The sequence below is a fragment of the Lutjanus erythropterus genome, chromosome 3, assembly GCF_056507025.1.
Source record: "Lutjanus erythropterus isolate fLutEry1 chromosome 3, fLutEry1.hap2, whole genome shotgun sequence".
Classification (NCBI taxonomy): Eukaryota; Metazoa; Chordata; class Actinopteri; order Lutjaniformes; family Lutjanidae; genus Lutjanus; species Lutjanus erythropterus.
The window spans coordinates 13,339,876-13,628,233 of NC_139319.1; the positions used below are offsets into that span (position 1 = coordinate 13,339,876).

Consider the following 288,358-nt stretch of genomic DNA (forward strand, 5'->3'; position numbering starts at 1 on the left):
TCATGATAATCGACAGACCTTGTTGTGAGCAGTTTCATGTAAGACCAAAATTATCACCAGCCACCAGCCAAATGCTTAAATTGACAGCCAAAAAAAGGATCGCTCATCTATTGAGTGGTTGGTAAAATGTGAACATTCACTAGCAAAGTTAATTTTAGATCCTGCTGCCAGTCATATATGATATGGATTATTTTGAGTGAGTTATTTTGGGTTTGACTTCTGGAAAGAGATATTGCTGTTGAGTTTTAAAAAAGTATTTTTTTGGTGCATTGAGCACCACAAGCCAAGTGCTGTCTAGTTCCATCATATTTGAAAGAAGGCAGATACCTCTGTCTCCAAAACTCAGCATCTCACAACAAAACAATCTAGATGAATAAAAAGCACTATAGGTAAGAGGAAAAATGTAAAAAATAAATATTTTTGATTTTGGGGTGAACTGTCCCTTTAAGACATCAAGTAAATGTGCAGATTTAGCCTCACAGGCTAATTTTCACTTGCAGTCCCTGGCAGGTTGTTGGGATGTAAAAGCATCAAAAGCAAATGTTAAAAAAAAACATAATCATATGAGCAAAGACAAATAGTAAAACAATGGTATGATCATATAGCATTTAAAAAGAATTAAAGAAAACACTTTAAAAAAACATAAATGCAAACAAAAGTTTGTGTGGGAGAAGGTTGTGTTGATTTACAGCCTGATAAGTAGATTAAAGCGACCTGTTCTTTTCACTTCGTCATAGTTAAATTGCAAGTTATTGCTTGTTTAAATGCAAATGTATTTTATTTGTCAGGACAAAAGGCATTGTTTTGCACCACATACATTAAATACATGTATTTTCATGACAAGAATGTCGACACACAGCTTGAGGTGCAGTAGCCGGTCTGTGCCACCAGGGAGTGACATAATCCTGCTATTTGTAACCTTTAGTTCTGTCAGTTATTTGTTTATAATGACTCATGCTCCTCGATCACCCTACAGTAATCTTTGTAGTGCTGGTCTGTGTATGTTTTTTGTATTGAAAAACGAAATTAAGTTTCTGTTGACAGACAGATTTAAAGCAGATCTCGTTGCAGAATCTTCTATTTATGACACTTTCAAGCAAACATGTATAAACTATACAGCTGACATGACCTTAGCAGTATCAGATGCGGTTTTTCACATGCTGTCACAAAGTAAAGAAATGCACTATGCACATAGCATGACTGGCAGGGCTCACATGCATAAAACAGTCAGTGTGGAAATCAAAGAAAAAGAGCAGAGACACAGAAGTTTTTGGACAACTTTCAGAAACTTTCAAGCAAACTCAGAATTTTACTTCAGTGAATACATTTTTCATTGCATTCATGTTTAATGATCAAACCCTTTTTTCTAAAAGTTCAACCAAAATGGCTTAGCTGTCTACCTTTAACCAAATATTTCTGACTATTAACCACAGAGTAATCACTGTTTCTATGAATAGATGTATGATAATGTGCTGAACGTCAGTAAAAGAAGGTCAAGAGTTACAGTAAATAAATATCTGTTTGAATGAATGCATTAACAGGTATCATTTAATGTTGCACCGTGCAGTTTTATATTATCACTGAGAGGCTGAAGGAAACATAATGGCCAAACACAGATGGCCTGTGATTCACACATTTTTCTTGTTGCTGCAGATCTGCTCATTCACACAAGCTCCACCCTTTGATCCCCGACAAGAAATGATTCAGATGTCTCATTCCTGCAGAATAATTTGCAAGCTCACTCTAATCCTGCCAGCACACCTTTTGTTTCTGACCTAGATTTTTTAAAAAGCCTCTCTGGTGCTGTAGATTTCCACAAGAGATTACCTTTGTTTGATAAATATTTTATATTTCTTGTTTGAGCAAATCAAATGGCAGGGTACAACAAGAAAAGTAGGAAGAAAAATAGAAGAAGGTTTTGAGACTCACCAGTGGAAGAATCACAGCTGCTGTTTTCAGATCTGAAGATCACAACGAAAGTACTTTTGTGTGTCTTAACATACACACACTCTCAAAGAGGAAAGAAAGCTGGCATGAGGTATCGTGTTGGTGCACTTGGTAGAAGTGAAAGTTCCACTTTGTTTATTGACTTTTTTTTTTTTACAGCCTCCTCCTCCTTTATGCCTCATCCTGGAAGTGAATAACACTGGATCCTTTAACCAAGTGCAAAAGCACACAGACACACGTGTTCTGAGGTCACCATTTAGACTTTGTTCTGATAACTGATAACACACACTCACACACTAATACAAGGCTTTGGCTGACACGTCCTCATTAGGCAGCAAACGGGAAGGACAGGGAGCGCTGTTTCCCTCTGAAGTTTTTTATTCCTAGACATGAAGCTCATCAGGAGTCAGACGATCAGCTCCTCACTCTGTGGTCGTGTCTTTGATTCTGATGAATAGAAAATAACAAAGATGATCGCTTCCTTTGGTTTTTCCACCTCAGCGTACAACTATTTGTCACAGTGAAAGAAGAGGATATTTGTTAGATAAGTTAGATTATTTTTAGCAGGTAATACAACATACATCATGTTTTTCTGTGCTTTATAGGGATGCATGATATGAGTTTTTATCAGTCAATACAATAACTGATAATTATATGCTTCTCATGACTAACACCAATAAAGTAACCAATAATTTTACATTTTTGTCTTTTAAAAATAAAATTTTCATATAACCTGTAGTTTATGCACACCTGAGGTGAAGAAAGGCTAAGATGTGATGAGCAAAGATAATTTAATATTCCACCACTCTGACCAAATGTTCATTTATTTTCTCTAGTAAGAACATCAACAAACTGGCTTTTATAGACCAATAACTCAAATTAAATGATTTGAATTAATCTTTCAAATCAGACATTATCTATATTATAATTTCATCAGCCAAATATTAAATAATAATATAAATTCCCCATTATCGGCCAACAGTTTATTGGCACCAATATTTATGCTGCGTCCCTAATACCTGACTTACTTTATACATCGACTGTTGTGCAAAAATCTATAGGAATAACATATGTCATATGTACAGTTTATATGCAGCAAGCAGCATAGAAAGAAATAAAACACAATTATTAGACACTCTATACTCGCACAGATACTCGCACTTCAATTATGTATTTGACTCACAATGCTGTAGACCAATGCTCATGTGTTTCAGCACAGAGCCTTTATCAGAGCGTTTGCAGTATTTCAATATTTTGCAGTATTTTTTTTTTTTTTTAAGGGTGTTTATTGCATTACTGGATATTTCTGTTATTTTGCACAAAAAAGAGAAATCACATTTTCTGCATATACTATATATACTACATCTAGCTAAATTAAATGCGGTCTAACACAAAAGTGCTGTAATAAATCTGACCTTGGTGAAGATTAATAATGTTCAATAATATGACACATTTTTAAATGAGACATCTGAGGCAGTGACTTTCTTTATGTATTGAGGCCTACAATATATTTATAATTCTTTTCAAATGTTGACTTAAAACACACTTTTAGAAAACCTGAAAGTGCTCTTTCATCTTTCCTCGGAATTTAATGATACTTCCCATCCTAAATTACATCCAGATATTTTGAATTGATTACACAATGTTTGAGGCCGTAGTTTCGTTGTGCTGTAACTACGGAACTTATCTGGTCCTACCTGTTTTCTATACTAATCAACGTACAACTTAATTAATAGATCCATAATCAACGTTTATATCTATCTATATTAATACTTTTTCTATATACATAATCAACATTAAAATTAACAACATTATCATCAATGAGTTTCACATTCTTTAGACAAAAAAAGCCCCTTAAATAATTTAATAGATATTGTAGGTTGTGTTTATTGTTTATATTTCAGTACTATGCACCACGATGCCAGTTTGCTAAAACTAATGCAGTGTAATACAACTGCCACGCAGGCTGTCGAGTTAAATTCTGTTGTGGAAAATGTACTGAAAAACTGCACTCAAGTATATAAGTACTGCTACTACTACAAGTGAAAATGCTGATATTGAAGGAATACCTTCAGTCAAAAGGGGTGTCCATTTCTCCAAATCTTCAGTATGAATTGCTCCCAACAGTTTGCGATCACAAAGGCATATTGACTACAAAAACGCTTACTTAAATACATGTAAAAGTATAGACTTGAAAAAACACTCATGAAAGTACCCAAAAAAGTGACCAAAAAATGACTTAGTAACGGTAATTTGAGTAGTTGTAATTTGTTGCTTCTACGCCCAGTTATATCCTGTTACCGTGAAGTGACAGGTGTCAAGATGTCCCTAAAATCTAATCTACCACATTTATATTAATGAGAGTGGACACACAAACCACAGCCTGCAAAATGATAATAAATATGAATCAGCAGTTCTCTAAAACATTCTCAACAAAACCAGAAGTACAGCTGTACATTAACATGGGATTTATTGCAGCACTGTTGTGTTGGGCCTCTAGATTTACCAAATAAACTGTCATGGGCTTCTTTCCACCCATATTTTAAGCCTGTATGGAAACGGCAGTAATCATTTTTATAAATGCAAAGTGCACTGTTGAAAAATCGAAGAACATTTGCTTCTAATAGTATTAGAAGGGTCAAAGACAGTAATTGGAAAATGTGTGTTTGTGTGTGTCTGCAGTCGTACCATTCGAATGTGCACATTCCTCATTAAGCATCCCCGTGAGTGTGAAGAGGGTGAAAACCAGGAGAGAGAACATGATCGTCAACACCTCCAGCTCGGTCCATGGAGATGCCATCTACACCTGTGAACAGGACACTTGAACGCCTCATCTGTTAAATCACCCCTGAAAGGTGACGTCCCTTCCCAGCACACACTGAGTCAAAATTAGGATTAAAAACTTACCCAGGATGTGTTACTGGAGCATTAAGATGTTGACACAGCAGCTTCATTGCACATACTCACACACCCTCTCTCTCTTTCTCTGTGTGTGTGTGTGTGTGTGTGTGTGTGTGTTGTGTATCTCTGTGTATCTCATGTATCTCACTCAAAAACTGTGAAGAGCAGACTAACACCTCCCCTCTCAAGTTCAAGTGAGATCATATTAACCCTAATTATTAATGGGCCCTGTGTGTGTGCAGTGTGTGTGTGTGTTTACCAGTAGAAGCTCCCTGTGTAAAATGTATGAATGTCTTAATTTTAAGATTTAACATTGCTCTAAGTAGGAGTGTTTGACCTAGATGATTTTTATGTTGGTAACCACAGATGTGCGTCTGAAACTGAAACTGGGGGTGGAGGATAAAGATTTCTGTTTTTCTTCATGTGATGTGGTTGCCGGCCAGTTGCCAGTTGCAGTGGAACTAATCCTTTTGTCTCCTGACCCCCCCCCCCCGCACGCATACACAAACATATCTTCTAAGAAGTCATGTGGTAATGGTGACAGAGCAGCACTTAGTTTTTGTAAAGACCACAAAACCAGTGTTTTTTGACTTCCCCATTTCCACTGCAATTAAATGGTATCGCAGCAATGTGTGTGAAAAGGATGTGGGTGGGCAAACGTATGTGGGACACATGTCTGAGAACTTCTTCTCTCACTAAGCTTGTTGAAAACTGAGCTGCTGCAACACCTAGCAAGCTGTTGAATGTTCTCCATGCAGACGTTCTAATAATAGGACAGCAGATCATTAAACTCACAGTTGAGACCTTATTACAGTTTTGAGTCATGGATCCGACCATTTTTCTGATCAGCAAAACAGAAACAAGGGGGTTAGGGTTAATCATCACTGTAGTAATGGTAAATAAATACATAAATAAAATTTAAAAAAATCATAACAACAAAAAGAATAATAATACACTATATAATAGAAAAAACAGTCTACTACAAGTACTGTACTATATTCTAGTATACGATGTAACATATAATAAATAATTACATACATTATAAAGAAAAGCAATACTGGCCTTATCACTGTTACTCTATCAACTTTTGATTTGTAAATATCTGCAGATCATTGGTTTCATGCCCTGAGGGCGCTCTGACATTTTAAACTTACTGCTTAAAAAGATTAACTGTGACATGAGGGAAGATAAGCTACGCTGTGTCATCTCTTAAGTGTTGATTTTTTTTATTCAGACGCAAGTAGGCACGGGTGGAGAGAAAAAAAAGTACTGTGAGAATTGCCAGTTCTGCCTTTTCAGTTCTATCATTCAAAGTGAAAGCTCATTTCAGTTGATTTTGGATTTAAAATAAATTCTGACACCCCTAAAAATACTACACCCTGTAGTCTTGCTTAATGTCCCACCCACAGAAATATCTGATTGGTTACATGTCACAAGTAATAGTCTGTCAACACTGAAGGCTGTACAACAGACAGAGCTGCTCCAGTGAACAAGCTGAATTGTGTTTTGAAGGGAAGGCACCAGATATTGTTGAAGATGCAATAAGCATCATAATCTTATGATCTATTTCTGTGATGACAAGCAGGCCCATTTTCCCAGTTAAACCACTGAAAATGCCCCAAATCATTTACTCCCTTTTCTCCATTACAGTGGTGAACGTCTGTCGATCTCACGCTCCATCTTACTCGTGAACAAACTCCTTCGCTGTGGGCAGCAACAAATTCCCCACCTGGAGGGAAAAATCCATCGTTTTCTGGCAGAGGACCGTGGCCTCAGACATGGAGGTGCTGACGCTCATCCCTGCTGCTTCACACTCGACTGCAGACTATTCCAATACCTGCTGAAGGTCACGGTCTGATGAAGGACCACATCATCTGCAAACAGCAAAAACACAACTCTGAGGTTCCCACTCTCCTCACCCCAGCTGCACCTTGAGATCCTGACAGTTAATATCACAAACAAGATTAACTTTGATGGTTAAATTTAGTCTGCAGCTCATCTGCACGCCAACCGTGGGGGATGATCCATACAGATCACAGATCAATGACATCCAATTACACCACTAATAATAATAACAACAACTTTGTTTACATAGTTATAAAGTGTTCTATATACAGGGCACACAATTATGTAATTTGAATATCAATATAATAACTTGTAAAAGAAAAAGCTAGTGGAATACTGCAATAGCAAAGACAAAAATAGAAATAAAACAGTAGACAGTAAATCAAATGTTCACTATAAAAAGACTTTTCTATTAAAAGGTTTTCAGAAGAGATTTGAAAGATCACACCAAGGCTACTAGCCAGATATCTCAAGTTAGAAATATAGTTTGCCTCTTGCAGACATTTAAATGTCAGTGATAAAATCCTCAAATCGATTCTAAAACCCACAGGCAGCCAGTGAAGGGAAGCAAGGATGAGATTAATGTGGTGTCGTCTTCTGGAGTTGACTTAAAAGGCTAACAGCTGCATTTTGAACAGGTTGGAGGCTAGAGATGGCTTTCTGACTGAGATCACACCATTCCCAGCTCATCATCTTCATCCTGCCAAAGAATGAGAAAATAAAAACATAAAGAAGTTATATCTTCGAGAGCGTTCATGGCTCGTTGATCATGCAACTCATTCAACACATGAATGAGCAAGCAGAGTTATGTCAGATTGTCTGTGGTGGTATTTACAGTGAATCTAGGAGTCTGGGGAAGTGGAACATATTCGGGCAGAGTGGAGACAGGAGGTCAGTTTATGCTCAGTTCAAACAAAGCACAGGTGGGTGTCCATCAAGGCAGTGAAGAGATTAACTGAGCCGAGAAAGAAAACAAAAGAACAAGCTCAACTTGTAAAGGGCTTTAAATAGCGTAGACTTTCTAATTTGGGCTTTCCATTGTCAACAGACAAGGTGGAACTCTTGAAACCTAAAAAAATAGAAGCACAACCAAATATGCTTGCAGGTTTTCTATTTACAGTTTTCTGACTTTGGCACAGGAAGATCCCCTCCCCCAAAACCTGTTATTGGCGCAAAGATTTCTCAACTAGGAAAACTGCTGTCATTGAGAAAAACAACCAACCTCTTTGAATCATTGAGAAAGTCTGTGGGCGGTGATTCATAGGTTATTTGTAGATTTTTCCCGTTGACTAGAAGTTGTCAGTTAAAGCCATTAGTCAACTAGTCGTCACACATTTCTGATAATAATTTAAGACTTATAAATTAAGTCGCTAAGTTACAAACTCGCTCCTCTACCGCTTCACGCCTCCTATCCCTGCCTGATCGTGCCGTGTATTCAATCATTCCTGGAGTCAGAGTCCAGTCGGAGATGCTGTAACCTTAAATCCCTTCAGATGCTGTATTCCCCATTAACTGACCTTCACTGATTGCAGAGGCTGCATCCCGAAGCACCGCTAAATAAGCTAGCCTGCTTAATTAACTGATGGCAGCGACAGCACAAATAGCAGCAGTGCACTGGAAAAAAAGGTCCTTGTTGAAACAATCCCCTGAGCCTAAAGGCAAGATGCAGCTCCCGAATGAAATTTTAGGCGTTTTTTTCCCCTGTGGCTAACAAATAAATGAAAACTTGCTCAACTACTCAACAGACTCCTGGCATCAACTAACAGTTTAGTGGACTATCGGGCGCAGCCCTACAGTACTCATCATATTGCAAAATCATTTGTCTCATGATAATATCGTATTGTGGGGCCTTATGTTCTTGCCTGACAATATTTCGCCACTGCAATGCCATTTTTAGGTGTTTTATAAGTCCATGTGGGCCGGGCCCTTGTGTATGACACATAATAGCATACAGTCGCTAACTAAGTGTAGCATTGTTATTCATGCCAGACTTGTCAGTTTACAATCCAACTTAACTTTAAAACTTTGTTGTTGTATAATTCTATCTGTTTCAGTAGACTTAATTTTCCACTTTCATTCATTTAGCCTTTATTTTAACTCAGAAATATGTTTAGGTAGAGACCTTATTTACAATACAGGAGCAAAAAACAAAGACTTTCATTGTTTGCCTCTTTACCTCAGTCATTCGCTGCTCTTCAGTGATCAGTGGAAGGCACCCATTTTCCAGCTATATCAATCATAATCCTCGTGGCCCGAGACAATTTGAAATAGGATTACACCTCACTCACCCAAACACACACACCTACACACACAGATTCTGCGAGGACACTGATAAGGTGTTTGTTCACTTCATGGTCAGTCAGACGACCTATGTGCCTTTATTCCTTTAACATGACAGAAGAAATGAAGTGGCTAAACGTCTATCAGCACATTGTTTCTCCCCAGGGTGTCCCTGAACAATCAGGCCGTGTCTGTGTTTGTGTGTCTGTATGTATGTGTGTGTGTGTGTGTGTGTTATTGCTGTCCATGTGCACAAGTTGCATAAGCTTATTAGCAGCACCACTGGTCAGAGGAGGAGATTGAGGTTAGTCTAAGCCCTAATCCTCATGGACCGTATGCTTATTACCCAGGAGGCACGACAAAATCCTGGCTCCGCCCCTCTGAGAAAGACACGCACGCATACACACACACACACACACACACACACACACACACACACCCATCACTGCAACACACATTTTCCCTACCGCCTTGTTTACTGCTCAGCTCCACCTCAACTCTTCCTCTCTACGTCTCTCTCTCTCTCTCTCTCTCTCTCTCTCTCTCTCTCAGCAGGAGGGCAGTGGAGGAGGAAGGGGAGGGGGAGGAGGTGGTGCGCACTGTTGAGTAGTTTCCCAGTCGTCATGACGACCTCACACCCCGCCATCTCCAGAGCTGTCTTCCTGTTGCCACGGTGACCTGATCCCGTTCCATCTCCGTTCCTCTCGATGATCCGGATTGGATTGATAAAGGAGAGCGATCCCGGAGCAGCGTCTCCGTTCCCTGAAAACAGCTTGTGGATGGGACAGAGGATCACACGCAGGGACGCGGATCGGAGGACGGGAAGGTGCAGCGTGCTGGGAATGCTGTGGGAGTAACACCGGAGCGTTGCCTGGAAACAGCAGCATGCCAATACAACAGATAACTGTGGTTCCGGCCAGGGAGACAGCCAGCAACGGCAAGAGCACCTCTCGCTCCAAAGACAAGACCGAGGTGAGCTTCTGACCTTTTAACGATGTTCTCAAGCCTCTGAGGTTCCACAAAAAGCTCTGATGGTCCATACATTTCTGGTCTTTTTGTGCTTAAAACTAGTGTAAAGTTGGTCCAATTACAGAGATTGAAGATTCCAGAAATGTTCTTTGTGCTGTCAGAAGGTAGAAGTCATTTGATTGGTCTTTGAGCATTGATCTTGAAGAGGAGGTTGCATATGTGTATGTTGTGTGTGTGTGTGCGTGTTTGTGTGCGTGTGTGTCAGCTGACAGTCTTTTTTTTTTTTTTTTAACTCACTCACTCAGTCATTCACTCACAGTATGGATGCACTCAGCGATCTTTTATCACTGATCCCTCACTTGGGGATTGATGGTTTCAACTGCATCTAGTATACAGTCTGACATCATGCCATTATTATTATTATTATTGTTATTATTATTAACAATAATAATAATGATGACGATAATAATATATATTTTTTTATTGAAATCAAACTTAATTTCATACAGGTTATTGCAAAGTGCTTAACTGAAGTCTGTAATAGAGCAAAATAAAAAACTATAGATGAGATAGAGAGTAAAAACAAAGGATGAAAATAGTTGACAATGACATACAATAAAACTGATTTAAATATTAATACAATAGAGTACTAGAGACTAAGAACTAGATAAAGTAGATTACAAATACAACAACATGAAAACAGATCAAATTGAAAGAAAGAGATACAAACAAAATAATACTGATAATAATAAATAACAGATAATGTTGAAAAAATAAAGTAAAATAAATAATAAGAAGAAATAATAAAATATAAATAATAAAATAATGAATAAAATAAATATAATATATATTACATACAGGTATTTGTAATATATAACCCCTTTCTTACATGAAATGTAGCCCAAAATGCTTTACAGTGTGGCATTAAGAACAATAGCATGGCATTGAAAACAAGACATAAAAAGAAATACAAAAAAATATTTCCTAAAAATAGGAAGAAAAATTCAAAACGGAAGTAGGACATTAAAACAAGACAAAATAGAAAAAAGATATACAAAAAATAAATTAATTGAAAATAGTAAAAGAAGTGAAAGTAGCAAAAATGATGGATGGAGCTACATATATACCACGTTTACACTTGTCACTTGTCTGAATAAGTAGGTCTTCAGTTCTTTTTTAAACATGTCAGCAGAGCTTGCATGTCTGATGTAATTGGGCAGGGTTTTCCACAGTCTGAGGGCGTGGTAGCTAAAAGCAGTTTACCCACTCGTTTTGTGTGCCGCTTTAGGAACAATTAAAATACCAGCATCAGAAGACCTATAAATATATATAAGGTACTATATATAAAACATAACATCAATCTGGCCTCAATCTGACTTTCTCTGCTGTCTCAGAATTGTCCCAGGCACTGTATCTGTGTCCCAGGTGATATTTTTATCGTCCCCAGGGACAACAGGACATTTATTTTGAGCGCTCCCTTTGATCATTTATTAATATAAAAAAGTACATAATTGTTATTTAATTTAAATGACCTGCTAATATGGATGTTGGTTTTATGTTGGTTATTTCTGTTGTTTAGCACAGACACTTATTTTAAAAATCTATAACCCAGGCTGTGTAAGCAGAGGGAATTTAGAGTCAAACTGAATGAAAACAGATGTTAAACACAACATTGTGTTTGGTGGTAGAACAACAAACTACTGCTAATGGAGGATTAGTTTTGTTTTTCCATGTGCTTTTTGTTTCTTTTCCAATTCTGTGAACTAATTAGGTGGAGAAGAAATGAAACTTTACAGGTAAGATATAGGTAATGTAAACATCCGAGTCCTTGGCACTGTACGTCTTTGTAATCTGGACCTCCTAAAAAAGTAATTCAGTAGGCCTTTCATGGAGCGGCACCTCACGTCACACCACATCGCCTCAGACCGCCTGATGTTACGTCACATTGTTAAGACGTGTTTTTGTCTGACAGCCAGGAAGGTTCAATGTGGACAGGGATAGAGACTTAAACCACGAAGAGAACCGAGGTCAACATGGATATACATGAACTCTGGAGTTAGTTTCTTAATGAAAACTATGTCATTTACAGACTCGTGCATGTGGTTGAATGGTTTTTGCCAAGTTAGTCTTTATATATTTGGTCTCTCTGTTCCAGACACAAAGTAAAACTTAGTTGTGCTGTGCATACGATATATATCTGTTCCATGCAATAGCTTCACCGCGAACTTCTTGTTAAAACGGAAACAGAACTGAAATTGTTTTTGACGTCTTTTAAGTTTCACTTCCTCATATTTGGTACAAATTCTGTTTTCATTTATCCGTTGCCCTAAGGCAATATTGGAATTTTGGAAGTTGGAACAACATGGGAGGAAATAGTCTTGGCCCCTTTAGATTGTTTGTAGTTTCTATTAATCCTAGTTTGATCATTGATTATGAAGAATTTATTATATTAAAACCTAAAAATAAATATATTTACTAAGGGATTCCTTAAGACAAAATCCTCTCAAATTAGGGGTTTGTGGTCTCATGTGGTGTTACTGTGGGGGTCCTTGACAGAGACAGTTTGAGAGCCCTGCCCTGAGGTATTCACAAGACCTGCATCTAAATGTTTTGACTGTTTAAAAGTCAAATCTTCAGACAAATCTTCATTTAATACATTGCTTATAACTTCTCATCTGTCAAGTTAAAAACCCCTCCCTGACCCCACAAAAATTATGTATATCAATTAGCCTTTTTTTTTTCATTTTAAAAACTATCCAATTAAAATTAAAGCAATAAACCACTAGCAAAACTACTGACCAAGAGTTCTGTTTCCACATCCTGTAACTCAAAGTCACCAAGATGTTAACTACAATCTTTGAGATGAGACAAGTTCCCCTATTTTGGGGGAAATAACATCATGAGAACATGAGCCTTGTTAGTTTTGATTTTAAAATCATAATGTGCATTGGCGAGGAGGAACCAGCCCAAGGTTTAGAGATGTACGTGTATATATATATATGTATATATATATATATATATATATATATATATATATATATATATATATATATATATATATATACATATATATATATATACATATATGTATATATATATAATTATAGCAGTATAGAAAATGTAGGGCTGCTCCCTGATAGTCGACAATTTGAATCATTAGTCAAGGCCTCCTTCGTCGTGTCAAGCATTTGCATTTTTCGCTTTGTCAGTCACTGTGCATTACAGTTACAGGACAAAACAGACATTCTAATTAGGAAATCATAAATATATTCTTATAGTAGCTTGTGCACTTATTAAAAAATATCCTCGGGACCACATGCACTTGTCAGTTGACTGATGAGAGAGAGTGAAAGGAGAAGTTGGTAAAGAAGTTTCAGCTCTTGTTTTTTTTTATCTGTGTCATTGTACACAGAACAATGCAAGAGTGTGACAGGCGGTAAACTTTACAGACTGAGTCTCTAAATCACCACAAACCACGAAACTAACTGCAATGTTGGAGTGGCAGAGTGATAGAAACACACATCCAGATGCACCTGCGGAGTGCACAGAGAGCAGGTGACGCTCGCTTGTTGTTTGTGCTTATTTTCGGCACTGATGGGCTCAAACTGTTATTGTAATTGTCTGGCAACATCATGGTAAGGATCACAACAGTTACAGACCTTAAATTAAAGAGTAACGTATGTTTCATTTAACGTTTATGACTGTATGAAAGTCTAATATTTTCACATCACAGATGCGGAAGAAAGACATTAAAATGCAAGTCTAACTGTAAAACACATTCATGTTGGCTCATATCAGAATTTAGTGTGGCGCACTGCACGTTGCATGTTTATTTTGTAGGTTTATTGGGCGATGACACAATAATGTGCAGCTGTTACACTGAGATAACACACACAGGCCTGCTGATGGTACTGTCATAATGTAACAAAGCTGAAGTATTAAGTTGAAGAGTGTTACTTCATTTTTTAAAGAGCATCTTCTTATTTTTAGGTATAAAAGTAACATGGGAACAATAGAATCAGCATCACACATTGAAAACAGAGCAATTTTCATCTCTGTGGACATCCAAAATGTGATTTTGCATGTTTAAGCCCTTTGTTAGCTTCATATCCATAAGATTAAAAAATCACAGTTAACGTCAGGTTTTTACTTAAAGTTGTTACTAGGGGTGGGGGATAAAATCAACTCTTAGATGCATCACAATTCTCTCGCTGCAGAAAAGTCAGTAATCTGAAATTTAAAACCCAGTTCTCAGTTTTGTAAGACTGGGCTGTACGTTCCCTACAGCTGAACCAATGGGATGGTCGGATGTCTTGTTTACATTCTAAACTAGGCTATATCTTCAATTTTGGTGAAGATGATTACAGTGGGACTGACATCCTCTGGCTGAAAAGTGAATTGAAGCATTTGACTTGTATGAAGTTGAAAAGAAAAGAGACCTGGACAAGAGCCACACAGTATTGAAGTTGTACTTAACTAAACAAATTATGGATCATTGCAAATATGTTCTGCTTTAAAAGTAGCAGTTAGTCATGCAGTGAGAAAAAATAAATAATGTATAGAAATTGAAAATTGTGATGCATCAAGATGCATCAATAACTGATTTATGGTTGCATCATAGTCCCATATTCCCACCACTAATTGTTAACATTATTAAGTAGTTTATTGTCATACTGTACAGAGAATAATGGAAATCAGTGGCTGTATGGACCTGGAAAAATTACACTGCAGCATTTAAAGCTAAAAAAAAAAAAAGTTATAGATGGAGAGCCAAGCCAAGTTCACACTACAGAATTTTTGTGCCGATATTCCATTTGCAGAGAGCTTTTGGAGATCACAGACAAAATAAATAAGAGAGACTAATGGCATATGCTCCCGTGAGCAACAATCGCTATGTGTAAACTGTTCAAAGATGCAATCCAAGAGCTTGGCAATACCTCACAGATGCTTGAAAGTTAAACAGCAACAGGCTGCACACTGATGCTTCAGTATTTGCAATTTGATGTTGCTTCTCACGTGTGTTTTTGTAACAAAAACAAAAACACTAGCTATGAGAGCTTTTACCATTTACAGACTCTGCTGTTCACAAATCTACTGTGAGTGGACTTAATCAGCGTCTGACTAAGGGGTGCTCCAATACCAATATCGGAAAATAGAGAGAGTGCATTCATTGCCTGTTTATATTTATTCATATTTTACAACAGCTTTAATCTAAGACAGGCCATTCAACGGTATTATCGGTATTGGTATTGGTATTGGCACATTATAGGTAAAAGTATTGGAACTGGAATAGGGAAGGAAAAAAGGTATCAGAACACCTGACTATACGTGATATCTGCCACAGTTTCAATGACACTGGCTGTTTCACTGTATTTTTCTTATTTTTTTTAATTAAATGAAGGGTTTCTCTAGTTGTGTTTTTAAGTGGTCTTCTGACTTGTTTGAGGTGGGTGAAGCTGTTTTGGAAAAGGGTGATATCACATATTACTCTTTACAAATTAGAATCAGAATCTGATGGCAGTTGTTGGGTTGTTTGTTTACGTTGCCACGGAGACACCACAACAACACAAACTGTAAAACATGCTGTGAACAAATATAAATGGTGCAACTACAGCTTCATGGTCAGTTGGTCTAAAAGTAGCTGTAGGTGTTTTTTTGATCTTGAGCCAGAGTACAGAAACAAAATATAGCCCTCGGTTCACGCTACATCACTTAATCCCCTCTGCAGAAACATGCACATGTCGTCACATAGACGCACCAAAGTCTGCAGTGCATCAGAGTGAGAGTGTCAGCAGAAGAGCAGGCACTCAGGTAGGTGACAGCAGGATGTTTTTGCTGATGCAGCACTTTATTACTATGGAACTGTGGGTTGAACGGTAACTGTCGTATGAGTTGTGTTTTACTGTGATCTTGTGACTTTCATTTTCTGTGAAAGGAAACTCTTCTTGCAGTATTTTTCAGTGGCTGTTGAAAGTTGGCAGAGATTTGTTGTGACGCAGATTGTCAGGCTTTCAATTCAGGATATTATGGATGCTACATTTCAGGGTCTTTGACTGGATTTAGGAGTGAAGTAAAACATTTAAGGCTAGATACACGAAAACCTCACTGGGGCTAATATGGGGCCAGTGTTGTAGGTGCTGTATGTCCCCTTAGAAATTCAAGACTGAAAAGCCTGATACTGAAAATGGCCCATACATTTATGGGAGTAGATAATTTTGTCTTTTTAAACAATGACCATAACCGATCTGTGTTTATTAGGCATGAGCCAAAGAGTTGAGGAATCTGAGTATGATAATGATGAAGATCCAACTACCGGACAAATGCTACTGACCAATACACATAGTACGACAAACAGATTGCATGTTTTCACTGAAGCATCATCAGAAGCCAATATAGTACTTGCATCTGCTGGTGCAAGTACAATTTTGTGTCTCAGTCTGCTGTGTATTAACCTCCAAATTATACTTGGCTACAAAACATTACATTCACATTTTCCTCTTGTTCTTCTCGCAATTCACCTATTTTGTTGCCATCTATTGCAGTGAGGGATATTTACGATGCAATATTGTCTTGTCTGCAGCAGTTTTGCTCAGACTGTTTTATACTTTCAGACTGAGGGTGGGCAATATGGTGAAAATCTTCTATCATGGTATATTTAATTTTATATCAGTTATATACTGTTATATATCACGTTACAGTAGCTGTTCAATTCAGAAATGGTTTAAAATAGCCATACCGTACCATTTGTCATTACATTTGATTATTTTCTTCTTTCATTGCGAACTTCCATACACAAACGTTCCTCCTCCTCCTTGTCACTCTCTTCCTCTGTGGTGGCTGGCAAACCAGCTTAGATGACGACCACCAACCGTTGGTCTTGAATCATGTGAGAATGATTCAGTCCTGCTGCCCAAATCATTTTACGTGAGAATCCAGCCCTGACTCACTGCATAGCTTGCCCTGAACATATAGCAGAGACACTTGGGGGAAAGTTCTCACGGTGAAAGTTTTGCCAAATCTGTACCAGTGGACACATTTCTACTACATCATCCAACGCTATTTTATCCAATGTGCAAAATACATTATCAGGCAAAAGGCCCATACAGACTATGACTTTATTATTTATTACTGCAGCCACTGTTGGTTCATCTCAAAATGAAATGTAATTTAGCTGAACAGCAATTAGGAGCATTTATTATTAGCGATATTATACTTTCAAAAGGAATGTGATAGGCTTTAAATCTCTTATCTCTCTGTCTTTATTTAGCTTGTTGGCTCTTTTGTGTGACTTGTATGACTTCTGAACAAACACAGTTTGCTCCTCCCTCGCTTCATTTAGTGCCTGTTTGAACTGTCTTTATTGGCTTTGTCAAGCAAGAAGTTAGCAAGACTGAAAAGGAACGCATGGATAGCAAGTACAACTATTGTTTCACTCTGTTCAAATGTGTCCGTCTTAAATAAATACTCAGGTGTGTTTAACTTGGCCCGGCACAAGGACTGGAGACAGGCCAGCCATACTCTGTCAAAGGTGCCATAAACAACAGCCTCAAAATTTGTATTTTAACACAGTGTGAAATTTGGCGACTTGTATTAGCTTACAAGCTAACAACGTGAGCTCTTTCCATCCAGTCTTTGTACTAAGCAATACTAAATACCTGTTAGACCAGTCCCTCTACTGAACACAAGGAGGAAATCGATAGCAGTCTTCTCATCTAACTCTGTAAAAAAAAGTGTCCTGCAGGGGTGCTGTGGTGGCTTGGTTGGTGTGCCGGGGCTGTGAGTCCTCTGCAGTGGCCACAAGTTTAATTCCAGCATGTTGTCCTTTACTGTCCCCTCCTCTCGCTCTCCATTTCCTGTCATATCTTCAGCTATTCCATGAATAAAGCTATAAAAAAAAAGCCCCCCCAAAATATATACATATATTTTAAGATTTTTCTGCAGGTCACTGTGTGGTTGTGTTGTGTTGTGTTGTGTTGTGTTGTGTTGTTTTCATGTGTTGTGGAGACCCCACCTGTCAAAACAGATAGGGGATAAACATTTTATATTTTAACTATGATCTCAGTTTGACCATCTACATTCGTGTTTTTGACACCCAGAGCTTTACACGAGTACATGAATGCATCACATGAGAGTGAGAGTGGTAGTGACGTGTGTGAAGTGAAGTGGCACAAACATCTGTATCTTCTTAGAAATGCTAATTCAGACTGATGAAAAATCCCCTCAAGAACACACATGCACAGCTGTTGGCCTCATAATTGAAGGGCTTTTATTTTATCCATTTTAATCAATTTTTTAACCAAATTTTTGGAAGTTTGGAGAAGTGATATGTGATTCATTGGCAAGACAGTCTGTTTCATGGCTCATAATAAACATCTGATCTGTCCTGTTAGAGGAGCAATATGTAAGAACTGGCCATCTGTCAAATTCATACTCCAAACAAACAAATTGGGAGCAGCATATCGCCTGAAAGTCAGGGTCTCCGCTACAGTCCCTCCCATAAGCCTTTCTTTCAACAAACACCTAAATTGTCAGTAATCTTGTATAGTTGGCGACCTTATTGCTAAATAGCTAGCATTAGCATTATCAGCTGTTTACTTGCCAGTCTAGAAGAAACATTGCAAGAGTTCAACATCAAATTGCATCCCTACAGAGCTTATTTTATGCAACAACACAAAAACCAATTAAAAAAATGCTATTGACTTTACATCGAGGGACCCAGAGTGATACGTACTTCCCGGCTTGCTCACCAAAAATACGTCATCCCTGCAGAACTTTATTTCTATCACTTTGTTCCTTCTTAACGAATGTGGTTTCTTAGCCTCGGGGCAGTGCTGCTTCTGTATTGTCTCATCTTGAGTAGACATTGACACTACAGTGACTCACTATTGCCTCTGGAGGTACAAAGTGGCATCACAAGATAGGACAGGCCGAGGCTAGCTGTTAACTTTCATAGATATCTCAGTTACACAATGCATTTATTTATTTTTATTTTTTTTTTTTCCTTCAGTTTTTTTTGCTTTTTCAAGTTTTATATCATTCTGTAGCTTCCCAGTAGTGCTTTCATGTATGCAAACATTTAAATTGTGGTTATAGTAAATATATTTCAGCATTGTTTTCCCCCATGACCTCATGCAGGTTTCTGTATGATGACGTTGCTCCCCTAGGTTGAGAGAGGGGAGCGTCAGGGCTCTAACCTCTGTCACCGCTTTTTGCTAACTGCTGAGTGGGAGTTTGCATTTGAAATACATGAACAAGAACTCATACGGAGTTGTGCTTAAAACAACCAAACATTGCAAACATGCCTTGGGCTCAGCTGCAGTGTCCATCTCCTCTAACACCCCGGGGAGGTTGCAGAGTGTTTGCCTTGACTCCACGCAGCACTACTGATTTAAACCTGGCTATCAGCAAATCCCTTGATCAGCTTAGATGATGCAGTCTCCTACTTGTCAGTGTCTCTCTTATTTATTTCACCGATTTGCACAGAGTGTACCCACAACTGTCTCTATGTGTGGGTTGGAACACGCAAGCTCTGGTTTGCTTTTTATATGTCAAGTATAAAAAAAATATGAAGTAGCTGCCCACATGAGACATTACAAACATGAACTTTGAACTAAATATCCTGTAAGATACATAAAGTTTATAACTCTCATACTCCTAAATCTGTACTTATTATACTGTCTGTACTATACATACAAAATTTAACAAGCAGACCTCTAATATAAATTAGATGTAAGGAGCTGTGTGTTAAAGATTTGTGGAGTAATTTATTTAATAAATATAGTATTAATATTATAGTCAACATATTCCATCAAATCATCTATTTCCTGTATAAGAAAATCCTTATATAAGGTGTACTCTTGTGTGTCATAGACCTCCATTGTATCCAAAGAACCACAACACTGGTCTGGACGACACGTTGCTTCTCTACAATGAACATGAGCCTGGTAGTTTATTCTGAGTCAATCCCACAAATGCTGTCCCTCTGCTGCCGTAAATACACATTAATTCAGGGCTGGAAATAGTCCCTATTCTTGTTCGAACTGAGAGCTACTGTCCAACCCTGGACTTTCAATTGCAGTTTTCTCTTTTCTTGTAAAGTGAACACACAAACAACTTTCTACACAAGTAAAAAAAAAAAGGAGTGAATGATAAATAGAACACAAGTATAATATAGTAATAACAATAACATAATAATAATAGGAAAAAGGAAAAAAGAAGAAACAAAACTGGGAAAATAACAAGACCGTACGCACCCACCATAAACTGTAGTCAGGTAGTAAATATTGTCAGGCATTTGATGCAGATCAGTATGTTGTTAATTAAGACATACAGGACAAACACCTTTATTCTTTTGTTGTTGATTTTTTAATATCAAAGGTGGTGATTTTATAAAGTAGGAAGCTATTGAAAATCTATAATGACTAAAACAAAACTATTCAATCCAGGCAGATATGGATGATAATGATTAATTGTTAATGTTAATGATGGTGCAACCAACAGCAGGCAGTAATTGTTTGAAACACAGTGAGAAGTCGCAGGTCGATCTGGTACAGATTTGTGACCTGTTTTTAAAAATATTTTTTGCCACAGAAAGGAAGGGAAGTCAGAAATTATTGAAGGACGAGCAACTGCGTTTTTGGTTTCTGTCTTTTCATGGGATTTACTGGAAATCAGAACATTTAAAGAAAAACAAGCCTCGTCTTTTGAGACTTGTTTTCGTCCCTGGAAGGAATCAAAACATAAATCTTTAAGTTTCACTCTATTTTATGCTTCAGTTCATTTTCCACTGCCCACTCACTCCCAACAGCCGGCAGTTGGCAGGTTATCCTGTTTGTCCCCATGACATGATCAACGCTGGGCCATGGTGCATGTGTGTGTGTGTGTGTGTGTGTGTGTGTGTGTGTGTGTGTGTGTGTGTGTGTGTGTGTGTGTGTGTGTGTGTGTGTGTGTGTGTGTGTTGGAGACTATTTCTCACACATAGCTCATTCAGCACATATTCACAGTAGAGAACGCTGGGGCTGGAATTGTGTTTCCGCTCTCTGGGATGGGGACAAGACGTTTTTAATCCCATAATGCACCTGGCTGCCAGTAACATCTCCAGTGTGGCTGCGGATGAAAGCCTACTGAAGGAGGCGATGTGCTGATATGGGAAAGGTTGATTTTGAAAAACAGTACAGGGAAAATTGTTGTGATTTCTCCAGTCGAGTCTGTATTTTTGCTTGATGAATCTGGTCATTTCTAACTATATCTTTCTCTCCCAACCCACAACAAAGTGAGTGTGAAGTCTCTATCCTCTGTTTAGACACCTGCCAAGAGATTCTGATGTTTTAGGGCCAAAAAACTGGTAGAAATGTTGCTACTGCTAATTTGTGAAATAAATGGTTGATATTTCTGCAGTCAGACAGATATAAAACTGTCTACTTTAAGAGATTTTGTAATGTTGTTTATACTATCTCTTTAAAATCTCAAGGTCTATTAGGTAATGTGGCCAATGTTAGATTTAAATGCCTTTCTTCATCACTTTGATGAATTACTTTGATTTGTCAGGCATTTCCACTGCTGAATTACCCAAAAGGAGACCTTTCTGTTGGGTTATTTTTTCCGTTAATAATTATTTTTCAATTTGCATTCCAAAATAATGTGCTACATCATCTTTAAATGGATGGATTATGATATTAAATGCATATATCGCCCACTTGTAGTGTAAGCTGACCTAGTTTTGGGGTCTTGGTGGTGTCTGGAAAATAAGTTGGAAAACACGTGATTCAAACACCAGGGATGAAGATATTTTTTGTCCATGGTGCTTTACCGCCGTTAATACTTTGCAACTCCTACGCAGCGGCAACTACTGGTTCCTGAAACTTGTGTAAGCTGCTGCAGGCAGTGAATGAGGCCACAGATGTCTGAGGGTTGAGTTCAAGGTCTAACAGTTGAGTTCAGGCAATCAGCGCTCTAGGAAGTTCTAGAAAAAGTGCTATTAGTTTGCTTTAAATAGAGACACATTGCAGCGTGGCATCTTGTAGGATGACCAGGTAATTGGATTGTCTGGCTTTACCTCTGGTCACAATGAAATAACAAGGACACGTGTCCACGCGTGACTCCTGACATGCGATTTTAACCAATCTACACAGAACTGGCCAACATTGAATAGTATAGAACACTTAGGAAATGCTAAAAGCTGCTTCATTTGATTATAATGCTCTTATTTGTGTTTAACTTCTTTAATTACAAAATGTTGGGTTTAATTGGAGTATTTATGGAAGCACTGAGAGGCAGATGAGAAACTAATTCTGGTGCAGAAGAAATGTAGAAATTAACTAAGAAATTAAATAATTAATAAACTTACCTGGAACTAAACATGAATGTTTTAGTCACATTTAAAACATAGGGTTGTGGTGCACTTTAGCGTCTTGTGGCCCAAATGAGAGAAAAGCCTTTAGACACAGGAAAGAAAACAGTTTAGATCAGACATAGAAAATGGGTCACCAGTATTTTTTTCTCACTCTCAGTTCTTCTGTAGTTCCTTGTAGGAGAATTTACAATCGCAAATCGCTTTGAATAGTTTCTGATGAGGAAGTCTTTAGACAAAATGAAACTGACAGCAGATTAGAGCTGAAACCATCAGTCCATTTAGTAATTAGCTAATTGACAGAAAAGTATGCTGTAAGAGCCAACAATGCTGAAAATCGCTGAACTCTTTTTTAAAAAGGCAAAAACATTCTCTTGTTCCAGCTTCTCAAACAGAAAGATCTGCTGCTTTTTATGTTTTTTAATAATCCAAGGTATACATATTACAAAACAGGACATTTTAAGACAGTATGAGGTTGCACAACTTACCAAAGGCAATTTTAACTTTGTTTCTGACATTTTATTGCAGTATTGGAATTTCTATTGAGGACATAACATTATAGATTTTTTATTAAAATAAATATAACAATAAGAAACCTAACCCTTTTAGAATCACTGGTTTTCCTTTAAGGTCAGGCCTTTAAAAATAACCAACTCATCCAATTAGCCAATCTTAGAAATTACGTAAAGTTAATAATAAGAAGAACTAAAACCATCTTAGTTGATTTACTTATGATTGTTGTTGAAGGAGCTGGGTCTATCTAGGTACTGGAGTGGTGTGTCCGTGTGTGTGTGTGTGTGTGTGTGTGTGTGTGTGTGTGTGTGTGTGTGTGTGTGTGTGTGTGTATGTGTGTGTGAGTAAGTGAGTGAACACGCTGAAGAAAAAATCCATTTCTATATTTGTATTCATGAAACAAAATTTTGGCAGTACTATTTTATGGATAAAACTGTTTGCAGTTTACCAAAAAAAAAGTATCTGCAGATTATTTTAAGGTGAAAGTAACTGCAGCTTAGTTGCAGCTGAATGAGCTCCTGTTTTGACACGATTATAGTGAAATGTTTTTACATCTAATGTTGTGTGCCACAGAACTCGCTGGTTTCGACACCTCTGGATGCTCTGGTGCCATTAAAGCATCACATACCTCTCTGTGTTCTCTAATGATTTTCTGTCTCTCCTTCTTCCTGCAGGGGAGGAAGGCCCCTGGGCGCTCAGGGAGTCGATCCAGCAACATCTCCAAGGTAACCACCGTCGAATATCAGAGAGCTTAAAGGGCCAATATCGAGGTCACAGTTCAGAGAGTGTGGTAGCATCCTTTATCCAAGCAGAATGTGATGTGCAGGAACGTGCTAATGCTAGAAGTGTTACGAACAAATCAATACAAGGTTGCTCTAAGTACAGTACACACTGTAGTATGACTAAATGATGCTTTACTCTCCTCTAATTAATATCTATACATATTAATCATGAATCAGACTATTTTAGTCATGTTTTGATTTATTTTTACAATAAGCAGAATTTTTCAGTCGCTGTTTGTGAACGCACCATCCAGAGTTGGCCCCTCCTCCCCCGCTCAACAAACGAGAGCGAAAGAGCAGTTCTGGCCAAAAGAGCTTAAGAATGAATAAAGTGAGCAGCATTAGCTAAAACAAAGCAGTAAATCTGTGAAATAAAATAATATTTTCTGATTGTTTTACATGTTCTAAAGCACAAATAAACATGACCACAACTCCACACAATGCTTGATTTTACAATCTTACAATATCATTTAGCAGACGCTTTTATTCAAAGCAACGTACAACTGAGGGCTGATACAACACAAGCAAGGATTTTGTGTGACTCCAGCCAAAGCAAACCTTAACTCTGTCCGCTCTGTCTGACCTGCAGGGTATTGTTGGCTGAGGGCTACACACCACTGCCAACCAGGCTGAAGCCCAGAAACATCACAGCTTAGCAAAATAACAAGAAAATACAAACAGAGAGCTGTGCAGACGGGGTCTGTGCAGATACAGTCACCACCACACACGTCTAGTGATCAGACTGTGGAATCATCTACTCAATATGTCAGAAAACATGGTCAATAAACAGGCTTTTCTTTGGAGTAAATCACACAATTCTCCATGGCTTAAAGAGATTCATTACATCTTTGAAGAAGCTGAGTTACAATATGTGTATAGTACTAATTCATCATGCAACATAAACATAGTTAGAAGAAAGTTACTTGTCAGATTTGAGGCAAAATGGTTAAATGATATTTTGTTAAAACAAAAATTACAAACATATGTTCAAACGAAGCACAATTGTGTCCCTGAATCTTTTGTCACAGCAAACTTTTCGAGGAGTTAGAGGTCTTTAGTCGCACAGCTGAGAACAGGAATCCTTCCTCTGGACCTTGAAGTTTTAAAAACATCCAGGAGGACAACAGGTTGCGTGAATTATGTGAATTAGGAGAAGTGGAGAATGAATCACATTTTCTTCCGTATTGTCCTTTTTATGATCAGTTAAGAATACTGATATTTAATGAAATGTGGGATCAAAATTCAGAAATGTTCTTGTGGTCTGATGATGACAGAATGGAACGGTTGTTTAACATTTACAAGTTGTCAAACTTTGTTTCTAAAACATCAGGATAGGTTATTTGTTTAACATTGCTTATAATTTATGTTGCGACTCTAGTTTCTGGTCTGTTTGGCAAAATAATGGTATCTTGTGTGCCTGTTTGAGCTGGACAGATTGTTGACACAATAGTAAAAATTAAATCAAATCAAGTAAAAATTGTAGCAGGTCTTAAGTGATGATTGACAGGGATTATTTGTATATGAGTCTGTACATCCTTTATAGAAAAGCCCTGCATATTATGCCTTTAATATTATTTCTTTAATATTTTTATTTTGATTTTGTGGTTATTAGAAAGTGTGTATAACAACATGGAATCTAATTTGAACCTGTTTGTTGTTTCAGGCCAGCAACTCTACAACAGGATTAACTACAGCTTCAAGAACGTCAATCAGCCCGTCTTCTCAGGACATATGCAGGTAAGAAAGCTGTCTCTCTACGTATGGCCCAGAATTACAGTTACCAAGGCAGAAAGTTCAAGACTGACGTCCCTTAAATATCTGCAAATATGTCTCTTAAAGCCGATGTCCAGAGTGGACACAGTTCTCTCTGTGATATTAACACGCGCAGTTTAAAGCTTCTCCTCCACTGAGTGGGAGATTCGATTAATATGGTCTGCCGCACCTCGGGGGCTTTAATAAAATTAAGATGGATGGTGAAGTCCAGTGGTGCTCCCATAATGCGATCAATGAGAGGGAGATGGCTGACTGCAGAAATGGGATCGTTCAGTTTGTTATGTCCACTGGTGGTGTGGTCATCACGCCGTCAGCGTCAGGCTCGTTCCTGAGGCTTCGAGGCTGAAAGGACTCTGTGTTTGACACACGAGATGTATGAGAGTGCTTGGACCCCCACATGTCACGCTCAAATCATTCCATATTCACCACCACAGACTGAACTTACATTTTGTTTTCACTTCATTATTCAGTTAATCATTAGCTGTCATTTTCGGTCTCTGAGGAGTTGTTATTTTTTGTCAAAATCACTCAGTAGTGAATGACAAATCTGTCCGACCACATAATTTGCTGTCCTCACGAAATCTGGTGGGAGTTTCTAGGAGACAGTTAACTTCATATTTTTCACACTGATTGGAAAAATGCTGCTGAATTTAGACTTGTTTTTAACACAAACTGTAGAGCTGCATCTCATCCACATTTGGCTATTTTTGTGACTCTGACGCAGGAATATGACTCTGCCATTCTTGCCCACAAAACTCTGAGTACCTCTTCTGTTTTTTTTCAAATGGGAAGCAAACGTTAAACAGACCTGTTTGATTGACTGAAAAAAAAATCCAAGATGTGAACAGAAGTCTGGAATCAGGATTGATATTATCTTAGTATCTGTAAGCTCTGGAGGATGCAGCCTATAGCAGTTTAAAGTGTTGACCACCAGAATTACCAGAATTACAAAAAACTACACATATTGCCTCACCTTAAAGGGATACTTCACCCAAAAATAAGAAAATTCAGTCATTATCTATTCAGCCTCGTGGACTGAAAGTCAGGTTTAGTTTCTTACACTGCTGGAGTTGACAGGAAAATTAGTAATCAGTGTTGCAGAATCTCTCAAACAGTTGAAATGAATGGTGACCCGTTTCCAAACAGAAAAAACAGCCCAAAAAAACAATGCCTCCATGCTGCTCATCTGGTGTAATCCAGGTTTCCTAAAGTCCCAACATGCTGTTCACTTGAATGCGCACACACTGTCACGCCACACACACACGGTTCAGACGGTGTACACGCACATGTGAACATGGCTCCAAGCTAAGGATCTACAGCGAAGATTTAGGCTAAATACATGGTTTAAATGATGTCGTTCAAGTCAACTTGGCATAATGGAGCTCAAGGAGGACCAGGAAGTACAGAATTTCTCAGTGGAACCTTGTAAAGTGAATCACAGTTTTTCCAGTTTAAGTTGTTCCATAACAACAACACAACAACAATGCAGTGAAAGTTGGAGGCTGCATTTGACTGTTTTTGCAAACTGTGAGCACCACAAATGAAATCCAGTTCACCTTCATTGTATTGAGGTGATGGCAAATATCTTCGAAAGAGATATCTTAAATTCCTGGGCGTGTGAAGACAAAAGTTTCTTGAAAGTTAGATAATAGGTAACTTACGAATTTTTTTTGTAATTTGCGTGAACTGACCCTTTAAATCCATACAATTAGGTTTCAGCCCTTTCATGTCGTCTCCATCTTGTTTCACCTTATTTTTACACATCTTCATCTCTGTGTTTTTGTTTGTGTGTTTGTGTCTACCTGTGTGTGTGTGTGTGTTCAGTTCTGCCCAGTTGACACGTTTAGAGGAGGATGTTTCTGAGTCACACACACACACCTCTGTGATGACAGTCACCAGCACCGCTCTGGGCTCGTCAGCTCAGGCCCAGAAGAAGCAGGTGAAGCGCCGCCACCGTCGCAAGAGGAGCAGCTGCACCGCCCTCGACTGCGTGGAAACCAACGGCAAACAGGAGTACAGCGACCGCAGCCTCAGCTCAGACCGCAGCGAGCAGGGTGAGAAGAGGGAGCGCCCCTCCAAGAATCGGAGAGAGCTCCCACCTCGCCTGCGCTGTGCAGGCGCCCCCCAGTCTGACTCCACCTCTGAGGACGAGGCATGGCGTGAGACCCGCAGCTGGAGCAAAGAGAAAGCCCGAAGAGTCCGTCGCCGCAGTGGAAGCAGCCGAGAGAGGGATGAGCGTAACGGGGGTAAAGGTAGGGAGGACAAAGTAGAGGTGATGGAGCTGCAGTCGGTGGGCTCGGATGAAGGGAAGGAGAACCAGCCTCTGGTGGAGGACAGTGGAGGCCTTAAGAAGCGGCACGGCAGCAGAGGCTCCACGAAGAGAGACGGCCACAACTCACCGAGGGAGCGCTCACTGAGCAGAGAGAAGGAGAAGAGCCACAAGCCACGCAGCCCGGGAGGCAGCTCCTCACTGGCAGAGGACTGCGAGGAGCTCATCACCAAGAAATACCAGGAGAAGGGGTCGGGGGGTGGAGACATGTCAGTGCCCACACCACAGAAACACTGCAGTGTGAACGGCTGCACGCCACGGCCCTGCTCTGATGACTCTGAGATGGAGGTCTGCAGGTCAGTGTTTGTATCTTTGTGAGCCCATATTAGTGTGTGTGTGTGTGTGTACTAATCATCCATCAACATCAGGTTCAAGTTCATCTCTAAAAGGTTGTATGAAGTATAGAGAGGCAGCAAAGCAATTTACTGCTGTCAACAGGCTCAGAAACAAAAGGTATTTTAGCCACCTAAAAATGTCCACCTAAAAAAATTAGTATCAGTTCAATTGTACACTATATTTATAATATATTATTTATAATATATTTCTCACTTTACCTTGCCACCAGACAGACTTTTCTGATGGGAAACCGCTGTAATATGAGCCCAATAATGCTATCGGCAAAGTAACCAAACTCCATAGGTGAAACATGTAATTTTATTTTGTAGAGTCGCTGGTCTGCAATCCTTTAGCTTGTTTGTGTTATTTTGTGATTTTGGTGTTTTAAAAAGATAGTTTGGAGTCATCGAAGTCACAGGATAAGGCAAACTAACTAACATATCAGGACAGTAGTACACCAGCAGCTCTCATGTCCTGCAAGGTAAAATTTCCGATTTTGCCCATGGAGTTTGGTTGGTTTGGTGAGAGTGATATTTGGCTCATATGACAAAGGTTTTCTGTCAGAAAAGTCTGTCTAATGGAAAGGTAAAGAGGTGAAAATATTCTAAAAATAGCGTACATTTAAACTGATAGTGGACCTTTTTTTTTAGGTGGATAAAATACCTGGCTGCAGCAGTTAATTACTTAGCATCCGTACCCCTGCTGTTTCTCCAAACTTGGGCCCTACTACTACGTACAACCTTACTTCAGATCATCTATACTATTCCTTTAACTTTAACGTCCAAAAGGGATATTCTCATGGTCAGGGATGCCAAAGATACCCAAAAACAGTGCTGGTTCTGATGTGTGCATAATGTGTGTGTATGTTCTGTGTGTAGGATTTGCCACTGTGAGGGGGATGACGAGTGCCCGTTGATAATGCCTTGTCGTTGCACGGGGAGCCTGAGCTTCGTCCACCAGGCCTGTCTCAACCAGTGGATCAAATCCTCAGACACTCGCTGCTGTGAACTCTGCAAGTTTGACTTCGTCATGGAGACGAAGCTCAAACCTTTACGCAAGGTAGACGCACACTCTTAAATCTCAGTCTGCCGCTCAAAACAGGAGTGTCAGACTGTAATAATTATAATAATGCCTCTCATCCCCTCTCTCCGTGTCCATTCCTCTGTCCTCCAGTGGGAGAGGCTACACATGTCAAAGAGCGAGAGGAGGAAGATCTTCTGTTCAGTGTTGTTTCACCTGATAGCAATAGCGTGTATGTTGTGGTCAGTCTACGTCCTGGTCAAGAGAACCATGGAAGAGATCAGAATTGGGAAGAACGGTCAGTACTCTCCCCTGACACCCTTGTTCACATACCAGAGACATGCAGAGTAACATTTTTTTTAAACTTCTGATCATTTTTGGTTTTGATTTAACAGTTTTATGATCCAAATTAAAGGTACTGTCAGGAGTATTAATTTATAAAACACAGTTTTCTTAATATTCATCATTTGTCACCTCAAGGTATTGTGAGTACACTTAAGTCCTAACATGTTGATACATTTCCTGCCCTGTTAAATATTTACAAAACTTACACTTTTTAAGTGCATTGTTTGCATTGGCTTGATTTGAAATGCAAATTGCATATTAGAAAAATGAATCTTAATGGAATTCTGGTTAAATACTCAGTACAAACAATACAGGGTCATTAAAACATTGGACTGTAGCACCTCTAGTGGTCAAAAACTCTTACACCTGTCTGACTCTGGTGATGTGATTTTGAAGACAAGTTTTGTGTAAATGTAGTAAAACTAGTGTAAAATATTTGTGTGTATTGTACAGTGATGGTCATTCCCTCGTGTCTCTCTGCACATTAGAGGTTGAACTTCAGAGTTAAGACTTGAGGAATTGAGGAATATCCATTAATTAATTAATTTACTGATACTTAATCAGTAATTTTACTTAAATATTACTTGATTACATTTTTAATGACTAATTACAAAAATTACTACAGAATTTGTATGCAGTAATTGACTGTATTTCAAAGTAATCTGGTCCATCTGTGATGATACTTTTCAATAATTTATCTTATCATAACATGACAACACAGCTGAGGATAATGTGTTTTTGAGACACGAGTGAATTCACTGAAATCTAAGATTTGAGAAAATCACTTCCTTCAAGAGCATCAGAGTATATCATTATACATATTGTTCAAAAATTAAACATAGAACACATCCTGCATGTAAGTACAAATATCATGAAAAGGTCATGTCAAGATAAAACCAGTCATTCTGAGGTTTTTGAAAGTTCACTGCCACTCAGAACATAAGTTTCAGACCTATAAATACTGATTTTCACGCTGTAATTACGTCAACTGAAACAAAAGTTTCTGCAAAATAGGTTCAGTAATGTGTCATAAACATACATATTTATTATTCATACATAAACATGCCAAAACATCAACCATAAGTTTGTTTTTTTAACTTAAGAAAATAAGATGAAGAGGTTGATTTCCTCTAGGTGGGCTGTGTTTTAACACTGTCACTATGCCTTATTTCCACATTAGCTTCACTTTTATTTGAGTTTGTCCCAGTTTATATCATTATTAAAGTGAAAATAGACCCCTCAGTGCTTTTGTATGTTCTTTGTTGTGCTCGTCGATGGTGTGGTGTGTTGTGCTGTGATCATAGTGATCTGTATTATCATTCTCATACTGTAGGACTGTAGGGTTAGAGGCAGAAGACATAGGTACAGTATGGAAAAAAACACTTAATATATATTAATAAACATTAATATATAATAATTGTATATCATAAATGATAGCATAGACACGTTAGCATAGAACACATTTATCCAGAGATCCAGAGAAATTACACTCACTCTTGATTGCAGAGGAATTATGGAGAATTTCTCTTCTGAAGTACTATTCGGCATCGGGTAAGCACAGCACAGCACTGCACAGACCACCATCATGATCCATCACACACCCTGCAGGCTGGCTTACAGCCGTGCTGTGCGTTTGTGTGTGTTCTCAGGTGTGCTGGAGTGGCCCTTCTGGACCAAGCTGATTGTGGTGGCCATAGGCTTCACAGGCGGCCTCATCTTCATGTATATCCAGTGTAAAGTCTACCTGCAGCTGTGGCGTCGACTCAAGGCCTTCAACCGCATCATTACCGTGCAGAACTGCCCCGAGAAAGGCGTGCACAGCTCTCAGGCCCGGCCCAGCGCCCTGACCAATGGCAGGCACGAGACTGTGGAGGTTCCAGTCAGTCCAGCCCCCGCCCCGCCTCCAGAGGCACAGATGGACTCAGACACGTCAGTGGAGGCCGCGGTGGCGCCGGCACAAAACCCCGTCTGAATCTCCTCCTGCTCAGAATGAGTCTTGAATCACATCCTGCTCATCCAACGACACAAGCTGGTGAAGGCACGGTGCTGTTTCGACTCTACAGTGTGTTAGTGTTGTTCATCTCAGCTCCTGTGATTACTGATGTTGAGACATAATGGACGGACTTTAAGTCCTTCAGTAATCAAGGAAAACTGAAAGGCTGAAGGGCTTCGGTGAAGAAGAATGTGGCAGGCCAGAAAACGGTGAAAAGAGGAGGTGAGGAGGTGGAGGGAAAAGGAAAATAAAGCCATCAGCAAGAAAAGTTTGTAAAGACTTTAGTTCTGTGGTATGTTGAGTTTTATTCCCGTATGCACTTTCTCAAACTGCACTGATATGATTTAAAGGTGTGAACACCCTGTGGATGCTATTAAAGGTCTCAGTATGCTTCAAACGAACCTTAGACAACATGTCTTACAATCATGTCTTCATGAATTAACTATTCTTAAACTTATCTTAAAATAACATCTTAATTTTGATGCTACACCGACTTGTAACAGGGTGACTGGTGCGTGTGTCATTCTGACTCTGCACCCCGTAGACCTGTTTTCGCACTGTGTAACTTTGGTGGCCAGGTCACAACAGCTGTGCAACACTTTATGGACACAGCCAACTATAACGCTGATTTTTCTGAAACTGGATCATATTTTTTGGAGGAAATGGTGACTGGTTTTTCCCTCTGATGTCCTCCAGTTGCTCTGCCTCAACTCTCTGTGATTCCCTCACAGACAGTGAAGTACACTGCTGCTAAATGTAGCTGCTGTTAGCTAGGTGGCAGTTAGCCATACTGCCCGGACCTGGAGCTCAGAGCAACAAGGAAGTGTTGGTGTTGTTCACGCCGCCAAGCACATGAACTTTCAACCACTGGAAAGAAGAGGTTTTCAGAACCAGGGCAGGGTCCTGGCTGCATCCATGATAATCACTGAAATGTAAAAATAGCGCACATGTTGGGACTGGTCCTCTTTTTAAGCATTTATAGCGATGCATTCAGTTGTACACGTGACATGATGGAGGTTGTAGTGTGAAAAATATTCTACACCCGCCCTATTTTCACATCACTGCACACCTGACCAACCGTTACCTGAAGTGGACATGGGCATACATGAAAGCGGGCTTCGACTGCTGTTAGACAATCCAATAAGTGTTTTGTTTGAAGCATACTGAGGCCTTAACTCTCCTTCTGGACAATCAGGTCTTCAGACACCAAAGAGTCAGATATGATAAGTAGAAACACAATTATTTAAACAGTATCTTTAGCTCAGTCTGAAACTGAAAAATGTGTTGTTTTGAAAAAAGGTGAATTTATTTACTGTCATAGTGAAGTTTTGAATATTTCTTAAAATAGCAAAAGTCCAGTATCCCAACTGTTTATGACTTTTTGACAGTCTGCAGCTTCATGTGGTCCTGCTCTGCAAGGATTATTTATACACTGATGTAACTAGCTTTCATTGTTGCCATCCGTAAAAGGTTTTTACATTAGACTTGACACACTGTGTGAGTGACGAACCAGTCAGTCTACTAAAGGTGACTGTTGTTTACACTTGTCCACTTTTCTACAGGTTTAATTTGGTTTTCTACCTGCGTCAGGGTCACGTCACAGAATATTTTAATTTTCTCTGTCTTACATCCACCTCAACATGAGAGCACTCACCATCTTTGTCAGCACCTTTTTTCTATCTCTGATTGGATGAAATGGAATATTCAGGTTACATTTGATGCATATTTGTTTGTGCAATAAACAATGAATGTAGAACCCCTCACAGGCTGGTGTGAAGTTACTGAGCAACAAGGAGACTAAAAGGACAGGGTTTTGTTTTTTTGTTTTTTTTATCTCAGAGAGTTTGGCGCCATCTTCTGGACAGTCATGAAGTAGCAGCATTTTCCCCCACAAGCACACGAAACACAGCTTTTCTATAAAAAGTCTTTTCTTAGGTCTGGTTTTCACTTCCAGTCAGGTGTCCTGACTTGTAGCCAGTCTCAGTTTCAGTCCGACATCAGCACCGCGTCATCCAGCTGCTCATCATCCAGGTCATCTTCACCATCATCGTCGTCAATGTCATCTATTTCATGTGTCTCCTCTTCTTTATCCTCTGCGTCACATTCCTCCTCTTCTTCTTTCTTTGTGTCCAAACCTTTGTTAGAAACCTTCCGCAGTTTGATATTTGGGAGTTTCTTCAGATCACCAGTCCACTCCCTGCAGAAACAATGGATCAACAAAAAAGAATGTTTAAGAATCCTCCAAGGCTTTACCAATTAGTTTTAAGTTTTAAGCTTTCAAACATCATTGGTAACACTGATGTTCAAAATCTAAATCAGCATTTGACTGTCTGGCCATTCTGTTTAAGCACAATATTTTATTTTATTATCTGCAAAGTTGCAGATATAGATTAGGTTATACTAATATTATTAGCATTATAATATTCTGTTCTCTCTGACTTGTGTGATCCAAACATGTATAATAACTCCAAAAGTCAAATTTTCTTTAAAAAAAATAGATGTCTATAATCATTTCCAAAGTTCACAACATGTTTTATTTAATGAAACGGCAGCAGTTTTAAAACATTTTCACAGCAGTCGCTAGGTTACATGTTGGTGCTGGTTTATGGTACACTGGCGATAAAAAGATGAAAAAAAAATTCAAAGTCAAATATTACCATGTTGTTATGCACTATTTATCCAAGAAAAAATGCAATAATTTAAAACTATACAGTACAGAGTCAAAGGCCAACAAGACTTTCTACTTTCTACTTTGTTTCAACTCACCTGAATGTTTTCAGATGTTTTCCATTGATGATGTCAGGGATTTCTGTGAAGAAGACAAAACACAGGATCATGGTGTATTTTCCAACACTGGCTGCATGTATGTAGAATTTTTGTGTATACATTTACACAATGAGGACTCACCAAATCCAACGCTCTCATATTGCGCTCGCTCTCGCTCGATGGTCTGTTTGATGAAAGCCTCTCTGGCACCATGGAGACGACCCTGCCGACCTTTGATCCCATTCATTAGCTCAATCTGCTCCAGTTCAGAATCAAACCTTTGGAGGTACCTGCACACACACACACACACACAAGAAAACAAACAAACTCACTAAACATTAAGATGCTACACCTTTTTCTTGTTTTACATGCAAATATTCTGATGCATTTCAGACTTAAAATGACAAGAGACAAAAACAAACCTTTCAATGATGTCAGAGGCATCTTTTTTGGTGTAAAGACTCTTTTCTGGATCCAACTGTCCCTGAAACCACAACAGCTTCTCACCTGTTTGACAAAGAACAGAAACAGATGTTTAATGGAGAGATTTTATCCTAACAGCCAGTCAGTGTGTGTAAAATTAATGACAGACGAGCTCACCGATGTTGCTCAGTTTTGTTGCTTTGTCAGTCTTCTGCCTGCAGCATCAGAGAAACAAATTTAAGTAATCCAAACCAAGAAGTGCAGGTTCAGCATTCTTTGATTAAGTATGTTCATTTATATTTATGAGGCATTTTTCAGCCTTGTTATATATGTGGTCAACTTAAATGTTTTCATTAAAAACAAAGTAAGCGGACAAATCTGCAATTTAATCTCTCATTTAATTTCCTCCAATAGGCCTCTATTCATGTATCACTGTGTGTAATTTACTGACTTCATATGAGCAAAGCCTTTTTAAATTTGTGTTCAACACTGCGCACCAAATCACAAAGGCAAATTCCTAATATATGTAAACAAACAGTAACTCTGATTCCAATTATATTTCTGTCAAAATGCATTGCAAGAAACATCACAATATTTCCTATAAAGTAAAATAACATGTAAATATCCATGTCAAGTACAATTACATCAAGATATCTGTACTGTGATTTACTTTAGTTGGATTATCTGTTGTTTGCAAAGCACCCACTACTTTACTGCTACATATTTCAGTTTTTCAAGTCATCACCGGAGGTCAGTCGTGCTCAAACGTAACTAACGTGTTGTATTGTATATTGTTGTGTTTTATTTTTTATCCACACACCTGTCTTTCTTCTTCAGTCTGATTTCTTCTCGGGCGAGGTAAGCAGCTTTCCTGCTGTACGGGTGAACAACTTTCTCCGCAGGTTTTCCTTTCTGAGCCTTCGGCTGAAAAAAACGAGATAAAACAATCAGGAACAATTTTCAGCTTTAAAGTAATTTATCTAGTGATTAAAATAACTGTAATCATAAATACTGTACTGAAAGCAGACCAGCTTTACCATTTTGACTGAAAACACGCGTGGTCCTCCTCTGTTGACAACTGAAGCGGAAGCGGACCGGTCCGTCACTAAATTCTGTCCGGATGTACCGCGGAGAAAATAAACTCCGTTCCTACTTTGAAGGCGTCAAAAATTCACGAGCAGTTAAATTGGTTATACTGGAACTATTTGGATGGTTCAGCGAAAATGTCATTAATTAAACAAAATCCAACACTGTTTAGAATTTACAAACAGCTCGACTTGTACATTTTCATTGTATGTAGTTGTTAAAGGTGTTGTTTTCGTTTTTAGCCATATGCCTACTTATACCAATTTCTCAGATTTCTCAGAAATTCCTGGCGTGAGGAAAATGTACACACACTACAAATTCTAATAAAAATAAAATTTACTGCCAAGTAGGTTTACATATATGAGGAATTTGAGTGCATAACAATAACAGTTAGTGTTACAAAGAAAGATAAAGAGCAAGTAAAAGATAGTAAAGATATGGAAAAATTTTATTTCCTAAAAAAAAAGAAACAAAAAAAGAAAACAATATCTGAAATGTGAAACGTAGCAATCCATAAAAGATGTAGCCCAAAAAGACATGAATGGTTTGGAGCTGGAGCTAAAACAAACATAAATCAGTTTTAAAAAGATGTACAAAAGAATCTTTCTAAAGTGGCACAGGGATGAGGATGTGGGTTAACTGTTTAAGTTATATTTCACACCAGGTACAGTAGATATTTGGGTTTTCCATTGAATGGGATATTTGCTTATGCTTCTGATGAATTGTATTAGGTTATACATAAATTTGGGATAGTTGTTAATGTTTATAAATTGTAGTATATTGTATATATAATGTATATTGAAATGGGTGTTTATAAATTGTATATATGAGATGTGATAATAGTGGAAAAAGGGATAGGAATATTCAAGTGTGCAGTTCTTCCTACTCCTTTTTAAACATACAGTAGTTCTTTTATGTTGCTTGAGTATTTGTTTGTTGAGTTTTTTGTAAAGGTTTATTGTTTGCTGCACTTTATTGATATTCTTTTTTGTTTTAATCTTTTATTTTAATTTCTTTTTTTTACATGTATGGGTTACACAGTTCAAAAGTGATATTACACAACAGCTGGTACGTGTCACATTCTTCTTCTTTGTCCTCCCTCTTCAGCCACGTTCCCACTTCCTCAAAACTATTAATTGCCATTTTCTATCTGCACTAGAGGACCTCAGACTTTTTCCACCTAATTTCCCCTTTCACCAGCTCACCTGTTCTCACTTCTCTCATCAGTCACTCACTACATATACCTGCACTTTGCCAGTTCATCCTAGTTACCCTGCGCCTCGTACTTGACTCTGACTCTGCTCCTTTACCAGGACCAGGACCTGAATCTCTCTGCCTGTCACCCTGTCAGACAGACAGCGCCTGTACCTTCCTGCCCACCAACACCTGCCTATAAACTCATCAACTGTATGTACAATGAATCAGTGACCTGCACCAGTCTGCCTGTGTTTTCTGCCAGTTGCATCCTTCCCATGCTTTCTGCACTCCTACACTGTCTCAGTGCACGAATGTAAAGATGATGATTTGTGGTCTGTTTTATTTGTTTACTTTACTTTTATTTGTCAGTCAACTGTCTTTTTGACGTGTTTATGAACAGCTCAAACAAATCCTACTGATTCTACCTGTCTGTGATGCATTTATAAAGTATGTGTATTTGTTGTGTATCATAAATAAGACCACATACGGTTAATCCATCAAATTTCTGTTCGTCTCTGACTGAAGGAGGTCATGACGGTATCCTGCTGTTGCTGTCCAAACAATGGGTTTGTGTCACTTTTTTTTTTAGCTCATTTAGTCTAATAAAATTATTCTATTCAGTCGTTTACGTGTTACTGAATAAAGGGAACTTTGTTTGTTTTATTATGACAAAGACAAAATTAAGTTCACCATCAGTTCAAAAGGAAACTTATACAATCAAAATTCACGTTGTCACTGCGTTTTATTCAGTCAGCACACACAGTACAATAAGCAAAGGCAGTACACAACATATGCATTAATATACAATAAGTATAAACTGTATTAACAGTATAAGCATAGTCAACAGTATGTACTAAAGGGACAGTTCACCCCAAAATCCAAAATACATTTTTATTTATTTTATTTTTTGGTGTGATTGGCTGAGTTTTCGGAGATATTGGCTATAGAGATGTCTGCTTTCTGTCCGGTGTAATGGGACTAAATGACACTTGGCACATGGTGCTCAAAGCACAGAAAAAAAAATCCAGAGGGATAATTAGCACCACAGACCACAGGAAAATGTGAATTTTTGACTTGGGGGTGAACTGTTCCTTTTAAGAAGTGACAAAAAAAGATGCAGGCCTTATACTCAGTGTAGGATCCGTCTAAATTAAGCTGCTTCAGTGGGACCAGTTGAGACCAGTCAGACTCATCCATCATCTCAGGGTTCACTTGGTTCTTATGCTGAAAAGATCAGATATGAAGCCACAGAACCAGCCCTGGTTTGCTTTTGACACAATCACTTTAAAATCCAACTAAATCCCTATAAGAAATAACTTTACCCTTCACATGCTTTTGTGTGCTTTTGACCCAGGGCTGTTTTTCATGGTGAGAGAGTGCTTCCAACTTAATGGCGACAGTTTGACATCACAATAACCTGAGGGGCAAAATGAGGCTCATCAAGAAATTTCCTAGTTTGGTGTGAAAGAACTCGATAGGCCTGCAGAAAACCCTGATCTCAGCTTCATCTAATGCATTTGGGATGAACCGAAATTACTGTCATCTGATCTGATTATCACTGCACACCCCACCTCACTGATGCCCCTGATATGATGTTCAGGTGACGGTGGCGATCACTTCTGGTAATGAAGCGTTTATGTGTGTCTTCGCTCTTATTTTACATAACTGGAAATTTCATGCACGTCTGCAGTGATGTCAGATTTCTTCAGAACTCCTAAAAGGTGCCAGCAGAAGCAGAAAAAAACATGTCCAAGGAGGGAGAATCCGACATGTAATACTTTTCACCTCATCAAAGACGCGCAGTTTGTCAGAAAATCCTCACGCCTTTCTGTGGAACAGTGGAAGAAGTGAATCCCACACACTGGGCCTTTTCCACCACTGGAGACAAAAATACCACTATCACAATAATAATTAAAACAAATTTAATAACAAAAGAATGAAACTGATTTTGTAAATGTCTTCTAAAGCAGGGGCGTCAAAGTCATTTTGTTCATGGTCTCAAGTGGGTCAGACCAGTAAAACCATTTAAAAATAACCTATAAATAACAATATACCCATTTTTTATTTTAAGCACAAAGAAATTCACATGCATTCCAAAAAAACATTAATTAATGAACCATCCATTTACAAAACAGAAATAGACTGTCATTGCCGGTGCATTAGATTACAGTCAAATGCACAAAACATTTATGCGTTTTAGAACTTAAGAACAACAATGTAGTGGTTTGCTTCTTTATGATTCAAAGGACTTCTGTTAATTCCTCTTTTAATTTTGCAGACATTTTCCGCTGCATCACTACTCAGCACAAACTGAGGTGGAGATAATGAGGAAATTTAAGTTATTTTCTGTCTTACAAACCACTAGTAAATCAAAAATTGTGGTAGTACTTTAGTGACAAGGCTCCACTAATATTGTCTTGTGGCAGATGTCTGATACTGATTATTTTGCACTGACGCCACTGACTGACAATATTTTGCACAGCATTAAAAATCTTTCAATATGACCACAATAAGTTCTTTGTATTCTAATCTGGAATTGATGACGGCTCTGCAACTGTTTACACTCTGCAAAGTCGTCATACATTTGTCACACCTGTTCCAAAACGTCGCATGCAGTCAATCATATTCTCATTAATAAAGAAAGTGCGCGTCAACTGACTGCAGTTACACCTTCGACAGTCTGACTCAGACCATATTACTCATGAGGTCTTTTGAGGGAGCAGCAGCTGATACTAACCTCACACAGTGTGAGCTGTCTGCTCTGTCGCACATGAGCGTCAAACAGAGATTCTTTAGAAAAATATTTTCAGCGTTTGGTTTAATCTGTTTCATGTTTTAAGGCTATATTCACCCAGAGACCTGAAACCTTTACTACTCTGTTTTCTTCTCTTACCAGAGAGTTTATGCTGCGTAAAGGTTTTTACCGTTTAATTCCTTGTCATGATTATTCCAAATAACTGTGTATTATATATACACACATGGCATTCCCATCAGCCTCAGCTCTAGTTTTGAGTTCTAATTTAGTGTTAATTACCAAATGTTAGTGTATAAAACATTAAATTGACACAGCCAACATTGTAAACATACAGTGTTGGAAAGTAGTGAACTACAAACTACTAGTTAAACTTTTCCGTAGCTTGCTGTTTATATTTGCATAGAAACTCAGGTAGTTAAATTAGTTTTTTTTTGCTATTTTTTGTGTAGTTAACAACTGAAACTATGAACAATCATGTGCCATAAAATGAAAGGAAAGATTTTGTTTTTATTTTACCATTGTAAAATAACTGACTGATGGATATTTTGTACAAAAGCAAAGCTAACATTCCTCGCACTTTCCCATTAATAGTGAGGTATTTTGGTGTTTTTTGTTTATGTATGAGCTGTGAACAAGTGGGCACTTCTTCGAATAAACTCAAACACATCATCTAATAATAATGATGATAATTATACTTACCATATAAATATGATTGATACAGTGATACATGAATGCGCATTATGATAGGTAATGCCAATGCTTACCCTGTGAATATTTTATTATTATTATTATTATTATTATTATTATTATTATTATTATTATAATTTTATGTTTTTTCTGTTGTTGTATTTGTTTGATTGCCTCCCAGAGCAGCTTTGCTTCTTCAACTGTGAAGCAGCTTGCAAAACTATGCTTTCAAAGTAGCTTCCCCATCACTGTAAACGTTATACTTGCTTAATATGAGCATGTTAGCATTGTCATGGTAAACATGTCGACATGCTGTTGTTAAAGGGACAGTTCACCCCAGAATCAAAAATACACATTTTTACACTTACCTGTAGCGCTCTTTATCCATCTAGATAGTTTTGGTGTGAGCTGCAGAGGTTTTGAGATGTCGGCCACAGTAGAGATGTTCGCCTTCTCTTGAATATGATGGGACTAAGTGGCGCTCAGCTTTTGGTGCTCAAAGCACTGACAAAAATACATGCAAAACTAAACACCAGTGTCACTTTCCAGAAATCATGACACAGTTGCTTAGGATCATTTTTCATGTTGGAACTATTTTCTTTCTACCATAGAAAACACACCACAGGCCATTTTGTCTCATTAGATGCAGAAATCTCTACAGCTGGTATTTCCAGAACTGTGAAAATCACACCAAAACTATCTAGTTGGATCAATATCACTACAGGCAAGAGGAAAAAATGATTTTTGGGCTCACAGAGTCACAGTGTCCTGGGTGACTTTACCCTTTAGCCTGATTCGGCTCTTGCAAGAATTACTAAATATTGCCTAACCTTCTTGAGGCTTCTGAGAACTCTAACTTGTTCACAGAGGAAGTGGCAATGAACGTCCAATTTCATGCCAGTTGTGATGAATTGATAACAGTCACAGTTGACAGAAATCGCAAACCCCGGTCGTCACGTTGGAACCTGTTTCTGTTGGTAGATGAAGAAGAGATTGTGGAGCTCTGTTTATAGCAGCCCTTCAGCCTTCTTCCCCATAGATAATCATAACTGCATGACCCTCCCTCATATTCAGGATCCCTATTCTGCAACAAAGAGGGACTTATGATCAGAAAAATAGGGCAACAAACAAATATACTGTGAACTTAACAACCTTGGAGTTGTTTTATTTTAAGCAGCAGTGTTTTTTTTCTCAGTGTTTTCAGGAGATAACCGAGCAGCTGGCATTCTCTGAGTTCTTACAGATAGTTTTTTTTTCCCTTCCTTTAAAGTTTGTTCAGCTTCCCCCGGCACTCACTCTGTAGGCCTGCATACCTACCCACCAGGAATGTGACTGTGCTGCTGCTGAGGAGCCGTCAGACTTGTGGCGACAAGCACACTGATGATTGCATCACATCCGAGTGAGTTATCTGACTGAGTCTCAGGGTGTGTGTGTGTGTGTGTGTGTGTGTGTGTGTGTGTGTGTGTGTGTGTGTGTGTGTGTGTGAGTGAGTGAGAGTCTTTTTTTTTTCTTTTCCTTCCATTTAACATGTTAAGTCTGATCAGGAAGTGTGATGCCGTGACAGTACAGGAGGAAGCAGGCACACAATGGCACTATGTCTGTCTCCTGGCCTGGTAGCATGAGAAGCCCCCAGCTGAAGACCCCTCGTCTTCTTCTTCTTCTTCTTCTACTACTACTGAGTTCTCTGACCGCGACAGGTAGGAGTGGATGATTTTTTACTCTCCGAATTAAGACACAGCAGCACTTTCCATGCTGCCGTCTCCTCCCTGATTTCTCTTTTGTGCTTTAGTTTACTTTTCTGAGTTTGTGATTGCGGGTGTAACTAAATGACAGAATTAAAGGTTAAGTATTATTCTAACTGAAAAAATTTAAGAACTTTTGGACAGACTAAAAACACAACTTAAGTACCCAAAGCACTAAAATTTTGTGTTCTATTTTGGTCTCGTCTTACATCAATCCACTTTTTGGTAAAACGGTGCCATGTTTAGAAACTTAATCTTTCCTGAATTTCAAATTGAATTGTTCTCTGAGATTTATAGTTAAAGTTACTTTTGAAAACAGTAGTAATAATAACTTAATTTTAAAAAAACAGGGTTTATAAAGTAGGATACCCAGTGGCCGTATAACAACAGAAAACCAAACAGTACATGCTAAACAAAAGCAAGACAAAGCTAAAATTAAGATAAATAGTACATTGTGCACCAGAGTCTATTAGCTTTTCACAATCTGACATTCCTCTTTTGCTTAAAAACTTTTCTTGAGCAAGAGAAATATTTTCTCACTAAGTGAAATTATGTACAACATGACAAAGCTCTGTCGGGAACATGTTGCTCAATATGTCTCCACCTATTCCTCATTGTCCAATAGGTGGATTTTGCAACAGGTCATATTTTTGTAACAAGTTGAAATCATGCACACGGAAGTTATTAGTTCCTGCGTGATTCATCTCTTTCTGACAGTTACTCTGTTTGGCTGCTGATGCTGTTTTTGAAACCAGGCTCCCTGCAGAAACAACTGTCTTCATCCTCTTGTGTGTTTCACTTTGACTTTACTGCAAATGCTGCACACGTGTTACCTTTGAGGTCCCACGTGTAAGATTATGGCAGAAATGGAATGCAATATTCATTCAGTTTGTGTTAATTGGTTTATAATCACCTGAAAATATGAATCGGTGTGTTTTTCTTACCATAGAATGAGCCATTTATGCATACAGAGAGTGTGGGTCTTCTTCCACTGCAGCCCTCACTGCTACATGCCACTACATCCTACACACTGGTCCTTTAAAGGATAAATATGTAGTGTATTAACAGTACTAAATTAAAAAATGATCGTGATATCTAATCAGTGAATAATGAAACATGTTAAGTTGAAATACTGGCTTCTCTGACAACAGCACTGCAGTCAGCATGCTCTATTTTGAAATTTCCATTTCAATACAAATTGTGTGTTTTTGTTTGCCAGTTTCACATTTACAATTAACGCCTAATGTTCACAGAGTGATTAAGTGTCAGTTTATGAGCTGTAAGAAATCACTGACAATCTTTTAAAAAGAGGAGATTATGTTGAAAAGTTATATTTTACTTTAACAGATGCTTAAAAGCATTTCAACATTGTTTTGTACTGTTATTCTTATTATTTTACATTTTGATACCAAGATTTTTAATTTTACTTCAAATGTATATCAGTTCCAGATATCGGTTTCCCTGGTTACAAACCCTCTCTAGCCTTTCCACTCTATCCTTCTTAATACTGTGACAGTGCAGTGATGTAAAGTAATGAGTGGTGTTGAATTGCAGTGTTATGCCAAGATGAAGATTCGACGGGTGGAGCAGTGGAAGAGAACCCAGTAACAGAACCACAAACTCTACCAGAAACAGAAACTGAACCAGGGCCAGTACCAGGTCTAGATCCATATCCAGATGAATATCCAGGTCCAGGTCCTTTAGGAGATGATCTTACAGAGACCTCAGGTGAGACATTAATAATAACAGAAATTCCAGAATTAATAATTCACTATGTGGTCAAAAGTATGTGGACAGGTGTTTCGTGTGGGGCTGTTTTTCATTGCTGAACTACATCTGTTGGTTCCAAATCATTTTAATTTCCTTTATTTGACCCGGTAAAAGTCTCATTGAGACATCCGGTCAAGAGGGTTACATGGTATAAAAGTACACACACATTATCCAGTTATGATGCATAAACAGATATGAGATTCTACAACCATCTAAAGATAACAGTAGATTGAGAAGCAAACACACTGACCAACACTGCTTTTGTCCAGATCCTTTGAAAACCGACTTGAATCCACCATGGTAAAAGGTTTTGACAGTTTCTTTCTTTTCTCTTATCTTGTTAGATATGTGACACAGTAGTTGGTCAAGATTGAAAGACGGAGAAAGAGCGCGGTATGACACGTAACAATCGTCCCAAACTGGGGATGCTGTAGTTATAGACAGTGTTGAGCGACTTACTAAGGAAGTGTAATAAGTTACTTTTTACTTACTGCTCCTTTAGAACATAATAATATTGCCTTACTTATTACTTGATATAAAAAGTAATTAGTTATATTATCATTATATTGCTATATTTATTTTGTAACTTTTTGCACTCAAAAGTTGGACTGCTGATTCACTGATGTCGACTTCTCTGAGTCTGACCTTCAGATTAGCCTTCACCACATATTCTGTCTGAAGGAGCCAAACAAACTCAAAATCATGATAATGTGGAACATTTTTGCAAATTTTCTTTCCTCATTCTCCATCCTTTATTAAGCTTTTTGGCCGGCAGCTGACATGACCTGCCCTGATCCGCCGCATACATACATCATCATAAGACAGCCTACCCAAGTAACTCAGTACCTCAGAGTTACCTGAAATTGTAACTGTAATGCAATTGCTGTTTTGGAAATTGTAATCCCTTACACTACCTGTTTCTGGAAAAAAGTAACAAGTAAGGGATAATGTACAGTGAACAGGTCATTATTGTGAAATAAATCCTGACAGGATGATGCAGGTCTTGAATAATCCTAAAGGGGTTTATTTTACAATACCGGCCTGCTTATTACATGGCTGCTTAGCCCCCCGAAAAATATTTGGCACGCATTTATGTGACACAAAATATCAATTTTAAAATGATGAATGGCTGTATCTTGCAAAAGTGACCTGCTCACTGTACATTGTCCCACATGTTACATGGTTATGTACCAAAAGAGTCAATAATCTGGCTCACGATTTTAATGTTAGAAATGATGTCACGGATTTAAAAATCTTATTGCTCCTCTAAAATCTATGGTCAGAACTGTGTGCATGACAACAGTCTGTTCGCCATAGCAACGGCCTGTTATACATAGCAACCGTTTGCTATAAAGAAATAACAGACTTTAATCGAGTATTTAAGAGTTTGCCTTTTAACCATAAGACCGAGTCCAGGAAAGAGCGGCGTATCAGCACTCTGTCTCTGTCTTTGCACTGTGAAAACACAGGCCATAATGGTTTTGAACACGTAGACTGAACTGTCTGCACATTGTTGTAGGCAATACTGATCTTCCATCCTCGTGGCAGAAATTAGGGGAAGGCCCTTTCTTGTTTCAACATGTTTTCAAAGCGGGGTCCATAACGAAATGGTTTTCTAACACTGCTGCAGAAAGACTTGACTTGCCTGCACAGACTAGCCTCTGAGCTGTAGCTTTCATGTTTTATTTTTCCTGTTATTCATATTTTCTCTAAATTCTATTTTCCATGTAAAAAAAATTTAGTTAATAAAAAAAAGAGATTCAAGATTTCTTCTTTCCTCTCCCATTAAACATCTCACAACACCACAGATTTATCTGGTGACCTAACTACTCATTTGTTTCTAAAATAGTCAAAAATAGCTCCACCTCAGTTACAACGGTAAAGTGCTTCTTCCACAGACACACCAGTATTAACACTTAAATAGTGTCAAATGTAATAATATATCAGTCACATTTTTCTGCAAATAGACCACTTTTGATGTTAAAATGCTTCTTCTATGGGACGTCTTGCACTGAAGTAGAAGCTGTTGATCATCTTTCTGTAGTTTAGTGTCTCTGTGGTCATTTTGTCTCTCTTTCAGTGGTGGACATTAACAATTTGAGTACTGTACTTGAGTACATTTTTTTGAGTATCTGTACTTTACTTTTTTTTGGAAACTTATGACTTTCACTCCTCTATATTTCTATATACTATATATATATACTATATACACTCCACTATACGACAAATATTATACTTTTGACTCCACTACATTTCTAGGAAATCGTTACTTTTAGGCTAAGCCTAGCTTTGTTGCCGTTTTTTTTCTTTTCTAAAATGCAATTGGTCACACGCTGCGTTTCTGTGTTAGCCAAGCGGTTCAACAGAACGGCGAGTTCGTGAAAGCAGACTGTACTGCACAGTAAACCTTGCAACTCCCTGTTGTTAATGTGTGGGGAGAAAAAAAAACCCTGCTGCTCTCAGGGGGAGGGAGGTTTCGAGGTGTTTCTATAGGCTTTGTGTATACTTTGTAATTTGTACTTTTGAATACTTAAGTATTTTTAAAAGCACTCTAGTACTTTAACTCGAGTAAAATGTTGCCTGCGCAACTTTCACTTGTAGTTGAGTAATATTTGACCAGGAGTATCTATACTTTGACTCAAGTACTGAGGTTGAGTACTTTGTTTTGGTCTCTTTGTAGTTATTTTGTCTCTCTTTGTGGTCCTTTTGCCTGTCCCCGTGGTTATTATGTGCTTCTATGTAGTCATGTGGTGTCTCCTTGTGGTCATTTTGTTTCTCTTTGTCGTTGTTTTGGTATCTTTGTGGGCATTTTGACCCTCCTTGTCATTGTTATGTGTTTTTTTGTTGTTGATTTGTGTTTCTCTTTTTTTTTTTTAAAGATTTTTTGGGGCCTTTATTGACAGGACAGGTGAAGATAGACAGGACAGGTGGGAGACAGAGGGTACAGCATGCAGCACAGGGTCACAGGATGGAATTGACCTCAGTTTACTGCAATAAGGACTCGTCCCTCAGTACAAGAGGAACACACTCTACCAAGTGAATTTCTTTGAGCGACGGGAGGGCCCCTGATCTTTTGAGCCCCTCAGACCTCAGTATTGCTTCTCTACTTAGAACTATGAAAAAGTAGTACTGTAGTGTTTCTTCTTAACTTTGGTTCCTTTTGTGCAACTAAACTTACTTAACTTTTGATTTTGGAATTTTGTTGTATATTTCTCTACACTATTTGATCCTCATTCTGGTTAGAAAGTGTTCTATAAGTTTATTTCTTTTAACTTAACTGAACCAAGCCCTTGGGGAAACACTTCCCAAAAGTGTGGAAACATAACAGTTTTATTAGTTTTAGAATGAGATGTTCAACAAACACATAATCACGTGCAACACTCCGGTGTCCACATACTTTTGGCCATGTATAATGAAGTGCCACAAACAAGCTCATGACTGTTACTCACTGTAGGCGTTGGCTTGGTAACGTCGGACTCTCTGTTTGTAGATCCATCCACAGCTGATCCTGAAACCACTGGCCCAAAAGAGGATCCAGGTCAGTTGACAACAGCTTTTATTTGTCTGTGTCCACCCTGAGGATAAGTGATTCACAAACGATTTACTGTTCAGTTGTTCAGCATTTGATATTATCAATTTCATGTCACTTCTTGGCACCATCTAGTGCAAAGAAGAAAATAACAGTTAGTCAGTCCTCAATGAAACATTTTAATAAAATCCTCTAATTATTTCCTCCGCTGTTGTTTCCAGTTGTCGTGACCACAAATAATGGAGGCTCAGGAAACGGCCTTGAGGGTATGACCTAACACCCCAGCACAGTGCTGATATGTGTTTAAATTTCTGTAAATGTAAAAGTCGTTTTGACTAAATGACAGGAGGACAAGAACAACAGCACAATCTAAAGACTGATGATTGTTAATTGTTGCCTTCCGTCTGCAGTGATTGCAGAAGCGACAGCAAACCCGAACCCTGTGATTCCAAGCGTCCCTCCACCGGGAGACGGCGAGGGTTTGAGTCCCGTCATCATCCTGATCCCCGTGGTGCTGGTGGTGTTGATCATCGCCATGATAGTGTGCGGTATTTTCATCAACCGCAGGTGGAACCAAAAAGCAAGCGATCAAGGTTTGTAAAGGAACACTTTAAAGGGTCAGTTCACCCAAATCACAGAAAGCCAATAAACAGAAAACAAAACATCTTTTCCCACTTACGCCTGATGACCAATGCAGATGGTTTTGGTTTGCAGTAGGGGCAGATGTAATTTTGTTTTCATTTTTAAAGTATTGACAGCGATTGGAGCTATTTTCTACCAAAAGTAAAATATAGTGGCATCTGTTCATAGTGAGATCTGAGTATTATCCTGAAGATGTAACCAACCTATTAAAAAGCTCAGCTGCTATTTGATCTAAATAGGTTTGGATCTTTTAAAGTAAAATGGACTGTGTTCAGTTACTGTCATGCTATTTGCATTTATCACAATAAGGATGACTGAGGCATGTTCTCTTCTCATAGAGCTCAGAAAAGAGGATCCATATTTAGATGGGACCAGCACAGAAAAGGTGCCGATGTAAGTATTGAGAATTTAATTGTTTTTGCCTACAGCTGTTAATTTGAAGGCCTGTTGGGGACAACGTAACATGTTTCATTTGAAAGAAATTTGCAGTATCTTCATGTCCAGTGATTAGTATGAGTTTCTCAATGTGTAGTTTCCTGTTTGAAATCTTTATGCAAATGCGGTTTGGGTTTCATATGCATATGAAAGTGAGAGTTATGTTAAAGGCACATCTTGTAGATAGATCTCTATTACAGCGGCACTGTCTTGCTATGCAGAGAGCAAAAGCACTTTTAAGTTCTAACTAGAATGGGACCCAGAGAGCACAGACAGCATAATGATAATATTCACTGTGTCTGGATATATTTCAATAGGCTTATTTTCGTTATAGCGACTTGGAAAAAAACAGGGTAATATAGACATTACTTATTTCTTACATACCTGCTGCATTTGTTTCCACTGTGATGTTTGAGTTTGTTGTTAGTCACAGCACACCATTTACTTTAAAGGGACATTCACCCCCAAGGTTAAAAAAATACATAGTTTTTCCCTCGTTTGCCTTCTTTCAAATATAATGGGACTAAATGGCCCACTATACCAGTGGTTCCCAACCTTTTTTCCTTTTAGTTAACATGCGCAAATCTGATTCTGACGACCTCAGAGCAGACAAAGTCTTGGGGACAGCCTGTGATTTCTGGCATTTCAAGGGGGGCCCGGACCCAAGGTTGAGAACCAATGCACTATACAGCAGTGTTAATCAATGTTGAAAGTGAAGTTCAACCATATTGCACAGAGTTGAACTGGTTGAGGCTCCCTAGCTGGATGAATGGTAACAGTGTACAGGTCACAGTAATAATTCTCCAAGAATCACCAACTCGCCGTTAGTGACCTCACATCCCCATTCCCTATTAAATGAAACACAACAAACCTGATGAGATTATAGATCAGTGAAGTTGAATTTGTACAGTAATGATACATGGTCTCGTCAATAAAAGATTAACACTAGGTCATCATAAAATAATAAACATGAACACATAGTCCACAAAAGTAAAAGTAAAAAGAGTAAACTGCATGAACAGTGTTGTATTAGCAACACATTAGCCTCAAACAGCTAACAGCTAGCTTAGCAGCAAACTGTTGGCAGAAACATCAACAAATAAGAAATTAACACAACACTGTGACTGAAAAAATTACCTGAAAATAATACTCACACAAAGGTATTTGGAAAGTAGATAAAAGATGCCTGTTGTTATTTGTTTGGTCATAGATCTGATCAACATGGTGGATGTAACTGCTCTGGAACTCTGCCAGTAGTTGCTAATAGCAACATTCAACTGGAACTAACTGCCGGTGTCATGCTGCCTTGTTAGCTTGTAGATACAATGAGAACTTGTGTACCCAAAATGCTTTACATTCAAGTGGTTAAGTCCAATTTTCTTCATACATATTACAGAATTATTAAGACAAACTGTATAACTAATTTTACAATATATTTGATGCACAGTATGACTCACCATCCACCGAAAAACGCATTTCCCTGGCCTCCGCCATTTCTGACAGATGTCAGCAAACACACAACTCTTGATCATGGAGTGTTAGAAAATTTCCCCACTTCAGAGCTTATGAATGCCACAAGAGGTGGGTGTTCATGTGGACACTTCTCATGAACACGGAAAACACGGCCGCATTTTCAGTCAGCATCAGACAATTTAAAGTTAGTTTGTTGACCTTGCTTTATGTCTTTGATTTTCAAAACAGTTTTCTTTTTTTGCACTCTTCAGGCCCATGTTTGAAGAAGATGTGCCCTCTGTCCTGGAGCTAGAAATGCACGAGTTGGACCAATGGATGAAAAAAGATGGTGGGTGTCTTTCAGTAAAAATATAGCATATCTGAAACCATGAGTCAGTGATGTTATAAAAATAGGCGCCTCAAACATCAAAGTCAAAAACAAAAAAAAAGTTTTTTTTTTTTTTTTTTGCAGAGAAGACGTCAATCTGAGGGGATTTCCTGAGAAATGCTATAAAGAAATGATATCACGCGTAGCAGTCATTCATTACTTATATCAAGAGCTGTAATTTGCTGAAACATAGCAGTCAGAATGCCAAGTGTAGTTAGCAAGATCACAGCTAACACTGACAAGTAATGCTAACTAGCTATGAACACGTTTGTCACCAAGAAACAGACAAACAATTCAAATGCTACACAAACAAACACGACTGACAAACACTGTCAGTTGAAGTCTTTTCTTTGCACAGCATATGTTTGTCGACATACCCTGATGTTACAAATGCTTTGTTTGGAGAAATCTGTCCAATTTGTTCATTTTAAGCTGTTGATTGTGAGTAACTCCACACATGCCTCTCCTTTGCATTTCAAAATGTTTTGGTAAAGCCAACATTTATTATTTTCCTTGTCTTTTTGTTTCCAACTTCATGTAGAGTGAGGAAATCATAACATAACATATAGCATTGTTATGCATTTGTCAGCTGACCCTTCATAGATCCCTAAGACCCTTTTGGAACCTCAACTTTACCCTTTCTTGTTTCCTGTACTTCGATATGCTTCGATAAGAAAACCAGAAGAAAAGAACATTTTGAAGATGGTTCACAGGTGTTGCTGAGGGACCTGCAAAAGTGACATATAGTCACATCTTAAGTTAGCATTAGTAAAACACAAGCTAACTAACTAGCTAGTCAGGCGATAGCAAGGTAGTTAATTGGTGTTTCCCTTTATAGTAAAACAGTAGCTTACTAGCTGGTTAATCTACTTGAATTGTTTGCTAGCTAGTTACGTCTGATACCTAATGTTAGAAAAAGCTAGCTAACTAGCTAGGTAATTTACATCAACCATTAGCTACCTTGTTAGCCAGCATTTTGCTAACATCAGCTAACTTTAAATGTGACTATATAGCCTATGTGTCTCTCTTAGACGAGCCAAGGACATAACATATCTTCATAGGAAACAGGAATGGAGAGTTGGCAGAGGCTCCTCCACTCCTCAACTGTTACTGGAGCACAGAGCGAAATCGGGAAATGGTGAAATGGTCGGTCAGGCAAATAAATATGCCATTTGTTTGCCAATCGACAGTCAGTGTTGTTATGTGGAAAAAGTGAATGAAACTTGGGTTCTTTCAGTCTGCCTCTATCAGAGTGGACAAACCTGATGTACAACTGGATTATTAAATCTTCAGGAAATGTAGACATTTTTCACTTTTTATAAAGTTAAGACACTTTATTTTTGCTGTATTGATAGTGTTCAACTTTAGTTAGACCATTACTAAAACTCTTTTCTGATTCACTTTGACCTACAGGCGCAGTAGGTACACCTGTCATTTATTTAATATCCTCATTAACTAACCTATGATGAAGAGTTTGCCACTGACAAACATACTGACTGGCTGCTTTTACAGTGCTTGTTTTCACTCAAAGAGGGGCGTGGTTGTGGGGCGTGACATATGGCTAAATTATAATTATCATTGCCAAAATGTTCCCCATTGTACATTTGTTCTTATTGAATTTCTAAATTACACCTTTTGTGATTGTCTGCACTGAGATGGAAATCAGAGGGGGAAAAAAATAAAAAATGGGAATACAGGGAAACATTTCTAATAAGAGTAGGTGAGAGTTTTTCCAGCAGAGGTCACTGCTGCTCATGTTAATTCTGAGCCCAACGTCACTGTCTTTTCCTGATGTCAGTTTATAATCATTTTTGCAAATACCATATATCTCTTAGTTCTTTATTACTTTTGGAAATTAAGTTGCAACATTTCCATGCATAAAAGATAAGATCACTAAGGGTTTAGTAATTATTTCACATGTTTGCTCATTGGTTTGTTTGTTCTAGGTGAAACTACAGAGGACTCTAAACTCCCATGAATCTATTTATGGTGAGTGTAATTTACACTTATTCAATATTTGTTTTATTTAGTTTCTTGATATGATCAGAGAGCTATTCTCCTGGCACATTTTAGTAATAATGTTCCTGAAAATGCCTGTTTTTTTTAATGTATTCAACTCTAAAAAGTTGATTATAGATATCAAAACAAATATAAATGCATAAAGGTGGAGAAGGTATTTATTAGCTGAACTTGCTATAAATATTTCCTCTCCTGCTCTTCTGTGAACTTTGAGACTTTTGGCAACGATGACTAAATCATACAGTCACTGTGCCACAGCCAGCAGCAGTGTGTCACTGCACGAGCAATTAATTATTACACAACACTCCTGCAGGTGTGAATACAACCTAATGACCTATCTCATCGTGAATAATAATGTAATTATCTAATTGCCTGCGGTATAAACATTGAGACATTACGACTAACCTATTACACACAGCCTTTACACAATAACGCTAACACAACACAGAACAAGAGTCGACTTTCCAAACAGTTTCCTTCTCTCTGCCAGCCTCTGTTTGTTTTGATGCACCAGCTGGTTTCAGTATAGCTGTGACTGATGAACTGTGACCCTTTCATCATTACACATGGTACTGTTTGAAAGCACAAACACTCCTAACATCTGTTAGTGATTACAACAGGCATGCATGGAAGTGTGGCGCAACTTAACCCCGGGATAGTCTCCTTACTGGAAGGGCTGGGAAGGCGAGGTCAAGGTCCACTCAGCGAATTGTTGACCAATGTCATTCACACAGTGCTTTTTCTCAGGATTTTATTTCCAAAGCTGTGCAAGGGTTAGAGGGTATTTTCATTCAGCACAGAGGCACTCTGTACACATGATGTTACTCAAGAGGCCTCAAAACAGAAGTAAATGTAATGTTACGGCTGCTGTGGTTGCACAATGTGATGCCACCTTCTGCAGCAGCTGTGTCCTGTCTGTCAGACCTGAGAAATTCCATAGAAACTTAAACGCAACAGACGATCAAATTAAAGTAAGAAAACATACACAATGTTTTTGAGACTGCTTACAAGGCAAGTTTTGAAACCTACCAGTAACTTAGTTTGAACCGAGCAAAAGTAGCATTAATTTTAGTGTGTTTCTGTCAACATGATGAATGTACGGCCAGTATAAACTCTCCTTTTAGCTCTGTTTAGCTCCTGGGGGAAATGTTTTAGCTGCTAAGTATGCCACTATCCTCAGTAGCTAGTTACTAACTTTGTCTGTCTGCTGTTTAGTGCAGGGCAGGTGATATGTGGCGGATTTATCTGAGCTTTTTTTTGCTAAATACAGCTGTCTGCTGCAGCTGGAAATGAGGTTGACAAGACAGTGAGAGTGAACCAAAACAGGAAAAATTAGCTGAAAGATGCTAAAACCTGCAGAGTTGGGTGATAACTGATGGTTTGTTATCATGAGTGAACCGTCATACTCGCCACACAATCATGTAACCCTTAGATTCTCAAACTGTGGTATGCGCACTATTGGTGGTATGTGAGCTCCCTCTAGTGGTACATGAAGGAATGTCAGAAATATTTTTCTAAATGAAATAAATTCATTTAAAAACATATTATAGGTCAAAATACAAGACAAATTCCAATTAAGCGACATAAAATATGAGAATACTATTAAAATAAGTTTTCTCTTTCCTGTATTTATGTATCAATATCAGTCTACTTCATAATTACGATCGTGCAGGTAGTGTGCACATACTGTATGGCATCCATGATTAGCATCGGTTACGAGCTAAACTGTGATGATAAGATAATAAGTGGAGGTAAAATGTAGATACTGAAAAATAATGGTTCAAAAACACTGCAGCCATGGCTCAAATCTGTAACTATTTGGAAAAGAAGTACAGATCAGGAGGAGAATATTTCAAGCAGCTGTGTTGAAAACAAAGTGGATGACAGTGAACTGAGCACAAGTGCTAGTGGCAACTTAAGAAGCATCAATCAGGGTTGCCCCATGTACTGAGGCTGTTGGTCCTCAGCAGCAGTTGCTGGTTCAATTCCCGCCTGTGGCCCATTTGCTGCATGTAATTCCCCCTCTCTCTGCCCCCTTTCCTGTCATATCTTCAGCAGCCCCTGTCCAAAATAAAGGCAAAAAGTCCAAAAAATAATCTAAAAAAAAAAGAAGAAGCACCAGCTGCATACATTAGACCAATGCTACTGTTGATTATTATAGTGATAAATAACAGTTATCAAGACTTATAACTAATTCACATAGCAAATAATAAATGTCAGTGTATAAGTCTGCTAGTAAATGTTTAAAAACCTCATGAGTTGGCCAACACTTTGTGACATAACACTGTTTGATTTGTATTTGGGACATCGCTGTGCTCTGCTCAGCTTACATTGATCTCAAGTAAAAGTGTAGGTTGTGTCCTTGTTAGTTTTGTTGCTGGACCTATTTATTCTTGAGTTTGTCCAATGTCCTTTGTGATTGAGAACAGTCAGTAAATGTGAAAGAAATTTACTGGACATACCTTCTGTGAAAAAGCCTCCCCCTAGTGGTGACTCCAGGATGTTCACGTCTAATTTCTGTCTCCTCATCTGGAATCTATCTCACTTCACGCACATTTTGGACAAAGCAAAACCCGCAGCAGTCTGAAGTCCATCACACATCAGGCTCTGTTTGGATATTAAGGACTTAAATACTTCAAACTATTCCACCTGTCCTGTGGTGTGAAGTGCATGTAGTGCAAGCGAGTTTTATTGTTTGTTTGATAGTTTGCTTATGGTTTGCTGTTGACGAGTTAACAGGCTGTTTCAGCTCCACACACTGTTATATGTTTCTCTGCTGTAGGCCAGCTTTGTGTCAAACTGTACAGTGTAATATGCATAGTTTTGCTATTTTTGAGTTAAATGTATAATCTGCAACATAAAAACACAATATAAACACTCACTGCATTTTTTTTTTACCATTATTCTGCTGTACTGGGACATTTCACTGACCCAAAATGTTGGTATTAGATGTTGTGATGTGTTTAGAAACATCTTGGATAAATCCCACTGACTTTACCTTGAAAGGGTAAATCATTTTTTAACCTGGGCCATATTTTTATTTTGGTGTCAGAATGATTTATATGTACAAAAACTTTTGGGACTGGTTGAGTAGATCGCCTTGGCCGTCTGTGGCTGAAATTTAATCCTTGGGGACAATTGTGACTGACTAGAATTGCTTGTTTTTGCCACTGACAAGCTCGGATTGTTACTCTAAGTGTCTGACAACATAATGGAAAGAATCGCTACAGAGACACACCTTCTCAGACAGACTTTTATTGTGTGACTTGTTGTTGTTTTAACACATTAACACTGACTGAGGACACAGCAGTGACAGCCTCTGAACTCAGAGTTCAGAGATTATAGAGGAAAGATCTCTCTTTTCCTCGGTGTCTCTGACATTGACACCTCTCTCTCCCATGATTTTCTTCTGCAGGTTAACAAAGGACGCTATCCCGGTATGCAAGGACGCGCAGTTGCCAACTTGAATATTCTGACCTTTCTACCCAGCGACATTTGTGACACCGGACAAAGGAACCCATATGACTGCCGGGAAACAATCTCACAACCCTACAAACATTTTTGTGACTTTTTAAATTAAATGATCAGTTTTGTTGCGATGTGCAACAGTTGGACTTTTTGTTATGAAAGTGATCAGTGTTTATGTCATGCTTTTCCTGTTTTGATCGTATCGTTGAACTACCATGTAAATGCACAGTGTTTTCTGTCTCAATTAAATCAACCAGAGTGAAAAGTATTATGTTTAAATATAAAACACAGTGCTGTAGCTACCAAACATTCTCATATTTGTTCTGTTAAAGAGTAAACTGTGGTCACCTTAAAGCACATTTGGCCTCACAAATATGACTGTTCATAGTTTCTGCTGACGGTTTGTCTTCAGCTCAAAGCCTCTTTGTTGTTTTACACTATGTGACTCCCTCCAGCTGCAGGTTTTAATGGGGAAATATCCTGTTGGAGATTGTAGGCATGCATGACAGAGAGGGCCACTCCTTTTCATGCCTGTGCAAAGCTGGTTAGGGTGTTGCAGAGAAAGTGTTTTTATTCAGAAGCTGAAATCCCAAAGTATGAAATCAGTTGGATTCTATTTCTGAGTCTGACTTTGATAAATTATTGCTTGTTTCTGAAACAGCTTTCTAAAAGCTGCTGCTACTGATAAGTTTTTCATCTCACCGTAGATAATGACTGTCTGACTGAATACTTTGTGTGCTATTCAGATGTTTTATTTTTCAGTTTTGGCTTCTATTAAGTGTTTAATCTAAGCAGTCCATCACACTGATCTAAATGTGAGTGCAACTTTCTAAACGTGTCAGTCAGTATTTTGCAGTATCTTGCACTGTAAATATGAGAATACAATATACCAAAAGATGTTATTTTCAAAGAATGCCTTTTGTAAATATTTCATATAAGGTTGTAGTATTGTTATTTTGCTAATGAAGCTTTGAGAAGAAGTTTGGTAAATAAAATATCTTGATAAAATTGTGACGTCTGAACATTTTTATCCATACCGGCAGTGTGGCTCTAGGGATGATAATGGCGGTTGGTTGATTCAAATTGAAACATCTCAACAATTATTGGATGCATTGCCAAGAAATTTTGCACATACATGGTTCCTAGAGTATGAATCCTAATGGCTTTGATGATCCCCAAACTTGTCTTTTAGCATCAATATGAGGTCGGCATTTGTGTTTTTGAATGAATGTCTTGACAAATATTGGATGGATTGTCATGAAATCTGGTCCACCCAAGCTGTGTTTCCACCACAGGAACTTTTCTCAGGGACTAGGAATCTTTGGAGGAACTCAGTGTGTTCCTACATGGGGACCGGGGTCTGCATCAAGGTCCAATATGGCGGCAGCATTTGTGTAATGCAGCAACAGGCCGAAGTGGTCAATACACTGTCTACATACAGCATTGCTATGTATATGATTTTACCTCCCAAAAAGTCCCATTTGCCCATTTGTCCAATTTTCTGCGGGTCTGTAGACCTCGGTCAAACATAGACAACAGGATCGAAGACCCTTTCCCTGGACTAAAAGTTCCAGGGTACAAAGCTATGCCTCAGCTGTACTTAAGGCTAATGAGCCTTTTCTGCGTGTTAACACACTAAAGTAAGACGAGGAGGATGGTAAACATTTCACCTGCTAAACATCAGCGTCTTCGTATTGTGAGCATGTTAGCATCTTGATGTTGAACTGATTATAAAGCAAATCTTTATGAAGTTCATGAAAAGTCCATACTTCTGAAATGATTAACAGTCTCAACTAAAACACAGTGACATAAGGTCATACCTGAACATGTTTCTGCAGATTACTTGACATGCTACATTCTAAAGGCAGTGTATTTTATAGAATATGGGAGCCTTTTCTGTCCTGTGTCGGATTAGATATTTCTACTTTTCTTGCTAGAGGGTTTATGCCGTATAGATGTTTTGTTAAGTTTTGTTTGTCCTACATTATGTAATACCCGAGTCTCTCTCCTGCACTGATATCCGTGTCTGTGAGCCGAGGTGTTTTGTTTTTGTTTTGTTTTTTCTTTGTTTTTCTTGAGGGGAGAAATGCGAAATAAGATCAATGGCTTATTCCATCCATGCACTTCTCTGCTTCTGTGGAACTGATGTTGTTTCCCGGCAATCAAATAATGTAAAGTCACATTTAAATTCATCACGTTGTTTTAAAAATGACATTAAATTCAAAAGAGCAGGTTTAAGTGTGTTACATCGGTCCGATATGTGTGTCTTTCCCAGCACACTCTCTGTCTCAGACTTCATGTCTGCTGCTGTAAATCTACTGATGAGTTTGCTTCACGTTCCTCTTTGAGCTCTGTGTCTGATGGAATTCATACCAGAGGAAGGTCTGAGGGACCAAGGACGGACAATCTACACAAACCAATGAATACAAATGAGAAATAAGTCTTTCACTCCATTTTCTCTTTTCTCCTTTTCGCTCTCTTTCTCATTAGATTTCCAGACAGCAGTTCTGGCTGTCACAGCACAATGTCTGCATCGTCACTGCTGTCTGGCTGCTCAGACGCTGCTGACTAAACATTGAGAATTTCATGATCAACAGCTAAACCCTATAAGGAAGTACCGAATTACCGTTTACACAGGTACAACAAGCCTGCCTTTTGTCCGTTAGTAATTTAAGATCGAAGCATCACACCTAAAGGCTTGCCCTGTCATGTTTGCATCACCTCAAAAATAAGATCCAATTTGGAAAAACAGAGACCATCTCACATTCTTTTATCTTTTCAGGTATTGAACACTGCAGCCTCTTTGCTTGTCTGAACCAAAACAACTAATGAAAGGCTGAACTGTAAGTATGCTTTACCACACCTGTCTTGGCTCCAAGCGAGGTTTAAAATTGATTTGATAATCTTATTAATTACATTTAAGGGGTACTCCACTGACTTTATATGTCAAGTTGAGTTTTCTAGTTAAGTTTATTACCCAGCCTGTGAAAACAGTTAAATCAATCAAGTTTGTTTGTACCATGTAAAGGTAAAGGTCAATTTTATTGTCACATATACTGTTATACAAAGCACAACATACAGTGAGATTCAGTTTGCATTTAACCCATCCTAGTATTAGGTGCTATATGGCGCCCAGGTACCGGGTGTCAGCATGCTTTTTTTTTTTTTTTTTTAAATCATGCGTACAGTTATAATGAAATGTACCCAGGTCATATGACAGCTGTATTAATGTCTTCTGTGGCTTTGGAGGACCTCAGAATTCAGCTTTGAAAGAATGAACTCCTTTTTTGTTCCTTAACTTTAGCTTGGAGACAGAGACCCTGGAGACATGGAGTTCGAAAGCTGTGGGCGTTTACCTGCATCAGGGAGGATCTGGCAAAAGATGCTGCATTACTGAATGCAGCATTCTTCTTTCCCTCAAATGCAATACTTAATCACTGGAGTACTCTTTAAAGGCAACTCAATGTGTTCCTCCTTTGTTTATGTCTTGTGACAGCATGCTGAATATCTACCTCTCTTCCATTTTATTAATCAAACAATCAGTCAATTAATCATGAAATCAATCTGCAGATTAATTGATAAATAAGAAAATATAATGTTGCATTCACTTGCTCCTCAGATGGTCTCATTACCATCAGGAGGTCGTCCTTTTGACTTTGTGCTAATGAGCTTTAAAGTTGCAATGAGGAAACAACACGGATGTTACAAAGTGTAGGGTTATTGTTTTTGTACTTGTTTTTGTGTCTTGATGATGAGTTTGCTGAGACTAGCATCATGTTGCTATTGAAGTTTACTGAAACAGTTTGGAACTTTATATTACAAAGCAATTTTGTCCCCAACTTGTTGCTGTACTGGAACATTCCCTAAAACCACTAAAATATATTGCCTTGCCTCACTTGTTATTAAGAGTTAATGCTAATAAATAACTTTTCTAACTAATCCCGGTCACTCTACGTGGAGAGCAGCTAAAGTTTACAACCTAACAGGCCTACTAGAACAAATTAAATGAGGACAAAAATTGATATGCAATACACGAAAAGTTTAATCAATCCAACATTTACTTTTTCACTTTACTTTTGTCCATCATGTCAACAGACAGCAGCTCAACAAGTCGTATAACAAAATTTTCACTGACTTTCCGAGTTGTTATGTCAACTTGAGGAGGCATTCACACAAATTTTCCCAACCAATTTTTGCCAATTATTCGACCACCACATGAATGCATAGTTATTTACAGGCCCTAATTTTTTATTTGTTGCCTGGTGTAAAGTTCCTTGCGCTCTGTAAAGAAAGATGGTCAAATTATTTCGATTACTTTGTTTACAAATTAATACAAACACAATATTACCTTATTGAGAAATTAGAAAAACTGTAAATCTGTACTACCTTGGATGCTAACAGCAGCAGGAGTGGGGTTTCTCTCACAGAGTGCACAGGCAGCATTGTTCACACTGTGCCAAATTCTGGATAAACTGGTTTATATGTAAATACAACAGCTTCTTACCAAACACGACAAAGAAATCTGAGCATATGGTATGAGACTTTTACAGCCGATTACAAGTTTACCAAGTTGTCTCATACCAGGTATATTTACCGGTGTATGTGAGGACAGGTGTGTTTATACTTTTTATTAAAGGCACGTCTGTCACAGTGAGCAGAAATGTGATGTAATCCCCTAGAGGACACATTCATAACATCATATTTCCAGTGACCCGTCTCTTTGAATTTACCCGGCTCTGTAGACAGAATCACTGTCTACCCAGCAGGCACTGTTGCTGCCTGTCACACTCTATCAGCTCCATTTCACAGCCGTGTTTGTTTGCCTTCAAGAGCTGTGATGTTACAGAGCATCGTCCGTCTGTCGCAATCATCGCATTCACTCGTTCTTGGGCAATCTCTGAGTGGAAAACTCAGCTCACACCAGGGAATCTTTGTGTGCATGTGTGAGAGTGTGTGTCATTATGGGAGTCTTACTTCACAATAGTTTGGAGTTTGGTCCTTTGTAGAGTCGTGATGAGCAATTTCGACCGTGTGAAACTTTCCACTGCCTCTTTTGAAAGACTTGCACCACTTGGACAACATTTGATAAAACTGTAACAGAGATCAGCCTGAGCTGTAGCTGTTATTGATGATACAGAGGCCATGTCCTCTGTATCTGAAGCACACAGTTTACATTTTATAATCAAAAGTTACACATGATGGGCTTTTTAAAGGGTTAGATCAGCTTATTTAAGCTCATAACACGTACATTTAATTCAACTATTTTCCTTGTGAGAAGCCTATTTCTCTGGGAAAGGAGAAAGCTTTCAGAAAACAACTTAAAGACCAGTAGCTCCCAGCCTGGAAAATGTGAGGGACACCAAACACTTCTGTTACACAACATAATGTGTATGAAAATATATGAGGAGCAGTGTTGTGCATGAACGCACCCAAAGATCATATGTGCTCATATTTTTTTTTAAATAAATAGTGAACTGAACGGATCTGTTTGCAGCATATGAATGAGAACATGGGTGTTGTTTACTCCTGAGAGACAACAGCGCTCGTGCTTTTTATTGATTAAAAAAAGTGTGATGCAGACTCAGAGCAGAGAGAGCGAAGGTGTGTGAAATTAATATGGACAGAAACGCTGACTGATATAAAAGCTTTCTTCGAGCAGCATGAGGAGTATGATGTGGGCTATGTTACAGTGAGAAACAGACAGAAAGATCCACTCGTCTCCTCTGTCTCGTCTCCCTCTTCATCTCCTTGCAGCTCTCATGCATTATGGTGTTTGAATTGGAAAATTGGAATTTCCAAGTTCACAGCTGGATGTAGTGTAAAACATTTTCAAATTATTGTAAACTGTTGTTATTAACTATAGAGATAGTTATCCGGGCCATTCAGATTATACTGAGATACATGTATATCTCACACCATTTGTGATGATGTCATTTTATAAATTCTACATAAAATCAAATTTAAAAAACAGAGGAAATGTTGTTATGACAATTTAAACAATATTTTTGTGATAACCATAGACTTTTCATGTTATATTCATATTGATCTCTTTTTCTTTTTCTGGCATGGCAGCAAAATGCAGCCATGCAAAACAACCCAACATGTGCTTTATTGATGTTTGATTGATATATTGAGCGCACAAACAACATGATTTAGGGAAATAATCATTTTTGGGTGGCATTTTTTTATGCCTTTAATGACAGGACAGCTGAAGATGTGACAGGAAATGGGGCGAGGGAGTTGGGGAATGACACGCAGCAAAGGGCCATGGGCGGGGGTTGAACCCACGGCCGCTGCAGAGGATGCACAGCCTCCATACATGGGGCGCACGCTCTACCAACTGAGGCATCCAAGTGCCCCTACTCTTCATATATATTTGATTTTATGTCCTAGAAGGAAAACAAGTCTGGACATTACTTTATTTTAACTGGGGGCCACTGTTGGTGTCATATGTAAACACTTGGGCATACAGATGTTTTACAAGAATAAAAACAAACAAAAAACTCTGGACTATCCAGAATATTTTAGTGTTTAGTTTCACTGACAAAATGACCAAACAGCACGTAGAAAGATGACACCAGTGAAAAACTGCAGCCTTGAGCTCAGATTTTCTGTGAGGAGTCGCCTCCAGGAGCAATTTCCATAAAAGCACACAGCTACAGAGAGTATTTAGTAACAAAGTGAGGATATTTACAGTCGTTCTTTGTTTCCAGGGTCTGCTTTTCAGTCTTCATTGACCAGATGCCAGTCTCAATTCCACACTTCCCAGGATCACATGTTTGGTGCTTAGTGATATCTCAGGGTTTCAGACTGTCCCTGGAGGATCCAGATACAGGGCATGAAAATGACCATGAGCCAAAACTAACCATGACTGGCACTGCAGGGCCAACTTGAGCAGCAGCAGCAGCAGCAGCAGCAGCAGCAGCAACCTAATCCTCAATAACTTGCTCTTTTGCCTATGAATAATGAGGCTCAATATGCTGGAAAGAATTAGGTCTAGGTTTTCATCCAGTATGATTTCTGACACACCGTGCAAATTTGGATTTGGAATCCCTCCCTTCCCAAGTGTTTTTCCCAAAACTTTATTTGTCAAAATATATGTACAATTTATTGTAAAAACAAAAATCTAAACGGAAAGTAAGTACAATCAGAGCTCATTTAATAAAAATCCATACTGTATTAGGTGTAAAGACTAATCATTGTGATTATGTATTATCTGTCTTCTTTTCAGACAAACTACTTGCGAAACCATCAAATCTCACCTGCAAGCACCACTGACATGTTTTTGTACATATTTAGTCCTCATAAAAGAAATCAAAAATCTTTAGAAATCGACACCTTCATGTTATCAATCTTGTATTTGATTTTTTAATGATAATAGACACGTGTGCTAATAATTGTTTGATGACCTGTAATTTTTCTACCAATAGAGAATTTGCATGTGTTTGTTATAAGCAATTACAGTATACAGTATATAAGTGAGGCCTCCTTTACATGAACCAGAACCTAAATGTGGGCAGATCAGATTATCAATACTACTGATAAGAAGTCATGATTTGAGTATCGATACTAGAGTCAGTAGGATCAATACCAAACAAATCTGATTACATCCTAGGTAGCTGAACATTCTTCTTAGTGCTGCAACATTTGCATCTCTGTTGCTGTTGTGTGCATGAGTGCAGTGATCATTTACAGAATGAACTTTTCTTTGTTTACCATTAAAATCAATTGTGTTTAAACATGCATGCAATTAAGTAGGGAGAATGGTAAAAAGACAAAATAATAATAATAATAATAATAATGTTTTTGGTGTTAATATATTGAGAAAATATAGTAAATTATGGCATATTTCACTCCTTTACATGATAACAAATTAGCTGCCTTTAACAATAAAAAGTATTAATATCAGTATTGATAGATCCTGGCCCAGGAAGACCCTAATACTCAGGAGCGAATTTTGTGTTATTGCCCAAGTTTATTATAAAACTAAACAAAAACTAAAACTAGGTGTGAAAAAATGTATGTAACAGAAATAAAAATAAAACGAACTGTCTTCAGTTTTAGTCTTTGTCACTTCAATCAAATCTGTCAACAAAAGCATAAGGAAGCACTGGTGCACGTATTATGACATATATGACTGTGAGTCAGTTGACAACCTGTGGTGTTTGTATTGTAAAACTTGTTCTGAACTCGTTAAATCTCGCCCCTGACAAATACCCCCATATTATATACATAAAAAACATCAAACTGAAACTAATAAACACTAAACTAAAACTAAACGTTTTCAAACAATAAAAACTAGAGTGAAACGATCAAACTCACTCTAGAAGCTAACTGAAACAACCTGAATTAAAAAAAACAAAAATTAAAAATAAAAACTACTGAAAAATACAAAAAAAAGTTTTATATTAACTTTACATAAATAATTTGCTGAAATTACGTGTGTAATTTTCTTTTTTTTCCCCCTACAATTTAAAGATGCCGATGACATAACCTCCATATAATACGACTGAAAAGACACAAAGATTACTATAATTTTTTTTTTCACATGGATGTCATCCAGGGAGTATATTGTTACATCACATTCGGGCGCCCACTAGCAAACAAAAACCTGCCGTCATCATGTTGCGACAGCCATTCTCTCCAGTCGGTGGAGAGTCAGGAGACGAACAAACCTGGCGGTTGTTGAAGAGGCTGTGAACGGGCAAATCAGCCACAACTGACTCGCTGTTTGGCCTCAGTGGATGTATTTTCCCTCTTGTATTGGTCGGAGGCCATCATATGTCGCCCAGTAAAGTAACAGAGTGCAGGGGTCGACCAACACACAGCAGCTAACGTTAGCGGTGGTTTACTAGCCAGCTAACAGTACACGAACTTGGCTTGTGAATTGCCCTGTAGAGGCTAGTTAGCAGGTGTTGCTAACGTGCTAGCTTCTGTTTAGTTGGGTGCAGACGCCGACTGCTGCTGCTGCTGCTGGTGGTGGGAAACCAAGAAACGAAGAAGGAGCCTTTAACCTCATCGGACCCTGTAGCGTGAGCCTCATCAAGCTCCAAAGGATATCTCGGTTTGGATACACGACCTAAAGGAACCGCTGAGGAGGCCTGCTGTCTTTGTTCATCTCAACATTTCCGAGGTAAATACACTATACAATTACAAAGTGCAAGATCACAACAGGAGAATCTTGTAGTAATAGACTAGTGGAAGTGGGCCTAGCATTAGCCGGCTAACGAATAGCTCGTGAGCTAGCTGAGCTAGCATTGCTAACGCTAGCCAACTTAACGCACTTCTGTTGATGTGGAGCTTTTTGGCGACCTGAAAGAAGTTAACGGTGACAGATTCAGCTCACTGTGGTCGACCACTATGTGTTGTAACCTTTCCAGCTTTAATCAAAAACAATATTGACAGAGTTTGGTACCTGTAACAGTTATTGGCTCACTTCTTCGATAACAATGTGGCTTTTAAACAAGCTGCAAAACTGAGTGAAAAGCTACAAAGTGCAAGGAGTTCAAACCGCATGCAATACGTTTAAGGGACAGTTCACACCAAGATCAAAAAATATGTGTTTTTTCACTACTTTGTAGTGCTTTATATACATCTAGATTGTATGATTGGGAGTTGCAGAGTTTAAACAGTAGAGATGTCTGCCTTCTCTCCAAAATAACATGGCACTTGACTTGTGGTGCTCAAAGCGCCAAAGTAAATACACTTGAAAACTTAACAGCAAAATTCCTTTCTAGAAATCATGGATTGGTTACTCAAATTAATACAAATACTTTGTTGTGAGCTGAGTTTCATATAGGAGCTATTTTCTTTCTGCCGATCTACACCTGTCAACTGTATCTCCAAGCCGAAAGAAGTGTGCATCTACTCATGGATGAGAGGTTCATGCTCCTGACAGCACTGGATGTAAACAGTAATGGTGTCTTCCTTGGCGCTGCTGTAATTTCTTGTCCATGAATAGATGAGAGCCTCCTTCTACGCTGCTTCAGAAGCTAAATATTCTGTTTTTCTCTGGTAGTGAAGGTTTTATGTCCCAAATGGTAGCAAACCCTATGTGAAGCCTCACTATAACTTAAGCTAAATCCAGATGTTCTTGTGGGCACACGGGTGACATGAATTCTCAGGACAGTCACAACTGTTTGCTGGTTGTTTATAGATTTGGGAACTGAAGTTTTGAAAAACACAGTGAACTGCTCTGACTCTGCACAGGAGCAGTTGTACTCTTCAAAAAGGCAGTTCTTGCAATAACAATGCATTGGTTGATTGTTAGAAATGCTTCACAATCTGTCCCTTATCCATACTCAGTTGTCACTTTATTAGGTACACCTACCAAAACAAATTCCTGTGTGCAACAGCAGCTCTCAGATGAATCCTGTCTTCATGAAGGTTGTAATATGTAGACTTAGTTGAAACAGTTTCAGAGTGGACTTGAATGAGGCGATTCAGCTTCATTTTGGAAGCTGTAGTTTGTGGCACTGTGGAATTGTGTAACATTACACTGAGAAGTGTTTCTAATGTTTAGGTTATGCTTACTTATAGGGTGTAAAAATTTTAAACAGTAGTCTTTTAGTTTTGGGCCTCAACCTGGGTTTCACATCATGTTGGATATGAATATGGAGCATAGAGAAACCTGGTTACTTATGTCACTGTTGATGTGATTCTAATATTCATGTTTATGATCATATGTGACAATATAGCCACGTCCTTTTCCTTTTGACATCCAGCAAATATGTAGTTTCTGTACTGAGTATGCTACCTCAACAAGTGAGGATGAACTTTTTCCAACTTGGACTGACCGGCAAGGACATAAAAAATGTTTGGATAGGATCACTTCCTGGACTCGAACTCAAAGAGTTCATTTGAGGTGCTCCCTGGATAGTGCGCACAAAAATCACATAAAACTCCAAGGTACTCTTTTCAAACAATTAAACACTTTTTCGACACCCTGAATTTTTCTGACAAAGACTTGATGTTGAAACGCACCAGTTGTTTTGTTTTGAGATCTGTCATGACCTTGCCATGACAAGTAAGTCATTTTAATTGTTTTAAAACAGTACCTTGGAGTTCTTTGTGATTTTTGTGTAATTACAACATAACTGGAGTTGAAGATGCACCTTCACACAATGATGAAAAACTGGTGTCTACCTGCTACAGTATCCAAGTGGAGAACTCCAGGTAGCATGTTCAGCTTTTTCAAAACTAGGAGAAGGTTTACTCAAGGATTCTGATACCACGATATGATGTTTACATGTGCTACAATAACCAGGATGGTAACATGAGTTTGACCCCATCTCAGGTTAGCCAAATCTGTGGGTGTGTATTTACACAGACTCAGCTCTGGAACACGTTTACACATTACACCATTATGGTCTTATTTGACAGTGTGTGTCTTTCTTCAGTGCTGTTTTTTGTACTCTGGACTGGAGTTAGATTTAATTTGAACATCATTAAACTTGAAATAAATCACAATGCAAAATAGAAAAGACAGTTAACAAAATTGATGATGTCCAACTCATGTTAAACCAAGGACAGGAGGAGTGTTGTGAAGTCAGATCAGATGACACGTGGTTACTGATTGAGACGCACAGCGAACACAGGTTTACCCTACATCCCTGTTTGAAAGGGGTTGAAGACAAGTGGCTCTTATTTCCTTTACAGGAGAATACTGAACACAACTTCTCCAGCGTACCTACTAGTTAAGTGCATTCTTGACCTCCCAGGTCTGAGTCTGTCCTGGTAAACATCTGTCTCTTGGGCCTGAAGACAAGACTGAAAACCAGACGAAAAGACAAATAAATGAACCCATGCTGTATGTGTTGTCACAGTCAGAGAATCTATGATACCAAACAAAAAACATAAAGGAAACTCCACAATAACCCCAATAGAGTCCTCAGTAGATGAGAAGTTAGTCTATCTTTAAGAATCATATTTGAATCATCTCCTGAAAACCTTAATATCTGTAGTGAATGTGTTTTATTACAGTGAGTAGGAGGTGAAAACACTGTTGCATTAGAAGTTAAACGTCTGAATTAAAGAATGACACATTGTGGTAAAAAAAAATGCCCCACTCAGTGCCACATTTCTATGTCTAAAGTTGTGATACCTGTCCTGTGCAGTACTGCTAGAAATTGTACAAGTAGTACAGGACAGGAACAGCACTGTAAAATGTGTGGGTTATCTTGATGCTCTGTGCTGAAGGAAAAAGTCCTTTCTGTCAGTTGTTTTTTATATTTAGCACAGTGTCTTTTGAGGACAGTGTCAGATAAAAGTCTTGTCTTGATACAACATCCCCAGGGCAAGAAATTGTACAAACGTTTTATATCACATGGATTACAAAAGTGCAACTGCAAATGTGCTTTTCTTTTTTGCACAGAGCCTAACCACAGAATCCAACTGTTTACACACAGTCAACAGACAGATACTTTAGTATTTGCTTGTCGAATTACATCTACACCAACTCCAACGCGGCTTTTCTCTTCAATAGATAATTTAAAGCAATGTTTTGTATGAAGAATTAAATACAAAACTGTAGAGATAACTCAACATCTGTCTGACACAGTTTCAACAAAAGCTAAACACACATAGCTTAAAGTAAACATTTATTGCAGTGCTTTTTTGGGTGTTAATACGTTTTCTATTATTTCAGTGTACATTTTTAGCCACATACTGCCAAGAGGTGTATTTTGAGGCGTTTGTTTAACAGATGAAGCAGTGTGGACAGACAACAATATTTACAGGTTCCCAACTAATACTAGAAATCTGGCTTAATTTGTTTGGTATTGTGGAATTTATGAGCTCTGACAAGCTACCATACTTCTTTCACAAACACAACTGTATTTACTATTCATCAAAAGGAAGAAAAAGTGTTTATTTCACTTAGAGCCAATGGAAAAAAACCTGTTTTATTGAGTTCAGCCTGTTCAGTTTCTACTCCGGCTTGATAAAGCAGCCATGTATTGGGGGAAAAAAGGGGAAAGAAAACACATAATAAGACTACATATCATTAGGGTTCTTAAGTGACCACAATTTCTGTTAATTTCGAGGTAAACCTGGGAATCTATAGTAAGCACGGGGACATTCTGCTTTTGATTTGATGCTGAATAATATTTACATCATTTGTTGTCCTTGAGGCATCATGTACTCTCTGATTACGCCGTACTGCTGGTCTGGTCACAGTTCAGTAAGCCTAACTGACGATTTTGCATCCTATTGTGATGAATGTTTTGCAACAGAGATTTTCCAAGATTTTAGGACTGATCACAGATTGTATGACTTCTGCTCTGATGCACAATGCCACAGTCATTAAAAAGCCAGGCTGCAGAACAGCTAAACTAGACAAATAATAGGCAGATGGACATCTTCAAAAGGGCACTGATGATTTGGTTGTTTCTTGTAGTTAACAGGCTGCTGTTTGGCAGCTTCTTTGACTTACTGTTGGAAGGGACAGTTTATTATCTACAAGCCATGAACAACTATTATTTAGAGAGAACCCTTCAGTTCAATGCATGTCAATATCTCTGTGGTTGAGGCAGTATAAACAGGCGAGAATCAGAGAAAGCAACTACAATTTTAAGTCGACAATATTGAGGCAGTAATGTCATATTTTCAGTTCACATGGATCTGTGTGATGAAATACTGTTTTCTGGCTGTGATTATTGCTGCAATGCCTTGGAGAGTGAAGGATGAGGGGTATCCTAGACTTTGTTTGCAGAAAGCTTCACATTCCCACACTCCTGACTGTTGCTGCGTAACTGACCTCAGGGCCTTCCTCAAACCATTCTCATATGGACAGTGAGATTTCCTGGCTTTGAAGCTTGTATTGACAAAACATGAAGGAGTGAGATTGCTTATTAAAAATGACGGTAGAGGAGAGTGTTTCAAGTGACATCCATTCTTGGACACAAGACTGTTGTTAGTGACTCTACACTGAAGTTTTTAAAATTAAAAACAATTAAAAGTGCCTTTGAACCTAAATGTGCAAGTGATTATTTATAATTACTGTTAACCATACTGTTAATCACAGTTACTTTGTGGAGCATGTCTGATATTTTCTTTAGACAACCACAAAAGCATCTGAATGTTAACCCTGTCATGAATCATATTATGTATCTTTCTCCTCTCTGGCTTAGGTCAGGCTGTTTTAACCACTTTTCCACTTCTGTCTGAATGAAACTGAAAGTGAAAAGATGCAGTCCAGAGCATGGTTCTGCTTAAGGTTTCTGCCTTTTAAAAGGAAGTTTTTGTCCTCGCCACTGTCACATTAGTGCAAACTCTTGATGGTAACTATAATTATAACTGCAAAAAATATTACAGAATACAGTCTAGACCTGCTCCATATGAATAGTTGCCTGAGTTATGAGTTGGTTCTGTATAAATACAATTGAATAGAAATGTTGAAAGGATGGCAAAACCCAGCTGCAGAGCTTCTAGCGTCCTCGCCATTGTCACCAGATTCAGGATGCATTTAAAAAACACAGATATTTTGCCTGAATTTCAGATGTTTGAGGAGACGTCTGTCCATCTTTGCTTTTGGATGGGTTACACTTGCTCTTGTTTGGACCCTTTTTACTGCACTTACTGGGCTCAAAAATAAGGGTTGGCCACTTGCCCAGGTCAGGCTAGTAAATATGGCAGCTCACTTGCCTAAGGAGTGAGGCATAAAGAAACTGAACTATTTTAATTATCGATTGAGCATAATTTTTCATGCAAAGTGGCAGAAAATGGTCCTTTCACCCTCTCAAATATGTTTTGACTTTTATTTTTTTGATTATCATATTAAACAGAATATCTTTGGGTTTTGAATGAAGTTGAAATGGGATAAGTGAGTGCACGTAAATTAGATAAAAAACATGAATAAATAACCTGTTTATTTCGGGGGGACAGGAGTGCTGTGCTGTTGTGGCCCTCTCCCTCCCCCTCCCCCCAAGGCAATGGTCGTGTAAACACTGCATTGACAACACCTCAAGTCAACAAGGATGGCATGGAGCAGTTGGCTGATGGACTTGGAGGCAGTGGAAAGGACTAGGAGGACTGAAGAGAAGCTGCTGTGTTGAAGTGGAGTGCTTTAGTAACGCAGTGAGAGCAGTCTGATTTGAATGGGCAGCCTTCCAGGCCTTTTGGGACCCAAAACACTGTTTAGTGAAAGATACTGGGACATTTGGATAATGAGTGATTCATGACATGATTCATGATTTGATGAGCATCCTCAGTCTACAGAGGAGAGAAGAAAGGGGAGGGACTGAGGGCACAAGTTAGGTCTGCTGGTCAAGATGAGTCTTCCAGACAGGGTACAAGAGGCCCGTGTTACTGTATGGGGTTAAAACGTTAGATTTCCAAGTGTTAAAGGAATGTTTTAGCAGCAGAATTTGAATTTAGAGGAGAGACTGTCAGCGGGAAGTGTTATTTGAGTCAGTCTTGTTAACATGTGCCACTTTTTCTCAGCTTCATGAGCTGTTTTTTTTTTTTCATCCAGTTTAATGATTTCAGACATTCACTGTAGAGGACAGATGGGGAGGTCTATAGGAGAGAGGACATCTAAAAATGTAAAAATGGAGGAATTGTTGGGGAGGAACTGGAAAAAGATGGGAGGAAGGAGCAAGTAGAGGAGGTATACTGTAAGTAGGGACTTCGAAGTGTTGGTAAACGGGGGAATGCAGAAGGAAATAAGATGGTTCTCATGAGCATGAAGAAGAGAAGCAAAAGGATTAGAAGAGCAGACTCTACAAAAGTCCAGCCTGCCGTGTGTGGGCAGAGGCACTTGAGAGAAAGTGAGATCAATGAGAGAGGAAATTAAAGGGCTTTTCTGTGGGGAGGTCCAAGTCACCTTGGAGAGAGAGGGATCTTCCATTTCCAGGAAATCTCATCAACTGTGTTGTTGCCCCCAAGTCCTGTTTGATGACTTTCTTAAAAAACAGACAACATACAACATCAAGGAGGGCTGTAAGTAGGTCAGATGTTTGGACATTATAACGCACATGTTGGGCCTTTGATCTTTAAACTCTCAAGCTGCCTCAAACTTTTGATTGCTGTGTCCAAAATCACCCCTTTGTTCTCACATTCACTACTCCTCGTACAATGAACACCCAGTAATTCACTCTGTAGTGCGTGGCAAATTGAGATTCTGGATGCTTATTAAGAGTTGTTGCAAAGTAGTTTTACCATTAATCTTTGAAATTTTAAGGATTGCATTGTGGGCTTCGCTATAAAATAAATGGTGAGAGATTTTTGGACACAGAATACTAGCTACTTGCTAGTATCAGGAACATAGCACACTAAGACTGAACCAGATGCTTCAGAACTTTTATAATTGACCCTGCTAAAGTCTCACTTTTTTCCCTTCTGTGCCCGAATTAAGCTTGAGTAAGCTCAGTACGTTGAACTTTCTTCTTATTTTGAAGATAGGTAAAAGATGTTGCTGTGGAACCTGTAAAAGTTAGAAATGTTCACATTTTAAGTTAGCTAATGTTTGCAAAATGCTAGTTAACTTGCTAGCATATCTACATCAATCATCAGTTAGCATTTTGCTAACTGATGATTAGTTAGCTGGTTAGCAAGCATTTTGCTAACATTTGCTAACTTAAGATGTGCCCCTCTATGCTGCTTTTACAGGGAAATGAGAAAGTTGACTGAAGAACCAAGTTGCTCAACTGTTATTGTAATAAGGGGTGGAGCTTATGGAGGGTTGCTATGGTAATCAACATCTAAATCAGTTTTAAAATGCTGCAATTTTTCCTTTTTATTTAGAGAGGGAGGAGATGTGTCAGCTGCACCAAAGGTTCCTCTGTGATGGAAGCACACAACAGTATTCACAAGTGGAAAAGCATCTGCATGAGGGAGCGTTTCTGCTTAGCTTACACAAATGTGGTCCTGTAAACACGGGTGTGACAAGTGCAAGCTCGGCCCTCCCTACGCGCTTGCAACTGCTTGTCAAATTGACTTTTGAGACCTTGGAGGCAGGAATGGAATAGACGGATTCAAAGCCGCAAAATGGTCTTTGGCACATGTGCGCACGGATGGAATAGCTAAACGGGTCATGATGGACTAATTACCTCGCGTACTGTTGGCATAATTTAATTCAAAGTCAGTATGTGGTTGTTGGGGATTTTACAGGGAGTAATGAGGACAGATACAACACAGAAAGCTAAGTTAAGGGTAATTGCTGCAAAAAAGTCTATAGTACCTATATAGTTATATACCTAATATTCTGCCTTCTTTGTTCAATCATGTTGTTTCCTCATGGCCTGGTATCAAGTGCACTGACCTGTGGCCGTGGGTTAACTGGCCTTTTTTTAGCTATGGCTAGCCACATGAACGTGAAGCATGCTAACCTTCAGCTTTTGCACTTAGTACAAACATGGCTTCATCTCACCCGAGTCAGTTTGAAACTGTGGGAGATATGGATACTTTCTAGTATAACATTTAATAACACTGGGTAAATGGAGTAAACATTGTTATGATACGCACCAATATTATATTGAAAATTATATTGAGGGTGACTTTTTGGATGTATTGTTGTGTGAAACCTGTGTAAACATAAAGACTAATTAAAGTAATGTTTTATTAGCAGCCTAAATCAGATTTTATGTAAAGTTCCTTGTGTCAGCAAAAAGATGACACCGCTTTAATATAGCCCAAATTTAATTTGAGGCCTTTTTTCTGTAACTTTTTAATTCAGATACTGATTTTCCTGTCATAATTTACCTGAAACCTGCTGCTCTCCTACAGCACTCTAATATTGCATCCTTTTCTTATGCTCACCAAAAAATTAAACTCCATATCTGAAATGTCTCCATATCTATAATGCTGTCATCGATCATGGGATTGTACTTTCTGGTCTGTGCTTCTTTAAAATGCTTTCTTAATGAGTTATCCTCTCAGGGTTTACTGGAGATTTACAGACGACTACAGCAGCAGCAGAGTGTGGGTGTGTTCTGCAGTTGTGAATGGCTCTCTGCTCTGTATCTGTGAGGCACAAGGAGCATGTTAATAATTCAGTGCTGTGCCATGTAGCTCTGAGTTGGTTAATGAACACGAGGAGGAATCTCCCAGGCATATTGCTTTGATGTGGGCTATAGTGTGAATGTCGTGTGACATAGTGCGGGGGACAAGAGGAAGTAGCAGTTTGGGACAAAACAAGTCAGCAGTGGATGAAATAATGCTGTGGCAGGCGTTCTTGTAGGCTCTACAGATAAGTTAAAATCCAGACAGGAGAATGGAGAGACTCTCTTTATCCTGTCTGAGGAGAGTCTTTTTTTTTGTTTCTTGGTGCTGAACAAGCACATTTTAACAGTTCCAGACAGTATCCTTTTACTCATCATATCTACATGAACACAAAGAGCAGACCTCGCCTAATCAGCTGGGCCCTTTATAACTTTTCTTTTAATTCAGTTCAGTTTTGTGGTTTGGAATTGATAAAGTCATAGTTTGACACAGTGATTAATATGAACACCCTCATATTTTAAATACTGAATTAGTACCCATTTTCTAAAATAATCAATAGTTGGGATGGGCAGTATGAAAAATTTGCATTAACCCTATACATTCCTATATGCAATGATGCATAATGAAGTTGATATGAAGTTTATGTGTGTGCTAAGTAATGTAGTAAATTTTTTGTAAATTCAATTGAGAATCATTTTGTAGATGAAACAACTAAACATTTTTAGCTGTCTGATCTTGACAAATTGACAAAATTAAATATCTGACAAATCATAATACTTCATCACTTTAAACCCTTAATAACATTTTTTGTAGTTGCTTGAGGCCAGTGAGTCGTAAACACAATATTAGCATATTGCAGCCAGCCAGCAGTGACAGAGCAACATCGTCTTTCAAAGTCACTCTAGTTCCGTTTTTGGTCACCCCCAACCCCTAAAGCTAACATGTGGCTCTTTGGCTGCCGAACCCTCCACTGTGTTCACCAGCTAGTCGCTAACCTTGTCTGTCTGCCATTTTGTGCTAAAAAAAGTAGCGTACAATGTGTTCTACAGCGAGAGCTTTTTTCCCTGAAATTTTCCCCCTGTAGCCAAAAATGTTGCTTTGTAAGCTAGATAAAAGCTAAATATTTTGTTAATCGATTAATCTGTTTGAGTAATTTTTTGAGAAAAAAGTTTCTCATTCCAGCTTCTTGAATGTTAATATTTTCTTGTGTCTTCAGTCCTTTATGTCAGGAAACTGAAAATCTTTGGGTTGTGGGCAAAACAAGACATTTGAGGACATCATGTTGGGCTTCGGGAAACACTGATAACTGTTTTTCACTGTTCACAAGACCAAACAGCTAATTAACTAGTTGAGAAATAATTGACAGATTAACTGACAATGAAAATTAGTTGCAGCTCTAATGTGAATGGTGAGCATGACCCAGTACAGTAAAGTTGTGCAGTGGACAGTCCCTCTCTCTAAAGCTCCATAAAGCTGAGGAAAGCTGTATAGTCAGGCGATGATTGCTTGAAGGTTCACCACTTTGAACGACAGTAAATTTATTATTTTATCTAAAAAATATTGATACTGCACATCGATTTGCAACAGTTCAATGGTCTAATACAGCCAGAGATATTAAAGTGATGGTTGCTTGGTTGTCATATCGCTCAATACTAGCCAATCATGTAATTAATAATGAAAATAACCATTAGTTGTAGCTCTAATGCATACAGACTGACAGCAAAAATGTTTTTACCCTGTCACATTTTGTGTCGTAGTAATATTGATGTGAAAGGGGTTTATGTAGCTCTCCAGCACACAGAGCCATCTCCAGCCTCAGTATGACTTCCTGTCAGAGACTACGTAGGATCTTGGACTTTCAGCTCAGACCTTTTCCATCTTAACATAACACAATTGCATCTCTTCACTGCCACCCACAACTCATTCCCTCCCAAATGCCCACCAGTCCTTTTCTGAGACTGCAGCAGAGGTGCAGGATGAAAACCATTTGAAAAGAGGCCTCTCCCAGCAGAGGTCCTGTTGGCATGGAAACGGCTGTCTTTGTGAATGGAGGCTTCTCTTACGCGCCTGGTCAGAGGTTTCCCACTGTCTCATGGTCCAAGAGGACCCTGTCAGACTTATTTACAAGCAGATCTTTACAAGCTCACCAAAGCTGGGTTTAATTTGGTTTTATCTTACTGTTTGGTAATGCTCTTTGTTGTTTTCTGTTTTGTAACTGTTGCTTGTCATAAGAGCACTCGATTGTATTATTTTTACTTCCCACATCCATGGTTCCTCATTCATCCTCAGTTTATACTGAATTATAGGGCCAATGTGGACCTAAAGTTTAGAGAAATGGACACTGAATCAAGCAGGGAGTTTTCTTGTTTCTTCTGGATTTGTTCAACACAGTCAGCACAAACTCTTGCAGGATTTCTCTGAACTGGTTCCATAGCATTTGCATGGTGATGTTGATTCAAACATTGGACTGCATTTTTCAGAGTAAGAGCTGTGCCTTCTTAGTTGTTCTGTCCACTAATCTGTGGTTTTCCAACTAAATTATTTTTGCCAGTTACTAAAAAAATAATGTGTCAAAGCTGGGGTAGGCATAGGGATGGGTATGCTTAGGATTTTATTGATACCTATACTGTTTCCAGAGTTAGTGCATTTAACTGATTTTTTTCATTAAAGTTTAGTAAAGTGAGCCCACACAATGAATGTTTTATCCTGTAAGCTGTTGATTGCTGAGTCTCATTTCCAAAACGTTGAGTGCTTGACAACTTGGAAATGAGACTCAACAATCCACCATCTTCGTGCCACCATTGTAAAGCGTGGTAATTTGACCACTTGGGAATGAGACTTGACAGCGAACCATCTTTCTTCAGAATCTGTTACTGCACCTTTAACTACCACAGGAATATAAGAGATTTTTCTCTCTTAGTGCATGATTTGTGTATGACACACAAAACATACAGTGCGGCACAAGTGTCTGAAGGCAACAACCTACTGGATGAAGAAATATTGAAGACATGTTTAGAAGACATGTCAGATTAGGATCACATCTGCTTTATATTACAGTTTAAAATAAAACAAGAAAGAAACCAGGAAGTTGCTGTAATCTGTGGAACAGGACAGTGAACCACTGACCCAATTATTCATTTCCCAATTCGGTTTATTTGTCAAAAAGCCAGTGTCACTGCAGCATCCTGTCCTTGTCTTTTCCCTGCCACACAGGTGTCTACAGTTGGCACACTCTTCACTGTCTGTCCTTCATATGGTTTCCAAATTCCGAGGCCAAAAATTTTGATTAAAGTGTGATTGCATAGTTTGGGGAAAATAATAAGTTCTTCCGTAAATGTGCACCTTTTAAGATGGACTTTTGTCCTGATAATAATCAGTTTCAGTGTGGCCAAAAGCAACCTAAACATTTGTGGCAACTAAATATAAAACATTGTTATTAGTCTGTTTGAGGATTCAGTACATTTTACTAACTGAAAATCTTTCTGTGGTACAGTTTGCCAACATAGAAGCTGCCTGGAAATCATCACAGTTTGATGTTATGTAGATCACAGTCCTCTGGCCCACATGCTCTTTCTTTTGGATGAATTATTTACAGTTTATCCGAATTAAAGTAGGTTGGGTCATATTTACTGTAGTTTGAAATGCATCTTGTGTGAATTGGTCACAAGTAAATAGTTTTTAGTAAAGATGAATGCACCCAAAATGCATCGATATATCAGGGTTTAGTTTCTCTGTTTCAAAGCTTAAGGCAGTTTACCTACATTTATATTCTTTATTCCATAAATAAATTTTACACTTTACAGAGCAATATGCAGCAACTGTGTATCCAAAAAGGAGCACTGCAGTCTAAATAGTGAGTTGGAGCCATATACAGTACATTGAACAGGTTGAAATCCTATTTAATACAACGTACGGTTGAACCGGGTTGTTTTCCTCCACTCCCTTGTCTCCAGACTCGAGGAAATCTCAGACATGCTGCAGGAACACTGCAAGAGCACAAGATGTGCACAGTGTTGTAAATTGACAATAACAAGCTGTTTGTAACTGTCAGTTGTCTGTTGATGTAAAGTTAAGCCTGTTATATGAAAACAAAAGCCCACTGCTGGAGTTCAGTGACTGCCTGCCTTCCTGCCTGCCAGACTATTAACATATTGCTTAATTTAACCGTTATAAACATCCACTCTTTCTAAAAGATTGTTTATGATTTCTTATGACTCATAAATAGACACTTAGACATTCAGTAAAACATTCAGCATTCATTTAAACTCTAATTAACATGAAGCAGGCAAACTAAAGCAGTTATTCTGGTCTGGAATAAAAATTTCAAAGGAGGACACTTAGGCTGCAGCGTTGTTGTGAGAGAAGCGGGTATTTCAATTTTGCATGTTTCCTTAATCTCTGATGGTGTATTATTGCCATTATATGATAAAGTACAGTTGATATATTACAGATTTCTCCTTTAAATAATGGATTGTTTTGGTGTGATAAAGAATTTGAAGCACTATAGGAATGTGTTGCATTGTCATGGTAGGATATCCTCCCTCAGACTTGACCTGGGTGGCTTTCCGCTGGGGACGCAGGCAGCTGGCAGCTCAGTTGAAATGCCTTTAAGTCTATTAGTGAGGATAATCCTTGAGGGAGAGTTCAGTGAACAGAAGGAGCAGGCAAACCAGTCTGTCAATTCACTTTCCTCACTTTTTCCATGTGATAGCATCTCCTGTACAATTCCTCCCGACGGATGCAGCCAGTCGTTCTCCAACACATGGCCACCATATGCTTTCCTCATCGCTCCCTGAAAGACGGCCTCCCTAAACAAGACATTAAAATTAAAGCAAAAACAATGACGTGCGTGTAGCGTGACCTCAAAGTCTTAGCTCTGCTCCAAACAAAACTCGCTATAAACCACCTCCGAGGGGCATTTTTTTGACATTACAAGATGAAAGTTAACAGGCGCGTTTTGTTTATTTCTCTGCTCTTGCCTTTATCGCTTGTAACCCACAGTTGTTTTCTCACCTTTGTTGCTTTCTCTACATTTTCTCTAGCCTCCCACCTTCCACCTTCGCTGCCCCTGGCCCAGTTGGTTGCTCAGCATCACTTCAAAGGGGAAGGTCTGCGGAGCTGCAGATAACACGCTGTACCCCCAAGCACCGGCAGGCTTTTCCAGAGCCCCTACGCAGTCCCTCGACTGACAGGTTTGGCCCCTTCTGTGTCTTGCAGGAAACAGTTTGTGCTGCCGCTTTGCTGATGCTTCTAGTGTTTCTTTCCACTAGTACATCTCTTGCTGCAATTTCTATTGTTCTTTTGCGCCTCAGGCTTAAATGTACAATTGAATTTCATTGTTGCCTCACAGCATTTGTAGTTACTGGTGGAAAAGATGAAAGGAATGACAGGAGTCTTTTTTATTTTTGTTTTAAGATTTTAAGATGTAGTGTTGTACACTTCTAGACATTTTTGTTAACATATTGATCAGGGAATTTGACACTATCAAACTAAAATCATCTTTGAATGAATTTTAGTGGTGTGGCTACACTTTTTGTCTACATTTGATCACAGATTGTGCCTCATGTCATAGTGTTGACTTATGTGGATCAGAAATTGGTTCCTTTTCTTAAAATGACTAATGCATGCAAATGTAAGCCACAGATTTTTAGAATTGCTTTTTCTGAAATACATGAAATGGAAACAGACCACTTTTCAGCCCTGTATTGTTTCCAAGTGGTATTATTGTTGTGCTGCATTGGCAAAGACAACAGTTGTTGTGTCAACATCTGTTTCCCAATCGATACGTGTTCCTCCTTATCTTACTGTGCTACACCTAACCATAAACTAACCCTCAGCCATGCAGGGCACCATAACTGTAAACACGATCTGACAGGGGAACACACTTTGACACAACATTGGCTTGCTTTCTGTTTCTTCAGAGTCTAGCTTTGTGAAGAAATGATCAACACCGCTTTGGAAAGAAGCATGTTCAAGGTCAATTGAAATTGTCAGTTTTATATTGAATTTGGGAACAGGCAAAAGCTTTTGTAATCATGTGTGTTGCATTATAATATAACAGTTTGAGTAACATTATTGTTTGGTACAAACAGAGGTTGGGTTAGGGTGGAGGTGGAGTAACAGTAGAAGAAAGCATTAGGACAAAAAGTGTGAATTTGTTCACTAATTTATCCTATAATGGAGACATAATTTTCTCAGGAAAAATTGGACCTGGTCTAAGACTGATTGTCATAGTGCAGGGAGAGTTTTGAAGTTAGGAAAAAGTTGAATGTCAATTTCTGGATGTCTATAAACTCATGATTATGTTATTTGATCCCATAGACACACAACAATTGGTATAATATTGCTGTTTTTACATAAGTTTAGACTACAACAAATTCATAAAAAAGATCTGTCCAAAGAGATTTATTAGTTTCTGATTGAGGGAATGTGGTGAAAAAACGGATACTGTATTTCTGAAATATCTTTTTAACCAAATCACACACATTTATGTGATCTCTTTTTTATAACTAATATAAAAATACACTTATTATTTTTTCATTTCCTTTCACCGAGCCTCACTGAAACTGTTTGGACCCCCCTGGAGAGGTGCCCCTCCCACTTTGAAAACATCTGGCACAGTGAAACTGAGATTATAGGGAACATTTAGCAGTCTAAACGTGGATGGTGTCATTATTCTGTAGCCATTACGCTTCATAGTGAAAAGTTAAAGCAAAAAAAAGTTGTTTACATCCACTTTAAATATCCAGCAGTTTTAAAACCTATGGAGTATTTTACTAGGATTCGTGATTGATTATCTTTTATCTCACATTTTGCATGCCTCTCTGAATAAATAGCAATTATAAAGCTACAGTAGTAATGTGAGTTTTTGGCTTCAGATTTATTCAGCTCAATTTGGGATCCTATGCTTGACAGCTATACAATATTAACACTAAATAAATGTAATAATTAGTGTGACATTACTTAAAATACATCTGCTCTGATTGCCGAATTTGAGCATGCTTAAAAAAATCAACTTATAGGTAACCCCCACAAATGTTTTGGGCAATGGATGACAGCTTTATATTAGAGTACTTAAAGTCTTTTGCTCACAGTCATGGCATCTGTTGGCTTATCAGTGTTTCCATGGTAGCAGCACCTTGCTGCTCAGGTTCCTCATGATTTCCTCTGGGATGAAACACCTCTTACTCTGCTCTCTAAGAACATCTTTGTCCGCCTGTGGATTTGTGTGGCACATAATATCTCGAGTAAAAAAAGACTCTTATACAAGCATTTGCTGTAATCAGGAGCCTGATATATCTTGCCAAATGTACCATCACTATTTAATAAAAAAAGTACCACCTAATGTCATATAAAGAAAATAAGAATTGTAAAAGAATGTAGTTGAGTCACTAATAATAAGCTTCACTCAAATGCTGGACTAGTTGTTAGTGTAACAGGAAAATGAATATATGAAATAAATCAGAAATCCACACATTCATCAAATGATTAGTCACCTTTTAAAAACATTGTCTTTAATTTCTATTCTCTGACAGCAGACACATTTTCATGTGTGCCCCTTTCAGTTCCATGCAGATCAATCATTCATCCTTTGAATTATAACATTTGATAAATCAGAATAATATGTCCCTTAGGCTTGCAGTTTATCCTGCTAAATGTGATTTTTGCATGCTGATTACTTTTGGATGTCATTATAGATGATTATTTATAGTAGTTTTCTTTCAGTTAGATGTGCTGTGAAATTTACCAAAGGTAAAAAATTCAAATGGAGAAAACAGACTTTTCAAACTTCCAGTAGGATCATTCTGTGTCTCTCCAGGATGTTGTAACTTAGGCCACACCATATCTGCAGCCTGAAAGTTGATGCGATGCAAATTAGGTACAAGACAAAGTATCAAAACAAATTTTGAGAATAAAACAAACAAAACACGGGCAACTGTATTTTATGAATTGTAATATGAGATAAACAAATGTAGGAGCCATATTGACCTCATCTGGCCTGATGAGAGTCTGTGTGTGTGTTTGTTTGTATCTGTAGCTATGGCTCATGCTTTATTGGAGTCCACAGTAAGCACTCTCCACTGTGTAACACTAATCAAACAAAGTGGCCTTAAATGTCAGTTTATTTATAGTACGACAACGACGCAAAGATGGCAACACAATTATATGACGCCCTTGCCATGCACCTACCATGATCACCATCTCCACTGTCACTGCTAGTGTCACCGTTGGTGATTATGAAACAGAAAATTTCACCAACTGTGAACTGACAACAATCAAGCACATGCTGCTATTAATCAGTATGAATGGTTGTGAATGTCTGCAGAGCCAGTAAGAACGGGTCCACACCTGAAGTTCCAGTTTCTGAAAGGGACTGAGGTTTGGATGACGCATTGTTTAAATTTTTCTGGTCTGGTCTGGTTTGCTTTCACAAAGGCAAAACCCAAGGGTCAAATGGCGTTCAATTATTGGTCATATAGTCGGCAGGTAAAAAGACAACAAATGGCCCAATTTCTACCTGGATATAGTTCATCATTGAGTGCAGCCCCTGGGGGGGTTAACGCTCCAGAGTTCGGTTCAACCAGCCTAAACAAGGTTGGTGTGAACCCACTTCGAAACAGTACAGAGATGAGATTTAAAAATCTCAATCCCTCTCTCTCACACTTGAAATGGAAAGGATGAGAGTCATGTCTGCAAAAGCTTGAAATTGTTTTTTTTCCCCTTGTAATAATAACATTAATCAGCTCTGAATCAATGGCCTGCATGATCTTACTCTTTCATTAATTTCTTTCGTTCTGCCTCCTCTCATTAGTTTCTGTTTTGTTTTCTAACGCCTGCTCTGCATGACTGAAATCTGAGCTAGTTTGCTGTGGGGAAATTGTTTTCTTTTTTCTTTTTTGTTGTTGCTGAGCCACACAGCTGCAAACTGTGTCATGATTGTGATGGTCAGGTCTCCATTGCGTGGTGCAGAAAGCTCCTGGACTTGGAGGAAGAAGCTGTTGAGAAGGTGGGGTCAGAGAGGAAATGAGGCTGCATTCCAACAGTGATTTATGAAGTGTCTTTCATTCTCTCTGTTCTGCTGGCTAGTTTGCAGCTGCTCCAGACAGTTCAGTAGAGTAGAGCTGGACCAACCTCAGCATAGATATTGAAAGGAAGTCATGAGTTAGCACATGAGCCAACTTAATACTGTTCATGAAGCTAAGTGATTATTCTTAATTTGAAAATTCACATGTGGCTCTTGAATTTTCCATCTTAAAAATCTCTTTCCTATTTGCTTTTCACAAATGCATCATCCCTGCATAACTTTATGCAGAATCTTGCATATTTTCCCCTCCTTGGCATCCCCATTTTGAGGCTGCGGTTTTTTATTCACCAAAGAAATATCCTGAATCAAGCTCTAATGTGGACCACAGAAGCTGGAATGAAAACTAAATGCTCACAAACTACAGAATGAGTCACGTCTAAAGCACGGGTCCAGCGTAACTAGACAAGGCCTGTTTTCTCATTAATCTGGAAGAGACACCAGCTCTGCTGCTGTGTGAGAACATGTCAACCAGACTGGGCTCGAAAGTTCACACCTGCAACAGGAATTAAAGGCATTCTTTTAACACTTGTTGTCTGACTGTGTTGGAAGAACCATTTAATACTCTACAGTATAACATTGCAGTAGCAACTATTGTATCTTTGTGTGACCTAATATTGGATTGGCCACTTGAAAATGCTTATTTCAGCTATTAGTTATTCATTTAAGAAATGATGTCAGCAGGCTCTTCATCTTTTTGTTTTTCTTGATATGCCCTTTAAAATATTTAATGATGAAGTCAAACCATATAATGCTATTATAACTACAGGCCCATATTTCTCTGAAGTTGAAAAGTCTCAATCTGTACCCTTTCTTGTTTTCTACACTAGTTAATTCATTATTTCAATCAAATTAGGCAGAATTTATAAAAGAAAGGGACAACTATTCTGAAGACAACCCTAATGCATTAATGTTTTCAACAGTGTTATGCATGTGTAACTTTAGTATTTTGTGGTATTTTGTTGCAACCCCAGGCCATTTCTATTACATAACTTTTGCAATTTATCTCATAATATGTTACATAAAAATAACAATGTTACGTATTTTGGTTATGTAAAAGATTGGAGAGGAAAGGACATCCAATAGGGTTAGATTTAATTAATGAATGACTGAAACCTTTATTGCCCCGTGGGGGATTTGCTTTGCACAAATAGTCCACAACAATCGCAAAAAAATGTACATGACTAAATAGAACATAAAATATAAGCATCATAGAGATTTCATAAAAAGCATAATTTTGGGGAATTGATAATGAGGACTTCAAGTGCAAGTGCCAAATTCAGACCATTGTGATCATCCTGGGCATGTTAGACCTCCACCTTAAAGTGAAACATGAGGCTGTTGAGGGATGGACTTTTTGCTACTGCGGTGAAAATACAACATATTCCTGTGGGACAGCAGTTTACTCGACTACCCAGATAATTATGTTTTTCTAGGTTTTATTGAATTATAATGTAATAATTGAGCATAGCTCCTTTAAGGATAGGGCAGTGTGTAATATGTGTGTGAGAGAGAGTAAGCGGCAGACTGAGAGTGACTGTGCTGCCCATAGCAGAGCAGAAATCTAAACTTAGCGGCAAATTTTCAATCTGGCAGTAAATGTACAGTACAGGTTACAGTGTGTCACTTATTAAAAGCTGCAGCTTCTCAAGATCAAGAAAATTCTCATCTGCTGTTCCCTACTGCTGCAGAAGTGGAGGCGATTAGCCCCATAGTAAGCTGAGCAGGAAAGGCTAATGTTAACCTAATGCTAATGGTGGCATTGTGCCTGTACAATGTTGGCTCTGATGCAGTCATACTCTTTTCAGAAGCTTTGAAATCCAGTCTTGAACAGTAGTGTCTTTCTTAGACATATGGCAAAATGAATCTATAATGAGAAATTAAACACTGAATGTCTTCTGTGATGGTTTATCTATTTCTGTGTTAAAAAGTTGTTTTTGTTAGCTTGTTATTAGCAGTCCACTGACAATCCCATGATACCTTGGGTTGAGTGTCAACCAATCGATGGGTGTGTTCCTGACGTCGTGTGTAGCTCTGATCTCAAAAGCATGGCATAAACCCTTCAAAGTCAAATTTGCAGTCATGATGGTAACGAGCTTGACCTCACGATAGGCTTTGCATGACCGCGGTGGTGTGTAATGTGGTTATCATCACAGCACTGGTGATTCTGCTGTGGTCTTGTGAGCTGAATTCATGGTGTACTGGTCTGTCATGAGAGTGACAATACTGATTGAATCATGACATCAGACCGCTGAAACAGAGGATAATCGCTGCTCTGTCTTCTTAACTGATCCTCACTTAAGTGCACTGACAAGTCAAAACACTTACAACTTTCCCATGCAAAGTGCACAAGTTCTGGATGAGAGCAATGGTTTTCTTCACTGAAGACTTGTTGCATAACTCTGTGTTTCTCTCATATTTTGACCAGAGTTACTCAAAGTGAACCAAGGCCAGGAAACACAGCAGTTAAAGTCCTCCATGTGGACTCATTTTATTTGGCACATCCAGACACAGCTGACCCAGACTGAAGTTGCATGCATCTGTAACCTCTGTACTTGCCTCACTCAGAGGCCTCTGGGAAGCATTCAGAACTTTTCCTAGAAAGCTCTGGGTTATACCCCTGATGTAGGAGTTTAAAGGATTATTTTGTTTCTGACAGAGTTGGCGAACGTGTAGTTTGCAGAGTGGGCAAAACAGAACCAGAAGACCTTTGTGTCCATATTAAGAGGAGGTTTTCAGAGCTCACTAATGTAGCCCTTTACATCACAAAAGAACTGAATATTAGTACCCCACTCTAGCAAAAGTGACTCTGGCTGAGTACTAATTCTATTGTTCATCTTGGATGCATTATGTTTTGGCATTTTGCCATTTTCAGATAGTGAAAGAATTAGATACAGACGGGAAACATGAGGAGAGAGAGGGGTATGACATGCATTAAAAGTCTCCGCCCAAAACTGAACTGTGGATGCTAGGGCCACGTGGCACACCCCCAAACAGTAGGCCTCAAAGACATCCCAGAAGTAGATTTCAGACTTTTTTTTTGTTCAACAGTTACAGCTACAGTTTTATGAGTTTTTGTTACTATCCAGCAGCGTTCAGCCGTGTTTCCTATGTTTGCTGCCTTGTTTTTTCCATTTTTTTTTCTGTCTCTATATACCCAAGAGCCATGAACTCCTGGTATGTGCCGTTTGTGTAGAAATTATTCATTCATAAGTTTTCCTGCTCTGACCAAACCAGGCTACACACTTGGTATGGTTTTAATCAGGCTCTGGTGCAGTTTGTTTGTCTGTGAAATCAAAGAAACCAAACCCAGGATTTTATCACAGCAGATAATGTGATTTTATCATCATTTCAAAAGTTAAACTACTAATAAATCCAATCCTGTATAGATTTATGCAAATCACATATGTATGTATGTCAGTATGGTGTGGGCATTTTCCTTAATTAACAAGTCAAAAGCTGTAAAACTACTATGCTAGTTGACTGTCAGTTTATTAAGTCCATTAAAAAGTGACCGACAGTTATCCCACAGGAGTAAGCCCCAAATCATTACTATACAAGGCTACTCCCTTTTGTCCTGTCTCTACCTGTTAGTCATTATTCATAACAGGGGCCGTTTGCCAAATAATGCTCAGTTTCAATTTCTTTGTGAGCTCTTTGTGAAGTCAGAGAACATAAATATACACATCAGTAGCATTAAGCATCTGTGGGTCACTGGAATTTGATTTCCCCATGTGGGTTATGATGATGCAGGATGGCAGTTGCCAAAACTATCCAATTAACAGGTTCCCTGGCAGCCTGTGTAACTTCATGTGTACTTATCTTGGTGAACACAAACGGGACCAGAACCAAAATGCAACAATGTCCAATTTATTCCCCCGATCCAGAGCAAATCAACCAAGCTACAAGTGTGAAAAAGTCCTGAGTGTTTCTCATTTAATCTGCCTTTCTGGAGTTTTGTCTAATATGATTTTGATATTGGCAGTCTGTAACTGGAAAGTGGAAACAGTTGCTTCATGCAGCATAATTACACAATGAAAGAAATGCTTCTTTGCTACTTAAATTCTGCACTTCATTGCAAATAAAAGCAATATAAAAATCCTGAACTGGTAGACTTTCAGTCTGTCGAACATTTTCTGTCTCACGGTTATCAAATGTCAAACAGCTGGATAGCCTGTCTGGGCATCTGCTCATTTCCCAGAACTCGATGTCCATATCCAGTTTTGTTTACGTCAACTTAGAAATCCTATTCTCTCTTCACAAGGCAGCTCCGAGGCGCTGCAGGGGAGTGAAGTGGGCTTAATTATATTTGTAGGCAGCTGCTCAAAACCAACAGCTCAGTTTCTCATTTTAAAACACCTTTATTTGTGTTTTGACCTGTTGTTGAGAAGATTATACCCCAGTACAGAAATAAGCTACCCACTATTAGAAAATTGGTGCAGTGTTGATATAAGGTTGAGATCAACATATGGATTGAGTTAGAAAGATCACAGGGACTCTTGAGACGAGTTTCTAGTAGCTACCAGAATAGACTTTTTCATGATGATATCCAGAGGTGACTGGTGTTTCTAGTTTAAAATTGAACTACTGAAATTACATTTAACTTTTGCTATATTTGTTTATAATCACCAAAAAGAAAAAAAAAGGTTTCATGTATTTTTCTGCCGTTATATTACCTCCTACATTGGTGTTATCGGGGCTATGAATTTTTGGTATCCCTTACAGTGCCAGTATTGAAATTTGATTGGTGCTTTCTCTTTGCAGTGCAGTTAACTGTCCCAGAGGCTATTGTTGTTAGCCGTTGCTAGACTTTTCTGTGATTCAAGCACCCTCGAAGTTACTCAAGTGACTTCTTACATTGCTCTGTCATGATCCCAATTAGACCAACTGCTGAGGTTACAGAACTACTTGTTGCTGTGAGTTTTGACACATGGGTCGTTTTTCATCACCGCTACCGGACCCATGAAAGGCAGAAATCTAACACTGTCAACTCTACAACTTCGAGTGTACTGAGTGTTTATGTAGTTTCCTCCAACAGGGTGATTCCTCTTCTCTCCAATGGATCACGTCACGACAGTCTCTCGAGTTACATTATTCCAGTCAAACTTGCATTCATGTCATGTCGAAAACTGCTTAAAACAGCTTAAAAACTTGACAATACATTTGAATCGGGACTTTCAGGATTAGGGCTGCGGTGGTGAGGAGATTTTCCCACCTGTTACTAAACTGGTGATACCACCGGTGTTACCTATTACAGTGCACATTTTACAAGAAAAGGTATGAGTGATGACATGAGGGGTGTCATGAGTCCATGGTTTGATGTGAGTTTCGAATTTAAGGTCATGATGACATTTGATTTAGTTTTTCAACTTAAGCATTTTTTATATCGCTCTGTCGGTTATGCCATTATTAGACTGTCGAGTTTTGATTTGTGAAGACAGAAAGATTATTGGTTTCATGTTTTAACTGTCATTTACATTTTCAAATTTTTCTTTAAAAAGAGTCTATATGGTATCATGTGTGATATAATGGCCGGCAAGCTACGCTGTGTTGTCTTTGAAGTGCTGTTTTTTTTCCTTTGGACATACTGCAGACGCCACATGTAGGTAGGGGTGGAGAGAGGGAAACAAATACTGAAAGAATCGCCAATTTTGCCTTTCGATTCAGTTATTGAAATTGAAAGCTTATTTTAAACAATTTCCGATTTAATATTGAAATTGTGACAGCCCTGTGCTCAGTATCTGTAATGTGAGAGCACTCACTTTTCAGATTTTTAGATTCATAGATGTTTCCCTTGGAGCAAAACGAAAGCTTTAAAGTTGGATGATTATTAAATTTCCATTTGTAAGGTCTTTTAAACAAACAACTGTAGCTGACGTCCACAGACAAGCTGTAAAGTAACGCTAATGTTAAGTACATGCTCGTAGTAATGTGAGGTCCTCGTCAAGGCTAGCTTGATTTAGCCTTTTTAGCCTTAGTTTTGACAAATTAGCACCAGCTAGTGTCTTCATGGTGATGTATTCAACAACATAATACTCACCTTTATGTCTGCATGCACTTTCAGCGATGCTGTAGCTCTGTATAATTGTCCTTCCAGTGGATTTCAGTCTGTACAGCCATATTCAGTTGTCAAGCAACCTCACATCAGGCTGTGATTAGCCTACAGCATTACGTTTGAAATTTGACTCCTGCTACTCTGTGCTGCTACTTGGCTGCTGTACTGAGCAGACACTTTCAGTATTGGAAACACACACTCAGATGGGTTGGCAGAGTGGGGAAATTAACTTTTTAAAATGTGAACATCTACCACCCACTGAGTGATAAAGCCATGCAATAGTAATCAATCATTATTTTGTGTCTGAAATCTATTAGCCACTTTAATATTTTACCAACATTAGGTTGGTGCCTATTCCCCAACCTGTATGGTGGGCAAGTAATGTAATCAGTTTATGCCCAAACACCATATAACACTGGTAACACTTAGATCTGCTACCGTGGCAAGTCTACACAGGATCATCTCAGTGTGCCAGATACTTATCTTATAAACATTTAGGTAAATATGAGCCATTGACTGTACTTGAAATTGGCAGATGCCCACAGTGTTAAGGGATTCGGATTAGGGCCTATCCCTATTTGGGGCCATCCCCGTACCACAAAAAGCTACACAAAATCAGACTTCAGTTTGATTTTAAATTTCCTATGATGCAGCTCATGTTCATGCTGTTAGCTGTGCACTGGTTTGCCAACAGCTGCCCCCCCCCCATTCACTTCCCATCAGGCGAGACAGAGGAAGAACTGACGCATCAGTGTTGGTGACTCATTGCTACACGCTGATGCAGGTGTTGTATGTTGTGCCAGGTTGTTCAATTGTTCTTGTAGTTTTCTTAGATAAACCTGTTGAAGAAGTGGCGTGTTCTGTCTGAATTCTGGAGAAGAAACACTGAAATCCCAGCATCCTTATCTCACAACTCTGCCCCCCCCGACCCCCCGGCTTTCTCCTCTCGTATTCCAGACGGCCCCATTGCCTGTTAACTCCTTGATGACCTCTGAGATTGCTGTACTGACAGTTCTTTTTCTCTCTTTGTACACAGAAAGAATCAGCCCTTAGAGCGGGACCTGGAGTGGAGAAGACCAATTGTGGCCTGAACAAAGCCAGACAGAGAGAACTGTAAGTAAACACTGCAACTGTGTGAACTTCTCAGAGCTCCGGATGTTTTTCTGTGCATGTAACTTGTGCCCAATGCATTGCTTATCACACAGGTTTTACACACAGATATAGTGACATTTGTGGTTGAATGGGTGAGAGTACGGATGTGGTTTTTGCAGATGACTTTAGAGGCTGTCTAAATTGCTCCGTGGTCTGTCATAGCATATCAGAATCTGTGAAGGCTGAGATCAAAATATACAGCAGACATTTTATCTAGCCATTTGTTAGGCTCCTTGCCATTGTATTAGTATTCAGTATATCTCTCTCTGTCTGTGAACAGCATTTTGTTCACAAGCTTTGTTTTCATAAAATAAAACCTGGAAGACAAATGGTGAACAAAGCAAACAAGGATATTACACGTCTATTGAAAAGGTGATAAAAGTAGCCTGGCAAATATCCAAGTAGGTTAGACAGCCTTTTTTTTGCTAATGTAGAGACTATTTAGCACTGTTGTGAACACTGCCAAACATTATAAACCGACTCAAGTTTATTTTATGTCACTGTTTGTTGTTAGGTGTTGTCAACAGCTGATAGGATGTAAGCTTTTGGACCTGGTTGTTTCCTAGCAACACATTTCCCATGTAAGGGTCTGTTATCAAGTTAATTCATTCCCCCACGACTAAAGCATCAACCACCATGAATAAGTTCTCAACCTATTGAAAGCACAGATTTTGCTGATAACAAAGGATTGCTCACACACCAAACTGCAGAATTCTAGAGTGCTTTACAGAAAGTCACCCAAACATAGCAAATTATATGATAACACTGAAATGGAAGGAATAGTCAAGAGCAGTCCAGGTGTCTCAGGAGAGCTGTTGTACAGTCTTGTTTTTCATGTCTCAAGAACAGAACTGCACCGGTGGTGATGACTATTTTTTCTTCTCGACTCTGATGTAAGGCTGTGTGATAAGACCAAAATCTTACATATTCTGTTAGGTCATTTCATAACCAGATAATTACAGTTTATCACATTGTAGCACATTTTCTGTAAATTCAGTGAATAAATAGGTTATATAAATGACCACATGCAAAGGCCTATCCTAATTCGTACATTTTGGATTACATACTTGACCATATAAAAGGCATTTAACCCATGTATGATTATTTTCTCTGTTTATTTAGAAAATTTGTGCAAATTTTGAATTAAGCATGTAACAAAATGGAAAATGTTATTGTGTAAGATATAAAAAGCTAAATTAAAACCACTTTTCAACTATAGTTGTGCACAATATTAATATAGGCCTGCTAATATGATCAAAGTTATCCATGTAATTGTAGATAATCTTATCCTTTGACCGCAAAGAGTTTGTCGTTTTCTGTGAGTTGGGGGGGTAAAGAGGTTAGTCATGCTTGAGTGAAAGAAATACAAAAGACCAGTCCCCACCACACAAAGTTTTCTAGTCTGCATCAGACTTTTCATACACAAACCACATCTGTGTGACAGAAGTAGCCCTTCTTTTAGATACAAACTCCTCATTTTATCTTGGCTAGTCGGAGTCCTTTTCATTTTCTGAACTACCCACTTCTGTGTCACGTTCACCGTCCTCCATGTGTGTTTGTGTTGCCTCCATGCAAATTTCCTGCCCACATCATGTGGAGCGCCGTCCAAATGCCGTAAAAAATTGGCATAAACAGTGTGATTTGTGACACAATGAACTGACTGAGCATAACATAAAATGATAGATGCTTTTCTGTTGTCATACCATATAGATCATCATATCGCTCACCCCTACTCTGATGTACTAAATGATTATACAGTTTATATTTGTAAGTTATCCAAAATGTAGAACCACATTTCATTGTAGATGAAAGACAGTTTTTTCAGCTTTATCATCACGGGGCACAGCAGAGAGCATGCTTTAGCTGTGGAGCTACGTACAACATGTTTTTATATAGTAGTATGGAAGTAATGTTGCAAAGGCTTACTGTGACTAAGGCTGGTACTTCCTATTTTTCATAATCGTATAGTTTACGAAAAATCAAAAACCTAGTCATCACAAGTACTCAGACCCTAAGATGAGGTCTTCAAAATGCTTGTTTTCTCCAACCAACAGTCCAAAGTCAAATATATTCAATTTGCAGTGATTATAATGCAGAGAAAAGTAGAAAATTGATCAGTGAATCATCCACTTAGTCGCAGAGTAATCATCTGTCATATGACTAACTGTCTAGCTCTACACACATGAAAACTCAATCTCAGTGTTATTAGTCCTGACCTATCTTTCTTTTAGTGTGTGGTCCTTAAACCTTTTACACTTGTTTTAAATAGTGGTGTTTCATGACAGAAAGCGAAACCATCCTGCCACAAAATGCTGGTGTGTCTGATAATGTGAATGTTTGATGGTTTCGCATCTGAGTGCATTGTCTACTTCATCTCCCTTGGTGAGGATGTGTAAGCCATGTGTCATCTAATGGAGTGGGAAAAAAGTGCCACAGAGATCAAGAAGGACAAGAAAACGATCGCACCAGTGGATGTACGGAAGGCCCCACCCTGTGTTTCATTGTCAGCATCTCAGGCAGGATGCAGACCTTTCACACTTGCACACGAGACACAGTGGAAGTTGTTGGAGCTGTTATGAACAAACAGGAGGTGAATTCACTCCGAGACATCCTATGTGTGTGATAGCCGTTTGTGGAAGCAGGCGGCTGAAAAGGCATGTGAATAGCTGGAAAACAAAAATAATAAATTACTTTTGGTTTGTAGCTTTATACTGTTCGTCTACTCATTGGTAAACATAATTTATATTTTTGGAAATCTTGTTTTCAGGCAGGAAAAAAACATTTTCATAAGACCAGGTCGCAAACATTCATTATTGCGTGCCCTGAGGTTGATGCATGTGTAGCTGTAAACACTGACTGAGAGGCCAAAGACGTACAGTTAATGTGTTTATGATGTATTCTGTGATTGTTGCTGTAAAGGGGATTCTTCCTTAAAGCCAGGAGTGTGGCGTAAGTCTTGAATTATTCATCCCAGGCACGCGTCGGTGAATTAAAGGTAAAGTGATAGCACGTAGCAGTGCCTTGCTTGGCTCTCTGCTGCATTTTTAAAGTGTGGACTGGCACTCAAATGTCAAAATGTTAACATTGTCTTCCCCCTAAAGCTGTTACCCTGGTCTCAGGGACCGGATAAAGGAAATTTGATATGGAGTTTGAATAATTCAGGGTGATGGTCTGGGATTGCATTTTCATCCAAGTGCTACTTTCCTACTTGTATCCCAGTACTATCTGCTTGTGCTCCAGACTTGAGTGATGAATTTGTTGCAAACAAGAGACAGAAATGACTAATGTTTCATCTTGAAACCAAATCACTTTGACATTTGTTCAGTCATTGAACTGTGCATGCTTCTGCTTGTTTCATTTTCTCGGAACATCTTTGGCTTAAACATTAAGGAATAGAAGAATAATGAATTTCAGTAAAAGGGTGACCACATACTGCAGAATCCCTTTAGGAAGAAGTGCACTGCTGTCATTTCCTGAAAAGGTCCTTTGAAAATTTGAATTTAAAACTGCTTCCTAAGCAGACTGTTGAAAGGGACTGAGATTTAACCATCCTCTGTCGCTCCCTAATCAGTCCCACCACACCTCTCACCCACTCATTCTCTGTAAATAATTCAGAACAGCTTTTTTCCTGCTCCACAGTAGAACATACAGACAATTGATAGTGGAGGATAGCAGGGGACAGTAGCAATTGCTGCTGATGCACATTTTAAAAGTCCAGAAAGTTTAAACAACTTTGACTCTACTATCATTTTTAAATTTGGACATATTTTGCAAATGAAAATAAGGCAGGATCTACTGACAGTAGGTCAGTAATGACAGTAGTCAGCCCTATTTGCTTCAGGCTCTGTACATGCAGGTAACCAGTGTCAGGTTAGGGTCAGGATACATTGCTCCATGGTCTGGGGCCAGTAAAAGGTTACGTCGGGCCAGTGTATTCAATCAGTCAGGTGCCAAACTGGGACAATGGTTGAAAAAGTGTTTTTAAAAAGTAAATAATCTTCAAGACATGGTTTTGCACATGCATCACTTAGCGAGTGATGTTTTGTATTTGCTCTCCTCTCCAACACGTCACTCAGGTCTGCCTCTGTCTGTCTGTCTTCGTGCAAATGTGAGTAGAGGACGCCACGTGAAGGAGGCGGGCGGTCTAAAACAACATATAAGTTGAAACGCAGAACATATCTTCTTCCTTGGTGAGAAACACAGAGCTAGTCTAATAAACCAAGACAATTTTTAAAGTGTTAGATATTTATCAAAAACAGGTGCTTGAAAGCCATGGGAAACGCCAGCAACATTTGCTGTGTGTGACAAGAAGGGTATGAAAAATTGTAAATAATTAGTAACTGAAGCCATCAGACACAGATGTTGTGAAGCAGAAAATAAATTGTTTGCCTCTGAGGTGTAGGTGAGTAGAATTATAAATTGGATAAAATGGAAACACTGAAATTTATTACAGGTACCTGATATTTGTGCTTAAGTACAGTACTTGAGTAAATGTAATTAGTTACATGCCAACACTATACTTTATGTTTGTGAATTTTTTAGAGACAGTAGCAATTTTGGTCCAGTGTTGTTATGGTTTTGTAGACTTTTCCTGCACTTTTCAGAGACTCCTCTTAAGAATGCCAATTTTATGATCAGATGATGTTTTTAGTGTTGAAAATTATAGCTCACTATTGTATTAGAGATATTGCAGATGGGGTCTTCTATGAAATCAAATGTTTTGTGTTTTTCATCACTGCTTTGAGGCTGCACTGGGCTGCATTGTAGAAGGGGGGGGGGGGGGGTTGATGTGAGGATCTGTGTCGTCCTTTGAGGGGTGTGGTGAACACTTTCTCAGTCATTCATGCTTCGGAGATCCTGTTGAAAACAGGAAATATAACTTTGTCGCTGTGTCTGAGAGTCAGGAAGTTGTGACTTTACTGGACCTCTTTTTGCTTTGGCCTGCTGCCCAAATATGAGTTCTGGTGAGGGTCAAATCTGCTCCTCTGTGTAATTTTGTGATGTTATATAATTGTTGCCATATATTATTTGTGCTGGGGCTAATGTTGGTCCCTGGTGAGGAGGGATAAATATCATCTCATCACAGCTCAGATTTAGTCTTTGAGAATCAACCTTATCAGCAAAATAAATATGCCAGTATGTTTGTGAATATTCTCTAATACTGAGAAATAATCCACAATCTGCCTTTTCTTCAGTGACTGTTAGTTGCAGTGCTGCTTGAGTTTTCAGTCTTTGTCCACTAGAGTGCAGCCTACTCAGAGGAAATTATGTGTTTATAAGCTCAGTCACATCTTTCTGCTCATGATGTTGAGGATTTTTTTGTTCAAATGACACAGAAATTTGTGTCATTGTTTTAATGTTTGGTTCATGATATTCTGAACAGATACTGGCTTTTATTATGACAGGATCCATGCTTTAAGACAAACAATGAGGGATGCACACAATATGTTAAAAAAAAGTCATATTATTTTGACAAATGTTGTGATTATATTGTGATATTATTCATGATTAGTGGGAATGATCATGTTTTTCATCGACAATTTTTAATTTCACTGTAAAAACTATTAAAATCACAATGATGTAATATTTGTTGTGCCTTGTCTTACATCTGCATCACCATGGTACTTTATGATGCTGTTTTGTTCCTCATTTGGCCACATGGCAATTTCAACAAGATTTCGATTAATTGTGCTGCCCCAATGTATACTGCTATCTGCTTTCATCAGTGTTTTTCATTTCACTTGTCAGAATTTGCGAGCTTCAGGATAATTGAGGACATAATTTGTAAGGCCACCTAAATATATCAACCAGTAATTGTTTTGAAGAGATTAATGCCACCATGGTAATTATCACACATTTGCCACTTGATTAAGTCCGAATCTTATTGCTTCTTTCAAAGTGTGTTGCTCTTCACTCGGAGATTCAAACAGTACAGATTAGCTAAATAATTTACCTTGGTGACGTTCTGATAACGTTAATGGTTGTGTTGTTTTGTTTAGGGAGTATTTAGACTTTAAGCTTTGTTTATGAGACACTGGTTACACAACAGTCTACCTTAATTTCTCATTAATGGCTTCAGCAGTCCTCTCAATGAAGAGAAAGCTATAGATTTACTTGACAGACCTCAGGCGCAGTACAATTGGCTTTATATGTCGTTTATAAGGGGATTACGACTAAAATGTTAAATAAAGGGTGTAGAGGCTAGTAAACAAAAGGAGGGAACTAATTGGCTTTTAAACATGCTTTACATTTACACCATGACATTATATAAGAATAAAATTAAGACACAGCATGATTTTGTGGCAAAAATGTACAAATTTCATTTAAGTTTTAGGGATGCACAATATGAACGGTACGTCATCAATGTTTAAGATATTGTCATGATATATATTTTGTGGTTTCTTTATGTTTTTGTATCATTCTTTTTTCTTTGCCCTCTTTTCTTTTTAACACAAGCTTTAAACATGCAAATAAGTGTATTTACATGCTGCCAAAAAAAAAAAAGAAATGTTATCAAACATAAGCACACAAGAGATAATCTGCAATAATCAAAGTGTGTTTTTTGCAACCTGTTGAAAGTAGTTAACATCCCTGTAAGTCCCATATAACCATATAACTCTGTATGTACCAGCTTGATAAAGAAGAACGTATGTATTGGATCAGTACTCTGTATTGGCCCATATCAGAGATTTAGGTGTCAAGAGTTGGTATCAGGAGAGAAAAAAAGTGGAGCTGGTGTGTCCCAATATAGTTGTGCAGTCTGGGAAGTGGCTCAGAAGTAATCTTTCATGGTTGAAAAGCCATGTAATGACATGTTATCTCGCAGTAATGAAGAATAATAGCAAGGGGCCTCACAAGAGAATGGTTCAGGACAAAATGTGTGTGTCTGAGTCAAAGTTTTAGGGGCATAGAATTATTGATATATTTGTGGCGGTGCTACAGTACTTTTTATATGAACCACAATATTTCAGCCTCTGTGTTGAGAGTATTAACATGCAACCAACATACATGTTTGTATGATTTTTAAGAAACTATATCTTTCTTGAGAGTAAAAACATTTTCTTGCACACTGGAGTTTTCATTTTGCAAACACAAAGACAAAAGTTCTGCTTAAGTTTGATTTAAATTCAGTTTTCAGAAAACGATATTTGACAGGTGTTTTTTTTAGTGTGTGATAAACAACAACAAAAAATTGTTTATTAGAGGAGGATATTAAAAAAATGTCGGGTTACAATAGTTTTAGCATTTTTCAGTCTTTGCAGTCTGAGCTTCTGGTTGAAAACTTATTGCTGTCAGGCCTGCTTAGCTCCACAGTAAATAATGTTAAATGTTTTAGGCTGTTTGAGACTCCATATTAACTTCTTTTTCTCTCTCTCTGCACCAGATCGCCCCTTATCAAATTTTCTCCAATCGTGGACTGTCTGCAGTGTTAGCATAGACCTCTGACACACTGGGATGCATTTTTATGCTCCCCAAGTCCCTATTTGTTTCAGCAATTATGCAGCTTCTTTTTGATATTCTTTGTTACACTTCATATTGAGAGAGAGAAATGTCAACAGAGAAGGCTAATTGAAAGTTATGCATGTGTGATCTCGGTAACGCAGGTTAGTCTACAGCATTAAGGGATCAGCATGTGGTGTAATGATGCCACATTTCAGTCGACAATGGAAGATGAGCCAGCAGTGACACAGCTTTTTTGAACCGCACTGTGATTATTTTGTGGTGAGATGAGTGCTGATATCTTCAACCAAAAAACAAGTCAACATATCCCCTGGATGAAGTTCAAGTACAAAAGCTGCATTGGCCCACAGGCGGCTGTTTTGTTGTGCATCAACCACTGTGATGCACGTCTGAACCTATTTTAGAGTAGAATACCACTTATTTGCTCAGATGAAGCCAGAAAATCTCCTTTGGTCTCACCAGATACAGGCTAATAACAGCATCACTTTATATCAGTGCAACAGATCTCATCCCATCAAAACAATTAACACAACATATACACAGTGTACAACAGATGTTCAATGCAGAAGACTGCTGATAAATGCAGCTTGTTCATGAAATTTATTGTACTAAGAACAAAAGATCCCTTTTCGATCTGTTTATTTGCCAGGGGCGCTTTGTAGTTTCAGCCTGAGGAGTCACCGATGATGGACAGAGCTTTCCCATATCCTATGGCCTTGAATTTTCAAAAGTGAGCTTCGAGGTACAGTGAGGTGCAGAGGATTATTATCGAGGGCAATATCTTAATATTTTCCAACTGGCCACTGTCAGCCCAACAATCGGTGATTGTAGATAAAAACACGTTTAAACTTAACAGGAACAAAATTAAACTCACCAAAACCATTTTGGTTAGTCTTTCAACTTTTCCAACAATCACCGACTCTGATTTTCTGGTTTGGTTGAATTAAACCCTTAATTCACTGAGTAGGATTTGAAAATATTGTGACTCTACACTCTGTTTTTCCCTGCTGTCTCTCTTTGCTGTTACTGGCCTCTTTGTGCTGCTGGGTGAACTCACTGAACGAGTGTCTGTTGCTGAGCAGCAGCTCTCACTCTTTCCCCAGAGGCAAACCATTAAATTAACAAAAAGACAAAAATTGCCCCTCCACCCACCCACCCACAAAAAAAAAGATAAAGAAAAAAACACCAAAAACACCAAACTGGCAATGGACTCAGCCAGATGCTGCAGGCTAGTGCTGAGTATCAGTAGTATCAAAAAATGTTCCAAAGTATGGCTAAACTACTTGCCGGTGGCATCTGATATAAATAAATTCATAAGTTGCAGGAGGATTATTTCAGGAATTCTTCCATTCATGTGATGGGTATGGAATAAAGTCGGAAGAAAAACACATCCCATGAAGTACTTGGTATTGGTATCATAATTTGATATTACTGATTACTGATTGCTGATATATTTGTCTGGTTACCCAACCTGATTATCATCTATCCTTAAACATATAGTGAATTTTTTGTTGATCTTTAATCCAGTTAATAAAAGAAATCTATCTATGAAATCATGACGTGGAGATGTGGTGGAGAGTGGTGACAGCTCTAAACAGACATATTGTTTATCCGATTTCTTGTAAACTCATCAGCTGCTTTGTCCAATGCCCGATTCTTCTCCTTGACGAGAGGAAAAACCTCAGATCATTAGAGTATTGATCAGTAGAGCTTTTGTTCAGTTAATGCAGTGCTGCATATAAGTTGTGTGGCACACTGCAGAAAGTAGAATTTATATAGTTTTTTTTTTTTTCGTGGGACAAATAATACAGTGAAATTATGCCATGTTATATACACCAGACACGTCTGACTGGCCCACTGGGGTTTGATACACCCTATAGCTGCTGCATGTAAGCCTTGTGTCATTATGTCTTCCTCTGCTATGGTGCAGCGAGTCTCCGCTTTATGGATCAATACTGAAGCAGTGAGCTGACACAGTGAAAAGCAATATTCATAAATAATGAATAGGGCACCCTTTCACCCTGCCCTTTCTTTCAGTCCTGGCCAAGAAAAGAATAAAACCGTAAACATGTTTTTTTTTTTTTTGCTTATGGAGCATGATGATTCAGGATAACACTTTTTGTCACAGTGCTGCTTTAATGATAGCTGCTACATGTACACTGTGCCGGGACTTTTTAATGCAGCCCTTTTGTCCTTGTTCCGGTTTGACAGTGTTACTTTTCTTTATAGATTGTTTCTGAAGATTGTAGATTGGTCTCTGTGTTTGCTGTGTACCATTTTTCTCCTGATGAGCTGTTTGTTCCAGAGAGACGGCAACCTGGTGTTTCAGGAAATCTCTGTTGCAATGAATCACAGCGAGGTGTCACCTTTAGTAGCACTTCTATCAACAGCACAAAGATGTGCCAGTGAGTGAGCACGGAGAACAGCTTTAAGTGCTTCATTATTACCCTTTCCCACCACCTTTTATGTTGGGCACAATTGGCAGTCGGTCACAGTCGCACACCAAAGCATGATGCACTTCACCCAAATAAACGGATGGAGCAATAACACCTCTTGTCATTTTTGCAATATCCACCTAAGAAGAGACTAATGGCAGTCGATTGTAGAGTCGGATCTCTTTGCGTCATTTAACCCAGCCAGTATGTAGAATACTGAACAGGGTGGACTCCCCAGAGGCAGAGATACTTCAGCGCTCTCTCTGTGGATACACACTGTAATTCACCTCTCAAAGGTGTATTCACACATGAAGACAATCTCAGAGGTGGCGTGTTTGCATATAAACTCAGCTATAAAGACATTAGTGGATGTTACTAGATCCAGTTTTGCTCTGAGAGGGGCAAACTAAGAGTGTATGCGCTAGTTTGAAATACTTTGATGTGGGTGACAGTGTTATGACATTATTTTTATGATTCCACTTCATAACTGTACAGAAACCAGAAGATGAAAGACAGGTGGAAAATAACAAATAGGTGGAGGAGATCAGTTAGATTTGAGCTGTCAAACAAACACACAAAACCACACTCCACAGACACCCAAGGTCACTGAATCACTAAATAGGTTTCTAGTTAGTCACAGATAATGTTTATACAGCCGGTTCATTGGTTGTTTGGTGCAAATAAACCTGGACTAAAAAAAACAAACAAAAAAAACATGCAAGCTGTTAAATTTAGATGAATAACAGGAAAGAATAACATCTTGAGAGTCATGGGACTGAAGGAAAAATGTCTCACTTAGTAATGGCAGTGGATTTTCTTTGACATTTCTCTTTTTTTATTTGCTGTGAGCTTGGTTGATTCACTCACCTGAATGTATATGGTAAGGTAGAGGATAGTGACGCTGCACATGCATGGGATGGATACCAGTAGAGAGATGTCAAACAGCACCTGCCACTGCTCTGCATTTCATAGTATCAAGGACCCCCTGAAACTTGATTAATAGAGCTCATTGCAAAGCCAGCCAGCCCCAGTGGTGCATGTAAACCCATCTTGCCAAATTAAGAGATAAATGATAAGAAAGAAAAAAACAACCTGTTGCTTTACCTGCCTTCCAACCTCCTGCCACCTGCTTGTAAAATCAGTAGAGATGATTCAGAAACACATAATGGAACACTTTCAATTGATTCTGCATAGTTACTAGAAATCACAAAAAATGGTATTAAATTGCAGTAGGGTTGCAATTAACCAGTATTGATTAGAAGATAATCCTTTATTAATCCCTCAACAGGGACATTTGTATGTTACAACACAAGTTGATAAATGCATAACAAGCAATACATAAGAGAAAATAAAACAAAAACAACTTAAACAGATGTAAACAGAGCTAACAGTAAAATTTATAGGATTGCACATAGGAAATACAGATATTCCACAGTTTGGTATGCATTAAATTTGCAGTGAATTAGTCAGTTTTGGTGTTTGTGCTCCAGCAGCAGCGGCGTTGATTGTTAAATCTGCCAGCAGCAGGAAGAAAGGACTGCGGCATCTCTCCTTCACACACTGCGGGTGAAGCAGACTGTCACTGAAGGAGCTGTCCAGTGCTGTAAGAGTATCCTGCATGGGGCAGGACATGTTCTCCATCAGGGATGATAATTTAGCCATCATTCTCGTTTTTCCCTACCACCTCCACTGGGTCGAGGGGGCATCTCAGGACAGAGCTAGGCTCCCTAACCGGTCTGTCAAGGCTGTTTTCATTCTTATTAATCTGCCAATTACTTTCTCAACTACTGTAGGAATGGTTTTGTCTCTAAAATGCCAGAAAGTTGTGAAATATGTCCATAATTTTCCAGAACCAAAGGTCATGTCTTCAAAAGATTGTGTTACTAACAGTAAAAATTACAAGACATATCAGGAGCAGTATAAGCTGTAAACACCATGTCTGAGCATTTCTTGCTTTGAAACTGCAGTGAGCAAGGGCAGTCTCAAAAAATGGATTCAGTCATGCTGGATATATGACATCACATCATAAACCTGAGGAGCCAGTTCCGTTAATCGCGAGGGTGGTGCTAAACATTTTATTAACAGTGATGCCCAGCCCACGGGAGAAACCGGACGTAGCTAGTTACTGTGATTAGCTAACAACACAACAAGTCAAGTGCAGCTACTTTGTGGCAGGGGTCAGAGTTTGGGTGTGTGGTGTGTTTTTGTGGGCTCCATTTACATATTCATGACTCCTTAGATACTAAATGAAGCAAGGTGTAGAGCTATACGTAAGCCAATTTAGCCAGGTATTTGAACTTATTTTGCAAAATACATCACATAATTTATTACTTCTTGCAGAGCATTTTATATTGTTTAAAACATGACTGAAGATGGACTTTTCTTCAATATCAAATTAATCCAGTGATCGCTGTCTTTACGTGACTGAGTACATTCCAAACAGGCACTGCTAGTAGCTAATTTGGTACTTTTAATGGTGCCAATTTTCCAAAACGTAAACCAGTGGGCCTATATGCTGAGAAAATTCTTTCTCAGGGGACGCCCATGGTGTCAAACTTGATATAAGACAAAGAAAAGCATCACGTCTTCACATTTGAGAAGCCTGGAGCGTAAAATGTTTGGAATTTTTATTTCTACTTAAAACTCAAATAATTGATTCAGTGTTTCCACTGTTTTAATTTTGCAGCACAGCAGGGACATTAGCACCACTGCAATTAAAAATGTGAAATTAAAATAAAATAAACATTGTAAATGCATCATACTATCATCTAAAACTAAAATATACAGTCTAGTGTTATACAAATAATGATTATATTATGATTTAAAATCATTTTAGCACAAGAATCGCAGTTTGTATAATATCTTATGCCCAACCTTACACTGATTAAAGACAAATGTAGAATTGTTGCTCAAAAACACCACAGCTGCACAAAGACGAGAGGAAACAGTGTAATTATCAAAATAGCTGCCTATTAATTTCTGTTGATCAAGTAATCATTTAATCAGCTATTTATTTCAGGTTTGAATCACAGTATTACAGAATCACTGGAATAAGAAATTCTCAATATGTACAGAACCAGCAACTATGAATGTTGTGCCTTCTTTCGACTTGATTCTTGTGAATACTAATCAATGCACTGTTTATTTTCTGACATTTAAAAGGTATTTTCTTCTTGTGGCCATGTGCAGGAAGCTGTTGTTCTAATTGGTTAGTGTTTGTATTTTGCAGTTTTGGGATAGCCTTCACCATTTTTCAGGGTCTTCATTGGTGATGAAGCGGACATTGATTTTGAATAGTCACTTAAATTTATTATGTGTGTGGGCTATTAATAGCAAGCTGCTGCCGTTCCTTTAACAGAAAGCCCATTCTTAGTTTTTTTGTTATCCTATCTTTGCCTTGCCATCATTACCGCCCCTCCCACTCACTATCTCTCCCTCCCAAGGCCTCTCGGCTTCATTAACTCTGGTAACTATTAGCCTCTGCGCTGAATAATGTTCACGTTGTCCCTGCGCGTCTCTAGACTCATCAGGTCAAACATCTGTAATGACAAGGTGAGCACTGCATATGCAGTCTCACTGAAGCTGGGGCAGATGTTTAAGGGAATTAGATATTATGCACTTCTGTTGCAGATGTTTGTACTTGCACTAATCACAGACTTGCAGGCTGTATTTATCAGATAATATGATGCTTTAATAAAAGCTTAAGAACTGTAAATCAGTATGATAGAGCTTAATAACTTCAGAGTGTTTTTTTCCACTTGCCGTTTTTCTTGATCAGTTAGAGAAACTGTCTTTTATTTCACTGGCTATTACACCAGTCATCAGCGGCATCCTGACCGCAGTGACAGATTATTACCATAATAATCCTGTCTGCTCAGTTATTGTCTCCTAAATGCTTACACTGGACCCCTCCCCCACCGCATCCACACTGTATCCTGCTTATCAGTCCTTCTGGTGCATGCAGAGTGGCTTGGATTTCTTCTAATATTCTATCCACTGCTTCCTCAATTAATGGAACAAGCAGGAGCTCCAGTGTCATATGAGGGAAGCACTTTTATCGGCAAGTTGGAGGAGCTCAGTCTGAGTGGTTGCTGCTGGAGGAGCTGCTGCTGGTGGTGGTGATGGTGGGGGGGAGTGTACAGTGGTGGCAGCAGCGTTGACGGGGATAGCATCCTCATTGCACAGCAGCCGAAGGCAGTGGAGGGAGTGGAGAGAAGCGGATGGAAATTGTGGGAGACAGAAGAGAGTAGTGGCAGGCGTTGCATCCTGAGTGCTATTTGCAAATATCAGAAGAAGGTGTTCTGTGGATGGGAGTGAATTTTTTTGCAAACAGGGGGGAGCTACGGCAGGAGGTGTGTGCTGTTCAGAGGCAAGAGTACAGCATAGGGGAGAGGAGTAAGTGGGAAGCAATCACGAGGGAAATGGACCGACAAACTGTACTTCCCAACTCAAGTGCCCTCACTGTGGATTAAGGTGAGTGTCTGCAGCTGTATTATGGTGACGGGAGATAAAACCTACCTGATCTCAGTGACTGAGTACCTGTGGAGCAGCACCATGTGGAATACATTTCAGAAAAGGCATCAGCTGTGAACTCAGGGAATTCAGCGAGGACCAGGAAGTGGCTGCAGCTTGGGGCTTGTCTCTTTTTTTTTCCCCACACGTTTTCTAACCCCACAACAGTCGGGCTCCTAATGAGCAAGTCGATGTGTGGCTGTGGCTGCAGCATTATCTCCTCTCTGATGAAGAGACTGGGCCGCACAGCTTGCTGCTCAGATCTCTTCTCCAGCCATACTTCAGAACAGCTGCAGCGCCTGGCCAGTGGCTGCCCACCTCAACCAAAGGTAACGATGCGTCAGCGTCCACTGACGCTGTTGCTACATGCCTGTTTTTAGGCGTTATTGTCACCCATGTGTGCAATGCAGGAAACACATAGGGCCTGACAGCATATTGCAGAAAGCACCGAGTGTGAAGTACAGTGTCCTTGTTGATCTGTTTTGCTTGTCCGAAACGATTTCTCAGGTATAAGAACGGCGCTACCAGGGAGAGCAGCGCAGTAATTGATTCTTTAATGGAACCAGGTAATTTAATGGCTGTCTTGCTGCCTTGACAACAGTGGACTTGCTCTCAGCTGGCAGAGTCATTTAAATGGATGCCTTCAGACTGCCTGTGGTTTACAGTGATTGCTGCCCCTCATCAATTGGAGAAAAAGCCTTTCCTAATGGAACAAATAAAAAAGCCAAACAAGATTGTGTGTGTCTGAGTGCTTGTGTGCACGTGCCAGTGTAAGTGTGACTTTGCTCTATCACAGGCTTCTGTCTCATGGCCGTAGCTTCTAGGGTTCCCTCTTCTTTGATTGTTCGCTATGTACATGGCTGTTTTAATAGTTGGCCAGCACTAACTGGGATTTTAAGTCCCTTCCTGAGAGTCCTTCTGGCAGCAGTCCATTCTCACAGTGGAGGAGATTGATTCTCTTAGTTTCTAAGAAGATTTATGCTCTCACGAGTAATGATAGAAATCCACAAAGGAAAATGTTGTGGTATTATTGGGCTGTTGCATGGCAACAATTCAAATGGAAAAATAGATAATGAGTGACAGTTTTAGAGGAGGCGTAGAGCTTATAGACAAAGCCTTAATGTCACTTTTATATTGAACAGAATTCATTGTTTTTCTGAGAAAGCATTGTCACAGAACAAAAGTACTTAACTATGAAGTGAATGTGGAAAAATGTTGTGCCTCTGTCAAGCAGCTCTGGGATTGAGGTTTCACTTTCTTCCTCTGAGACATCACAGGGCACCAGCTCTAAATAGAGCCATCGATTGATAGCGTCTGAGTTGAATTGGAGACACAAAGGTTTCAAGAAATGCAGCGTATTTATAGGATTTATAGGATAGGATTTAAAGACATTGGAGGAATCCTGGAAAAAGGCTCCTAATATTGCATTTATTGTCTCAATGAATCTATAATTGCAAAAGTCAAAACTCTCATGAGCTTTTGTTATTTTATGCGTCACATGTTGCCTTGATTCAGGAGGCAGGTATGTTTAGTAATCCGTTAGGTGTTTGGTTCATAAAATGTAAGAAAATGGTGACAAATGTCAGGCAGTGTCTGACGTCCTCAGATGTCCACAACCGTTGATTGTCCTAAAGGAGTAAAGAAAACCAGAAAATATTCCCATTTAATAAACTGAAATTAGAGAATTTGTTTTTTCTTAAATAAACCCAACTCAAAGGAATTGATTATCAAAACAGTTGGTGATTAATTCATTATAGATTAATTGTTGCAGCTCTATAAGTATGAGACAGCACTGTATGTCTGTCAGCTGTACAACACTAATATTGGTTTGTTCAGTCTTCTCAAATGTCCCACTGTTAATATGTGACAATCTAAGTGGAGCCACCATATACATCCGCTGCTTGATCTATATCTGTTACTATGTGCTTTGTGAGCAGCCAATATTTTCTTCACTCTCTCCCACTGTTCTATTAAGGTCACTTTGGTGTGATTTATTGCTGCCATTTGGGGTTGTTCAGCTCAGTCCTCTAATTTTCTTTCCTTATTCTCAACAGGGTTTATGTGCTACCTGCGTCCAGTAGCCTTGAAATGATTGAGCCTCTTTTAAAGTTAGGTTTCATCCTTTTCAAAGCAGGAAATCATTGTCACATTTCAACCCTCCAAGGATCCCAGTTTTTGCAATCAATCATCAAACACAGAAGAATCTCCTCAGAAGCCACATCAATTGTTAAATTGAATGATTTAAAATATGTATTTTTATAGATCCCCCTGTTTTCACATATCCAACTACCAACCTGGACATCAGTGATTCACAAATAAGCATATGTCAGTGGAAAACAGTTTGGTTATTTTGACCAGAATGAATTAAATGTACAGTATTGCCTCAGTCACTGGAATAAGAGGAGAATCTTATGCGCCCCATTAAACCACACTTTAATTATGCAAACCACTTTACTGGAAATAGTGGTGGTGACAGATGTTACATAAAGTTTGTTCTCTTACTTGTGCTTGCACTGCCTTAAAGTTTTTTTTTGACAAAACTGTCTTTAATTGGTGAGAAAGTTTTGTCTCATTTATCCTTCAAAACAGTTTTCTCAACCAACTTAAATTAAGCTGTTATTTACTGGCAACCAGTTTAAGGTCACTAAGTCCCATGATTAATGGGACATGATAAATGGAGTTCTGCCAGCTGTAAAGGCTGTGCAGTGGCAGAAATAATTCGTCTCTTATACTTGATGACCAGTGTTGAATGTTTGAGGATGTGGCGTCTAAACCTTCAAACTCAAAGATCCAGTCAGTGTGTAAGATTTATGGGGATCTAATAACAAAATATGACAAAGATGGAAAATAATATCCATAGGTATATTTTCATTAGTGAATACTCACCTTAAAATAAGAATTGTGTTTTCGTTGGCTCAGAATGAGAAGTTTAAATCTACAGAGGGTGTGGTTCCTCCTCCATGGACTCCACCACGTGGCACTACCACTTTACTATAGAAATGTACTTTACTTGCTGACTTACAGGCTGATATTTGAGAAGTTCATAAACTTGATAAGGATATATCGACTTTTGGTGTAAATAGAGTTCAGTGGGTTGCAGTTGGACCATAAGTAGATCAGACCTTATGACTGATACTGAACAGTTAAAATGCACAAAATGGCTCAGGAAACCTTAGAAATAATTTTGCAAAAACTTAGAGCTGTTATCAGGCAGCTTATTTCCAGCCCAAAATGTCACAGCCCTGACTGTATCTCAGACTGCCTTTGGGTGTAATTTGATTCAGCAGTGATAGTGTTTAACTGTTTTAACAAAGATCTTTAAATGGTTGTATTGTAGCTCAAAGACCAGGTTTTACTGACTTGTCTTGGTTTCATTTAGGGCTGCGTGATACAGGAAAAAATCATATTATGACTATTTGGACAGATGATCAAGGATTAGTGGGAATGTTAATTTTTGCATCACAATTTTAATTTTCACAAAAAACTATTAAAATTATGATGATTTGACAATTGTTGGGGTCTTTACAAACAGGTATGCTTACTTACATCTGGAGAACAGGATTTGTAGGCCTACAAAATGGGCATTTCTGCAGCACTACAGTGCTCAGAACTCATCATTATGCTGTTGTTAAAAATGTATTAATCCAAAAATTGCAGCTTCAGCAATTGGGATAATGCACTTTGCCATATAGTGATTTTGATAATATTTTATTTAATTGTGCTGCCCCAGTTTCAATAGGTAGCAGGTTTAGCTACTGCTCTGATGCTGTCCATAGAAAGTTATTGCATACCTGTTGCCCACCTGTCTCAGCATGCGGAGAACTCTACATCCACCCAAGAGAAGCACACTCTTACTGACGTGTCCCATGTTGAGTCTCCATACAAGGCTAAAGTAATGTCTGTTGTACCGCAGCTGTGGCTTTATCTGTGAAGTGCCAACTTGGCACCACCCACTGAAGAAATCCCCCCACCCTCCACCACCAGCAGCTACACCAGGGACTGTCTGGATTTATGTTGCACTGCCAGTGAGTGAGCGCTGGCCACACTTTATCAAAGCTCATCTTATTATTCTAAGAAAAGAGAAAATCTTTTGGCCACAAAGCATTTATAATAACACTCTTTAGGGCGCAGTTAAAGAGATTCTGTCCAAGTTTGCATGCCACAAACTATTTAGCCAAGAAACAGGATGAGCTTCCATTTCTTTCAGTTGCATAAAAAGTTTTTAAGAAGTAAAACTTTGTTATTGTTTGTTGCTGCATTAATATTTTTTTCTTTTTTCTTTTGCTACTTTGGAGCTGTGGACAAAACTGACATATTCATAACTGGCACATTTCTAAATTGTTATGGTGTTCATGTTAGCAAACAGGGATGGGATGTGGTAGGAGAGGGGGCACTGGGATTGGGGATGAGGAAGAGGTGCCTGTTTATTGAAAATGTTGGCTAGATTGAGATAATTTGTAATTAATATGTTAAGCACGTGTTGTCATGATCATAATCCCTTAACATGGAAAAGAAATATGTTTTTTCTGTGTTTACTCTCCGAGGCTCTCTGTCTCTTGGGCACCTGTGTCACTAGTTTGGTTCAGGAGACACAAATTCACACCTGCCCTCCCCAACTTCCCAAAGCTATTTCTGTCCACTCATAGCTCTTGCAGGACTAAGAATAGCGACTGATGAATGAAACTTGTGTATACAGTATTACATGTGCCAAGTCTTTGTTCACTACAAGTGTTGCTGGGATTTCGTCTTTCTGTGTGTTAAATGACTCAAAACACACCAGACACTTAATAAGCTCTAATAGAAGAACAATTTTCATAATTCTATCGGCTGCTATTGAGAAACTATTTTTGCTTGCCATTTAAAGGGGTGTTTGAGTAAAGGAAACATGCAGTTGAAGGTTAAATGATAGCTTCAAAAAAATACGTCTTTTTCAACTACAATTGAGCAAGATCACTAAAGCTCCTGGCCAATAAATGAATCAAAACTCTGTTACATTTGCCTTGTTTCATCAGCAGCAACATGCTTTTATTGTGCGTCAATTTCTCTCATCCTGTTTGCACCACTCACAATTGTTTGAACAACAATAACAACAAAACAAATTTCATGCTGTGTTTAGGAAACTAATTACGGAACCTCGGGTCGTTCCGGTAAGAGGCAGGGACAACTTTAGCTATTCATAGCCTTCCTCTTCTGAGCTCACAGCAATAGACTGGCAGTCCCGAGGGGGGGGCTGTGCAATCTGAGATAGGTCTAATGCTTCCCACCACCGCACCGGGACCATACAGCAAAGACAGGGAGAAGCCTTACAAAGGGACCAGTGACTTTTCCTTCAAGGTCAAAGCAATTGGTTTTCAACTGAGACAGATAAAGTATGTGAGCCTCCCAAAAATATTTTCTCATCTCGTATGTAGTGCATCGAGGAGATTTGGAACTGCAGTCTGCATAGCTGATCCTTAATTTGTCACAGTTAAGATTAGCTTGAGGCCTCATGCGGGCATTTAAATGGCCCATTGGCACCTTTTAGAGCTACATTAGCTAAGATTATGTTCAATTCAACAGACAGAAATAAACCTCTCCGCAGTAATGTGTGTGACTAATGCCGAACCTCTGACCTTATGTGCCTGATAGTAGTCTGACTCATGAACTAGGCAGTTGGAATAAGTCTGCCATTGATCATTTATGTCAGACGTGTCTAGATGTTAACCATAGATTTGCAAAACTTGCGCGTGTGCACTTGATTCAGTGCAGGTGTTAAGAAGTCAGGTGGTGTATGTGTAGTATAAAGAGCCACAAAGTCCACGCAGGTGACAGCTGTGGCAAGAGGCATTATGTTTTTGGATCATCCCATTCTTGTGAATGTGATATCTCAAGAACGCCTTGATGGAATTTCTTCAAACTTGGCACAAATGTCCACTTGGACTTGAGAATGAACTGCTTAGATTTTGGTGGTCAACGATCACTGTTACCTCATGTCCATCACATTCTTGTGAATGTAATATCTCAAGAATGACCTGGGGGTATTTCTTCAAATTTGGTACAACCCTTCTCATGAAAGCAAGAATGAACTGCTTAGATTTTGGTGGTTAAAGGTCACTGTGACCACACTCATTTTTGGCCATAACATTGTAACTCTGTATAGCCACACTAATTACGACAAAATTTCACTCTAATAGGATACAGGATGTGCTGGAGAGTAACTGCTTACATGTAACTGGTTTCGTAATTTAATTACAGAAGTAAATGTAATTGTAACCTGTTATTTACTGGGGGAAAAATGTTAATAAATTACAGTTAGTAATCCAAATGATGGTAATGACAAAGGGTTTACGTCCAAATATACTTTGCAGGTTGAACTCAACTGAGTACACTCTTCTAGGAAATTTTAAGTTTTTTTTGTATTATTTTCAGTTTCCACTAATTAAGGTTGGGGCTGAACAGTTAATTGAGATTTTATCAAAATTGCAATATAGTCTACTACAATTGTCAATTGGAAGGATGCGCGATATTTGTTTAAGGTGAAATGTGTGTCAAAATGCCATTTTAAATTAAATATTGAGGTGCTGCAGAGATATCCTGACCAGCACATAATTCTGTAGACTTCAGTTTAACACAGATCCCTGAAAAAATAACACACCGTAATCGCAAATTGTAATATTAGTCAAAATAATTGCAGTGTGATATTTCTTCAAAATTGATCAGCCCTAATTTAGGTTTAAAAAAAAGACAATAGTTTAGGTTAAAATAAGTCAATTTTGACTACATTGGAAAATGAACAGTGGCTTTCTGGCAGAAGATCCTGAAGGCAAAACGACGTAAACAAATCTTGCGAGAATTTCGCAATTCAAAAGTTACCATCTAGACATGACCTTCTTCCGCTATCTGTGTTTTACCGTTTTCGATGTCCCCTTTGCTACATGAAACCTCTGAGCTAGCAACCTACACACTGAAAACGGCAAGTTACCTTAACCTGATCGCTAATGGTACGAACCCAAAATTTTCTTTTGCTGGGATTTTGCAGTCTTGGTGCTATGGCTCACCTCCCTTTATGCAAATGTTCCACCAAAACAACAGACACTGTTTTGCAGGGACGCTGTTGCTGTTTCCTGGGCTTAACCCTGCCTGAGAGATGATTGTGATCAAGAAATGCAAACAAGCCAGATTGTTATTCCCCTATTCCTGAACGATAATGGGTTGCCACACTGGTAGGATTGTGGAGATAGCAACGGCTGACTGGCCTGATAGTGAACTGCCACATGGAACTAGTCTGTAAATCAGGAGAATAAAAACTTAAAACCAAAAAGTGGTCTACTTTGTGAAATTTAAGACCATAATAAGGGTTTAAATCACAGCGGACAGAGTTATGTGACATGAGGGAAGTGTGTGTTCAACTACAAAACTGTTTTAGCTCCCTTTGTGATGCACAGTATCAAATAAATAAGATATTCTGCAAGCAATATGCCAAATATTGCCTGCAGAATATCTTATTTATTTGGTCTTACAAACTTCACTGCCACTGCAAATGTAAGCACACTTGGTGCCTTTGCATAAAGAAGCTCTACTCTAGTAGGGCTGCAACTAATGATTATTTTAATAATCGATGAATCTGTCAGTTATTTTTTCAATTAGTTGTTTGGTCTATAAAAAGTCAGAAGTCAGAAGAGTGTTTCCCAAAGTCCATGATGTCCTCAAATCTCTTTTTTGCCCGCAACCCAAAGATATTCAGTTTACTTTCATAGAGAAGTAAAAAAAACCAGAAAATATTCACGTTTCAGAAGCTGGAATCACAGGATTTTTACTTTTTTCTTGAAAAATTGCTCAAATGGATTAATCTATTATCAAAATGGTTTGCGATTAATTTATTAATTGATTGATAATTGATTAACTGTTGCAGCTCTACGCTCTAGTACTCATTTCTTACAACTTGTCTTACAGCGTCACATGTATTGGTGGAAGTCATTGATACTAAAAAGCTTTAAGGATGGAAGTGCTTTGCATGCTACCTACTCATCCCACTACCACTTGGACTCAACAAATCCATGATTCACACATCCCACTTACCTTTATTTGCATAAGCCTAGTAGAAGAAAAATTCTGTATCAAGTTGATTTTCTTTTTTGGTACTTTTAAGCTGTCTGTGTTTGAGCTCATATCCTGTCTTCAGAGTTCATAGATTTAGATGCATGGAGGAAGAGTGTCTGTAGAGAATTATAGTTAAAAGAATATACTTTTTTTATTGTTATAAAACATTGAATCATAGTGGTTATAACTGGGCTGTTGTAACTCTGATCAACTAATAAAAACATATGATGCACACAAACGTTTGTCACCCCAAAGCTAGTATTTGTTAAGAAAAACACTGGCAGCTGTTGGCGAATGCTTGGCACTTGCATTCAAAGACACTGCCTGTGGAAAAATGGAAACATGATTTGCAATCTAATACATTCCATAAATACTTTCCCCATCTTTTTAAACATGGACCGTCTTTGGATGGGACGTGCCAGCAGTTTCTTTAGCAGAATGTAGCTATGTCAACAGAGAAAGCCAACATTTACAGTTGTCTATTTTCATTTTCGTAGCAGACAGACAGTGATCGAGCCCTAAATACAACAATTGAAGCAATTTAGTGACATTGTGTGGCTTTGTCGATGCTTACAATCCAGATGGTTTGGGAGTGACAGTGACAACTGAAATTTTGTGTCCTGTTTGGTAGATTTGCCAGATGTCGGAACGAGTTCAGTCAGTCATATTTATATAGCCCCATTATCACAAAATTGCCTCAGAGGGATTTATAATCTGTTCAACAAACACCCTCTATCCTCAGACCCTTAAAACAGACAAGGAAAACTCAACAAAAAAAATCTACAATACAACTAATATTATAATACCATTTGGTTTTTCAAGCTGCCCTGTGATCCTTTAGAGAGGATTGCACAGGAGACCTGTGCAGAACTTGTATTTGGAGGCTTTAGTGAAATATAACACGAAGTAATGAATCAGTGCTCCCAGTAGAACAACCTGTTAACTTTTTAATTAGCTGCTAGAAATACAGAAAAATCCAACAAGAGTTTGGATTAAAGCACAATTTGGAAAACAACATTTGAAGCACTTGAGGCACATTGATATGTGGGGTGTAAGAAAATATCGATACACTTGACTATCATGTTATTGTATTCAATACTGTATTGATTCTCAAACCACTGTATTGTGATATCATGATTCGTGGCAGTGGTTCATTTTGTGTTGCGTTTAAGCCCATGACTGCTAGACACAAATGTTATTTATCTTAATTGTTCTGTCTACATAAAATGGTACTCTTTTAGGTTTTATGCATATGGTATTGCATTCTACTATGCCAGTTCTACTATGCTCTTAGATTAAAAAATAGCAATATATCACCTTGCAATGATTTGTATGATATCACCAAATTCTTGCGAGTACACAGACTTAACATGAAGTGGTGACCTTTACAGGGTCTTTTATGTGGGACACTGTTGGTTGGTTCTAATGACATGAACTTGCAACAAACAACTGTGATAATGGCCCAGCTGACAATGTTCTCTAATATACTAAACACTGATGATTTAACTTCAGTCAGTAAATGTCAGCTGAACTAGAAATATAACAGTTGGTGTGTCAGCAGGGAATCATTCAATGATTCAAGCCACAATAAATACTGTTACTTAGTCTTTTTTATTATACAGTTTTAACAACACAAGTTTATAAATTGTAAAAAACATCTTTATAAAACTTTATTATGCTTAAAGAATAGTTTGTTGTATGACCATCTCCACCCAAGTGAGACATCCAAATGGGTATCTGAAGAGAAAACTATGGTCATATCATCTAATCCATTGTGTTACCTGCCTATTTGATATATTTTTTTAAACAGCCAGATTTGGAAAAATAAAAAGTAAAGTGCCAAAGGGGCTGATGTTTCCTATGTCTGCCCTGTAAAGTTAGGAAGTTAAACGTGTAAAACGCTGCACCTTTTATTTTTTCTCCACTTCATTAGCTTCTACAATTTTGAGAAGAAGCAGTTAGTACAGAAATATAGGAAAAACAATCCACCTTTGTAATCCTAGATTAGAGGCAGCTTGTTGTTTCAATAAACACAATGTTGCATGTAAATTCAGTTTGATTCTCTTAAAGCCCCCCTGCTTAAACAGCCTGAGTTATAACTTTTTAATTAAAAAAACCCTTAACAATAGGCATTACCAATGAATGAGCTAATTAGCCCCTCTCTCATTTGAAAAAATAATTTATTCAGACCAATACTTTTTCATATTTACAAATCATCGATCCAGATTAAGGATGTTGATGGACGGGATTCACGCCAGGAGCTGCCAGTTGAATCGGCCTGATATATGCAGTCAGGTACCTGTAAACGCGGGCACATATGGACTGAAAGAAACTTGGAGCAAGAGGGTTGATGCTTTGATGGTGACAGATTAGCTCTGTTGCTTGAGTTGGCTCCTTTCCTGCATTTCTATATCTGCGACAGTGTCGGAGGGAGAAGCTGTCTCAGTGTAGATAAAGCTCTGCTGCCTATCCTCCAGTTTAACATATAGTTTGAGACATTTCAGAAGCTAGCTCTGTGACTTCTGTGTTTTTTCAGCAGGGTTGACATCATAAACTGCTGAAAAGCATAGCGGCAACACAGCAGATTTAGACGATACACAACATGTCTCTCATTTTTCCGATGCTTGTAGACAAGACACAAGTCTTAAGGACAGGCACTGGATTTGCTCCTGGTACATATAAGCCATGTTTTGCTTTTGTATTTGACAGATTGGACTTTGTTTATTGGCTTTGTTGGAGGCTGGAGCACTAGTAGCTCTCAAGGCTTTTTCTGCCCATCCAACGCTGTGTGATCTGAAGCCAAACACAATCACTCCCACCTTTTTTCCTTGTCTGCTGCTGAGCAGTAAAAATGTCTCCAAGAGCAAATGTTTAATTATTTTAATTCAGATGTAAGAATAGAATATGAAGATGACATTCCCGCTTTCTTTTGGAGGCAGTAAGCAATGAACATGCGTTTGTGTGTATGGAATATCTAATAAGAGTCTCATTTTTTCTCTTCAGCATTTTTATGATTTTTGCCCCATAAACACTAACTGAGAAGAAGAAAATAATTAACATATGCTCATCATCTGTTTCTTTTCTTTTTTTTCTTTTCTTTTTTCCTTTTTTGTGTCTCTTTGCAGAATGCCAAGCCCTTCTCCTCCTCAGACAGCCTAGCGAAGGTCCAGGAGGTAGCAAGCTGGCTTTTGGAAATGAACCAGGATCTGCTGTCGGGGGGCAGCAGCAGCAGGCGGAGTCGAGGGCCGGGGGGTCCGGCAGTGCGAGGTAACGCCTCCTCCACCGCCCGGGCACCTCAGCAGGCGGCAGAGGAGGGTGATGAGGATGAGCACATGAACCGGGTAGTAGAGGAGGAAGAGCAGCTGCAGCAAAGGGTAAGGCCAGATCACAGTCAATGAATATTGTCACATGGAGCGCTTTAAAGTCAGTGGTAATTTTGAGTAGAAATTTTAATTTAGTTTTAGTCGCTTACTGAACGTTGTAGCTTAAGTCCCATTTTAGTCCTTTGTGTTTGTTTTGTTTTAGTTAGTTTAGTCTGTGATTAATTGTAGTCAGTGTTTGTAGTCATTTGTCAATTGTAGTCATAATTGTCTCAGACAGTTTTGTGACACTGTAATGAATTTCTCCTGGCTGTAAAAACTCCATTGAGAAGTAAATATATCTTAAACTAAGTGTTGAGTCATTTAGTGTGAGAATATGTTACTGACATTCTTTTAGATAATATAAAACTGAATGCGTAAGTCATTATTGACGTGTCATTATTGGTTATTAGACACTGATGACGTTTATTTCCTGACAAAACGGACTTTTAATATATTACTGAGTGTTTTGCTAAATTCCACATCAGGATTCACTCAGTAGAACTCAATTTAATAAATCAGGAGTAAAAATCTCCGAACTGCGTTATTAAGGCAGACGAGCATAATCTGGGAAACATCACCTTTATTCCCTTTATATGCAGCTTAAATTAATACCAAATTATGTTAAATGTTCACTGAATGAGTTAGTGTCTGTTAATGAGTTATTAGAACCCATAATTTATTAGTCATTCTTAAGTGTCCCTGTTAAATTTAACAAGTTAATGGAGAAAGCCAGTGCACCCTGAATCCACACAGAACTTTGAGCTATAATAACATTACATTTAGTTCTAAAAAGGAATTAACACACATATTATCAAATCAGTTGACTTACGTAACTGATATTTGGCTTTGCAGACACTGAGGGACGGTGTGTTTTCAATTTCGTTGTGTTTCTTTTTTTCCCCCGCATATCTTTAACCCACAAGGCGCTCCGTCATCACAAACAGGCTGTCTTTTTCAACCTTTCAGGCAGTAAGGCAGTTGGAAATGAGATACACACTTTTTAAACCAGCTTTTAAACTAGCCAGACCTATTAGTTATTAGTAAAACTGTTTTGTCTCATTTTTACTCATCAGGGCATAAAGAAGAGAGAGTTCTGCACGTTTTTTGTCGGCGATATTTTTTCATTTATGTCATGGTCACAATCTTACAATGTAATACAAAGAATACAGTATTTTTAAAGTATCCAGATGTCCAGAGGTCTAAATTGCATCAAGAAGTTGTAAGCTGAGGTGAGAATATGTACAGTTCAATTTAATAATAATGCAGGTGAGGACATTTGCTTTAGACCTGCACTGTGGCAACCAAGTAGGAACTTTTCAGCAAGTAAATGGTGCAACAGATTGAAATTTTCATCGCCTTTCCTCTGAGGTGTTGTATTTCTTTGTGTGGCTCTTCACAGCCTGAGGCGTCGCAGGTTGATGGTGAGAGAGAACCACCATGGGCGCCAAACGAGTCGGGAGCCAGGAACGGCCCTCGGGGCGACGAGGAAGGGGAAGAAGACGAAGAGGGCCCTCCGAACGAAGTGAATGGAGGACAGAAAGGAGCTCGATGGATGTGGGGCGCAGAGCAGAGGCGGCTGCGAGGCCAGCCGCTGGGCGAGGAGGACGAGGAGGAGGAGGAAGAGGAGGAGAACAACAACAGCAGCAGTCACCAAGAAGAGGAGGAGGCGGAGGAGAGGACAGAGGGCGGGGAGGAGCAGGGGAGGGAAGAAGAGGAGAGGGAAGAGGGCGAGGAGGAAGAGGAGGAGGATGAGGACGAGGAGGAGATGGACCAAGACAGCGATGACTTTGAACATTCAGCGGAGAGTGGCAGGGAGGAGGAAGAGGAGGAGGAAGGAGAGGGGGAGGAAGGGCTGCGGTCTCCCTCTCTCAGGAACAATGTGTCTGCCCCCAATAACAACCTGGACTCCAGTTGTACACACCAAAGCTCTTCCAACAAGAAGGTAAGCACAGCTGCTGTTTGTTGAACAGTTTTTATTGGAACTGCTGAAGAAATAGTGCGTGTGTAAACACTTCACAGTGAGCTCTGTGAAGCCTCCAGAGGTAACAGGGAACCTGTTTCAGGAAGAGAATTTGCTTTTGTTTTTTCAGTTCCATGCACCACAAGCAAAAATCCATTCTCCTCCTTTGTATTAGGGTGAAAGCAGAGAGACATACCTCAAAACTTGGGCTCATAAAACCGTTTGCATGGCTGGACATATCTAGACCTAAATGAGAAAATATTCAAGGGAACTGACCCTTTAGGACACTGCTGCAGGTTGCAGTCACAGCAGTTTCAGAACAAGCTCACAGGCAGTGTTTGGTTTATTATCACATCACTGCTGTGAAAACACAAGTTAATGCCCTGATATATTTAAAACAACAGCTCCCTCTTTTGGCATAAATGTGTCACTGCACTGCATTGCACAGTCATGCTGTGTTTCCTTTAACAAGCAGTGACCAAAATCTTCCCAGTGGAAGGATTAGGGTATTGAATCGACATATATATTTGAAAAAAGCATAATAAAGATGGATGACAGATTAAGATTAAAGCCTGAATTATTGAGTGGATTTGAGCTTGTGTCTACAGAGAAGAAAGCACTGAGACTGGACAGTCCCTCCAGGATTTTACTGGGCTTTAAATGGGATTCTCAGGCAGCCTCAAAGACCAGATTTTACAGCAGCTTTTCTAAAACAAAATGTGATGCATGTTGCATTTTTTAGGCTTTTTTGGCAATGAAATTGTGGGAGCAGGTGAAAATTTCAGGTATGCTCTCCTGATTAGGCCCTGACCTAAAACAACACAGTGGGTTTCTAAATTAGGCTAGTGACTTTACAACTACACTAGAGAAATGTTATTGATTGACTGTACTGTTAGCTAACAACCTGACTTGACTGTTTTGAAAATCAAAGGCAACTTGTTCTATGACAAACAGTTCAGTTCAAGTAACCTTAACAAAAGTTTTCAGGATTACTAAAATGTGAAAAAAGAAGCTGTCATGATCACAGATCTTCAGAATCCAGGGTTAAGTCTAAGTACGAGAGGCAAAATTTGTGATATTAAGTGATGTTGATTTTGAGATACTCTGAATGTGAACTCCCTCATCTGAGGACAACTGAAAACATGGCAGTTGTAGATGCTTCTAAAGAGTCAGGGGATCATGATTTGGCTCCACTTGCAGATCAATGCAAAATTATTCTGCGTGACCGCTTATCTTTTTATGATGCTGTTGGGAGTGGTTCCCTTCAGGGTGACAGCGTCTCCATCCACAAGTCTTTCCGCTTAATAAGCATGTAAATGAGGTGACTCAGTATGCTGTGATGTTCACAGTCACCAGATTTCAACACAACAGAACACCTATGAGAGATCGTGGATTGACATGTTATACAGCACACAGTGTTTCCCACACATTGACTTTACTTGGAGGGCCGCCCAGGTTTGTTAACAGCAGCCCAGGCATTTTTTATTTTTACTTTTTTATCGGTCTGAGAGAATGCTGTCATCCACAATCAATTTAATAGTGGACAATCTTCCTCGCTCAACCCCTCCTACACCTGCTTGTTCTGCTGTGTGAGAAGGGTCTAACAGTTACTGACAATCGCACATTTTCTGTACGTTGGCTTACACAGTTGTTTTCTAAGAGCTTGTAAGTGCACCTGGTTGGTGCTGATGTTATCTGGTACCATATTGGTTGTGATTGTTTTGATAAACAATGTCATTAACAACAAACCTCCTCCACACATTGCTCACCTGCTGCTGTGAAAATGGAATTGCAGGTAAAAAAAAAAAAAATCCAAAACACATCTTTATAAAATATACTGCTGATGAAGAAAGTCGCCAAGACTGTGTGTCTGTGTGCAGTAAGAGGTGTGTAGGTTTGTGTTTGTGAAAAAGAACTTAAGGGTAAAGCAGGGTAAACAGATTGTGAGTAAACACTAAAATAAGGTCATTCTGTGGGAAACGCTGCAGGACTCTCCACCACCATCATCAAACTACCAAATGAGGAAATATGTTAATGATGAATGGAGTAGAGGAGTATCTCGTTCCCACTGTAAAGTCTTGATGGCTTGTAAAGGCCCATCCATCCACTGCATGATAAAAAAAGATTTTTAACCTCTGCTCAAGTTGCCACTCTGTTTTCTAATCCAAATAAAGATGGTAGCTGTTGGTTACCTGGAAAAGAAGCAGGGTTGCAACTTGAGAAACTGGTTAGAAATCTTAAAAGTAAAAGTTACTTTTTTGTTGTGTAGCAGACCGAATATGTTTTATGCAGTTGAATAGAAGAGACTCTAATGATTCTGGAAGTATCTTAAGATCAATGGCAAGTGTTATATAATGATCTTCTGGATTTTTTTTTGAACATCGCCTTTGAGAGATACTGATGCTGTCCACTGTGACTCATATAGATAAAATCCTAATATGTAAGATATTAGAATCTATTCCAAGTAGCACTGAATGTATTGAGGCAGCTCTTTCTGGCCCTTTTCATCGACATGGAACCAGTTTTGTTGTGGTTTGGAATCTAATTTTAAACTGTTGAAAGCAGTTTTTGACCAAAAATAAAGTGGAAGTTGGAAAGCTTGCTCCTAGCTGTAACCAAAAACTTGAAGGTTCTTTGACTTGAAGTGTGAACCAAAATGCATTCTGTAGGTTGAGACATATCACAACATTTTGAATGTAAAGCTGATATAAATCACTTTAAACTGCTGCCATCAATACCAAAAAGTGTTTTGGTATTTATTTATTCTTTACCCAAGTTGATTCCTTTGCAAGTACATTGAAAACCTTAAAAAATAGAGTCAAATTCCTTGTGTCTGTACACATATTTCCCAGTAAAGCTGAGTCTCACAACTCATTACAAGGAAAACACACAGGAGGACATAAATGGAAAAATGCTGAACTGCAACATTTATCACCAGTTGCAATAAAGCGGCCACAATGTGTGGTCACAACTGCAAAATTATTAGAAAAACAGATTAACAGTGACCACAATCACAAGTTAAATGGGTTGTAATCTTTCTTTGCATCTTGTTTCACTAGCTTGATCACGTGCTGTATTCTAGGAAAAGTTTTTTCTGCAGTTGTGATAGAGAATTGACAGCACAGTGCAAAACAATCGTAGCTTAACAACCTCCTTGCAAATGCTTCACTCATGTGCAGAATGTACAGAAGCCTTTTTTAGGAAATGTTAAAATTTCAAACACGTTCATGCCTCACTGATTGATTGCTGACATGATGAGTGATGATTGCGGCTTGAGATGCAGTAGCGTGTGATGTTTAAAAGACACATGCGACACATTGTCAGATCTTTCCTCAGTAAAAGAATTAATGTGCCGGGTTCAAAAGCCCTCATGTAGCACAGGAGCACAGCACCAGTGTTTGGATGTTGGTGCTGGTGTCTCATTGCAGTGATGACTGATGGCACGACTCTTTGTTGAGTTGTTCAGTGGCCTTCACAACAGCTGTATTTAAAAGATGGAAATGGAGTTGGCCAAGATGTTTTGTAGAAGCTAGGGATCATGTTCATAATTTGTAGTGTGTTTGCAATGCACTGACATAGATTCTGACAAGAGAAAGACAATAAATCAAAGGGCGAAGTTTCCTAATTATTATGGATATGTCATATTTGTATATTTTTAGACCTCAAGATCCCATTGTCTATAATAGCCTGTTGTAAAACGTGAGTTGTTGGAGTATCAGGATCACTGCAGCAGATGGTGAATGGTGAGCTTGTTAAGAATAAAACCCCTCCCACCGGCATTTAAACTACTAACTATATTCCTAACTATATTGTGCATTAGTATATTTCATACACAGATCTGGAGCAGCATCAGCCGCCTTAATCCAGCATTTGTCCCATTTAAATTGCAACCGTTATAGATTTCATTTGCAAAATAATAGTGGAGGCAGGTATTTGTATTATGTGTAATTTAACAATACTTACCTCAGATAAATGACCAATGTAAATGCCATATTAAAATTGTACAAGTATGGTCTCACTGTTACTCTCCCAGTTTTTTTTTTCTCTTTCCACACCTGTCTGCTAGGGGCATCTGCTGCAAAAGATGACAGTCTGTCAGTTGTCAGTGCAAAAACCAATGATCTGTTGAGCTTTATTAGTCAAGACTTGATAGTCTAACAGCGGCCTAGCTGTCACAGCTAAAAAAAAAAGTTTAAATCAAAAAATTGAATCAAGGCCTTAAAATTGAAAGTCAAGTGCATCCTGTGCAAATGTCTGTGTTCATTAATGCAAATGATATCTGAGATTAAAGAGAAGAACTTTAGAGAGTTTAGAGATTGATGTCTGGTTTTCTAAGAAGTCTATAATTTTAACAGTGACAGCACTGGAATTAAGGGACTTTCTAAAGCCAAGTAATGGGAAGAAACAAGAAGTGCTGTTAATGCCGTGTCACTTGAGGGTCTACTGTCAGTAAAATAAGGAAGAAATGGTTAGAGATCAAAATGGCTTTTAAAAAAGTCTCAACGCAGGAAGCGGATGGATGACTTCAACAGGACGAGTGGGTCAAGGGAAGTCTACATCATGGAGGTGGCTGACAGATTAAGCCATAATAGGTGATGTTGCACTGCAACAGAGGATGTTCCACTGGGCAGACACTGCATGTAAAGACATGGCCAGTAAGGCCGACAGTAATGGTCAAAGCAAGCATTTGAATAAACCGAGTGTCATAATTTGAATTGTAGAGTCAAACAGGATAATATCAACATGATTAAGTGTCATTTCAATAGAATTTTCAACTCAATTAATTTGTGAAAAACTTTGACTACCATGACTGGAAGAGGTCTGGACTCGTAAATTGTGTCTGTATGTAAGAGAAAATTAAAAATAAGATAAAATTAGTGAAGAGTTTTCCAGGCTCTCCTTAATCACTCATACAAACCACTTAAGAACACATTTGTTTGTACAAGTGGGTCTTGCATGTTTCATGCTGTGTATTGTATCATACATTCTTCTTAATGCACCAGAGGCAACATAGAGGACAGCAGAGATAATGTGCCCCGTCTCAACAGACAGTAATAACTAAAGCTGTGACAGATTTGTCATCAGCAGTGAAGTCTCATGACCAGTATGCTGCTCTCTCCACACCCTCCTGACAGTAGGAAGCTGTGCAGCCATCGAGTTCAATGATTGCTGTTTAGGAGCATTTGTCTCTTAGCTGACACCATTGTTTCCTGTATTATGTCATACCTGTGGTCTCAGTATGGACTGTTGTGATATGTGTCTGAGCCTTTGATGGAGGTATTGCCCTTGCTTATATTGTCCTAAATATAGCAGTTAGTGTGAATTTGCTTGTGTGTGCCTCTCACCATCTGACACAGCTGTCAGAAAGGTTTGTCAGGGTCTTCGTGGCTGTAGCATGCCAGCTGGCTTTGATGTTGAATGTACACATTTTGTTCAGCTGTGGATCTTGTATGCTTGGAATTAGGCGTGGCGTAGAAAGAGGAGGTCAACATTTATCGACAGCTCAACTGAGAAGTGTAAAACCTGGGATAAGGAAACCTCTATAAATAATTTCTCAGAATTTACATTTCATTGTTGCAAAAGTCAGATTCATTGGACATACGTACACTTGCAGTGTTTTTAGGTGTATTATACTGGTATAGATAGTGGAAATTTCTGCTATTTCTTACTGGAATTTTGTTTTTCTAGGAACTTAATTCATATAGGAGATTGTGACAAGTGTATTTTATGAAGTACATGCTTTTAACTTTTACCAAGTGACTTTTGACCCTTCTTCTGTGGTGCTCTCCAAAAGCATAGGTGTTGAAAGTGCTGTACAAAATGTAAAAACAGACATGATTAGATGAAATCAAGTAAGAAAATGACCCATAAAAGTTGTGCACCAGAGTCTGCTGGACCTGAATTGAGTCCCACCTTTTCAAGCAGTCTCTGTCCAGTTGGCTGGTCTGCACCAGGGTTTTATTTCCAGCTTTCACAGCAGCCCAAACAACCTGCACAAACTGGGCAAATGGGCCAGGGCCCTTTTATTTACCGAACAAAACTTGGTAGGTGTGAAAGCACCTCATTTGTTATTAAGGGTTAGTGGTGGCCATGTAATTTGTGGCCTTGTTCATTCCCTGAGCTGCTTTTGCAAATGAAAACCTGAATATTCAAAAACAGAAGTGCTATTAGCTGATGATGTGTTGGGTAAAAAAAATCTCAGTCGAGTTACAGACCAGTCAAAAGTTTGGGCACATCTTCTCATTCAATATTTTTTCTTTCTTTTTTTCCACATTTTATATCAATCCTGGAGACTCTTGCATGCTGTCCTCTCTACTTGCAATCAAAGATTTAACATTGTTGTTGTTAGTGTTGTTATCTTTGATTGCAAGTGTACTGTTGGTATAATCTGAACAATTTCTTATAAAAAATAAAGAAAAACATTGAATGAGAAGTGTGTCCACTGTATTGGTGCTGTCCGTCACCTTAGTTTGAAACCAGCACTGAGTCTTAAAATTCAAATACATTTGTTATCTGCAGTGTATCTGTTCAAGTAAGTATAACTTAATTCATATTTATGTATGCTTTTCAAAACTAGTGTTACACAGTAGTAGAATATAGAATGCCTACATATAAGTTACATATCTAAAGGTCCTGTGAATGTTCCCATAGATCACATGCATGCAGCCTCTCAAAGTATGATATGTGTATTTTGACAGCTGCAGTACGCATGTGTCAGACAGGGGGCAACAAGGTTGTAGTAGTGGATCATTGCCCATGTTTGGATCAAGAATTTGTCGGTCCACTTTGGGTTAGGTGATAACTCAATGCACTGTATGTGTGGCAAGCACAAAGAAGTACATTTGTAAAAGTGTTTAAAGGTGAAGCAGAAGTGATAAAACTTATGATGATGTTCACCTTTCTGTGCATGTTTTTAGCATGTCCCTGGTGAGGACAGATTGTGCTCCAGGTGCTGTGGGTTCAGGTCAACAGAATTAGACCCTTCACCTCCTCTTCTTACTTGACACTCTTGTCTTTTGACCCTGCGCCAACATGCTGATACTTAGTGCCATTCTCATCATTTAAACCTATTAAATTCTTAAACATCTTCATGAATCATTTTTTTAAGCTGTGCATTAACATCCCCGCAGGCTTGATGTGTGACGATATTTTTGAGTTCAGTCAGAACTCCATTCAAACTTACCTTTTGAGCTGACACTTTTCTATTCAATGGTACTAAAAAGCGCATGCATTGCATGACATTTTCACGTGTTGAATGACAGGATATATGGTGTTGAGTTAACATGAAGCTTGTAGCCATTGGGCTGAAGCAGGTGTTGATATCTGTATACTGTGCCAAACACATGTAGTCCCTGTGAATGCAGGTTATTTGACATCAGCAGGTGGAAAAATGTTAAAGGTTGTTTAAGGTAAGTGTTAAAGGTTATATCAATATGTTTGGAAAAAGTGGAGCACGTTTAAATTGTTGAAAATTGTTAATCCCACCCTGAATGTAAATCATTTCCGCTTTTAAAACTAAAAAAATAATATTTGTTGCACATGAATTATTCATAGTGCCACATACAGTGACGTAATGTTCAGTAGGGAAGATGTTGTGTAGTACTCTAATCTAAAGTTAGACATTTGCAAACGCATACACCATTAAAACTGAAGAGCCGTGAGAACCCTCCAGGACTGGTCACATGTACGATGTCACTACTACAGTACTTTGACTGTAACTACTTGGATTGAAATCCTTTACACTGCTTAGCTTTGCAGACAAAACAACAGGCAAGCTTGGCATCAATATCTTAGCTAGTTTTCATTTGTTGGACCGTAGAAAGATTAGGAATTTGATGGCAATGTTGTTAGAAATTTAATGTTTTGCTGTTGAATTACTAATGATAACTAATTTTGTTATGTCTGTTAGATATTACGAAATTGTCAAGTCTTAAAATCTAATGACGTTATGATAAACTATAATAGTTTGTCCTAAATATGTGGTAGGAATAGACAGGAACATATTATACCCATTTTAGGCTCCCTGCAGTACACCGCTGCTTGTCCATCTTAGAATTAATTTTAACATGTCACTCATGAGTAATGGCTAAGGCATTATGTGATCTTACAGGATTGAATGTCTTGTAATGACTCATCAGAGACATTTGGTGGCAAGTGGATCTGCAGAGCTATAAGGCAAAACGATAGGGCAGAGTGTACTTATAGTGTTATATTGACATCAACATTGGCTGAATAATTCATCAAATTATCTGGATTAAAAGAAGATAGAAATACATTAATATTGGGAGGTGGGTGTCTTGATATGTTGCATACATTTCGTCTCGACTGAAAAACAAATTACTGCACCTTTTCAGCCTCACACCTCAGCCATCTGGGTAGATGAGAGAAAAATGTTTGCGTACATCTACATCGGAGCCTCTCTTAATATGAAATGAAAGTATCTGTTAACTCTAATCTGTTGGTACCACCGGTAGTTGCTCAGATGTCCTTGCTCCTTCTCTTTTTGTCATGTTTTATCAGATTTTCAAAGCTGGCCATATCCTCCCCACATTAAAATGGCTTTTGAATAGGGATGATTAAATGATGAGGGCAGCTGCTCACACAGTGATGTCTACAAGGTTGAAATATTTTTTTTTTTTTTTTTTTGGTGTCTTTTGTTACAGTCATATGAACAGAAAGCTCCATGGCACTGAGCAGTATGTCTGAGCTGTACGAATGTGAAGTCCACCTCTACAGACTGATACCACTGTGCACTAATGTTCTATGTACTGCAGTCTGTTCAATATGTGAGCAGTTTTCATGTATTGCTGTTTGAAATAGGAATGAGCATCCAAATATTTTTATTTTTTTTACTTTAGCAAACTTGGACAGTTTGAGGTGCATTCAGCGCTCCACTTTCCTTCCGTTCATTGCCACTAATTAAATGTTTTTCCAAAGAAAAGGCAGCCTGCTTATTGTAGGTGGCATCTCCCACACACTGGCCTTGTCACACAGGCAGAGATGAACCACAAAGGACCAGTGTTCTCATCCTCCCACATGAAAGCAACTAGTTTGAGTCACAACCAACATATATTGACAACAGTTTGTTTCCACAGAAGCCCTCATTATATACTGATACACATCCATAGACTTGTTGAGTTGATCGTTGCTCAGTAGTCTTCTTTACACATTGTCTTTTCTATAACTGTGTTATGCTCTTTGTTTTTTCTTTTCTTTTCTTTTTTTTTTTAAATCAGTTGTTTGTCTGTCTTGGTTAACAAAGTTAAGTTTATTTGACTTAATTATAGGTGCAGCAAGCGATTCTGAACAAGGATAGTTGATTGTTGAATCTCATTCCCAGGTCATCAAATACTAGTTTTGGGACAATCAACTGTCACACTGTGATTGGCCAAAGTCTCCTGTCACTCGCTAGATTTTCTACAGCAGAGCCAAGAGAATGTCAGTGATAATGATGAACATATTCCCAATCCTTTTTCTGTTGTGATACTTGATGTAAAAAGACGGTAGTGTGATGGTGACAAGGCAACATCATACTATCATCAGACTGAGTGCCTTTATTGATGATGATGCAGGCATTTATTGTGTCAAAATCAAGCATAAACCAGTTACGGCTTAATATGTGCCACTTGGGAGTCAAACAAACTAACCCAGTGTTTGTGTGTGTGTGTGCCCCAGTCAACCGGAGGGAGTCACAGGTGCAGACTGCCTCACTGGCTTCCTACTTGCTTGCGTTTTCATTTCACTGGTTTAAGGGCTGCAACTGATGATTATTTTTGGTATTGATGTGAAAAATGTTCATCACAATTTCCCAGAGCCTAAAGTGATGCCTTCAAATTGCTTCTTTTGTCCAACCAACAGTCCAAAACCAAAAGACTCCTCATTTACTGTCATAAATGCCAAAGAAAAGCAGCAAATCCTTCCATGTAAGAAGCTTGACCTAGAAAATGTTTGACAATTCTGCTTGAAAAATGCCTGAATAGTTTAACTGACTACCAAACTAATCAACTAATTTTTCAACTAATTGTTGAGCTCCATCAGATGTCCAGTCACACGGCAGACACAGCTGCTGATTGTCTTCTGTGCTGCTTGGTTGCTGACATGGGATTTTTCTTTTCTTCTGTTAATTGTTTAAATCCAAATGTTGTGATAATTGATGTCAAAATCACCAGTGGTTTGAACTTCTGTGTGAACCAAATCTTTAAATTAGCAAGAATATGCACACGTGGGAAAAAAGAGAGCTGGTCTGTTACATGTGTGTGGGTGTGTGTGTGTGTGTGTGTGCCCCCATCTCTTGCAAACTCAGCATGTTTTTTGTCAGCAGCCTTTTCTGCTTTAGAATGGACCAAAAGGATTTGCTTTCTGTAAAGGATACATCTGCAGGGTAACAAATCTGTTGTCTGCAATGGCAATCATGCTTGGGAAGCAGAGCCTGGTTAATGCTTGTTAAGAGGCCGATCAAGTTTAGTTGTGGATGCTTAAATTGTGATTAGGTTTATTGCATTGTGCAGCTCTAATTTGCTTTACAGACTAAAGTAATACAGTCACTTACACTAATGGAATTTAGGGATTATGTTGTTAGCACAAGAACCTTGAAATGTCATGTAAAAACCTGCGTTTGACAAGGTATTATTGTATTGGAGGATTTTGCAGTGCAGGATTGTTGTTCCAGTCTTTGACACCAGAGGGAGACAGTGGTCTAATAGTCATGTACATACAACAATCCTAGAGCCACAGGTTGTGGGTGCTTGTTGAAGCTGTGCTCAGGCTGCACTACAGGCTTTAGCTAGTATTGAACTGTAGCCTGTCTGACATGCACACTGTCCGGCAGTGAGTGAAAGCAAGTGAGTCTTCATATATTTGTTTTTTCTAGTAATACCTCTGCGGTTTGGCAGATGTTGTATTCATTGCTTGCTGATGTAAAGACACTGCGGGGGTGAACAGCATGAGAATGACGTAATTATTTTTTATACTGAAAACCACAAATCTGCACAAGAAATCTCCCTTTTATGCATATCTAACAAACAGATTTTAAAATGTAATAAACCATGCCCAGCTGCATGTTGGGTGGTACACGCTGTCACCCATTACAGTTTCAGAACATGTACCTCAAGGGTATTATCCTTTACCTAAATTAAAAGGCTGATCAGCCTGTCACCAGAGTGCAGGGGGAATATATTTTATTTATGATATTTCATCTCATTGAGACTATAAAAAGATTTTCTGTTCAAAGTCACCTCATGCTCTCAGAGCTGCGGTGATGGGGAATGAGTGATATTGGCACTGAACCAGCAAAAATAGTATGGAAGGATTTTAGTGGAGTTAATATGCAACTGTTAAATTTATCACTGATACTAGTAAAAAATAAAAACTTGCTTTATTAATTTGAGTGTTTCATAGTTTAAGTGGAACGCTGTTTGAACTACAAACACTTACTTGATATTTCAATATAATAAACTGTCATGAGAAGCAAAATTATTCCACCCATATGCCAACACAACAGTTTCTTCTGTACTTGTCACAAGGGTTGCCATCATATGTTTTGATTTGATACCTGGTATGCATCTTTTGTTACCATGATGGCATTGTTGCTTTTTTGACTCTGGGTTTCAGGCTGACAGTGTCTCCCTTTCCCAGGGCCTATATCTGCAGCCATATCCCGGTCATCTCAAGTGCTCTGAAAAGCTTGGATTGATTTGTAAGTGTACTGAGTAACTAGAAGCCAAACATTCTTGACCTCTGGCACTCCAGCAGTCTTGGGATGTCTTACCAGAGATTGCAAACTCAATGACCAGGCAGTAATACAGGGACACAATATTAAAAGAAAGCAGGCAAGCAGACAGCAGGCATTTGGCCCTCTAGCTTTGTTAGAATCCTTTTGGGCAAGCTTTAAACTTGTATAATAGTGACGTTGTGGCCGTAAAAAGTTTAGGTGCAAGTATTTGAGTGGTTTAAAATGACTGGTTTTAATTACGGCATTTATCCTTTATGCTTGGGTGTTGTTTGATGGCTGTAAAGAACAATGAGGCTGCAGGTTTTTGTCTATCTCTGTAGCTTCGTACTACAAATCTCCAAGATTCTCACCACGCAGTTTCAGCCTTGTCTTAGGAAATACAGCTTTTCAACTGCACAAAGTTAGAACACCTGATTGTGGGAACTTTTTCAACAACTCCGGGATCTTTATCCTCTGTATCCACCAGAGGAATCTCAATAAAGTTTGGATTTGGGATAATAATAATGATGATAATACAGTGTTTAAGAAGAATGTTTTTCAAAGCATTGGGGTCAAGCACTGCAGCTGATCCAAGGGTAAATATGCTTGCATGGCTTGCTATTTAACAAGTTAATTTGGGCTGATCATGTTGTAGCAGACTGGAGCACAGTGTCTGTCACATAGCTTTATGGCCTAAGATTAGTCCAAAAGCTCAAGTAACCTCTACAAGGCCTAGGGCATGTCAGAAACAAACAGCTGTTTACAGTCGCCTCATTGGTTATTCTCACTGCATGTTGACTATTGTCAGTCATGGTTTATAAACCGAAAGGGAAAATGAAATTATTTTTCACTTTCAGTTTTTGTCAGTGTACATTTGAAGGCCAACTGATCAAACAAATTGCATCCCATTTGAACATAAAGTTGCACATTTGAACATGCTGCAAATATTGCTGATGCACTCACAGCTGACACGCATATTCTGCATCTGTAATAAGGTACAGCCACTTTACATTTATGTCCTACGAATATTCACTCTGCCCCCCTTTCACTTCTGTTGAAGCCAGCGTAATGGACAAATTCCATCAAGCCTGCATTTCCAATTTCACTGCCATCTGCAGTCGGCTCTGGTGGGCACTGAGGATTTGTTTAACTTTGTTCAGCTTTTCTAGTAGGGCTGCAGTACTAATGAAAATATTGTCGCTTCATGACCAAGTGCATTATTGAAATCATAGAAGCTGCTGCTTTTTTTTTTTGATAAAGGATAAATGCGTGACAGAATGCAGTTACAATCAAGTACTGTAGGGCTGCAGAGATGCTCTAGCCTACAACCCCCCATTCCAAAAAAGTTGGGATACTGAGTAAAACGAAATTAAAAACAGAATGCAATGATTTGCAAATCCTTTTACACCTATTTCGAATTCTTTTATATTCCTGCTTGACACACGACTTCAGTTGCTCAACAGTCAGTGGCTTGCATCATAATGCACCACGCATTTTCATTTGAACGCAGTGCTGGGTTGCATGCAGACCAGTCAAGTGCCCAAACTCTATGCAACCAGCCTGTCATAACACATGCAGAATGTGTCTGTCATTGTCTTGCAGAAATAAGTAGGGGCCTCCCTGAAAAAGACATTGTTTGAATGGCGTCATATGTTTTTCCAAAACCTGTATGTGTTTACGCAACTCTAATGTTTCCAAAAAACCATTTGAAATGTGGAACCCACCGGGCAAAGCTCACCTTTCCATTTTCTGCCAGTCCATTATAACAAACACAGAGAAGTCCTCTGCGGTTTATGTTGTTGATATATGGCTTTCGCTTTGCATTGTAGAGTCCTAACTTGCTTTTGTAGATGCAGCTACGAACTGTGTTTGCTGACAATGCTTTTCTGAAGTGTTTCCACATCCATGTAGTAAAGTCCTTTGTATAATACTGTCAGTTTTTAATGTTGCCTGAGGGATTGAAGGTCACATGCATTCAGTGTTGGTTTTCAGCTTTTGCCCTTATGTGCAGAGATTTCTCTAGATTCTCTGAATCTTAAGAGATATCATGAATTCATAATCCCTACATTTCTTTCCATTGTGTATGAGAAATGCTCTTAAACTGTTGGACAGTTTGCTCACAGTTTTTTCACAAAGTACTAAACCTCATCCCATCCTTGCTTGTGAATGACATGGAAAAGTAATGTCACCTTACTTTTTTTAGAATGCCAAAAAAAAAAAAAAAAAAAAAAAAAAAACACCATTCAAAGGTAATTTCGCATAATTTATTCACCCAAATAATTCAGTTTATTCTAATGAAAAACTTTGAATACCAGTTGTGGATATGTGTGACTTAAGTTTTGCCTGGCTTGGCACTGGTGTTGTAAAAATGTGTTTTGACTGTGAAGAAGCAGAAAGGAAAAACTGCACTAAATAAGTGAAATCGCTAATTAGGTTGGCCGAATGTTCAGTCAGACAGCTCCCTCTCTCACTGACAGCCTCTGCTGTTAGTTCAACATGCTCAATTGGCTGAACAACTGCCGATTAGGCGCCAACTTGCTCCACCAATTGTGCTGAACATACTGTAAAAACTATGGGCGTTGGTCAGCCACAGACACTCAATGGCGTCCACCGTCCGACTGTCGGCCTGGCGTGTCCGGGCCCTCAGTCTACTCTGATAGATGTTCTGGCTCCGTAATCCTCCTCAAACAATGGTGGATGTGAGAATAGAAGAGAGGTTAAGCCCTGGTGTTTCTGTTACCATGTGCTCAGACATTTAAAAGCACACAGGCAAGGTTGTCTCTTGCCACTCACTCAGTCTGTAGATTTAAACATATTCAGCACTGATTGTCAGCTTTTTTTCTGCTGCATAGAAATTTTCTGTGGGAATCAGCATAAAATCCATGTAGAACTTTTCTCAACCTCCTGCTGTTAAACTGCTTGTTGAACCTACGCACCTTCATACCTTCTACATTAATGTCTTGTTGCACTGAAAGGTTCAGTTGAAAAGACCGACATCCTTCTCTCTCTGTAACTAAATCTGAAGATGCTTTAAGAAACTTGAAAGTCCATCCCTCTTGACACCTGGTTAAGTGCCTCTGTCACACATACTAACATTGAACTACTGTGTGGTCGTCTCCGGAAATATCTTCAGCCTCTTTGCTGACATAGACAGAGTTACTGACATTCCTGAGCACCTTGGTTCATGGAAGAGTCAGAGAAGGTTGGCATATAACAAATCCTAGCTTCAACACCTATGATGAAAAATGTGATTCAGACAAGGATGGTGTAGTATGGCAGATTTTTATTGGGTAAAGTGAACTGGGCTCAGTGATGATGTAGGCCACTAAGTTGGGAGGACCAGAGAGGGGTCGGAGAATGACCACAATGAGGAAGCTCCCTGGACACGTGTGCTGCGCCCGACGACTGCTGGTACACATTCCACCACCGAGGGGTCATGGGAGCAGATTCCACAGTGCCTGTCTGAGGGGGGACAGGCTGAGTTGGTCCATCCTCTTTTCAGGCCCTGACAGCAGCTGCTCCGCCTGGCTTGGGTGCAACAGTGACCTCACACCCCAGAGATATTTTAAAGGGTGCCAGTCAGCAGGGAGATGAGGTCTGAGTAGGTAGGTGCAGAGGCTCAGCGAGCGCAGTATTGATACGTCCATGCAGGGAAGATACCACATTCATTTAAGAAACGATATCTGCTTGCGACAAGAGTCGGCCAGCGTTCAAATCTCATTCTAGGATATGATCCAGTAGAAGGACTTTTTTGCAATGCTGCGGCATTGCCCTATTCCCCGTTTCTCGTCGTCTGGTGCTCGGAGAAAGATGCCAAATGTTGCCTGTGGGAAAGAGAAGACTTTGCACGTCCCGCTGGAGACCAAGCCACTTGACCTGGCAGACCCCAAGGACGTTGCCAAGGAACAATTACCCCCTCAGAAAGTGCTCAAGATATTTAGCATCAACATCATTGCTCAGGGGTTGCCTTTCTGTCGCAGACGGGTGAGTATTGTTTGTCTTAGACCAATCCTGTGTTTGGGTTTGGTTGACCCACAGAACCTAAAAATGTCAAAGGTCAGCCTACACAGTCGCCCCCTTTCATCCAGGTTGTTGTTGCGTTGTGTAACTGAAGGTTTATCAAAATGGCAAATTTAATCTACTCTGTTGTACTTTTTACTTCAGCACAATGAAATATTCACCGTTGCACGTTTACCACCGAATTAATCTTTTTCAGTTGTGCTGAATTTAAAAAACAGTGAAATTAACACCCCTATCAAAGGATTTAATGTTTTTCATATGTTTGGCCTTGATTACCCAATAAATTTTTTCATTTTGCATAGCTTGTGTGATGTTGATTTACAGTCTAAAAAGTATTTCAGTTGTTTCCATACGCTCATAGATCCAAAGTTCGCATGCCACGGCTCCACCCATGGCAGACGATGGACGCCAACATATAACCTTAAAAAGGCCGCTACCAATGAGCCTATTTTTAGATAATGTTTTTATATAAAGATATATATATATATATATATATATATATATATATACATACACTAATTAGAGAGAAAATGGAAAAAAATACTTTCTTTACTTTCTGTTGATGGAGAAATTATAACAGAAGTAGTGAATTTTCATGTTAAATATGCAGATATATGTATTAAATGCTCACATTAATAAACACTTTTGTTACTATAGATTTATTATTATAGGATTTCTGTTTGTCTTGAAATGTTAAATGATATACATAGGTGTTAGGTGGGGCTGTGACTGTTCGACTTCTGACGGGTGATGATTTAACATAAATCATTTGTTTATGCCTTTATTAACGTCTACTTAGCGGTTTTGTTTTATTAATTGGAAAATATAGTTGAATTAGAATTTGCAATTCCTCCAGTGTGTCAGAGCAAGTTGAAGGTTGAAGCAGTTCCAAAACATCAGCGCTCTCTAACTCTGACATTAGTAATTTTTTTCCTCTTTGACAGCAAATTAAGTTGCCTGATAAGAGCTCTAACAGAAAAAGAACCTGCATTAAAAGTCTCCTTTGACATCCCTGCTGAATTAATTCAAGCGTTATGTGAAATGTGACTTGGAAATTAATGAAATAAAACTCCCACGTCGAGAGAGGCTTTCCACATGAACCCAGGTCAGTTTTTTGAAAGACAGAAATCCTCTAGATGACTAGATCTTAACTCTCAAAGTTGTCACTGTCAGTCTGATGTTGAAACATGAAAAGATTTAAAGGAGTTAATTTTAATTTATGAAAATTGTATTTATTACACTGTAAATAATATATTGCAAAACTATATATATATGTATGTGTGTGTATGTATATCAAAATGTAAAACATTTTCCACACACAAACAAAATCTACATAGAAAATATTTGCTGAAGTTTACTTTTTTGAGAATTCTTTAAGCCTTCTTATCCTCTTATAAGCAATGTTGCAATGCATTATGGTCTAAAATCCAGGACAAGTCAGTGAGACTTGAAGGGACCAACATTATACTGCTGTTTCCATTTAGAGACCTTAGTTTGTTTACTCAGTGCTGCGGTACTCATCCAACCTTTCTATCATAAGCTCAGTATTTGTGTTACAGGTATTTCACTGGTTTCCCCCAGCTGTGTACTTATGAGTGGCCAAGATTTAGCAGGTAGTTAAGTTAAAAGTTATTTTATTGAAACATTAAGCTCAAGCACTAATTTAGAGGCAAGGCTGCATTTGCTCTACATTACACTGGTGCTGGCAGTGTCATCAGAGATGGAAAGATAGGCAGTTCAAAATATCAACCTCAAATGTGTCAGAAAAAACAAAAAGGAAATAGATGGGTTAGAGTGGAGCAACGTTGTGAAATATCGGGCAATGACTGAAATAGCAGTAAGGGTAGATGTCACGATGACAGGGGAGTGTCAGCCTGTCCCTTTTCCATTCTTAGTTTTTTCCCTGATCAAAGGTACCCGCTGTGTTGACCAGATTTTTGAGACAAAGGGTCTATTATGGTGATTTCTTTTTAATTAGTGCTGTTTATGCAGTAGTTAAAGAGTAGGTTCAAAGGATATGCTGAGACAGACCACAGCAGGAGGTTTCTGTAGTTCACCCAGCCGCAGGCTTAAAAATATCCAGTCAAATCTTTGTCGAAGGCGAAGCAGCACTGATTTTGGAAGAGGACAAAACGTTAGACAAAAGACTTGTGTTACACCTCCGTTGACAATAAGATGTTATGCATCATCCTTAATTACATCTCTACAATCTTAACAGCCTCTATAATTTTATATGTTACAGTCATACCTTTAGTTGAAAGATTTGCACTTTCCTTTTTTTCAGCCATGCTTGCAGCAGAGCAGCTAGTAGTTCCATTCTGCTTAGCCAGAACAGAGCCAGAGTGCAGTTATTGTGCATGTTGGCTCACTGGAAAGGCTCTGCTACACTAAATGGAATGGGACCTTAACCAGCATCATTGATAACACCAGGTGTTTAAATTTTCATATCAAAATTTCTGTTGTAAAAGAGGTTGAAAATAACATTTTCCTCTGCAGCTTTGCTTTGTGTTGAGTACTAAATAGCAAATGATAGGCTGCTGATATGCTTAAGAAAGATGGTGACAATGGTCAACATCATACTAGAAGTGTCCTTGTGAGTATAGACATATATGCTTTAGGCGTGGGAGATTAAAGAATAAATAAGAGAAACAGATCCTCTTTAGTATTGTGATACTTGTTGTTGATACTTCATTCCCTGAATCAACTTGTTGACTGCTGAATAGATTTTTTAGAAATATATATAACTAGGGTTTAGTCTGTTAGCTTTCCATTAACATGTTAACAGAAATTAGCATTATGATCGCAGTAATATTATCTTAAACAAATACATTTTACTTCTTATGTGTAACATAAAATGGCATGTGTGCTCGTAGTTTCTTGCATATATTTCCTCTGATCTGTGCAAACGAACTAATAGCTGCTGACTTCACATTCACGCTTCTGTGCCTTTAATTGATACGACAGCTGAAGTGAGGACAGGAAATGGGAACATAGAGTGGAGGGGGTGACAAACCCATGGCCGTGGCTGAGGACTCGCAGCCTCAGTACAGGCGAACGTACTTGTCGGTACCAACTGAGCTACCTCGGCGCTTAACATCGTTAACTCGGTCTCTTAATTTGGCTTCAACACTCCGCACTGACCAACTACAGCAACTTTAAAGGGTCAGAACTCAAACATAAAGTCCAAAGTTTCAAAGTTCAACTTCAACTGATTGATTCAATGATTCAACTTTTTCACCTGATCACATATATATATAATATAGTTCCCTTGTTTACTTTTATTTGTTTTCTGGCTGTGGCCTGTTCAGTATGGGGTCAGTGTTGACGCATGATCCAAAGCTCAACGCGGTGTCTCTGTGTGTGTCCACACTAGCATTTAGCTCATGTACAACCTATGAGAGACTCTAGCTTTTTTGTAGACTCTTAGTCGTGTTTGTTTCTGTGGTGTAAAGATGGTCTCTGAGACATTTATTTTTTATATACAGTGTTTTCCACATCCGTCAAGGTTAACATACCTACTTACTTTTACAGCAGTAAGAAGATGCTTTCATCCTCTGTCTCCAGCAGGATGAAAATAGGCTTGACTCTTAAACAAGGGGAAAAGCACAGTTGGGATTATGCTAGTCCTTGAGCGAAGGTGTTAAACTCTGCCATCTGTATGCTGGTGGTACAACCACATGAAGGGGTCTTAGATTTTGTTTGCATGAAAAGACTAAGGCATCTGTGTTTGTGCTCCGGAACACTTTTCACTTTCCATTATTTGCGTTTATTGTTTAAAACAGGCAAACAAGTTAGGAAACTATAGACTGAAGAGAAGGAACTTCAGCTTTAAGGTTGTTTGCAAAGTCTGTTTTTCTGTATGAACTAAATAGAAGGTCCCACAAGGCCAGTTCATGGGATTGTTGGTCCATGCAGAGCAGGAAGCCACGTGAGCTCTGCTGTGCATGTGGCAGCTGTCTCCAGTGAATGGCATAGCTGGGATTTCCCAGGGTCTCTGTGGTATGGTAAAACTCAAGTTGCCTCAAACTGTTTCTTCAGATGCAACAGACAATACTGTAAAATACATATTTTGCATTCTTCAACTTTGTGTGTTGCTGTTTGTATTGCTTACTTTTGAAAGACTTGCAGGGAATTTGTCTACTCTATCATTCTGGTATTTCTTTCTTTTACTCCAATCACTCCGAGTCGAATTTAAAATATTAACTTCACCATGGGAGCTTTATATGAGGCAGTGTTGTTTCTCGTATCTATAATGTCTCTTGAGAAATTTAAAGTGAGATCTACAGTGGCCCTAAAACTTCTCCTTCTGTTCTGATAAAAATAGTGCTGGTTTAAGTTTCCAATTAAAACGTGCCCAGGAGAAGCTACTGTATTTCCGGGAGCCAGAATGGGCATCCAGCTGTTGTAGGAGATAGCAGATCAAGATATAGAACATTAACAGCAGGACATTTCAGTAGCGGTATTACTTTTCTCTCCCACCACACCCTGCGCTGCAGGCCTGTTGAGTAAGGTGATCTGGACTTGCCCAGTGCAGCTATGTCTGTATCAACAACTATCAGCAAGATGCATCTGCTGTTTGAGCAGGTGGTGTGGGTGTGTTGCAACTTTCTTTAGTTGAGTTTGCATCGAGCCTCAGAGTTTCTGTCTGCACATTAATTAGGGCCACGCAGCTACTGTTATTTTATGTTTGCTTTATGCTCTGTTTACATTTTGTTTGCCTCATTTGCCTTCCTCAGTCTGTCAGTTTAAGACTGTGAGCTGTACTTATACTGGTGGCCCACTGATCTGAGACGTATATATCTACCCAGGGAATTAAGGCACAATGCCATTTTAAAAAGAAAAATAGTTTTATGAGTTAATGAGTAGGTTTTATGCATTTTTTTTGTTGATCATTTTTTTTCTAATTTTGAAAATGTAAAACCTAAATTCAGTGAATATGAACTAGAATAACCGCTGAACATAACGGCAAGCATTCAACAAAATCACAATGAATAATTCATGTCTAAGGAGCAGGAAGACATGAATACTTAAAAAGTCCTACCCCTTTTTTTCCATATTTCATCCATAAACTTGGTGTTTAACATAAATGTTCCATGTTTTTACCCCAGTTTGCAGCATAAACAACTTAATCAATCTTAAAAGTAAACACTCAAAACATAGCAAGAAAACAACATAAATCAAAATCGAGCGATACTTCCGGTCCCCGTATTGCTCTGCCAATTCCCCTCCCTGATTATTAAAGTATTTCCTTTGAGTGAAATACAGTAACTTTTGGCGCAGGTCCTCACAAATTCCTCTCAAATTGTGTTGACATTCCCTCATTTGAAACAACTTTTGGATACTGCTGGGTAATAACTTTTATATGTTTTGCCTTCTTCATGTTTTGACCCATTTTGAAGTCGACCAGATCTTTAAATTTTAATGCCCTTCATTTGAAAAAGAGTGGGCTTGTTGGTTCCCTCCAAGTGTTTTTGTTTTAGGTTTGTTAATACTTAATTATTGATCGATGAATCGCTGTTAAGAATTTAATAAATTAAAATGTATCATTGATAATAAGCCAGTAGTTTGGAAATGGCGGTAATTGCACTTCATTTCACATTAGTTTGACTGGTGGAGCCATTTGTTAAATGAGGAAGCCTAAACTCCAACTTAAAATGAGAAAAAAATAAGAAAGACATGTTTCTTAATCATCAGTTAATTGATTGGTAGTGTTTGTCACACTAATATCAGTTAAGGAAAATACACAAAATATTTTGTTTCAAATTCATATGGCTTTTTTTTTTTTTTTTTTTGATAAATATTGGACTAGTGTTTGTTTCCCCAGGCTTCCACAAAGTAGGTTATGGAAGTACTGAGTGTACAACAAAGATTTATTTAATATATGTTTGACTGTACCAAATATTACTTTTGACTTAGATATTTTAGTTTAGATATAATTTATATGGGGCTTCCAGTGTAATTCATTATTTAGTATTGCTCCAAGAAATTTAACTTTAGTTTCTTTGTTTATATTTCTTTTTTGAATTAGCTAAATGATTCCCAAAGCTTATAAATTTTGTTTTGCTTAAATTCAGTGTTAATTTAATCCAGTCAAACCAACCCTTAAGGATTTTCATCTCTTTTCCATTATATCCAGAAGTTGATCTAGATTCTTTCCACTATAATAATGCCACATAGAGGCTTCAAGAAGCCATCTGTCACTATTCGAATGCACTTTTTTTTTCACCATCTATTTTTGAGAACATATGCCTGGATACACGGAGGACATTCGTATTCACTTTCAATTCGAGTTGTGTGCTCGTGTCCGTTACGTGACAACTAGGGTGACATGATACGGCTCCTGATCCTGCTACTACCGAGTCAGACGATCTTATAGCAGCTCAAGTGTTATTTGTTTTTACTATTCATATTTCAAAACCAACTGTTTTCCACCACCAAAACCTTCAATTCACCTCCAGTGTTTGGATCGTGCTTTAAGTTAATTTTAGCATCACAGTCTTCAGTGTCTCTTTGCTGCTTTCTTCTTTTCTTTAGTTGTTTGCAAAAAATACATCCTGTTGATACAACCTGTAAATGCTACTATGCCATCTGAGTGACAGATAAAATCGAGTCATTTGTCAAATTAAATTTCAGAACAGTGTTGCATTATCAAACTGAGTAACCTGGAATTAATTTTAGCTGAAAAAAACATTTTCACAAGCAGCACAAATTTTGGAATAATTATGGAACAAAGGAACTCCTCAGTGTTCCTGCTGTGGTTATTTTTCATCATTAACACAAACAGCTACCACCACAGGAAAACTAGATTTGTGCAAGCCAACAAGCACCTGAATAAAACACTGAAAGTCTCTTAACAACATCAGCAGTGCAGATTTTTATGCGCACTTTATTAAGCATCATTAAATGTAAGTAAATTAACCTCCTCAGCCTCTCCAGTAAATGTACAGTAAATTTATTTTGCTACGTAAGTGTTGCTGCTCCTACCTGACTTTGTTCAGTAACACTCAGCGTTTCACTTAAATAAACTTGCTGCCCTGGAGGAGCAGCTGCCTTTACTGATGTTGTGCCTCTGTAGATAACTGTTGTAAAGAAAGTGAGGCTCCACTGACAATATCATGCTGCTTCACAAACACCATCACTCAGGCCTTTTAACCATTTTTTCTCCTGTTTTGGACAGTCAAATGTAGAATATTGTGTTTGACAGGAAAAGAAGCTAATTAAGCTTTTGAAGTTTTTTTTTTCTCTCTCCTTCCATTACTGATGCAATGCATTGTAACCCACAAGAGTGAAGCTGAAGTGAGATCCCTTGCTGAGTTTGATGTTACTATTGAAGTGTTTGACTGTTTGTACCATTTGGATATGTATATTGGGACTTTCAGAATTTTCTTCTTATTGCATTATCTCTGAAAAACTGACTGCCATTGTGAGAAAGCAATGTGGAAAGACTTAAAAAAAATGATACTAATTAATATTTTATTGGTTTATAATAGTTAGTAAGTAGAGGATAGGTTGATTTGTCAATTCACAGAAAATTAATCAACATTTTTTATATTCAATGAAATAATAGTAATAGTAATAGTAAAAAATGTCAGCCATTCTGTAATGGCAGCTTCTCAGATTTGAGTTTGTCTTATGTGACAGCAAACTGAATATCTTTGGATTTCAGACTGTTGGTCAGAAAAACAACATTTAAAAAGGGCTGCAACTAACATTTTTTTTTTCGGTCTGTAAAATGTCAGAAAATGGTGAAAAATATCCATCCATGTTTTCCTAGTCCCAAGATGAAATTTTCAGATATCTTGTTTTGCTCACAAACCAGAAATATCCTGTTTACTGTCAAAAAGGAGTGAAGAAACTAGAAAATATTCACATTTAAGAACTTGGAATCAGAGCATTCTGGCTAGCGTATACAATGACTCAGACCCGTTAATTGACTATCTATTCATCTTTGCAGCTCTAGATTTTAGATTTTATTTGTTATATCTGTGAGTCAACTGAATATAGGCTTTAGACTGACAGTAAAACAAGACATTTGAAGAATCACACTGGGTTTTAGGAAATTGTGATTGTGAGAAACAATTTTTTACTAGGGCTACAATTAGCAATTAGCCTGTTTTTATTATGGATTAATTTAACAGTTACTTACACAATTAATTGTTTAGTTTATAAAATGTCAAAAACCTTGTGAAAAAAGCTTATCACAGTTTCCTAGAACCCAAAGTGATGTCTTCTGTTTTTTTTCTTTTCTCCAACCAATAGTTGCAGTCCTAGTTTAACAAATGAATATGATGGGAGAAGTTGCTGTAGTATGTTTATTGTTTAAGTCATTTAACTCTATCTACTATGATGCAGGATTGTTGCGCAGTTATTCCACCTCGCCGTTTTGTATAAATCGTTGAATGGGAGGGCATTGTTGTTCTGTCGTTAAGCCAGCAGCGGATGTAATAACAGAGCTAAATAAATGTTCGTGTAAAATGAGTGAGCTGGGAGGACGGGGCGCCAATACCGTTCAGACACTGGGGCCGCATTATGCCCGTGTTGTTTGGTTCAGTGTAAAAAAGAAAAGCCGGCATTATAACGGGTCTTCTTTACAGCAGTATTGCGGGATCTCTGTTTAAAAAGGGCTGGCGATTGAGGCTGATTTCGTCCACCGGACTTCAAGCCCTTCTCTCTGTCCTGAAGTAAGGACCACACCACTGTGTCCTGCAGGAGGTTGGATTCCATTGCCCTTGGGCTCCAAATAACACAGAGGGGAGGAAGGCATCTGCCATTGGCTATTCTGAGAAGCGGTCCCATTCCAGGGAGCACACAGATCTAGTCATCAAGCTACACAGCACTCAGATCAGCCAAAGAGTTTTGTTTACCCCGATTTCTGTGGAGACTCAGAATTCTGACTCCCAAAGACTGAATGATCGTGTTAAAAACCTACACTGCTTTGACTGGAATCTATCTGGCTGGGCCTTCTAATATTTTTGTTGTGAAAATGGTATACATTTACAAATGATGTGTTCAGAAATACTTTCCATACTCTTTAAAGCTGTGGTAGTCGGCTTCTTTTTGGCGTCACTTTGCAAAAAAATCCATAACCACCACCTCCACCTGCTCTTGGCTCTGTTTTCAGGTTTTAGAAAATCTATCCTATGCTGACAGACTTTTGCCAATCACAGGTCAGTAAGATAGTTGATTGTTGTCTCATTGCCAGGCCATCAAACACTGATGCTGTTGGTTGAGAGTCACCAACCCAAGCTGCACCTTTAATAACTCTGTGGCCATTTTGACCTCACACATGATAGGTGGACTTAAACCTGATCTAAATACCTCTTGAGTTCAAGCTCGGGGTGTATAGTGTTTATACTGTTGTGCTTTACATACAGAGCATACAGTCCTGGATAGCGATGTGCTCCCACCTGCCAGGGAGCTGCCTGAAGGCACTGACATTTCCCACACTGTTAGACACTGGATGAGCTGAGGAAAGATACTCTCTTCCTTTAGGGAAGTGTCACAGCTCCTAAACACCGTCTTTTAAATGAGGATGTGAAGCAAAACGAAACATCTTAAACACCTCATCTTTCACACAAACACCTACATAACTCGTCCAGTTAAATTATTCATCTCAGTGGTGCTGTATGGCACACACATTTTGCTGCATAATTCAACACTGTTGGACACATTGAATAGACCTGAATCTGAATAAACCACCTGGGTAACCGCCTCTACAGGTTCAACTGCATTTCAGTGCTTTTTTTAGTTGTTCTTGTAAAAACCTGTTGTTTTTTTCTTACCTCCTGTACTAAATCTGATGCGGTGTTCTTTTAAAAATCAAGCACCTTTCTTTGTGTAACCCTCCTGTGACAGTGATTGCACTTGAGCTGCTCTGAAATGTTTGAAATACTTCATTTAATTTCTAAAAGAGTCCCTAAACTGCCAACTTTATAACCACAAGTTTCAAAGTGGTCTATCATTTTTTTTCCCCTCAAAGCCAATTTCTTGATTCAAGTAATTGCTCTCCCATGGTTCCTGCTGCCTTCATTCAAACACAACCAATATAGCTTAATCCCCTTTGGGTGGCAAGCCAGCAGGTGAGTCCTAAAATTTGTTGTTGTTGCTCCTGCTGTAAAGCTATGGACACACAGAGACTCAAAAGCTGGGACAGCAGCGGGCTGCTATTAATTGTGATTGGGACGTGTTGTTCCTGTCTGTGCCACCTGAGTAATAGAGCTTTAAAAGTTGCCCAGTGGTGCTGCAGAGGAAAGCTGAAAAAATCTCAGCTATCCTCTGATGCAGTGTGAGAAACAATCTGCTTTGATTGTGTTAATACCAGCAGAAATGAAAGCACAGACTTGTTCAGTGTATCCTATCAGCAGTGTCCTTTTACAGTGTCCTTTTACTAGGGGTGTCACAATTTCAATATTAAACTGAAAATCAATCAAAATTATCTTTCAGTTCAAATAATTGAAAGCAAAGGCAGAATCAGCAGTTCTCCCAGTAATTTTTTTTTTTCCTCTCCACTGTTGCCTACTTGCAGCATCCGGCATGTGTGTGAAGAAAAGAACAATACTCAAAAGACAACACAGCGTAGCTTACTGCCCGTTATATCACACTTAAAACCGTCGAGACTTTCTTTTAAAAAAGAATTTGAAAATATAAATGACAGTTGTCTGGGCAACAAATGATCGGAAGATCTCTACAAATCAAGGCTCAGTGGTCTTACAATGGCATAGCTGGCAGTGCTTAAACAGAAGATTAAATGAAGTCATGGCCTTAAAGTTGAAAGTCACTCCTGGATTTGGAGAATTATGACAACCTGATGTTTTATTGATTAGCTTAGTTTACTAATAGGACAATTGGGCGTACTGTAGGTCAACCTGACGGCGCCCTCTGTCCTGATGAAGCAAAATAATAAAATAATAATAATAAAAAAAATTAAAACGCATAATAAATAAATTAATAAAAAATTAAACATTAAAAGGGAAACATTGGAGTCAAAGGCCGTTCTAAAGCTTTGAACCTGCAACTGCAAAAACACAGTTTCTCTCATCCACTAGCCTTGGTAGTGAATTTCATGATCATGAATTTTTCATGTTACGGAGAAATACTAAAAAATTTAAGCAACGTTTTCTCCAGCTTTACGAGGATCTGACAAGGTCATACAGATAATTCAGTTTGTACTCAAAAAAAGTGTGCATACTGTTAAGACTCCATGTCTTACTAAATACTTCATTCTTTGTGGTAAAATCCATGAATACACATTGTTGATTTAAGTGGGAAAAGTTCTGACATAAACACTCCATACTGCTCAGTTGTTTTTTTCAGTCATCATTGTTTTAACGTTCATGTTTGTGTGATTTTGTCGCAACAATCAGCCGCTCCACCAGACCAGAGTTAGCTGTGATTTGCCTCCAGAAATGCGAGCCGTGAATCACTGTGTCCGCTCCCACTGTCTTGGTATCAGCATTTCTCAGCGCTGACCTTCAACAAGCCGTCCCTGTGCTTTTCACAGTGTCCTGCACGCTATAATCTGGTCATCAGTGAAGACAGCCTGTGAATGGATAGCTGACTGGCTGTAACTGATGCGGCCGTCTGCATAGTTTGTCTAATCTGTGTATGAACCCTGCTGTCTGAGTCACAGTGTGTGGTCTCCCCTCTTTTGATGTGCGCTTCTGATGCACTGCAACACTGTCTGGACACTTGCTGCAGTTCGTGACTTCACATAACTGCAAAAATCACGCTGTCTGTCAGTTTGTGAAGATTGTTCCGCTTCGTTTTTGTCGTGCAGAATAAAATTTATTGGTAAAGTGAATTCTGTTTGCCAGAGTTTGAAAGTTAGATTGCATTTGTTTTGTCAGTGAGAGCAGTGCAACACAACAAACAAGCAGATTTTTAATATCAGAAAACAACAAACAGGGATATCGTCACGTTAATCTAAAAAAAACATAAAGTGAAGGCACTCTCAAAGTCAGTACACTGTTTAAATGCCCTCTAAAGCCAAAAACTCTTCATATTGAATATTTGGAACGACCACAAACCTTGAGCTTGCCTCCTCTTTTAGTTCACCTGCAGCTGATGATCTATCAAGTGCCTGTTAATTAGTTTAACAGCAGGGAAATAAGGTTTTGTAGGTGAGAGTATGCATGTGCATACCTTAGCTGGTGTCACAGAGGGCTGTTGTTCCGAGGTTAAGCAGAAATTAAAATACCTGCTCAGCAACAAGAGGATTACAGCTTCTATAGAATGTGAGGTCTCTGACAGAGCAAGACGATCAGAGAGCTTTTGAGAAGAGAGAGGAGAGGATCGAAAAGAGAAATGGTATTCCACTGATACAGGGCAGTTCTGCTGGTGTTCAAGCTGTATTTTTAGCATTTGTTTAATATAATCAAGGTAACAGAGTGAAGAGGCCATGTCGGGTGCAAATGTTAAGCGCTGGTTTCTAGAAAACTTTCTTAGAGTGCACTGTAAAATTAAGCGTATTGTGTATAAAGTCCTACAGGTTACTTTGACTTCATGTCCACATTCATTTGTATCCAAAGCACACATTCACCAATGGCCAAAAGATGTAGTACTATTTAAAAAAATATTTGTGCAAAATGCTTGTGGACCATATTACTTACGCTTAATTAACACATAAATCAACTTGTGAAAACTCTTTACATGACTTAAGAAAATGGCTTTGTTTTCAGCTTTGTGAGGATGCATTTTTCACCTAACACAATTGATTTTTGAATGGTTTATTTAGCTTAAGAATAGAGCTGCAAGAATAAGTCAATTAATTAATTATTCAATCGACAGAGAATGAATCAGCAACTACTTTTCAATCGAGTAACTGTTTTGACTCCACCTTCTCTCATTCCAGCTTCTCTGTTGTGATTATTTGTTTGTTTCCTTAGTCCTCTACAGTTGTAATATAATATTTTGGGGTTTTGGACTGTTGGTCGGACAGATTAAGGCATTTGAACACATCGTCTTAGATTCTGGGAAACCCGAATAAACATTTTCTTTTGTTTTAACTTGGCTTCATTTGTCAAGCAGAAGAATAGAAAATACAACAGCAACTGTGTTAAAAACAAATGAAAGTCAATCGAATAAATACCAGGGATAAAAAAAATAATGTTAAAACCAAGGATTAAAGCTTAAAAACTAAGACTGTGCCGTTACTCCAAATTGAAAGCTTGCCATACTAATATCCAGAGGGAGTGAGTTCCACAGTTTAGGGCAGTGATACTCAACACAGGCCAAATCTATCTGAATTTTTGTTCTGATCCCATAAATCTGTTTCATACTGAAAGAAAATATGCTAAATATGATATTCATTTAGTCCCTGGCAGGAGCGTTTTATGTTTAGGAATCATTACAACATTTCAGTTATTGCATGAAGGAAGAAGTCACACCTCTGTTTAATGTTGTTTAAACTCTTTCAAATGTTACCAAAGAATTTACAACAAAAAATACCGTAAAATATCTGATTTATCTGTCAGTCCTTGCACCAAGTTAATTTTGTTAATAATTTAATAAGTAAGACAATTTGAAACTAGAGGATTTCAAATAAAGATGAGTTATTGGCCTTTTAATGTTTATTCATTTTATCTGATAAATAATGTTATTACAAATGTTTGTTGATTAACTGGCCCCTGGCATTCTGTCATTTTGCAAAAGTGGCCCCCGGGCAGAGCAAGTTGTGTGTCCCTGGTTTAGGGGCATAAAAACAGAGGGTGCTCTCACTGGTACTTTTATGAGACACCAAAGAAACATTTAACAGAAAAGCAATAGAGGACCTTAGTGATCTGGCTGAAACAAAATGAAAAAAGGGTCTCTGATGTAGAGAAGAGCAAGGTCATTTGAAGCTGTAAACATAATTGGCTGATTAATCGATAATGAAATTACCTGCAGCCTGCCTTCAGATTTTCTCAGTTTTCTCAAATCATAAAAAAAACACTTGATACACTTATTTTAACCATTCAAAACATCCCAATATGCAGCTGCGTAGTTTTCTTTGGACAGTGACGTGATGTAAATCTTAGCATAGGAAAAAAATGACTCTGTGTACCAAAAGTGACCACAATATCCCCGATATAGTAACTTCTAATGTCGCAGGTCAAGTGACCATATTCAGCTCATGTGAGATACTGTACCAGATCCATCATCTGACATTGATTAGCAGCATGTACAGTGTGAGAGATGATGGATGACTGCCAGGTTGGGGCCATGACATCCATATTTATAATTCGTGCAGTTTATAAATGACCTTGGCACTGGTGTACTGTACCTCCAGGTCTGACAAGTAAGGCCGTGTTCAGACCAAAAATAGCACTCTGTTAAAAAACAGCAAGCGGCTGCAGGGTTGCTACAGGTACCGGTGAGAAAATGAAATATGATCTAGGCGGTTTAGTTTGAGGAGTACATCCATGACTTTTCAAGGCTTATCACATGCCAAAACACTGCACAGGGGGTTTATAATACTGTGAGGCAGAATTTTACAACTCTGGAAAGTCAGCATGGCGGCGTTCATTTGATCCTCGGCCATGACGCTCTCAAGGTAAACAGAAGAATTAGCGCTGTTAAGCGGGCAGGCCTATAGCAGGAATATAGGCCTGCACATACAGTATTTGGCGGATGCAGTGTGCTGCCAGACAATATGGCATACATTGTTCTTTTTTGACCCCGCATCTGTTTTCAGTTTCAAGACCAACACGCAGGTGGAGTTGGATTTTGATGATTCCGATTCCAATGCTGCTTATTGATTTTGGTTCCTAAAGGCATAATATGCAACAATAATTCCTTTAAATCATCACTTATGACCTCCAAGAAGTAAGTGATGGTTGCTGTATCTCCAGAGACCCTCCCCTCTGCCTGTATTTCTCATTATTTTTCTGTGCTCGGGATGCTTTACCAACCTAAAATGTCAGTATTTGACATCCTGGGAATGAAATGCAACAATAAACTAATCTTTCTGGTGCATTTATAAACAGCTCAGACAAATCTTTCGTTGTTGATTCTATCTTTAATGAGTCTCAATTCTGATTATTTGAAGGGCTGAGTCAAAACAAGTAAACACATATTTATGTCACTTTAATTAGGAACAGTTTTGATAATTGTCATTTTCAGTGGTTCCTGCCTTGCAAATGCTGTTTTTCCTTTTAATTACTTAAGTAATATTAATTCGCTTTTTTATAATTTAGAGGCTTTGACTGCTGGTTGGACAAAACAAACATTGTAAAGTTGTCACTTTGGACTCTGGGTATTTGTTACTGCATTCCTCACCATTTTCCAAATTTTTGCAAACCAAACTCAATCGATTCATGGAAAAAAAAAAAAGCCAGTTAATCCATAATGAAAACAATCATTAGCTGCAGTGCTCAGATGAAGGATCTGAGTTTTTGCTCCACCACTGCCCTTCTCTTACTATCATAGCACTTACAAACTCCTAATAATTATATGAATTGTTCTAGAGCCTGATGGCATCTTCCAACTGTTGCAGTGCACTGTAGGATTCGGGCTTATAATGTTCACATGTGCTGCAGATTGTGGTGAGAGATGACCCTCTCTTTCTCTTCCCATCATGCATTGCTGAGAGTTTGTTAAGGTTGCTGTTGTATGTCCCAAAATACAAATGTTACTTTTTGGTAGTGTTTGTAATTTTAAAATTTTACTTTTTATGAGTGCTTGTGATTATTTTGTTCCAAATATAGTCGTTTGTGTTGGTAGTTGCCATTTTTGTGCGGGTCTAGAAACTTGAATGTTGTATCCATGACTGAAGTGGCAAGAATTTTTTTACTGCAGCTTTGGGCTGAACAGTTTTGAAAAAAATATCTAATTGCAGTTATTATGACTAATATTGCAATTCTGATTTGATTTGTAATTTTAGAAGGAATGATCATTTCTACATCTTAATTCTCATTTTGATGTGAAAAACATGCTAAAATGATGATGGTATGATTTTTAGTTGGATCTGTAATTCTGCAGCATGACAAAATCTTAATTTAAACGGGAATTTTGACACATTTTGCCTTTTAACAAATATTGCACGCAATTTGAAAATTGCTGTATGCCATTTTGGGATTAAAACTTTGATTAATTATTCAGCTCTACTCCAGCTGGAGTTACATGCGATGAGTTCGGTTGTGTGTCCCCGATTTTAAAAGGAAGTGTCGAGGTGACACTTTGAAAATATATTAATGACAGTCTTGGCTTAGTGTAATTTGTGTCGGACTCCACATGCGGAATCAAAATTTTAATTGCTTAATGATTCCTTTGAAACTGTAATTTTGGAACCAGTTCTCGACACCCAGCCATACATGTGGAGTTCATTTAAATGAATTAGCAAGCTGCAGTTCTTTTGTTTTTGTTTTTCGAACACATCCCCAGGTTCCTACTTTTCTTTTTACTGTCTGCCCACACAGCATTAAGAGCTTCCAAATGGTTACTTAAACGTGTTATTCAATTAAATTAGTCCTCCTGTACCCTTCTGACTTTCTGCATTTTATTATTCAAAACATCAAGGCATTGTTGCAATGAGGAGGTGGATGCATTCATTGTAAATGTGCTCCTATTAATGTAAATGTGGTGACTCAGATTGCTATTAATAGTCTCGACCATCTCCCTCCAGTCTTCCTGTCCTGGAATAATACAATATGTATTACAATATAAGTACAATAAACTCCTCAAAAAACATAAAATTATGGCCAAAGGGATACATGAACTAATACGGATCTTAGAGAATAGATGTATTATTAATATATGAATGATTGACTCACCAGCATCATACTTCATAGTCTCTTATAACATTTGCTTTGGAGGAATTTTCTTGCCGCAGTAGCTGGGTAGGTTAAAGCTTTCTTCTTCCAGAATTCATACCTTAGTTAGTGTGAGTTTCATCTCCGTCAACGGATGGCAAGAATAATATGCAATCCTTCCAGGCTGTACAGAAATATGCCTTTCTAGTCTTTCAAGGACATACCTCTCCTTTGTGTCATTAACAGCACAACGGAGTGGAAATTATAGCTCCCTTTCAGTTGCCCTCCGAGGGCACAGAACAGAGGGAGGATGGCTGCATGCCTGGCAGAATATTGACTCACTGTTCATAAAACGCCAACTCTTGCTTCGCCTACCTTATATCAGTTTCTTCATTCTCTTTTCCTGCTTTCGCACTCTTTTCTTTCACTCGTTCATTCATTAAATTTTTCCCTCCATGAGGAGAGATGACTCTGGGTCTTATCTCTGAGGAGCAGAATCAACACCCTCCCTCCTCACACTGGATGGGCTGCTTATTGTCCCGAACTAAATTGAGTCATTCAGTCTCAGTGCAGATGACTCCCTCTGACTGAGCATTTCTCCAGCACAGACGATTGATTTAGTGAGTTTTAGCCCTCCAAAAAGATTCAATTCTGTAAGTAAGCATAACTTACGTATGAACAAATCTAGTTTTTTAGAGAGGCAGACAAAGGCAAGAACATAAACTTAACACGCATTTCCATGACCACAACATAGTGTAACCTGGGCCCTGTTCTTTATACGTGAAGTTATCTAAGTTATCCAGATTGATACGTTGATAAGTTCACACAAGTCTGAATTTTTTGGTTCTTCATAGCTGCTTTAAAATTCACCTGGAGCTGTTGTCAGAGCAGCAAGTCCGTAAAACCAAACCAGCAAAACTGCAGCTTGTTGAGAGTTAGCTGGTTCATGATCAAGATGTCTTACAGTGAACTGCAGTTATTTTCTAATCGAAATTAACCCACTTTCGATATCATAATGAAGACTTACCTACTGTATATTTAGCAGGGTTCAACATTAATCTTTTGTTTAGCGGTTGGGCAATGGGGTCAGAAATCTACTTACCCAAAGTCAGTTTTCACTTGTCCCTGTAAAATGACTAAAGTTGATAGTTATATTTAATCTAGGGGTGCAACATCTATAAAATGCACAAGGTGATGTCTTTAAATGTCTGGGGTTATCATAGGCAAATGGGCTTGGTTGGGCTCTCATGTTTCGCCTCTCATCCAAGAGGTTTCTTCAGTTCTAAACTGGATTACCTGCATGACTGAGAATCTTCACAGACATTTCAATGTCTTGTTTTGTCCACCTAAAACCTGAAGATATTCAGTTTAATATGATAATAAATGAAGAAAAGCAGGAAGTCTTAATACTGAGACACTGAAAGCAGCATTTTCTGCCATTTTTGCATGAAAAACAACTTAATCTACTCATCTGTTCTCAAAATAGTTCATAGTTAATGTATGTGTACACCACAAAGGAACCAAGCTAAATTGCTTTGTGAGCAAAAAGACATGAACTGAAGGTGTTTTCACACCTGAAAGTCAGAATCAAGGTTTATGTTTTTGTTGAATTGTATACAATTGGTCTGGTTGGTTTTGGTTTCACTTTGTAATTATATGAAAAGAAAATATGCATGAAATCTGTTGGTGTGTTAGTTAGTTCAGTTCCTCTCTCTTTGATCCCTTTGGACAGTTTCCATGGGACCAAATGTAAATTAAACATTTGGTCTCCTTTTCTGTCCATGTGCTACTGTGGCTCATTTTGTTGTGATGAGTTGTTTTTCCTTTTCCGGTTCTAATGATAGACTGCTAGAGCTTCTTGTATTTGAACCAAACATCTGAATCATCCAAAAAATGTTTTCACACTAAAAATGAACGGAACCATAGTTTGGCCAGCTTCTTTTGGCCTGCACCAGATTTGGCTATTTGGTCTAAACCATTGTCCAGAGGTTTCACACCTGTAATTTTGGTTTGGATCAAACTGGAAAGTCCAAATGAGGCAGGCATGAAAGCACCCTAAAAGACTGTTAAAAGGGCCACTGAAACTAAAACAGAGCATTTAATGATCAGGGTTAATCCATCAGTTGCTGCTGAACTTTATGTGTATCATTTAGTGGCTCAGTTGATCAAGCAGTTCAGATGTATGAAACAGAACAATGAATGTAGCAAAACTAGCACAGCAGTGTGAAGCCAATCATATTGAGATGAACGAATCTACAATTCTAGCCTTTATACTTTATCCTTTTACGATCTCTTTGAGCTGTCCATCTTGGTCCGTTTGATTTGAAAAAAAGAACTTGAAAAGGGAGTTTTGAGAGCTGCCTTTGAGAAAATGTTTGGAATGATTGCAGCAATTTTTATTCATTTACAGTATGTGTCAACATTTTGTTTAGAGCGTTTTCAGTATGAAAGACATCAAATGAATGAGTAAAAAAATAAGAGTGAAAACCAAGTAAAGAAATCAGTGATAGCAAAGTGGGGGGAAACTGAAAAATTCGTGCAGATTCATTGACGCCTCGGTCTCCTCGCAGCTCGTGGACCTTTGTGATTTGTGCGTGGGAGTTGTAGTTTTCACATTTTGCTCTCAGACTCGCAACTACTGCACACTATCATTCTTCTTCACTGTTCCAGCTCTGGTTTGTTCCTTTTTAGACAAACTCAGAAAGTGCCTTTAGTTTTCAGTTGTTGGTGCAGTGAAAGCTTGGCGCTGATACCATTTCATCCAATTCTGGTCTGTAAAATTGGTTGAGAAACTAAAGAACCAAAATCGATTTCTGTGAACCAAAAGAGAATTGCCTCATCATCGAGACAGCATTACATCAGACACCCACAACAAACACCTTCATTACAGAGCGACCCTCCTGTAGTCCTTGCAACTCGGCCTCATGGAAGAGCCAAACAGTCCTTTTGTAATGCCCTTTCATTTACAATGAAAACATTTGATCAGGTTCAAAACAGTTAAAAATGAATTATTTATACTGTGCATGGTGTTATGCTCTCGTCCTTTATCCCATAGCTCATTTATCTGCGTTTTTCTTCCATTGATTGAAGTTACACCAACAGTTTGGTGCTTTTAATATTCAGTTTACCGGCTGAATGATTTTACTTTTTCTGTGTGAACTCACTATGCATATCAAAAGCTACTTAGGAAATGCTTGAAAGAAACTTAAAAGTGTTAGCCGCCATTCACAATTTGCAATGTTTGCTAAAGGTAACATTACCATTATTGATCCAGGGTGTAAGATTGACAGGGATCTATTGGTAGAAATTGAATATTCACAAATTTATGTTCAGATATATGTTTATATATCAGGTGTTGCAAATTATCATCTGCTATAAACACTATGATACTTGCATTGGATAGTGTTTTTCTGTGTAAACTGTATCCATCACTTTCAACTAAACTATAAACAAATAATAATAATCGGCCTCTGAAACTTCCTCTAAACATTGAATTGGATCGATTTCTGCTTGTGCTGCTCCAAAAACTGAGAAATGACACCTTAAAAAAAACTCAACAGAGGTGTGTGTTTCCAGAAACAGTGTTATGATTACTGAGAATAGCCCACATATTGAGATTTTCACATACGGACCATTTCTTCTGTACCAAAAACTGTTTTTCAATTGTGATATTTTGGCCATTACTGTCTGATTCCTTCTGTCCATCCTCCCATCCATTTTCAAAACTGCTTTAACCTTGTTCAGGCTCATGTTGGCGGGGCTGGAGTCTATCCCAGCTCTCATCAGGACACGGGGCTACACCCTGGGCAGGTCGCCCGTCCATTAATAAATGATAACATCATGCTGTTTTAGTAGAAAGTGAATGTAGCACTTCACTGCTCATTGAATCTGCTTGTAATGCACTTGTTTACTCATGAGCATTTCACTAACAAGACTATTTCCTTTTTTCTCTCCCTATGTCCCGCTCCCCTGTTATGGAACACTATGAACACACAGGTAAGAGAAACCTCATGTTCTTATTATGCTGTTCTTACATTTATCCTTATTTATATATCTATAGTGTGTGTGTGTGTGTGTGTGTGTGTGTGTGTGTATGTGTATGTGTGTGTGTGTGTGTGTGTGTGTGTGTGTGTCTTAGAAAACTTGAGTTTAATCCCATTGCACTCGTCACTGGTGTTTTGTTTTTACAGTAGCTCAAAATGCTGTTTTGTTGCCTCTAGGGGGCAGCATGACCTAAAAGTTAGATGATCACTGAGGCAGCAGAAAGCTGAGTGTCACCCAGGACCTCTCCCATGTCAACATATAGCTAAACTGGGTTGTGCATTACAGCTATATCTGCAGTTGTACCCTGTGTATTAAATTTCTGTTGCCTTCAAAGCGGTTTTAAAGGTCAAAGGACAGGAATCTTTCATGTTGTTTGCTGCCGTTGTTTTCGTATCAGCAGTGGTCTTGTGGTTCTTTTTGGTCATGCTTTAGTTTTGTGAAATCACAGACATTTTCCGATAACATCTTTTTGGGCTGATGACTGTACGACTCTTGCTGCTTTCCATCCACATCTCTACCTCTTTGTAGAAATCCGTATTTATAAGCGGTTCACGTGTCCCTCAGACACACATCTGCTGCCTTTCAAGCACCAACTCTCTGCTCTTCACTCATTTTCCACATGCAGACACTCCCGGCTAAGAGCTTCATTAAATGTTCAGGTTGTTATGACGACTATGAGTGCAGCACTCAATACTACATTAAGAGTCTGAAGAAGCTCTTAGACTGTTGCACATCTCCGCAGCTTTAATGCAGTGGTAATTCTACAGAAAATCCTTGGGAAACAATTCCAAAGATGGCCAATCAATAGCTTTTGTTGAAGTTTTTGTTGGAGAAACAACTTTTATTTGAGAGGGCAATCAAAGAAATAAAATGCCAGCTGTCTTTTGTGTAACTGGATTCTTGTGACTAATTTGAAAAAAGCAAAGGACAAATCAGTTGTCATGATTACAGTCATGCATGTCATACATGTTTTTCACATGGGTACTCTTGACCGGTGGGCTGCATCTTTATTGGTCTACAATATGAAATAGTTAAGCTTTGTATAAATGTTACTTTATTGTGTGGCCTTCAGTCTCTTTGCTTTGGCCCTGGAAGTGGAATTGCTCAGCTGTATCAGCCTTGGGTCGGCAAGGGTTTGATGGGGCTCCAAGTCGCCAGATGCAAAGTGGCTGCCAGTATCACAACTGGGCCCCGGCATGAAGTGGTGCACGGATAATTGAGGACCTGGTGCAGCATCAGTGCACCCTGACTTCTCGGTAGTAGTGTGGGTCAAAAGCTGCAACTGTTTTTCCAATGCTTCTGGCTCACTGCAGGCTGTCTTTGCCATAGAAGAAGTTGCCATCAGGTCACAGGCCTATTGAACAAGTCTAGTCCACTATGCAGTGTTTGGTCAGTTAAAAGGGCATCTTGTTTTATATTTTATATAAGGGTTATATCAACTTAAAAGAGCATTAAAGAACTACATTGTGACTTAGTTTCTCGGATTATATTGCAAAGTCAAGGGTTTTCACCAATGTTAAGCATTGACTGAACAAATGTGCTTATTTTCTGCTTCTACAACAGTATGATTATTTACCGCTTTGCTGTTTTGACAGGTAAAGCGTTTCTAATTTGTCTTGTGATAGGGATAATTTAGCTGTCCAAGTTTCACGCATCTTATTTACAGCTCATTTGTGTTTGTTTCTAAAGAAAATCCAGGAATTTATGGTGGTTTCTCTTTAATATTCAGAAGGACATGAAAGTCCACAATACAGAACTCAGGAACAAAATCGGATACAAAATAGGAGAAACTCTGAATTGAGGTGGTCAAACATTTTTCATGAGGAGCTACATGGGAAACTGATCAGGCTGCCATGGGCCAGATATGAACGTGTTATAACACACAGCACACAGCTTTAGCGGCATCTTTAGTGGAAAAAGTACTTTGAAGTCAATGTCTTGTTGCATTCAGTGTCAACCATTTGCTTTTTTACCGCTCATATTTGCCACTCAGCTACTGTACAATGCTGCTGCTATGTGCAAAACATTCCCCACACTTGACGTGCTGACATAGTTTACTCTACTGGCTCAAAAATGAAGCCAAAATATCCTGGATACGAGCGCTGCCATCTTGTGCTGGTGATGTCATTTGGAGCCAGAGTCTGTGCAGTAGCAATCAGTGTTGGAGCCGCGGTGTCCTGGACTCCCGCTCACACAGCTGGTTGACTCAATCGCAAGGAGAGCTCAGCTGTCAATCATGGCATAACACCCCATTTTTATACCATCAGATTACTATGACCATCTTTGGGGAAAAAATAGTTTTTGATGCAGACTTTGATATTTTAGTTTGGCCCATGTGCTGCCTGTGAACATTTGGAGGCAGGATTTATGACCTGTACTGCAGCCTTCCACCAGGTGGCAATCGAGAAGCTTTGGCTTTACTTTTGGGGAGTTGTGATCCCCTTTCATTTCTAATACTTGTCATTGTTAGACACAGATACCATAAAACTCCTTATAATGGCAGAATCTCTAATAAAAGCAATGCACATCGATGTCTGTGAGCTGATAGCTGGGTACCACAGGAAAGCACTTCAACCTTTCTGAATTGTAATGTGATTGATTTGTGGGCTCATTATTTTTGTTGGCAGGGTCCAAAACATGTAGTTTTATAGTATGCCATGCATTTTGAATACAGGTTGCAGCAACAGTAGAACAATATAAACAACATGGATGTATGTCACTAAGTTAAAGCATAAAAGATACACTTCATTACCAATGCCAGTTACCGTTACTCTGTATTGATCACAGCACTAACCTTTCAGAATAAAAGTCTGTTTAGTGCGATGCAAAACTTTTTTTTTTGTTAGATTTTAATTGCAATATCTCTAAGGGCTCATGATGGCCTTGTGGGCCGCGTAGAGTGGGCTGGATCCAGCCCATGGGCCATATTTTACCCGGGTCTGCTCTAAATAAAAATCAATTATAATTAGCCTGCTGATCATTTGGGGTTAAAACCGAGAGCCATGAGTTTCAGTTATATCCTGTAATAGAATTTTGTGGTCTCCAAAACTTAAATAAGTAAAACGGTACAGCTTGTATTGTACTTCACAGTTCATCTATTGACAAAAACATCACCAACAACCATTCTACCCCAGTCTTATTTTGCCCTTTTGTCTCTGTATATTCAAGTTTCCCATATGCCTAATGTGGAGTCAAGTCTCTGATTTATCTGTTCAAACAAAATGTACCGCATCACATCAGAGATGATTCTCCCTGCAGCTCTGAGAAAGTGTTGACGTTTTGTCAGTTCTGCCAGTTGTCTACAAGCATGAAAGGCATAAAAAACAAGTTGCCAGGCAGCACATCTGCATTCATGTTGAGGTCACATCAGGCTACGCAGAAAGCATAAACCAAAGGTGTCCCTGTTTATCTCCCATCCTTGTGTGCGCATCAGTGTCCACTGGAAGAAAAAGTACCTTCCTTTCCAGCCTGACAGTGTTTATCCCCATGTGTATTCTAACTGCTCAAGACAGCTTTGACCTCACGTAGAATAAAAGCATTGTCCACGTAGAAAAGTATAAGAATCTCATTTCAGCGTCTCATATTGATTCCTGTATTCAGCCAACTGCCTGAGTGCATATGTCAAAGTATACACACTTTATCTCGGCGTGAAGGGAAATTATTTTGCTGCCAGAGGGATAATAATGGAGGAGTACCAATTGGAACGAGGTGTGTGTTAATGCAGTACTTCAAACACTCCAGTATTTTCTGGAGTGTTATCGCCATCTCAGAGTGCTCAGACATTAGACAGGAGGGTGGCATCAAGTGTCATGCCAGAAAAAGTGTGTCAGCAGTAATATTTTGTAAGGTGTTCTTGCCAAGACAACATTCAGACTGTGAGATATGTCTTTGAATTTTCAGCCCAAGTTTCTTGTGTTTGAGTTGGGCTGCACAATTGAATTGAAATATTATCGAAATCACAATACGGCCAAGTGCAATATATAAATAGCACAAGCAGCAATTATTTTGATAAAGGAAAAATGTGTGAGTAAACAGCAATATAATGGAGTACTGTAGTGCTGCAGAGATGCCCCGGCTTACAAAACTTGTTCTGCAGATGTAAGAAAACATGTTTGTTTGATACAGACAGCGACAAATGTCACATCATCATGATTTTTTTTAAGTCAGAGAAAATAAAAATTGTGATGCAAAAAAAAAAAGATCATTCCCACTAATCTTGAACAGTATTGCATTTGTAATATTTGTCAGAATAATCACAATATGATTTTTTTCTTTACCATATCATGTATATATAAATACATTAGTATATTAATGGCGCACACGGCTTAGATCAAGTGTTGTGCTCCAAAGTGGCAGTTAATAATTTTTCACCCATGTAAAAGTAGATTATTTTTAGAATTGTAAGCTCTCAAAAGCGATATTATAGCACACAACAATTTTACTGTCTGTGTGTTGTGCAAAAAAACATGAAAAAGGATGAGAATACTTCTTTGGTAACTGATTAGACTTTGAAGTCACTTTTCAAGCAAAAATACTAAATATTTCCTGCGAAACCTTCAAATAACAGGCTCTGTCTTGAGTGAATGTTTGGTTTGTCTGTTCTGAGCTACTATATGGCAGTGCAACATTTACAACATTTTATATTTTCATGTGATTATACACTAATGAAAATATACTTATTAGTAGTATTTTGTGTTTCTGCTACATTCTGCCAAAAGACCACTGCAGTTTGTACACACTGGACCTTGAATGACATTTTTTTGGGCCTTTGATGGCCATTTTTCACCATTTATTGACAGTTTGTTGAACAAATGAAAAATGCATGAATCCAGAAAACAGTCAGTTCTGATAATAGTCATTAATTGTGGTTCCTGTTTGAGTTTAAGTTAAGTCAGTCATGCTTAGGATTAGTGTTGATATTAACTTTCCTCAAATTTCTTTTAAAAGGTTGGTTGGTTCTGCAGTGTACCAGTGATGCTCCTTATTTATTAAAATTCGAACAGTCAAATTTAGGTGGAAGTATGCATGCCCATTTTCCTAAGACCTTCTAAAAACCCACTAATCTGAGGAAGGTTTTAGCCTGATGATTTCTGTGCATATAAGCCCCCATTGTTGAAAATGCCGAAAGCGACACTGGAGAAAGACAGTTGATTGTTGAGTCTCATTTCCAGGTTGTCAAATAGTTTCCATTTGAGAAAGTCCAGAGATGAGCATAGATAGAGGTGCCCTTTAAACTATAGATTATGCTTTAAGTAAGAAAAACCCAAACACCTTGCTATTCCTGGATTTTCAAACGAAAACAAATGATCACAACGTGTGGCTCTGCTTTTGCTCCCAGTCCCCCAACAGTTTAGCTTGTTTGTTTTGCATGGCCAGGAATTGAATATTTACCCTGATGCAGTTCCCCGCAGAATTTGGATTTTGATTAGCAATTCATGGCCTCCTTAAGGCGGTGTAACAAAGCAATCAATATCCTCTCCTCGGATGAGGATAAGGGGGCACGTTGTAGGGATTAATTTACTAATACAAAATGGAAAATCAATGATAGGCTCCTCTCATACGTGCCCCCACACACAAAGATTCACACATACATGAACTGAGAGCAGCTGGATATTCTGAGCTTTGTTTTGTTTTTTCCCAGCTGCAGTGTGTCAGTAGCCTGCTATATTATTGTGATGGATGACAATGAAAGGGATTCCATGGCTACATTAGATTTTCCAGCTACATCTCCTCACTGGGCAGCAACATCCGCAGCCTTTCATTTAAACAGAGCTCTGATGTAATTAACACAGCACAGTTACTCTGCTGGTTACCTCTCCCACTTGTTTACCATTAGTCCAGTGGAAAAAAACCCAAGACTTCAAATTTAGCAAATTTAAGTTAACCCTGAGTAACACTTCAGTTAACTTTTCGAGGCAGGCATTTCCTACTTGATTTTTTTCCCCCTGAAATGTTGTCCATACTTATTTGCTGACTCCTTCTGCTTTAATGGAACATACTGTAGCAAAGTGTAATGAATCATTACTCCTGGAACATTCGGTAAAAGAAAATGTGTAAAAGGAACAAGTGACCGTCTTTCACTGGATATTAAAGGGAAACTCCAGCAATTTTACTCATCAAAGTGGCCCATACAGGCCTTAAGGAGTGCTTATACTAGTACTACTGCAGTACTACTAGAACTACAAATGTGGAAAAAAGTTGTAGAAAGCCAGCAGTTACACTTCTCTGCTTAAGGTTATTGGCTCAAAGCTACATAAACTGCTACTACCATAACACACTTAAATGTTTGACCAAGCGGTTGGTTGCATTGTGGGTAGTGTTGGTTCAATATTTTGACAAAGAAGAAGAAGGATGCATGGAATAAAAAAACGACAACATCTGCTCTCATTGTGCTTCATCAGTTTGGATCGTTTTTTAAAAACTCTGACAGTGTTGTAAGAGCGCAGTGCTAAATTGGTGGAGTCCTAGTTATGTTTATAATAATGATGATAATAAAGTTTATGGAAATAGCACTTATCAAAACCAGTGTTACAAAGTGCTTTACACATAAAACATAACAATAAAATACACGATAATGTTTGAATAAACAGGCAGACATAATGAATAAAAGAGGAATGAAGTTAAACATAATGGATGATTAAAATCATGAAACACCAGTTATAATATAAAAACAATTATTTGTGAATTGCAACTTCAAATAAAGCAGGGTAAAACTTCAGTACAGCATCAAGCATTAAATACAATAACACTCAGTAGTTAGTAATTAAAAAAGAAATTAAAAGAAAAATAATAAAGCCTTTTAATAAAAGTAAGTTGTCAAAAATGATGTAAAAGGAAATACTCATGTAGTAAACTTAAGTTCAGCAGGCAGGTTGTTCCACAGCAGATGAGCTCTAACAGCAAATGCCTGGTTCCCTTTAGTTTTTAAGTGTGAGGTGGGAACAGTCAGCAGGTTTCTGTTTGAGGATTTGAAGCTGCGCGCTGGCTGTTAGGGGGACAGCAGTTCAGACCGCTTATATACTGTGGGGTCAGGCCAGTACTAAAACAAAAAAGGGTAGCCATTGTCTTTGTTGGCGAGGACCCACTCATAAAAACATTATCATTAGTGATCATAAGTTTCGCAGGATGTCTTAAAAACCTGTGATGAGTGTTGCACAATTATTGGTATCCTCATTATGTGTAAAGTTTTGGCCATTATGAACATGGAATTTTAACGACAAATGGGGTTAAATAATGTTGAAGATCTGCCCAGTTTTCATTTTAATTTCCACTTCCTATTTAGCAGTGTATACCAATTAAAATGACCAAATATTTGGGCTTCAGGAGTCTACAGAGGTGATCTCCCACACCATCTGCAGATGAAAATCTCAACATCTGTGCTGAAGTCCTTGTTTCAGAAACTTTATCCTGAGCTTTGCAAAACTTGGAGCCTTGTCATAACTTCCCACATATAGTAAACCGGACAGCACAGGGTTCAACATTGTTTTTTTTTTTTTTCACTTTTTCTGATATCTGGTCCACTTGCCTGAAGTTTTACTCGTCCCTGTAGAAAATGTTTTATTTATTAGAGGTTATCAAATATTGACAAAGACTAAAGTTAATTGTCATGTTTAATCCTGGGCTCCAATGTCTAAATGTCAGAAAACAGTGAAAAAAGTCCAAAGTGATTTCATTAAATGTCTCGCTATGTCAGTCTAAATTCCAAAGATATTCAGTTTGATATGATAATAAATGAAGAAAAGTGGGAAATCACATTGTGCGAGAGTCTGAAAATGGCATTTGTTGCCAATGAAAATGACTTAAAAGATTGACCAGTTATCAAAATAGTCTAATTATTTTTTTTTTTACCACTTGCTTGGTTGGGCAAGTGAGTTGCCACATTTACTTGCCTGTAATTGCATCTTACTTGCCTCTGGCAAGTGGCAGGCCTTATTGCTGAGCCCTGCAATACATGACATACAGTATAACCCTTATTAAAGCACAAAAACCTAGAATTCAGCCTGCAGTGTCTGTTTCCAGCTGTTGATGGTGGATTTAAAATGGCATGAGCTGCCGTTTTGTTGAAGTTATTTAATAATATCCCGATATTCCAAGCAGAGCTGCAATGATTAATTGAGTAATGTGTGATTATTAAATTAATCACCAGCTATTTTGATATTGATTAATCAGGTTGAGTATTTTTTTTAAAGAAAAAAAGTCAAAATTCTAATAATCCACCTTTTTAAATGTGGGTATTTTTTGGTTTCTTTACTCCTTTATGATATTAAATTGAATATCTTTGAGCTGTGGGCAAAACAAGACATTTGAGGACGTCATCCTGCACTCTGGAAAACACTGATCGACATTTTTCACCATTAACTGACATTTTATAGACCAAACAACTATTAACTGATTAATCGAGAAAATAATTGAGAGATTAATTTAATTCCAAGATAACTCTCCCATTTTATCCCTCATCCCATTACAGTTGCAGTGGTTTACTGAACACTAGAAGGATGTCAGATGTGAGCTTTGGGCTTGTCAGAAGTTAGTTTGAAGTAGATTTTAACAGAGTCAGTGGATTGAACGGAGTCAGTGGAGATGAGGTTACCCTGGATGTAGAGGAGTTACTTCAGGCTCACAGCACCCACATGTGCACTTCATGCTTCATCTCTCCTGATCTTCTCAGGGCGTCCCTTACACCTCCTTACAACATCAGCATGCTACAGTGGAGAAGAGAAAATGCTGATCTGGTCCGACTGGCCTCTTTAATTTGTGATGAGCGTGGGAGAGTGGGACCCCACGGGTCCGCCAGAGAGCCTCGTGGCCAGGTTGTGCTGCTGCTACATCCCCCTAGCCAGCTGTAGATGCACCTGCCAAGTCAGCGCCGGTTACCCAGTCCACTCTCATGTTCTCACTACTACTAAGAGTGGAATTTGCAAACTAAGAATTGACCTCTTTTTTTCATGCCAAGAGAGAGAGATGAAAATGTCACTTTTTCTTCGGGTACAAATGTTAAAATCATTCTTTAATATAAACCCACTGCGCGCCTGTTGTCCACAGGCTTTATTTACTTTTAGGTTAGAATACTTTAGTGTCCAGTCTCTGCAGTTAATGTGAGTTCTCCAACACCTTTTGCCAGAATACAAATCTATGTTTTAATACTTGAGAAAGATTTTACAACCCCTGGTGCTGCCAGGCTTTTATAGCATTTTAGATAATTTGTGGACCTTTAACAAACTGTAAAACAGAAAACTATGTTGTAAAACCATTTTAAAAGGTAAGCACACAAGAGATTCAATTTCACAGTATGGGTTTTTATACTATAGCTGTTACAAGGTAAGATAAATGTGGTTGCCCTCATGTATTAAGGATAAAATTACTCCAGATAAGAAACTGTTGAGATTGTTGAGTGCATCGTACTCTAAATCTATTTTTTGCGACTCAAATCATATCCACATAAATGATAATGGCAGGATAATCTACATATTGAAAATTTAAGTGAAAGCCTGACAACAGTACTGTGGAGCATTAGTTAAGCCTAGTATATCACTGGAGTTCAAATGGAGATGCCAGATCCAGCAGACGGTGCTCTGCGAGTCCAGACAGCTGTAAATTTCAGACGGTTCATTCTCATCTGAGAAGAGAACTTCTCGGCAGAAATCGCAGACTTCTGCACATGCTTAGGAGTTATAAAGCCTGTATGGAGAGCAGACAATAGCCTCTGAATCCTGGACAATCTCACATTCATTTGCACAGACATAAGAACATCATATCCTAAATTTGACCAAAAAGACACCTAACCTCTGTGCGTGTAAAAGAACTTAATGAGATATGGATTCATTCGTGGACACCACTGACCTGTTGGCAATTGCCTGTTACCATTGTTAAAAAAAAATCTATATTTATTCTATTTATGGTGATGGGAAAATACTGTCTGTCTTTTCCCCTGGGGCTGCTCAAGCATTACAAAAAGTTATTTAAAGTCCAAACATTTACAAGACATAATGAAAGCAGGAAAAAGGTTAAACTTATTTAAAATGTTGTAGGAACTTGAAGGATAGTTTCACATTTTTTCAAATTAGGCACCTATATTACCAGTGAAACAGGTTTTGATTGGTGTAATATTTCCTCATGTCCATACTCTCCTTATATAAACCCTGGAGCTAATCAGAGTTTTCAGTGGTCTGAGTATGAGAAATTAAGTTGATGTCTGTTAGGGATCGACCTTGGATTTTTAAGGCCAATATAATTACGGTAGTTTTGAGCAAAAAAAAAACAAAACCGGTAGCCGATTAATCAGCCAGTATCACCGTTGCACCTGCAAAAAAAAAATTGACACAGTCAGAAATGAAGAATCTTTGACTTTATTAGGAGGTGGATACAAGCAGAGGTGACATGATTTTGGCAGAGCAACAATTATCTTCATTGTAATGCATTAATAATGGCTTATCATGCTTATAATGCATGAATAAAGATGTCCTGTATAAAGTTAAGTGTCGTTTAAATATAGATTATCTCAGGTACAAAGTGACTTTACCTTGTCTTCGTGTGTGGAGCCTTCATGCAGAACGGAGATGTACGTCCCCCGGGTGACTGATGGAGCCTATCGTCCAAACATACAACCATACTATACTGATAGTCAGATGCAGATACTTCAGAACCATTAACTGGGAACCAGTCAGTCTTTGTCTGTTGTAGTTCTTGGAACGAAGAGAGGCACTGGTTTGCACTGATTTCACCTAGGAGGACGGAGTGAATGCAACTTTAACTACCTGGTATATATGAATAATATATGAAAAAGTGACTTAAGAGACAGTTGAACTTCAGAGAGCAGTTTGGTGCATGAATGTTTAAAGTGAGAGTGCTGATGTCTAAAGGAGTCTGTTATATAACTGAAAGTGAGGTTCCTGTGTACAGTATGTCTGTCAGAGACTTCAAACTCGCCTTCAAAGATGCCTTGGAATTTTTTACACTTCTGGGAAAAAAATGTTTGACTTTCACTTATAAAGAAAAGGCGCACACATCATTTTGTGCCAAGTGTAATTAGTAATGAGTAAAGGCAAATTTTTGCTCCGAGCAATTCCTGTCACAAGAATAACGTTGTTGCGTTGCTTCACATATTGTCAGGTGGATTTATATTTGCATTTCTGAGTGGCTCAGCACCTCCATTGACACGTCTTAGGCTTTAGTGTATTTGAATGTGAGGTAAAGTACCAGCATGGTCTCATTCCTAACTTGTCAAATCCAGCAGCTTGGTCATGGCCTTATACTCTTCAAACTGTGATGCTGTAGGTACCCGTCCAGTGTCACTCAAGTTAATAATAAATATACAATGTCAATGTGACTTTCAAAATAAAAGCACAAGACCTACTTTGATAAGTTTAAGAAACAAACTACTTGGGTATGAATAGGAAAATATCAAGGTTTAGGTTAAATAAGTATGTTATATATGTAAGTTCACTTGTGGCAGAATTACTGACATATGCAGCATCTTAAAAATAATAAACATTGGCTTGATTTCACACGTGGCACAAAGTCCGATCTCATTGGTTAAAAGTCCTGTGTTTGTTTGACCCAGCCATTAGGGGTGGGTACCAAACTTTGATACTTTGATACCGATTGAATTGCTTCACTACTACCCAGTATCAAAAATGTGTTGTCATTCAACGCCAAATTTCAGTACCTATTGAGTTTTGACAATTATACATATTTTTATATTGTCCAATACTGTACAGATATTCCTTCAGTGTCTTCATTTTAATCCAATTATCTATGTTGAGTAAAGTGGTCAGAATAAAAACACTTTCTCCAGCTGCCACCAAGTCTTTGAACAGCTGCTTCCTTTAAAGTGAATAATTTAACTGTAATGTGTAACCTAATTTTGTTTTTGTTAAAATGGATTTTATAAAATTGGCATGGAAAAAGTCTCGTTCAGAGAACCAGTATTAAAGCCAAGGTATTGGCACAGTTGTAGAAAATTTTTGAATGATACCCAGCCCTACCAACCATTCACCCCACCTCCTCTGTATGCTGGTTTTCTCACCTCACTTCAGCGGCAGATTAAAACATAACACCTCCAGAAATGATACTACAGGGGTACCTACAGCGTTTGATGTGGAGGATAGGGGCACTGACCAAGTTGCCGTATTTGACACGTTGGGAGTGAGAATGGGCTCGAAGTACAGCCTGCATGTTGAGGAGGTATTGATGTGTGTTAGTCAGTTGAATATCTTTGAACTTTCCCTCTCAGCAACAATGAGGAGATGCCTTTCCTTGTACTCTGACCACACCTTCTGTCTCTCTTTCGTCTGTCAGGGATATCTTCTGGAAAATATTCTATAAATCATTTACAATTTGGCGATGCATTCATCATCTTCATCCTGATGCACTTTGTATGTCTTTGAGCACATTACAGGAGAAACACAGATGATATGGCTATTTCAGAGCCTGGCTGGATGCTTGGTAACAATCCATTTGTTGTAAGCACATCTCCCCTGCATAACAATTAAGCGACATCGCCACTGAGTGCATCAGAGACAGATGGCACGGCCAATACAGGAGGGAAAAAGAGAAACTCTAGAGGTTGGGCTGTTTCCTTTAGAGATGATTGTTTCCAGCCTGTTGGGGCTGCGGCCTGATGTTCATTGCATTGTTAGCTGAGCAAGGTGAGTGACAAATTGCAATAATACTCATGGCAAAAAATTCCTGGTACGTACCCAGCCCCGCTTTATGATTTCCTGTCACATTTTGAGATAAAATTGGCCTTATTCTCATGAAATTGAAGCCTTCATTAGCAGCCTCTGCAGAATTCATTACTGAATGGCAACCCCTGCATCCATTGCCAGAATTGGTTGACTCTCATAGCAAACAAGAGCCTTATCCCTGGATGAGGCCAGAGGCAGCACACTGCAGCCTGGAGGCCAGTGAGAGCGAATCCTGTTGCCAGGCAACCGTGTACAGATAGAGGGGGGGCTAGTATAGCGGGGTCCTCCACTGCTGCCCACGCCCCTGCCTGTCCTTCGTCATCGTCGCGTCAAGATTAGATCTGCTTCTTGCCTGGCCCTGAATTATTGATCAGATTTTCCCCGAGCATCAACATTTTACGGTGCTGCTCCTACCTGAGATATCTGACATCAGCTGTCACTGACCACTAGTCAGCTTTTCTTGAGACTCAGGGAAAAAACCAACACTTGCAGCAACACTAGAGTAAAAATTTATTCCTCTTGATTTTAGCCATAAAAAACTGACAATCTTAATTCTGCAGTTTTATGTACTACGTAAGGACTCTTGGGGATAGAAGAAATTAAAAGATTTTCTGCACTTGATGTTGTCTTTCCTGATTAAAGCATGTATTTCAGTTCTTAAAGGAGGAAAACCACAAGGTGGCAGGCAGAGTTCTTCAGTCTCATCACTTAGTTTAAGATCTTTTTTTCCCCTTTTTCTTTTTGTAGCCCCTCTCTGCAGGGTTGTGTGTTGCTTGTTGTTGTTGATTTCGGATGCCTGTCTGTGATGCAGCCTTATTTGTTTCCTGAATGTCTAATCTGCCAAGTTCATGCCTTCGGCTACCCACTGAGAAGGGGGTCCTTGTTCTGCGTCTGCCTGGCAATCCCAGTGACTGCTGCTGTCCCCGGCCTCTTGTGCACATTAACATACAGCTGTCCCACAGGATGTAGTGAGACAGACACCCATGAGCTTCAGAGGGAAGCTGGGCACTCCCTCTCCTCTCCCAGATTCAACTCACAGGCAGCAGCCGCAGCAGATGGGCTGTGGAGATTAAACCACTAGGCACATGGCAGCTATTGTGGGCTGCCTATTGTGAAATTTAAAGGTCATCTATAGGGTCAAGGCTGAATCGGTGTGATGGGCTTCGCCTCCCATGCATGAACTCAGTTGGTGAAGGTTTTGCTAATGATAGCTTTTTGGCTTGTCAGGATCTTTGATCAATAGACAGTGTGCTAAGGGGAAGCAAGAGTGCAAGTGCAGGTTACAAGCAGGAGCACTGGGTGAGATGATTTGCATCAGCTGTATTATACACATTTTCTTTTTTCTTAAATGTGCTACAAGAAGTTTTTAGCGAGTTATGAAACAGTCTCAATTTAGTACTGATGTTTTTAAATGACTTACCTAAGCAAACAAGACTGGCAATGAGAAGATTGGCTATTTCTATATAGGTATTTTTGATGCCTGCAACCTGCCTGGTGAAACAATTGACATGTTATACAGACCATGAAAAAGCCTGTTTACATTAGTATGTAGTACATTAGCCAGTTAAAAAGAAGCAAGAGGGCATTTTTCTTAGGATTATTTTATTTTTAATGCTATATTTTGTCGTTATATTGGTGGAAGCAGTACTGTTTTGTCCTCAGGGGCCTCCGAACGCAGCAGCTTTAAGGATGTAATCTGTTCTAGAGCTGCAATGATTTATCGATTACTAATAGATTGTTAAATTAATTGACAGCTATTTTGATAATAATTTTTAAGATACAAAGTCAAAACTCTGTGATATCAGCTTATTTCTTCCTCTTCGACACCATTTCTGACTTTTAAAACAAACATCTAATAATGGATTAATCGAGAAAATAATCAACAGATTAATAGACTATGGATATAAACATTAATTGCAGGCCTAATCTGATATTATATAGATATATTTTTTCCACTCCACGAAAATACAAAAACAGACATGTATCCTACCAACACGTATCTGTGTATCCAAAGCTTATTACCTCCAAGGAGGTTATGTTTTGGTTCAGTTTGTTTGTTTGTCTGTAGGATTAAAGAAAAACTACTGACCTGATTCTTGCGAAACCTTTCATGAACCCATTAAGTTCTGGAGCGAATCCAACTCATGGGGTGGATACACAAATTACTTTTCATGTTTGTTTACATTGGAAGGTAGGCCAGCTGAGATGATCAGGCTTCAGCTCAGTACAATCATATTTTGATATAACTGAAACATTAGTTAGCCACATTGTTGCTGTAGTTGAAAAGTTGTTGTCCTTGGTATGGGCCCTAAAGATCATTTTGAGTCAATCCTATACACATTATCCAGCTGCTGCTCTTCACTTGTGCATCAAAGTCTCATCTCAGAATAATCCCCAACAAAATCTGCTTGTAGACCAGTTTTCAGCTGTTACACTTTTTGAAGTTAAGACATACATTAATTAGCTTTTATTAAGATTAATGACTGCAGTACAAATGAATCTGTTTGGCAATGAGTGCAACAGACAGGCTGGGAAGTCATAAAATATTGAGAGATGGATTACTGCATTGCTTGTTTTGGTCTTTTCATGGGATAAGAGATTTAAAACATTACCAGAAAATTCTTTTTTAATAAACTACGCCTCAAATATATCCAACTACTCAGTTTAAAACGCAAAGTAAAGGAAACTGTACTGATTTGTCCAATCCCTGAAAATGAAATAAGGAGGCAAAACATCAAGACTTGTCAGTAAACCCAGTTTTAAGCGGCTACATCATTTTGACTTGCTTGACATTTGAAATCCTGAATTTCAGGTTGTATTTGACTCAAAGGTCATGAAACATAGCTGAGGGAATAGAAAGTGACTGGAAGAAAGGAAAACCTTTGCCTTAAACATCCTCTGCTGGAGATTAGCTGATGGTTTATGAACGGTCGTTCAACCCAAAAATACAGTACTTTATCAAATTAAAATTTCATGAGATATAAATTTCAGGTCCTCAAGTCTTGTCAACACCCACTCAAATGTCTGATCCAATGTAGAGTTGCGTAGATTTGAGGTTTGGATAACCCACTCTGGTTGCTGTGCTAGTTCACTTCACTCTAAGTTCCTCTCTCTGAGTGGTTCTGACCCCCAAGTTGTGTCTCACTATTTTTGAAATGCAGGCCAACATCCCCTGAAGAAGACGGTGCGGTTTCTTAGTTGAAAACATGAAAGCCTTCCATACTGTTGCGGTGTGAGAGTATGACAGTGTGTGCTGAGGGGAGTCTATTTTTGGGAAGTTGTTCCAACCTCACTTCCATTTTCCACCCTTGTGCTCATTTCATTGACTGGCCAGTTGGCTGGGTAGGTTCCTTGTTGAGAAAGTTGTGGGAAAGTAAAAGGAAAAGAAGTGACAACATGACATGTCAACTGGCTCCAGATGAAAAAGAAGTGACAACCATCCACCCAACACAAGCGGTTGAAGGTTATGTGGTGGACTGTGTTATAACAGTTCTTAAATTTGTAAAAAGTTTGTCCTCTTCAAGGAGAAGAAAGCCCTCTGATTGAAGAGTTATGCTTGTATGAATCACTCAAACATATTTCAACTGTTCTCTGTCATTGTGTTGAGTTTTAACAGTTCTGATGTGTATAACATAATTTTAACTGAGACTGGCTGTACACAGTGAAACTTCTATTTAACTTTAGTTGGTTGAAACTTTTTTGCTCTTGATTTTAGTGGATTGCCAGATTGTATCATTCATGATACATCATAAATTAATAATTTTTTCCATGATTGAAAATCCTGTGAGAAGAGCTCAACAGCTGTTGTGAGTTCTGAACAAAAAATAGTCAGTATTTTTTCAGATCATCAAGAATGTTGTTATTGCAGAATACACTAAAATATTGTAATATTATTTTAGGGTCATGTCGCCAACCTATAATTGATTTGCATGGTTTAAAGCCCTCTGCAGTGCACTTGAAACATGTTGGAAACTCAGCTTCAACAGTTGCAAAACTCTCAACTTTGTGAAACTAGTTTCACTCAACAGCCAATCAAAAGGTCTGCTAACGTGTTAGAATAATATATATGGCATTGACATTTACCCTTTAGATTGTTTTTTTTTCTCCTCCAGTTTATCAATAAGCATTAATGCACCAATAGCTCTCTTCTTGTTCTCTGGGACAGTCATTATGAAACAAAGTAGTCAGCCAGTGCCAGAAGGAAAAGTGATACAACACATCTGAATTGATTATCCAGTGAGAAAATGATACAAAATAGATACAAAATTGCAAATGTAGTTACAATGACACTTTCCACTTTATATAATCTAGCAAGAAAACAATACAACAGATGAAAAATGACCAGTCTGGCTAGTTTTAGTGAAATAAACATGTTGCAGGAGACTGATTATTTTTGAATCGCTTTGTGTAACTGTCAAGTTGCATTGAAATCATGTCTTATGCAATTTGCAACCTGCAATTAGTTGTTAGTTGTTTCACTGTGTAAGGCCAGCCTTACAAATTGATGCTTGTATTCATGCTTGTTGGTCGGTCCTGTAGTGCCTGCACCATTAAAACTGGAAGGCATGTTTACTTTTTTTTTCATGCCATCTGCTACCTGGATGCCTGCAGTAGCTTTATGGATGCGGGTTAGGTCGCCCGCAGGCTAGATGTCGTTTCAAGGTAGACAGCTCATCAAGATGAATGACAAGTTTTGGAGAATAAAGCGGGACAACTGACAGCTTGAACTAACAATACACTTCCTCCCACAAGGCGAAAATTTGCATAGTGTTGCATGTTCAGCTGACCTCTATGCTAAACGACAGATATCTTCAAGTTAATACAACACCTCTGACCTTAAACTAAAAATAGTGGCAGAATGATTGTTCTTTGTTATTTCAGGCCATCTGTAGTCCACTTTGAACAAAGTACCAAGGAAAAGTAGTAGCAATATATTCTCAGTCCATTTATTTCTGTCAAATTAGGGACACCAAAAGCCTGTTAATTTTAAAGCTAAAAACTACTTTCCAGTTTTTGAGTGTGTGAGGAAAAGGGGCTAGGGCCGTAAAAAAAAAAAAAAAAAAAAAAAAAATAAGATTAATAACACTGTGAAATGTGCACTATATGTATAACCTTTATTTTAAATGGGTAATTGAAATAAAGATCTCCTTTGCACATGAGTGCAGCAGAGAGAAAGAAAAGCAAAGATAGACAAAGGCATCAGAGACAATCACTAAACAGATTTGAAGACTCAAATCAGACAGTGGATGAAACATTTCGAGTTTTTGCATCCAGCATGAGAATAAAGGATATCTTATAGTTAAACACAGACGTGGTGACTGTACAATCAGTTTCATTTTCTTAAGACACAAACATTGGTTTTCTGATATAAGAAAACACATTTTTATCTTTAGTTTCTGTGGTAGTTGCTCCACATGCTTCAGAAAAAGACATCAGTTTGTCTTCTATTTGTTTTGGATTATTTTCAAAAAATCATTGGGGTGTAGAAAATATTGTTGGACATGCCTGGGACTCTTTTGAATAAATAATGTCAAACAATATCAATCTGATAATATTAAAAAACACAGTTCTACCTCCAAACTTTCTGGCACAGCGTATCAATGTCTTCCTTCATCCCATGCCCAGGACTTGCACTCTGCTGCCTGCTGTATGACTACACATTGTATTTTCATGTTGCAGGCCTCTTGGGAAATTCTTGTATCCATTATGCATGGCGAAAAGCACTACACATGAGCAAACAAATCAACAAACACACACAAACTCCGGCTCCTAAAGGTGCTTTTCCAAATGACCCATGATACTCTTCTCTCCTGATTCATTCTCTGCAAGATAGGAAGTAAAAGAGTGGTGTCCTCTCTGTGTAGTTTGGTGTGTAGGAGTGCTCTAGTATGTGTCAGAAGCTGTATGAGTTGGAGGCAGGGAGGAGGAAAAGACTGCAGCAAAGTCTGAATCGAATCAGTGACACATAACTGCTGCTTTCAGTATATACCCTTTTTTTTAGGGTTAAACCACCAACAGCAACTGGGAAATTCTCTCTAAAACTCTGCTAAATATTTGCTTTAAACCATTTATTTTAACAAACGCAATGTCAGTTAATATTTTAATGTTAGCAACCTCGTGAGACAAGTTGCTGTAGCAGATGTCTCAATAACACAAGGTTGAAGTCTGGCATTTGCTGAGTTTGTTAGAGGAGTTTACTCTTCCCTTTTCACATAAAAAGCATGTCCAGCCATTCAAGATTTCCTTTTGGCAGCAGCTGGGTTTTTCCTCTATCCTCCGTCTGTCTCCGTGTTGCCCAGCATGGGATGTTAACTCCTCAGGGGCCCCATGCTGCCTGCCCTCACAGCCAGACAGATTTCTACCTCAAGATTCAATGGACATATGGCAGCCACCTACAACATCAGCCTTACCAATTACTACTGCAGACTTTGTTGGTTCATTTATATACTCATGCAGTGCTATGGCTCTTTGCTTTTTCTCTGGTGGGTTTTCTTAAAGGGTGGCACCATCTGTGTCCTTTTCTGGGGTTTTCAAATGGAAACTCCAACTCACTTGTCAGCAAAAAGCGATGACGTAGGTTAGAGTGCTGATGCCCTCCCCTCCCTCAACCTGCAAGGTCTATATGTTGTACCAAGATCAGGGGTGTTCCTGATGACTAATTTACCTATAAATTCAACGGAAACTTTAATTTATGATAGTGGACTAGCCTAAAAGTAAGAAAACACTCCTTTTGAAGTTGTTAATGACATTCTTCAATAACTAAGTCGTATTTTAAATGTGTGGCACTTTATGCTGTACATTATGAGCATTGCACGTCATCCTACAAAACATGACAAAAACTCAATAAATTCGTTATCTTTTCAGACAGGGCAAGATCACAGTGTAGGTAAGCGATGACATCTTTTACCCGTAACGTTAGCGTCCAGACAGTGTGGCTAATGTTAGCAGCCTGCTCTCCTTGCACGCTAACATCTTTATACCTGTGCTGAATGGGGTTACAAATTATTATTCTGAAACAGCCTGCATACAATTTGAATTTCATTTTAGAGATAAAAAATACTGCCAATGTTCTGGTTTTACTAGTTGTTATCTGTCGCACTTTGCTGGTTACAACAACATCTGGGACATCCAGGTATTAGTGCAGGGACAGCGGGGCTGCAGCCTTGGCTAGTGGCAGACGGCTGCGTAACATCCTAAAGGCAACAGTTAGCCAGCATTTAATTAATTTAACTGATAAGTATTTATAGTGGCAACTGGTGAGGATAACAAGGTTTAATTGTTCAGTAGAGCATATCAAGTTTGTGTTTTGTTTGGGGCTTTTTTCCCAGATTTGAATACATTAAGAGCAGTACTGGGAAGCTAGTGAATGAAATAAAAACCTCAATAAAACAAAAAAAAAAGTAATTGGCCCACCCTTAAATTCATCTCTTATGTTTAGTAGATTTTTCTTGTGTTATCTTTGTTTATTTTTGAGCCTTTTTCATTTATATAAGAGCTGACTCTTAGTTCCCCCATATGAATCCTCATATTTGCTGCAGTGTAGTACTGTAGCAGTAGTTTCTAATCTGCACACTCTTATCTCATTACTGCATACAGCAAGCCTCTTGTTTCTACAAGAACTGCAGTACTATCACGTATTTGTGTGTCTTTATGTGTGTGGGAGTGAAACAAATGTGCTAGCAAGGTCCATCCAAGGTTCACTGCTCCTCTGTCCTTCCTGAAATGCAACATTTATGACCCTTGACCCTTGTCATACCATGCAGCCTTTTAAATCTTGGGAGGCACATCTCTCTCTGCATCACTATCATCCATCTAACCTTGCACCAAAGATCATCTCAGTTTGTTCAGTAATATACTTCTACTGGGTTATAACATAGCCGGTCTTCATCAGAACAAGGCGCACTATTTCCCTCATATTGTATAAAAATTCTGACCACGGTTACTTTTCTTATAAACTGTCATTGCATCAGCCAAAAAAGGCACTTGATCCTCAGTCCTACCTGTATACCAGATTAAATGTGTAAAGTATATTTCATGAACCAAATCATTGCATTACTTATGATTATCTTCTCCTGCATTCTTTCTCCACAAGCAGTTTTCATTTAGCCTCAGGCTGTTTTGTTAAGTAATAGCTCCATGCCTTTTGTATTCACAGTGTACAACACTTTTAAGCATCTGTATCTGTTAATGTGAGGGGATACAAGACACATTTCATGGCCATTTCTTATTTTCTAAACTAACAAAAAAGTATGAGTTATAACAAACAAATGCTAAGAAATATGTCTTTGATTTTCATATCATAGAAGAGTGATGAACTTGTCCTTGTTCAGGCTTTAGGTCTTTCATTGACTGAATACATACTTGCTCATGTCCAGTCCACAGTCTTCAGGCAAGTTGCATTGCTGTTGCGTTGCATCATTCATCTTCACCAACAAACAGCCAAATACAAAGATGTATGAACTTTGATGTGCTGCTGGTTTTATCTCTATTTTGAAATGTAGCCATTAGGTGAGTCTCACTTTGTGCCATCCAGCATGGCAGTTGATAGCAGTCAAGTCGGCACTAAAAAGGTTGCTATCGCCCACTCCGCTGGTGGTCCATCACAGATAACAATAATCCCAGACACTTTAGACAAGAGCCTTGGCTTTCAAAGCATGGCCAGTGGACACATCTAAACAAGATCAAATGTGCCCCTCACTTTCTGGATATTGGATTTCTGTGTCAACATGGGAATCACACAGTTCACTCATTTTTTTCTTTTTCTTGTTTTTTTGGTCACTGTCCATTTATGCCACTTCTTTACTTAACCTGGCTCTCAAGAATACCGCTGACAAAATAAGAGCCGGGTTTTCAACTTTAAGCTGAGCAAAACTGTTCTTTGAGGATTACCACAATACTCAGGCTGGCAGTAGTATCCACCTTGGTTTAATTCTCAGAAAAGGCAGCGACAACAGCTATAGTACCTCATCCTCACAAAAAAACTGCTTGCCCAGCCGTCTGTGATCATTTTCCTCCTTGTCTTCCTCTTTCTTGAACTTCGTCATTCTACAAATTGTTAAAAAGTAACCCTCCATTTATCTTCACAGTGAAGGGGCTACCACCCTGTACTCTTTGCTCTTTTGTTCCTCACAAGTTTATGTTGGGAAAGACACTACAGCCTGCCCTATAATGATGAAATTTATGGTATTTTCCTCACAGTAGAACTTGTTGGTTTTACAAGGAAACCTTTTGAGGAACATTGCTAAGACGGATGGCACCATTCTCCTTGAAAGTCTCTTGTGTCTCTGCTTCCTCAGATTCTTGCAGGGGAAGCTCAATGAGAATGTATATTAGCATTATTAGTGTGCCACTGGCATGTAACTTTGAACTTTGAACACTCATCTATCATAACATTAACTAGATGCTATTTGTGCAGTACTTTCACACCTCTGGGAAGCTTAGCTTAGAAGTGCTTAACATACAGCACACACCACTTTTTAATTATGCAGACTAGACAAAGTTACATGTGTTATTTTTAATCATAATGAGATCCAGTTTACTAGGTGGGGATGCGTCGATACCACTTTTTCATGACGGAAACGATACAGCAACCTTGAATATGTGTTGATACCAATCCAATTCCCTCTCTAAATAGCTAAGTTCTTAATAAAACATTACATACATACAGCACATAGGCCACAACATGACTCTGTTATGCAACACTGCTGCTTCTTTTTTATTTAGAATGTTTCACGCACAGCTTCTACCAGCATTTTTGACTGACATTTAAATAAATTGCATAAATACATAAATTGCACTCGGCTGTTTTGCTACCTTTTACTAACTGGAGCTTAAAATAACTCCACACAGCTGACACGATGATGGCGCCACTGACAGGTCTCAATCACCTGCTAGCTACTTTTCACATGCTGCTCATCTGTGTTACTCATGACACATCTCTCTTTACAGCATGTTTAGTTTAACACTTACGTGATAGTTAAGGCGTATGGATTGTGTCAGATTATACTTTTTTACCCCCACAATATCCAGTCCAGTGATTTTGGCCAGTATTGAGTATTGTATCAGTACATCCTTAATACTATGTGCAGATCATAGTATTAATGTATTATTGTATAACAAGAGTCTACAGCCATGCTAGCGAGTCTGCATGGCTGTTCTTAGTCATAAACCAAAGTGTTGGCAAATTGCAATTTTGAGCTGATTATCGATGGATGAAAAGTCAGGGTCTCACCCAATTAACTACAAGTCATCCTGCAATGTCTGCACAGAATGTTCTAACAATACATAAAATCAGTGTTGAGATGTTTCAGTGTGGACCAAAGTGGATGATCCAACCAAAATACTAGAAAGTGCAATTCTGAATTGTGATGATGGTGCGAGATGAAAAGTTAAGGGGTCACCAAAGTGGCTACAGTTCATCCTAAGCAGGACGTAAATATCTGTGTGGAAATTCATGGCAATTTTACATTTACATTTTACCCAAAACCGCAAATATCAACCTCATGGTGGCACCAGAGGATCATCAAAGTCATCAGGTTGCATTGTCTAAGAACAGTAAATGTCAGCACAAAATTTAATGGCCATCGATGGAGTAGTTGTTGAGATATTTTATTGGATAGATGAAAATGTTGCCCTCCTGGTGGCCATAGAGGAGTCAACGGATCACCAAAGGCATTAAGTTACATTCTCTGGGAACGATGAATGCGAGCACAAAATTTTCTAACAATACATTCAATAGATGTTGAGGTATTTCAGTTTGGACAGAAGTGGACGATCCAATAGCCAGGCATTGCCATCCCTAGAGCCATTCTGCTAACTTGGCCAATAAAAAATGAGGTTAATGAGGGTGAATGATCAATATATTTGTTTATTTCATGGATCCTAAAAGACTGTTTAATAGCATCCTCTGATCTCTGATCCACTGAGATTAAGGTAAAGTCTCAGTACAGAGGTTGCTCAGGCATGTTTTCTTTTGAAACCATTTATTTGGAACAGCAAACACGCAAATTACTGCTTTGTGGGAGAGATAAAGGGTAGTATGGGTAGATGGTGTTCCAGATGAGATCAGTATCACAAGAGGGGAGAAAATATCAAGGGCAGTGTGATGCACGAGTTTCTGTAGCGAGTTTGGGTCATGGCTTGCGACCGAGTCCCTGTTAAAATGTCCCCGCACAGTTTCCCACCACCTTCTTGAGCATATTTAGGGATGTACAGATGACAGGCTACACCCAGCAGGCTCAATTTGGCTCGCTCTGCTTCATCTGGGATGCAGAGTGGTAATTCTGGATGATTAAAGAGGTTTATTCGTTTCTGTGTAAATGTTTATGCCAGCCCTGGCCAAGTTTCACCTGGCTCATCACACACATTTCCATAACCCTCTTTCATTTCTGAATGAGATATGACAGCTCAGGCTGCATCCAAATGCAAAACCAGATAGGCCTATCGTTGGGAAAGGATTAGAAATGGGGGAAAATGTTAATACCTCTATGCTGAAATTTTTCCTGTTCAATTTGACTTGAATGTGACCTCCTCCTGGGGTACTTATCGTATAGTATATTGGAATTGTTAGAGAAGTTATTTGACTTAGTGAAAATCCAAGTCAACTTAATCTATAGGGCCAAAAGCTGTTTTAAAACTTTTTGACAGTCCTAACTAAATGTTGACTTTTGCTCATTTCAGAGCTCCATATGTATCCTGAGGTCTTTGCTGGAAACTTATTATACTTGACATATTTACTTTATATTGCACTTAAAATTTTATTTACTCAAACTTGCAATTGCACCGCTGCTGCTACCATCTTCACTGTACACCTATTGTGTGCCTATTCGTGATGAAAGAGTGAAGCTAACCCATTTTTTCCTCTTAGCTCGTTTCATTTTTCTTTCACTATATCATTGATCTAAGGACAGAGAGTGTCACTGTGCAGATATTATTGCACAGATTGTAAAGTCTTCTGAGACAAACGTGTGATTTTGGGCTTTATATATAAATTTGACTTTGGACAAGCCCTTCAAATGAAGAAGGAAATAAAGTTCAGAGAAGTCACTCGGAGCCATTCAGACTTCCTGCCCAACTTTGTAGCTGTATTGTAGGTCAAATGTAATGAGGATCAGTGTGACAGAGGCTGTGGCTCTTGGAAAGGGTCGCAGATTTCTGTTTGAAGCTTTCTCTTACAACAGTTTCCAGCAAGCTGTGTGCCACTGAGCTGTTGTATGCTTTGGGCACTCTGCAGATGACCTTGGGATTTGGGTATGATGCTTGTGATTGGACAACATAACGATTGAGAGCATCGTCCAAGTCTTTAAAATGCAGAGAGACACACATTCAGCCATTGATTACTTTGACTTCATTACTCCAGTGCAAACAAATTCAACACCTTTGAAGAAAAACTAGTTTTCCAGTGTCTGTCTTTATCCTCACCTCTAAATTTCCTCCCAGCAGGACTATAGGGACGAGCTGAATGTCGTCCAGCTGTCCTTGTAGTCCCGCTGGGACAAACTGTAGCCTGCCAGGATGTGCATATTATTCTCCTCAGGTGCTATTGTGTGTATAATTGCTAAAAATTAAACATATCATAGGATGAAGCCACTGTCTTTTGTGAACATTAGTGGGACAGGCACAACCGTAGCTCTGACACAAAAAATAACTTTTTCATAGGAAACAGATGATGGTTTCTTGCCCATCTTGCACATATAACAGTTGAAACGAAACAGATCCTTGAAAGTTAAATGAGGGTTGAGAAGCCTATCAGAAGGCAGTTTATGTGGACAGGCTTTTATGTTGTCAATTTTGCTTTAAAGAGCACATTTTATTCATTGAATTGTTAACGGTTGAGCGTGGAGCAGCATTTTGGCTTTCTGTGTGCAGAATTCCTCAATTCAGTGTACGTATTGAGGCCACAGAGTCAATATCATCTTCCCTGAGCACTCACACCAGACTGAGTTATTTTCCACGGGGAAATCAGCTTCTTAGTCTTTTATTGCCTTGCTGAGGGTTCTGCGGTCAATTTTAATAGTACACATTACTAAGTAAGGACACAGGATGACTGTTATTCCCTGTAATGATGTGTGATGACAAGAGACAGAACAGAGATGTGGACATCTTGGTCCTGCTACAGATGCAGCCCCAGCAGAGTGTCGCTGTAGTCCAAGCTGTTCTATAGCTTCAGCGTTGGAGGGGAACTGCGGGGATGTCCAGATTTAGGGCACGGTCACACATGGGTGACTGCAGGTGAGCCTGCTGAGGTGAATTTCATATCTTTTCATGCTGAATGTGGGCAGTGATGTAGCCAAATGGGGTCAACCACACACACTTCTTTGCCTTTGGCTGAGGTTACTCTTAAGAAAATAGTCAAAATGATCTGTTTGACAGTAAACTGAACATCTTGCGGTTGCGGGAAGACCAAGACATTTTGTAGGGGAGAGTCGAGTCAAACTTTAATTTCCTTGAGGGGCAGTTTGCTTTACAGACAGTAGTCCATATCTCTAACACTGTCACCATAAATCAATCAGGTTGTTTAAAAAAATGCAGATATAACAAAAGACAGTCTGCATCTATTTGTGCTACCTTTGGGGAGAATAAACATCCACCTTGATAGAACCATCTGGATATCAACATTTAAAAGGATGTTGAGGGTCCAAAACAATAGTCTGTGCCTTTTAAGATGGGCCTCACACCACAGCACCAGTAATCTTACAGCACAACTTGACAATTTTAAGCAAATTTTCATCAGTGTCATGTCCACATTAATGCTTTGCAGCTTCCTTCAAAAGAATAATCAGTGGTTTGCCTTTTACATATAGAATCCAGAGAATCTATAGAAGCTACATATATTCGCATCAAAGTTAAGCTTCTCATTGAAGAGAATACTCATGTTGTTGCACTGCTGCCATTGACTCTCCCTTAATCACACAAGGTGCAGCAGCAGGTCGCCTCCACTGAAAATCAATAGTTTTTGGTCTGAGCTGCATTTATTTGGAGGAAAGACTGGTCACACCAAGTAACAAATTCATCAACGACTGGACCATGATCCTGCTCCCCAGCGTGCAGAGGACTCGCAATTGCAGAGTCCACAGCATACTTAAAGGCAAATTGTGATGCACGATAGCTCTGGCACTAATTTACGTATAAAACAAAGAAAGTGGAGAAAACACACAGCCCTGACGAGATCCAGTGGAAGAGCGCTTAGTTAACAGAGTCCCTTTGACCCGGACCCTCTGAGATCTGTTTGTTAAAAGGTCAGCACGCCAACATACTGTACTAAAATCCATATTAAGATTAGATAAGTGGCTGAATAAACTTTGGGTTTGTCATCTTAGGATCTGGGAAACATTGGTCTATAAAATGTCAGAAAATGGTTAAAAATGTATCAAACAAGTAATCAATTAATCAAGCAGGAGGTGAATAGTCACCAGTGATACTACTACAATGATACACATACATGTGTGACCGTAAAGAGTGGTTCCTGTGTTTTATTCTCACATTTTTATATGTAAGTTCTATTTTAGGAATCATAAGTACTGCTTATGATGGCAGATGCAGTAAGAAGGACTGTAGCAGAAGCCAACAGCCTCCTGTTCCACTTAGAAACTTCTACATTGAAGGAATTACATAGGCAATTTTTCTGCATTGCATCATTATTGTTGTTTTCTGCTCTACTGCTCTCTGCTTATTGTTAAAGCAACCATCACAGAAAATAAATAGATTTTTTTTTTTTGCCTTTGTTGCGTAAATGCAATCAAATGTTTAAATGTCTCTTTAGCCAGTTTATATGAGCACTTATTGTCTCTCACAAAACAAAAAAAAAGGAAAATATACCCCGGCTGCACTGCACTGGTTTTTATCATTAAATGAGACTTTACTACTCATTAACTGGCAAACATTCCTATTTAGTTTCTGTTGCATGAGTGATAAACAACAAATAACACTTAGCATTATTTTTGCTCAGTATTTTGTCATTTTTACCGCATAGACGATTGCCTATTAATTATTTCCTCAAGGCTTCTCCACTTGTATACATGCTGCATCTGCTTGAAACTCCAATTTCTAAATAATTGCCAATAATTGCAAATGCTGACCTCTGTTCTTCATTTATTTTCCGAAAAGCCCATTGATGTCACAAGGGAGATACCAGTGGCTCTTGCTTTAATTTCTCATTCGACCTGACCCCTTCAAACTTGAATGTATCAGTCGCGTGGGTGGCTGTAGGATATGTTAATTCAACACCATGCAGATGATGCTATTATTATCCTTCGCAGAATGCCATGATCCATGGTTTCCTTATTCATCAAACCTCCCCCCACACGCATTGCATCTGTCCAGCCTGGAATGAGGCTCACACTTTGCCATTCCAGAAAAACCTATTGAGAGAAGAGACCCCCTAGTCCTCATTTTTTCCACCGAGAGGACAATCGCACAATGACATGGCCCCGTTTAGTGATGCATCGCTGCCCAAGAAGTATTTGGCTCCTTCAAGTTCACCACCTCACATTAAACATTTGCTCAAGAAAGCCTCTTTTTTTTCTCTTGTAGTTTAGCTTTTTCTCACCAACATCTGTTGATTTGGTAGGCCAGACACATTCCTATTAGACAGGTGTCAGACCTAGAATCCACTCTTTTAAGGCTTAACCGATTAACCTGCGACTCAACAGAGAATTACTGATAATTAAATCAATTTTGTGTTGCAGCTAACTTTAATTTTCATAATCTGTTAACCCGCTGATTAATTTCCTGGTTAATAGAGGATTCATTTCATCTAAGTAAAAAATAAGCAAAGAAAAAAAATCCTTGTTGCAACTTGTCACAGCCGAAATCAATAGATACTCAGTTTATTATTATAGAAAACAAAGAAAACAAGCAAATCTTCACATTTGAGAAGCTTTAATCAGTGGGTTTTTGGCAATTTTATATTAAAACTGGGGTTGGGTAATTGGTGTTACTGGGCAAAAGTTCCATAATAACCTTTAAGCATTTCATTTTATTTTCTCAATCACTGTATACTCTGTTTTTTACTATATTACATTTGGGTGCCATCAAATGTTTACCTGCCTGTTTATAGATTTAATGTAGTCATCATTAGTTTTATGGTGTTGATTTCATTGTTATTTAGTTACTCAGTTACTGAGTCTCATTCCCAAAGTGTCTGTAATCTGACGACCTGAGACTCAACAGCAACTATATTTCTCCAGAATCGCTTACCACATCTTTCAAAAATAAGTTGCCAATTATTTTCTGCCCATCAATTGATTGACCAATCGCTTCAGCTCTAAATCAAGTAACTGTTTAAGTAATTTATCAAGTCAAAATATGAAACGCTTGCTACCGAAACAAAATGTAAGGATTTTCTTGATTTTAAAATACATTTATGTACTTAGATTTTTAAACCGTAACCAATATTAAGACAACATTTAAGGTTTTTTAGATTAAACAAGAGGTTGCTAATCAAATAGCCATTAATAAATAAACTCAATGTCCTCATCCATCCATTAATCGTCTCCTCTCATATCTTAATACATCCAAGGCTGCTGAACTTATCTGCAGGCTTGTGGAGTATCTGTTGAGTCAGTGTGTTGAAACCTTGGCATTGATGTTGTCTATTATTTGTGCACAGTCAAATGAGACGGCATTTGCATTTCCCCACAAGCTATTCACTGCACTGCGATGTAATGAGTGTATTTTTATACATCCGCGCTGCTGTTCAAATATTGCAGCAAAAGGAGCCGATGTCTGATGGAGAGCTATTACCTGAAAAGATTTGTTTGTTGACAAAACAAGATGGTTAAAAATGGGGTTGCTTTGAGAGAAAATTGAGTTTTTGGAGCTTCACCACTGACCAGCAGGATTGGGGTTTTGATAAGCAGGAGGTCAGTATCAGAAAGGGGGGGTGCGAGGCCTGTTAATGCTTTACCAACTGGCAGAAGGAGAGCGACAAAGGAGGCCACGGCCTATTCAAAGGCCACAGTGCAACTCCTCTCGCATGCCAAGCATTCCAATGTGCTGTGTAAAGGTTGAGCCGGCAGAGAGCTACGAGTGGGCCTTTCTCATGAGGGCCACCTTAAACACACACAGACAAAGCTCGAACCGCTCCGTCTGATGCACCCCAACATCCTCCGATTTCAATGCATTTCTGTGGTGAGAAAGTGTGACTAGAACGAAGGATTAGCCAAGTCTCTTTACACCTGTCGTGTCCTCTCAAATGATCATGATTTATATCTCTCTCTCTACGTTCATCCAGACTAAAATCCTGCATGCAAAAAGCGTTGCGTCACATCTGTTTATGTATCCTCTAGTCCAAAATAACTCAACCATTCTGTCTCACGTCGTGGCAGGTTTTACCAGAACTCTCTTGCCAAGTTTTTCTTTTCAGTAACAAGCCCTGTAGTTCCCCCCTGTGCCAGGTCAGTCAGTAATTACAGGTGTAAGCCGGGAGTGTCTGGAAGGCTGCCAGATCTCAATGCTCCATCACCTGTGAATAGAGCCCTTCCCACGACCCTCCATTGTGTCCGCTGTTCCTATGATCTAATGCCGATGTCTTGTGAGGTCAAGAGTACCAAATGTCAAAGATCTATTCAAAGCAGTGGTGTGGTCCCAAACTGGTATGAACTGGATATCTAAAACATTTTTTGTTGTAGGAGAAAATCATGTTATGGCATGCCCCGAAGCCAGCAAACCCCATGCTCAGGTGTTAATTTAAACTGCACACAAACGTCATTGTTTATAAATGGAAGCCGGTCAGTTTAATGTAGAAACGTGGCTCAGTTTGTTCTCTTGCAGCACAGTCACGTAACACAGTTGGCCGGGGACACTGTTTAATATTCTCTGTTCTCAATTTGTCCACATTAATCAAACAAAAAGCTTCTAGTGTATTTATCTCGCATGGCTAAACAAGATAAATATGTTTTATGTCACAACTCAAAAGCCAGTAAATGTTCGTGCAGTTTCAAACGAAAGCTGCCATCTTCAGGTTGCGATTTTTACTAGCTGTCTCAATAACCGTTGTGAAGCCATCAGCAGTGCACATTGTTGTTAACTGGGCAGGTGCAATCACCCATTACCTGCTGATACTGAAATGCAAATATTGGCCTGTTCCATGTGTGTGCAAATGAGCAGGTGCAGCAGACGTGGATCCATTCATGCTGTGGCTTGATAGACTGTAATGGCCGACTATTTTCTGTCATCTGATCTGTTGGCTGGGATGTTGACAGTCTTAAATGCAGCACTTTAATGCAGAATGTTCAATGTGCATCTTCAGTTTGTCAGTGCTATATTATTATACCATTGCATCATTACTGTCGATACATTAATATGTAAGTAGTTGTTTAATATTGTAATTAGTTGAGGTGATGCTGATAGTAACTGATTTTTACATACTACATATTTTTATGTTTGTGTCACTGGTGATGCATTCACGAAATATTAACACAATGAGATTTTTGATAAATAATAATCAGTAATGTAGTACAGTGTCAAAGTATTAAAGTACAGTGTCATAACATCCAAAAATTACATCACTTTATTCTAATGCAGCTTTTGAAAGCAGGAAAAGACAACACTTATGCCATAACACAATACAACAGTATCTAAAAGACAATATCTGGTATCATATCACAATATCGATATAATATTGGTATGTTGAAGGGCTGCAACTAACGATTATTTTCAGAATCGATTGATTTGTTGATTATTTTTTCGATCAATCGATTATTTGCTTGGTCCATAAAATGTCAGAAAATTTCAACAAATGTTGATCATGGTCCAAGTTGAAGTCCTCAAATGTTTTGTTTTGTCCACAGCTCAAAGATATTCAGTTTACTGTGAAAGAGGAATAAAGACACCACATTTGAGAAGCCGAAATCAGAGAATCTGGACATTTTTAAAATGAAAATATGATTCTAAACGATTAATCGATTATTAAAATCAGAAACCGTTATATTGCCAAGGTTTTCACTTACAAGGAATTTGCTTTGGCTTGTTGATGGATAACAACAAATATAGTACTAAAATATAAATAAAGATTAAGGCAAATACTGTTGGTGAAAAACTGCATGAATAGAAAAATCGATTAATAATTGATTACTCGATTAATTATTGCAGCTCTAATATATTGCTCAGCCCTAGTCTGAAAGTAGTTGGAATAGAAGTATAAAGTACCGTAAAGTAAATAAGTACATAAAAAAAGTGTACCTAAGTAACAGTGCTTGAGTAAAATGTACGTCGTTACTTCCCACCACTGCATACAGGCTTTATTATTAAACAGATTTGCTTACTTGAGTTTAAGCACCGATATAATCTATTTGATGCAGAGCATTTTAGAATTCCTCCAGTGTAGAAATAAGGAGGCAGAGTAGCCTTGGGCGGGGTGCATGGATTAATTCTGCAACAAGTGGGGGTCCACCTTTTAATGCAAAAGGACAGGCTCGTACCCCACCCTCTCTGTGAGCTGCCTCCTCTGCTCCGCATATGTCCCCGGTGGTCCCCTGGCTGCTCGCAGAGGAAGGATGCGCTGCGCTGCGCACAGTGTTGAATGTTGGACTGCACCATTCCTGCCGTCTCCACCGGGGAGGCTGTAATCCGATCCTGTTTGGAGGAGGCTGTGAAGAGGAAGAGGGCACTGCTCCGCGCTCTGACGCTCTCCCCTCCACTCCTCCCCTTTTCTGCCGAGTGTCACCCTCTTCCTCCCTCATCTGTTCACTCCCTGCTCGGTGAGGCTGCTGGTCGGCGGCGCACACGCCTCCGGGATCGTCGCATCGCATTGTTCACCCACCGACCGAGCCCCAGTTAAGTCGGCGCGGCACGGCGGAGCTGTTTTACCTTATTATTATTATTATTTTTTTCTCCTCTTAATGCCTTTACCGGGGGAATCTACCGCATGCACGCCAGTCCGGTGACGTGCCCGAGCATGTTCACATCAGAGACGGCGTCGGATTTACCTGAGAGTACGCTGCCCTCACACTGTCACAGCCATCTCCCCACCGCGCACACACGTTTGGACTTCACCGATTGTCACTGAAGAGGAAAAAAGGAAAACACACCGGATTACAAGGATGGGGTTCTACGGCACTTTAAAGATGATTTTCTACAAAGTGAGTAGGATTTCTGCCTGTATTTGTCCCCTCGTCTCTGATTATTTAATGTTGGACTCGCTCTGTCGCCCTCATTATCTTTGACGGCAGATTGTTTGGCCACTGCGGAGGATGAACAGCAGTGTAGCAGACCCCCAGAGACGCCGCTTTAATTGCCCGGGCCTATATGTTATCTTATGTTATGATATATTAAGGATGCGTTAAATGCTGGAACATCATGTCTCGGTTCGGCAACCCTTTCCTTCGTAGTAACTTCAGCCACGTAAATAAACGCTACTGCACCGATTCAGAGCTATTTGTTGTTTTTATAAATGGGGTTACAGCTGTGGCACGTTTAATTCTGCAGTGCTGGATGAAAATATGCCCATATTTCAGCCTGATACACACCGATTTCCCTGTTTCTTGCTGGCATATGATCCCATTTTCCCTCCGTGTTGACTCGATGTTCTCTGCACCTGTATATCAGCTGTGGTCCTCCCTTCCACATAACCTACTAGATGCTTTAGCTTATGATAACATATACATCACACATAGATGGCCGGTACCACCTCATTCTATGCAGACGTCCACTTTTCTAAATAAGTCAGTTCCAAGAGAAAAATGCTGATTTTGCAGCGATCCTCACCCACTTTGCAGGGTTATTATGATTCTACATTATGCAGCAGCAGTGGTTATCTTCTTGCACTGACCAAAGTGACTGCCTGCCTGCCTTCCTGAGATGCATGCATGTGATCAGTCTGCTGTCGCCCGCCTGCCTGCCTGTTGGAGTAGCCCTATTCCCTGACATTGTGCACTCGCCTCAGGCTCCCAACCACTAGATAATGGGTCACTGTGTCAGACTGCGCGGCGAGGTAGAATATCCTGAAGGATGTTGGGTGTATTGTGCTGGATGGCAGCCATATAATGATGCTCTCTTAGTTGGAAAATGCAGTGTACAAACAGAAGTATATGAAAGGGAACCCTGTTATGCAGTGTGTGTAATGTAAACAAATCTTATATCATTCAAAATCTGATTTCGAAAAAATGGGGGATTTTTTTGTGTGTAGCCGTGTGCACTTTGTCCGTGGTGTTGAAGCGTTTACTCAATTAATTCTAATAATTAAGTGAAAATGTCATTCTTAATCAATCGGCAGTAGTTTATTGAATTGAACGGTGGCTCATTTATATTCTCCATCCATTTTGTGGATGTGCTCATTCTAAGATAGCCCCTGGAGCTTGAATATTTTCATGCCGCTCTCTAATGGGACTGACAGAAACCGAAACATCAAGACGGATATATTTGAAATACACACTCAAACCCATTTTCTGCCTCAGTTCTGCTCCTTCTCTATTCTACAACTTGCCAGTTCTTTCCAAAATGGCCAGTAGTCAGATGCAAGTGTTTCTGCGTCTCTGGCAAAGCTGATTGACATGATGAAACTGTTTCGTGGCTGCTTGAAATGGGTATTTGAAAAATGAGAGAAGATTTTTCAAGTGACTGATGCTGCAGGATGTAGCCTGTGTTGAAATGAATCAACACATTATGTAAGAGCGATTGCCGTCTTTAAAATATCATTAACTCTCCGTGTTATCCATCTGTCGTGCTTCTGGACAGATAGGGAAGAGGGAAGCCGAGAGGAAGGAGGAGGTGGAGGACTGATTAGTAATGATTTACAAACACTGCGTTCTCTGGTTACCTTTTCCCAGGCTGAAACACAAGAACAGGCTGGTTACACGCTGTTTTTTTTTTTCTTCACGCCTGCATTTAGTTTGGTTTTTCTTACATGTGCACAGAGAGGCGCACACACTCAAAGCCAGCCAGCCAGCCAGCGCTCCCCCTTTTCTCTCTCACACTCTGAAGCACAGACACACACAAAACATACGCACACACACCCAATCCAATGCATGCATACACACACCCAGGCTCTCCTTGGCTACTGAACTGCCATTGCAGTGAGATCACTGCTTTAAGAACAAGGCAGTCGGGTTTAAGAGCTGGAATATCTTATAAACCCTCCTTGATGTTCCTTAATAATAAAACATGCTGTCACCCAGATGTTTTAAATGTAGTGGAACGTAAGCTGCATCCACCTACCTTCTGAAAACATTCAGACTACATTTGCATGTTTTTTGCCATTTAGATTTCTTTTCTGACTGCTTTTCCTGTACATTTCCATAACAAAAAACTTAAAGGGACAATTCACCCCCAAATCAAAAGTACGTATTTCCTGTATTTCCTGTATTTTCTGTATTTTCTGTAGTGCCATTTGTCCATCTAGATTTTTTAGTGTGAGTTGCTGAGTTATGGAGAGATGCCTTCTCTCCAATATAATGGAACTAGATGGCACTTATCTTACTTAACAACAATGTCTTTCATGTAGAAACTACTTTCTTTCTAGGAGGAAGAAAGTAGTTCCATTGGATTTTACTGCAGAAAGAAAAGAGCTCACAACAATGTCATAATTTCTGGAAAGAGAATTGAGTTTTTCCAAATATATTTTGCTGGTGCTTTGAGCATCACAAACCAAGTGCCATCTAGTTATATTATATAATCAAGAGAAGGCAGACACCTCTATGGCCAATATCTCAAAAACTCTGCAACTCACACCAAAACTATTTCAGTGGATGAATAGCACTGTCCCTTTAAGATTTGTGGAGCTCTTCCTTCAATCTTCTGCTGCAGCTTTACAAATCATTGGTCAGATCACAGTCTAATGTCGAGGGGGCATCTAACCTGCAGTACATGTTGGTGTGCTAGTCATGTATGCCTGTAGTTGCCTGGTTGTGTCAGTTCAGTTGTTTTGGTGCATTGATTCGTTCCGTAGTCCATAGTGTGTCCTGAGGGACAGATCCTGTAGTGATGCCTATAATGCATGGGTGCAGCTGCTGCCGCTATCCTGCTCATCCTTCATTCTTTCTGAATTGTTTTTTTGTTTTTTTGGGGGTTAGTCATTGTGTTGATATATTGCAACACTCAAATGTGCGCCTTGGGCTGGAAACACTGGGAGGACAAACACACACTCACCAAATTATAGTGATAAAATCAAAAAAACACACATCTTGAGGACAGACATGTAATCATGCCACTGTAAAGCCAGACAGTATGGAGTCAAACGTCCAGTGCTGTTTTCTGGTGTAGCGCACACTACAATAACATACCCAGAATGTATCAAAAAAGTATTGTTTGCCTCAAAAGGGGAAAAAAAAAGTTTTGAATGTGGTTTCTGCTTTCTAAAAGCCATTATCAGTTCCTTACAATAGCAGGAAGACAGATGGAAGTTCGGTACAGGTTGTGTCTTGCAGCACAACAGACTGGACTGAAACTGTAGACAAATTCTTTTGACCGTAAATGAAAGTGTAAAGCATGAGTTGTTATGCCACAAGAGGGGAAAAAACATGTTTTGTGTAACAGTGCAGGAGTAAATCATTCATCTACACCATGACGTCTATTTTTTTAGTCAAAACATTCTATTGTATTGCTAGCGACTCCTACAATATAGCTGTTTCTAAAGGGATAGTGCTGATTATGTGAAGTGCTGTACCTTGGCGGTCGGCACGTCCCCCGGTTTGGAGAAGCAGCAGGAGTGCTGGTGTAGAGAGCTACACAACTTACTGTTGTGGATAAGGTCAGCAGCAAAGTGTATTTTAACCTCCTAGAAAAACTGTACTATATATACCAACGGTCTTTTTCAATGGGAAAGTGCCGTCACACAAGCCAAATATCACTCTCTCCAAACCAACCAGACTCCACTGGCACTAATCGAAGCAGCAGAACACCAGAAACTCTTGTGTTCTGCCAGGTAAAAGTACTGTTTTTGCCAAACGAGTCTGGTTCAGTGACAAAAACCAATATTTGGCTGGGTTCTTGTTAGAAAAAGCTGACTGATGGCGAGGTATAGCAGTGAAAATATTCTAAATGTAGCATATGCTTAAACTTAGATTTACTTTTTTTCTTTTTGGGTGGTAGCAATTCAATATGTGTTGTGATTCTGCAAGTATTGTGATAGGATATTGCGATGTGTCACGACTTTTGTTTGATTTTTTTTTAACACTGGGTAAAATTTAACCATGGGTAACAGTTGAACCATACAGACTGTATATTATGAGTCATATTTCTGAAAACAGTGCACATGTCAGTCAGTCTTTGAGGTTATTGCAGCAGCATAATTTGTATACTACATATAAAATTAGTAAATAAAATACTTTTTGAAGTAAACATTAGTTGTTCCTATTCATCAAGCTTGTGCCACATGGAAATAATAAATTGGATGTTAGGGATTAACATCCTCAAGGTTGCTGTAGCTGGTCAGTGTTAATATAAAGCAAAATGAATCTGTTTGTTAAAATAATGTCACCACAACTGTGATGCTAATTTTTGTTAGCACGGTAATGAGAATTACCATTATGTGTTAGCATTGAGTTAATGGACTAAGCAAGTACCTCATACAACCACACTTCAAAAAATCTGAAATGTCCTTTTCAGTGACGCACAGAAAGAGAATTCCAGAGAACAGTTTTTTTTTTGTCTCTTTTTGGATCACTAGCTTTGCTCAAGGCTGAAACTGCTGCAGGACCACAATCAAATCTTCCTAAGCTTTCACTTAAACATGAAACATATTTAACTAATCCAGAGACAAGTCCCGACAGTCACATTGTGTATCTTATTTTGGCCAGACATTCAGTGTTCAGTTTGTTAATCGCTTGGGACCGGCGATGAGACGGTGATCACTTGCATGTGTGGTGAGAAGCCTTGCCAGAGAGAGAGTGGCAGGCATGAGATGAAGAAAATTGGCTTGCCCGGGCCCCTTTACACAGGCTCCTTTGTTTGCGCAGTAGGGTAGGTGGTAACAGGGATTGGGTGGTGTGACTGTGTGCACATGCAGGTGATAGAGGGTGATAAAGAACTGACTTGCTCTGTTTTTCTTTCTCAAATATCAGTGTGAATCAAGCTTCAGTGCCAAAGAATGCACACTGTACCCTCCTTGGATACGGTTGTGTGCTTTGTGCATGAACAGTCTGTACACTTAGAGTTTTGGGTGTGAATGTGTGATCGCCTCTGGATATTATGGCGTGTCTGGTTGCCCGGGGATCACTGTTGTCACTTTTCCTGTACCTCTAACACAAGAAAAAATCAAAACAAAGCTCAGCATTGTTAAACAATCACCTGCTTTGTATCCTCCTATCTCATAATGTGGAGCCGCTTCATCCGCAGATAGCTATCTCTGCTTTGTTATGGCACATGTTAATAAATTGAATCTCCAGCCCCATGCATTAAAGTTTAATTCCCTATTTGCATAAAGCTGTTGCAAGACTGTGGTGTCTGTAATTTATATGCTGAATTTCAGACATAATGTTAACAAAGTCTGTAACTTGCAAAAGCAATTTTCTACTTCCATCCATGTTTTGAAAAACTTCCATGAACCGTGTCCTTTCTTAAATTTGCTTTTCAAGAGCTGGCGTCTCCCTTAAAAGTAAAATGACTTCGACTTAGTTATCAGAAGGGACGGAAAAATGGAGGATTATACAACACATGCCAGAGCTGCCCCTTCCAACCAAATTCCTCATGGCACACATGCACATTTTTACTCACTACTCAGAAGGATGTAATGTATTAATTTGCTTTTTCCTCTACTATTATGCTGTGATTGTTTCTAATGTTTTTCTTTTCCCTTTCTTTTTCTGTCTCAGATGAAGAGGAAGTTGGACCATGGCCCCGAGGTCCGATCTTTCCCTTCAGGAAAAAAGCCCTGCAAAGGCACGGAATATCCAAGGTAAAACAACCCCAGTTGCTCAACAGAGACAAAACTTTTTTTTTCAGTCCTTTTGTCAGTCCTTCTCTCAAGTAATCAACTAGTCACTTGGGCCATAAAGTGCCAGAAAATGGTGAAAAATGAATAATCACCATTTCCCAAAGCCCAAGGAGACATCTTCAAATGTCTTGTTTTGTCCACAGTCCAAAGATATTCACTTTACTGTCAGAGAGGACTAGTGAGACCAGAAAATATTTACATTTGAGAAGCAGAAATTTGAGAATGTGGACTTTTTTTCTTTTAAAAAAATGATTGATCGTTTCTCAAAGTAGCATTCTACACCATTTCCCAATTTTTGTTTTACTGCAGTGTTTTGCATTTGTTCCTCACCTTAGTGTCAAAAGGATTTTAGTAGAAATTACATTTTAAAGAGCCATATCTCATTATTTTTGTGCTACATGTACCCATATTAAATGAGCCTACCTTGAAAAAGAAATGATGAAACAAAATCAAGAGGTATGGACTAAGACGCTACGTGTCTTCAAACAGAATTATCCTTCACATCATGTTGTTTCTCCAACATCCATCCAGCCAGCGGTCCCAGATGTTTCTCTCGCCCTGAATATTTAATGCATGTGTTCACATGTAGCCACATTAAAATTCAGACCGAACACAGCCACTTAACTGTAAATGTTGCCATGTAACCGACTCCGTCTCAGCTTCCTCTCCCATTAAAAATGAATCAATAATGAAATGGACCCACAGCTTTCCGCTGTTTGCTGTCAGCGAGCAGAATCTGGCGTATTGAGGGTGCCTGCTGGATGGTTTCTCCTGCTGCCCTTACATTACGAGGGCACATGGGTGCCGTTTGAAGTGCTGTGCTGCTTTTCACATCCAGGTTCTTACAACAGGACTCTGGGCTTGAACAGAAATCTGCTGGACTGTGCATACTTTGAAGTCTCAGAGTTAAAGTTTGTGGTGGAAGTACTTTCAGGCAAATATTTTCTGAGTTTGACACACTGCATATTATTCAAATTACTTCTCCTTTTGTGACTAACAAGATAACATTCAGTTTGAATCCAGAGAATGAGTGATAAAGACATAAAAAAATATCCATATTGTTCTGAAACCACAATGTTTGAGTGCCAACTGAAGTTTTTTCTTTGGGCTAGAACTGTTTTTGAAATTATAAAATAATATTACAGCTGCTGTTGGACCTGGAGAATATAAATGACTTCTTTGCTGTGTAAATAAAAGAGTTTCACCCTTATTATTATAGCAGCACATCTGTTCACTTGGTCATAAACTGTGTAAAGAAAATTGAATGGAGGTTAATTTAGGATATTAGCATAACAAATAGAAAACATTTTTTATTTGAATTTGCCTCAGAATGCACATGCTTTCAGCTGGGGTTTTATTGCTAAATCAAATCAGCGATAGGAAAAATGCTTTTAGTTTAAAGTGCAGCCTTAAATATTTAACATTATTTGCTGTCCCAGTTTTCCATCTTTTAGGTCTTCTCTGTTGTCAGGATTATTTGTAGTGGAAATATCTGCAGAAACTGCAGCAAGACTCGCCCAGAAACAAATAAATGCCCTCAAAATGAACTTGCTGTTGTTCTCATTAATAGTATATCATTTATTTGTCTGTAATGTTTCATTTTTTTTCTTAATATTTCTTGTTTAAAGCAGCTTTCCTATCCTCTCTCTCATGTCTGCAGTCATAGCTCTTTACCCGTGAAGATCTCATCTAATTATTCGTTTTTAATTGTTTTTCTTTTCTTGTCAATTGCAGCCCGACAGGAATCGTCCCATGTCCAGCCACACCCACCACATTTGGCCACATCAGAACAGCCAACGGTCAGGGGCAGCAGAGACGGCGTATCACCTCAATCCAGCCACCCACGGGTCTCCAAGAATGGCTCCGAACATTTCAGGTGAGCACGGCGGACTCTTTTCTTCTTCTCATCTTTTCTTTTCTTTTTTCTTTTCCCCCCACGGGCGACACTTAACCCTCGAGCAAAAGCTCATCAAAAAGCAGATGTTGTGCCCAATCAATGTTCACTTAGTCTGAAAGATAATTGGTGCCTTGTTGTTCTAGCCCACCACATTACCATAAGCACTGTAGCGTGGAATTGGAATTAGCCGTACCTGTTCAGACTAAAAAGCAGACTAAGATCACAAGTTTCTACTGTAGACTTATTAAAAGTTGAACAGATGTTGTCTTCAATGATCCTCTGGAATAATGAAGTTACTACAGGATCATCTAAGCATCTCATTATTACCGTTATTATTATTGTAATGTATTTTTAATACATTATTCAAGCACAATACAGATTCTAGGCCTTGAGAGGTTTTCGGTCTCCATGATTAGCAAATGTGGAATAGAAAACATTTACTAATTAGATCTGTTTTTTTACTCACCTAAGAGTCTCGTAGAGCCCATTGACTTTTAAAGATGTAAGGTAATAATATATTAATTTCTCCATATTATAGCTAACCCTATTTTTTATATCAAGTTTACTATATAATCACATTCTGTACAGATGCAACATAATAGAGACATTTATTTCCTGTTAGACTTCAGCTCTAATGATTCCAGACCTTAATGGAAATAGGACGTCATTTAAACATATTAGCCTTGACAGGGTCTCTCTGATTTCCTGTGTAATAGGTTGCCATGGATTTCATTACCTTAGAGAGTTCAAACTCATTATCTTTGAATAGCCGGGCGAACCTCTAACACCTCAGTGTTTATTTTACGTATATTAGTCCTCAGGCCTGACCAGCAGCGGTGCCTTTAATCTGGGAGCTGAAACTCAGACTTACATTCTGTACATTCCCCAGTCCAGTCCCAGCCTGCAGCTCGTGTTAGAGAGGGAGACACAAGTACAGCACACTGCAGCTAGAAACAGAGTTTTCTGATGGTTACTCGAGGATTTTACACTCTAAATGACAAACACAAGGACACATGTGGTCGTGGCAAAGTCACACATTACATTAACGGATTAGCTAGAGATTTTGGGCTCATTCCATCTTTTGCTGAGAGTAGGATGAGAAGATTGATGCGACTCATGACTCTCCATTAAACATAGAGCTGCAGCCAGCAGCTGATTAGCTTAGCATTTAGACAGGAGACAGCTAGCGTGGCTCTGTCTAATGTTAACAAAGTCCACCCCTAAAGCTTACTAATTGCACAAGGAAGAAGTAAGCCTTCAGGGGTTCCTGCCAGAAGTATTTCTGCCAGTAAGGGCTTTCCAACAAGTGGTTTGTGGTCTGTTTTAACCCCAACCCCAATCTGAACCGTTTTGTAGCCTGAACCGAATCAAACTAACTTCCTGAAGCCTGTCTGCCAGAAAGCTTTCTGTGCCTCTGACAAGGGCTGCAACTAACAATTATTTTCAGTCAGTCGATTATCATCTCAATTAACTGATCAATAGTTGATTGTTTTAATATGACAAAAAAATTATGAAAAATGTTGATCAGTGTTTCCCAAAGTCATGGGTCAAACATGAGATATCTTGTTTGTTAAATCCGTACAAAAACTTCGGTGTAAAAACATGATGTGATTTTACACACTACTCCTTTTATAAAACCAGCATACATGCAAATCTGTCTTGATACCATACATTGTTTCTAAATTTATTAAAGAAAAATTTTAATAATGCATGTTTCATACTTCCTACTATCTAAATAACAAAGCACAGGACATTATTATGAGTGGCATAGAAGATGAAAGAATTGCCTCTTCAGTGTGTTTGTTGCTCAGTAATCTGTGTTTTGCTTGCAGCCTTTTTGAAAGCTAGAGAATTCAGTCTTTATGAAACTAAGTAGGAGTTTTTCAGCGGATACTTAAGCATTTTTCTGAATGTCTGAACTGAAGTATTTTATCAGCAGCCCGTCACAATGATTAGTTGATCAGAAGGAGGATGCTTGTGCAACAGTGAGCCAGCATGAATTCCCTGAATGTTCCAGTATCAGCACTGTGATCCCAGATGTTAACTCCTGATTCTCAGGGGATTACTGTTGTTGTTGTTGTTATTGTTGTTGTTGAGGGAAAAATACTTAACTGATAAACTAGAGTTTATCCTTGAAACTCTTGGAAATACATCAGGCTCTTCAGAAGTTTGAAATAAGTACTCAACAATATTCTGCAGTGTTTACGGCCCCACAGGGAACAATGAAAAGACTTAAACTTTTAAGGAGCTCAGTTTCTAAATACTCTACATTTTGCAAGTTCTTTGGAAAAACAGTCACCACTGTTAAAACTTCTACCACATTATAGAGAAAATACTGAAAATATCACAAAGCCTCATCAGTGAGCATGAAATATTGACAAGTACACTTATGAATACATAAACTGGAGGCTTTAGGCTTAGCTTAGACTTAAAAGAAAAAACTCTAATAATACTGACAATATAAGGCAGAAAATTGATGTTACACATAAGTACCCGTTGTGCTCTCCACCTGATGGTAGGGAGGAGGTCTCTGAACCCCCTGATTACCTGCAGAACCAGCACCTCTGGCTAAAGCTTTTAGCTGCCAAATTACAGGTGGTTTGCGTGCGCCAGATTTTCCATCCCGCCTTGTAGCCTATAATCATTGTTAGATTTCAGCGCTCCACAGAGGAAAACAACTGCGGCTGTTGGGTCCAACATTACAGTACAGTGCTATTCAGCAGCGTTAAACAACTGAATGTTCGAGCAGAAGAAACAGCCCCACAGAGTTGTTAATGGAGTCTGGTTCCTGATGTTCAAATTTTCCACTAATGTGTTGGCTGCTAGAAATAGGCAGGTGCCTCAAGCAACTCAGTGCTGCAGCGGAGGTCACGTAGGGAACATTAGCGTGTTAGACACACTGCACAGGGCGGAATATTTCCAAGACGCTCCAATCCAAGTTAAATAAGAGCTTACACAAGCACACTGAGGCGCCTAGTTTGACAACGATAGATCAGCCCATCATGCCCTGCTGTTATGTTTGTCAGTTACCTACGTTTACAGCTGTGTTGGGTGTGGCAACCCAGATGTAGACGTGTAATGAATATTCTGCTGAGTGTTCAGCTAGTGTTTTTCCACTTGTGACAACTTATTTTGAGAACCTTTGCAGAGCACAGTACAGATAATAGAGAGATACACCACTGTAAAAGTCAAACAGTCCCTATAATGTTGTTACTGAAACCACTGAGAAACAAACTCTCTAAACAGCTACAGCAGAAACTGTTTGTACATTACTTGGTATATAAGGAACTCTAATATTTTGTTGATTTTGGAGGCTCATATGGACAAAGGCAGTAGTGTTTCCACCACCAAAATCAAAATGCATCTCAAAGACTCTGTTTTCTCTGATTTTTTTATGTGCCTTTCACAGTTATTTGTGCAAATGTTCAGAACTACTGTTTACAATATCTATATTTTCTGTTGATTTAATGGGAAAAAATGGTACACATGCTGCTTCCATATTAATGTTACTGAGCTTGGGATAGACAGTTTATTTTTAGAGTTATCGTTTTAAAAATGGTGTCATTCAGGTGGTCTGAGAGAAGACTAGTCTTCTGCTCCTCTACTTGGCTTTAGAAAATCTAGCTTGTGATAGGAAACTTTGGCCAATCACGGGTCAGTAAGATGGTTGATTGTTGACTTTCATTTCCAAAATGTAACTACTTGATGACCCGGAAATGAGACAAGACAGTCAACCATCTTCGAGTCATCAATCCAAAACATCAGTAATTTGGCGACAGTTCTCTCTTTCTTCAGAATCACTTCCTGCACCTTTAACCCCCAAGTTTTTTGATAACATGTAGTGTAGCATTTTACTAACTGTTAGCTACTTTATACAGAAATGTAATGTAGAGTAATTTTTATAAACCAGTTCCTCTGTCCTATGTTTTCCAGAGCTGGACCGGCCCAGAGAAGCTGCTGGCGCTGGATGAGTTGATTGACAGCTGTGAGCCCACACAAGTCAAGCATATGATGCAGGTGATTGAGCCGCAGTTTCAGCGAGACTTCATCTCCCTGCTGCCCAAAGAGGTGAGTCCAAGAATCCTCCTTTTGTTTTGTTATCAATTCACAACTTTGTATCTAGTCCTTGTCCGTCTGTTTCTCCTTCTGACCTGAACTCCCATGGGAATCCCTCGAGGAAGACATTGTTATTGAATGAGCGTACGTGACAGAGACGAGTCTTCCTCTCCAGCCCCTTATCCTGTCACCGGCTTCCCTCACATCATTTTAACGGCATCCATAGTGGGTGTCTTGTTTTTGCTCTGCATCATAACTGACAATACAAACAATCTGAAGTGCCACACTGATGATAAGATCACATACGGGATTCTTACAAAACAGGCTCAATCCACTGTTATCTGGTGTAGCTGATCAAATGCTTAACACCTTGTCTCTGTCTGGCAGGTGTTAGGATGAAAGGGGGGGTTGGTAGCATACAGAGTGAGGCAATAGGATGCAAGATTTCAAGGTGTCAGCACCACTTGCTCCAAAGCCAAACACACAACAGCATCATGTGTGTTCTCAGGACTCGAGCCCTCTCTTTTCATTTTGTTTTCTGTTTCTCCTATTCCATATCCTGTCCCCTCTGACTTCTTTTGATAATCCCGTCTCTCCTCTGTGCCAGAGCTGCAGGATTTATATTGGGTGGTGCTGTCAAGTCATTTTAACAGGACAATCCCTGTGGCCGCACTGTAGATACAGCTGAAATTGAAACTATGAAGAGAATCTGCAGAAGGCGGCGTGTCGGGCTTAAAAAGCAATCACTGAGTCGAAGTCCATTCATAAAACTTTTAGAATATCCTCCAGCCCGGTAATGACTAGTGGCTTAGACGGGCTTTCAGATGATTGAGGGATGTCGAGCTTTGTGGGTCTTGTCTGGGCCAAGCGACTTGAAATAACCCTAAAACTAAACTGTAAAAACCTTATGAATGTCGAGTATCAGATAAAGGCTACCCTTCATAATAACCCGCAGTCCTCTTTAAAATGTTATCAAAGAAGTTCTGAGCTGCGTTAAGTCAGATATTTGACAAGGAATCATCTACAAACCTTTGGGGAATGAAGTGAGGAATAACTTCTCATAAAGGTACAAGGATGTACGGATCAAATAAACTTGCTAAACTAACTAAAATCTAACTAAAAGTCAGATTTCAGATGGACATCTAAATTTATCTATTGTGCAAACTGTGTACTTCTTGACTATGTTAAAGGTCCAGTGTGTAAGAATTGGAATATAATGGAAGAAATTGAATTTAATATTCATAACGTTGTCATTAGTGTATAATCACCTAGAAATAAGACTCCTTGTGCTTTTGTTATCTAAGAATGAACTGTTGTGAGTTTTGCGCCCACTGGAGTGAGGTGTTTGAAATCTGCAAGCTCAGCACTAGAGGGCACTACATCCTACATGCTCGTCCTTCAAGTAGGACTAATTTGCAGTGCATTGTGGATAAATTAAGATTAAGACTTTTTTTTCCAAACTTAAAAAAACATAGCTGACCAAGAAGAATAAAACTAAGTTTTAGTTGAAAAATTCAGCAACAAATGTTAACAATATCAACGAATTAATTAAATTAATGAACAGAATTAAAGATTTACCAAGAAGATATACCTGTAACTAGTTTGATCATTTATTAACAAATTCAAAGTAATATGCAACAGAAAAATGTACATTCAAAGTAGTCCACCTGTAACCCCAAAACTTATCATTACCAGATACACAATTGGACTTGGCTGTCAACATAAATGCGCTTTATCATATGTAGTCGAGATAAAAGATAAGATAAAACTCAACAAACCATTGCAAAACCAATAAGCACAAGAAAAGTACACATTTTGTCCATGCATAGCTTCAGATACTAAACACAAAATGTGTGACTCCCTGCAGAGTTTAGCCCATGTCAGGAGCCTTCCAAAAAGGTGAAATATTTGCCACATTTTCTAAAGTATACAACCAGTTTTAGTGTTAAATGAACACTGAACTAACAGACTAATATCTATGTGAAACCGGCCACCGGTCATTTTGGCTCTGACCTTATTTGTCATTCGAGTCCATCCTGATGTTCACTCCACGCCTGAATTTGTTGCACAGCGTGCTGTCGGTCATTATCATCTCGGATTATTGTAATATAATAAAAGAATAATATTTGCACAACGGGTTGTATCTCATCCTGCAAAATGACCCCATAATCCTTACCCCTTTTATGATGATTCAGAACAATCACTTGACCTAATGGTTAATCCACCACATTGTCTCATAGCTGCAACAGACATTGTGTGTTGAAGGCTTTGTCCAAATATATGCCTGTTTGAAAAAGACCGGACTATAATGTTATTTTTTCGTATTGCTCAGGGGTCCAGATTTATGCTCATTATACCAGGTTTTGTGTCTTTATATGCAGGCTTTGGCTTAATGAACAGTAGCCGTGGCATTATTACCTGCTGTGTAAAGCTCCTTTTGTATTTTTTTTTTTTGTTGGGCTTCAATAGACATGTTGATTAGATTCTATGGTAATACGATTGTCTGCCCTTGTCAGTTAGATTCATGCTGTTAATATTGCGCACAGTTTGTTCAGCAAGTGTGTTTTCTCAGCTGTGCCTTTTTCTTACTGTGATTCAGTCACTTCAAACTTTAAAGTCCTCTTCCACGAGGTGTTTGTACTGTTGTATACACCCACTGCAATGAATAATGATTCCTTTTTGTGTCTCCTTTTCCATTTACACCTCTCTTACTCTTTGTCCTTGTCTTTCAACAGCTGGCTTTGTATGTGCTGTCATTCTTGGAACCGAAGGACCTCCTCCAAGCAGCACAGACGTGTCGCTACTGGCGCATCCTGGCAGAGGACAACCTGCTGTGGAGGGAGAAATGCAGGGAAGAAGGTGAGTGTTGAGTCTTTGCAGCAGATGCAGAGAGACGACACGCAGCCGCCCAGCGGGAGCAGCCTGGAGCTACCGCTGTGGTCAACGTTGTGCTTAAAGATGTGGTCATGCCTGTTTTTAAAATAAACTTTTAGAGGAAAAACACAAATCCAATCTGTCTTTGTCTCTCTCCTAACAGGCATCGACGAGCCTCTGCCCCTCAAGAAGAGGAAAATCGTCAAGCCAGGCTTCACCCACAGCCCCTGGAAGAGTGCCTACATCAGGCAGCACAGAATAGACACCAACTGGAGGAGAGGGGACCTCAAATCACCCAAGGTAGCTTTTTTTCTTCAAACTTAAATTCCCTGCAGGGTGGATGATCTTATAGATCTCATATCAAATGGCTTTGAGCCACAAAAAGACGGTTCAATAAGGGTGTGAGGCGCGGAGTTGATGGAAAGTTAGTGATGGGTCAGCTCCGTGTGCCACAGTATTCATGTTGAATGATAATGGAGCTGGAGGACAGGATGATCTTACTCTCCGTCACTCTTAAGACTCCATTTGTCTTTTGCCCAGCCAGAAGTTTCCCATAAAGCATGACCAGCATGCTAGAGCTGGTCCTTAATGGGCCCTGTATGCTTTTCAAAAGGCCTCGGGTCGTTTTAGGCCGCCACTGATGTAAATTTGGTTACCCTGCTCTTCATACTCCTTTGCATATACAGTGTTTGCTGAGCTAGCAGTCCTGTGACCCAATATTAGCCAGAAGAGACTACACACACAGACACACACAGAGCTTCACTTAAATAGCTGCGTACACCTGCAGCACTTGATGACATTTTCGTCTTATCTCCTCTTTGATGTATAAAGCACCAGAGACGAATCATCGTTCAACTCAGTTCTTGCCAGTTGCTTTGTCATTTCTACATCCACCTGTCCTCCACGACCTTCTCACTGCATCTCTTTTTATCTGTCCCATCTAAAAGGTGCTGAAAGGTCATGACGACCACGTGATCACCTGCCTCCAGTTCTGTGGCAACCGCATCGTCAGCGGCTCAGATGACAACACGCTGAAAGTCTGGTCAGCCATCACAGGAAAGGTAAGGGTTAACTGCTTTTCTATTTCCTGTTTTCTCCTTTAGTGTTAATGGATTTATTTTCTTCTGCATTGTTGTCATATGTTAAGGGAGTCAAGTTAAATCAACTTCATTACTTTTTCTGACTTGTTGATGGGGAAGTGAAAGATGACATCATCTAAATTATTGTTTGAAGTTCTCCTCCATTCAAAAATATGTTTATGTTGCCTAAAATGTCTTTGCAAAGTTTGTCACAGAAGAGGTGTTTTCACATTCTTCTATTTAGGGTGAGATGTCTTTGCACTTAAATCTGAGATTCAAATGTACCCTGGGCAAACCAAATTCGTTACATGGCAAATTTGAAAGCCAATTGCTACCTTGTGTTGCTTTATGAATGCAAAAAAAAAAAACCCCAAAAAAACTCTGAAACCTTTACCACAGTTAGCACTAAGTTCACACTGCACACTACAGGATTTCAGCCCTAATTTTCCACACAGCCAGATTTCGAAAATTGCAGACAAATGCTCCCAGATCAGAGGCAAATCAGCATACTCTCCTGTGAGTGACAGTTGCTATGTGTGATTGTTAAAATACACAATCCAGGGCATTGTGAGAGCTCACTGATGCCTCCCAGATGCCAGAGAAGTAGGAAACAGGTTTAATATTGGGTGGTATCGGGGACAGGCAGGGTACAGCTACAGTACAAGAGCAGACACGGCCTGAAGGAGGAGATAAGTTGAGAGGGAGAGATGGAAGACCACCAGAGCAGCAACCACAGAAGCCCAAATACAGAAAAATAATGAGCAAAAAGTAATTATGAAGTAGAAGTAAAAGTTCTTAAGTAGTTCAAACTGGCTCCACCTCAGCTGGAGATCTCTCTGGCTTGTGAGACAACTGTGCCTCACTATTAATGATCCAATGTCACTTCTACCGAGTGTGATCTTGTAATGTGTAACCTCCCGTCGCTGATCAGTCATATAGGCCCAGTTCCATAATTCCAATCCGGACCCTACAGACTCCTACCACTCTTTAGTGAATTGGACTCTTGAGTCACACTCACGGTTGTGGAGGGCAACTTAAGGGGGAGGTTGTTAATACTCCAGCAAGCTTTTAGATGCCCTCACCTTTCTATGATGGAAACAGGAACATTAATCATGATGGATATTGTAATTAAACAAGAATTAAAAGGACAAAGACAAAGATCTAAGTGCCAATAACATGGCTCTGTTTTGGTAAACATTTTTTTGTCATGTCATTCCATAATAGGTACACAAAACAGGTGTATCAGATGTTATTTTCAGGCAAAGTCCTTTGTCCACAGCTTGTACAGAATTAAATTTTGTGGTTTTCCTCCATCCTGGACAAAGCAGAGGTGCTGCACCTGAGGGAAGTGTGGTTTGTAAGCCTGCAACGATGCAGACTTGCTGTCTGAGGTCTTTATAACCCACTTGCCCTTCAGGCTGACTTGTTTGGTATGACACTCAATGCAGCGAACCTCCAACACAAACGCTCAAACTGAGTGAGAGTGTGTAGGGGGAAGATCTAGGGGTTAGATTGGAGTAGGGACATAGTGTGCAAAGCACAACAACTTCAAGACTCACAATTACAAGGCAGAAAGGCTTTACAAGGCATTAGCTTTGGCAGCCACTGCCAGTTACAAGCGAAGAACATAAACAAATTAAAGATTTGAACTGCACTTACCATTCCTAATACATGAGCGAGTCACCAGTTTTGATGCATGGCAGACTCTTCATCTGCGTCTGGAACTGACTCAGCCTCAAATATGTATGGCTGAATTTCTCCAATGTTTCTTATCACACTAGACATCTTGTTAGGCACAGCCTTTCACCGGTCAACCTAGCGAAAATGGTGGTGGGTGGGGTGCGAGGCCAGATTCTGAGTTTCTCAATGAGAGAGAAAGAGTAGAGTAATGTGCACACTGTGTTCAATAAAAAAATTATCATAGCGGAATATTTTTACATACATGTCTGGAAGGGAACATTAATGGTTATGACTTCCTTTCATCTTATGTAGAATGTTTTACATTTATCTATATACAGCAGTATTCACATCAGACACCTACCTGTATCTGCACAGCTCCTGCTAACCTGATAGTGAGTAATTAGTAACATTTGCTCTCATAAAAAAACATGCTGCCAAGACTATCTTGGTCTCTTCTTCCCTCTTACATTTAGCAGACTTGTTACACAGCACATGTCCGCAGGCGGTGTTAGTATTCATTGCTGAGGCTGGTGCAGCTACACAGGCCTTGTGCTGCAGCTTTACGCTGTGTATTAAAAAGAAAGGCAGTGGTTGTACTGTTGTGTTGGAGAGAGGTTCACGGATTGTTGTAAATCGCCGCGCTTTCATGCCTCAGTGTTGGACTGCATTTTCAAAGGAGATTTTTTTTTTTTACTAAAAATCTTCTGTAAACTCTTATTTCATATTTCTCATCTTCACTCTATTCCTTTCACTTTCACTTGGCAAATAAATAAGATTCAGTTGAGCTGTGACAATTCACAAAAATGAAAACACATGCGACAGCCTCAGAGAAATTGATACTGGGTATGATCACACTGCAGTAGGTTTCTCTTTCTTTTGGATACAATAGACCAGAGAGCTGGCTTTTCATTGCTGCAAAGACTCGCTCTAACAGATAGTAAAGTTGGCGTTCAGCCCACGAGTGATTACACGCATATCAGTCACAGCATTTGCTGATCTGAACAGATCTTGCCAAGGTCATCCGATAGGCATGGAGCACGATTTGGCTCTCCTTCACCCACAGACTAATATCTGGATGACAGGTTGTTGAGTTACAGCTGCGGTGGCTCCTTATTGGTGGCGGAAGTCTGCGATGAGTCACATCACCGGCAGGCTGAACTGCTTCTCCGTGAAAACCACCCAGCTCTCAGTCTTGCGTCACACAGACACACAGTATATTGTCTATGGTTTCTACAACGTTAATCCGACTCAGACTTGTTTGTTTACATTAGTCATGAGGAAGAGATGAGGGTAAATCTGTTTCTGTTTGGGTGCTGCATTCAGAGCACATCCCTTCTGTGGTTTTCATCTCTTTGCTTCCTTAGCTCTCAACACCACGGAGAGAATCCCTCACTCGAGAGGAATGGCCAATTAAGCCTAGTCAACCATTTCGGGGTGAAGTGGCTGTCGATGCCGGTAAAACTATAAAGTAAAAGTACAATGGGATTACCAGCACCTGCATTTGTTTTTCCTTGCCGCTGTCAACATTCTTTATAGTCTTCGCCAGTGTATTTGAGGACTTGATTGCTGTGTTTTTCTCGCTGTCAGTTTGTCCCCCGAGATTCAGGACTTTAAAGTGGCTATCAGGGATCTCGAGGTGTTACACAGTTTGCCATGGCCCTTGGATGAATGCCTCTTATGCAGTGTCTGTCATCCAGGTTATGGTATTCTTTAGGAGCTGTCATGGGTAACTGCACCTCAAGCCAAGTCCAGTTGCCTACGTTAGCTTCAAGCAAATTTTTGTGTAGTGGTGTACTGGAATGTAGCTGGCCAGGATCCGTACGGATAACCCCGCCACATAGTGTGAAATACAGTTTTATTAGTGCTGTTACTTTTTAAAGTAATAATTCCCTAAATCTTGATGCAAAGTTGGAAGAGCGCCTAATTTTAAAAGCTGTTGCTTTCACCTCCATTGAGTGAAATCCCAAAAGCTTTTTACTTGTTTTATACTTATTTTACTTGGCAATATCCGCTGCCTTGTCTTCGACACACAGCTCCTCTTGCTTACTAGAGCAGCACTGTTTCTTCATCTGTATGTTCAAAATCAAACTGGTCCAAGTGCACGGCTGCTCAGAGTCTGGATCCGTTTGAGATATCTGCCTGTTTTTATTCACCACTGTCACCTCATGAGGCTTTTCCATTGGCACTTTTGGCCTCAACCATTCCAAGCTGATTTGCATTTCCATTACTTTTTATACGAGACTGAGCTGTGGCGAGTCGTGCATGGACCTTCTCTTGACTGGGGCCAAAGTGTACCCGACTCAAATCAAAACAGTTTGCACTGACATCTCGGTAAGTGCTACAACCCATGACAACTGACCCTTCTCAACTCCTAATACAAATGTGTTACAGGACTGAACTCAGTGTGTGTGCAGGAGTCCAGAGAGAAAGACATTTTTAAAAGTGTGTGTTCAGCTCTTGGCACTTTTGTAGCATCTAACTGAATCTCTGTGGTTTGAACTTTCTCCTGCGTTGCTGTTTGTCCTCTCAGGTATCTGTTTTATTTTACTGTGTAGTGTTCGCTTTATGCTGTACAGGAGTCGTGTTAAGATAATGTTAATGAAAACCCAGCATTTTCTGATTTTGCTGCTTCACAATAAAAACTTTTAAATAACAAAATAACAATGAACTTGTGCTGACTACCACAGAATGTATATATATCTATTTTCTGTATTTTATGTTGTATTTTGTATGCAGTCGGTGGTTACTGCAGGCAGAGAGAGGTAGCCACATCAGAGCCAAAGAAGTGCATTTTTAATTTTCTTGATCCAAAAAATTAATTAATATCCATGAATCAAAACTGTGAACTGCGAATTTTTTGATCCATTGCACCTCTGCTCTTGTGGCTCCTGCAAGTATCCATTCCTCTTGTCCTTCATATTGCAAATAGCCACCTTGTTCAGAAAATATCTACTTCAATCCTCCTTTTAAAAAATAATTTGTTTGACCTTGAGGCGACTTTTATCTTTCACATAAATCCTTCAACTTCAAAGAAAGCTCAGGATACCCTTCAACAGCTCTGACGCTAACACCACAACTCGGGTCTTACTCAGAATTGGATCAATAGGAGATGATCAACGGAGATGAAGAGCTGTGATGTTGTCTTTAAACATTGGCATTAGACTGAAGATGTGGTTTTCTTTGCTGCGTAACCTACATGCTCTGAAAAGATATTATGTTTGATATCAGGTCGTTTTTCATCCATCAGAGAAAGCAGTCGCTGCAAATCAGCGATGACTTTGGTGGACGATTATAGATTACAAGGGTAAATTGGCTCATGCTCTCAGAGATCAGCAGCTACACCTGTCCTTTTCTTCACAGGAGAGATTTGAAATGCAGCTCCGGTGGCTTGCACTGTAGGTAGAGGATTTGAATTGATAGGACGGAAAAAGAAATTGGTCACAGCGTAGACAAGTTGTGCCAGAGGTAGAGCAGAGTGGCGTTAACACTTCTCCTCAGCCACTTGTGCCGCTTTTACTCGGAGACCTTGTGTTCAATTTCGAGCCATCAAAAAGATTCCCCCTGTGATGGGACAACGTGGGGTGAATCAAGTGGTGTTATATTGCTTTTCAGCCTCAAAATGTTCTCATATTTTTCTCTACACGTGGAATCCCCAACCCATCTCTAAATAGTGCATCAGATATGATGCTGACAAGCTCATAACAGATGTTTTTATCAATAGTTTAATGAGTCTGTCCAATATGCTTTTTCTGTTCAAAGATTTGTTAGTGAGTCATGTATTTTTCAAACTCGATTGGCACTTTTTTGGCACAGACAGCAAAGAGTCCCATGAAAGGGGGGTTTGCATGGACACGATTTAAATTATAAATGGTTCGAACAAATATTTATCAGATACCGATACTCTGGCGCAGTGTTTCCAAAGGTTCATCAGACACTGAAACAGATGATTGTTAATGTTTCATCTTTGTAGCCAGTTTTGTCTTGCCCTTGATTTACCTTGTTATATAAAACACAGCGAATTGAACCCTCGCTGTGAGGCAATCAGGGAGTTATTATATGAACACATTATATGTAAATGCTTCCACACCTCTGAAAGAACTGGGCCGTTGCTTAGCGATCAGGTGAGACAATGGGGATTTGATTGTGGTGGAAAATAATGCGTCAATGATTGAAGAAACACAAGAGTTTGAAATTAAAAGTGTGCAGCTCAGATTTTTGATCTGCAGGGATTTCAGGACGCTTGTTTTCCTGCTCAAGTCGACACTTGAAGGTTCTGTCTTCACCTGCTGGACCTTTTGTCTTTGCGTGTCCTCCAGCTTCACTGAAAGATGTCAATCTTCTCCACACCAAACAGCTGCACACATCTCATTGCTGCAAAGGTGGCTGCCTGGTGCTTAACAGAGCGGCGCGTGTCCTTGGCGGTGCCTGTCAGCAGCAGTCTCAGCTGTCAGCCAGATCTAAGATGGCAGACCTGTGGACTGCTGTCATATCCAGAGAGAGGTGTCCTCTGCCAGATGCTTTAGCTGCATGGATACCCAGATTACCTCCTCCTCTTTTTTTTTAGACAACAGAGATTAGAGATTGCTCATATAGCTGTGATCTTAAGAATGATACTGTTAAGATAATTAGAGATAGGGAAATTACCACTTAATTTGTCAAATTAAATTAATGAAGTGCCATTTAGCATTTATGCATGGATGTGTGAGAATGCACAAGAGAAGCTGTGATAATAATGTTTTTTTTTCTGTTAAGGAAAGTACAGTGCAGCTGTGAAGTGATATCTGTCAGTATTTTAAGTGATACAGTAAATCATGAACCGTGTCATCAGATCAGCAGCTCAGCGAATGGAAAAGTGCAAACATGTTGCCATAATCCTTCTCACTCAGCGCTCAGAATAACTTCAGTCTTCACCATTTTGATTTATCTGCCTTATTTCACCAGCGTTTGTCTGTTCAAGAAGCTGAGAACATGGTCAGTTTTTGCAGTTGCAGGACAGAGCGTGCCAAGAGCAGCGTTTTCATTTGAAGCATCATGGTGGCTCAGTTGGCTGAAGCCTCCATATAGAAAATAATGGAGGATGCAACAGCAGAGTTAATTACTTTATCTCTCAGGATGCCATTGAGTACATTATTGTGGGCCTGTGCTGAATACCATTTTTGAGGCTTTGAAGCATCATACATTCCTCAAACTTAAATACTTTGCTTTAAATACATCAATACTCTCTTTATACTGGCTGTTTTGTGCGCGTGTATCACATGCACATTCCTGGTTTTAATGTGCACTTGTGTTAAGACTAGTTATATGCTGTACAGGAGCTCCATTTTTTTGCTCTTTATCAGTCTTCTGCCTGGTTTTGTTGCAGCCAACAAAAAAAAACTATAGCATACCATAGCAACAGTACTAGCAACTTGGATGCATTCAGTCAGCCCTACATTATTGCACATAACAATTGCAACTTGTCAGAGCGCAAAACAGAAATGAAAATTGTCTTATTTTTTAAAAAATGTGGCTAGTTTTTTGACCATGTTGGTTTTAATCGTTGGTTGACTTCGTTGTTCAACATTAACATAGCATATATCATCGCCATTGTTGCTGCGGTTATTAGAAACTTAACCTAAATTAAGAAACTTTTCTAAACAGAACTACTCATGGGTTTTGTTAAGTAGACTCCGCTAGCCAAGCAAAAATGTGCATTTTCCATGAGCACTATAGACAAACTCAAAGCAGCACGGGACATCTCAAATATCTCTTTCTCGTCCTTCTGTCTTTCTTTACTGTCAAGCTGCGAAATCTTTCAAAAAATAAAAATAAATATATTAAAACCATTAGGCAAACTTTAAGAATACATAATGTAGGCTGTAGCCTGGTTCATCTTTTGATCACGCAGTGTGAGTCTGTAATGATGTGATGGCTTGACCTGAGGAAGTTTATTCTTGCATGCAGCTTTAGCCAAGTTGATCCTTATTTTCAGATATTTCCTGCCAAGGCCAATGAAGCATTTTCAGTACAAAGACAAAACAACTTTCATGGTCCAGAGCTCTGACATGGCTTCCTGACTGGAAGTGATGCAAACAAGCAAACATCAGATTGTTTCAGTTTTTCCCAGTGAAAATGTCCTAACCTATTCCATGCATCAGAGGACGGGCTAAGTGATGTGTGACTTCTTTTTAAAACCGCTCAGCCTGGTCCTGTTTTTGCAACGTTTCACACACTTGCTTCAACTTCAGCCTACTTTTATTGGTGAGAAGTGATGCTAATGTCCTTGCTGTTTCCGTTTCCCCTCCAATCAGCAGTCAACATGGACAATGAGAGACTAATTCACGAGGTTAATAAGTGGCACATCTCAAAAAGAATGAAAATTATTTTTTGTAGCTGAGGGAATTATTAAATTCAGCATTGTTGGTTTGAATAAATAACTTGGACACTTGAACATTTGTAGAAGTAGAAATCACAAGTGGTGGCAAAATAAAAGTCGTCCCCCTCCTTGCACTGTGACATTGTTCGTACTATATCTGAACTTTTTTTTTTGTGCTTTATCCGCTTGAGTTTGCTCGCTTTCTATATGTCCGGAAGAGGTGTAAGGCTGCTGCACTGGATGCCCTTCCACTGTTTGTCCTTTAAATAAACAGGAAATATAATTCCAATGTTAAGTAGTCTGTGAAAACCCACGTCTTAAAAAAAAAGGTCCTCCACAGGTTCATTAAAAGAATGCAAATCTTCTTTCACTCTCAAGGACAGCTGAATTTTATGTTTGTTTCAGTGACAGATAAAGAAGCCTAAGCCCTTCATTTCAGGTATTCTGTCTTCCCACGCAGTGTTTGAGTAGGCTCTAATCACACACTCTGATTCTTGTTCTTGGAACCTCAACCGTTGGCTACGATTCACCAGGAAAAACCTTGCATCCTTGAGAGTATGATTCACAATAAACTGCAGGACTGTGTTCCAAAAGCAAAGGCAAATATTTATCGCAAATGTGGACAGCCAGAATCCAGATGATGCACCACAATATTCCCCATAAGCCATGTTCCTGCCATATTTTAAATGTATAATCAAGTGTAATTTAGACAAGCTGCAGTATTCTTCTTTCCACTGCTGAGAAAAAGGCCCATGGTGATAAAACAAGTAAGACTTTTAACAGTGGAGTGAGGTTGATTGTAAGGTCGTGCCACATTGGCCCCCAGTTAATGAAGTGATTCTCTTTATCGGAGCACAGAGAGCGGGGGAAGACAGGCTGCAGCATCATCTTCCTTTTTCACTTGCCGCAATAAAAGCCTCTCGCCCTGCGCCGCCATTCACTGCTCAGCGGCTTATCAGCTGCAGTCAGGGGGTCACATGTTGTACACCTCAGCAACACACTCCACTCTGAACCCGACATAACCACAGCGCTCGCCACCGACCACCTCCGCACTTCCCTCCTCTCCCCAAAGAATTTTAATTTAATGCATTTAGGATAATTAAATCGAGGGACAAATGAGACAAACTGTGGAGCCGCAATTTCAATTGATCAGAAAGATTTCCATAACTGCAGTAATCAATAGCTAATCTAGCATCCCTAATGAGGATGAATGGGCGCGTTCCTTTATTGAAGACAGTTGTCAACCCTGCAAAGAGAATGAATCGCCTGCTTTTCCAACAGATAAGTAAAAGCAATTATAAAAGCTCAGGGAGAGATTTTGTCCCAGTGCAGCAGCAGGTATGGAGTGACTGAAGTCCTGTTTTCCCTGAAAGGTCACACAAATCTCATTTTACTTGTCTTTTTTTTCCCCTGAAGGCATTTCGAGGTCATAGTGGAGGAAAAATTGCAAATGTGATTTCACAAGTTCTTAAACTCAAATGTTTTAAATATGAATAAAATCACCCTGAATGTCTTTGAAACTTCAGTCAAAGTCTGCAGTGACAGTGAGGAGTGACTGTACTGATCAAGACTTTTCTTCTTCTTCTGTTGTCTTTTCAGTGTCTGCGCACGTTGGTGGGCCACACAGGGGGCGTGTGGTCATCCCAGATGAGAGACAACATTATTATCAGCGGCTCCACTGATCGCACACTCAAGGTCTGGAACGCAGAGACAGGAGAATGTATCCACACCCTCTATGGGCATACCTCAACAGTGCGCTGCATGCACCTACATGAGAAAAGGTATGAGGCAATCTCACCGTTAAGCCTTAATAAGCCAGTGTAAATTTAAAAAAACAAATCTTTTGTGTATTTTGGCACAGTAGAGCTTTTAGTATGATGCAGTTTTCACATATAAATCCACAGCTGGAAGTGTTACTCAAGTAATTGATGACTTGATTGACACAATATTAATCTTATAACTGTTTTGATGACAGATTTTTCAAGCACAAATACTGAACATTCAAGTGTGTGAGGATTTGCTGCTCTTTTTGTCTTGTGCATCATTAAGAGATAAGATAGAACTAATTAATCCCGAAGGAAATTCTCATGCCAGATTGCTCAAAAACTACGGGAACATAAAAATAAAAACAATAGAGTGATCAATTGAAAGTGTCAGGAGAAAATCAGGAGTAAATGCAATATCCAGTGCCTAATGGATAACAATGAAAGTGTATAAATTTAATAATTTAAGTAAACTAAAATAAATTAAAATTGAAAATGAATATTGGCAATGACATTGAGAAGTATTAAACAGTAACCAAAATAAAAACCAAAAAAAAAATGCAAAAAAGAAAGGCACTTTGCCTTCAGCAAAGTATAATAACCATTATTCATTATTTTCTGACTAACGAACCCAAAAAATAATAAGTTAATTAAGAGAATAAGAAACCAGAAAAGATTGTCATTGTACAGAATACAATGAAATTGAATTGTTCCTGCTCAGTGCAAAAAAAAAAAACCAACAAACACAAAACAACCTCAGCAAAGAAGCATCCACTGCTGACAACACAGGCTCTGAAATATTAAGTATAATTAATACATAAATACAATTCAGTTTTGCACTAGATTAGGTGTATTAATGCTCAGTAATTATTTAACTAGTATGAGTTTAATTATTGCACTGGATTAAATGTAGTTATTGCCCTAGTATGAAAGTAATTATGTTTTCGATCCAGGAGGTTTCATAAATCATAAATGTAAAGATTTATTTCTTCTTCTTAAAGGAATAGTTTGATTTTTTGTTAAAAATGCTTTTTCATTTTCATGCTGAGAGTTAGATGAGAAGATTATTTCTCATGTCTGTGCAGCAAATACAAAGCTATTGCCATCATTGTCTGCTAGCTAGCTTAGCTTAGCATAAAGACTAGAGGCAGGGGGAAACGGCCAGCCTGGCGCTGCCCAGATAAACTTAACATCCGGCCTGTTTTAATCATGCAAAAACTGAAGTGTAAATCTCCTCATCTAACTGTCAGCAAGAAAGCAAGTAAAGTGTTTGTCCCAGAATGTTGAACTATTCATTTAATGTCCCATCTGCTCTGTTATTATTAAAATCATAACGCCTGACTTAACAGCGATCCCACCCAGCAAAAAGAGCATCTCTGCAGCCCTGTAAGGGGACAGTGTGTGTATGGAAGTGAGCATGTGGTCTCATAGTGATTAAATAGACCCTGTGAGCCGTCTTAAGTGAACTGCTGCTCACTCATTCACTCTGTATTACACTCCGGAGACTCAGAGTGCTCTTTTCGCCTTAGGGCCCACCAAGGTTTTTGTGTAGCATTTGATTACTTACTCACTCTGGAAATGCTGTGAGCTGCAGGCAGACAGTGAATAACATGTTGGTGATTTCCATCTATGTTGCACCGCCAGGCATTTTATGAATAAGGGGTGTGAGCTGTGTGTATTCACAGAATATTTTTCAAATCTGAATAGCCTGTGATAGAGATCAGTCCATAATATTGAGGAGTGTCTGTGTCAGTCTTTATTGAAGTGTCGGGAATCCGGTGGAAGTCGCATAAAGAAGTGTCTCAGTTTTTAATAACATCCTTGGTCCAAACAATTCTTACAGTAATAATCTGAAAAATGTGAAACTTGAGTAACAATCCTCCCTTAAGGGAGTTTCCTCTTCTGTAATCTGTCTTTCGTTTTCCGTTCTGGGTGAAGACACTGCTGCAGGGCGGCTCTTTAAGTTAAATAGGTGTTTTTGTACATTCAAGTTTGAACATGAACGTGATGCTGTAGGTTTCTCGTTGTCAGAGGAGTGAAAGAAAATGTTCATACCTGCCTCGTTATTCTGTCAATGCAGCTGCCAGTGTATGAATGGGAGAGTTGTATAGAGTATTGAATTCACTCTTAGAGAATGGGAGACGCTCCAGACAGTGACACTCAACATAAAGGCTTCTGTTGAATTTTAATTGTTTGTGCTGCACTCACACTTATACTCTTCTTTGTGCGTGTTTGATTTCCTCTCAGGGTGGTCAGTGGCTCTCGTGATGCCACACTGCGCGTCTGGGACATTGAGACAGGTCAGTGTTTACACGTCCTCATGGGCCACGTGGCGGCGGTGCGCTGCGTCCAGTACGACGGGCGGCGGGTGGTCAGCGGTGCCTACGACTTCATGGTCAAAGTGTGGGACCCTGAGACGGAGACCTGCCTCCACACACTGCAGGGCCACACCAACAGAGTGTACTCATTACAGGTGAGCAGCTTCAGACACACTGGTTGGGGGTTTTTTTTGCATTTATACAGGAGCCAAGTTTAGAGATCGACATTGAGAGGCTCGTATCCCCAGTTCCTAGATAAAATTTAAAGCTAGAAGAGAAAATTCAACTTCTGCTCAAGATAAAATCTAGCTCATGATGGGAGACTTTGGCCACTCACATGTCAGTAAGCTAGCTGATTTGTGAGTCTTGTTCCCAAAACGTCAGTATCTGACGACCTCAGTATGAGACTCAACGATCAACTATGTTTTGCCAGAATTGGTTACAGCACCTTTTTCAAACCTACTAGCTGCTTTTAAACTAGTAATTTGCTATTAAAAAAAACTGTACCATTAAACGTTAAGGAATACTAAATCTTACAGAAAAATGAGACTGTTTGAAGGAGAGTACCTCAAACCTACCTACCTCATAAAAGTTACATAAAAAATGTGTAAACTGATTGTTAGGAAACATCTGTTGTGCATTCCACTAAAAAGCAATTAACTATGTGAACAGGAAGTCACTGCAGCATCACAAACTGTGACATAACATTCAAAAACAACAGTTGTATGCAGCCTAATGAACTAAACTGTTCTGGCAAAGGTAGATCTTTGTTGGATTTGTATCTGTATGCAGTAACAAGGAAGTGTTTCAGAGTTTCTAGGATTCATTCAGTTCAGAATGAAAGAAAAGTGTCAGATTATGCTAACTTAACTTAAGTTACTGTTGTAATATTTTGTCATTCAGAGTTATTTTAGTTACAGTTATTACAATTTAATTTAGCAGACATTTTTATCTAAAGAGAGCTGATACAACACAAGCAAGGATCTAGTCAGGAGAGAACAACATGGGAAAGAAGCAAAGTTAAATGTCATTTAAAAAAATCTTATTCTCTATCTTTCCTACATCATCATCTATTTATTTATTTGTGATCAAATGTTTATTAGAGTTCACGCTATGCATTGGTAAAAAGTAACATAAATCACAGTGATAGTGAGCATAACATGTAATAAACAAAACACAAGCCAACTCCCACCTCTCAAATAGATCTACATATGCTGGAGGATGTGCACTGAATGACAGAAAGAGAAATTAAATACATAAAATGATATTTAAAGAAAATACATGCAGAAGCAGTTATGACACAATAACGTTACATAAATTCTTAAAATTTACTGCAGAATAAGTCCAGAATAGGGCCGTCCGCACCAAGAACTATAACTGTAACTTAACAATATTGTTCTAAAACTCGCTCTAACTCAAGCGAATGGTCCACACCACAACTATAAAGTTGCAGTCTGGACTCCTCCATCCACTTGAGTTATAACGATTTCTTTAAACAATATTTTTTTTTTTACGGTTATAGTTCTTGGTGAGGACAGTCCTTCAGTGATTTTTCTCTTTAGCACCATGCATCCCAGGCACTCAAAGATTCATGCTGAAAACAATGACATAAACACTTAGATTTTGTGAGTTTTTATCATTTATAAACAGCAATTTAGATCAAGTGTCTCTCATAATCTGAAGTGCCTCCTTTACACTTAAGACTTAACACATTAGCAAGCCAATGTTTTGTCAGTTGGTTCATTAGTACCTGTTACATCAGGAAGTTACTGGGTGCAAATATGTAGTAACACCTTATCTCTGCATAAAAACTAGTTTGTGTGGTGCAACATGATTCAATTTATTGATTCTAAGACCGTGAACCTCACTGATATGTATTTACCCTATATATAATTGTTCAGTGTCTGTTATTTAAAATACCTCTGCTTGTGTTGAGGTAGTTTCTTTTCCACTGTGTCTCACAAGAAGCCACAGACAAGTCAATCTAATCAGATTGCACTTAATGTTTTTCTTCTCTTTTATGATGTTTTAATGTGTCCTCTCCAAACGTGTGTGCGCGGCTGTTTTGTTTGTTCATTCCTCTGTGTCCTCTAAGATGTCCTCTCACCCACTCTGTGTGATTACAGTGCACTTTAGCTGGTGCCATCACACAGCGAGGTGAGAGGAGGCTGTTTACTGCACTGATAGATTGGTTTTTGTAGCACGCTGCATCGTTAGGCTTTCAAAGTGTTGATGCTCTACTGTTGGACGTGGGAAAGAAAAGAAAAGTTGCACAGATCAATAAAATTCATTCATTTCAATGAGTTTAATCTTAAGTTTGTTAATAGAAACAAAAGTATGCTATTTGGGCATCAAGTACCGCATCAGCAGCAAGCTCAGGTTGACAGTTACTGATGGGAACGAGCTTCAATTTAAAATGAATTCCATCAATATTTAGTACACTGGAGGCTGAACTTTTGATCCTCTCTGTCTTCTAGTTTGATGGGATCCACGTGGTGAGCGGCTCATTGGACACGTCTATAAGGGTCTGGGACGTGGAGACGGGCAACTGCATCCACACACTAACGGGGCATCAGTCCCTCACCAGCGGCATGGAGCTCAAAGACAACATCCTGGTCTCAGGCAACGCAGACTCCACTGTCAAGATCTGGGACATCAAGACGGGCCAGTGCCTGCAAACACTGCAAGGTGAGCGAGTCCACCGTCGCAGCGTGCTGTCCTCCCAGCTCTGTTTAAATGAAGCCTTGTCCAAACGAGTTGAGGTAGAACTTAAAATGTACACCTCTACCAAACAGATGATCACTCATTACTTCTTGTTGTGGCAGAAAGGTTAAATAAATTGCAGGGACTAATAGGGGTTTCATACTCGCTACCTTCATGCGCTGAGGCAAAGGTGCTAACCACTGAGCTGCCCCAAACCTTTCCATGAATACGCTAGGCTCCACGTGACATAAATTTCATCATCAGAGTGTGTGCATACATCTGTGCACCTCCAATTTGTTGTGACCATTCAAACTTGTCCACAAAGCCACTATGCTACGACAAGTAAAATAAACAGAACCCTTTTGTGTCCATGTGTCTGCAGCTGACGGTGTATGAGGAGTATAATCAAGGAGGGAATTATTCATAATGTTTGCACAAACACACATTATATGTATTGTACAGTGTGTATGTATGTTAGCTACTTCGCATGTTAAATCAAACATTAGTGATTCTTAAGCTCAGGGGATAATTCTGCAGTTGCCAGGGGATGCTTTATTTGAGAAACTGGAAATGGGAATCACACTTTGATAAACAGGCTGTACATCCTCATACCGTGTCACCTAACACCTGAACACTGCTGGGGGAAAATTAAGATAAGATGAACTTTAATGTTCCCTCACTGGGGAAATTTAGTTGTTTCAGCAGCTCAAGAGTCAAAAGTAGAGGTCACAGAGAGTGTTATATAAAAATAAGATTAAAAAAACATGAATAGAGTAACAACTAGTGAGTGAGCAGAGAAGTGCTTATATGAAAAACATATTGTAACAATCAAATTAGAAATAACATCCAGTCTAAAATCAATTCCAATCAGGACATTTGGAACATGACAAGAGGTTGATGAAGGGGTTCTTGAGCTGATCAGACTAAAAAGACTGGGAACTACTGTTAGTTTTTCCTTTTAGTCTGCTGCGGTCTCTTAACTTCTGTCTAGTTGGTGATGTCTTTGTGCTTTGTGTTACCTGCAGAGCTGCAAAGTGTGAACATTTTCTGGTTTCTTTTGTCCTCTGAGTATGCAAACATTTTTCACCATTTTCTGACCTTTTTCTGACATGTTATGCATCAATTAATCAACAGATTAATGTATGATGAATATAATTATTAGTTGCAGCACCAACTACCTGAATAAAATACTACAGCAGGTGACACGTCTTGCTCCAACAATGTTTAGATCACAGTCAACTTTGTTACAGTATAAAATGGTGCTGCTGTACAAAGACGAGCGTTTAAGCAACAGGCTGCAGAACCACTCAGATGTACACTAAACTGTAAATATGTAACTACACGTAGAAAAATGGCATCTCCAGTCCTGAACAACGACAGAAAGCACACAAGATGGGACTGAGAGTCCAATTAAAACCCAGACGACACGACCTGTTTGTGTGTGTGAGCCAACACCTTGTGGGCCTGCTGGACCCGATTACAGTCTCATTTCCTTTGTGTCTGTTTGAATAGTTTAAACTCCATTAGCAGCGCTGGAGCCTCACAGGATGTTGGAAATCCTTTGCTGAATAGCAGCAGCAACCAGCAGCGCCCCACCCCTAAATGCCCTCATTAGCAAACTACAACCCCGTGTGCTACTCCTACAAACACCAACACACACACAGACACACACACACCCGCTGAACAAAAGGATGCCCCAGTGAGAGGCTGAAGAGAGAGGGGACGGATAAGACCAACAAGGGGGAGGATGTGTGTGTGTGTGTGTGTGTCTTGTGAAGAGGGGGTGACTACAGTGAGGAGACGAGGGCCAAGGGAACTTTGTAGGTCATATAATTAGGTCAGCGGACAATTTCAGCCATTCATTAGTGTGTTTTGATAAGACAATAGGCCGACAACAAGGTCGCCACTGTCAGCTGAAGAGAGTGTAGGTAATGATGGAGCAGGAGGCTTTGTTGTGTTAATGGAGGAAGAGGAGGGAGGGCGGAGAGAGGCAGGCATGTTGGGGGTTGGTGCAGAGCAGCATTGTATACTCGGGTAAATAACACAGCCTTTGATCTAACCGAGAGACAGAAATGGAAAAAAAAAATGTGAACGCTTGTTGACGTGAGATTTCGACAAATTTTCTCTCCGAATGGATTGTGAAAGCGGAAAGAAATTAAAACGTGTGTGAATGAAAGAGCTGCTATAGCAACCTCAGTAAAAGCACTTCATTTGGCAGCACTTGATTCTGCGCTTGTTTGTATTTTGTGTCGCCCTAATTGATTTAATTAAGATATCATTTTCAAGCCCTCGGGGAAATCTGAAGCCACCGCACACGCACAGTCACAAATAAAGTCACCTCAGTGAAAGGCTCCGAGAGGAGAGCCGCCATCTTCACTTTAACTGTGGCCTCCTGCCAGCTGCCAGCCCAGCACACACACACACACACACACACACACACACACACACGGCAGACGGAGGTGTAGCTGGAGCTGCTTAGCCTACGTGACAGCGACAGGCCTGAGTCCTGGCATGTCGCTGCAGCTCCTCCTCAACACCTCACTGCACTCACAACGGCTTCAGGAGCACAAGAGATGCTTTTTCCCTTCGTCTCTCTGGCTCACAGAGGATTTGTTTCCAGTTCTCCCGTCTCTATCTGGGTTCTTATGCTACAACACTTGTTCATTTTAAATGTACCCATCCACAACTCCACCCACTACATTACTCTGCGTTTATACCAGGAACTGTAGCTGGGTAACTGGGTTTCCTCTAGGGATGCTCAGTGACATTCCTTCAACACTACAAATGTAACTGCCCATCATACGAGCCATCATGCCGATCATAACGACAAATTTGTTTAGAAAAAAGAAACCACAGGAAAAAAAATGTATTACTTTGAAAAGTATCTTATGTTTGCATCTGCCATTGAGCGATAAGAGTAGGGATAATAGTATGTTAATGATGCTGTAGGAGAGACTTGACTCGATTTTAAAATTAGGTGGAAAAATATATGTTCATATATTGATGTCTACACCAGCGATCGGCCAAAATGGGTTGGGAAATATTGGACTGTGCATTCCCAGTTTCTCCCATGAGTTTGTTCAGTAGAGGCTGTAAAGGTCTCTTGTCATGATCAGTTTTGTTAAATGATGACGGACTAAACAACAGACAAACTCTGTTCATAAAACTATTAATTTATATGTTGGCGGCGGGGTGGTCTACTTCTGCTGTAAAACATCGGAGAAAACCCTGCTGGAATTATCAGTCAACTAAAAGTTCTCTTTTGTGCATTACTGCTTACATTTCTATGACTTTTGAAGAATTTAAAGGTTAGTTGGATAAATTAGCATGATAACTCAAAACAGCTGCTTCTTCAAGACATAATTTATTACATGCATCAAGACAACAACACCGTCGTCGTGATGTTTTTTTTCCCGCTGTGAGTTTGTGAAGTTTTAATTCATGTTACTACTACCGTAGCTGTAGCGCCACATGAGTGCACCAGAACACGATCTGCCAGTTGTGTGCAAATAAAATATTTCTAGTTCACACAATCTGTCTTTTTTAGGCGCTTTAAAATCCAATCATCACTAAAGCCCATGGTCCTGATCATACAGAGCACAGTGAAAGTTTTGAGTCATTTTCTAGCAGTAAGTAGACAGTGAGAGTTGTGCTACTAATGCGGCCAGGACGCTTCATGTTTTAGACAGTTAAGTGCTGCTCCTGATGTCTCCTGGCCTATCAGAAACTTCTAGCTCTGGAGCAGGCACTTTTTGGAGGTTAGGAAATATGATAAAGAACTAAATTTAGACCCGGGTTCCTCTAGTGGGACCAAATTCCTATAAAAGCTCCGAGCAGTGGTGGAAAGTTTGTCCTTTCTGTACCTCACACTTCGTCCCTCTAATCATTTGTTTCTTTCTCTGTGTGTTCAGGTCCCCACAAGCACCAGAGCGCCGTGACGTGCCTCCAGTTCAACAAGAACTTTGTCATCACCAGCTCGGACGATGGCACAGTCAAACTGTGGGACCTGAAGACGGGCGAGTTCATCCGAAACCTGGTGACTCTGGAGAGTGGCGGCAGCGGCGGTGTGGTGTGGCGCATCCGGGCCTCGAACACCAAGCTGGTGTGCGCGGTGGGCAGCCGCAACGGCACAGAGGAGACCAAGCTGCTGGTGCTGGACTTTGACGTGGACATGAAGTGAGAAGGGACGCGGTGGGGAAGGACGAAGAGAGCGAACCACGGAGAGGAAGGAAGAGAGAGGGAATGGGAGATGAGGCACCCAGAAACCGGAGGGCCGAAGCCCAGAACTCTTCACCCAAACTCGCAAAACCTACAACCACCACCACCACCGCCACCTGTGGGCTGTCCTGTCCTCTACCATTATCTTCCCCCGTCCCCCCCTTGGGGCAAACGTTACCGACAGAGCCACAGACCCTCACATGTGTTCAGCCCCTGCTTTTGACCCCCTCCCACCAGTACGAGGTGGAGTCGGAGGGGACTGGGCTGGAAACGAGGCGAGGGGGGGCACACGACCGGTCTGTCCCGTGATTGGCTGGGAGAAAGAAGAGTGGAAGAAAAGGAATGACGACTGAACTCTTTTGAAGCGACTCTCAACCCTTTCGGTTCGGGGTCGGTTTCGCACAGAGACTTGGTTTCGCTCAAGCCTGACAGATTTTGAGATGTACAGAGATATATTATTTTTTAAAGACCCCCTTCCCACCCCCACCCCTCCCATCAGTGCGCGCCCACACACACATACACTCAAAACAGCCAACCGGAAAGTGGAAAAGATTGAGGAAGTTGGTTTAAAGCTAAATTTCCACACTCACAGTTCCACCTGACGAGCTGCTTGTTGTTGAGGAGAGAGTTCAGCCTGTAATCAGGCTCGTTTCTTGTCACTCCATTTCCGTTCTTATTGTTCTCCACTTGGTTTCAGTAGTTTGATTTCTTTACAATATCGCACACAAACACAACTGTGAATTTCAAGACGTTTTTTTTTTTGGTTTTTCATATGAAAGGGGTTTCTCTTTTGTTTTTTGTTTTCTTTCCTCGCGGTTGCCAACAGCAACAAATCCCAGTATTAGAAAGCTGCTCTGTTTAGGTTTGCTGTCATTATGTCACAAGGGTTTTTTTTTTTCTTTTATTCGTCTTCTTATTTGAGTTGTTTGTTCTTCCTTTCTGTCTTCTACATACCTGGGTTTGGAGCTCCGTCTCCACGCAAACATCAATGCTGTCCAGAATTTTTCAGAGTCTAGCTGGGGTGGTTTCCTCAATGCCGGTGCTGTGACAAAAGGAAGTAAAGGTTCTTTGCTCTAAGCGCTGTGGATTAATGCCCCTGAACCCCCCCACCTCCACCCGGCCCCCTTCCCCCTCTACTGTTTTCCCCCAGTGGCCAAACTGTATTTATGCTGCTAGATGAATGGAAAAAAAGAGAGAGGGAACTTTTACTTGCTGCGACGTTTTAGTCCCAGGCAAAATTCCAAATTGAACTCTATATGTTTGGACTTAAACAAAAGATGACAAAAGATAACATCCGACATTTTTGTTTTATTTTTGTTTGTTTTTGCCACTGAAACTTGAGCCAAACGTGCCTCTACGAGGCTGAGAGGAGGGAGCGTGTCCGACAGATACTGACGGGATCGCCTGCAGAGAGGAAACAAGGGGATGTACACTGTTGGCGTGCGTGTGTGTGCGTGCATGAGTGCGTGTGTTAGCGTGTTAATGGGCAACTTGTGAACACATTCCTTGGGACAAAGCTCTTTCAGCCTGTTCTTTGGGGAAATGTACAAATGCTGTGTGGACTGGCAAAGAAAAAAAACTAGCAGACGTTATCGGTTTTAACACGTGAATGAGAGAACTGTCCGTATCCGTGTGTGATTGTTGTTCCATTCAAAGATGTCTGAAGCAACAGAGGAGACCATCACAAGCATCAACTGACAGGTCGAGCTGCCGGGAGTCTTAGTGTTACATGTGTCGCAGTCGAAATCGGCCGCAGACTCGTGGATTTGTCAGTGGGAAAAATAAAAACACAAAAGGCAACAAACGTGAACAGAAACATTGTAGCCAAACGAAAAATCGTCTCAATCTCCAAGAGTCACAACTCAAGCTGAACTGTGAAAGTGGTATAACACTGTATATTAAAAAAGAAAAAAAGAAAACAATCTTGCTCTATCTCCTCTCGTTGTTTTCTCCCTCTGTTTTAATTTATGATCTGGTTTGAGAAATCAGATTTGTTGCAGGTGTTTTATTTTTTCAGTTCATGTAAACTGCCTGGCAAAAAAGAAAACAGACAGAAAAAACCTTAAAGGGATTGTGTATTTGTTTGATTCACTTAGAATTTTATTTTCTTATAACTTAAGTGCAATAAAATGTGGGTTTTTCTTTTTTCATTTCAAGCATATCAGTTGTCTGTTTTTGTTACCTGTGTGAAGGCATCTTATATGTTCAATAAAGCAAATTATTTGGTTAATTAAATCCACGAGGGAATACTTCTAACATTTATCGCAGTGCAGGTTTTGTAGGCCAAATTTATCCCAGAGAACCTGTTGTGTAACCTTCAATATTTAGTAAAACCCAGGTAATGTTTATAAGGTAAGATTCTCCATATTTAGCAGGTGTTCCCTTCAGTGGCAGTTCTGAGCGTCCTGGCTTAAGAAAGGAGTTGATTTACTTTGTAGACCATAAGCTTTTCATTTTCTCTGCCAAAGAGGTTGTGTTTTCAGTCCCATTTGTCAACTCAAGTCTATTTAAATCAGCCAATATGTCACATAAAGTCTCACTGGGCTTCACAAGTCTGAAATAGCAACTCCTGTCTCTTACAGTACTTAACAGTTTTTGAACTGGGATATCAACACTCTAAAAAACAGAAAAAGATGTCAGTACTGTGGCCCCATTTTGGCATTTTCCTTACTCTTTGACTACAGCTGACATAATTAATAAATTAGCAGTTTGATCAGATGGGTTATGTTGTGGTGTAGAGATGAATAACGGAGTTTCACAGAAAAAACACATTGTTTTTTAACTTTAAATCAGTTAATGAGCTGATCTAAAGGAAGTGCAACAACAACGTTTGCACGAATTTTCATAATCAGGCTATTCATCAAGTGAAAAAATGCCAAATATCCTTCTGTTCCAGTGCCCCAAATGTGAGGATTTGCTGCTTTCATCTGTTTTGAAATCAAATCTCTCTGAGTTTTGGACAATTGATCAGAGGAAACAAGCAACTTAATGATGCGACTTTGGGTTTTGGATATTAGATATTTTTGACTATTTTTTGACATTGTTGAGGGGAAAATTCAGTTTTTATATGGGTGTTCAGTCAGCGTAAATTTAGTCAATTGAAGCAATAAATTCCTCACTATGTGCTATATATTGATCGAGAAAGTTGAGTGGTAATGCTGCAAAATCTGTGACATCACCGGATGCAGGAAAAACAGAAGAACTACGTTTTTAGCTTGGATTTTTTGATACCAATTTCTCTGGTGACTCATAGTGGTTTTGGTCACACAAAAAAAGACATTTCTGAGCATTTTCACTATTTTCGCCTGGACTACTGGCAAAATGAATAAGGAATCTGCCTCCAATATTTCATGACTGTCTCCATGGTAGGGATGCGCCAATTCATCAGCCAAACAACCATATCAGCCAATATTTACCTTGTTGTCTGAAATCGGCCTAGCAGCAAATAAGATGACATTCACAGATGGCAGTCACTGATGTTTATCTGTTGCCTTGAATCAATTTTACATTCACTAAATGTTGTGTAGGTTATTTGTGGGTAGACTCAGACAGTACCAGCTAGCTAACAAACCCAGCTGCTGAATCAGAGAAGAAGCCACTAGCTGGACACAGGACTCCCTAAAAAACTTTGTACTTCACCCAGGGGCTGTGCCTGAAGTCGAGACTTTTCTGTGCTCGATGCGTGTTCATGCCAGCTAATTTTGGGTCGTCGTATCACTTTGTGGATAAGCTAACAAAACCATAACCTAAAAATCTGCTTATTGACCTAATCTTTGTCTCAACCCCAAGACTGAACCCACAGGAGGCCTCATGTCTGATTGTAACTTTGAACAAAATAGATTTTTATTCCTTGTTCTGCTGCACGGCTGCAGCCACAAATAACTTCAGACTTCCCTGCAGATCAAATTTACCTGACTGTTGAATTCTCAAACTAACCATCATAACATTAAATTGGAAAATATAACTAAATAGTGCAAAAAATACATCAATAAGATGGACTAAATCATGTCCAACAACAACAGTATACTAGGACGAGGGATCTGCATTCTGATATCAGCGTAATATTTTGCCCAAATGTTCTTACAAACATCAAATAAACTGATTTCATAACTCAACACTTTCCCACTAGGTCCGGCTATTTTCGTGTACTCAGAAAACAGGCTGAGATGCTCATGGAGCTCACTGAAGCATGCACTTCTGTGTCCTGCAAAACCCTGCCCATCCAGGCGAAACACTAAGTTTTTAGAGAGACCCGGCTGGACACAACTCTGGCATGAAGTAAGAGGGCAACGTGTAGTTTGTTTGTTTTTTTATAGCAAAGATTTCTTTGTTTCCTCAGCACAAACAACAAAACGTTGTCATTGACTATGAGCCAAATCATTATTTTAAACATCATATCAGCTCAGGGTGTCACTATTTCTGTTCTATATTGAAAATCAACTGAAATCAGAAGGATCTGTGATTCTCTTAGTATTTCTTTTCTCTCCACCCCTGCCTACTTGTCCACATCCAGCATGTATACAAAGGGTTACCTGTGTTACCAGAAGCCTGCAGCTGCAATTTTTAAAACCTTTTTTAAGAAGAATTTGAAATTATAAATGAGAGTTGTTAAGGCATTAATCCAAATATCTGTTGATCTTTACAAATCAAGACTAGATAATCTGTCATAGCTGTGGGTGTTTAAAAGAAATTATTCAAAAACAAATCGGGACCTTAATCCTGTCAGTCAAATTAAACCATGGACTTGGAGAATTGTCCCCTAATGATTCAAATCAACTCACGATTATCTTCATTAGTGTGCTATTATTCTCTCTATTAATCAATTAATTGTTTGGTCCCCAAACGATCAGAAAATGTTTCCTAAAGCCCAAGATTATGTTCTCAAATGTCTCATTCTGTCCTTAACTCAAATATATTCAGTTTACTGTCAGAGGAGTAAAGGAATCAGAAAATATTCACATTAAAGAGGCTAAAATCAGTGAATTTGTACACCTTTTCTTAAAAATGACTCAAAGGGATTAATTGATTATCAAAATAGTTGGTGCTTAATTTAATAGTCGATTAATAATCAATCATTGTAGCTCTAATCCAGTTGCAGATTAAAAGTATTTTTTTATTTTCTTGTTGCATTTAGAGAATTGTTCAAAGGTATGCATTGCCTGTTCGTTTTCCAGTTTTGTTATTGTGCTGCTTTCACAAACATCAAATGCTTTCTAAGCACAGCGTGACCGTCAAAACATAAAATCTGAATCAAGGCAGCCTGAAGAGGCAGACAAAAGGTTTGGGTATCATATTTTTAATCCCAGTGGTTTTCAATAAACCTGTTTATTGTGGGAGATTAATCTGCCCCCTGAAAACATGAGAAGGGGGTATTTTTCCAATTTAGTCCTTAATTTAATTCTTGTTTTTGAGTCTCTTCAGATTATTCATGTAATTTTGGCCTCACTGAAGCCAGAGCAGAAGAACGTGTTGCTTTCATGCAGCTTTGAAAGCACCACGAAGGCGACAATTTGAATTTGACCCTCTGCGCGGTTTGTTTTTGGTCAGTGTCAATTATATCCGGACCGTTATCTGTCATGAGCCCATACAGCTCAGTGTAGCAGCAGTAACAGAGTCGGTGCTGTGCTGCGGATTCCCTCTCGCCTGTTGCCTAGCGATAGCTCGTCTCTGGCCGGGCCTCAGAGCTCAGTGTGCACTCGCAGTATAAACGGTATTGTGAGGAAGCGGTGAGGGCTGTACATCCTCACATGAATGGACGCGTGGGGGAGTTTCCACTTTGGTTGGCAAGGTTACTCTGAGCGCCTGTTTGTTCCCAGGCTCCACTCATGTGTTGTGTAAGCAGCGGCTCCGCTCCACTGACTGGTCAGGCAGGACAGTAATCGAGATTTTGTTGGAGCAGAATATTTGTTTGTACGTGTGTTTCTGGTTTCTTACACCGACACAAAATGCTTCAGTAAATCTGTGATGGAACATTAATCAGCCAGTTTTGATGAGAAGATGAATCATTTCAGTGATTTTTAAAGCAAATATTCCGACTCAAGCTTCTCCAGTAAGAGGATTTGCTGTTTGTCTCTATTATTTCACTGTATATTTAATATATTTGGGTTTGTTTTGGACTGTTGGTCCCACAAAACATCAGAAATTTAATCACTATTTTTTGACACTGCATAGACTAAACTCTCGATAAACTACTCATGAAAAAGCGGTGAAAAAAATTCTGAGATCTTTTTCTTAAGTAAAAGTACCAAAATATAAAAAATATTACCATTAAATTCTTGCATATGTGAAAAGAAGTTCTAAAAATCTGGTTGAGGGTCGAGAGCTAGCTGAGTGAAATTTGACAAATGGCCTCAAGTGATTTCATTTGAGACTACGAAGACGACAAAGTTTGAAAACAAAAAACAACAACAACACTAAAACAAAACAAACAAACAAAAAAGTGGAAAGAAGTGAATTTGCCAGACCTCTGTAGCTCGCTCCTCATCCCTGCTCAGCAGCTAACAGCTACAATGGCTGCAACTAGCATCAAACAGCGCTTGCATTGTGGGTAATGTAGGCACCTGGTCCATATTCAGCTCTGACAAAATGTAGCAAAATATTTATTTAAATAGAAACAGTGCTGCGTCGCTGCTGATTGGGTAACACCTGTGGCACCTACACCACATGAGAGAAAACATTTCAAAACTTGTTGCACGCCGTTTTTAGGAAACATTCAGTCTGGAAACTATAGAAAAATGGTACACAACGTTTTCAGATTGAACGTGCCCCTAGTTCTGACAAGGACGAAGAATTAATTAGGTTTTAGAATTAACTAAGAATAAAACATCTATCTGATTCTGATTTTTTTTTTTTTTTTTTTTTTTTAAGGATAGGTCAATTATTTTTTGTGTTTTCTTGAGGTTTTTATATCATTTTGTAGCTTTGCAGTAGTAGTGGTCTTTATGTATTTAAATCCAAACATTCAAACTTCGGTCACAGTACGCATGGTTCAGCATCAAAATGCTATTCTTTCAAGCCCATCTAAAGATGCTTTCTTGCATGACGACGTTACTACATGTAACGGTTGAGAAAAGGAAGAGGAGAGCTTCAGTGTTGTAACGTATGTCATCGCTTTTTATTAACGCCTGGATTACGGTTTCAATTTTAAAAATCTGGAAAAGCACACAGACAGTTGCGCTTTAAAAAGTGTCTATCATGAATCTGGCACCGTTATAGAAGTGCAAAAGTGTTTTCAGTTAAATCTAGTTAAAATATCAAGTACTAACTTGCATTATATTATTAATGATGCATCATTGTATAAGCAGCATTTTCTGTTTTGTCGCTGGTCAGTGTGAAGATATTTGTAACAGTACAGTTGTACAGATATCTGGTTTAGTTCAGCGCTTCCCAACTAAAGGGCCTGGCCCCTTTAAGGGATCACAAGATAAATCTGAAGGGTCATGAGATGATTAATGGGAGAGATTTTTTTTTTCTCTTTTTTTTTTAAAAGCAGAGTTTTGCTACATTTTAAAAACTGTTCTCTAATCTTGACTTTTTACAATAATAGTAATTTTACATCTTTGGTCCTGACACAGCTATGAAGCCAATGGAGAAGTTTAAAGAAAATAATAAAAAAAAAAAAAAAAATATATATATATATATACACATATACATGTATATATATACATATATGTATATATATATATATATATATATATATATACATATACATAATTTTAATGTGAATTGTAACTACAGCAATCAGTTGATATAGTACAGCGGAAGAGAAGAGTATAAGTATAATGTAGCTTAAAAACGAAATACTTGAGTAAAGTAAAAATACCTCAGTCGTATGGTATAGTACAGTACTTCGTTACTTTCCATTGCAAAAAAAATGCTAGCAAAGCATCGTTAATTGCAGCCCTGCAATGATTTTTTTTTTCTCATGTGAGGAAACAATGTGTAAAATCTATTTATCTTGGAGAAATAGTTGAACTGTAACAAACATCTGGAGTAGAAGACACTGATGTATCTCCACAGATAGTCCTTTAATGAACTTAATTTTAGGAAGTGATGAATCATCTCATTCCTCGAGGTTATTAGCCATTTATCTATCTTACACTTACTGCCTGGATTGCACTTCACTTCCTCTTGATGAATGAATGTCCCTCTCGCTGCTCTCACCGCTCAAGCCAACAACGTCTGCTGCTGCCCCTCAGCACTAACTCATCCAGCGACAAACAAACAACTCGCCACAGACGTGAGGGATGGAAAAACGAGCGAGGGACGCTGCCTCGACGAGCAGAATTTGATGGCATGAGAAGCATTTAACCCTCTATGGTACCATGTTGCCCTCAGGCAACAAACCCATTTTTGCCCTATCACATCTCCACAATGCATCCCTTTAAATGATGCGATACTTTAAAAAAGAGGTAAAACCATAGGGAACCATTAACAATGCTTTAAGTTGTCACATGACCTCCAGGAAGCGATTTTGAAACCCTTCTTGGCGGGCTTTTTCTAAGGAGACAGCTCTGCTATCTTGCTGCAAAAAAAAAGTTATTTTTTGTCCCTTTTCCACCTGGAAAAAAATGTCTTCACACTAATAGGTGACTAAACTTTAAGTTTTGATAGTTTCATGCAACTTATTTACTAATTTAATAGTGGATACTTGTTAAAATGCAGCTGTTGCCCTGAGGCAACAACGTGCCATCATGGAAAGTTGCAATGTTGCCTGCAACAGTGAACCATTATGGAATCACTATAGCAAACACAACACTGACCACTGGCCTATTTGGGTGGAGAAAAAGGGCAGATGCAGATACCCTGGATGTAAGGGTATAGTGAAATCACAGTGCACAAAATGTTTCACCTGCCTGTGCTTCACTCCTGAAAAAAACTGCTTCATGGAGTTCCATAAGCACTGAGCAGCAACACCACAAGTGATGGCAACACATGTCAGGAAAGACACAGGGGACTGACACAAAACATGCACTGAAATGAAGCAGTGATGATCAAACACTGGAATTTGTTGTTTTTGTTTTTCAAATGGTTATGGTAATGGTTATCTTTGTTGATTTAAGTAGTTTAAAGTTTTATACTTTACACATTTATTTCAATGGGTTGTTCCTAAATGGTACAATGTTGCCTACAAGCAACATTCAGCCAAAGAACTTTTTAAATTCTTTTTAAAATTCTTTTTAATTTAAAATTTAAAATGAATTGTGACTTCTTGATGTTATTGAATATTTTTGCATATGTTTATGAAATAAACAATGTTCAAATTGGAAAAGGAACATTCTTTTTCACTTATGCACCATTATGGTACAATGTTGCCTACAGGCAACGAACCCCAAAAACGTCCAAAAATAAAAATAAAAATAAAATTTCTTCAGATTATGTTTATTTAGTCTATTTTGAGACATAAAAACACATTTCCCTCACTGGCATCATAATGTGTACCATAGAGGGATATGACCATACATACATACATACATACATACATACATACATACATATGACCATACATGCATACATACATACATACATGTGACCATGCATACATACATACATATGAGCATACATACATACATATGACCATACATGCATACATGCATACATACATACATACATACATACATACATACATATGAGCATAAATACAAACATACATACATATGAGTATACATACATACATACATACATATGAGCATACATACATACATACATACATATGAGCATACATACATATGAGCATACATACATACATACATTCATACATACATACATACATATGACCATACATACATATGACCATGCATACATACATACATACATATGACCATACATACATACATACATACATACATACATATGACCATGCATACATACATACATACATATGACCATACATACATACACACATACATATGACCATACATACATACATACATAAATACATACATACATACATACATACATACATATGACCATACATACATATGACCATGCATACAAACATACATACATATGACCATGCATACATACATACATACATACATATGACCATACATACATACATACATACATACATATGACCATGCATACATACATACATACATATGACCATACATACATACACACATACATACATACATATGGCCATACATATGACCATGCATACATACATACATACATACATATGAGCATACATGCATACATACATACATACATATGACCATGCATACATACATACATACATATGAGCATACATACATATGAGCATATATACATACATACATATGACCATACATACTTACATACATACATACATACATACATACATATGAGAATACATACATAAATATGACCAAGCATACATACATACATATGACTATGCATACATACATATGAGCATACATACATACATATGACCATACATACATACATACATACATACATACATACATACATATGACCATACATACATACATACATACATACATACATACATATATATGACCATACATACATACATACATACACACACACATATATATAAATTCTTTTAATAATTCTTTTTAATTTAAAATTTAAAATGAATTGTGACTTCTTGATGTTATTGAATATTTTTGCATATGTTTATGAAATAAACAATGTTCAAATTGGAAAAGGAACGTTCTTTTTCACTTACGCACCATTATGGTACAATGTTGCCTACAGGCAACGAACCCCAAAAACTTCCAAAAATAAAAATAAAAATAAAATTTCTTCAGATTATGTTTATTTAGTCTATTTTGAGACATAAAAACACATTTCCCTCACTGGCATCATACTGTGTACCATAGAGGGATATGACCATACATACATACATACATACATACATATGACCGTACATACATACATACATAAATACATACATATGACCATACATACATATGACCATACATACATACATACATTTATACATATGACCATACATTCATACATAGGGCCAAACATGTGACCATGCATACAAACATACATACATATGACCGTACATACATACATACATACATACATATGACCATACATACATATGACCATGCATACATACATACATATGACCATACATACATACATACATACATACATACTTATGACCATACATGCATACATATGACCATACATACATACATACATACATATGACCATGCATACATTCATATGACCATGCATACATACATACATATATACATATGACCATACATGCATACATACATACATACATACATAAATACATATGAGCATACATACATACATATGAGCATACATACATACATACATATGAGCATAAATACATACATACATACATACATACATATGAGCATACATACATACATACATACATACATATGAGCATACATATATATGAGCATACATTCATACATATGGCCAAACATATGACCATGCATACAAACATACATACATATGACCATACATACATATATACATATGACCATACATACATATATACATATGACCATACATACATACATACATACATACATACTTATGACCATACATGCATACATATGACCATACATACATACATACATACATACATATGACCATACATACATATTACCATGCATACATTCATATGACTATACATACATACACACATACATACATACATACATATGGTCATACATATGACCATGCATACATACATACATGTGACCATACATACATACATATGAGCATATATACATACATACATACATACATATGACCATACATACACACATACATACATACAGACATACGAGAATACATACATACATATGACCATGCATACATACATATGAGCATGCATACATACATATGACTATGCATACATACATATGAGCATACATACATACATATGACCATACATACATACATACATGCATACATACATACATATAACCATACATACATACATACATACATATATATGACCATGCATACATATATACATATATATATAAATTCTTTTTATAATTCTTTTTAATTTAAAATTTAAAATGAATTGTGACTTCTTGATGTTATTGAATATTTTTGCATATGTTTATGAAATAAAAAATGTTCAAATTGGAAAAGGAACGTTCTTTTTCACTTATGCACCATTATGGTACAATGTTGCCTACAGGCAACGAACCCCAAAAACTTCCAAAAATGAAAATAAAAATAAAATTTCTTCAGATTATGTTTATTTAGTCTATTTTGAGACATAAAAACACATTTCCCTCACTGGCATCATAATGTGTACCATAGAGGGATATGACCATACATACATACATACATACATACATACATACATATGACCATACATGCATATATACATACATACATGTGACCATGCATACATACATACATATGAGCATACATACATACATATATACATACATACATACATACATACATATGAGCATACATACATACATACATACATACATACTTATGACCATACATGCATACATATGACCATACATACATACATACATACATACATACATATGACCATACATACATATGACCATGCATACATTCTTATGACCATACATACATACACACATACATACATACATATGGTCATACATATGACCATGCATACATACATACATACATACATACATACATACATACATACATATGAGCATACATGCATACATACATACATACATATGACCATGCATACATAGATACATGTGACCATACATACATACATACATATGAGCATACATACATATGAGCATATATACATACATACATATGACCATACATACATACATACACACATACATACATACATATGAGAATACATACATACATATGACCATGCATACATACATATGAGCATACATACATACATATGACCATGCATACATACATATGACCATACATACATATATATGACCATACATACATACATACATATATATATAAATTCTTTTTATAATTCTTTTTAATTTAAAATTTAAAATGAATTGTGACTTCTTGATGTTATTGAATATTTTTGCATATGTTTATGAAATAAAAAATGTTCAAATTGGAAAAGGAACGTTCTATTTCACTTATGCACCATTATGGCACAATGTTGCCTACAGGCAACGAACCCCAAAAACTTCCAAAAATAAAAATAAAAATAAAATTTCTTCAGATTATGTTTATTTAGTCTATTTTGAGACATAAAAACACATTTCCCTCACTGGCATCATAATGTGTACCATAGAGGGATATGACCATACATACATACATACATACATACATACATACATACATATGACCATACATGCATATATACATACATACATGTGACCATGCATACATACATACATATGAGCATACATACATACATATATACATACATACATACATACATATGAGCATACATACATACATACATACATACATACATACTTATGACCATACATGCATACATATGACCATACATACATACATACATACATACATACATACATACATACATATGACCATACATACATATGACCATGCATACATTCTTATGACCATACATACATACACACATACATACATACATATGGTCATACATATGACCATGCATACATACATACATACATACATACATACATACATATGAGCATACATGCATACATACATACATACATATGACCATGCATACATAGATACATGTGACCATACATACATACATACATATGAGCATACATACATATGAGCATATATACATACATACATATGACCATACATACATACATACACACATACATACATACATATGAGAATACATACATACATATGACCATGCATACATACATATGACCATACATACATACATATATATGACCATACATACATACATACATATATATATATAAATTCTTTTTATAATTCTTTTTCATTTAAAATTTAAAATGAATTGTGACTTCTTGATGTTATTGAATATTTTTGCATATGTTTATGAAATAAACAATGTTCAAGTTGGAAAAGGAAGGTTCGTTTTCACTTACGCACCATTATGGTACAATGTTGCCTACAGGCAACGAACCCCAAAAACTTCCAAAAATAAAAATAAAAATAAAAATTCTTCAGATTATGTTTATTTAGTCTATTTTGAGACATAAAAACACATTTCCCTCACTGGCATCATAATGTGTACCATAGAGGGATATGACCATATATACATACATATATACATACATACATACATATGACCGTACATATATACACATACATACATACATACATACATATAACCGTACATACATACATACATACATACATACATACATATGAGCATACATACATACGTACATACATATGTAGCTCAGCGTGAGTTCAATCAGGAAGACCTTCTATTACGCTGCCTTCATTCACAACTTTCCTTTACTCCGCCTCTCTCCTCCTATTCCCTGTAATCAGCTGTTTGTGGGCGTTCACCTTCGTCTTTACCATCCATTCAGATTTTGCCACGGTCGCGATAGCCAGTCAATTTGCTGCTGCCAAATCTTTAAATTGCCTCTGTCTTTGCTCCATCAGTTGTCATTCAGTCAATCGCACGACCCTCCTCCACCCCTCTCTCCTCCAGTCACTGGACCCAGGTAGCAGAAGATGTTCACCTCGATCCTCCCTGACGCCCTCTCCTCCAGCCTTCAGGTCCAGGCAGCAGGAGTCCAGAGCCACTTCACCTCACCAGTCTCTGCTTTGCACCTCATCATCACCACCACCACCAGTGTCTAGACCCCGAGGGCTTCTCTTCACTACAGCTTCATCATCCCCATTTATATATACATATTGTTTCACCTCATTGGGGTCTAACCGCCAAAGACTGTTCATGTTTCATATATCATGCATGTGCCAATAAACCATTTTTCTTTTAGTCTCTCCTGATTGAAATGAGCATACATACATATGAGCATACATTCATACATATGGCCAAACATATGACCATGCATACAAACATACATACATATGACCATACATACATACATACATACATTTGACCATATATACATATGACCATGCATACATACATACATATGACCATACATACATACATACATACTTATGATCATACATGCATACATATGACCATACATACATATGACCATGCATACATTCATATGACCATACATACATACATATGGTCATACATATGACCATGCATACATACATACATATGAGCATACATGCATACATACATACATACATACATATGACCATGTATCATACATGTGACCATACATACATACATACATACATATGAGCATACATACATATGAGCATAAATACATACACACATATGACCATACATACATACATACATACATATGAGAATACATACATACATATGACCATGCATACATACATATGAGCATACATACATACATATGACCATGCATACATACATATGACCATACATACATGCATATGACCATACATACATACATACATATGACCATACATACACATACATATGACCATACATACATACATATATACACATGACCATACATGCATACATACATACATACTGTACATGTGACCATGCAAACATACATATGAGCATACATACATACATACATATGAGCATACATACATACATACATATGAGCATACATACGACCATACATACATACATACATACTTATGACCATACATGCATACATATGACCATATATACATATGACCATGCATACATTCATATGACCATACATACATACATATACACATACATACATACATATGGTCATACATATGACCATGCATACATACATACATACATACATACATACATATGAGCATACATGCATACATACATATGACCATTCATACATACATACATACATACATACATAGATACATATGAGCATACATACATACATACATATGACCATACATACATACATACATACATATGAGAATACATACATACATATGACCATGCATACATACATATGAGCATACATACATACATATGACCATGCATACATACATATGAGCATACATACATACATATGACCATACATACATACATACATACATATGACCATACATACATACATACATACATATGACCATACATACATACATACATACATATGACCATACATACATACATACATATATATGACCATACATACATACATACATACATACATACATACATATATATATAAATTCTTTTTATAATTCTTTTTAATTTAAAATTTAAAATGAATTGTGACTTCTTGATGTTATTGAATATTTTTGCATATGTTTATGAAATAAACAATGTTCAAATTGGAAAAGGAACGTTCTTTTTCACTTATGCACCATTATGGTACAATGTTGCCTACAGGCAACGAACCCCAAAAACTTCCAAAAATAAAAATAAAAATAAAATTTCTTCAGATTATGTTTATTTAGTCTATTTTGAGACATAAAAACACATTTCCCTCACTGGCATCATAATGTGTACCATAGAGGGATATGACCATACATACATACATACATACATACATACATACATACATATGACCGTACATACATACATACACATACATACATACATACATACATATGAGCATACATACATACATACATATGACCATACATGCATATATACATACATACATACATACATACATACATACATATGAGCATACATACATATGAGCATACATACATACATACATACATACATACATACATATGTAGCTCAGCGTGAGTTCAATCAGGAAGACCTTCTATTACGCTGCCTTCATTCACAACTTTCCTTTACTCCACCTCTCTCCTCCTATTCCCTGTAATCAGCTGTTTGTGGGCGTTCACCTTCGTCTTTACCATCCATTCAGATTTTGCCACGGTCGCGATAGCCAGTCAATTTGCTGCTGCCAAATCTTTAAATCGCCTCTGTCTTTGCTCCATCAGTTGTCAATCAGTCAATCGCGCGACCCTCCTCCACCCCTCTCTCCTCCAGTCACTGGACCCAGGTAGCAGAAGATGTTCACCTCGATCCTCCCTGACGCCCTCTCCTCCAGCCTTCAGGTCCAGGCAGCAGGAGTCCAGAGCCACTTCACCTCATCATCACCACCACCACCAGTGTCTAGACCCCGGGGGGTTCTCTTCACTACAGCTTCATCACCCCCATTTATATATACATATTGTTTCACCTCATTGAGGTCTAACCGCCAAAGACTGTTCATGTTTCATATATCATGTATGTGCCAATAAACCATTTATCTTTTACTCTTAGTCTCTCCTGATTGAAATGAGCATACATACATATGAGCATACATTCATACATACATACATACATATGACCATTCATACATACATACATACATACATACATACATATGAGCATACATACATATGAGCATATATACATACATACATATGACAATACATACGTACATACATACATACATACATACATACATACATACATACATATGAGAATACATACATACATATGACCATGCGTACATACATATGAGCATAAATACATACATATGACCATGCATACATACATATGAGCATACATACATACATATGACCATACATACATACATACATACATATATATATAAATTCTTTTTATAATTCTTTTTAATTTAAAATTTAAAATGAATTGTGACTTCTTGATGTTATTGAATATTTTTGCATATGTTTATGAAATAAACAATGTTCAAATTGGAAAAGGAACGTTCTTTTTCACTTATGCACCATTATGGTACAATGTTGCCTACAGGCAACGAACCCCAAAAACTTCCAAAAATAAAAATAAAAATAAAATTTCTTCAGATTATGTTTATTTAGTCTATTTTGAGACATAAAAACACATTTCCCTCACTGGCATCATAATGTGTACCATAGAGGGATATGACCATACATACATACATACATACATACATACATATATATGACCATACATACATACATACATATGACCGTACATACATACATACACATACATACATACATACATACATATGAGCATACATACATACATACTGTACATATGACCATACATGCATACATACATACATATGAGCATACATACATATGAGCATACATACATACATACGTACATACATATGTAGCTCAGCGTGAGTTCAATCAGGAAGACCTTCTATTACGCTGCCTTCATTCACAACTTTCCTTTACTCCGCCTCTCTCCTCCTATATACATACACACATACATACATATGACCATTCATACATACATACATACATATATACATACATACATATGACCATACATACATACATACATACAGAAAATACATATATATGAGAATACATACATACATATGACCATGCATACATACATATGAGCATACATACATACATATGACCATGCATACATACATATGAGCATACATACATACATATGACCATACATACATACATACATACATACATACATATGACCATGCATACATACATATGAGCATACATACATACATATGACCATGCATACATACATATGAGCATACATACATACATATGACCATACATGCATACATACATACATACATACATACATATGAGCATACATACATATGACCATGTAAAAGGAACATTCTTTTTCACTTATGCACCATTATGGTACAATGTTGCCTACAGGCAACAAACCCCAAAAACTTCCAAAAATAAAAATAAAAATAAAATTTCTTCAGATTATGTTTATTTAGTCTATTTTGAGACATAAAAACACATTTCCCTCATTGGCATCATAATGTGTACCATAGAGGGATATGACCATACATACATACATACATACATACATACATACATACATGCATACATGCATACATGCATACATATGACCGTACATACATACATACATACATACATACATACATATGAGCATACATACATACATACATACATACATACATATATATGAGAATACATACATACATATGACCATGCATACATACATATGACCATACATACATAAATATGACCATGCATACATACATATGAGCATACATACATACATATGACCATACATACATACATACATACATATGACCATACATACATACATACATACATATGACCATGCATACATACATATGAGCATACATACATACATATGACCATGCATACATACATATGACCATACATGCATACATACATACATACATACATATGAGCATACATACATATGACCATGTAAAAGGAACGTTCTTTTTCACTTATGCACCATTATGGTACAATGTTGCCTACAGGCAACGAACCCCAAAAACTTCCAAAAATAAAAATAAAAATAAAATTTCTTCAGATTATGTTTATTTAGTCTATTTTGAGACATAAAAACACATTTCCCTCACTGGCATCATAATGTGTACCATAGAGGGATATGACCATACATACATACATACATACATACATACATACATACATACATACATACATGCATACATACATACATATGACCGTACATACATACATACATACATATGACCATGCATGCATACATGCATACATGCATACATACATACATACATACATACATATGAGCATAAATACATACATACATACATATGAGCATACATACATACATACATATGAGCATAAATACATACATACATACATATGAGCATACATACATACATACATTCATACATATGGCCAAACATATGACCATGCATACAAACATACATACATATGACCATACATACATACATACATACATACATACATACATACATACATACATACATATGACCATACATACATATGACCATGCATACATACATACATACATACATATGACCATACATACATACACACATACATACATACATATGGTCATACATATGACCATGCATACATACATACATACATATGAGCATACATGCATACATACATACATACATACATACATATGACCATGCATACATACATACATACATATGACCATGCATACATACATACACACATATGAGCATACATACATATGAGCATATATACATACATACATATGACCATACATACATACATACATACATATGAGAATACATACATAAATATGACCATGCATACATACATATGACCATACATACATACATACATACATATGACCATACATACATACATACATACATACATATATACATATATATGACCATACATACATACATACATACACACACATATATATAAATTCTTTTAATAATTTTTTTTAATTTAAAATTTAAAATGAATTGTGACTTCTTGATGTTATTGAATGTTTTTGCATATGTTTATGAAATAAACAATGTTCAAATTGGAAAAGGAACGTTCTTTTTCACTTACGCACCATTATGGTACAATGTTGCCTACAGGCAACGAACCCCAAAAACTTCCAAAAATAAAAATAAAAATAAAAATAAAATTTCTTCAGATTATGTTTATTTAGTCTATTTTGAGACATAAAAACACATTTCCCTCACTGGCATCATAATGTGTACCATAAAGGGATATGACCATACATACATACATACATACATACATATGACCATACATACATACATACACATATATACATACATACATACATACATAAATACATACATATGAGCATACATACATATGACCATACATACATACATACGTTTATACATATGAGCATACATTCATACATATGGCCAAACATGTGACCATGCATACAAACATACATACATATGACCGTACATACATACATACATACATACATACATATGACCATACATACATATGACCATGCATACATACATACATATGACCATACATACATACATACATACTTATGACCATACATGCATACATATGACCATACATACATACATACATACATATGACCATGCATACATTCATATGACCATGCATACATACATACATACATACATATGACCATACATGCATACATACATATGACCATGCATATATACATACATGTGACCATACATACATACATACATACATACATATGAGCATGCATACATACATACATACATACATATGACCATGCATACATACATACATAACTACATATGAGCATACATACATATGAGCATATATACATACATACATATGACCATACATACATACATACATACATACATACATATGAGAATACATACATAAATATGACCATGCATACATACATATGAGCATACATACATATGAGCATACATACATACATATGACCATACATACATACATACATACATACATACATACGACCATACATGCATACATACATATGACCATGCATATATACATACGTGACCATACATACATACATATGAGCATATATACATACATATGAGCATATATACATACATACATATGACCATACATACATACATACATACATATGAGAATACATACATACATATGACCATGCATACATACATATGAGCATACATACATACATATGACCATGCATACATACATATGAGCATACATACATACATACATACATACATACATACATATATATGACCATACATACATACATACATATATACATATATATATATATAAATTCTTTTTATAATTCTTTTTAATTTAAAATTTTAAATGAATTGTGACTTCTTGATGTTATTGAATATTTTTACATATGTTTATGAAATAAACAATGTTCAAATTGGAAAAGGAACGTTCTTTTTCACTTATGCACCATTATGGTACAATGTTGCCTACAGGCAACGAACCCCAAAAACTTCCAAAAATAAAAATAAAAATAAAATTTCTTCAGATTATGTTTATTTAGTCTATTTTGAGACATAAAAACACATTTCCCTCACTGGCATCATAATGTGTACCATAGAGGGATATGACCATACATACATACATATATACATACATACATACATATGACCGTACATATATACACATAAATACATACATACATACATATGAGCATACATACATACATACATATGAGCATACATACATACATACGTACATACATATGTAGCTCAGCGTGAGTTCAATCAGGAAGACCTTCTATTACGCTGCCTTCATTCACAACTTTCCTTTACTCCGCGTCTCTCCTCCTATATACATACACACATACATACATATGACCATTCATACATACATACATACATACATACATATGAGCATACATACATATGAGCATATATACATACATACATATGACCATACATACATACATACAACATTAGAGAATACATACATACATATGACCATGCATACATACATATGAGCATACATACATACATATGACCATGCATACATACATATGAGCATACATACATACATATGACCATACATACATACATACATACATATGACCATACATGCATACATACATACATACATACATATGAGCATACATACATATGAGCATACATACATACATACGTACATACATATGTAGCTCAGCGTGAGTTCAATCAGGAAGACCTTCTATTACGCTGCCTTCATTCACAACTTTCCTTTACTCCGCCTCTCTCCTCCTATATACATACATACATACATATGACCATTCATACATACTTATGATCATACATGCATACATATGACCATACATACATATGACCATGCATACATTCATATGACCATACATACATATACACATACATACATACATATGGTCATACATATGACCATGCATACATACATACATACATATATACATACTTATGACCATACATACATACATACATACATACATATGACCATACATACATTCATATAACCATACATACATACACACATACATACATACATATGGTCATACATATGACCATGCATACATACATACATGTGACCATACATACATACATACATACATATGAGCATACATACATATGAGCATATATACATACATACATACATATGACCATACATACATATGAGAATACATACATACATATGACCATGTATACATACATATGACCATACATACATACATACATACATACATATGACCATACATACATACATACATACATATATATGACCATACATACATACATACATACATACATAAATACATACATATATATTTAAATTCTTTTTATAATTCTTTTTAATTTAAAATTTAAAATGAATTGTGACTTCTTGATGTTATTGAATATTTTTGCATATGTTTATGAAATAAACAATGTTCAAATTGGAAAAGGAACGTTCTTTTTCACTTATGCACCATTATGGTACAATGTTGCCTACAGGCAACAAACCCCAAAAACTTCCAAAAATAAAAATAAAAATAAAATTTCTTCAGATTATGTTTATGTAGTCTATTTTGAGACATAAAAACACTCCAAACATTTTTTCCCTCACTGGCATCATAATGTGTACCATAGAGGGTTAAGAGGTTTGGATGTCAAGATAAAAGGAGGTGGAGGGGGGCTCCCACACCTCATTCCATATCCCTCCATCTCTTTGTTCAGTAATCCTGCCCTGCAGCATCGTGGCTCCTCTCATTGCCAGCTCATTCTCAAAGGGCCGTAGCATTAGCACTGGTAGCGTTCCACGTCTCCGCTTAATCCTATTTTGGACCTTTGTTGTAGCCTGAGAACTGATAAAGAAGCACTTAATCACCATAACCTGCTGTCAATGGCTGATGCTGAATGGAGGTATAGTATTGTAGCTCCCCATTGATCCGTGCAAACACATAAACTGATCAGCCACAACATTAAATCCACTGACAGGTCAAGTGAATAACACTGATCATCTCGTTACAATGGCACATGTCAAGAGGTGTGATGTATCAGGCAGCAAGCGAACAGTCAGGTTAATGAGCTGGAAGCATGATTAAGAGTAAAGATCTGAGTTTCGTTGTGATGGCTTGGTGACTCAGTCAGAACATCTCAAAACATCAAGTCACGTGGGTTGTTCTTGGTGAGCAGCAGGAGTTTCACATATTGGTTTAAACTTTGCATGATTGCAGACTAAACATTCATCTGTGGTCGGCCATGTTAAATAAACAGAATTTAAAGACTTTCACTATTTCACCAAGAAAGCAGTCAAGTCGTTACTTCAGTCAAACACTGTCTCCAACTCAGTAAATATTTAGTCCAATCAGATCGCTGCCCATTTGCAAACAGCCTCTTAGAGCCAATCAGGGACTCAGTTCGTTCATAGACTAACATTAAACTTTTACTTCAGGCAATTGCAATTGTGCTTCAAAAATTATAAAAGTATTCATTTGTGAGGATTATTTTGCTGAACGAAACATCTAAGCATCATAAACCTTTGTTCACCTCAGAGCTCATTTTCTGTAATAATCCAAAACCCTGTGGAAAAATCCAATTGTCTTTTTGCAGAGGGAAAACTACATCATCCCTGCAGCGTTGTATTTCATCTTCCCCCCAGGTTGGTGCTGCCTACATTAGTTAACCTTTTATTGATTGTATTTTTTTTGTACTTTTTCACTAGAACTGATCATTGTACTACTTTTTTACTAATACTTTTTAGGAGCAGTCAGTAGGGATATGCGCAATTAGTTGACTATACGATTAAACGTCACCACCCTCTCCCTATGCTATAAGGTGTCAGAACGTACTGTGCATCGCAGTTTGCTGCATATGGGACTACGGTCATACTGACCCCTGTCCACCACAGACAGCACCTACAAGGGGCATGTGAGTGTCAGAACTGGACCATGGAGCATGGTGTTACCACCGTGTTCACTCCTAATTCCTCAGATCTCAAACCAATCAAAAGAGAAGATCTGTAGGATGTCCTGGAACAACAGGTCCAATCCTTGGGAGGCCTCACCTCAAAACTCATAGAACTTAAAGGATCTGGTACCAAATACTCCTGGACGCCTTCAGAGTGCTTGTGGAGTCTGTGAGTCTTGATGGTTCAGAGCTGCTTTGGCGGCATGAGGAGGAGCTACCAGAGGTGGCGAAAGTTGTGTGTCTGTTGTGTGTGATACGCACTGAGGGATACGCCAAAGAATCATCTTTTCTATGTGTTATTGTCCCGTCCATTTAAGTTGAAATCAGTCTTGATGTTGGACAGGTGCATTAAACTAAAGAAATGACCCGGTTTTGAAAATGTAAGGAGTAGAAAGTACAGATACTTATGTTAAAATGTAGGGAATAAAAGTTAAAAGTTGTCAGAAATATAAATACTCAATGTACAGATACCAGAACACTTTAGTATACTAACAAAATATTTGTACTTTGTTACTTCCCACCTCTGGGAATACACAGTGTTCAGCTACTCGGCAGGTGGTTTTAATGTTGTGGCCAATCGGTGTAAATATGTGGCTCTAAAATGCTTTTGTTTCCTTCAGGGAGCTGATGTTGATGTCGGCCATTAATCTTGACGGTCGCCCTCTGAGGAAACACATACATTTGAGCCTGTGAGGTCAGCATGTTCACTCGACTCCTCCCCTGTGGCTCAAAGTGTGCGTCTGTGTGAATGTGACGTGTCTGACCTTTTTCTCCTTTACAGTCTGGCGTCCAAAAAGCTGCAGTTCTTGGAAACCCCATTGGAATGCCGGGTCTGTCGTTGGCAAAATTGGTAATTTGAATGAATTCCTGCGTTTGATCACAGCTCAGCAGCGCACCAAATCACATCTTGTGTTTCATAATGAGATGTGTCAGAGCCATTCTTGAGTACAATAATCCTGTATGAGAGAGAGCTAGGAGCAGAAATATTCATTCAGCTTTTTTTTCCCCCCTCCTCTCTTTAAATGAGGCTCGGTTAATCACAGCCAGGTGAGATCGGATCGGCTGAATTTCTTTGACTGCCCTGATGGGATTCACGCCTGACTGCATCTTCTTCAGCATCAAGAGCCTGACAGCAGGAGGTAAAACTGCAGGGGTCATTCGTTCATATCGCTGACAACCCCACACCTCTGAACACAAAACATTTATTTTAAATGACAGTCAAGATTTCACTGTCTCAGTGAATTACCCACCACGAGGGGCTGAATTATAGAGAAACGTATAAAATAATGTACGAGACGTCTAAAAATTTCCGTTTGATCCGATGATGCGGCAACACAAATAAGGCATCTCGGGTTTTTAAGTCTGAAGCAGAATGTGTGTCGAGAGCTTCAACGTCAAGGAGAACTAAATCAAAGAGAAGTGGTTAATCCTTAAAGATGTTTGTTACTCACCCGCTCACTTCTGTCCCAGGTATTTTAACCTCTGTTTTCTTCACCTGAGGGTCGTCGAGGTCACGTGTGAATCCTGTGGTCACGTGTGAGTCTCGTGAGTCATCAGAGCCACGTGAGCAACTGCATCAATCGGTGTGAAAGTGCCTGAGGAGAGAGGATGTCAGGATGATATTATCCGTGAGTGACTACTTGTAGCACTATTATCCCGTGACCTGGAGGACTTAACACCTCCTCACACTAGGGATGTAAAACAGTTAAAGGGACAGTTCACCCAAAAGTCAAACACACATATTGTAGCGCTGTTTATCCATCTAGATTGTTACGGTGTGAGTTACAGTGTTTTGGTGATACGTGCTGTAGCTCAAAATGACAAAACGACTGAAAAATTCCACAACAGCGTCTCTTTCCAGAAATTGTGACCCGGTCACTCAATCAATAATCCACACACCTCATTGTCAGCAGTTTCATGTAGGAACTATTTTTGTGCAGAAAGACGCACACATCTACTCTAGGAGAGGTCACAGCTGATCTGAGGAGAACACCATAATGTTTAGATCCCGATGGGTGAATAGATGTATAAACAGCACTACAGGTAAGAGGAAAAGTATGTAATTTTTTATAATTACTTCATTCATTCATTTCATTTTATTCGTCTTCCACTGTGCAGTAATTACTGACCAGTACAATTATTCTGTGCAATAATTCAAGTGTAAAATTATAATTAAACAGTGCAATACTCTGGTTAAAATGGCAACAATCCAGCATTTATTCCCGAAACAAATTCCAGTCAACTGTGGCTGATATTGCAATAAATTACTAAATTGATACGTATATATATATATATCTATTTTTGAATGGGAGTAACTGCAGTGTAACCCGCTTTCACCCCAGGGATCAATAAGGCGTTTCTGATTCTCTTTAATATAAATTGATTAACCAGAATATTTTTAACCTCTTATGCGTTTTAGTCTAAAGATTAATTTGCATACACACACTCTACTAACATCTTCAAACTAGCTAGCAGTCTAAGGTACAAAAATTAGGCTCAGTGTGGAAACATTTGCTCCAGAAAGGCCACAAAGTTAAATATAACCTGTGTGATGCTGCTCTTCAGTTCAGCAGTAGTACAAGTACCACGCTGTACCACATTATGAACAAGCGCCCAGCCGCCGTTTCCGAGGACAGCTTGCAGCCAAAGATCAGGTCACTGCTACCCGGGGGGAGAAAGTGAGACGTGTGACAGTACGAGGTCAGCACCGTGTGATTTAAACCAGTCAGTGTCGTAGGGGGTGAGGGATTCAAAGAACATTGGTTTGGCACCTCAAGTCCGAGTTTCATGTGTTATGACACTGCGACTAAACTCGCTGAAAAACGCTTTGACTAGCCAGGACAGACAAGCTAACAGTTAGTTACTGCTGAACAGCTCTCACAAACGAAAGCTACATCACAACTACCTGACAAGGAGATGTAGTCCAGTGTCCTCCTCACTCAGAGCCTCTCCATCCTGCACACGTCAGAGATTCTTGTCATTTTGCTTTTTTTTTTTGTTTTCTTTAAAAGTAACTAGTTAGTTACCTGTTACTGGGTGTCAGGATATCAAAAGCAAAATTAATCAAAATTGACATCACTTGCTGTGTAAGTTTGGGCTTCCTGACAAAAGGTGACAGTTGTGATTCAAAAATGGTGAAATCTCTGGTTGTCGCTGCAAAACGGTGATAATACACCACCATGTGAGACACTGTGGGTCCACAGATGTCCAAAGACAGTCTGCATTAAAACTGTCACTGTTTGACTGCTGCTACAACTCTTATCTACAAACTGTTGTAATATGTCATGAACTTTTGACAAAAAAAAAAAAAGTTAAAAAGTGCCCTCACTGTGGCTACAGCCTGTTTTTAAAACATGACAGTATCACAGATGGATGAGTTAATGATGTTAATGTCTCTGCTTGAAAGTTCTTCTCTATTTAGATTGTAATTCTGACATTCATTATATCATGCAGTGAGACACAGATTGCTACAAAGATCTTATTATCTCGGACGGTGGACATGACACTGAGCGGGATGCGATGGACCTGTGAGGCACAGTGTGAAGGACTAGTAGTTTAAAGGATCAGGAAACAAAAACATTTTATCCTGGGGTTTCTAGTCATGCAGATAGTTTTGGTTTTATTTGCTCAATTTGTAAGTCAAAATAAACCGGCAGTGAGTGAGAAAATATGTTTCTTGTAACCAAACCTTTTAAAGCATGGTGGCAAGCAATGGGCTTTTTTTTATCATGTGCTTGTCTTTCTATAATTTTTCCAATTAATCACTCAAAAAGTTCCCATCACAACTTTCCCTAAAGCCAAAGGTGGCGACTTCAAATTGCTTGTTTTGTGGAGACGAGCGGAAATGAACAATTATATTCACTACTGCTTAAAGGGACTGTTCAGATTATTTGAAGTGGGTTGTGTGTGGTATTTGTCGATAGTCAGTGTATTACCTTCAATAGATGCCTGTTGACACACCCATAGTTTGAAGAGGCTGAGAGGAGAACCAGCACAGAAGCTAAGCAATGTCCTGCTGTGGACGAGGTCGGCAGCAAAACATATTTTAGCCCCTTACAAAAAGGTCCACCTAAAAAAAATATATATTATCAGATGAAGTGTACTATATTTAGAATATTTTCACTTCTCTACTTTTCCATCAAACAGCATTTTCTGACAGGTCATTGCTATTACATAAGCCAAATATCTCTCTCTCCACACCAACCAAACCCCATAGGTAAGATCAGCAATTTTAACTTGTAGAACATGGGAGTTCCTTGTATACCGCTGCCTCGATTGGTTAGTTTGTTGGTGTTATTGTGTGACTTTTGTGTTTTAAAAGGATGGTTTTGTATTCAACAAAGTCACACAAACAAACTAACAGATGAAGGCAGTGGTAAAGAAACTGCTGCGTTCTGTGAGGTAAAATTGCTGATTTTGTCTGTGGAGTTTGGTTGGTTTGGAGAGAGTGACATTAGGCTTATATAGCGACAGTTTCCCATCAGAAAAGGCTGTCTGATGAGAAAGTAAAGTGGTGAAAATGTTCTTAATAAACATAAAACACTTAAAATACTAAAATACTAAAACACCCTTAGTTGCTGACCTCGTCCACAACCTGACTTCAGATAATCCAAACTACCCCTTTAACTTACTTTTCAACAATAAAACAAAAAAGCAAAAAATTACCCTCACAGTTCCCAAGTCTGTTTATTTTTTTCTTCAAACAACTGTCTGAAACTCACTCAATTTTCTATAATATATTAAGGCAAATCTTCACATTTGAGCCAGTTTGGAACGACAATTAATTTTCTGTTGATTGACTAGTAGATTGATTGACTGATTGTTTCATCAGCAGGACAAAGCATGTTGTTGTGTGAATGACCTCTTCTAGTACTGTGACCTTGAGTTTGCAGGACGTAAGGGTGTGAAAGTGAAAGTGTGTTTTCCTAGCGTTGAGGACTGTAAAGGAGCATTCAGCTTCACGCTACACGAGAGCCCATCTGCAACACTCATGTGCGTAGGCGGCAAAAGTATGGCAGGGGAGGATGCCAGCACATACTGCTATGGAGAGGGCATACACACTGACTATCCAGCACCACCTGTCTCACTCGGGTAACTGATGAGCACAAGGTGTGCAACGGTGTGTGCTCCCATTTATCTGCAGAGAAGATGAGTAAGCAAATTCACCTGTGCTGTCGTCCTCGAGTGCTAATTATGCGGTCAATTTTCTGCAACAGAGGACGGAGTGCGAGTGAGACAGATTTATTATGTTTGCATGAATATGGAACAGAAATGTCAAGGATTTAACAGATTTGATGTCAAGAAAATGCAGTTGTATTAGCTCTTTTTTTTAAATGTTAAAGCAGTTGTGCGCTCATGTTTGTGTGTGTGGAGGTTGCTGCTGGTGCTTTCCTGCGCCTGCCTCCGCCCGCTGTGGCTTGGCAGGGAGACGCTGCCACTGACAGCTCCTGAGCAGGAGAATGCCGCAGGCAGAGCTCAGGCATGACAAACCCTTCTGGAGCACGCTTATGACTCAACGGAGCCAAGATACAAAAAATACTTGAATCCCTAATGTCCCTGACCTCCTGCACGTTTGTCACAGTGTGAGTGTGAGAAACGCAGGAATCTTTAACCCTGCAAAGGTGTTTATTTTCATAGATTAGGCCATAATTTCTATCAATTTTGATTAAACTGTACTCACAAAAGTGTCAAGCCACCCTTTTTATTTAATGAATGCAGCCAGTGGCTGCTGAATTTGGTTGGCAAGTTGACTCAGGTCAAGCAGATGGAGGGACAGTCATGCAGCAGTTTTTTCATAAAAATTTCACTAAATTCGTGTACATGGACACAAGTTTTCAATTTTCTTGTAACACAGCTTATCCACTGTGGTTCTCATCAAAAAAGAAATAATAAATATGGCCTGCCTGGTTACACAAAATGAAGCAGTTTAGTTTAAAACAATCAACAATGACTATTGCTCTGTCACTGGAAACAAACCTCGGTCTCTGTATGTGTTTGACCCATCTGCCATGACCTCCTCCCTTTGTGGAGTTTTTCGCTCTTAATACTCCTTGCATCCTTATTACCTTGAAAGTTGTGCTGAGTGTCACCAAAAAGGACAATTCATGTCCATATTACACAAATGATTGTCCATGTGAAACAAGCTCATCCTGGAGAGTAAAGCCACATTCAGATCGATTTCAGCCCTGAGTGAACTGAAAGCTTTGTGTTTCTTTTTCGTTGCTTTAGCAGGAAATTTTTAGTGTTTTTGGGGCTTTTTGCAGCTTTTTTGACAGGACAGCCAAAGATATGACAGGAAAGGGGGGGAGCAGGTGGGGGGAAGACATGCAGCGAAGGACCGCAGGCATGAGCTGAACCCACAGCCTCAGTACATGGGAAGCACGCTCTACCAACTGAGCTGCATGACCGCTGAGACTGGACATCTTACCTTACTTTAATTAACACATGTTGTGTGTTGTCTTAATGCCTGGCTTTCTTCAGGCTGAATCTCTTCTAAAGCTGTCACATTCTTTTCTTCTTCTTTTTTTTTTCTTTCATCTTTGTTTTCTATTCCAAACAGGTTTGACTAACACGGTAATTTGTTGAAAATCTGAATGATCTCCTATCTCAGTGACTGAATGGAGCAGTACTCACTGTTACACAGTACTTGTACCTCAGCCAACATAAACATTTCTACCTGTACTATGTACTGACATCTCCCATGGTGAAGCTGGCACACACAAGTTTTCCTAAAAATGAAACAGTCTGGCTTTCAACAGACTATATCTCCACCTGTTTAAAATTCAAATTATATTATATTGAACAGAGAAGCCACTGACTGTGACAATCAGCTTTCCCCACATCTGTTTAAACTGCTTTTAAATAGTTTTAAATAGAGTTGGTGTAGAAAACAGCTGGGCTTCAGCTTCCTGAGGGAAACAAAACAAACATGATAGGTTATCGCTCCTGCACTTCCGACAAAATCTGCTCCACTTCGTTGCGCCTCTTGGTGACTTTTGAATCTTGAATCAGCAACAGCAGGAGTGACGGGATGTTTTTTGAGGGTTCCCTTCACACTGAGTGCCAGCTTGTTGCTCTTCTAGTGTTTGAGTCCACGTGTATTAACTGAGGTTAGACCAGCTTGTTGGCAGAGGTGCACACACCTGTGTATTTTCCGCACAGCTGGCACAGTAGGGATACTTCCATTAATTATTTAAATCTTCAAACGCGGCACCAGGACGGTAATTGACCTTCTACACACTAATGAGCCGCCCTAGAAAATTTCAAGTTTATACAGCGAGATCGAGCATAGCAGCCGACCTTATAACTTAAAGCTAACCTCTAAAGCTCCTGCTGAAATGGTTCAGAGAACTGGCATCTATTTTTATTCCAATTTAAGCATCTAACTGCTTGTGTTTCTTACTCTTTTACACTTCTTTTTAATGGCCAAAAGTATGAGACACAAATTGCAATAAACCATAAATTAAGGGATGGTTTGGATTATTTGATGTGGAGATCTATGAGGTACGTATTGATCGTGTATTGGCTACAGTAGATGCCAGTCAGCACACCCCCGGTTTGGAGAAGCAGAGAAGAGTACCAGCACAGAGACGAAGCAATGAACTGCTGTGGACAGGGTCAGCAACAAGACCAGCAACTCCGGTGTTCTGAGAGGTAGAACTACTGATTTTGCCTATGGAGTGTGATTGGTTTGGAGAGAACGGTGGCTTCCTGTCAGAAAAGGCAGGCTGACAGCAAGATAAAGTGGTTCAAATATTCTAAATACAGTGTACATTAAACTGACATTGAAGTTCATTGCTTAGCTTCTGTTCTGGTACTCATCTCTGCTTCTCTAAACTGGAGGCATGTCAGCCGCCATCTACTGCAGGTAACACACTGACTACATGCACATAACCACATCACATAATCAGAACTATCGCTTTAAAGCAAATCTCCAATACCCACACTGAGATTTTTCAAAGCATCTTTTTCGTCCCGAGCCTTAGAGCCTAACTGTGTGTGTTTTTTATGTTTTCTCATATTCCCAGAACTCAGCAATTAACTTGGTGAGAACAACGTTGTTATTACTGCGAGAAATGATGACCAAAACCTACGAAAATAAGACACAAGTTGCAATAAACCAGAATTAATGAGCAGTACCAAAGGGTAAAGTTCACAATTCCACCTTAGATGGAGTAAGATCCAAAAATCATTCAAGTGTGCAAGTAAAATAAAAGAGAGAAAGAAAAAAGCTTTACTTTATGTAGGTTAAATATTACCCAGAGACAGACAGAGAGGAAGGATGCAGTGGAGCAAGAACTGGAAGTGCCTTTAATACCAGGACACTAATTATACTCACCATCTGCAAAATATTGTGCAGCAGTGATTCCCAAGACTGTCGTGTTGCTCCGCTTTCATCATGATCACAATTCTCCCCAGGAGGAAATGCTTCCATCCGACTTGGGACCAATACAAATCTGAAAATGGCTCCTGTCAAGTGTTGCAGTGTAAGAGTATGATTATTATCCTGTTAGAGGTCACAGCAATGTTGAATTAGTTTTATACTCATGTTCAAGTTAATTGGAGGAACATAATCACATGCAAAAGCAATTCAAAGTGCTTTATGGGGTGATAGAAAAGGTTAAAACATACATAAACACATATATTCAGACAAGAGTAGATGAAGATAGTGTTCGTGCAAACCTCACATGAGCAGGCAGGCTGTTCTGGGCTTTAGGTGTATAAACATTCAATGCTCAATCGGCAGGTTTGGAATGAGCTCTGGGAATTTGAAGGAGACATCTGTCAGGTGACCTGAGAAATCTGTTGGGTGGACAAATTGGACGCATGTCAGATATATAATGTGGACCAGACCATTAAGAGCCTCACAGACCACGGAGTCAATTCTGTAATTAACAGGTAGCAACTGGAGATGTTGGAGTGATAATGATTGAATGTTTTGGTCCTAATTAAGATGTGACTGGCTGCATTTTTTTTGCATGAGCTTAAGCCTTGAAGAGCTTTTACAAGATGACAAGCAAAAAGGAAATTGCAATAAACTTGCCAGAAAAAATGAAAGGCATCTAAAGTGCTCCAGAATCCAAATGGCATGAAAAGCATCACATTTTTAAACATTTAAAAACTTACTTGACAAAACCTTAAACAGTTTGACATTTTGAGAAATACAATTATTTGCTTTCTCGCAGAGTTAAACAAGAAGATCAATGCGACTCTGCAGTCTGTGCGGAGCTGGAGTTGGGAGGCAATTTGCTTAGCAAAGCATAGAAAAGGTTACACTATGAAACTCCAACTAATATCACAAATTGCCGATTTTAGGTACGTGGATGGAGCTTGGGTGCAGATCCCCCAACTTCTGAAGAGCCCCAACTAAAAATATGTGTGTACTGAAATAATTCATACATAAACACTGTCTGATATATCAGATGTGTTGCACTCCATCAACTCAGCGGATTGTGCAGATTCAAAGGTCTGGACCCAGGCAAACAAAAACACAACACTTTTTAAGGCTTTTTTCATGTTCCCGCCTACATTTCTTGCCTAGTGGTCTGAACCTTTGCAGAGCATACGTACCTCACTGTCCTGTCAAAAGGACAATCACGTCTGGGTGAAAACAGGTGCCATAAAAGAACTGGGCACCAAAATGAAAAACTGGTGGCATCATGCCTAAAAGCCATCACATCGCATATTGCGAGTCAAACAATAACAACATCCCAGTTTATGATTTTCTTTAGTTCTCTAAAAGCAAAAGAGTAAAAGAAGAGACCTGTGGCTTCAAGCCATCTGCAGAGAGGATTAAGATCGTAGACTCTGGGACCGGCCACTTTATGTGTTCATCTCTGGCAGGTTAGTCAATGATGTTACTGAGTAAATGACATGTGTGCTGATTGTACCTGTGGATCAAAATTAATCAGAAAAGAGCCTCAGTGATGCTGTAACTCTGGTTTTTACTTTGAAAACTTATATCAATATCAAATTGTACCTGCTTTTTGAATGGAGTTTGGTTTCACAGTTGAAAACACTTGAAAGGCCTCCAGGAGCAGAGGGTATTTTACTTTCTTGAACCTCGTAAACAGCATAAAATAACGTAGGAATTGGGACTAAAACCTGTTTTCTACTTTCTAAGAGCACAGAAAAAGGTCATGTAATGAGCACAAACAACAATCAAAATATAGACGGCAGTTCCGTAATGAGATCTGCTCCCTTAGTATGAAGTGAGAAACCCGCCCAGACATAAGACCAGGAAGGTAGCTGTAAAATTACCACTGACCGTCAGGAACAGCCCAGTGGGACTCTCTCATGTGACGGCATCTAGCCAGTCCTCGAGCCACAAGGTTCAGCGCTTATCACAGATCTTTGCTGTTACAGTACACAAGACAAGAAGACAAGACCCCACTGAGAGACAGACCGGAGCGGAGTTATCTGTGAACACCAGAGCAAAACCAGTCAAAGCATCAACTGGGAACGGGTCAAAGTCATCAACCAGGAGTCAATAGCGGCCAAGGAACGATCAGGGAAGTCATCCACAACCAGTGCCAGAGGGCTGTTTGAACAGAGTCAGTCGGTGCATTTCAATAGGTGTTAACAAGTCCTCCATCACTTCCTCTGGGGGGGGTGGAAATCCTGGTCACCATGTGAAGTAATGTTCCAATATTCAAAGAACTCAAGTGGATTTCTGTGAGACTATTGAAGGGAGGAGTCAATGCGGACTACTCAGTGTGTGTTGTGTGGATTAGCAAACTTTATTTTACAGTGCGTTTTTGTTTCTGTGCTTTAAACCACTTTGTTTAGAAAAGTGGGCATGCATCGTTTTCAAAGACTCTAAAGTACAAACAAACAAACCCCATGAATTTTGCGTCTCTTTGTCCCACTGTCTCATCCTCCTGGGCAGGGCTCCACCTTCACATGTCCACTGGGTCAGAGAGGTAACAGCACACTTAAAACTAGAAGAGCTGAGATATCGCAGTCAAATACTACGAGGCGTGGTTTATTCCGTCTTATTTATTTATTTTTACTGTTATGATTGATGTTATTACTAACAGTGCAGATTTTAATTTATTTTGTTAGTTTTTAGTTATCTATGTGTAACTTTACTTCAGCTATTTGTATTTTCATATTATTGTTTGCCCATGTGCTGTGTTCTGTTTGTACAGATCACCTGCAAAATACAATAAAAACAGTTGAAATATAATTAATTGGTACAAGAGTCATAGTAACTGTATCCAAGCTGGCATGACTAACACCGCTTTCTGACTGGAAGTGATGTGAACAAGCAAACATGAGATTATTTCTGCTACTTGTTTCAGCCAATAGGCTAAGCGACTTGTGACTTGTTTGGGTTTGCCCTGCTTCTATTTTTGCCAAGTTTCGTGCACTTGCTTCACCTCCCGCCTATTTGTATCCTTGACATGTCCGTTTCCCCTCCAGCCTGCAGTCAACATGTATGAGACTAATTTACAACATTGAGAAACAGCATCTTATTTGATCCAAAGCACCCCCTTTTTTAGGATATCCTAAAAAAGGATGAGGTTTGGAAGAAAATCAGGGAAGTGTTTCGAGTTACAAGTTGGCTGACTTAAGCAAATCGCTCGCTGTATGTAACTCCCTGATTCCACTGGGCATGTCGCGTCTGTGCCATGGTTTTGATCTGCCCTCGCCTGTCTGATTATGTTGTGTTGCTTGGATTTGTTGATCTGGCCACTTTTCACAAGCACTGAGTAGAATGGCAGCGATCGGCTCCAGCTGATGTGGCACAACTTTAACGCAACGCAGCCATAACGTGGCACAGCCGTGCCTGGTGGAATCAAGCCGTTAGGAAGCGGTTTTATGGTGCCATGAAATGTCAGGGAAGTGAAGGGAGGCGTGGCAAACAATTACCGAAATGCACAAAGGGGTTACAGTCTCTCTCTGTATATACGACCTGTTATCACATTAAATTTCATTCAGTGAAGACACTTCATCAGTTGATTAAGACTGTGAAATGCGTTAGAAAGCCCTCGAAAAATCCAGTAACGCTACCCTGAGATAAGATTGTTTTGTCAAGGTCAAAAATGGACCTTCATGCTCAATTTAACAGCTCATTGTGACGAAACTGTGATCTCGGAGCAGAGGTCAACTTTACCTGAAGACTGGAGATGAAAGATGAGCATCAGGAGGACAATAAATTATCTCGACCCTCACATGACCCCCAACTGTGACCTGAAGTCACGGCACCTCTGGGCTCTCCTACATTATTCCTGCTACCAAACGGCTTTCTGTCAGTCTGCAGGACGTGATGTATTTCTCCAGCTGTATTATAGAGACAAGCGATTTACCCTGAAACGTTGTGTAATCATTATTGATTCTCATTGTTCTCGTTTTGTCTAATCACCTTAATTGCTAAAATACTATTTTAGAGAGCAGATAATCACAACCATAATAACGTCAGTGCTTCTGCTAATCCTTCTCCAAAGCTACTGAAGAAACGTTGTATTTTCTTTAGTTTTTTTTTTTTTTTTTTTTTTGAAATCTCAATTAATTAGTGTTACATCAAAGGAGCAGTCTCACTCTATAAGCAGGAAATGTAATTAGGCACTAATGAAGAAGACTGTGCTTCTTTCATTCCTCCACAGTGACACTAAAGGGTTGCGTCACATCAATATCTTTTTTTTTTTTTTACCCCCACAGGGAGTTGATCAGCCCGTCGCTGGGTGAGGCTTTAAACCTCCTGGGTGAGATGAGACATGCAGTGGGAGAGGAGGGGGGTGCTGCTCCTAATGACAAGTGTAGGAGAGCTCAGACTGTCGAGAAAGCCCGACTTCAAAGGGGCGAATGAGAAGAGAGAAAGATGGCAAACACAGGCAGGCATAACGTGTCAGAACACAGAGAGGGCTGAGACGAGGGCGTCTGAGGGAGAAGAATATAAAGGTTTGGGATTTAAAACCGAAGCCGAATGCCCTCAAACACTTGTCAACCAGGCACCTGAGTACTCCAGTCCACTTACTGACTGCACAGAGCAGCAACAGAGCACATGCGCTCACCTTTTGAAGCCTGCAGGACCTTGTTTGTGTTGTATAATTAAGAAAACTGTGGCTATACGTTGGCGTATTGCAATGCCCTGGACTGTATTTTGATTGATAATAATGATGGTAGCCCCCGGCTGTGTGGCAACGACTTGCATGATGATGCGCACCACACAAAGCTGATCAAAGCCCCGAAATATGAAATGTGAAGATTAAGGTTTGAAATGAGAGAGAGGAAGAGAAAAATAAAGAGAGAGAAGAGGAAGAAGAAGAAAAACAAAAGAGGTTGGTTTCACCATAGAAACAGCAAATGAGCAAATGAATGCATATCAGACGTTTTACAGAAATAGACCCTTTCTTCACTTTTCTCTCACAGAGGACTCCTTCAAACCCCGGTGAAATAAGGCGTGCATAAGGGCTTCCTCAGCGGACCGTGATGTATGCGATCTGTTTGCGTGAAACCTATAATGAAGATGCTCTGGGCCCGTTCAGAGCAGATTCGGCGGACGTTTGCTGCGCAGCTGATGACTGCCAGAGCCTTGGGATAATGAGGCCTGGGATAAGACGACTGTGAAGAGGGATTGGAGGAATCTGCAGCAGACTGTTGGCAGGCTTGTGTTGTCTGAGCCGGGCTCTTACACCAACTGCACCAGAGGACGACTCTTTCAGATGAGGGGAGGGTGGCAGAGTGGAGCGGAGGAGGCACTTTGTGTGAAAGAAAGAAAAGAAAAAGAAAAACACCCACGTGTAACAGCAAAACATTCTGCCTTAAAACGTGCTAGATTTCCCCATGTGGCCCGCTGCTACCAAAGAGACAGGAAGCAGAATAGAGGGATGTCAGTCAGTCAGACAGTGAGTGGGATGAGATGATCTGCCAGCAGATGAGATGAGTTGACATCACCAAACATACTGTATCGTGTCTGTATCAGAGAAGAAGCAGAACGGTGTCCTGGTTTTCCGCTGTTTTGCTGTTTCTCAAAGTGCACACAACTTAAATCATTTGTCAAAGACCGAACTCGGCAGGAGCAGGTTTACAAACTTTTAAGCATGTGTGTGTGAGAGTGGGAGAGGTAATAATAAACTGTAGAGTATTAATAGAAACAATATTTATTCAGCCTGATATATTACTGCCAAATTAACAACTTAAAGAATACATAGCTGATATCTGTAACTCCAAATAGTCTAGAGCCTTGAGATAATGGTGCTCTGTTAGGACATGGAAAATGCAAAAAATGTGGTTTAGTGTTGTTTTGCAAATGTTTTGTCTGTCTTTGTGGTCCTTATACATAAGTTTGGGGTTGTTTTACATTAGTTTGTGTTTTTTTGTCTTTTTGTGGTCATTTTCATTCATCACTTTGTGGTTGTGTGGTGGTCGTTTTGCCTCACTTTGTGGTTGTTTTGAATTATTTTGTGGTAATTTTCCATCTCTTTGTGGTCGTTTTGTGCCTGTTTGTTGCTTTGCATCTCACTGTGATTTGTCTCTTTTGGTTGTTTTGAATCTATGCAGTTGTTTTGTGTTGCCTTGTAGTCCTTATACCTGTCTTTGTAGCTGTTTTCCATCTGCCTGTGGTCGTTTTGTGTCACTTTGTGGTTGATTTGTGTCTTTTTGTAGTCCTTATGCCTCTCTTTGTATTTTTTTCCATCTGTTTGTGGTAGTTTTCTGACAATTTGCAGTCATTTTACGCCCGCTTGTGGTTGCCTTGCATCACCTTGTGTTTATTTGTTTCTCTTCGAGGGTGTTTTGCATCTCTTCGTGGTTGTATTGTGTTTCTTTGTAGTCCTTATGCCTCTCTTTGTAGTTGTTTTGCATTGGTTTGTGTCTCTTTGTGTCACTTTCAGGTTTGAGGTCACTTTGGATTACTTTGTGGTTATTTTGTATAATTTTTAATTTAGTCTGTGTCTCTTGTTTTGCATCTCTTCATTTTTGTTTTGCATCCCTTTGTGGTCATTTTATGCCTCTTTGTGGTTGTTTGACTTCCCCACATGATATGTTAATATATGGGTCCTGATAGTAACAAGCTAACTACCTATCACCTTTGACAGAGATGAGGCACAGAGCAGATGGTTTCAAGGGAACACAAAATAAAAAAACAGGATGTTTAATCACATTTTAAAGATGCACAGATGTGTTTGTTGTGGGTGGATGTAAATGACAATGTTCCATCTTTTGTTGTCTTCAATTTCTGTTTATCCAAAACACCAACTTCTGCAACAAAAACACAATTCAGCGCTTCATTTTCAGTTGGCACTGCAGTTCATGGGGGCCATTCATTACTCTCTCTCATTCATAGTTTCCCCTTGAACCAAAGGGAATGATTAAAAAGGCCCCGATTGGTTGGAGAGTTTCTGATTCTGCAGTCGGCCCAGACTTCAATCAGCCTCTAATTGAAAAGTTATAATGAGGTTCAGCCGAGCTCAGCTAAAGCACTCCAGCTTGACTCCGATTCAACGTTGGCCTCATCTGCCGGAACAAAGCGAAGACATAGGTGTTTGAATTTTCACACAAACAACCACTGTGGAAACAGATCTTTGCGAGAGGTTTTTATTCAGATTTTTTATCAAGCTTAAAATGAAGTGACATTAAAGCCTGATTTAATGCAAATTGAATGCGCAAAAGCAGTTTGTATTTTTCATTTTGCTGCGTGTGTAATTAGTTACAGTCCATTCAGAGGCACAGAGGAAACGAAGGAAAAACAATGCATACATATTGCATTAGGGAGCAGACGGCCGGGGAGGAGCATCATTAATCAAAGATCCATAAATACAGCTCATAATGTTAATCCAGCTCTTATTTTCAAAGCTGTGGACACTTGTAACGAGCAATCCTTTTCTGCAAAGTATTTCTACAAAGTGGAGAAAGAATATATATCGAATTATCCATCAGTAGGACTGGCACCACCTTTTCTATCTGCTTATTTTTCCCATCCAGATGCACGAGGCATGAGTTCTACAATCCCTGATGTAATGAGAGTACTATGTCAGCCTGCATGCTTTTATTTTCACCTCGAGCCCCAGCGAGGCTCTGTTAGTATTCCTCGTACGTCTCATCTTGCTGCTCTAGCTTTGGGGTATATATACATGTGCACGTGGATGTATGTTTTTTATTGTAGAGGTGCTTCAGATGAAGACTGGCTGCCTTCCTGTGGGCATCACAGCGACACAGGAGGCAGACAATCAATCGCCACTCGCCCGTATCGCCTCAAATTAATTTCCCAATGATTACCTCCAGGTATCCGCCGCTGCTGTTTTTCCTCTGCAGATCTATAATGCAAACACTCTGCAGCAGCTGCACATGTGTGTATGTGTGGGTTTATTTTTTCTGTGTGTGTGTGCGTGTGATGCACAAGCCGGCCGCAGCAAACTATAGCTTGTTGAAAAATGAGCACCCCTGGGCACTGAGGGAGGGAAAGCAAGAGAAGATGAGGAGAAACAAGAGGAGAGAGGAGATGAAGTTTGACTCTGTGTGTGTGCAGAGAGAGGCTGAGAACTATTTTTCTTGGGCAAAAGAGGCATAGACTTAAAGGGATAGTTCAGATTCTTTGGAGTAGGGCTGTATGAGGTATCTGTCCACAGTCCACAGTCAGTGTATTACCTACAGTAGAAGGTGGTCAGCACGCCCCCAAAGGTCAGTATCTGTTTAGATGTATGCTATATTTACAATATTTTCACCGATTTACCTCGCTATCAGATAGCCTTTTTCTTATGGGATATAAGCCAAATTTCGCTCTCTCCAAACCAACCAGACTCTTTAAGCAGAATCACTAATTTTGCCTCACAGAACACAGGAGTTGCTGCCCTACTGCTGCCTCAATCTATTAGTTTCTAACCAATCAACCAATCTAACCAATAAAAACTAACCAATCAAGGCAGCAGAGGACCAGCAACCCTTGTGTTCGGTGAGGTAAAATTACCGTTTTTACTTAGGAATCTGGTGGCTTTAAGCCCAGGTTAGACCAAAGATTCACAGTGAGTTGAAACGTGTAACTACTTGCTATGCACAAGTTTGCAACGTTCTGCCTACCTGCCAGTTTACACCAGTGCGCCCAACTCTCTGTACTTCCATTCTAACTGCAGGCTGTTCAGGATCTTTTTGTAGCTGGATATTATTTGTAGCGTCTTAAAATATGCAAAGGCGCAGTGATAGTGAGTTACTTGCTACAGTTGCATTTCTGATTAAAGAGCAAAAACAGAAAATGTGTGTGCAGAGAGAAGTGAGCAAAAGCAAGAGGGCGTACTGTGGGCAATCAAGGTAGAGACTGAATAAAGTGAGGGACCGCTGGTAGCAAGAAAGCCAGGGAATCAGGGAAGTAAAAATTTTTTTTCATGATTGTGTCATAGCAATCAAGTTCTCAGCACAAATAAACATCCCCAGACCACTGCACAACCCTGAGCCTGATCACTCCAATGTCCGATTCTGTCTGATTCTGCCTAAAGCCTCATACAGTCATTCAGACGCAGCCGTTCCTCAAACAAATTAATCAGGCGTTCCTCTCTTTCCTTTGTCCAAAACTAATCACAGTATGTAATGGACTTGATAAGTGGGCTTTGCTACGAGCTGACTGGCTGTTGAAACAGGTGATGTTACAATTCTTACAAACTAAAAAACAGCCACTGGTGACTAGACAACTGACTCGAGTCGCAGGTGACACATCAGCTGGCTCGAGTTGAGCCATTTCACCATGCTGCAACTTTTCCCTGCAACGGTTTCATCTTGTTGTGAATCTTGCTGTGAATCTATGGTCTGAAGTGAGCTTTAGAGAGTGCAATATCTCCCATCAGGAAAGGCCATCTGATGGCAAGGTAAAGTGGCGAAAATATTCTAAATATAGCATACATTTTTTCAGGTAGACCTTATTTTAGGTGGCTAATATATATTTTGTTGCTGACCCTGTCCACAGCAGTGCTTTGATTCTTCTTATACTGATACTCCTGCTGCTTCTCCAAACTGAGGGCGTTAATACACTGACTATCAATAAGTGCCTCATACAACTCCTCTTCAAATAATCCAAACTATCCCTTTAAAACAGGAAGTCTGCCAAAATGTTAAAGGCCTAAAGAGAGGCACCGGTCAGTCTCAAGGAAAGGCTGTAAGTGAATCTGTCCTGCTGATCAATACTCACAGGATCTACTGTGTGTGTGTGTGATCCTTACATAAACTCAGTGCAAAGCCTATTACTGTGCACTCAGGTCCAATATATAGTTAATATATTATTTCATGCTTCAGTGCCCATTAGCTTACTGGACTTTTTTTTCTTTCGTTTTAATAAAAACAAAGAGACATCTCCTGAACACAGGCAATATGGATTCATAATGTTTTCTTGTACATCTTCCAAATCACGGTGAGTCATTGCTTGTCTGCTTGTCTGTTGCTGATTTCCAGAACAACCCTTCTCCAATATCCTGTTGGCATCCTGCCGGAGAGGATGAAAAAAAAAAAAGAAAGAAAAAAGGAAAAGAAAAGAAAAAGAGCACACAGACGCAGCAAATTCAAACTATCATAAGTCCAAATGAATCTATTACCATAATTCTCACAGCTATTCAGTTTTTTCATATCTCTGTGCTCGGGGGCGACGCTCTGAGCCTTTCCTACCCATCTCCATTACGCTCAGCTTGTCAGCAGGCAAGCCGAGCAGAACAAGGAAGGAGGAACAGTGGTCATAATGAGATAGACGATAACAAAGCAGAAGACGGAGGGATGGCAGTGACGGAGTGAAAAGTGCTAAACAGTCTGTATGGCCTGAAATGAAGGGGTCGTCATTTCTCACGAGTGCCGGCTTCGACAAGGAATTGTGAATTTCAAACGAAGGAAATGACAATTAGCGGGTTTTTCATCATCTCGAGCAGCCTGCCTTTGTCCAGAGCAATATTGAGTGCTGCTGCTCTCTACATCATTTAGAGAAAACTATGAATTAAACATGGCCACTTACCACTACTGCTGGAGATGAGATGAAATTAAAAAACATTACTGACACTTGTTTTTACGTGTTATTTGATTAAAATAGCGTCCACAAGCGTGCAGGGTTTTGAAGTGATGAGTGATTAACTGGGAGGTGAAATAAACCTCACTGCTGCTAATTCTCTCCAGAGTGTTTTTGCCTTTGGCGATTGAAACACTGCTATGAAATTATTCATTTGGAGCACCAAAATAAAATGAATCAATTCTTGTGCTTCCAGCCTTCCTGCTCCAGCTGCCCCTGTTCCCTCATTTCATGTCTGCCTCTCTGGGCTCAGATTCATCTGTGCGCTCCCACTAAACCTTTCAGTCTGTTTTGCCTCCAGCTTCAGCAGGTGTATCCACAGTCCGTCACAGGTCAGCGATCCTCAGTCTGTCCACCTGCTCCCTGTCTGTCCGCCTTCAAGACTGCAAACAGGAAGCTGCTCTCACTGCCAAAATAAGAGGTCAGAGGGCAAAATGCTGCTCCCTTTCCTTCTTATGAGAGTGTGGCCCAGTTCCAGAGTCCACACTAAAGCCCTGAACCCTTACAGACTTCAGGAACAGCATAAGTGTCCAAGTGAAGTTGAAGTCACAGGGAAATGGTATTTCTATGGTGCCTTTCTTGTTTAACAATATATGGAGGGAAAGATCAAAATGTAAGCAGGTTGGACTGTAACAAACATTGAAAGATACTTTAAGCTGTAAGTTTTAATTTGTTATGGATGCCTTGTAGTGCCTCCAGTATTTCTTGTTCATTTTAAAAACGGTGAAGTTGTAGGTTTTGTATGATGCAGGAAAGAGGTTTATGGAAATCTTGAACCTGTTATAACCCCAGGTTATTAAATATCAGCTCATATGTCAGCATTTCATCCCAATGCACAACGTGCACATGAAACAAACTACAGCTTGTCCGACCACATATGGACACATAAGCTGTTCCAAATGGCCACACTGAAAGGATGGTTTAAAAGCATGTCATCATGGAGAGAGGTGAGAGATGATGAAAAGGGAGTAATGCTGCACACTTTAGGAAAGTCTTTCCTTGAAGGCATTCAAGGGTTTGCGTTTGTTTTTACATGAATAAAAGGGGGATACGTAAGGGCCAGTTTATATCGGCTATTTATACTATACTACTGCATTTAATCTACACCATAGCCTGATGTGCATCTCCCTGTCAGTGTAACCACACGTTACAGTGATACAGACCACAACAACAGTGACTTTTCCACTTAGTAGCATCGCATTTCCTCCCACGCATCTCTGGCTGCTCCTTTGTGAGTTGAATGAAAATGGACTAAATTGAGGAGAGGTTAACTGAGGATATCCATAAATATGTACAACTTTTCTTTGCCACATTAGACAGACTGCCAGTAACAGTAACTGTTGATGATCAGCATTTATTAGCTCCACCTCCAACGTGATCCACTCGGATTAAGTGTAAATGCCGACAACTGCGCAGACCGTTTATGTTGCCTACAAGGTATGCTCTGGGTAGAGCCTACATACAGCTATAAAACAGCTCTAAAGAATAAACAAGTGAGCATATGAGGAAATGTTCAATTCGTGCCTACTTTCTCATCTCTGCATACCTGGTCAATGGATGTGACCATGTTTGAAGATTCTTGGGATTTGGAAAGTTACAAAAATTGCTGGATGCACTCCCCAAATTCCAAAATCAAAAAGATGTGAGACTGTCTCAGTGCTAACTGAAGCAACACACCCACAGCAACACAGCCCCTCGTGTTTATTTTACCACTGTGCAGCTTCTGCTCTGAACGCCTGGTTATCAGAAGCATGGAAGTATTGGAACTGGGCCTGTGTCACTTAGAAGAGGGACAACATCTGCTTGTTTTAAAAGACTCCACCTGTTTGTTTGACTTCTAGGAAAGTAAATCCCCGGTCCAACAGTCAGTATTTCAAGCACAAAAGCTCTGTGTATTTTTTTTCCGAGTCTCCTTATTTTGCAAAAGTTCACAATCTTGTGTTCGACAAGTATTGACATTGAAATTCACAGTGTGCAGCGATAAAAACCTCGATTTAAAACGCACTGTGGAGCCTCCGTTCTCTACACATGCCAACACAAACTCAGTGACAGTGCCAGAGAGTCAAAGTTGATGTGCAGTCGGGATCAACACTCCAGGAACTGCTAGCAATACAATATTGATGGTTGGGCTTAAATAATAAATCCAACAGGAGAAGAAGTGTTGCTGCTTTCACATGAACGGGATGTCAAAAGTCTTTTCTGGCAACACGGTGAAAACAAAACGTAATGCAATCAATTAACCATCGGTGACCATTAATAATATCTTATATTCTAAAAATGGTCATCGTCTAATGGAAAAACATCATTTCAAGACATAGCCCAGTTTTCAATCCTTGTTTCTGTATTCTCTTTTCCTTTCTAATCATCTGCTCGACAGCACTGCTGTATCCCTTGCAGCTTGTCTTGTACAATAGCAGGCGTACAGTATCAGAGCCCCAAAATGGAGCACAATGGCATCCCCAGATAAAAGCCCCCAAATTGGCATCCATAGATGAGGAACAAGGGTGTGTGTTTCCGGCCCGACCGTCTCCGTCTCCCTCTGCTGCTCTGACAGCTGTGTCTGTTTCACAGGCCTCATTATGAGCCTCTCTGTCTCAGCTTTTTCCCTCTACCTCACCCTCGATCTCTTCCTCATATATTTTTTTTTCCCTCACTCTCTATCTCTGTGACTGAGCCTGATCTTTGACTGCCACCCCTTTTTCTTTGCAGGTCCATCTACTGCCCTGATTGGCAGGTAATTACCAGCCAGGTGACAGCAGCCTATTCCAAGAGTTGAGAGGTCATCAAGGTGTTTTTTCTTTTTCTTTTTTTTGGTGCACAGAGTTTTCCAAGACCTCCTGAAGTTCTTCCTCTCGGAACCCGGATTCTCCCTGTGAGGCAGCGCCAGGCGGTGACAGTGCAGAGCTGTTAGTTCTGTCTTTATATGTGTGTGGTGTTGTCAGTGGCGGCCCCATCCACATCCTCTCAAGCCATCTTTGATCCTGAGACTGAAAGGCGGGCAGGGTGGGGGGGAAAGGGCTTGTTTTTCTGTCTTAACCACTGTTATTATGGCAGGACAAGCAAGTAATTGCTCTGCTTCAAGTGCATGTGAGGTTATGTAGAAAAATACTTTAAACTAAGTGGAAGACGAAAAAGGAAAAGCAGCTCAAGAGGAAAAGATGAAACAAAGCCTGAAGACAAAGTGTGTCAACAATGAGATAGTGGATTAAAGTGACAGTATAAAGTCAGAAGGAAATGGCATTTCAATGGTGTCTTTCTTGTTGAACAATATAGGGAGGGACAGATCAAAAGGTAAGCGAGTTGGACCGTAACAAATGTTGAAAGACTTGAAAGAAGTGCCTGTAAGATTTAATTTTGTCGTAGATTCCTTGAATTGCCTCCAGTATTTCTTATTGGAGCTGGCGAGCACCAAATTTCACTTCAAAACGTTAAAATTATAGGCTTTCTATGGCGTAGGAAAGAGGTTTAGGGAAATCTTCAACCTGTACTAATCCCAGGTTCATCTCATACTGATGCACATGGTACTCCTTAGCGTCTGTATGAGTTGAACATTGTGAAAGTGTTGTTTGGTTAGATTTAAGCACCAAAACAAATTGGTTAAATAAGTATGTTAACTACATCAAGTGAGGAACAGTAAGCGAAGTGATGCATGTAACTTTATGAAAGTTAAACTTTAGATAATGTTGTTTTTGGTTTCACACAGCAGATGAACGCAGGCCATCTGGGTGTAAGTCTTGTGTTTGCCTGAGTTGTTAATCCACCCCACCTCTTCCTTATTTGGACTTTCTCGCTCCTCATACTACGTCACCTGCTGTGGATGGGTTTTGGAATATCCTTGAAAGTCTGGTGTGTGTGTCTCATACAGACACTAAAGTGTACCTTGTGCTAGGAGAGGGCAATAAATCAATATTATACGGTACTGTGATAGATTTTGGATATAGTTATATGGTGATGTGGCCAAAATGTTGTCTCTTCCTGGTTTCAAAGACTGCATTACAGTAAAGTAATTTTCTGAACTTACCAGACTATTCTAGTTGTTCTATTATTTTCTATTACCTCAATAGTCATTACATCCACATTACTGATGATTATTTATCAAAAATCTTATTATGTTAATATTTTGGTTAATATTTTATGAAAGCACCTACAAGAGAACAGCCTGAAATTTTTTGAAAATGTGTTGTTTGAAACTTTTGACAACAGCATGAATTGATTTTCTGACCACCAACAAACTGTAAACATAACTTCGGCATAATGTAACCTTATAAAGTTGTTGAGGCAAGTGTGTTAGTAAGCAATAAAGCAACAAGCAGCCAGACACAGAATGCCATTAGCATGAATTTGGTATTTCTGTGCCATCTGGTGAAGTAAAGTCCAAAATTACTCTCCTTTTAGCTCTGTTTTTGGTCTCCACCAACTCATAAAGGAAATATCTGTCTCTTTTAGCTGAATACACTGTTTACCATCTAACTTTGTTTTTCTTTGGTGCTCAGCAGGAGGTGTACTGATGGAAAAAACAGCCGCATTTCCATTGCTTGACTCAACAGCCAACCACAATTTTTTAATGTACTAATTGATGCCAGCCCACAAAACCACCCACACCAGTGTTTACTGGTGAGCTGCAAACATACGAAGAACACCATCCCTTTATATCCTGTTAGAGGAGCGTAGTTCCTTTTTTTGTGTGTGTGGTAAGGGACAGAGAGAGCAAGCAGCAGAGAGTGACAGTGGCTGAGGAAAAGCCGAGCAGTGAAGTTGTCAATCTGACAGTAAATGTACAGTGTAGGTTAGTTTGTCAGTGAATAACGGCTGCAAGTTCTCAAGATCAAAGAGATCTTTTGTTTCCCAACTCCTGGAATAGCGTCACTATTATGGCTGCAACTAATGATTATTTTTATTATCAATTCATCTCCTGTTTATTTTCAAGATAAATCAATTAATTGTTTAGTCTGTGAAATGTCAGAGTATTGTGAAAAAGGTTGTCACGATTTCCAAGAACCCAAAATTACATCTTCAAATTGCTTCTTTTGTCCAACCAACAGTCCAAAACACAAAGATTCTTCATTTACTGTCATAAATGGCAGTAAAGCAGCAAATCCTTAATTTAAGAAGTTGAAAACCAGCAAAGGTTTAACACTTTTGTTAGAAAAATGACAGAAATGATTAACCCATTATCAAAATAATGGGCACTTAATTTACTTTTGACTCTTGATCTTTTGAACTAATTGATTAATCAACTAACTGTTGCAACTCAAATCACTATGACAGTCACATCCACTTACTCTGAGAGAGTAACTTTTCACATTACAGAGTCATTTGATCCAACTTCCTTACAAAATGCTTTAAAAAACAGCTTTAATGTGACACCTTAAAGGAATTGCACGAAAAACTAATGGATAAGAGAGATACATGTCCGTCTGTCCTGAAGCCTGATGCCTGAGTCTGTCCTCATATCCATAATATCATGGATATAACAGCCAGTCTGTTTCTCCTCAGCTTCTGCTTCCTGGCCTTTTGTCTTGCTAAGTGGTGTAATTGTTGTCTGTGTGATCTGGTCAGGTTTCTGCTGGCCGCTACCCCTCATTTATCTCATTCACAGAATTACCACATTAAAACAGCATCCTGCAGCTACATTTGTTGTTCAAAGACCAATTATCTGCTCACTTAGCATTAGCTTCTCAGCACCAATACTGGCACAGATGCTAACTAACAAAAAGGAAACAAAAGCATTTAGCGTCATGATGTCCTCTGTTGTTAGTCAGGGGTACAGCTACTCAGGATTTGTCAAATCCTCTGGAAATTTGACTTGAAATAGTAAAAATGCCTATATGATATGAAAGTTGAGAGTCTCATTAAGCATCCATTAGAAAGCTATTAGCTATTAGAAAACCTAGTTTTTAAAAGAGCTGTTTACAGAAGACCATTTCTCAAGTCTGTGTAGGTGTGGCAGATCACAACTTGATTGCCTGTCAATCATCGCTTATGACCCACTAGAAGTGTGTGTGGTGGTGGCTGTATCATCAGAGACCCTGTCCCCTGCCTGTATTTCTCATTATTTTGCTGTGCTCTGGACGCTCCTCCAATCCAAAACATTGGCGTTCCATCTCCTAAGAATGAGACACAACAATAAACTATTCTTCTGGTGCATGTACGAAACAAATCCCACTGATTCTGCCTACAAATGTACATTATATTCTGAATACTGTCACTACTTTGCCATTAGATAGCCCTGTCCATGAGCAACTGAAGCACCACGCTGTCTTCAAAGCCACCAGACTCCTGTGACAAAACAGTAATTTTACCTCTGAGAACACAGGAGTTGCTGGACTACTGCTGCGTCGACTGGCTAGTTTTTGGTGTATTTTAACCTGTTAGTTCAGATCCAACCAAACATACTTACTGTGGATCAAGGCAGCGGGAGGCCAGCAACTCTTGTGTTCTGCAAAGTAAAACTGCAGGTTTTGTATATGAAGTTTGGTTTGGCAAGAACAATATTTGGTTTATATAAGGGCGGTTAAGCTGTGAAAATATTCTTAACATAGTGTACACTGAAACTGATACAGATTTTGCCTGGTGAGTCTGGTAAAACCCCTTCTGTTCTCTCTTGTTGAGTTGGTTCAGCATTTAGGCATGTAAGAAAATATCAACACACTTGAGTATCACAATATTATTTTCCTAAAATTTAAAAATAACATACAATTAGATTTAAAAATACCAATATATCAACTTGCTTAAAGTATCGCAACATACTGCACTATATTGAACCGTAATGCCTGTGTCATGATACGAATCATATTGCAAGATTCCAATACCAATACATAGACCTATTCAGCATTAGAGGAAGATGGAGTGGGAAGGGACTGGGCTTGTTGCACCTGTTTGGTGGGACTAATGATATGTATTTTTTAATTTAAAAAAAACATTTTTTCATTTGCACTTTTTATAATAAATGTCTGAGCAAATTCAAACCCAATATCAGGAAAGTCTACAAATCCTTCAAATTTGGATTGAAACGAATTTCTAATACTCTTAGATGCTTACTAATCTGCTATTGTGGATTGTGGATTTCCAGTGGCTTTTTTATATTTTGAACTTTATATACAGTTCTGGTTAGGATGTACAAGAAGATAAAGTCCTGAGAAATGAGACTCAGCTGCTCCTGTGAAATTGTGAGAGGTAAAGTTAAATCACCCCCTATCTGAGTGAAGCCACGGCGCCTGTCAGAGTGACGCCCATGTGATATTTTCAGAACGACATGAACAAGTTGTGTCTCTTCTTTCTACTCAGCATACTGTTATTGCACACTTGGACCTCAGTTACATAAGACTTGGTAGCCTTTATTTAGCCCGAGAAGGCTCTCATTTGAGGTGCAGCATAAATGATGCAGGGCCCTGAATGACGCACGTAGACACAAAAGCAATGGAAAGGCTTCCCGCCGCGGCCGCCACTTTGGGCATAAACAGTCGCCACCATGCTGGCAACAAGGCTGAGTCACATACTGGACCGCATATATGACGTCTGCATCTCGCCTTAAAAGTCTGTGGCGTCCTCCCAGGATCGAAGAAAGCTCTCATTTTTAAATGTTCGGGTGCATAATTCAAGAATCAGACATTCAAGCTCAGAGAAAAGAGAAAAAAAAAATCTCTCTTTGAGTTAAACATTGATGCCCCTGAACTAAAAAGACAAACAGTCCTGCAAACACACATGAGGGTGTGGTGGGAGTCGAGGCATCCACAGACCAACACCACAGAACATGGAAACTGCTGACAGACTGTTCCCGGCCGCAACCACGCCGCCGTGCAGAACCATCATTTACCAACAAGACGGTGCCTTTTGCACCAGCTAACCCTAATACTTACTCCCACACATGCTGACAGTGCTATTATCATCTCAAAATTACAGTATTCTTCCTGCTCTTCACTCCTTTTTTTAAAGGCAACACCAACCTCTAAAGTCTCTCTCCCACTTTGTCCCTCTGATGCATCTGCACGTATTGACGACAGCCAGAGATAGAGGGACGTGGTCCTCATCAGAAAGCACCCTGCATCCTGATTGATATGCACCAACTGTCCTCATATAGGCTGCTACTACTACTGCTGCTGCACTGGAGGAGAAAAAAAAGGCAGGCAGGCACAGAGCTACTGCACAGAGACATAGATGAAAAGCCCACAGCTTACTCTATGATCCAGCTCCTCTGTTGAGCCCGAGGAAAACAGGACAGAGCTGCACTCTAAGCTAAACAGACCTGCACATGTGAAATCGTTAATTTCATGTCCACTATACAGGCCCATTGTTGTTCTATACCTCCTTGTGCTACGAGATATGAAAGGTTAAAAAGATTTGTTTCTGGATGTGATTGTATTTGACAGGAGTCTTTGATCTGTGGCAAAAGAATGAGAATATATCCTTTGTGATGCAAGAAAGAGAAATATAGTCATCATGGTGTTTGTCTGCAGGACTTTATTTGGTTTTCTGTTGCTCAAAGGTCAGAGGGCTCCTGCTGAGCGGCACAAAAGAAAATCGAGACATATGGCACAGCGGCCAGACATCACAGGGCACCCACATAAACAGCTACAGCCAGATTTAAAGGGATAGTTCAGATTATTTGAAGTGGGGTATTATTATTATAAGTCAGTGTATTGCCGCCCAGTTTGGAGAAACAGAGAACGGCACCACCAAGGAAGCTAAGCAATGTGCTGCTGTGGACAGGGTCAGCAACAAAAGGTATTTTAGACACTTAAAAACAGATCCACCTAAAAAAAACATCAATATCAGTTTAAGTGTGCACCATAGAATATTTCTACAGCTTTACCTCGTTGTCAGACAGTCTTTTCTGATGGGAAATTGTTGTTAAATGAGCTGAATATCACTCTAACCAAACTTTTAAAAACATCAAAGTCACACAATAACACAAACAAGCTAAGAGACTGAGGCAGCAGTTGACCAGCAACTCCTGTGTTTCGCAAGGTAAAATCACTAATTTTGCTTATGGAATTTGGTTGGTTTCTTTCTTTTTCATCTGTAAGTACCTCATACAACCCTACATCAAACAGTCTGAATTATTCCTTTAATAGACCCTCTGTGCTGCATCACCTACAGTATAGAAGCCTGAACCATGACTTAGCTCATTAAACAGAGACAAAAGAGGGCTTGACAGTTTACATAAACCGCAGCAGATATGTGCCCTGTAGGCATAATCAACAACACCAAAACATCTCCTTAATTAAAAATCATTAACTTGATGCATTCGCTATTAACAGCACCAATTAATTACATACAGAGCTAATGTCTCATAAATAATGGAAAGCAGGGTAGATGGATGAAAGGATAGATGGATGCACTCACTGTAGCGCAAGAGGGGAAGAACAGATGGATGTTCCTTTTGCTCGTTTTGCTGCGTCAGTTCACGTTCAGTCTCCCACCCAGACCACTAAACTACACTAATGGGGTTCTGGTGTCAGCGGTCCGGCGGTTGACGGCGACAACTATGTTTAGGGGAACAAATGAATCTGTCTGAACCGCTGCTTGAGCCATCTGTTGATGGGAGCCCACTTCCACTGATGCAATGACGGCCGCTGTAAAGACATGAAGCCCTGGTATCCAGCATTGCTAATTTCATTAAGTGTGCAAGAGGCCACAAGTGTCTTCAATCACACGCACAATCACATCTGCATGTAGCTGTTGTTGCAGGAGGAAGTGTTTCTGAGTTGTAGCAGCAGATGGTCAAAGATTGACCCAATTTCCGCCCCTCATGTGTTGCCATTAGATTCCAGTCACAGACATAAGCATTGGTTTGCCTGGCAAACTTTGAAAAAAAAAAAAAAAAAAAAGGTCATTTGACAAAATACTTACTGTTGTGAATGTCTGAACCCCCTAAATCATCTGGATGACAAAAATATTCCAGCTGCTGCACAACCGAACACATTTTTAACATGCATGTTCCCCCAGAACATTAATCCTACTGACTCTGTTAATCCCCTGATTTTACCTCTGGTGCCAACATGGGGTTCAAACCAGTGGTTCAGAGTCAAATATCTTGACAAATACCGGATGGGCTGCCATGAAATTTGTTAGAGATATTAGAGGTCCCTAGAAAATGAATTCTCATTATTTTGGTGACACCCTGACTTTTCCTCCAGTGCCACCATAATGCTGACAGTTTTTTGTTTTCGTGAAATGTCTCAACAAGTATTGGATAAATCATTATATGGGTATTTGGGACCGGCACTCATGCTCCACTCTGGATTATTTATAATAATCTCATTTTGGTCAAACTTTCTGTTTGTTCAATACTTAAGTTCATGACCAAATACCTGCAAAACTAAAAACAATCTCATCAGCCCTGAGCTGTTCTTCGTGTCTAAGTCCTAATAAGAAACATGCAAACTTGCTAAAATAAGATGGTGAGAACATAGACTGCATAAAGATGGACAACAGGTCTCCATTTCCTCTTAGTAGATAAAAATGAAGCCAGATCATTATTATTATCATTATTATTAGTAGTAGTAGTAGAATTAGTAGTATTGTGTAGCAGACTTAATATTGTTTGATCCAAATAGCTAAAGAAGTCTTTGAGGATTCTGGGAATACTTGATGAACAGCAGAAAGTGTTGCTAAACATTCTGGGTTTTTCAAAAATCCCTGGTTATTTATTTTTTAAAGAACAGATGCATAACTCTGCAACTTAAATGTAAGGGAATAAATGAGAGCCAAAAACTGGGGCTAGTCAAAGCTGAACATTTATAATCAGAGAGAGTGAGCAACAGAAAAATCAGTCCGACAAATCACATAAGGCAGTCACGTCTAATACAGAGATGCATCCGTGTTTTAATGAGCGAAGCATCAGCTCCCCTTTCCTCTCTTTTCTCACAGTAGTTTTCGCCCTCACTGTCTTTGTTTCTTATTTCTCCTCCCTCACTTGTTTCCCACTTCCTGTCTGTAGCAGCAAAAATGAAAAATGCCACTACTTCATATCTCTGAGTATATCTTAAAAAAAAAAGAAAAAAAAGTGGGCTCCCAAGGCTCCCTTCCAAGTTGAAAGCAATTCTTTTGATATACTGCCGAACAATTTCATGCCCAATTCATTTATTCCCTTGGTACTTTAATTGTGAACTATTTCCAGATCCGCTGTAAATTTCCTACCATCTAATATCGTTAGAGTGGTGGTACCAATTCTCTTCGAAGTTTAGGGTCTCTGCAGTTAGAAACTTCATGCACTGTAAGTGTTTTATTACACACCCTTAATTACAGCTGTTCAATTTACACTTTTTCCTCACTGAGCAAGTGCTGAAAATATAAAATATTCATCGCTTTGGAAAACATTGGTCCCACACGAACTAATGAGCCACAGCTAGACTTATATCCTTGTCAGTTTCTCACTCTTGTTGAAGCAAAAAACTTAGCATGTGTGTAATGTTTTATCATTTATATTTGTTTTGTTAAGGTACAGACTTAAAGAGATAGTTCTTTTTTTTTTTTTAAGTGCGGTTGTATGAGGTACTTACTGATAGTCAGTGTATTACCTAAAGAAGATGAAGTTTAGAGAAGTCAAGAGGAGTACCAGCCTGGAAGCTAAGAAACGTACTGCTGTGGACAGGGTCAAAAAATAAGTTTAAGTGTATGCTATATTTAGAGAATTTTCAGTGCGGTCAGCCTTTTCCGACTGCTGTTAAATAAGCAGAGCGTCACTCTCTCTCACTCAACAAAATTCCATTGGTAAAGTCAGTAATTTGACCTCACATACCACAGGAGTTTCTGGTCTACCGGTTGTGTTATTGTGTGACTTTGGTGAATCCAAGCCAACCTTTTAAAACTTGCACTCCAACTCACACAATAGCACAAAAAAGTTAACAGATCGAGGCAGCAATAGACCAACAAGTCCTGCGTTCTGCCCGGCAAAGTGACAGATTTTGTTAGTGTGATCTGGTTGGTTTGGTGAGAACGAGATTTGGCTTATGTAACGATGGCTTCTCATTGGAAAAGGCTGTCTGACAGCAAAAAAGCAGAGAAAATATTCTAAATATAGCGTATACTTAAACTGGTATTAATTCTTCTAAGGTAGCCTATTGCTGCTGACCCTTTCCAGCAGTACGCTGCTTAGCTTCCAAGTTGCTACTCCTTTGTGCTTCTCCACAGTAAAGGCGTGCCAGCCGACACTGTATTGTAGTAATAAACTGAATATCTAAGTACCTCATATAACCACACTTTAAATAATCTTAACTATCCCCTTAAGACTTCCAGATACAAAGACAAACAACAACATCAGAAGACTTCTACCAATCAAAACCCAGATCTGTCACATCCCCCTTTCTCTCATCCTAACCCCATAACTGTCAGTTTACACCACGCTAAACTTATTATCCCATGATCCATCAGTGGAACTCATAGGCTATGGCTTGTCCACCACAAACCACATCCGCCTCCAGAGAAACAAAAGTCAGCTTCTATCTACAGCGCTGGCCTCCAAATAGAACAGTGCTGATTGTAAATATAAAGCAACTTTTGTTTTTATTGGCTTTGAAGTTTGATTTAGATGTTTTGTACAAGACAGCCGGAAAATAGGACAGACCAGAGCCACTTACAGCGCTTTTTCTCTGACAATTTGAAATCGACTTTGGTTGGGCCATCAGCATTTTTCACAGCAGACATTCTGAGTTGAGGTAGTAAGAAAAGCACAGGTGTTACCAATAACATGAACAATGGCTCTCTTCCATTCAGGTGTCCTGGGAAGCTGTGGCAGCGAGACAGTATGCACAACACCAGGACCCTGAAACTGCTACATGAAATTCAATTCATTTTATTATTTGCAGCTGTACTTTATGTCAACAGGTCTTCTGTGAAAAAAGTAGATTACTTGAATTGTAACAGAAAAAAGCACAAGTTCTCTTGCCTACCAGCTTGAGTAGTTTGTACATACAACATCTGAGGGCACAAATTGTACTGAAGAATTATTAACTTGGTGATTACATACAGCAAAGGACCACAGGCGGGAATCAGACCCCATCAGTAGTACAGGTATTTGGTCAAAGACGTAAGCATTGCTCAAATTGAAATTTGGACATGATGATGGCAAATGATGAAAGGTCAGGGGAACACAAAGGTCACTGGAATCTATCCCATGTAAATGTATGCAACAAATTTTGTGTCAATCCAGCTGATAGTCAACAAAGTCATCAGGATCCATTTGTTCTGTGTATTGGCAAGAATCTGGTGAGATGATACCATGATACAGGGGTTATGATTCAATATATTGCAATTATTGCAATACTGTCAGCAAGATACATTCCTATTTTTTCAGTCTAATTTTAGAAAATCTTTTGTATGAAGAACACACCACCATAGAGTTGTTTATTCTGATTTGATTGATTTTGATCTTGACGCATATATATTTTTTTTATATTTTCCATGTGTATTTGTTTTGTTTTGTTGATTTGTCTTTGTAGGGTTGTTTGAGCACACACCAAAACAAAATCCAATCAATACTTCATTGAGATGGTAATAAATTATTGAACCTTGAGTATGTATAACCTTTGAGTATAAAACATCAACTTTTTCATGCAATAAGAACAGGGAAGATGGGTGAAATCACTGCGATCTAGCGGTCAAGGGTTTGATCACAACACAAAATTAACCACTACCAAAATCTTTGCATGTATCACAATACAGTGTTTTGAGAGTCAATACAGTATATGGCAATACTCAATATTTTCCTTCAACTCTAGAACTCATCATCATCATCATCAAATTTTATGCCAATCAATCAGCTACATGTTGAGATACACAAGATAAGAGACAGCTCATCATCTGGGAACAATAAATGTCATAGCAATCGACATTAGAGCTGCAGTGATTAACTGAATAATCAATTATTAATCATTTGATGATATATTTACCAACTAGTTGTATTAACTAACTAATGTATCTATTCTAGCTTCTTAAATGTGATTTCTTTTATGTCTTTCTGGTTTCTGAGAACATCGTCTTGGGCTTTGGCACCATTGTATTTTTTTCAATATTTTATGAACCAAACAACTTATCAATTAATCCAGAAAATGATCAACAAATTAATTGATAATGAAAATAATCGTTACAGGAAAGAGTTGAAAAATAGGTTCAAACATGTAGACCTATGTTTGGACCTATTACTCAAGTGACAACATTATGACAAGGTTAGTTAAAAAAAAATAATGATAAAAAATGAAAATGACAATAATTGTTTGCTGCAGCTCTAATCTACATGTTGTCGAGATATTTTTGTCAGGACCAAAGCGGTGGACCGACTGACCCAACAACAGACATTGTCCTTCTGGTGTCATGCCACCGGCTTTGCTAAAAAATGTACATCTGTCAGTTTCTGCACAGACTATTTTTGGGTTGCAAGGAGCCTGAACTGAACTAAACCACATTACTGTACTGTGCACTGATGCATGTCTTTGTGCACTTTTGCAGTTTAAGCAACACACAGCCTATTTTGCCCAACACTTACACTTATACTCAGTAATAAGTAACAGTACTCGCTAGACCTAACATACAGGAGTTGTGTCAGTCTTTTTTTAACTCCTCTATCTGTTTTTCCCCTTACCTCAAACTGTAACCCAACGTTCGGCCTGACCCCAACCTGTCGACTTCTGTGATGCTTAAGCTGCTGGTATTCTCCTCTGAACTGCTTGTCAGATGGCTTTGGAAACCCCCTCCTCCCACACCTTTCTGATGTCGGATTAGAGGTGGGTCTGAGACGGACCATTTCTGAAACTAAAGCCACATATCCAACATTCACATCCACCTCACGCCGTGACTGGCCAGCTGTGTTGAGGTGAGAAAAGAGCCAGGGTTTGAACTTCTCTTTCAAGCTACACTTTTTTTTCATTTGATACACAATATTTCTGTAACTTTTTAATGTATGAAACCAAGTGTGATACTGTGAACGTCTTCCAGAAGAGAAAATGTGCACCGTTATGCCAATATTTATATGACATCATGTGTCACACCAATCAATTCTGTTCAAGCATGAGCCGACCTTTAACCTTAACCCAACTTGTACTCAAACTTCAACTCCAATCATTCATCTCTTTGATGCCTGACTTGAGCCTAAATTAAGCCTTCACCCCAACCGCTGATGGCAGCATGACTGGAAAACAACTGCAATTCAGAATCAGCTTTACTGGCATACAAGAGCTCAGTGCACAGTGTAAAAGTCAAACAGTTCAACATAAGACCAGTAGTCTGTACTGGTAAACGCTGGCTAAATTCCAAAACTGAGTTAGGCTGCACTCTAGGATGTTAAACTATATACTGTGTGATATAAAAATGGGTCAGAAGTCATAGATTTCTTCTTGTAATAATTAGGAATGTGCACAATTAGTTGATTATACGATTAAACGTTGCTACCCTCGCTAGTCGGCACCAGAGATACTAGCTAGTTAAACGATTTATCAGTATTTTTATTCATGCACAATGCCAGTTAACTGTTGCCTGTAAGATGTTACACAGTTGCCTGCCTCTAGCCGGTGCCGGTTACCTGCAGACCCTGTAATCCTGTTCAGCCTGTAGAACTGAAGCATTTAGTGAGTAGTCGTCATGCTTGGAAGGATAATGTGCGATGTTCATAATGCACCATGCAAAGTGTCACACATTTCTGAGAGTTATATTACTGTTAGACTAATCAACTAGCCTAAATTAAAATTTGAGTTTAATCTTGTGGACCTTTTGGAACATTTGTTCAGGACACTGCTGCCAGCGTTGCGATCAATTAGAGGGATCAATACCTTGATGTTTCAGGTATTTAATTTACTGGATTAGCAAAAATGAAAAAAATGACATCCTCATCCACTTATTTTGTCTATAAATGTATTTCAGCAAAACTTCTAGAAACCTAACCACGACAGAGGACTTTATCCATGCAAAATCAACTAATAGCTTTATTGCCGTGGTTGCTGTGTTATGCACTCTGGTATCTAATCATATTAGCCTTTTCATATTTGGCAAAGTAAGTGATTAGCTGATCAAAAGATGCTGCCTGGTTTCCCGTCTACTGAGACATACAGTATTCATCCGGATGCTGGCATTGTGTAAATGCAACACTGACGGACTTGTTTGCCAAAATGAGACACAAAGAAAATGTCTTTGTCAAAACAGCGAGCGCGTGCGAGCACATTTCAGTGTCCATGCAGGCACAGAGCCTCTCAAATCAGAAAAGCCTGTTAAATCCATGCTTTGCAGGAATTGTACCATAATAGGACACCTCTTATCCTTGCAAAACAAGGACACACAGGTTCAGAAACTGAAGCACACGTGCACTTCATGTGTGATATTAATGTAGAGACCTATCTATCAGGATTTAATTAAAAGATAAATGCAGCAGGGGTTTAACAAGAGGCTTAATTTCACTAACAGATGAATGTACACCTGCTCCTTCAGGATGTTGGGGGATGGATTAGTCTTTGATTAGATTCTATAGCTGATGGGGCAAAGCGAAGAGGGTCATTACAACAAGCAGCTTGAACTACAAACCTCACCAGGGGCTCAGCATTTACTTCTTAATGCTCCGAGGTAGCTAAAATAACAGGTGGAGGTTTCATGAACACTTCAGGTGCAGCTTGTCTGCCACAAATATCTCCTTCTGTCCAAAAACACACTGAAGTCCAATCAATTTAATAATTAACAACTGTGTTATTGATGTTCAGTAGTTCTGCAGAGAGGTGGCAAAGTGAATGATGAAGTAATTGATGTCTTAGCTGCACACTACTTATTACTTCTTTCTTACCACTGGACATAATACCACGCCAGCATGACCAGCATGCACACAAAAGCTAATATGAATAGTCAATGTGATGGCAAAATTTTTATTATTAACTGATGTTTGGTGTGATTTTTCAAGTAAAAATGCCAAATCATTGCTGTTTTTGTTGTATTACATATAGGGCTGAACAATGTGGTAAAGAAAACAATGAGATTATGTTGACAGATACTGTGATTACAGCATGATTAGTGGGAATGATTTGTTGGAGTCTGTACTAAAACTGTTTTCTTACATCTACAGAACAAGACTAGTAGATTCCTAGTAGTAGGTTCCACTGTATTGACATTAGTGCATATGTATGAATGAACGATATTCTCTAATTCAGTTCATATGTCTGCAGATCATCTGTTAGATGTTTAACATGAGGCCACACACCCTTTTTGCCAGTCCTGGTGCTTTTATTTTATAAATGGAAAAAAACAGAAAATGATTGATATTAAAATGAGTTGTTCCATGCTGCACCACTTATCGCTTTCTAAATCATAACTCTTGAACAAAGCCAACCCCTCTACTTCATAACACCGTGGCTACTACTTTAGGAAATTTGTTCTTGGTGATATTCTAGGGATACAAGCAGTTTCTTCCTCCAGTTGTGCTGCAAAACTTCAACTACTTTAAACATGATGTGTGCTGCCAGACACTCCTGAGAAAACATAGGTTAATAGCCTCCTTTTCATGTCATGACACTAACACAAATTATTTTGATTACACTAATAGCAGAATCTGGATTTGTATGAATTCATCAACATGATTTTACATGTATGCACACCAACTCGAATTCAATGACAGCAGCGATGATGCATTACTTGTCTTGATTGCAAAAAACAATAACCTGCAATTAAAAGAATAGTTCAACTGTTTCAGGTATGCTTATTTGCTCCGAGATTCAGATGAGAAGGATAATATTAGTCTCATGTCTGTGTGATCAGAATTGATTCAGCCCATCTTAGCATAAAGACAGAAAATAGGGAAACAAATACACCTTCCAACACCTACAAATCTAATTAATTAACACTTTGTATATCTCTTAAATCTCTACACAAACAGATATGATAAAACTATCATTTTTGTTTTTATGGAGAGTTCTGTGGTGAACAACAGCTGGGCGCAGCGACTGCACAACATCCCAAAGACTTGTCATCACAGTGCCAAGTTTGGCTTCAGTGTTCCTCCAGAGACTAAAACCAAAAACCTGTGCTCACTGACTGAATATGGCAACCAACACTGTAGTCACAGATATTGCACACAAGCACTGTCAACAGCTAGTTGCAGTTTATAACACTAAAACCAAAAGTTGTAATTTTTACCTGTTTATACACAGGTTAAACAAATGAGATACAACACGCTAATTAGTGAGCTTTAGATGTGTTTGATTTTGGAAAGTGCCAGTTTAATAGTTTTCCCCTGACTCAAATATTTATGGTAATTCAAGCTAAACACTTGACTCTTGATTCCAGCTCAACAGTAAACACACAGACATGAGAGTGGTATTAATCCTCTTATCTAACTCTTGGAAATAAAGTAAATAGACATATTTACCAAAATATTGAACTAATCTATACAACCACCACAGGCGTCATCATTAACACACTGAACATACAAAATATTCTGAAGCTGACACAATATATTACATGTCATTATTGGTCAGCTTTACAGTTATATCCAAGACAATTGCATGATCTTGCTGTCATTGTTTTACAAATCCAGCATGTAGAATGTAGGGGATTTAGGGAATATGTTGCCTCTAAGATTTTATGCAGCCAAACGTCACTAGTCGGGGCTGCAGTACCGTCAGACGGCAGCCCCTCTTGCCCAGCGCATATGAACCAATTGCCGTGGCAATTCCTGATGTTTATATCAGCAAAGTTGGACAGATGAATGTAGACTGTGACAGAATAAGCTGATATATATTCACTCAGCTGGAGAAACATGTTACATTAAGCACATACACAGACATAAACCTGCAAGCAGAGCTGCTGCTGCTAGCACTGCTAACGTTAGCCACACTGTGTGTCAGGCTGACAGCTAACATTAGCTCTGGGTCCTTTACCCGCAGACACTGTGACCCTCTTCAGTCTGAAAAGGTGAAGCGTTTAGTGAGTTGTCATGTTTTGTACATTAATGTGTAAGGTTTGTATTGCACAGCGCAAAGTAGCGCGCATTTCAGCGGCATCTGAAGTACGATTTGGTGACTATTGACTGTGATGAACGGCTTCAATAATACACACGGTATTTTTTTGGACAGTGTTTAATGTTAGAAATTAATAAATTCTGCTTTCTGAGTGTTTTCTTAGTGTTAGACTAGTCGACTAGTCTAAATTAAATTTTGCGTTACATCGACAGGGAAATTAGTCGCCAGAAACATCCCTAATCTCCATTACAACAAGGCTACCCGTTTGAAGGTGTGTCTTTTAATTGAAGATGAGCTTAGCTTGAGTGGAGTTGCAGTAAAATGGTGGATAAACTCTTACTTTTAGTTCTTCACAAGTCCCTTGTTATTTTGTTATTTAGCAAAATCAGGAAATGTTTAGTTTCCATCAGGTGTAACTCAACATGATGCCTATACAGCTGACAGCAAGCGAGAAACAGTAAAATAAAGCAGATACCTTAAAGTTTAAACAGTGACAGAGGAGAAATACTAAACTTCAACCCACAGAGATTCAGTTAGAAGCTACAAAGGTACTGAGAGAGAACACACAGAGACTTTTAAAAACGGCTTTCTCTCTGCTCTCCTGCACAAACATGAGTTGAGTCTTTTAACACGTTTGAGGGGAAAAAGAGGGGTTGTGACAGGTTGGCTGCAGACGGCGAGACATCACCAGCTCAGAGTCGGGTCTGGAAGGGGAGGGTGAGGCGAGTTAATGCAATCTTAAAACTCACCGTGATGTGCCACTAAATCCTACAGACTGGTCCTTTAAAAGTTTCTATCCACGTTTAATCCCAAAACAAAGAGAGATGTGAAATCCTTTGTATTTATAGAGAGTTATATTTATGCAGTGAACAACATCACTGCACAACATTTTAAAGACTTGCCAGGTTTGGCTTTAATGTTCCTCCACAGAGATCATAACCAGACACCTGTTCTCACTGACCGAATATAACAACCAGCACAGTAGTCACAGATATTGCACACAAGCACTGAGTGGATGTTCGTCAACCAGCTTGTAACACTGAACCCACAAATTGTGTTTTTTTACCTTTTAATGCACAGGTTAAACAAATGAGATAATTGGGATGCTTTAGAGGTGTTGGTAAGCCTGTTTTTGAATTTTGCAAAGTGCCAATCTAACGTTTTGTTTTCCCTGCCTCAAATATTTATGATAATTTAGCCTCAAAACTTGACTCTTTGATTCTAGCAATAGTTAACACACAGACATGAGAGTGGTATTAATCCTCTTATCTAACTCTTAGATAGAAAGCAAATAGGCATATTTCCTAAGATATTGAACTAATCCATACAACCACCACAGTTTCATCATTACCTTACTGAACACAGCAAAAATCCTGGAGCTGACACGATATATTTAATGTAGTTATTAGTTAGCTTCGACAAGCGATGCTGATGAATAATGCATGATCTTGTTGTCAGAAATCAGAAGAAGAAACGGAATCAAGATATTTGTAATTAGGAGTACAGGTTCATGTGTGGTGCAGATTCTGACTGAAAATAGTGGCAGAAGCATAAGGGATTTTCAGTGACTGATGCTGATGCTGGTATTTAGAGAGCAGGGTGCCTGATATACTACTGATATCAACATAATAAAAAAAAATGCTTATTACCATCTAAGATTATTCATCCTCATACCTAAACGATAAAATAGGTTGATTGACAATGACATATACGACTGGGAGAGTACTAGAAGTGACAGGTAAACCAGACCTCAACTACATTATGTAAATCGCCTGACATAAATCATGTGACATTACTGTAGGACGGTTGCAGTTTGGTTAGATTTAGGCACAAAAGCTACTTGCTTAGGATTAGGAAAAGGGTAGTATTACTATGTAATCCACTTAGTTACGTTTACAATAATAATTGAGTACTGAGTGCAATTTGAAATAGTATCCAAACTATTCATCTGCGATTATGGCTATCTAATCACAAACTGACCAGTGAAAACCAAGACATACTGTCCAAAAAAACCCACACCTGAGTAGTTTTTGAGCGAATACTTCATACTTTTACTTAAGTATTTTTCTAACACCAGTATTTTTACTTGTAATTGAGTAATATTTTAGTAATGTAACAGTACTTGTAACTGGGTACAGCTTGTCAGTACTCTCTCCACCGCTGCTTATACATAATTTATACATTATACATCACATAATACGGAATTTCTATGCCCATTAGAGGTCACTGCCTCACGATCAAGGGAAATGTGGGTTGTAATAAGCTGCTGGCACAAACAACCCAGACACTCATTTTTATGGTGGCGGCAGACTGTCTCATATACATGTTTATCTTAGGCAGTAACATGTTTATTACTGGAATATTTAGTAAACAATGAAACAGAAAAATACATCGAGTTGTGCTATAGATTTCAGAACGTGACTGGTATTTAAAGTGGAGTTAGGCTGTTTATTTTTGCAAAAAAGGTCTATAATAATATTTTTTAGCATATTATAGTTCAAGCAGTCCAAAAGAAAACTATCTGCACTTCCCTTTGCCTCTGTGTCAGGCTTCAGAAAATCTAGCCTGGGACGGGAGACTTTGGCTGATCACAGGTCAGTCTCATTTCCAGAAACATCAGCAATTTAACAATCTGGGCGTGACTCAACAATCGACTCCAACATCAGTTACTGCACCTCTAAAGGAGAGCGGGGCACAATATGTCAGAAGTGACATTGAACTACATTTTTCTACACATTATAACATAATCTACATGTAACACTATCCTGTAATGGTTTTAGATTCAATTTGTTTTCACTTGCGATGAGAGAAAGACTGAAGAAGTTGATGTAACTATTCCCAGTCTATCACTGACTGAAACATGAATTATATGTGTTACTATGTGCTGCTCAGTGTGTAAACTGTTTGTCAGTTTTCTCTTTTTACACTGCTTACAACACATTAACACATGCAGTAGTAATTTCTGAATCAAACTGTGTGAACATCCTCCTCTGCTTTTTGAGAAATGATACTTTCTGGAGACTTTAAAACTTAATCCATTAGCACTCAGTGTATTATGACAGCCAGCATACATTTCTTTATTAATGAAGAGGAGGATGAATTCCTTCCTTGTGCTATATGACATTAATGTCTTCCTGTTGTGGATTTTCTGTATTACTTCCTGCATAATTTAACACGATCATCTCTGTAGCCAGCGATGCCTTTCTTGCATTTTAAGTAATTGTAAAGCTCAGCTGTAGATTACAGTGGTAATGAGCTCACACCAGAACGCTGTGTTGTTTTCACTCTAGTCCTCATCAGGACTCGACCCCTGCAAATGGGCGCCATCATCACTGTGTTTACCGTTTAATGTTGATCATCCAATCAGGCCCTGCTGTCGCAGCTTGTGTCCCGCTCCCCTCCTGACACCAGAGGTGGACGCACTGGCAAAACAGCTCTGCACAAACAAGCCACGGCAATCAATAGGCAACACAAACACATAATGGTGGTGTTCTTGTGTAGCCTCTATCTATTTCTACTAAGCACCGGGCAGCTAAATAACCTTTTAGTGGGCCCAGGCAGGCGAGACAGATGACTTTCCTAAATGAGGCTTCTGCTGACGCTGGGCCTTAAATCAATGGCGGTGGCAGGCGTTGAAATGAAGCCCCTGCAGCCTGTGCTCAGAGTTTCCTTTGAGAGAGATGGAAGCTATACCTCTCCTCACCTATTAATATTTTATCATCGGCACACTCATTCACTCATTCCTATGAGAAAATATTGTTGCTAAGGGCAAAATTATGATCAAATCCAGCACACGTTCTTCATGATCAATCGTGTCTTACTTTGACTTGCTGGACCTCTTTTGAAACACGGTGAAAGAGTTCTGTGGATTCAAATCACTTAAGATGTAAAGCTCGCTGACGATATTTTTTCATTACTGGGCCTGGATCTGGATTAGCTTCTGGTAGAACAGTTTCTAGTCTTTGTGCATAAATACACACAAATAACATGGGACAGACATTCAGACATTAAAGGGTTGGTTCAGGTTTTTTGAAGCAGGGTTGTGTGAGCTACA

General features: G+C 38.8%; 4 protein-coding genes and 1 long non-coding RNA gene across 9 annotated transcripts; 3 read left to right on the forward strand and 2 right to left on the reverse strand.

Moving 5' to 3' along the window:
• Window positions 1–1,932: 1,932 nt before the first annotated feature.
• LOC146329774 (uncharacterized) lies at window positions 1,933–4,984 on the reverse strand. Its single transcript, XR_014769832.1, has 3 exons — window positions 4,855–4,984; window positions 4,636–4,753; window positions 1,933–2,394 (listed from the first exon to the last, which is right to left on the reverse strand). It is a non-coding gene; the product is annotated as an uncharacterized LOC146329774 (long non-coding RNA).
• Window positions 4,985–9,447: 4,463 nt separating this feature from the next.
• On the forward strand, window positions 9,448–33,145 carry marchf1 (membrane-associated ring finger (C3HC4) 1). 2 transcript variants are annotated; one of them, XM_084715111.1, is made up of 8 exons: window positions 9,448–9,945; window positions 23,479–23,529; window positions 25,250–25,323; window positions 27,184–27,984; window positions 28,903–29,083; window positions 29,198–29,342; window positions 30,896–30,940; window positions 31,039–33,145. In XM_084715111.1, the coding sequence occupies exons 1-8, from the start codon at window positions 9,859–9,861 to the stop codon at window positions 31,359–31,361; spliced, it is 1,707 nt and encodes a 568-aa protein (XP_084571237.1). In that variant the 5' UTR covers window positions 9,448–9,858; the 3' UTR covers window positions 31,362–33,145. The 2 variants fall into 2 exon arrangements, with proteins under 2 accessions (XP_084571237.1, XP_084571238.1); XM_084715112.1 differs by lacking the exon at window positions 30,896–30,940 and having other exon boundaries at window positions 9,468–9,945.
• Window positions 33,146–33,225: 80 nt separating this feature from the next.
• Window positions 33,226–35,703, reverse strand: tma16 (translation machinery associated 16 homolog). Its single transcript, XM_084715113.1, has 7 exons — window positions 35,609–35,703; window positions 35,392–35,495; window positions 34,749–34,786; window positions 34,571–34,655; window positions 34,290–34,438; window positions 34,149–34,191; window positions 33,226–33,579 (listed from the first exon to the last, which is right to left on the reverse strand). The coding sequence occupies exons 1-7, from the start codon at window positions 35,609–35,611 to the stop codon at window positions 33,369–33,371; spliced, it is 633 nt and encodes a 210-aa protein (XP_084571239.1). The 5' UTR covers window positions 35,612–35,703; the 3' UTR covers window positions 33,226–33,368.
• Window positions 35,704–41,890: 6,187 nt separating this feature from the next.
• On the forward strand, window positions 41,891–56,749 carry tmem154 (transmembrane protein 154). Its single transcript, XM_084714449.1, has 9 exons — window positions 41,891–41,993; window positions 43,593–43,766; window positions 47,263–47,346; window positions 47,559–47,603; window positions 47,748–47,930; window positions 48,318–48,372; window positions 50,139–50,215; window positions 52,201–52,243; window positions 55,689–56,749. Exons 1-8 carry the CDS (start codon window positions 41,891–41,893, stop codon window positions 52,230–52,232), a joined length of 753 nt encoding a protein of 250 aa, XP_084570575.1. The 3' UTR covers window positions 52,233–52,243; window positions 55,689–56,749.
• A 7,622-nt stretch (window positions 56,750–64,371) lies between these two features.
• On the forward strand, window positions 64,372–223,935 carry fbxw7 (F-box and WD repeat domain containing 7). Of its 4 annotated transcripts, XM_084715114.1 has the most exons (15): window positions 64,372–64,874; window positions 78,724–78,873; window positions 89,855–89,931; window positions 115,583–115,831; window positions 117,219–117,761; window positions 192,715–192,797; window positions 194,571–194,712; window positions 198,667–198,801; window positions 201,525–201,648; window positions 201,827–201,963; window positions 202,611–202,724; window positions 212,377–212,558; window positions 214,788–215,013; window positions 217,336–217,546; window positions 221,473–223,935. In XM_084715114.1, the coding sequence occupies exons 4-15, from the start codon at window positions 115,652–115,654 to the stop codon at window positions 221,739–221,741; spliced, it is 2,346 nt and encodes a 781-aa protein (XP_084571240.1). In that variant the 5' UTR covers window positions 64,372–64,874; window positions 78,724–78,873; window positions 89,855–89,931; window positions 115,583–115,651; the 3' UTR covers window positions 221,742–223,935. The 4 variants fall into 4 exon arrangements, with proteins under 4 accessions (XP_084571240.1, XP_084571241.1, XP_084571242.1 ...); XM_084715115.1 differs by lacking the exon at window positions 78,724–78,873; XM_084715116.1 differs by lacking the exons at window positions 64,372–64,874; window positions 78,724–78,873; window positions 89,855–89,931; window positions 115,583–115,831; window positions 117,219–117,761 and adding an exon at window positions 133,048–133,473.
• Window positions 223,936–288,358: the final 64,423 nt, after the last annotated feature.

What these genes read in the sequence shown, in the direction of transcription:
- marchf1 (XM_084715111.1), top strand. Translation starts at nt 9,859, where the DNA reads ATGCCAATACAACAGATAACTGTGGTTCCGGCCAGGGAGACAGCCAGC. An exon ending in GCTCCAAAGACAAGACCGAG is followed by an intron (nt 9,946 to 23,478) that starts GTGAGCTTCTGA and finishes TTCTTCCTGCAG; the next exon opens with GGGAGGAAGGCCCCTGGGCG. An exon ending in TCTTCTCAGGACATATGCAG is followed by an intron (nt 25,324 to 27,183) that starts GTAAGAAAGCTG and finishes GTGTGTGTTCAG; the next exon opens with TTCTGCCCAGTTGACACGTT.
- tma16 (XM_084715113.1), bottom strand. An exon ending in AGACTGAAGAAGAAAGACAG is followed by an intron (nt 34,787 to 35,391) that starts GTGTGTGGATAA and finishes CTGATGCTGCAG; the next exon opens with GCAGAAGACTGACAAAGCAA. An exon ending in AACAAAACTGAGCAACATCG is followed by an intron (nt 34,656 to 34,748) that starts GTGAGCTCGTCT and finishes TTTGTCAAACAG; the next exon opens with GTGAGAAGCTGTTGTGGTTT.
- tmem154 (XM_084714449.1), top strand. Translation starts at nt 41,891, where the DNA reads ATGTCTGTCTCCTGGCCTGGTAGCATGAGAAGCCCCCAGCTGAAGACC. An exon ending in AGCACAGAAAAGGTGCCGAT is followed by an intron (nt 48,373 to 50,138) that starts GTAAGTATTGAG and finishes TGCACTCTTCAG; the next exon opens with GCCCATGTTTGAAGAAGATG. An exon ending in CCAATGGATGAAAAAAGATG is followed by an intron (nt 50,216 to 52,200) that starts GTGGGTGTCTTT and finishes TGTTTGTTCTAG; the next exon opens with GTGAAACTACAGAGGACTCT.
- fbxw7 (XM_084715114.1), top strand. Translation starts at nt 115,652, where the DNA reads ATGAACCAGGATCTGCTGTCGGGGGGCAGCAGCAGCAGGCGGAGTCGA. An exon ending in AAAGCTCTTCCAACAAGAAG is followed by an intron (nt 117,762 to 192,714) that starts GTAAGCACAGCT and finishes TTTCTGTCTCAG; the next exon opens with ATGAAGAGGAAGTTGGACCA. An exon ending in AATGGCTCCGAACATTTCAG is followed by an intron (nt 194,713 to 198,666) that starts GTGAGCACGGCG and finishes TATGTTTTCCAG; the next exon opens with AGCTGGACCGGCCCAGAGAA.